This window comes from Ambystoma mexicanum, chromosome 1p (genome assembly GCF_040938575.1).
Source record: "Ambystoma mexicanum isolate Mex_15411 chromosome 1p, UKY_AmexF1_1, whole genome shotgun sequence".
NCBI lineage: Eukaryota > Metazoa > Chordata > Amphibia > Caudata > Ambystomatidae > Ambystoma > Ambystoma mexicanum.
In genome coordinates this window covers 709704783-709993140 of record NC_090921.1, presented here as the reverse complement: position 1 = coordinate 709993140, position 288358 = coordinate 709704783, and the positions used below count along the sequence as shown (strand labels likewise).

The following is a 288358-nucleotide window of genomic DNA, read 5'->3' as shown; positions in this document are numbered from 1 at the left end:
CATCCTGCTACACACCATTTGGCATTGTTTGGGAAATAGGGATAATGAGCCGTAGTGGTCCCTGTTTTAGACCTCTTGACTATTGAAAATGTCACTCCTTCTGGACTAAAGGATCTCCTATTAATCTCCAGTGCTTTGATATCCGACACGCGCTTGAACGATATTAGGCATAACAGCATTGCCAGCTTGCCCGACAGCTGCTTCAGGGACAAATATCTATTTGTTGGCCAGCTTTCTAATAAGCGCAGCACTACCGTCACATCCCATACTGTGTTGTACTTAGGCTCTAGGGGCACCTTGAATCTGGACCCTCTAATGAGTCTCACTACCGCCGGATGTTCTCCTGCTGGGACTCCCTCAATCGGCAGGTGACCTGCAGAAATCGCAGATCTATACACTCCTATGGTACGAAATGCACTCCCGTCTTGCAACAATTGTGCCAGTAAATTCAATATAGCCACTGCAGGGGCTGAAATGGGATGAAGACTTCGCCCCCTGCACCAACTTGTCCACTTGGCCCAAGCCGCTTTGTAGCTCCTCCTAGTGGATGGAGCCCAGGATTCTGCGATAAGCTGTGCAGCCTGTGCCGAAATGCCTGGCAGCGCCCAGCGTCTCCTGATATCCTGCACGCGACGAGCGGGAGAGTCCCTCTCACTCTCAGAGGATGACACGACCCAGCTGGGTGCATCTGTCCCTTGAGCATCCGGGTCTAGCCTCCAGCTGAAATACTCATCCGTCTGGGCATTGAGACGGGACGCAAAGAGGTCCATGTGTACCGGACCCCACCTCGCATTCAGCATCTGAAACACTGCTGGATCTAGTCTCCAGTCACTGGAGTCTCTCAGGTATCGTGATTTCCAGTCAGCCACTACATTCAGGGCCCGGGGCAGGTATTCTGCTGCCATTGATGTTCCTGACTGAAGGCACAAGTGCCAAAAGTCCTTCGCTAGCTCTGCTAATAACTTGGACTTCGCCCATCCTAGATGATTTATGTAGCAAACTGCTGAAATGTTGTCCATTTTCAGCAGGACACGCGACTTCACTTTTCCTCTCATGAATGCCTTGATCGCAAATGATCCTGCCAGGAGTTCTATGCAGTTTATGTGTAGGCGAAGCTCTTCTTCACTCCATTTTCCACCCATTTCCAGATCTCTGCATCGGGCACCCAAGCCTATGCGACTGGCTGGACGGTCTCCGAAGATGGCACGCCCATTCCAATCGTCCATATTCTTCAACCACCATTCTAGTTCCGTGATGAACTCCTGATTTAACGGCACTTGCTGATGATATCTCAAGCCTTGCTGCAAGTGTTTTATTTTTAGCCTCTGTAGGGCTCGATAGTGCAAAGGACCTGGAAATATGGCCTGAATAGAGGCTGCTAATAACAGCACAATTCTTGCTAGGACTCTGCGGGAGATCAGCTGCTTGCTTAAGCAGGCCGTGATCTCCCTCTTGATATCCCTTATCTTCTGAGCCGGCAGCTCCAATGTGGCTTTCCTGGCATCTAGGATGAATCCTAGGAAATCCAGCCTCTGTGCTGGCGTGGTGTCTGACTTTTCCACATTCACTAGGAGACCCAGAGACGATAGCAGATCTTGGACCCATCTTGTCTGGTAAGCTAGGGTGTCTCGGTTCTCCGCTAGGAGTAAGAGATCGTCCAGTTATATAATTAATATGATCCCTTTCTCCTGAATCCCAGGGCCCAGACGCAAGACCGAAGGGCATCGTCTTGAATTGCCTGAGCTGCCCGTTCCAGTGAAAAGCTAGGAATATCTTGTAATCCTCCTGCACTGGAACCGTTATGTAGGCATCCTTCAAGTCCAGTCTCGTCAGCCAGTCTACTTCTCTCAAGGAGTCTCTGAGCTGATGGATACCCTCCATCTTGAAATGGCAGTACACGATCCACCCGTTCAATTCTTTTAGATTTATAACTGGTTGGACCTTCTCTTTTCTGTGCACTAGAAACATGTTGCTCACAAATCTGGGTTGCGCTGTGCACTTCTCTATGGCCTCTTTCTGCACTAGCTGGGCTAACTCGCAATGTAGGCATTCTTGCTCTGCTGGAGCTAAGCGCTGCTGGAGAGGCCAGCCTGACTGCACTGGCGGTTCTACGAACTCTATCCGCAGACCTCTGACGGTTTGCAATATCCAAGCATCGCTGGAAAGCGCGCGCCAATTTTTCCAAAACATACTTGTTCTCCCCCCAACCGGAGAATAATCTATTACTCTCACCTTGTGTAAAACCTTGCCTGCGGCCGGTTCCTCTTCCTCTGCATCCTCTGGGGAAGCGTCCCCTGGCCGGGAAGAATGTATCCTGCTGTTTGCCTTCCCAGTATTGAGCTTTGGGATTAGGGGGTCTTCTTCCGCCCCGATTCTGACTGGCCCCACCGACCCCTGAAGTGGCCGGTCCCGGCAAAAACTCGGTTTGGAAAAAATGTCCGTATGGAGGCCTGCTCTTTTTCTAGATCCTTCCCAAAAGTCTCCCCAAAAAGGAACCCCTGTGCCGCTTCTCCGGTTTCATACGATGCAAGGTCGCTCAGCTTAGGGTCAATCTTGGGCAGCAATCCTCTCCTTCTCTCTGAGGCTATGGTGCAATTGGTGTTGCCTAGTAGGCACAATGCTCTTTGTGCCCAGCCTGCTAATGCACCGGGATCCACTTCTTCTCCCGTATCTTTGGCTCTCTCCCCAAGATCCATTATCTTCGCAAGAGGTCCTTTTAGCTCCTCCATGATCTGTCAATTCCCTTGTGAGGTTTTTTACTGGTCTTAGACTCAAAGGGTAAAATTTTAGGGTCAAGTTCGGGGGTCTCTGCTACCTTCCCCGGGAGGTCTGGGCGTGGGCATTCTGCGCACAGGCGTTGCTGCACTTCTTTATCGAGGGCCTTCCACAATCTCTATGTCATGTACTATGCCATTCTGCGGGATGGCTGCCTGTCTGAGGATCTTGGGTTCCAGATGCTGTCTGGGTCAAACATGTCCTCCTGCTCCTCCTCGAGGTGCTTCTCCTTGCAGGCTTTCTTCCCCCCGCTGGGTTTTGCCCATTCCTCCTCTGTTACTTCCTCTCCATCTTGCGAGGAAAGGTCTCTCTCCGCTGGCTCCTCTTCCGAGCCTGGGTCATCTTCTCCTGTATTATCCTCCCCTGGAGTGGGGGTCGTGAGGTCTGGCACTGCCCGACATTGCAAATAAGCTTCCTTCATCTTAGCGAAAGCATCGGCTACCTCTGGGGTCTTATCACTCACCCCGTCTGATGGGCCCTGGGGGTCGCAAGAGGATTTCCTCTTTCGGGCCTGGTTACTCCCCTTTGACCCTACTTCTGCGGGTCCAGTGGGCGTGCGTTCAGTCTCTTTGGTGCTCTCTCTGGGCTGGACAAGCATATCTTCTAGGGTCTCTAGCCTCTCCTGTAGGGACCTCACTGCATTGACTAGCGATCTCCCCAGCACTTCTTTGAACCTGGCAGCGAGGTCAAGAGGTTGCTTCTATTCGCTCCATTCAAACCAAACTGCTTATGTTCACATATGCCTTCGTCTTAGGCTGCTTGCGTGTAATTCGCCTCCCTGCGAGGCTCTGAAGTCTTGGGCAGGTCAAGTTGCCTGCATTCGTATGGAGAGTGTCTTTCTCTCCCTTCCGCGGCTTCCAACTACCGCACAGCTGATTCTTGCTGTGATGGACCGCTGCTAAGCGGCTTGAGGAGGGGCTCCGATCCCCTGATTTCAATCTATATATTGTTTTAACATCACTGCTGGGCCCTGCGTTTGTGTAACTTCTCTGTCGTAGCTTGAATGCAGCTCTTTCCGTTACACGGACCCTCCGGCTCCTCCTCCCCGAGGGTGGAGGCCGGAGCGCTTTGAGTGCCTTCGTTCCACCTCCGCGAAGGAGGGGGCGAGAGGCGACGATCGTGACACGCAAAGGCGCGCTGAGCCCCCGAGTGCCAGTAATATGGCACAGGGCCGCTAAGCCTTGCGAAATCTACTACGCCACACTTACCTGCTACTCGCGACTCCGATTGTCATCGCGGTTGCTTCCTGCCTACACCCTTCAGGTATTACTCTGATTAACGTGTGCCATATATTTAGCATAAACATAAACATAAACATTTCCATGTGCTATCTCATGCCGTTCATGCTGTATCTTATTGTTATGCTCCCTACATAATGTTTCTGACATTCAGTCCCTCTCCTAAGCATACCCCCATCTCTAAACTAAGGCAGTATATGAAGAGGAGAAAAGTGGTACCTATCTGCTGAAGAGCAGTAAAAGGAGAGGAGGAGCCCAGAGACAGGATGTGTGTCATAGCTGGGCTGTACTGGGATGGACTACAGAGACTTTGAGATTTGTAGTTTTGGAAAGAAAAGTTATGTTGGCCACTTTTCAGAGTTTGTATGTTTTGTTGAAACTGCTGAGGAGTAGTAATAAATAGAAGTTGAAGCATAATGCTTGCCTCCAGTCTTGTCATAGGAATGTGTAAAGATAACTATATGTGATAGCAGGTGCTCCTTGATTTCCATGACTGAACACAGTAAACTGGCCTGCTAGAGAAAAATGTTGTATTCAATTGAACAACAGAATTAATTTTGACTGGACTGTCATCATGTATTACTGATTGGAGAACTTGAATCAGTTACTATCACAAGTACAAAAACTGTCCAAGGTGAAGAACGCTGCATGTGATCGAGACCAACCTGTGGGTTGTTATGCCCTCTGTCGTAATTGAAATCTTTGTTGTCTCAGTCTTTCTCTGATGCTGTCTTTGAAACTGTTGTGAGAGGTTTATTCATATCTGCAATGCATGATGCCACTTGCAGTAAAAAGCATGTAGTTTAAATATGTAATTATTTAATTTCTGTTCAGGGTCCTGGATGTACAGGAGCAACAGACTGAGCTGAGCCGCAGCCAAGTTCAGAGATGATGCAGCGAATTGCAGCCATGATTATGTAGGTGGCATGAAAAAAAGGCTCATTGGGTGGTACACCCATGAGAGCCCATAAGGCAGTGGGTGCGTTACATCAGGCTCTGTGTACCGCACACCTACGCCCAGCATCATCATTGAAGGCGGGACTTACTGCCTGAGAATTGGAATAGAGAATCACATGAACTCAAATTGTGGAGTGAGCTGCTGTTATGTGTTGTGGAAAGATCAGCTAGAGGCGGTTGTCTGCATCTCGTGGATAAGCAAAGGGGAATTGTAGAGGTCCTGAATGGTGCTCTACAGCCATGTCCCAATGTTCAAGGATGTACTGTTAGGAAGTTCATTGATAATTCTCACAGATGGCCTCAAGAGCACACCAACTCCCAGATGAGGTTAAAGGGTTTTTATTTCAATTTTCACTGGCTAGTGGCCGCCCCTCTCTCTCTAATGAAGGGATAGGAATCCCCACCTTAAACCCAGGCTTTGCCGACCCCAGACTGATACTATTGATTGGTAACCCCTACTAAAAGCTACCCATTTATAGGTGATGGCCTAAAGCCAAACTCCTTATCTATCTAGACTTCCTCAAGGAACAATGTAGTAGGTGACACCTTTCTGTGACCCTGTTTGGATAGTGTCTTCTAATCACTCCTGTGCACTCTTCTGATCTTCCATGCCCTTATACTCGTTTCCCTACCGTTCTACTCTCTCAATACCTGCTTCACTACTCTCCTTGCTACCTTTCCTCCCTCTTTTTCCACTCTCCTAATATCTTTTCCTCCGATGATACCTTTCTCTCACATACCTACTTCCCTCTTTATCCCTCTGATGTTCCTCTTGCTATAATCTATTACCAGTCTCCATTCTTACTCCCTTCTACTCATCCCTATTCTACTACTGATCCTCTCTCTTCACACGACTACTACTTCCAACTCCTCACCACTACTTCTCCCACCTCGTTACTACTAGTATTTCCAACTCCACACTGCTACTACTCCCAACTCCTACAACTACTACTGCCATCTCAACGCCACTAATGCTCCAACCTGCATGCCTCTACTTCTCCCATGCTTCTACCCGCACGCCACTACTTCTATCTCCACACCACTACTATTCCCACTTTCATTCCACTACTACTCCCCCTTCATGCTACTACTACTCCCACCCTCAAACTACTATTACTATGCCACCTCCTACTACTCCCACCTATACCACACACCGCCACACCACTATTCCACCCCACCTTTTCCTCGCTCACCTACCTTTCACTCCCAGTCACCTTTCCCTCACTCAGTACTCTCCTTAGCAACATTTTCACTTACACATTTTACATGCACACTCACAACAAAGTACCAATTTCTCTCACCAGATGAGAGAATCTCACCTTCTCTCTAAACTGCCTCCATGCTCCTTTCCACCATCCTTGCTCCTCCTTCTCTCTCTCTATGTCTATCGCCTCCTCCTCTGACCTCATTCGAAAAATCCACACCTTCATGTTTCCTGTTGTCTCTTAAATCCTCCCCCTCCTGCCTCTATTGTTTCTCCCCGTCTGGATCCCCTGGGCCAATCATACCTTGCCTTCTCTGCTCGGGAGGTGTTACAGACATCAGAGCAAATATAAGGGGGTCTAAGCCCCACCACTTTCTCTCATACAGGTCCTCAGCAGATCCTCAATGGTGACATGCTAGAATCAAAGTTCCAGTTCATGTGAGGCCAAGTCTCTCTGTTAAAGAGCTACTCTGCGACTCTGTTACCAGTTAGTAGTTGCTTTTATTTAAGTGGCTGACAATGTTACAAAATGTGGCTCTGCTGCAGATGAGCTCGGTTGCTCTGAGGAGCAGGTGGCCGTATTCCAAACACGCGCTGACACTGTTTGTTCACTTCTTCCCTGTTGCTCAGCAGTTTCATGTTGTAAAGCTTCCGGGTTGGGGTGCGCTGGCACTAGGTATCTTACGAGTGGCTCTACTGGGCTGGTCTCTCTCCGGTCCACCCCTAGGGCTACTGGTATTTGTAGTTGTCTAGGAAAAATAGAGAAAGACTGCCCAGAATTTGCAAACAGAGGCATGGAGTAATTAAGAGTGGTACCATATTCAATGACACAGCCACACATGGAAGGGACAGGGACTGGGGCCTTGCCAAATGTCACCTTCCCGTTCTGGGGTAGGACTGCCTCTGGTTTCCAGCCCAGTAGGCCACTCACCCCATGCTGAGAGGTGTCCACATCCCTTCTTGACAGGGAAGGTTATTGTCTCAGTCAAACAATGTAACTGGATAACATCATGTTAACTGTCTGTATGCGGCTCGTGTGCATAGCCCTAGACAATAAACAGCGGTTTCTGTGATCGGGCATTACAGTTTTGGGACAGTGCAGTTATGCTGGTTCATCAACACATTTCTGCACAGCTGTATGGAAATAAAGGTTGTCCCTACCGTTGCTGCCTGATTTGCTATTTGGATTATTTGGTGAAAGCCTGCTGGTTTAAACATGTACTCCCTCACTGCGCCCTACTTCCTAGGGTCAGACTTCTTGGGTTTCTCTTGGGGATTCAGATGAGTTGATCACATCAAAGAAATAGGAGGAACTTGGAGCAGGATGTGAGGTCATAGGAGAGCCAAGCTCTTGGATTGGACTACGACTTTTGATAGTAATGTTCTTGAATTTGTAAAGTTAAAACTAAGAAGCACAGATGTTTCTGGGAAATATAATTCATTGTGTGACTTGTGTTTGCTGCTTAATGATTTAGTAAAAGAAGTGAGGCATCCGAGTCTTTAATAGAAATTGCACTCCCTAATACTAAGCAGGCATGTGGGAATCTACATTATCATATTTAGGATATAACATATATGTCTATATAAAATGCTGAGCTTCCTAGTAGATTGTGGGTTCTCTTCTCTCCTTCTCATGTCTGCCATTTGTTATTTGAATTTCTTGGGATTTCTATCAAACACAGTAAAACAGTCTCTTTGTCTTGTTTGAAAAGGCCATAGGATAGGGACTTCAACTCCCATAGGTCAGTGCTTCGTCACATAATCGCCTGTATTTGGCCAAGGACACTTGGGCAACATGACTCCAGTTCCCAGAATGCAGTGTGATTTTTTGGCTCACTCAATCTTGTTTGCTTGCTTATACATGCTTATGACTACAACTGTGAGACTGACTGCACAAGGCCATGCCCGACTTGGGTGAAAGGGGTAACCTGGCCTATCTAGATGATGTCCTGATCAAAAGCTCAACTGTGGAGGAACATATAGCAGAAATCTGTTATGTTCTGACACAGTTGAGGGTTGCTGGAGCAAAACTATCCTTCCAAGAGGCACAGTGGTGCAGGACCCGTGTCAATTTCTTGGAGCATGACATAACTCCTGAGGGTCTCTGTCCCCAGGAAAAGAAAGTGGAAGCACTCCTAAAACTCAAAGACCCCACAACTCTGCGTGAACTAAGGAGTCTCCTTGGACTGACTAATTACAGTAGAAAGTTCATTGAGGATTACACAGAGATCACAAGACCCCTGATCCACCTGTTGAAGGGGGGGGTCAAGTGGGAGTGGGGTCCAGAACAAGCCGAGGCAGTAAAGCAACTCAAAAGAAGCCTCTCACAAGCGCCTTGTCTAGCTTACTCTGTCAAAAACAAGGAGTTCTTGCAGACAGGGTTCTCGAATACATGCTTGACAGCAGTATTATATCAAAAGCATGACAAGGTCAATAAAGTCATCTCCTATGCAAGCAAGACTTTATCCTCTGTGGAGGAAAATAAATTCAACGATTGTGAGAAGGCACTCCTGGCAATGGTGTGGGCATTGAAAAATTACCGCCTGTTCATCCAGGGGGAACACATCATAGTGGAGGCTCCCCACCAGCCTTTGCAATATCTCCAAAGTGACAGAATCTGGGCCGGAAATGTGAGTAATTCCAGAATTACTTCCTGGGTTCTGTCAATGCAAGGCTTTCCTGTGGAGGTCAGGTATGGCCAAAACAAGAAGATTCCCCTCGCGCAAGGTCTGGCTGACTTGCATGATTGTGCCAGAGAAAACTGTCTCAAGGACAAGAGTCTTAAAACCAGGACAACATGGAGGCGTACCTGAATTCCCCTCACAAAGTCTATGAAGAATACAAGTGTGAGGGAATGCCAACTGTTTATGTGGATGGGTGCTCCTACTATGTTGACAACGGGGAAAAGGAACTGTTGGCCGGCGTTGGGAATGCCTGGGTGAATGATGCCCGGAACCTTCCGCTGGGTACAAAATTGGTCCCCGTAATAGTCAGGTGGCAGAGCTGATGGCAGTTTAACAAGCCATCCTCACTGCCGTCCAACACCAACTCCACGAACCTGTCATAATCACTGATTCAGATTATGTCCGGAACGGGTTCGTGGAGCACCTGGTTAATTGGAAAACCAGAGGCATGCTATGTGCTAACAACAAACCACTCAAGCATGGCAAGCTAATACAAAATATTGATAATCTGTCAATCCAGTAGATGGTCAATCCACTCTAGTGGACGACCATCTACTGGAAAAAGATCAAGGGTCATTCCAGAATAGAGGGACAAAACTGGAAATGACCTAGCTGATCAGCTGGCCAAAACCAGAGCCATCCAAGGGGATCTCCTTGAGATCGAGTCCCTGTTGGGGGAAATCCAGGTCACTGCTATCAGTAGGTCCCAGACAAATGCTCACAATGAACTCTCAACTGCCCAGTGGAGTAAGGAGACCCCAGATGCTGATACGGCACAAAAAGTGGATGAAATCATTGGTACGTTTTATCAACACATTGAGGACCCTGGGAACTTTCCCCTGATGGATACCGATTGCATTGGGAAAGAGGACCTCAGAGTGTTGATGAAATGTCCAAAAATGTTCCGAATCCAAGACGGTTTGTTGGTGAGGAGATCCATATCTGGCTGTGACCAGTGGGCGGTCCCTACCTCATTCCGAAGCCTGATGCTAAGTCACACCCATGATGCAACCACAGCCGGTCATCGGGGGTTTCATACTACATTAGAAATCTTGCAAGAGGTTGCATACTGGCCATACATGGGTCCGGACCTCGACCAATACTTGAAAGGGTGTCTTGTGTGTGCACAATTTCAGCCAACATCACTCACAAACCGAGCTCCCCTCCAAAAGAGGGGGATGGTATTGCCTTGGTCAGATTTACAAGTAGATTTCATCGGGCCCGTGTTTGGCTCCTCTAGGGGGAACAAGTACATGTTAACCGTAACATGCTTGTTTACCAAATGGGTGGACTGTCTCCCGACCCCAAATTGCAAGGTAGAAACAGCAGCTGCCCTGATGATCAATCACATCTTCTCGCATTTTGGACTTCCCCAAAGGATTGAGTCAGACCGAGGTAGTCACTTCACCAGCAAAGTGATGACAAAGATATGGGAGATACTTGGGGTAAAAAGGAAACTTCATATTGCATCCCGCAGTCCTCTAGTGGTGGAGTTGAGAGGTACAATAAAACCATTGTAGGCATTCTAAAGAAAAGTTTGTGGCAGATTCTGGGCCAAGTTTGGACATCCAATTACCTCTTGTCCTGATGGCCATCAGATCTACCCCTTCTTCTGCAACTAAGATGTCTCAATTTTAGCTGATGACTGGACGAAGGATGGTGCTACCCCAGCATCTGCTCTATAGAACACAAGAGCAGACATTGATAAATGCTTCCACAACTCATGAGTATGTCGAGAATCTGAGAAAACACCTTCAACATGCTTTTGCGTACGCTCAGCAGAATCTAGAAAGATCTTCAGACAGCATGAAGACCCACTATGATCTAAAGACAACCAAAAAGGAATACCAAGTAGGAGACAGGGTCTACTTGTACAATTTCCAAAGGAACCAGATCAAAGAGCACACATTTTTGCCTACTTGGAGGGGACCTTTTGAAATTGTGGACAAAATCTCTCCAGTCGCCTACAGAATCCACATCCCCAAAGGTAACTTGACAGATGAGAAGTGGGTCTGCCTCAATCAGCTAAAGAGTTGCCACCCCAGGCACACTTTGCAGCAAATAGAGGAGTCTACAGAAAAACCAGAGGGGAATACATATGAAACATAGAAATAGTGTAATTATAAATAAATGCCTGTGTATCCCACTGCTGTCAACCCAATTGGTGGGCAGTTAGTGGAAAAATTGTAGTTACCTGTAGGTGCTTCATTTCAGAATTTGCACTGATTGCACCGTCATTACCAAGGAGGACCTCCTCGGGGACCTGGAAGGAGAAACCCAAGGAAATCCGGGGCGTCGCTCCATACCAGAAAAGAAAGACCCGAGAGAAGGCTGGGGGTATTGTTCCACATTCTAACCTGGGCAGCGAGGGGAGCGTGTCGCATCATTCGCTGATGGAAGGACGTATACCCAACTGAACCTGCCTTTTCAAGAAAGAAATCCCACTTGCCCGACTCCCCCACGACAGGAACTCCGGAAGACGTTGGGGGGGATGTGTGAGATATATTGACCCACTCAGCTGTGCTCTACTACATCACTTTGCTGCAGTGGTGCAAAAAACAGCAAAATGGCCACGCTGACTCCTGTGCGTGCCAGGATCTGAAACTGTGTTTTTGCAACAACCAGAAAAGGGCTGTACCACCCTGCGACACACATTTCAGGTGGGGTGGAACAGAGTACTCACTGCAGGAATGTGCCAGTGTGCTCTGCAACATTTAACATAGAGTGAAGTGAAAGAGGCAGCATTACTTTGCTGAAAACCCAAAATGTCTCTTTAAAATGACACCTTTTTCAACCTTTAGAAGTGCTGCTTGGCGCTAAACTCATCCAGTCGTTATGAGCCACTGTGATTAAAAAGGCTCTGCAATGCCCAGGATCATCCATTGTGTCTCAGCAGAACCGGGCCTAATTCTTGAATGACAGCTCCTGTCAAAAGTATCTTTGAAAAATCAACAGAGGCTTTGTTTTCATTTTACACAGGAAACGCGTCTATTTTCTTTGCAAAAGTATCTAAAAATCAGCTGTTCAGAGAAAGACTCTAAATAGATGCCTGTTTAAATGTATCCATGCTGCAGAACAACTCCAGCACTCAAGAAAAGAACTACAGCTGCATAAAGTGGGTATTTGCTGGAGATGAAAACCGAATTTAAAGAAATAGTCAAATGTGCTGTTTCTGACTGAAGAGAGAAAATCGCCTATTTAAAAGTAAATTGTTGTGTGAAGGCCTGCTTAATTAGCAATGTAAAAGGATTTGCTGCTGGTAAAAGTACACCTATAAACTGTTTTTATTCCACAGGTTTAAGTGAAGATGTAAAATGAGAAAATAGAAGCTAAAACTCATAGGCTAAGTTGGCAAGCTATGAAATAAAAACTTGCTCTGCCAGTTGCTAGACTTGAGAAAGGGTGACGCCTCATAAACTTCTGGCACAGGAAAGCGCTAATTGCCAACTTGAAAGACTTTGAATACACCAGGACAAAGAAACTTCACAAGCTCATCAGACATTCGTCTTTGCTCCAGGCTGGGGCAATAGCAGGTTGAGACTCTGACCTGCCAAGTGTGAGGGGCAATAAAACCTTCAATCAAGAGAGAGGCCCCTCATCCTGCTTCAAAGAAACTGACAATTGACAGCAGTTGGGGGAAAGAAAGAAAAAACTGATCCAGTGACAATGGACTTCCTTTTGGCTTTAAAGGCTATTTTGTAACTGAAATTTAAAGGTGTGTAACTTTACAGCAAGAATTAGGAAAAATATAGAAAGTTCGAAGTTCTAAATCTAATTTTATGCTCTTTCTTTGAAAACTTAGTAGAACTCATTACTGCATAAGGAACAGAAGTTATAAAAAATGACAGATTACAGGGAAAGTATTGATGTTGCGAACATAACATTTTGTACAGACATCCCTGGGGATAATGCACATATGTGTACAAAATTGGGGAATTTCAGGCCAAAACTTTCATGTTTAAAATTAACAAATTGCGACAGCAAGGCAAAACCAGGTCCCACAGACTTGGGGTTTGGATTGAAATATGACACACAAAATATGTAACCTGTGTATCTGATTTTCTTAGAGGTTGCAACTGCATAAATATGTGTTTGTGGCAAAATTAGATTTTGGTTCCAGTAGTTAGGGGAGGTTTCTAAACACTGTAAAAATCTCCCCATAAACATGACATCCCTTTTCTGTGATCCAATCAGCTGTGGGCAAGGCGGAAACTAGGCTCTTGCCCAATCCTAGTATCAGGGGCGTGGGTACTAAGCTTGCCCCTGCCATATACTGTAGTGATGTCATCTGGCATGATAAATAAGGGCCCCTGACAGCACACAGGGTACACACTGATTCCCGACTTTCTTCCAGAATTCCTGCGTGGCGTCCGGTTCCTGATTTCTTCATCCTGTTTTATCCCGATTCCAGATTTTCATTACAAGGCCAAGGCCTATGCACTGCTGGCCCCATTTTCAGCTAGGCCTCAAATTCTAAAAAAAATCCCAAAAACCCAAGGGAAGCATCCTGATCCAGACTGGCTTGCTGCTACTAGATGCATGCCTGCTGAAACCTTGCTACCCCGCTGATCTGTAGTATCCAGTAACCAGAAGTGCCAGTCCAGTGCAGTCCGGTGACCAGAATGGCCCAGCTGATCCTGTCCCGCCAGATTTGTCCAACTGTCCCGTGTTAGACCAGATCCGTGTGGTGACCAGAACCCTTGACGGTCCAAAATCCTAAATTAAAGTGGACTGTAAGTATTAATAGGAATCATAGAAAACCATAGCATACCTTGCTTTGCCCCATCCCAATATCTAAACCATCATATCCTTACCTTAATAACTTGTAACATTGTCAGAATCCTTATTGCAATCCTGTCCTTTATTTATCTTGCTAAGCGCCATTTCTTTAGTCATTTTTATCTTGTGTAAATCCTAAACTATCAATCCTATTTCGAGTGACTGACTGGTGCCGCCATGGCGGGTGCTGGGGATCTGGGGTTGAAGTCATTAATCAACTCTAGAGCTTACTGTGTGCCTCTTTGGTATTCTAGCCTGAAAGCTCTAGTACAGAGTACAACTTAGAGTAAAACTATTCTTGTCCAACCTGAGTTTCTTTTCTGTTTTCACTACCCGATTTTTCTAAAAACGCCTCTTATTCTACGTTGCAATATCTCCCTTAGTTTAATAGCTAGAGACCTCATTTCAATTCTTGATTATACTTAAGACCTATAGCTACACCCCAACCCAAAAATCGCACTCAAAATTTCACCCGTTTTTATTAAAAACCGTTTGATTAATTTTACACGTGTTATTTTTACTATCCATTGTTTTAAACCTCCCATTCATTTTTCAATTGTATGCTTTTGCTCAATCTATTGCTTATGATTGCTTGTAACTTTCCAGTGTTGCTCCTGTAGAGAATTGAACTTATTTAAGGATTTTGCACACATTCATTGTTCGATTCAGCCATTTCCGAGTGTCACTTTAACATTGCAAAGGTTCAAATCTGTTTTTCTCTCTTGTTTGAGGAGGGAAGGTTGGATTCGAATTTCATTTATTGTTCCTCATTCCCGATTACCTGCTGCTTCCTTTTCTCTCTTTCGAATTGATTATTTGTGGGTTGAAGAATATTGCAGGGGGAAATCCTAACTTAAGTGCTATCTTTCCAAACAAGCCAAAAGTGTTCTATTCTCTGGGGATTTCCATCTGTGTTGCTAAAGGGTTAATTTAAGTGCATTGTTCACATTCCTATCTATTATTGTCACCACATTGGTGATTGCTGCTCCATATTAAAAAGTATATGTTTGATTTGAATTTTAAATAAATAAATGTTACCTTTACCCAGCCCGATTCCTGGTCCATCGTGACCCGGGGTATTTGAAAAGGGGTGTGATATGAGTGGTGTATCTCTCAAATATTGAACCTACATATATAACAAAATAAGCATTTCGGTTGTGCGCTGCATACCAGGCTGAGGCCAGGGTGTATCGCCTGATTGAAACACTTAACATATCAATCCGTGGCCTTGCCGCACTGCAGTCAATCATCAAAGTTCACTGTGTGGCTCCCTTTAACCTTTGATATACTTAACTTTAGGGTTCAAGTTAAATCGTGGTGCAACATACATTTAATATTGTTTACTTTTAGTTCAGTGTTCCATGTGCACTTATGTTGCTTAATTGGAAGTTCTCATTCAGTTCAGTATTTAATATGCACTTATTTGCTTCAAAGTTAAGTTTCCATTTAGTTCAGTATTCAATATGTATATATTGGCTTATATATACGGACCATTGTTCACTTGCGGTCCCACAGGAGCGCCCCGATGCTTACACGCCCTACTGACACTCACCAGCCTTTTGTACGTCTTCCCTGCAGTTCCCACGACTTCCTCTTGACTTCTGAAGTCGGGAAACCTGCTGGTGCAAGCCACGCTCACCTGTCATGTGTTTCTCTCTGCACGCCAGCGCCAATGCTCCTTGCTGGACGCGGGCGGTGTCCTCTCTGCACCGGGCTTCTCCTCAGCAGCTGATGTTGCTCGCACTTGGAGATGGAGGCTCACAGACCTGGGGAAAACACACAGCCCACTCATTCGCGTCCCATGCGTCCTCTGGGATAATTGCTGGCATCCTGCTCTGTCTCCGGTCCCACCATGACTTCCTCCTCATAAGGGCCTCCTGCTGCCCCTTCCCTGCTGCGCTGGTCTCCTTTTGTACACCTGCAGCCCCTTGACAGGCCTGACTACAATCAAAGGGACATGCTGATCCTCACAGTTCTTAGCAGGCATCTTCCTTGTCCCAGTACTAGAGTGGTAAAAGAGTGTAGTCTCCATTGCTCTCAGTCTCCACTTCCTCCTCTCAGTACTGTCAAGTGTTATATGTGGGAAAATGAGGGGAGCTGGCTTATAATAGCCCATAAAGGTTGGGGGAGGGTATGGTTGGTTGGCAAGAGGAAAAGGGGGATACCATGTCTCGCCCGAGGGGCACCCCACTCCTAATCCTCAATGACCCTCCACCCAGGTGATCCTCCCTCGCTTCTCCATCCCTAGGGTCTAGATCCAAGCCTTTTCCTGGCCACCTGCACAGAGGATCCAAGGAGAGGGGGAGTGAGAATACCCGTGGGGTCCTCAAAGCTGAGAACTAGGTAGCGGATCAGTCACACTAATTGAGGTAGTATCTAGATGGTAGTGCCTCCCACGGAGCTCGATTAGGGATATACAAGCCATTAGTTGTTAAACTGTTTGGCAATTGTTATTGGTTTGGAGAAGTTGATTCATTATATTATTGAGTAACTGTCAATGATAACACTGTATGCCATATTGTATAACAATAAAAACAGATTTAAACAAAACAAAAAAACCTTACTAGGGTAGGGAGATCGGCATATTTTTCTTTCATGACTGCCACGAATTTCGTGTTGCTTGCAAGTATATCCTCCACTCTGGACACTCTTTGCTCTATTTCAGTTGTTCTCTCCCTTAACTTGTTCAGCTGTTTGTGAATCAGGACCACACTTTGTGTAAGTGTGCCAAGCTGCTGCAAGAGATTTTTGTTGCGTTCAATGATCAGTTACATGCGATCGCTGTTGGATATACTCTCTGAGTGGCACGCCCTGCTTACCTACCACGATAGCCAAGCTTGCAGGCTCCATTTCTGAATGCATGTGCTGTGTTTCCTGCTGCAAAACCCTTCTGGGTGGTGTATTTATTAGCCTTGACAGCCAGTGTTTTAGCAGACTTCTTCCCAAGCATCAGGCTATGGGCTTCAGCCATCAATGGGAGGGCCAGCAGCTCTGCTTTAGTGTTTACTCGATATGGCCAGGATGTGCTCCAAAAATGGAATATGACTGCCGCCCCATCAGCTTGTCGCTTTCGGTCTCCAGCGCTGGCCTGGACGGCGGCAAGAAATCAGTCTCAGGCCCAACCAGCCGCCCAGAGCAGATGAGGTCTTGCTGCCGAGTGCCCCTCCTCCCCGACCCTGCACCTCCCAAAGCGATGATGCTCCACGCATGGGACCTGCTCCGCTCCTCTAACAGTGAGCAGCCGGCTCTCCCTCGCTGCACACCTCCTTAGTTGTGACCCAGCACCAGATCACATGTTCCGGCAGCACCAACGGCACCCTCCACAGTGTCAGCGGGATCCCGATCAGGCGCTCAGGCACCAACCACCATTAGGGACTGCCCCCACAGTTATGTGAGCGTGGCTCAGGGTTTAGAGGTAGCATTCTTCTATGCTCGCTGGGGGCAGAGCTTACCTCTGATCCACCTCAACCCATCTCTCCATGCCTCCAACCGCGGGCACCCTTCTGCCTGTCACCGTACTCAGGCCTCAGCCGATGTGTAGGTGCCAGCAGTGCCGAAGCGCAGCTCCACCAGGGAGACAAGGATACTCCTGCTTCGTCAGATGTCACCAGCAGCGGCATGGAATCGAGTTTCCTCGCTTCCAGCACTGCACAAGGACAGTAGGGGCCCTTCAAAAGATATATACAGGATATTCAGCGGCATTCAGAGCTGCTACTCTGCCGCCATCTTGGCCACGCCCGCGGCAGGGATCTTAATTTGTTCCTGGTCAGGTGTACACTGTTCAAGCGGTACCGTCTTTCAATATCACATTATTGTGCATTGCTGCCCATGTAGGGCTAATTTATAACTGCAAAATAACATTACACGTACATTACAGGAATTCAATAACATGAGCTAAAGGGCAGATCATGGAGAACACCATGCAAAGGATCTGCACATTTGTTTTCATAATTGTATACAATCCAGGAGTGATGTTAGGCAAGAAACGTGGACAGTAAGTGAACATTACCAGGTTTAATACAATTCATTATTTCTTTCTCAAGGTTACTTTCCGTGCAGATTACTACTTAGTGGTAGGAGAGCAAGTATGTTCTACTGCCAATCAAGGAAATGCATCCCACGGGCAAGGGGCACTCCTGTTAATTTAAAGGGACTGTCATTATTTACCTTTACTTTCTGTCCTTTGACATCACTTCCTGGGTGCTGCACATTCCCTATGGTAATTAGTCCCACCTTATTTGTGCATGACGTGTGCTCTGCATAGTAGCTGGTATCAGCTGATCCACAGCTTTTGTAAAACGTTGGTTAAAAAGGCATGAACCACAAAGCTGAAAAGGTGGCTCAGCAGGTTATGTGAATGCTGTTGAGATCTGTGTGTTGCCTGCATGCCACTGTACATGTTTTATTCTTTGTGGGGCCAACTCCAACTGTTTCTATTTTCTGAATAATGAAATCATATCATTTTCAGGCACCTACTTCTGTTATGATTTCTTATTGTCATGTCATTTCCTCACACTGGCACATGGAGATGGTTATTGACCTCTTAGCCAATCGAAATGTTCGGACTGCAGTCAATAAATACTGATATTGACTTTACTTTACTAAATGTGTACCACGCATACATAGACCCGTAGGCTTTAGGGCGCAGACAGACTAATGACAAAAAACAGAAAAGGGTGCTGACTCAATCGATAATGTAGGAAGGCGGTGCAATGATCAGAATCCGTGAAAGATCTAAGCATTCTGAACATTCAAAAGCAGGCAGGAAAACAGCAATGCAATTTCCAGGCAAGGGTTCAATTAAGATAATTACTCTCTGGGAGGAATTTTTTAACAGCAATAGCCTATATAACACACCAGAATATGATTTGACTTTCTTATAAACAGTTTTCTTTTACATGGCACCTAATGCATGCTTATGTAAAGACCACTACAGTTTAACCATTTTTGCAATTAAAATACTGTGACAAATCCTTGGATATCGTCCCTTCTTCCCTAGGGGGAGCCCCTTCCCCTGAGGCCTGGGAGGTGAGGCTGCTACCCGATAGTGCCCTGGGGGGAAACTCAGTGGGTGGATCTCATGGGGAGGGATCCCCCTATGGGACTAGGGATGACTATTTGGGGAAAACAAGGCATTCAGCACCCAAAAACACCTTCCCTAATGTACCCCTATCCTGTTGGTCCATGTACCTCTTGTAGAGGAGGTCCCAAATAAAGCCTGCACTCCAGCCGCCCATTTTGAAGTACCAGGAACGTTCACACTGAGAATATGTGACGTATGATGAGCAAATAAACCAGCAGAGAGCCGCAGTAGGGTTCTGCCCAGTGCCTATCAGAAGAACAATACCTATTGAAGTACCAGTAACCAGACAACCGTGGACAGTAAGGTATCCATTGAGAAAACCCTACCAGCAAATGAGACGAAATGAAGGTTGCTTAAACACTGTCCCGGAAGAAACTCAAAAGGCCTTAACTGAAGACGAATGGTGATGTCACGAAGGCCCGGACAGACCTGCAGATAGAAGATAAGACGACCCAAAGATGACACACAGAGACCAAACGCCATGAATAAGGATATCGTGAACCTAGAAGGAGAGACGATGTTAAGATAAAAAGAAACTTAAGCTGTAAAGCAGGATGAAGTCATTCAACCAGCTAAACGCCTGTACATATGCTTGAAACCGCAAGAAAGCTAAGGAAACAGTGCGGCTTGCTATGCTTAGTATAAGATAGACCGCGGCAAGCACCACCTATACATATCTACCTCAACGAAGCACACTATACAAGTGCGAGTCCACTTTACACAAAAGCAGAATTAACTCAGGTTACTAGAGGTCAAACAGGACAGGATTTGTATTCCAGCAAAAACGAGAAGAGATGGCTGAATCGAAACTCAGCAAGAGCAACTCGTGCCTGTGGAGCCAAGGTCAGACCAATAGAGGGAGCGAACAGTAGCTTCACGAAATCGAAACTTAAGAGCAGAACAAGTCTATCCCAGGAAGGCCGAGATAAGGAGGCTCAGTCAGGTGGCAAGCCAAACAAGAAATAAATGCACAAATTGAAAGAAACTAGGCAGATCACGGTGTGAGCAGCACGTGACCATCTGAGCAAGAAAAGGCACAGGTTCACACCTACAACCGGCTGTCGCTCAGACAGAGATATCATACTTTTTTCTGACAAGAAGATACAGTTTTGAGGCCAACCACAGCCAACTAATTGACACATAGACACTAAAGTAATGATCGATTGAAGGGAGGCCGGGTGAATCTTGGGACATCTTGCACCTGGCTGACCATTCTGCATGCTGCTAAGTAAAGTGTAGATTTATGCATGGGGTTGAAGCCAACCCAATCACAATGGACCAAATAATCTAGGGTCCTATAGATAGTAGAACCAATGGGACATCATACTTTTAGTGACGTCTACAAGAGTAATGTTAGAAGGACGGGCTTAGACGCTCACCTAATAGTGTTTATCCAATCCCCTCACTCCATTACCATATACAGATATAGTACCTGTAGTAAAGTTACCTTTTCCTAACCAATAGAATTGTATTTTGACTTTTCGAGTGTTGCACGTCAATGATGACGAGTTTTGGGTATAAATGTTACTGTTTGTATGAAGTTCTTGCGAGTTGAAACGAGACGGACTATCGAATCACTGTTGATTTCCATGTTTCCCTGTTTTTTGTACTTGTCATTAAACTGACTCCCCTTTGCCAAACCATTGAGTTGTCCTTATTGATTGGTGTTGGATACCTGCACGCCCATCCATCTCAAAGGTGCAGCTATCTCGTCTTAAAGTACTGCGAAGCAAACCCCGACTCTATGGGCCGGCCGGGGGTCTCCCCAGGGCACTTGGTAGCAGAGGATGGTTGGTGACTATCGATTCTTGATTAAAATAAGACACCTATTGACCATCGACATAAAGTAACTCTAGGTCTTCGGCAATATCGCAAGTCCTTTGCCATTCGGCCGAGTAGACCGTGAAGCTCCCTGTAGACAATGGTAGAATAAGCAAGAAATTTGCGGAAAGGGCCTGAAGGGACCAGTTTTCCAACACGTCCCTTCCCATTCCTATGGGCAGCTGAGCGAGCGAAAATCTGAAGAAGGTGGTAACAAAGGCGGTGATCCCGAGGGTCCATAGAGGAACTATGCGAACAGCGAGTGAAGAAAAGAAAAAAATCGTGTGCTTTGGCAAACAGTGTATGCCTTAGAACAAGTAAAGGGAAAAGGTAAAAGAGGGAGGAGGGAAAACAAAATATAGTTAGAAGTAGAGCAGATATATATATATATATATATATTATATATATTATATATATGGGGATAATGACGAGAGTAACAGAGTAAATGAGAGATTACCGGGGTGGACACCCGAGAAGAGAGAGGTTACCAGGGCAGACACCTGGGGAGTGAGAGGATTTGCCTTATTCCTGCACTTTAATATAGCGGCCAAAAGAAACGTGTACCCAAAGTCCCACATAATGGAGAATGAATAGGCTACCACAACATTTAAAGAGGTTGTGAAAGGGGTACGTTTACACTCCACGAATGGGGTAATGATTAGAGGCAGAGATATTTGTGTCCAGCTGGTGTCCGTCTAGTCTGTTAAGTGTCGGTCTTATATGTTTCTTTGTTGTGACGTCATATGTATGGAAACATTTTTAAGAACTGTTTTAACATTTTTGCGATTTGATAACTGAGATAGAATCGCACATGAATTGATGTTTGTGAACAAATTGAAAGTATAACATTTCGTGAAAAATTTGGATTGGAGCTTGCAGTGTTTGGTGCTTGCTCATATTATTGGAAGCGTTGAAGTTGCATGAGAGCATTGACAAGTGTTATATAAGAGGAAAGGGAACAGATTTAAGCATGGCAGACATTACTCCATTGGCACACTTATGCAAACAATTGCCAAAACACGCACCCAAGCTAAAGAAATATAGTACCGAGTGGGTTAAGGGTACCGCCCAAGATGTTTATGCCGTGGCCAGAAAATGGGTCTTTATCTAAAGCCATCTTGCAGCATATGACGACATATTTACACGCCACATAAGCAGGCAAGAAGTTAGAAAAACGCCTTGCTGTTCTCGAGTTGTGGAAAATGTACGAACAGGTAAAGGAGTAAGAGCCGCCAACAGATTGGATACTTAATGTATGCGCAGAGGGGGGTAAGACGCATACCGCGCCACCTGCCCCACCCGAAACGAAAATAGAAGAGGTTAAGGACAAGGGATTATACCCGTTAAGGGAACTCAAAGCAGCCACGGGGTACAGCAACCCCGCATATGAGTCACCTAAACATAGTAGTGATGAGAATCAAGGGAGAGAAAAGGACAAAAATATTGCCTCCTTAGTCCCAAGGGACAAGGGGAGACGCAATGATGAAAGAAATGATCAGGAACAGACAAGTGCATCTCTCGACAAGGAGTGAGAAGGGAAGCGATGGAAAGGGAGTGAAGACAGAACTGATGAGATAGCATTCGTAAAAGAAGAATGGACGGGAGTACAAATTTTATCGAATCTCGATGGGAAAGGCATTGATGACGTGAGAGAATAGGAGAGGTTAGATGAGACACAGAGGAAGGGGAAAGAGAAGGAGTTAAGAGACGAAAGGATAAGAAGGAAAGAGACAAAGGCAAGAACAGCTATATCGCGAAGAGCAAGAAAAACAGCTCGATTGCAACCCAAGAGCAGCCTATGATCAAGACAGACAGAAACAGCAAAGGTTAGAAGAAGAGCAAAGGGTACGTGAAAAAAGGATAAGGAGACGAAGAGATGAGGAAATTCGAAGGGCAGATGAACGTAGAAATGAAAAGAGAAAGGAAGAAGATAGGGTCAGAGAAGAGGCGAGGAAGCGCAAAGAATTTGATAACGACGTAGAACGTAAGCAAAGACAGAGAGCATGCGATCTTGAATATCTGGGGAGAGAGATTAAAACACCTGCTCCATTAGTCGATTGGGAAGACATCAAAGAATTCTTTTCTGCGTACGATTCAGTACTAGGCACGTCTAGGGCAAATATTGATGATGACTTCGACACCAGAAGCATCGGAGAAACGATCAATAGAATATATGATGAAATAGGGCTAGAACAAATACCCCAAGGGGAGGGGAAGACGAATGCCTGGAAAGCACTCAGCTGTATGACACTGAGGAGCTCACTCGAAGCAGTGGGAATAGAGAGCTAGCCCTGGATAGATTAGAAATAAGCAGGAACAAGGAGGATACGAGAAGTTGCGTGAATTGGGGACAGACAATGTCTGACTCCGAAAGGGAAGAGCGCGAAGAAAACAAGGAAGGGAGGTGAAGTGAAAGGCGACTCCCAAAGGAAAAGGAAATAAGATGGTCAGACGCTAGTGAGTCTGCACCAAGAGCATCAGAGTCCGCCACGCAGCCTGACCGATATGAAGAAGTATCTCACGGTCCGAGGGGGGTGTCTTCAATGCCCTATGTAGACAGGCTCAGGACATTGCCAGGTAGACAGCGATGTCGGAAAATTACCCCTGCAATAGACAGGAGAACAATGAGAGAAGAGAAAGAGGGCTATGCATTCCAATTTCCGCTACTGGAGTAGAGGGGAGTAAGACCACAGTATATTCCATGGCCACACATGGATCGAGAAAACTTGAAAAACAAGCTTCCAATGCTGACATCGGGAGCCGGAAAGTAGATACATGAGTTAGAAAAAATGACAGGAGGCAACACCCTAGCTATAGGGGACATCAAGGGTCTCCTGATCGCCATACTTGGCGAGAGAGCAGACGATGTGTGGGCACGAGCAGGCTACCCTGGTGTAACCACAATTAATAACACGCATGACGGAGCGCCATTTAACAATTGTAGAGCCGCAGTATGGAAGGCGCTATGAGTACTTTACCCAGATACTTCTGATATGGGAGCTATAATGACTCGAAAAATGGAGGAGTCGGAAGATCTGTTGATTTATATACAGAATTTCCAAGACGCGTGGGTGCTCGAAACGCATGAATCTTGGACGAAAATCTATACCTGTGTGTTACCATATACTATGCCAAGGGTTGCCAGAACCGGTGCAGAAACAACTCAAGAAATTGGTGGGAATCGAAGCCAAACCTTGGGCAGAAATACAGTTGACCATCGCACATTATTGTAGACTGTTGCAAGAAAGGAATCGCTAAAAGGAAGCAACTTTTAAGGGTGAGGAAGCGAAGTTGGTACAAAAGAAATTGTCAAAGTATGCTCTTGAGGGAGCCATGATAACTAGCACAGCTGAATCAGGCAACAGCAGGTGGCTAATCCACAGCAAAATAATCAGGGTAATACGGGATTCTATCCAGGGGAAGAGGATTTAGGGGAAGAGGATGGCAGAGCAATCAGGGAGGTTTCCAAAATAATCAAGAAGGCTTTTAAAATATGCAAAATGGTAACCAAAATATGTCAAATGGGCAAATGATCCAACCACCGCCAGTTTGTTGGCTGTGTGGAATGACAGGGCATTGGGCGCGCACATGCAGAAGTCAAGGCATGATGCAGAATGGCCAAGGGACAAAGGCAGGCATGACAAATCCACCTGCAGGATTACAGCAGGGTGGTGCACAAAATCACACGGTGCAACAACAAGCACAAGGAGCGCAGCAAGGGGTGCAACCACAAAGCATGGGGAATTTTCCACAAGGACAATCCCAACAGGCCCCGCCGCAACCATCACAGACTATGAACCCTGGAATGAGAGGCAATAATGGTAATGGGGGAAATCCACCGGCACACCGTGGGCCAAATTTATATATAAGCTAGGACAGCTCACTGGGAACCCTGATGTGTTCTATCCTATCGGCAGACCCTCATAGGGAACCTAGGATGGATGTCGTTATAGGGGGTAAAGAATATTCCTTCCTAGCTGACACGGGTGCGACACGCTTGTGCATACGTGAAGGCAAGTTTTCCTTGTCCGGCGAGGCCATAGATACTCAGAGTTTTACAAGAGCTCACAGTCGAGTTCCTTTTACAGATGCACTCCCAGTCTCCATTGGAGAGTGCGAAATGAATGTACCTTTATTATATTTACGTCAGACCCCAGTAAACATTTTGGGTCGAGACTTAATGACAAAGTTGAAAATGACAATATCGTTCACGGATGAGAATGCACTATTCAAATGTATGTGAAATGATTAGAGCATACTCAGGACACATAGCCATGAGAGCCTCATACAATTAGAGCCAGAGATCTTCGCATATGGCATGCAAGTGCTTATGGCGGGATTGCCAGGCCTTGCAGACAGGATCATGAGAACCCCTGATGAGTTTTTATTCAGACCAAGAATAACTATGCATGAGGAGGAGGGACAAGTATTTCCCTTGATGATACACAGAGTTACAGTGCGAGGGAAAGTGGTCTTGGTTGACGGTTACGATGATGAAGGCAGACAATGGTGTGCGATAATTGCCATTGAAGGATATCGAGTGACTGACGTCACCGATGATAATCTGTTTGAAGAACAAACAGGAACGGGAGAGACAATGGTGGAAGTAAGTCTCACCTTTTGGGTAAAGATGATTAAAAGAGAAGTACCTCAGAGAATGATGTTGGAACTAAACCGTCCTGAATATTTTGATGACGATATAGCTAAAGTGCCTGTCTCAGTGTGGACTACCGGACTCTATGATGTGGGTCTCTGTCATGATTCCTGCCCCTCATGTCCCCAGCCCTCCAAGATGTCAGGTTGGAGCCAGGCCACGATCACCTTCATGGCCCTCAAGGGCCTCTCCATCCCTCCAAAGACCCACTTGGAGTCAGACTTGGCGCTTGTGGCACCAGACTCACTCACTCCCATAGGATAACATTGGGGATTGGTCTTGTAGTGCATTGATGGGGACATGATGGATGCCCCCACATATTTCGGTTCCCAGAACTGCATGTGCAGTCTAGTCTTTTGGGTGTGGTTCAGCCCAGAGACACCTGGGATACCCACAGACTATTTAAGCCACTCCCAGGCTGAGAAACATGATTTGTGTTTTCTGCACCTGCAGCGTGACAGTCACCGTGTTCGGATCAGTCTCCAGTAGGCCTGCATCTTTCTTCTGCGCTCAGCTCCTGCAAGAACAAGAACACCGTTAGGAACAGCCTTAACTTGCGGCGCTTCCGCCCATCATTCATTGCTTCTACTGTTCTGCGGGCATCTTCGGCTGTGTCATTCCCATCCCGGCATGCCGCTTCCTAAGGAAAAGCGAAAAGAACAGAAGAAAGGCATTAGTAAGAATTCAGCAAATATTTGCTTATTTTTAAAGACTGTACGAGCTTCAAACGCTTACCTGAATCCCAGCCGCTCTGGGGGAACTCTGTCTCCGGAACTTCTCATCCATCTGCAAGAGGGAAAAGACACTCGAGGTTAGCGTGGAAACATCTAGAGGTGCCGCATGCCGCGCTTACTCACTGCATTTCTTCTTCATAACCGGCATCCATGCTGAAAACGTCGCGGCACCTAAAAGACAAAGAAAAAGAACTCAGTTCAATACAAATACAAAAGGGTCGCATCGCGCTCTCACTCACCTTCAGTGCTACTCATCTCAGCAGCACATCGCCATCCCCGGACGCCGGCCATCATCTAAGGAAGGAAAGGAACGAAGTTAGAGAACTGTTCAAAAGACTCATTATACTTACCTGTCTGACTCTTGCCAGTGAAGTAACTAGACAGCACCGAGCCTGCATAAATCAACGCACCACTGCGCTGAAAGCAGGACGGAGAGCACTTTTTCCAAGAAAACAAGGTGAGCTGTGGATCAAAGGGAAGGGTTCGACCCCGGGGAAGAAGGGGCTCAAGCACACAGAGACAATTGGGAGTTAAACGCTTCCAATCCTGTGTTTCAGGCCCAGTCTCCAGTCGAGTAGACCCCATGGAAGGGTTCGAGGTTGTAAGAGGTCAGAACAGGCTGAGTGACGTCTCCGTGGATACCAGGTGAGCGTTACAGTCTCTTGAAGGGGGTTGAAGAAGTGAAGATTAAACTGAAACCAGGAGCAATTTTACAGAGAGCCCGACAATATCCCATGTCCAGAGAGGCAGATGAAGGGATTTATAAGACAATTTCTGCCATGATGGACCAGGGCATCTTAGTGATGTCAGAGTCACCATGTAATATGTCAGTGTATCCTGTCAAAAAGGGGGGGTCTTGGAGGCTAATTGAAGATCTAAGGCTGATAAATGATATTGTTGAGGCCGAGTTCCCCTTACTCCCGAACCTGGCTACAATATTATGCAATATACCCGTTGAGGCAAATTATTTCACAGTGATTAACTTGAAAAATGCATTTTTCTCAATTCCGTTGCACCGTGACTCACAAGATCTGATGTCATTTACGTTGAGACAAATGCGCCTGAAAAGCACGAGGCTGCCACAGGGGTACTGTGAGTCTCCTTCTATTTTCAACAGAGTCCTGCAGATGGACTTAAGCAATATTGCATCAAAAAGTGTCGTCCTGCAGTAAGTGGATGACATCCTAATCTGCAGCACCACAGAAGAGCAATGCAGGCACGATTCTATTCAACTATTGACTATACTGGCTGAGAAAGGGCATAATGTTGACAAGGAAAAATTACAATATTGTCAACAGGAAGTGCTGTACATAGGCCAGCTGATCTTATATGAAGGGAAGAAAGTGACCCCAGAAGGGGCTGAAGCCATATTGAACATGGCTAAGCCGCATGCAATAAAGCAGATGCAGAGCTTTTTAGGCCTGTGCAACTATGTCAGGGCATGGGTCTTTGACTACAGCTCTTACACTAAGCCTTTACTTCAGGCCCAAGTGACGAAAGAAAAGATTGAATTGTCTGAGGCCACGGAGAAAGGGTTTGCCGAACTCAAAAGGGCTATTTGCACAGCTCCAGTTCTCGAGATTCCTAATTATGCAGAGGAATTCTAACTGTTTTCACACACAAATGGCAGCGTCATGACGGCAGTGCTCGCTCCAAGAACCTCGTTGAGGTACAAGCCCCTGGCATATTACAGTGGGAATCTGGACCCAGTAATGAGAGGCCACTTCCCTTGTGAACAAAGTTTAGCTGCCTCAGCGTTCACCATAGAGAAAGCGACAACCACTGTAATCGGATGCTCAATGACATTGTACGTCGAGCACTCATTATTTGCCATTCTAGAGAAACCGAAAGGCACATTGACATCTCAGAGAGCTTCTGCTTTTGAAGTGATCATATGAAATCCATTGATTAAAATAATCCACCATGTTTATAGCAGAGCCAGTCACTGAGGGAGAGCCGATACATGACTGTGCAAATTATGAAGAATTCTATGATGAAATCCCCAGGGTGAAAGAAAATGCCTTGGCAGGAGGAGAGATCGTCTTTATTGACGGGTCTTCTAGAATCGACCAAAATGATGGGCAAAGATACACAGGCGTTGCTGTGATGAAACACATAGCAAATGGAGAATTTCGAGTACTTGTTAGTGCGCAAATACCATCTCAGTACTCAGCACAGGCTGCAGAATTATTGGCGTTGATACTCGCCATTGAGAATCACGCAGACTAGGAAGTAACTGTGTACAGTGACTCCGCCTATGTGACGTCAACAGTGCATGCAGGCTTAGCGTGCTGGAAAAGGAGGGGCTACCTCCGAGCAGACAGCATGCCAGTACAGTACGCAGCCTTATTGGACAGACTGATTAAGGCACTAAAGCACCCAGTGAGCATAGCGGTCATGAAATGCGCCGCCCACACCAAGGGGACAGATTTTGTCTCACGCGGAAACCAAGCAGCAGACACGGAAGCCAAGCGTATGGCATCCAAAAGTGAGACGATTATGGAAGTGGAAGTGGCGTGCACCAATGAAAGAATGATGGTTGCACGAACAACATCTGAAGCCTATAACGATCTTGGGCAAACGCAACTAATGGAGCTCCAAGGGGAGGCACCACACGAAGAGAAAAACCTATGGAAACGTCAAAGGTGTTCTTTAAACCCCTCTGACAGCTTGTGGCTACTGACAGCACTAGTAAACCACTAATGCCTGAAGCCCTACTAAAAATAGCGCTGGAGCAGTTACGTTACCCAGCACATATGACAAAGGAGAATCTAGCAGCAACGCTGGCGGAAGACTGGTTCATACTGAATTTAGCTGAGCATGTTGCATTCTTTATGGTGAACTGTATAATCTGCCGGCAATTCACCACTGGGCACACATTAAAAGTTATTAGAGGAGTCATCCCCAGGCCAAATGGGCCTTTTTAGCATGTGCATGTCGATTACGTCGACATGATTCAAGTATGCAACGGGTACAGATACTTAATTGTTGTGGTGTGTCCCTTCTCTAGATGGATAGAGGCAGGTCCATGTACACACCTTAACGCTACCTGTGTGGCAAAATTCCTAGTGAGGGAAGTGTTCCCAAGGTGGGGGGGTGTGTGAAGTCATGGGATCAGATAATGGGGCCCCCTTTGTTAATATAGTATTTGAAAATATTAACTTGCTACTTGGTATAAAGCGCAAGTTCTCGTCGGCGTATCATCCACAAGGTAATGGAGTCAGTGAGAAGCTCAACGGCTTGTTGAAGGAGAGAAGCTTATTCTAAAGAGGGGATGGTTGCACTGCCTTCCACTGGCATTGTATGCACTTCGGAACCAACCAGGCTCCAACCATCATCTTACGCCACACGGATAGCCACAGGAAGCAGAATGAGAACTCCCCTAACACCCCGAGATAGAGCTAGATTGATGCCCAGTCAACAGGAGAGGTTTTAGGGTCTGGAATGCAAAACTATCTGAACTGCTTGACATCTTGCCTTACTGTAATTTCAGACCAGCTGCAGAAACGACGAAAAGGATGCAGCGCATCACAGGACACAGAAGGAGACACTGCAACAGACCCAGTTCAAGGTATTCGTGTTCCACTCATCTTCCCTGGAGATGCCGTCTTCGTGAGGAATCACACAAGGAAAAAGTGGGACGAGCCAAGGTTCAACGGACCGTTCACAGTTGAAGACGTTACTCCATCTGCAGTCAAGCTACAAGGAAGAAGAGCTTGGATCTTCCTGGGTGATATCAAGCCATACGTCGGAGGAATCCCCCTGCCTGCACCCTACCGTGATGAGACTACAGACAACGGGGAAGAACCACAGCACGTGCAGACGAGATCCATGACGAGGAAGAAGGACGCATGACCAACAAAGTAAAGACAAACAACTTTTTTGCAAGTTGTGGCTTAACGTGGACACTTCCTCTAAGCAAAAAAGGGGATAAGGACATAAAACGGACACTCTGTACATCCTAGTTGCAGGGTGAAGAAGAAAATTGCACGTGTAAGCCACAACATGTTTTGTTGATTTGAACTTTGAACTAAGGCACACTTAAGCCTTGATGAGAAAAAAGACTATGACAAATTTTGACTGAGGATATTTACATTGGAAACAAATACAGTATCCCGATTCATTCAATACCGAGACTTTGTTCGGAATCACTTATGGTGCCCCACAGTAGAGACATCACAGAGGACGTGGCCACCTATTTCAACTTAGTACTAAGGTCATACCTGTCACTGGTAGGGAGGCTCACCAGTGTCACAGACTTTCTCCAAGATCCTGAAAACGAAAAAATAATAAGACAACTGCTTACTGTCATTGCCGAACAATTCTTTATACTCCCTGAGTACAGTGAGAAAGAATCCAATGCTCCCAACACAGGCGGAAATAAATGAGCTTGTCAACACACGGTTCTTTCGCATAATCGAAGACTGTCCAACTCTTATTGGAAGAACGACAGACACAATCATGTTTCTTCGAGACCCAGTGAACACTGACCATTTATAGTCATATAGTCATTTTAAATAGTCATTTTAGTCGCACTCCACGCGACCGGACAGTGCAAACTTTGTTTACATCAAGGAAAAAACATATAACCCTGAAACCAGCAAAGACAGGACAAATGTCTCTATGACCAGAAGACAGCAGATTGGTATACCAAGTCTTCTTTCACCTTATTGAGCACTTTCCAGAGCTAGTGGGAAGATCAATCAATGTTGACCTACTCGCATTTCTCGGAGATCCAGTAAAGCATACCCAGCTAAGCCTGCTCCTACATGGTATTGTAGCACACATTAAACTCTCCAATCTCCATTGAAGCCTCCTGAGAAGACAGTGAGGTTTTCTGCCGAGGGACAGATCAAGGAAGCAGAGTCAAGAACTTCATTTGTTATATTTGTTGTCATTTTTGTCCCTATTTCTTCATACTGATCAGTATCCAATATGTCCTCAGGACTGAAGCAGATTTGAGGAGTGGACTGGGAGCTCACGTACTTTGAACATGCACAGTAAAAGTGACTCACCGAAGTATTATTTTAATTGATTTTTTCCCATAGTTTAGCAAAGGAACTGTATCCTGCATTAAGAGACAATTATCACTCGCAAGAGGGGGGACACTTGTGAAGCACCTGACACTTTTGACACAGAACTCGAAGAACGATATTGGGTGGGGGAACAATAACCTTGACATTTGGTAAATGATCAAGATGGGGGTCCAGAGCAGCAACCTGGTCCTCCCACAAGCAGAGAGGCACCCCTGCTTCTCTGGAAGAAAATGCTGTTGCCTGACCTATAAGGGCATAATGTACTTATGTATTATATTTGTCATTATTTTTCTGTCATTAACGATCAGAACTGCATTTTTATTGGTGCACGAAGCGTTCCAATTTCAGTGCACCCACCTGATGATACACGCATGAAACCCACAAAAGCACCCAGACCTTATATAGTCATTCCAGTCACTGATGGTAGAGTAAATGAACTTGAAATGAATGTGATTAAAAGTGATATACACACATCTATGGTAACGAATGAGCAGAAAAGCCGGAGACAGGGTCGGCATGAAGTGAATGAAGAAAAAACACTAACAACTACACCCACGCACACATTGAATGCACAGGAAACAGGCCTAGCATCAATGACCGCAGAACCACAAACGAAAGCGGCAGAGAAGATGAGACTGCCTGCCATAAAAACCTTCACAGAGGATAGTGCGAGAAAACAAGAAGAATTAAGAGAAAGACCAACAGAAGCAGTCATATCAGAAACTCTTGAGAAAACAGAAACCAACTCGGAGAAACTCTCTGCATGGACACAAATGATAGTAGACTTATTATTTCCACACATAGCCAGAGCAAGGAAACTACAAGAGGAATTGAAGAATAAAACGGCAGAGACTGTATTGACAAACACACATGTTCTAACACAAGGGACAAGTACCAGGTCTACAACACAGCCATTTACCAGACCGGTGTCAGGCTGGTTGGCATAGGCATTTGCACGCAGCAGAGAAAAGATGCATGAGGACCAGGAAAGAGCTGTCAGACTCATGTCCACTCAAATGGCGCAGATGAAGAGGCCTGCACCGTGGACCAGGATGCCTGAGGATCCTCCAACAAGAAAAAGCCATACAGAGGCATTCAGAGATGTAGTTGTAGCGAACTACAGGAAAATCTTAAGAATAAAGAGAAGCGTGCATGAAGATAACAATGAACTAAACGACTACCTGGACAGCACAGCACATCTAGGAAACAACATTTGGTACCAGCACATGAAAGAAATTGGAAGACGAAATTCAGAATGAGAATGCTTTGTTTGTGTGCTCCTACCGTACAGCATGGGGAAGTCTAAGATCTTTGTAGCTGTAGAAATTGATGTCCCGACAGCACACTGTCTCTCACACATAGCAATGTGCAACACCAGAGGCCAGTTCATGGGAAGGGATGCCTCACTGATATGGGCAACTGAGACCGCTTCTCCCGATGAAGATGATTATGTTCAGGACATTAAGACGAGAAACAGAGCTCATACTAGGAATCACGTGATCAGGTACGAGAAACCTGAAGTTAAAGGAGCAGGAATAAGATGGGAAGTAAACCCGAGACTAAATGTCCAAGGAAAAACCCCAGAAGAAGTTCAAATTTGGAAAAACAGAGGCCATATGCAGATTTGGGGAACAATGCTTTCACCAGACAGATTGGAAGAAGGAGTAGTGATCTGCAGACCATGGATGGTCCTTGGAGCCTGCAAGGAAGCCATCATCGAAAACTCACAAAGACTGTGCAAACCACTATGGCCTAAACCTACAATATTACTGACGTGGGTCGAAGACAGAGGAGGACCCTTGCAGATAGTGCCGCTTGAAAGCCCGAAATTGTGCTTCAGGAACAATGGCACGAGGAAGATGGGAGAGAATCAGAACTGCGGATGAGTTTTTGAGGCTCCAGGAATGACTCATGGGACTGCAGTAATTATGGATCATTATTGGGCATGCAGATCCAAAGCATACATCAGACTGCTGAATGACTGGGGAGGGATATGCACAATAGTGAATGTCCACACTGCAGCATTAGTAATCCAGAAAAGTGACCTGAATGTTGACAGTTTCCCAAAAGCACATGCTCACCTGAGGAAGAAGAGATCTGTGGTACTGATAACCCAAATGAAGAGAGAGAATTACTTCTCTTCCAAATCAGAAGAAGCATTTCATGCAATCCCATATGAACACAGGCTGTTCAGCCTCACCTCATCAGTGTTCACAACGATCTTCATGCCACGAATCCAAGTTGGAGTAAATACTAAATGGTTGCAGATAACCAGATGTGAGTTATTGCAGACCATCAACACGACCATAAAAGGATTTAATGCGATTAAGGAAGAGTTAAGAGCAATTCGACTGATGACTCTCCAGAACAGTTATGTCCTTGACATGATCACAGCTATGGATGGAGGAGTTTGTGCAAAAAGTGTAGAATCATGTTGCACATTTATACCTTCTCACGACGAAGAAAATGGAACTTTAACAGAGGCCATAGGAATGCTGACAAACTTGCAGAATCAGATGATCAATGAAACCGACGAGTTGACGATGACAGCTGGTTTGGATCACTATTCTCGTGGGTTCAGTGGATGGCAGACGCATTCAAGTTCTTGCGAGCCCTGCTAGTGATGATATTACTAGGATTTTGTGTCATCAAGATAATTTCGCAATGCCAGAAAACTGCAAAGAAAGCCATACGGATGAAGATCATGATTGATGTCAAACCAGGATGGAAGCCCAGAGATCTAACTTATGATGAAATAAAAGACTTTGTGAAAGCCTGCGAGCATGCACCAGAAGGTACAAAGTTTCTTTACCCCAGGAAACGCAGAAATTATGAAGGAAAATGGATTTATTGCAGCCCAAATGGACAATGTCAGCTGATGACATGGAACAAAGACGAACATGTAAGGACAGCAGGAAGTCTGAAGGAGTGATAAAAATATGGACTGCAAAGAGACACTTGTTCAAACCATCATGTACAAACCCAGAAGATGAAGGTATGAACCCAGAAGATGCAGTGAAGATGAATATAGAAGAACCAAGTAAGATGAATCCAAAAGAGGAAGCGGAAGTGGTCAATGAATCGACCAGAGGGGGGGGGTGTAGAGGAGGTCCCAAAAAAAGCCTGCACTCCAGCCACCCATTTTGAAGTACCAGGAACTTTCACACCGAGATATGTGACGTATGATGAGCAAATAAACCAGCAGAGAGCCGCAGTAGGGCTCTGCCCAATGCCCATCAGAAGAACAATACCTATGAAGTACTAATAACCAGACAACCATGAACAGTAAGGTATCTATTGAGAAAACCCTACCAGCAAATGAGACGAAATGAAGGTTGCTTAAACACTATTCCGGAAGAAACTCAAAAGGCCTTAATTGAAGACGAATGGTGACGTCACAAAGGCCCGGACAGACCTGCAGATAGAAGATAAGACGACCCAAAGATGACACACAGAGACGAAACGCCATTAATAAGGATATCATGAATCTAGAAGGATAGACGATGTTGAGATATAAAGAAACTTAAGCTGTAAAGCAGGATAAAGTCATTCAACCAGCTAAAGGCCTGTACATATGCTTGAAACCGCAAGAAAGCTAAGGAAACAGTGCGGCTTGCTATGCTTAGTAGAAGATAGACCGCGGCAAGCGCCACCTATATATATCTACCTCAACGAAGCACACTATACAAGTGCGAGTCCACTTTACACAAAAGCAGAATTAACTCAGGTTACTAGAGATCAAACAGGACAGGATTCGTATTCCAGCTAAAACAAGAAGAGGTGGCTGAATCAAAACTCAGCAAGAGCAACTCGTACCTGGGGAGCCAAGGTCAGACCAATAGAAGGAGCGAACAGTAGCTTCGCGGAATCGAAACTTAAGAGCAGAACAAGCCTATCCCAGGAAGGCCAAGATAAGGAGGCTCAGGCAGGTGGCAAGCCAAACAAGAATTAAATGCACAAATTGAAGGAAACTAGGCAGATCCACGGTGTGAGCAGCACGTGACCATCCGAGCAAGAAAAGGCACAGGTTCACACCTACGCCTGGCTGTCGCCCAGACAGAGATATCATAACTTTTTCTGACAAAAAGATACAGTTTCGAGGCCAACCACAGCCATCTAATTGACACATAGCCACTAAAGTAATGATTGATTGAACGGAGGCCAGGTGAATCTTGGGCCATCTTGCACCTGTCTGACCATTCTGTGTGCTGCTAAGTAAAGTGTAGATTTATGCATGGGGTTGAAGCCAACCCAATCACAATGCACCAAATAATCTAGGGTCCTATAGATAGTAGAACCAATGGGACGTTGTACTTTTAGTGAGGTCTACAAGAGTAATGTTAGAAGGACGGGCTTAGACGCCCACCTTATAGTGTTTATCCAATCCCCTCACTCTGTTACCATATATAGATATAGTATCTATAGTAAAGTTACCTTTTCCTGACCAATAGAATTGCATGTTAACTTTCGAGTGTTACACGTCAATGATGACTAGTTTTGGGTATAAATGTTACTGTTTGTATGAAGTTCTTGGGAGTTGAAGCGAGACGGACTAGCGCATCACTGTTGATTTCCATGTTTCCCCGTTTTTTGTACTTGTCATTAAACAGACTCCCCTTTGCCAAACCATTGAGTTGTCCTTATTGATTGATGTTGGAGTAATATACCTGCACCCCCATCCATCTCAAAGGTGCAGCTATCTCGTCTTAAAGTACTGCGGAGCAAACCCCGACTCTATGGACCTGCCGGGGGGTCTCTCCAGTACACTCTGTCAAGTTCGAAAGGAGCAAAATACTGGGACAAGGAAGAATTTTAGTAGATCTCAGGGCGATTAATGAGATGGGTACTGGAATGAGGAGGCAGTGCGAAGCCATGAAGAGAACAATGAGCCTTCTAGTGGTTTCAGAATGCTCACTGGAGAAACCGCAGTAGAAATAGAAGGACGACTCTGGAAGAAGGAGTTGAGCCCTGCCTGAAATTCCAAGTCGGCAAGAAGGAAGAGGAACCAAAAAATCTTCTCGGGGTGCTGCCGGGAATCAGAAGCATCCCCAGTCGGTCCATGGTTGAAGGACCGAGCAGAGCACACCAGAAGCAGGCGGACCATGAGCCTTGGAGACGTGCATCCAGCCAAGCAGGACACGCTGCAGAGCCGCTGCAGAACCCGTAGAGTGGAAGAGCGTAGACCAGGACACGAGAGTGGCCAAAGGGGTTCCCTTTTCGGTCTGGAATCAGTAGACAGGCCAGAGAGCTGGAGAAACAGAAACCAGGTGGAAGAAATCCATTGAACCGTATGGACATGAAAAGTGCCTCCAGCTGCCCAGCTTTCGTCACTGTGGAGCAACGGCAGCCAGCGAAGAATCCACAAGAGAGCGTGGGAGACCGAGCGGAGCAGCAGGAACACTCCATAGGGGCAGAGAAGACACAGCAAAGAACCCGGAGGTTCCAGGGTTGTTGGGGGAAGCCAGATGGGCATGGGAAGCCTCGAGCCCACCAGAGTATGGGACCTGTTTAGAAATACAGAGACTGCCTTAAGTAAATGGAGCCAAGAGAATACCTGGCAGGAAAGTGAACCAGGTGTAACACCTTTGAGGAATCAATAAGGGTCTGGGACCCACCCCCAAAGGAGAAGGCGATCACTAACCCTCTCCTTCATCGCAGTACCTGGCAGGCGGTTAAACCAGGTCTACCGGAGCAGGAGAAGAGAGACATTTGTGTATGGGACCCTCAACCACAGAACTGTGTAAACCATAGAGTGAAGCCAGGGGAAGGGAGTCATTCCCCATTGGTTTGTGAACCGCACTGAAAAGCCTGAGAAAGGCCAGGGGAAGGGAGTCATTCCCCCTGGTGTTGTGAACTTCATTGAAAAGCTGGAGAAGGGCCCAGGGAAGAAGGTCGATCCACCGGGCCTTCATGAGCTGTGGCAAAGAGTCTAAAAGAGACCAGGGGAAGTAAACCATACCCCTTGATCGCGTGTCTCGTGGAGCAAAGCCAAAGAAGGTCCAGGCAGTGGTTGAAGTGTACAAAGAGAAGTAGTGGAACTATGTTTCCTACTGGCCTGCCCCCATCTGCCACAATCCCCCTTGCCACGCCCCCTCCCATGCACAATACAAACCCCAAATCCCCAAACACATGTGCCTGCTGTTTAAAGGACCATTCACTGCAGTGCACTGAAAGTCCAAGTTTCAACTTCCCGAATGGTTTCTTTTTCAAATTAAAGTATAGGAACAGTAAAACGTAATTTTTAAAAGTAGAGGAGCACCGCTCCCAACTGCTCTCACCCACCATGACCACTGGGTCGAGGGAAGGGAGTCATTCCCTGGGCACTGCAGAAGCAACAAGGCCAGGACACCTGGACATGGGAGGCATTCTCCAGGAACCCAATAGTGAAATTAACTATGGGCAACAAGGAATGATGTTTGAGTTAGAACTTTTATCTTTTTGATTTAAAGTGATAACTTTACAACACCTCGAGTTGGAACTTTGTTTTGCATCCCTGAAAGGAACTAAGTCTTGGAGAAGGGATCCATTCTCACAGGTGAAGTTCCCACCTTCCCTTCAAGGCCCTTGCCCTCACGCATAGGTGTATACACCGAACTGCCCCTCACTACCTCTCGGATAGAATGCACCTCTTCTCCTCCACCAGACCGATAAGAACTCCATACACTAACATGCTATCAGTACCAAAAATTAAAAGAGCCCGAGCAGGAGGCGCAAGCTTCCCATTTCTAGCAACTATGCATTGGAACGCCCTGCCACCATCCCTGCGGGGAGAAAACTTTGATATGCCATTCCGCAAAGCGGTCAAATCACTTCTCTTCTCGTAACCATGTAACACTATCAGCAAGGATGCTCGCTAGCTAAATATGTTGCAATTGTATGTTATGTATTTCACTAAATACGTACAATGATATTTTTTCTGTAACTAAGCCTCACACAAGTAACAGCGCTGCGATGCCCAAGGGCTGTAGGAGCGCTATACAAAGGTAAAAATAAATAAATAAAATAGAACATTGTCCAGAGGAGGGGAGTCATTCCTCTCGACCAAGAAAACCCTTTTTTGCTTTATTCTTAGTTACAAGTGAGAGGGAGTGAAGTATGTATTTTGACACACGACGGTGGGCTCTTTTGATTTATATGGACATGGACATTCTGACAGTATCTTTAGTTGAGTTAGAGTGAGATAGGTTTCCTCTTTAATTTAATAAATAAAAGTATATGCCAACAAGCAATCCACCAGTGTGGCATTCTCCTCTTTCTGCACCCTTCTTAACTTATGAAGACAACCGTTTTAAACACTACAAAATAAAACCACATATGATTTACTGAGTTTGTCCATTTACTTTACTCACTATTACAGTAACGTTTCTACTTTATCACCAAAACACGTACATATATTAGTTCTATTAACCATGTTTTTACGACACACTGTAAGCTGAACTGTTTCTTTGCTAATGCATGACACATAACTGAGTTATGCGTCTCATAGGAACGTGAACAAATACTAAATGGCAGATGTATTCTTAATGTATGTACTGTGATGAATTGGACGATGTCATCGCTTCTTTCCCAAAGGTAGCTTCTTCGAATTTTGCTTGGGGACGGCAGCCACTACCTGATCCTGACCCTTAGGGAGGTTATATGTGGGAACACCACATGGGGGTGGGAGGGGCAACCATCAGGGAGATGATATGGCATTGTTAGAGGAAGTCACACACACACCATTCCCTTTTAGGGATGTTCCGTCCCTTCCTCATGCCCTAATGGCATATTGTTACCGTCGCCCTCAAACCCTTGCCAGGTCTACTTCAAACATTCCCCAACATCACAGAGGGAATAGTATGTCAACAAATGAGATGAGGAAGAAGCAGGGAGCAGTAATGATTACTCCCGGTGAGATCCAATATCAAAGCAATGAAGATGATTAAGACCGGTAAGCCTACTCAGCGGTCTAGTCCTTTGGAACTGCTGAAACCTGCCGGGAGAAAATCTGCCACAGCTGATAGACACAATGGAGATGGAGAAGTGCAGAAGCCAGGTGTTGCTGCGAGCTGGGCAGACTCCGGTCAAAATGCAGCAAGACAGCGCGCTGCGGTGCAGAAGCAAGTCTCGACGGCATAAGAAGAAAGCGAGTAGCAGAGAGCCCGCCGCCTGATAGCAAGAAGAAGTGGGAACCGTGTACAGTGGAACAGGATGCAGCAAAGACACCGCAGCTCACGGGATGCACGCTGAGCCAACAAAATGAACGGGGAAGATGTGAAGAGGCACAAGGGACATTTAAAGCCTCCGGTAAACCCAGGGGTTTTCCCAGGTTGCCTATAAATGTATGCCACTCCATGAAAGTAAAGGGGGAAACGTAAGGTGAAACCTGTAAAGGGTTTAATGTATTTTTGAACCGTGACACAAACAGGTTCACTGGACCAATTTTTAAGAAGAGAAAGCAAAGTAAATACAACAGCAAATATTGAAATTAACTTTACTAAACAAGAGATGATAAACATAAACCGACACTGGACAAATATCACTTGGTGGGCAAAGGAGAGATAATTGCATGCAAGTCCTGGCAGGAGAGTAAAACAGGCCAAATCAAGTGTTTAAGAAAGATTGCAAGCCAAGGGTTTTGAAAGAACTATACAGAGGTCCTGAAGGGAGTATACTAGGCCAAGTACAATGGTGGAAGGAAAGTGAAAAAGAATCTCACGGAAGATCCATGCCCTTGGGATTGTGAATTGCCATGTAGGTGGAAAGGAACCTGACAGGAGAGTATTCCAGGTGACCTATCAGTCTGGAAACCGCATATAGAGTGGAGTGCAGTGAAAGAGAATCTCAAGGAAGACTCATGTCCTTGAGATTGTGAATTCTCCTCAAAGTGGAAAGAACCCTGGCAGCGGAATATACCAGGCAACGGGTGAGTCTGGGACCCGCACCCAAAATTACAATAGAGCGGAAGGAAAAACCCAAGGAGGACATATGCCCTTGGGATTTTTGGAACGGACTTGAAAATAAAGACGAATCTGGGGAAGAGAGCCATTCCCTAGAACTGTGAACCAAGGGGAGGGAGTTATCGTCTTGGGGTACAAGGAACTTGGTTATTCTTTGTTTTGAACTTTTCAATATTGGTGAAAAGGTGTCACAATCCATTGCAATCATCAGTGCACAGGAGTAAGAGCCCCATCCAAAGCACTGAAAAAGTACAGCAGACATGTCCTCAAGGCTACCACCTGCACGGAGGCGCATGCCACGTTTCAGTGAGGCTGAACTTAACATGCTGGCGGATACGCTAGTAGAAAACGCAGAAGTCTTTAGTAGTGATCTACGCCGGCAAACACAATTGCGGAAAAAGGCCATCTGGGAGGAGGTGGCCCGGAAGGTGTCAGCGGTTGGGACAAACCCCAAAACAGTCAGGGACTGCCGCAAGAGGTGGGATGATCTACGTCTCAGGGTGCGGAACCTCCTGTCTGCACAGCGCACCCAGGGCACGGCCTGCATTACCTATCAAACTCCAGGCCTGGTAGGAAACATGCAGCAGTGTCATGCACCCGGAGGCCATTGAGGGAGTAGGAGCTGCGGAGGCTGGAGTAGAAACATCTGATGGGGTTGGCAATGTCAGATCACACACCTTGTAGCCTGTATGCTATTGAGTCAGCCAACATATCAAGTATGTCGTACCCAACGCCACACATCCACATAGAACCTGCCCGTGACCCACATCCATACACCACTCACACATCACACAGGCCACCTGAAAGTCCCTCACAAGATGCACCTGCAGGCACTCAGACACACATCCCCCTGATACAGCACAACTGCTGTTGTCACTGCTGTGTTACAACATGCCCAAAGTCACGTCAGTGTCAAGCACCTCTCCCACCAGCAAATGACAAGATGCACACATCAATGATACATGTGGCCCACTCGGGCCATCCACCATGGAACGTCCCGCTAAATCAGCACCAACGCAGCAACTGCCATAGGCAGCAGCCATATGTGTAACAAATCTGTGTCGCAACAAGCCACAACATCATGTAATACAGCTTGTGTGACACACCCATAACACCCAAACCGGGAAACACAAGTACCCCAAGCAACAGCCACTGCACACATTTCCGCACACCACACATGCACCCACACATCATCCCCAACACATGCATGTGTGCACCCAGCCATGGCCACCACCATGTCCATGACAATGCACTTACATGGGAATTTACTAGCACTTATGTCTGTATGATTAATCCACACCCATCACTGATGCCCTGCCTTTCTGACCCCCACAGGCACATCATCTGCCAATGAGGCTGAACAGGCCAGCATATCCAGGGCCACCAAGCCACGGCACTGCCAGACAACCACCACGTCCAGCCAGGATTCTACTGCATCCTGCAGCAGACGACAACAGCCAACAACTCCTGCACCACAGCCACCCACAATCTAGGAGGCACCTCCTGCCCAGCCACAACCCGACCAGGTGGCACATCCCGCCCAGCCACAACCCGACCAGGCGGCACCTCCGCCCAGCCACAACCCAACCAGGAGGCATCAGCAACCCCTCTGCAAGGGGGTCCACCTGACAACATTGCGGAAGACAGTGCAGTAGAAACTGTTTACAGCGACCACAGCTATGTGTAGGCTGAGGGCTTCAGTCCTGTGGGCCTAATGGGCCCCCAACCCACACAACCACCACCCTTACACAGTGTCAGGGATATTGAGGGGCACCTGACCAGGATGGAGGCACGACAGGAATCCATGGCCTCAGTGGTGCAACAACACCTACATGAGGCCCAGCTCATGCGGGAGGCAGTTCAGACAAGCTCCCAGAGATCCTCATGGACACAGGGTCGAGCCGTAGGAGCCATATATCATATCGCACGGCATGTGAGGGAGGGCAACGGTGTCATGTCATGCCTTGTGGAGTCAATATCTATGTTGGTGCAGGCACTTGTGGACCAAAAGAGCATGCCCATGCCACTGGCTCCCTTCACAAGTTCGCCCACTGGGAGTTCCCTTCAAAGCAGCCCAAGGCGTCGATCTCAGCGGCTGACTCAGCCAGCAGAAGGGCGCACCCCTCAGCCTAAAAGGGGAAGAAAATAGGACACAGAATGGGTGTGTGTGGGGAGGGATAGTTGGGGAGGGAGTGTGGGGAGGAATAGTTGGGGAGCAGTGTGGGGAGGTATAGTTTGAGAGGGGGTACGGGGAGGGATAGTTGGGAAGGGAGTGTGGGGAGGGATAGATGGGTGGGATAGTAGAGGGAGTTAAGGCCTTACAACATTGTAAATAATTTTTTCCACAATATATTTGGTGTTGCAGAAGAAAACAGGACTGGACATTGATCTTTCACTGTGAGTGAATTTATTTGTGTACAGTGCCCAGTGCGCTCAATGTCCTGTGCCGTGTGTTTAACAGGTGCTCAAAAGTAGTGATTTATAAGTTCCCCACATGTGGCACTTCCATCCCTGCCATTGTGGCGCTGTGCAATAGCCTCCTTCTCATCAGTGTCCTCCTCAGCCTCTGGTGGCAGCATGTCCATGTCAGGGGTCAGGGGGATGTTGCGCCTGATGCACATGTTGTACAACATGGCACATACAAGCACAATCTTACCACCTTCTTCAGGGCTGTACATCAGTGCTCCCCCCGATCTGCTTAGGCAGCAGAACCTGGCCTTCAACAGGCCAAAAATCTGCTAAATGGTGCAACAAGTGCATACATGGGCACAGTTGTATGCCTGATCGTGGATGTTGTGGGGTTGCCCGACGGGGGTCATTAACCAAAGCATCGGTGTATACCAGGATCACCTGCACGGGAGCAACAGAAAGTGTACATGTCAATTTCCTGGTCATTTCATGTTGGCACAGGCTGTATGGTGTTCATTTGAGAGGAATAACATGCACAATCAAAATTGAGTTTACATAGCATATGTTCATTTTCGTGTACCAGAAGGGACCTTTGTCAGGATGCGTGTGGGGTGTGTGTTGTGCAGTTGCATTCACCTGGACCATTCACAGACAACATGACCGCTGACACTTTCCGTACAACTGACACACATGGAATGGATGTAAATGTGAGTAATGGGTTACAAATTTAATTAAACTATTATCTCCATGTACCACAGTAATTTTAGCATTTAAATGATATGCATTTGTGGTAGTGACGGTATGCAGTCTTTAGTATGAATCCTTTATATAGACATGCTTTTAAATGGTAACCCTTATGACAAAAACACATATTGATGATATATATGTGTGTGTGGGGTGAAGAGTTAAATCTTTTCGAAAAGGGTGGGGGAGGGTATTTAGGAGTGAGAAACAGTGAATCGGGTGGGGAGCTCCCCTAAAAATCTTATATTAGTGGTAAATAAATAGTCAAGTGATTTTTCATTTCTACATTCTTGGTCTACAAGCATTCCATATAAAAGTGTTTTATATGAAGACATGTAACCGGTAGTAACAGGCAGTGTAACTGTGAAATGTGTGTGCTGTCAAAAATTATATTGGGGTGGTAGATTCTCGATTCTATGGCTGTGCATTATGAATTGTGGATTTGCTTGACTGTCTTTTTGCTTGTTGACGTCGCTACGGTGTGGTCTTTCTGGTACATGTAGTTTTGAGTTTATCGCTGTACCAAATAGATGTAGTTATCTATGCACTGTATACATTTCATACATGGAGACATGGCTATCAATGCCTTGCACTCTGTCATGCTACTACTGTTTTGCACCTTCAGTTACACCTACACACTTACACATTTCATGCACTTACAATGATGAGTAGGGTCATGTCCCCTTCAATGTATGAGGTTTATCCGTGCTGCTATTGTGGGTAATAATGTTCCTTGCTCTTATTCCTCGTCTACCTTTGGCTTTTAACACCCTATCCGGCCTCTGTGCACTTTCATGGAGGTTTGGTAATTGTTTCAGACAATTGCAGTAGGAGTAATGATGGATTACTCATCCACTGGTCATGGGTGTCATACTGGGTCATATTTCAACACAGCACATGGCCTTGTAGTTAGAATCTCCCAGCTGCCAGGTATGCTATGCCGTTTACTGACCCCCCCACCCCACCCCACAATTCAACAAAGCACATGGCCTTGTAATCAGACTAACCCAGCTGCCAGGTATGATATGCTGTTTACTGCCCCCCCACCCCAATTCAACACAACACATGGCCTTGTAGTGGGACTCACCAAGCAGCCATGTATGATGTCCAGCGTGTCGTGCCATGTACCGAGGCATTGTGGAGTTCTGCAGCACCATGGAGTCATGTGCTGAGCCAGGAAATCTTGCACAGCAACGGGTGACGAGGTGGCGGGCATCACACACCATCTGTATGTTGAGTGAATGGTACAGCTTCATGTTGCGGTACACTACCTCCACAGCATGCCTGGCCATCAGCTCCACATGTGTGCAGTCCATCGCAACAATGACATTAGGCATGCCTGCAAGGGCATGGAATGCTATTTTTGTGGGATTCACCTCGTCAGCAGTCCGGGGTAAGCTGATGTGGTCCCGTACGTGATATAGGGGTGCATCAAGCACCTGGAAGAGCACACGGGAGAAACAGGGTTGGGAGATCCCATGCAGCTGCCCAACTGTGTGCTGATATGTGCCTGTGGCATAAAAGTGTAGCACAGACACTACTTTCAGCCAGGGGAGGTGGGGGGAGTGGCTGTACAGATATTAATGAGGCTCACCAGCTCATCATGTATCAGGTCCACTATAGTGGTGATGGTGTTCCTGTCTAGCTGGTACAGGGTGTGGATCTGACCGGCGGTGAAGGTGAATGGGATGGCCCTTAGGCGACGGATTGGTGGCTGCCTGCCGGGTACAACCTGCTGCACATTGGGTATTTGCTGGGCCATGATAGCCCTTCTTCTCATGTGCCTCCGCTGCATCCTCCGCCTCACTGCCTCTTAATCAATAGCTCTGCAGGCATGGCCTCCAGCTCCTGTACTGCTACAGCTACGGCTAGCCTTGTGGTTTTGGAAAGGGTGTGGGAGTGGTCCTTGTGTGCAGTGGCACAGCCCATTGGGACCACCTGTGCTGATTTTGAGCACCTGTGGCATGTTTCTACACACCAGAATCCACTTAACGATTGGTCCGCGATGCCAGTGTTTCCGGCATCGTTTTCACGTTGTTACTGGCATATCCATGCCGGTGATTGTGTGTCCCTGCACCTCAGGATGTGTACTTACTTACGCCAAGCTGGTATCTCAGGCACAGCTGCCGTGTGTCTCTGCAGATACTGGCAATGGTGTTGCCAGATGCGGTGGGTCACTTGCAATGCCTGCGTTACCGGCATCGTGACTCGGACTAGGCCGGTATGGAAAAAGGTGCCAGTACGCATATACCGGCAATGCTATTTCCGGATCGGCATACTTGTAATGAGGCCCATTGTCTCATTCCTGGCTCTTCACAGTACATTTACAAATGTACATGCATTTTACTCTTTTGCCCATCCACATTTTTGTGTGATAGATGAAGCTCAGGACAGCAAAGTGGCTTCCCAGGCGGTCTGTGAAACATTTAAATGTTGCTCTGAGTCAACAGAGCATTATATTGTGAGCAATTAAACATTAATGCTTGCCCTCAAAGTAGGTAGGGGGCTATTAGCAGGGACACGTGGCTCTTAAGAAGTGTGAATGGTAGGTGATGAGAAACAGGAAAGGTGAATAATGCTGCATGTCGTGTGAGATGACTACAGTTTTCAAACCAAAGGCAGATTTGTATTGGCTCACACTACTTTGCATGATGATGTTGTGGCTTTCCATTCAGGATATGGAAAACAAAGCTAAAGCCAAACTCTTTTTGCTCAACATGTTTCTATGACAATTTATATAAAGTGTAAGGCCATTTAATTATGTACGGTTAGTTTACTATGTAATGTGTGTTCTTTTCAAGCCATTATAAGTATAATTAAATCACATGAAACCAAAACCGTAACAAATATTTATATCAATTAAACCTCGGGATATGTGTGATCAGGTGCTTAAATCGCCCACATCGTGGTTTCACCACTTAACCAAGGTATGTGATCCTGGGGATCATTTAATCTCACTGTGTGTTATTTGGATTATATGCTATTGTATTAAACTAAAATTACTAATGGTTTACATTACTACAGAGTTTCTAAATTCAAATGGGAAAGAAAAAGCTACACGGCCCAGAATCCAAAGGGATCAAACAGAACTGGGTGTCCCTCATGCATGGCCATAGGAGACGAGCTCTGATGGTACCTCTAAGTATCAAAGATTGATGAACCTACTTGCAATGCCCTTTTCTGTGGCTTCACTTCTGTTGGTGTCAATACATATGTTAACTAGGAGGTTTTTGTGTCTTTTGCTCCACAGGGCCTGGACACAATTGTGGCTATCATTTGGGGCAAATGCCATATGTATATGAGAGGTAGGGAGCTTGAAGGATCCCAGAAGTCCACAGCCCTCAAGCTATCCTTTGAGGGACAGAAACTGTTCGGAGACTCTATAGAGACCCACGTCCCCAAGATGTTCAATGCTGATAAGCATGCAGACAGGCTGAGGAAGAACACCCACTTGACATCCAGAACTTTGGGTACTAGACCTTACAGGAAACCACAGTTCTCCAGATCAAGAGGCGAGCAGCAGATGATCAGGGTTCGAGGGCCCTTCAGAAGATCCAGGTTTCCTCCTAAAGGTTAGAAACCCTGACAACTACAGACCATTGGTAGGGTGCAGACTGGTCTATTCTTCAAAGACTTGGGATCGATTGGTCTTAGGTACTTGGGCACAGAGCACAGTGCGTCTGAGCTACACTTCCTCAAGGGAAAGACCATAGTGACTGCCATTTGCTAACTACTCCTAAAGGCGGTGGCTGTCAAAGTGCCAAGGACACAGAAGGGGTCGGGATTCTATCCCGGAGTCTTCCTGATACCCAAACCAGGCAATAGCATGTTCAGACTCATCAAAGACCTGAAGGAGAACAAATCTGTGTTTACCTGAACATTCACGATGGGAACCCTGTAAAGAATCATCCAGGGAATGCTTAAGGGGGATTGCCTGACATTGGTAGGTTTCCAGGATGCTAATTATCAGATACCCATTTTCAGAAGATATCAGCGTTTCCTGAGGTTTGCAGTGGGGCCAGACCACTTTGAGTTCAGAGTCCTTCAAGCCTGAAGTCAGCACCCAGAGTGTTCACAAAGCTGGTGGCCCCTCCCATGGCCTCTATTTGGCCAACTGGCTTGTCAGGGCTGCAGGCAGGTGGTCAGACCTCAGTCATCAATACCATGGATCTGGATCTTTGACTCGCCAGATGTTTTGGACTACAACTCCCATCAGCCCCAACCAGCATAGCCAATGGTGAGTGTTAAAGGGCGCCATTGCTTAAAGCATTTGGAGACCCGACGATTGCAGACAAGCTTTCAGGCTTGGAACTTTGGAGGACAAAGTTCTCAATAAGGACCTGGTGATGGCCAGGAACCAGTTGACAATCCAGGGGCAAATGGCCTCATGTGTATTTGAAGTCCCGTAGGTGAGGCCACGGTGATCTAACTCCACTCCTTTTGGCACCTTGTATCACAAATGTACAACTGCAGGATCCTTATCACACACTCCCCGGGAAGGATCTCTGTTGGTGGTCCTCTCTGTCTGACATCTGGAGGGGAGTGATCATGTCTCCTTTCAGATGGATCATTCATACTACAGATGCCAGCAGCCTAGGATGGGTGGTGACCTTACTAGGTTGGGGGTCATCAAGAAAAGTGGTCTGTGGAAGATCTCAGAAGCTGCACCAATTGGAAGGGGCTAGTGGCCATTTGCAGAGTCTCTGTGTTCTTCAGGTTCCTCATTCAGGATCAAGATGTAGCAGTGTGAACACACAGTACTACAGTCCTGTTTTATGTAAATTGTCAGGGGGGAACGAGATCGCAATCCCTGGAGAATCTAGCAATGTCTCTGCAGGAAGTCCACATCAGGGGAGAAGACAATGTGCCAGCAGATAGGCTCAGCAGAGTGTTTGCGGTATGAGGGGTGACGACTCTGTGGCACCTGGTGCTTGGGGAAATTTGCAGATCATTCAGGTCTCCAGGGATAGATCTATTGATGTCCGCACAAAATGCTCCAGTCCCCAGGTTCTGCTCCATGTTCCTGACCACAGGGGCATGGTGAGTGGATGCCTTGCTCATAGATTGGCCCCGGACCTTGGTGTACGTCTTCCCTTTTATTTTTCAAACCCATTGAGTGATCAGGAAGATAAAGGTGAGTCTGGTCATGGCTATATTAGCGGTACCTTACTGGCCCAATAGGGGCTGGATCCCTGTGCTTCTCAAACACCAACTGGACCCTCGATGGGTGTTGCCCAGGTGGCCTCATCAGCTTCAAGAGGAGATGGCACTGTCCTTATGTTAAGTTCAATAGGGGGATTGAAAGTTGAAAGAAGGGGACTGCAAAGTCTATGTCTTTTCGTTCTAGTGGAGGAAGCATTTCAGCGCCTAAATCTTATTAACGCTATAGGGCCAACTAAGAAGCACAGTGCAGCCGGAAGAACCTTCTGGCCTAGGAGTGTGGGATTCCTGAGATTTTGTAATTTCTTCATGAGGGGACTTTGAGGTGCTTAGCTGTGCCCTCCTTAAGAGCACAATGATCCGCCAATAGGGTACTTAAAGAACATTGGTCCCCTTCCCCAGGAAGTTAGGTTCTGGTGACAAAACTCGTTAAAAGTATTGCGGTATCAAGGCCAGTAGAATTGTCAGGTGATCCGTCATGGGATTTGGCTTTGGTCTTGACATGTTGCATATGGCTCCTGTTGAAGCCATAGTGTCAATTTTTAATCCGAAAGACCATCTTTTTGGTAGCACTCACCTCGGCCAGGAAATTGGATGAAATTGGGACTCGTCCATGAAGACCCCCTTTTTTGAAGGTCCATGATGAGGTTCTCATTATGCACTGTTAACCGGTTTTTACAGGTCCCAGGAGATAGTATTGCCTGCCTTCTTTGCGGATCCATGCCTGCCTGCAGAAGAGGCATGGCACTGCTTTGAAGTAAAAATGGCTGTTAGAATACCTTAACCGCACAAAACCCATCAAGTCTGATAATTTACTGGTGACCTTTGAAGCAGAGGGTTGTGGTCAGAAGGTCTCCACTGTGACCATTAGTAGGTGGATTAGGACCCTTAACATGATGGCATATGAGCACTTGGACCAACTTGTTGAATCTGGACTTCCCTGTGTTTGGATGCCTTCTATTGATGTGAGAGTCAATATTTGTACTTCCTCCTCAAACCCGCTTGTGATTGCTACCAACTCATCTGAACCACTAGCCTTCTCTAGAGCCCTTATACTAGTTGAAGCACCTCTTCCAAAATGAGTGTTGTTTCTTGTTGCATTATAGCGTGGATTAAATCTGCCTCTTCCTCTGGCATTGCGGCAGACCTTGCCAAAATGGCCTAGTTGCCCACATTTGTAACACTCAGCCAACAATGCTGGGCAACCTTTTTCTGGATTTGCATGTCTATACCATCCACATTTATAACATCTGTTTTGCGATCTCTGGAATGTTTCTCTGTTCTGTCTGGGGCTCATAACAAAATCTGATTTAACTATTCTTTTCACCATGGCAACCAAAGCCTCTTCATCTTTGCCAAACCCTCCATCACTCATGTCTTGAGCCGACTAAATGTCAACACATTCTGGCTTACTTCCCTCATGCACTTTTCCCCCAGTTCAATCGATCTGGCTATCTCTAATGCTTGTTCCAGCGTTGGTTTTTTTTGCCTGCCATAGCCGTTGCTGGATCCAGGAATCAGCCACATGTAGAACAAGCTATTCCCTCAAATACTCACCTGCCACACCTGTGAATTCACACTTAGATATGAGACCTCTTAATGCTGCAACATAGGTATCTACATACTCATTCTTGTTCTGTCTCCTGGAAAAGAATCTACATCATTCAAGAACAATGTTTGTTTTGTTTCCAAAATGCTTGCTTAGCTTTGATAATGCAGTCTCATATTTCCTGGCACTATTTGTGGAATCCCCAGATCCTTCCGCTGTATCATTGGGATCAGGTAAAGTTCTAAATATCCTTAGTGCTTCTGCCCCCACACAATTGAGCAAAGTAGCCTCTTTTATATCACCATTGTACTTAGCCCCTCCAATTGCTCTCAAGTAGACTTGGAAGTTGTCCAACCACTGTTCCCATGAGCAAACAGGACTCCCAGGCTGTGCCAAGAACTTCACTGGGGCTACAATGTTTTGCAGAGTGAAAACAGTTAATTCTGGATGAGAGCAGTCACACTATAAGGCCTTCCACAATATAGATAAAGGACTCATATGTCTATCTTTTTCCTTTTATTTAGGTTGTCGCTGTGTTAAGATGCGTGATTTTTCACAAAACAGTTTGTACTTCTTCAATTTCCATATGTTTTGAAACTCCTCTGATCAAGTTTGCTTTCATTCACATTTGAAACGTTTAATGCCTCAGGAAAGCTGTATGCTGTGCCTTTAAATGTCTATCCGGGTTAGTGTTTTGATAACACCAACTGTGTAATATCACTATTCCTTTTTGCTTTCCTATGTCCTCCAAATGTGATTCACAGAGTCTTTTATTGACTTTTGTCGTGTTGTAGTAACTGGTCATGTATTTCATAGAAGAGCGGATGTACTATTCATCTCCGTGAATAGGCATATTTGTAAACATCACTGTTCAACAATCAATCGATGCGTTCACTCGTCATGTTATCTTCGTTACGCGTAGTCCGTAACGTTATTGCTCGTAGCTATGGCAACCCACAGCCAACCGAGATGGCGGCACGCAATGCACATTGGAGGGTGCTTTATTCTAGGAAAACTCTTCAGTACTTCCTACGTTTTGGCCACCAACGTGCTCACGTACCGGGTGCTTTACTCTGAAATTTCTTCGGTTGATCTCCCAACCTCGCGCAGCATTCATATGATGCAAACTCGCCTGGCGTCGTACAGATGAATATCTTTCATGTCGGTAACGCAGTAAAAGTCGATATTAACACAATTGATTATATAGCTAGTCTTGTTCCTTCCTTACTTTCAATGGGTTCCAGCTGTCCTCACATAGTTTTCTTAATGTCCTTAAAGTCAAGGCTTGCACCAGCACGCATCCGGAGACTTCCTTCACGGACAGCTCCTCATCGCCAATTGTTATGTTATGATACCAATGATGATCAAACACAGTTCGTATGATTAACGTAGGTTTAATCATGAGGAGGTCCCCCACAGCCAACCTTATTCAACAGGCATCTTCTTCTTGTGTGGTTCTGAACTTAGGTTCCAGAACCACACAAAAAGATCGCTCTTAATTGGAACTATATACAGGGCAATAACATTCTACATTATCACAATGTCTCTGACAAGTAAGTCTCCTATGAGGGGAGAGTCAGGGAATTCAATCCACAGAAATACTACTTTCCAAGGGACCAGTTGGTTCAATTTGATGAAAAACCAAATGAAATGAGGCCCAAAAAGAGCATCCTGAAGACCTCTACCCAATTAGGGCAGTGGGGGGATACTCTGCCGACCCTGTGAGCAGGGAAGAGTCAAAAGACTACTCTCCTGAGCGTCACAGGAATAGAGAAACTAGGCCCCTCCATTCTGCGAGACCTTGTCAAGCTCACAGAATCAGGGAGTGCCTAGATGATCAGGAGGGGACCTCAAGTAGTAGTGCCTCTGAGTCAGAGGGCGAGTGGACTCGGGTGACTAAGCCAAAGATGGCAAACAAACTCAAGAGAGTTATGACAAAAGACCCCATTAGGCAGATTAAGGCCGTTAGGAGTTGCATAACCCTATACCATAAAAATGCAAAATATTCTGTTTGGGAACACTTGGAACTCTGAGTAGATGATGGACACTATTCATCTGAAAGACAACCCGAACTGCATAGAGTATGTAAAATGGACATTCTCCCCTGAGTACTCCAGCTTCTTTGCTGGACTGGAGGACCAGAACCATTGAAGATGGGCCACCTACAGGGCAGCCATCTTGAAACACTTTTCCGCCCACAGAAACCCCCCCTCCCCCAAGAGCCTCGCAAAGCAGCCTACAATCTGCAGTGCGGCGAAGATCAGGCCCCACGAGAATTTGTGCAGGAGCTCAAATGCGCCTTTGCACAAACCACTAGGAGGGTGCGCACGGATAGCAGGGAGTTTGTAACCACCTTCTTTCATGCACTCCCAAAGTATATTATGACCCAGCTGGTGAGGGATTTCCATGACATATGATCTCTGGACTGGTCATAGAGCAGGCGACCCGCATTTATGAGGTCCAAAAACCTGCAGAAAATAGAAATCTGGCTAAAAACCCCAAACCAGCCAACACCCCTGCCGCTGCTAAGGTGGCGGAGGAGAAGGTTGCCCCCATAGTTCCCAGTCCACCCCTGCCTAGAGATGGGGGGGCCTAAAAATGGACCCACACAAAATCAGGGCAATCTCAAACAGGTGGCAGTCAGGGAGGTAAACCCACTAATGGGACCCCTAACTCTGCAACCCAAGGAACAGACGGTGGGTAGGAGAAATAAGTTAAGTGTCCTCCAATTTGAAGGGGAAGAATCCTTAGAGAATTCTGGGAAAAGGATCTTCTCCTTCAGGGATGGGGTGACTCCTCCCAAAGACAAATGGTTCCCAAGAGATCTAAATGAAGACTGGGTGGGTGTGGGGACCAAGTCAGAATCGCCCATCCTTGAACCCCAGAATGAGCATCTAGGAAACCCAAGAGTAACAGAGGGATCCCAAACCTCACAAACCAATTCTGTTGACTGCCTCCAAAAAGGGGGGGGGTGCAGCCCAGAATCAGAAAAAGGGGAGCCCGAAACTCCCCAAATATCAGAATACAACATTTTTCTTTCAGATTCCAAACTCCAACACAGAATTATGCCCAAACTACCCCTGTGTCGGAGTCAAAAATAAGGGAATTGACCACCCAGCTTGCCCAAAATGCACATTACCTTTGCTCATTAGAGGAGAAAGAGGGTAGATTTTATTCCCCGGTCCAAGTGCAAGGGCAATGTACATTTTCGGCGCTGGTGGACACTGGATCACAAGCTACTCTTCTGTCAAAAAGGTCCTTTGATCAGCTAAATTCAGGAAGGGGGAGAGGTATCAGATCTCTCTCACCCCTCTTCCTGGACAACTCCAGAACTTCAATGGGAATGAAATTCCTGTCGAGGGGACTGCAAATTTGGTAATAAAAATTGGGCTACACAAAGTGAAACACCCAGTCATAGTCTTGACTCCAGAGGGCACACCTTGTCTACTAGGAAATGACATCCTGCGTAGGTTGTCCCCCCTAATAGACTGTGTGAACAAGATCCTCTGGACTCAGACTAACAGGCCAATAAAATTGAAACAGAGTGACAACCATGTTAGTTTAAATGGCACATGCCACATGGTTGAACAAAAACCTGATCATATTGAGTTTCATTTCCAGAACAATCAAATACCTGACGTGACAGTAATTGTTGTAGGACAACAAACTGGTGATGGGAACTCCTCTCCATTCCTGAAAATCAACCTTCCTTCCAGTTTCAAGTGGCATTCCACACTGGAAGGAAATACTTTGACATTTTATACCAATTCACAATCTGAAAATTCCAAGTCTATAGCCAAAGGTGATGAGAAACCAGCTCAAAGTTTAGCTGATATTCAGAAAATTAGAGAACAGTTATTCATCCCTATTCAGTTAAATGAGGGGAAGGAATCTGTTCTCGCCCGAGTGTGCGTGAACAACGGTAAGAGCTTCATCAGCGAAGCCACGTTCAGGCAGCTCCCAAAAGATCCAGCCATTCACACATTTAAATTGATCGATAAATGGGAAATGGGCCTGGAAACTCCCAATTCCAAACATCTCCTGCCTAGCAGGTGTATGCTCAAAATTTCTATAGGAAACAAAAGCATAGTACATAATTGTTGGGTCGTGCAAGATCTCCCTGCTGCATTCTATTTAGGCAGTGACATTCTCAATCGTTTCACCATTAATTTGGACTTGATAAATTACAAAGCCTGGTCCCGACATAGGGGGTAATCCCATGGACTTTGATGATTCAAAAAAAGCATTTCGGTCAGCCCAATTGCTGCTGCATGCAGTTGAAGTTTGGAGAGGAGGTCACCATCCCAGGACGGACCCAACTATTCCCACTTGAATTAAAAATTAAAAGAGGACAGAAACTGCAAAATCCTGACGCATATGTACACCTCAATGCCCATCTCCAACAGCAAGGGTTGGGGTTAAACCCAACACCATTGGTCAAGATAGAACACAACACCATTCCAGTATTTTTTTTATTTTTTATTATAAATTGTTGTTTATTAGTTCGATCAACAAACTTTTACAACTTTCATGAATCAATCATTTTATATATATATACAATTAAAAGAACATAAGTTGATGCTAGCATCTTTCCCGTTCATCAATCCTCATTATTCTGGCATATACAAGTTTATGCAAATATGCGCACATTTAACGATAGTTACTTAAAATGCTCCTCTTGTAATAAATTCCAAGAGCTATATTTTTACCAACTTCAAATTTCATATGTGGAGCATAGATGTAAGTGCTAACACGGTGTAATTAAAGCTTCATATTTAGTTTTATATGAAGTTTTACAATTTGATAGATTATTATGCGTCTTAACTAGCTCTTCATCACATAACAATTTACAATATCAAGAAGAATTATCATTGATGTGATAAATTACGTGGAATTTTGATGGAAATTGATATATTTGCTAGGCTGCCACTGGTTCTGTTTGGTAAAGATTCTCTAGTTCTTGATTTATACTTTGTAGGAATGTACATAAAGATAGTATGAAGCTCGTTCTAGTCCCCCACATACAAGCTAACCATAACCATTCCTTGCCAGCCTCTGCAAGGACACAAGTTTTTTCAATTGTTAATGTTCGTGTTTTACTAAAATATGGGCAGACTGTAACCAAATGTTTTAGAGTTTCTTTGGTTGAACTATCTTTACAGAATCTGCATCCCAACTCCGCCACTGCTCTCCAATAAGAACTCCAACTTCGAATCCTTTCAAGTGTTAAGGATTGATTCAATTTAAATCGAAAGTAAGTTTCCCTGGCTTTATCACAGGGAAACTGGATTATATAGGGTTTATGGGGACGTCTTGGGGAGCAAAAGCGAGCTGCTTCTTTATATCCTTTTAGTTCCGCAATTTGAGCTAGAGTTTTGCACCAGTCATTTTCCATCATACGTAATTTTACATGGTTCGGTCTCAATTCTAAATCTACTGGGTCAAGTGCTATTTCATCTAGTAGACTGATCATTTGTGAATAGTAGGTTGTGAGTGAAGATTTTTCGGAACTGATCATTAGTTTACCCAGATCTTCATACAGACAATTAGGAGGGGGGTATAGCATGTTTGCGAAATCGGATAATAACCGCCAGTTTCGACGTGTAGATAGTGCGGTAAGGCCAAGTTCTTGTCTTACTACCGGGTTTGGAGTGGATTTGGCCAGACGCAGAGCCCCCTTCCACATACCACCTTGCAGTTGTTCAAGATAGCTGTTAATGTTTACAATGCAGGTATCCAAGGTGAAGAGAATAACTGATTCCACTTTTAATAGATAGAATTGTAGCAGTGGCAACAATGAGAATTTGCAAAATTTTAGGTATACTATTCGCATTTGTGTGGCAAGAGGGGCCGCTTTCTTTTGTAGTGACTCTTTCCACATTATCAAAGATTGAGAATCAGATATAGTGTAACCCAAGTAACGGATGACGGGCACTATTGATAATGGAAAATTTTCAATTGACCAATTTCTAGTGTAATTTTTCCTCTTAAGATTTCTAAATATCACTATGTTGGATTTTTCAACATTACATTTTAAGTTGTGTGTGTGAAAGTAAGAGGCAAATAGGTCTAGTTTAATTTGGAGGCCTTTGGGCGTACGGTCAAAGATTACTATATCATCGGCAAAGGCTAACCAGTGTATTTTTAAATGCCCCAGCCTTGCCGGATAAGATATCTGGTTGTGCCAGATGTCATTAAGACCACATAAATATAGATTGAAAAGTGTTGCCGCCAAGTTACATCCTTGCTTCACCCCGATCTCAATTTTTATTGGATGCGTTGTAGAACCATCATTGTTCACTCTTACCAAATAGGTGGTTTTTGTGTGCAGTTTGGAAATTAATTGTATTAGGTACCCAGGTATTTTCATATCGGCCATTTTATTCCAAAGAAGTGCACGTATCACGCAGATGGATAACAGCGACCCTAGGAGTATCACTCTGGGCATAGGCACCATTATTGGAATGGCGGTTGATGACCAAAATGTTTCCATGGATCTAGGTAATGAACTGATAGGACCAATCCCCAATGACTGTTTTGACAGTGACAATGACTTACCACCAGACAGGATCTTCACCCGGCAAGGGGGGGAATTTCCTGGTGTACTCTTCCTGCTCTTATGGTGAGAAGAGGTGACCTGTGACATTAGGCAGGATGAGGTGATCTTCCAGGTCCACAATGACAGCCCCTCCTACCTGAAACCCTCTGTCCAGGTCAATACTCTAACCAGGGACCTCTCCACCCAGCTGGAGGAGGCCGCTGAGATAGCAAAACCGGAAGTCTTTCCAGGCTTCAGGCAAATGGTTGAAGAGCGAGTCAACCTACCTGATGCCTGCGAGACTCTGGAGCAAAAGCAAAAGTTGAGACAGTTGTTCTTAGATTTTCAAGATCTCTTTGCGGTGGACTTGTATGACTGTGGTCGCACCGAAATCCATACAACAATTCCCACGGACACTGGAATGACTCCAGTGTTTGTGAAGCAATACCGCTTGCCTCTCGCATCCATGGAGTCCCTGACGGAAATCATCAAAAACCTCGAGTCCCGTGGGATAATTCGTCCAGTCCACAGCACCTTTAATAATCCGATGCTGGGGATTTTAAAACCGAACAGCCAGTGGAGACTCTGTGCTGACCTGAAGGAGCTGAATAAACGGGTCCACATGTCCCGATGGCCTCTCCCATATATTGACCAGGGGCTGGCCCAGATCCAGGGGTCAAAGGTATACACTGTCATTGACCTGACCAATGTGTACTGGGCCGTGCCTGTCAGTAGGGAGGACCAATACAAGCTGGCCTTTACCTTCGGGGGCAGCAGTACACCTGGACCCGGACTCTCTTTTGATACATCAACTCCAGCAATAAATTCAACATCTTCCTACATAAGGCCATGCCCGACTTGGGTGAAGAGGGTAACCTGGCCTATGTGGATGATGTCCTGATAAAAAGCTCAACTGTGGAGGAACACATAGCGGAAATCTGTTATGTTCTGACACGGCACAGTGGTGCAGAACCCGTGTCAACTTCTTGGGGCATGAGATAACTCCTGAGGGTCTGTCCCCAGGAGAAGAAAGTGGAAGCACTCCTAAAACTGAAAGACCCCACAACTTTGCGCGAGCTAAGAAGCCTCCTTGGACTGACTAATTACAGTAGGAAGTTCATTGAGGATTACGCAGAGATCACAAGACAGATGGAAGAAGGACTCATACCTGACTGATCCTGCTTTGCCCCATTAAGGAATCCCACTTGCCCGATTCTTCCTCGACTTGGAATCTCAGAAGTCGTCGGGGGGGGGGTGATATGTGGGATATATTGACCCACTCAACAGTATTGCTCCACATCACCAAACTGCATTTGCGCAGATACAGCAAAATGGCGGCGCTGGCTCCTGTGAGCACCATGGCCTTAAAACTGCATTTGCAGTAACAACAAAAAATGGCTCCACCGTACTGCCAAGCACACATCAGGCAGGGTGGAACCAGGGAACACACAGAGAGTGTGCCAGTGTGTTCTGACATATACAAAAGGAAGAAAGGGAAAAAGCAGCGTTGCTTTGCTGCAAACCCCAAAATCCCCATTGTAAAGGAAACATTTTCACCTTTAAAAAATGCTGCATTGACGCTAACTCCATCTGTTCTTTCTTAGACCAATGTAATCAATAAGGCCCTGCCATGCACCTTTACATCCCCATTGCGCTACACCAAAACCAACATGACCCCTGAATGACATGCTCGGTTAAGCCAAATCTGAAAAAAAGGCCCAAGAAACTTCACTTTCTGCCGTGCACGGGAAACACTTTATTTTGTGCTACAATGTGTCAAAGGAATGAACCCTGCAAAAGAAATCATAGCTCTGTGCACATGTCCATTCCAGGAGACCTTTGCTTTGTACAGACTGTTGTGTACAAGAAACTAACTATAGCTGCAAGACAATATTGGGAGTCAGATAGCAAAATCTAATTTGAAAGGAAATGCTAGCAGTTTTCACCACATGTGTTAAATGGGATTTGCAAACCAAAGAAAAATAAATGCCCGTTTTAAAGGAAAACTAATATGTCGAATGAAAGCTTGTCTGTGCCTAGCAATGAGAAGGGGTTGGCTGCTGGGAAACACATATGGGCTATTTTTATTCCACAGGCTTGTTTTTTTGATTCAGGACCGAATAAAAGAAAATGAAGGTTTTAAACTGACTTGGCTAGATTTTGCAAGCTTCCAAAAACAAGTTATTTTAGTTGGCAGAGCTAAGGCTTCCCCCAAGGAAGGGAGCCACCATAAACTTCCAGGACACAAATGTGATAATTGCTAGGTTGGAAAACTGTGACTAACCAGGACAAAGAAACTTCACATACTAATCAGACATCAGTCTGGGCAGGGGCCTCTTTCAATAGAAATTCTCGGACATCAAAGTGCGAAGTGGATAAGGGGCAATAAACCTTCAATCAAGCTGGAAAAACCCATCCTCCCTTTGGGGGAAGTGACAGTTGGTGGTAGCTGAAAAAGAAAGAAAATGGTACAGTGCAGGACAAAGGACTGCTATTTGCTTCCAAAGACGATTTTATAAATAACCTTTAAAGGCTTTCATATCTGTAGCAAGAATTTTAAAAATGTAAAAATCTTGCAGTTTAAAAGTGATTTTGTGTTTTATAATTTGAGACATTGTAGAAGTCACTAACACCTTCGGACTAGAAATGGCAAAGAATCAGGGATTACAAGGAAAGTATTCATGATGCCAATGCAAATTTGTATACTTACATCCCTTATGATAAACCACACATGTGTATAAAGTAATGGAATTTTAGGCCAAATTTTTCATACTAAAAATTGCCAAAATGTATCAGAGGGGCAAAACAATGTCTCACAGAGTTGTGAGACATTGTCCCTGACAAAACTACAAACACTCTTCCTGAAGTTCCTGCACTGCGTTCCTGTTCCATTCATCATCCAGATACCAGACCCCACTACAAGGCCAAAGCATTGCTGACCCTACTCCAGGGCCCACTGCAGAACCCAAGCAGTGCTGATCCTATTCCCAGCAAGGCCTCAATTCTGAAAACCCACTAATCTACCATTACAAAGGGCAAAGCGGTGGTACCTTTTGCACCCTGAACCAGCCTGGCTTGCTGCCCACTAACTGCATGCCTGCTGCCATCCTGCCATCCAGCTGACCTTTAGTATCCAGTGACCAGAATTGCCATTCCAGTCCTTGCCATCCGGTGACCAGAACTACCCAGCTGTTTGTCAGGCGCGCTGCTGCGTAGTGACCAGAACTATTGACGGTCCAAAAATCCCAAAACTAAAAGTGGACTGTGAGTATAAATCACCACCCCATAGAAATCCATAGTTTACCTTGTCTTGCCTTTGTCCTTATTCCACTCTCTAAGTCATCCTATCCTTATCCTGAAAACTTAAAATTGTCAGAATTATCAGTGCAACCCTGCCCTTGATTTCTAGTGCTAGCGCCATCTCTCTTTTTAATGTTGATTTGTGTGATTCCTATGCCATCAGTCATTTTTTGAGTGATCGGACTGGTTTCCGCCAAGGTTGGGCGCTGGGGTGATAGGGTTGAACTTGCAAATCAACCTTGGATCTTACTGTGTCCATCTTTGGTGGTCTAGCCTGAATACTCTAGTTTAAAGTAAAACTTTTCTTGCCACAACTGATTTCCTTTCATATTTCATGGCTTCATTTTACTCAAAGTGCACCTTTTTATATCTTGCATAACTCATCCAGTTTCATAGCTAGAGACCTATCTTTAACTCTATATTGTCCTCCAACCCAAAAACCGCACTCCAAATCAGAGTATTTCAATTGTTTTTATTAAAAACCGTTTGGGTAATTTAAAACGGGAATTAAGAAAATGCAACTTTTACACGTGTCATTTTGCTGCAATCTGTTTTAAACTTTCCACTTATTTTCAAACTGTATGCTCTTGGTAATCCATTCTTTGTGATCATTAGTGCTTTAGTTAGGAATTATATTTGCTTCAAGGTTTTTAACACACATTCATTATTTATTTGTCCATTTCCGAGTGTCATTTCATAACATTGCAAGGGGTTTAAAATCTGTTTTCTCTCTTATTTGGGGAGTGAAGGTCAGATTTGGATATTTGTGGGTTGAAGGAACATTGCAGGGGGATATCCTAACTTGGGTGCTATCTTTCCTAAATCAAAAAGTGTTCCTATTCCGCTGTGCTGTGTATATGTTCCACTTGAAGGTTAAACCCAGTGCATTGCTCACATTCTCATTGTAATTATCACCCCATTTGTGATTACTGCCCAATATTAAAATTTGTATGATTTCTTTTGAATTTTAAAATAAATATTGCATTTTACCAACCAGCTTGGTTCATGGTCCATTATGACCCGAGGTATTTGAAAAGGGGGTGTGATATGAGTGGTGTACCATCTCAAAATGGAATCTGCATAAAATAAGGAGAAAAGCATCTCAGTTGTGTACTACATACTATGCTGAGGCCAAGGTGTGTGTCGCTTGATTGAAATCTTTAACAGTGTTTAAACATAATGATACAGACAGGCAATGTTTATCGCTAAGTTACAAATTAGTACAGTTGCCGTGCCAGGAGGACTGCTGATGTGGGCGGTGATGGCTATCGTTAATTAGTTCAGGCGAACAGCCAGGTATTTAGGGCTTTTCGAAAGGCCCAGTAAGAGTGTTCGGCCCTTAGGGGTTGGGAGAGGGCATTCCACTGTTTTGTAGCAAGATCGGGGAAGCATGCCCCTCCTGCTCTCGCTCTTTTGAATTTGGGTTGGATCTACCTGTGGGTGTAGGGTGTTTTGGTAGGCCTAACAGTTTGATGGGGAACAATTTATTGAGCAGGGTATGGTGGGGCCACTTTGAATTGCATCTATGGGTGATGGTGTGAGTTTTGAACTGGATTATTTGTCTTATCGGAAGCCAGTGTACTGCTTTCCTGGCCTCGGATATATGGGGATGTTTGGGCAATTTCAATGCGCTCGAAGGCCATTATTTTGAATTGTCTGGAGCTTATGTATGTTGTGAGAGGATGTACCTGCGAACAGGATATTGCAGTGGTCCAGTTTAGCACCTATCACTTTGCAACCTATTCTTAAGAAGTTGTCTTTAGATAGATATGGTCTGGCTGCGATGAGAAGTTTGGTGGCATATGCTTCAGATGAGGATATGGCATTGATTTGACGGGAGACAGTAGCGTCTAAGTAAAGCCCAAGAGTCTTCACGGCCGGTGATACTGTGATCCTAGTGCCGTCTATCTATGCAGTGTAGTCTGGGCTCAGTTTGTCAAGACGGAGAGTGGATCAACCAGAAGTAGTTCTGTCTTTTCATCGTTAAGACAGAGGCCATGGGTTGCCATCCATGCCTGGATAGTGGTGTATGTGGTGTTTAGCAGGGCAGAGTCTTGAGTGTAGTTGCCAGATAATGGGAGGAGGGTTTGTGTATCATCTGCGTAATTAGTGTAAAGGATTTCCTGAGCGTCTAGGAGGTGGAAAAGTGGCTTAGTAAAGATATTATACATGATGGGAGAGACAAGAGCCTGGGGGTACTCCACAGTTGATGGCAGCAGGTGCCGCGCTAGCTTGGTCTGAGAATACTTTCATTATTCGACCTTCAAAGAGGGAGGTGATGCAAGCTGCTGCTTAGTGTGAGAAGGCAGCTGCAGAGGTGTGATGGTGACATAGGATACTGTGATCAACCAGGTCAAAGTCTGCAGAAATGTCTAGGAAGAGCAGCAGAGCCAATTTTCCCTTGTCTCTAATGTCGTCCATTTGGTTTTTTAGATCCAATAGTGCTGACTCTGTACCGTGTCCCGGACGGAATCCAGATTGTCTGACACCTAGGATTTAGTTAGATTCTAGATGGCATTGAATCTGGATGTAGGCAGCTCTGTCCAAGGTTTTGAGGAGGAATGGGACCATGGTGATGGGTCTATAGTTATTTGGGATAGCAGGGTCTAGCAGGTTTTTTAAATAGCGGTAGAACCCAGGCTTCTTTCAGCAGCGATGGGACTATCCCTGTTGAAAATGAGGCATTGATCAAGGTTGTGATACTTCTGCGCACTCTTTGATCAGTAGGGCTGGGCATACGTCTACTTTGCATCTCGAACGCGTAAGGCTTTTCAGGATGTGCATTGTGTCTAGGGCGGTTATATTATTAAATGTGGATTGAGGGGCGTTGGATGTCTCACTAGGGATACTAGGATTACTAGTGGTGTTTTGTGGACTGATTTTAGTATTGGCTTGTTTGATGGCTATTCATTTCTGTAGCATTTACATTTTTTGCAGCATGGCATTTTGTATATTGGTGCACCAGGCAAGGTCTTTGTTCTCGGATGAGGCTTGAGAGCTGGGAGATTCCAGTTCACTGAGGATGGTGAATAGCTCAGGCGTATCAGAATTGGCATTGGCGATTCTATTGCTGTAAATGGAGGCTTTGGCCGCGGTGATGGTGAGTTTGTATTGTTTGGCCAGGGTGTTAAATTCCTGTTTGAGGGTGTTTGTAGGGGAGTTTTTCCAGCATGTTTCTGCTGTTCTTTTCTTGGATCTGAGGTCAGTGAGCTCATGGGAGTACCAGTAGTTAACGTGCGCAGAGGGTTTTGCCCTCTTGTCGGTTAGTGGGGCGATGGTGTTAATAGCATCAGTTAGTGTGTTGATGTAGAGCTGAGCTAAGGTTTGAGGATCTGATGTGCAAGTGGAATCCAATATAAGGGGGTCCAAGGAGGGAAGAATGTTTTCTTTATTTCGTTTTTTTGAGTTGTGGCTCATGGAGGGCGGTAATCGTATGGCGAGAGGTTTGGGAGGTGTTACCCAGATGTCGAAGGTGATTACATGGTGGTCAGACCAAGGGAATGAGTCATTTTTTTGCAATGTTCTATTGCAGTTGAGGTTAACTATCCAATCAAGCGTGTGTCCTTTGATGTGTGTGGGGTTGTTTATTCATTGGCAGAAACCTAGGGAGAGCAGTGAGTTGGCGAGGGTGGAAGCTGCTGGGTTGTTATGGTCGTCTAGGCAGAGGTTAAAGTCCCCTAGGAGTGTAACTTGTGAGGAGAGCTTGAGGTTGTGGCTTAGTATTTGGAAGAGGTCTTCTTCAAAGGTGCCGGTGGCATACGGGGGTTGATAGATGATGTGGATCATGATTGTATTGGTTGGAGTAGTTGTTAGTTTTAGTTGCAGGCTTCGTTTATTGATGTGTTTACCTGTCTAATGGGCAGGTGTTTCTTAGCTATAGAGGCAGTACCGCCACCTCTGGCGAGTAGTCTATCACTTCAAAAAATAGTGTATTCAGGGGGAATGGCCAACGCTAAAGTAGGGCCTGAGGCTGCATGGAGCCAGGTTTCTGTGAGAACTAGACTATCTAGGTGTTGGCTGTTAGGAGGTCATGGATATGTCAAGAAATTAGAGATTAATGGTTTGTTTTATCTGAAACGCCTGATTTTTCAAGAGCGGCAAAATCAGACAGTTAGGGGCTGTTCTCGTCCCCTTACGAAAGCTGGACTGATTACAGTCCAGCTTATTGGCAGAGGTAGCCCATCTTTCCAGGGCATGGAGTAAAAAGCAAGAGACAATCTTGTACAAGGTATCCAAAATGGAGATGAGGCGATAGTATCCTGTATGTGCCCTATCCCCCTTTTTATATATAACTATAAGAATAGCCTCTCTCCACGTGTCGGGGCACAGAGTCTGCCCTACCACATTACAGTACAACTGTAATAAGACCGCTGCCCACAAAGGTGGCTCGGATTTGAGCATTAGATTAGAATGCCATCCGGGCGAGGGGCGTTTGAGAACTTAGCCCTCTTAATCGCAGTTAGAATTCCTGCAAGATCGACATCTAGTGGGGCCCAAGCCTCTTCACCAAAAAGAAACCTTAATTTTAGTGGTTAAACACCCTTCTCTGGAACCTTCTGAAGCATACAAATTAGTAAAATAAGCCTCCCACTGCTGACCCGAAATAGACTGATTCTGCAATGAAAGTTGCACCCCCCCCACCCTCGGATGAGTCTCCAAAAGTTAACCATCTGTCGGGAGGACAACGCCATAAGCATCTTTTCTGCATCGGCTTGAAGAAGCAAAGCTCGATGACCCTTTACCCAATTCCTGTACGATAACTTGAACCTGGCAATAGTCTGTTGCACGTTTATGCCCATTTTTAAGATTTCCCTTATATTTCCTCTCAACCTTCTCTTCATTTCGCGAATTTCGATATTATACACATGTCTCGATGTCACACAACAGCTCTCCCTTGTGAGATTCGAGGCTGGTATAAGAACAGAAAGTGTACTCTGAAGATGGGGAGAGAATGAACGTGGGCACATCTCTGAAAAAAGGCCCCCACAAAATCCTGGTCAATGCTAGCGCTGAATCTATGAGCATATTTCCGTTTCCATATGACTACATGGTGATGGGGACTGATTTCCAGTGCATCAGAGAGCAGGTCTGGCGAGTCAGTTATGTTACTGCCCCCAAAACCAGCCGTAAGACGCAAATGATCACTAGCAATGTCAAATTCCATGCTAAAGTTATCAATAAAAGGAAAAAAGGAAAGAGGCCACAAACACACAATCTAGAGTGGATCTTGACCTGGGCAGGACATTGTCCTGAAAATTACCATTTAAAGGAACCAAGTCCAGACCATCCAAACACGCTCGAAGAACCAGCCCACGAGCTCTAGCAGAATCGCCTAAGAGATCCCAAGAGATACCATTTAGAATCTAAACATTCTGAATTAAAATTGCTCAAAATGATAAAACACACATTAGGTAATAGAACATGATCTTCAAATACATTGATAATGGTTGCTAGGAAGTCAGTTAAAATAGATGTTGCGGGATTGAAATACACCTTTAAAAGAATCAACACACTGAAAACTTGACTCAATGGATCAAACCATGTTATTTTACACCCTATCATATCGGGCCGGCTCACTTGTATAACATCAATCTTTGAATCAGGAGAGATACGCCAGGCACAAAGTAAACCACCATGTGGTCGGCCTTTTAAGCCCTTCCTCGCGGGCTCATGCATTACCGTGAACCCATCGACCAAGGGGACATCTAGCAAAAGGAAGTCTTGAATACATATTAAATCTGCGTCAGACCAAAGTTTGTCGTTTGAGCCGAAGTGGTTAAACCCACGCGTGTTCCATGAAAGCTCACTGGGGAGATTCATTAGGTACCACTGTGCAATGGATTATGATGGTGCAAGGAATTAATGATGCGAGACCAATCATAAGTCACGTGACGATTCATCGTCTGATGAGAAACGTCATTGGTCTTTTGCCCAGCAGCAAACTGTAAATTAATCTTAATGAGGTCACGAGGATTAAATTCTGAACCTGTGTCAACCCCCTGACTAGGTGAGTGCGAGCCCTCCTGCGGCCATTCTTTGGATAACAAGTTGCCCATATTAGACAGACATGCTCCATCGGCCATAACTAAATTATAGACCAGTGTTCAGTAAAAACCTGTTTTCACCATATCAACATGACAAAAGTCTAAAAAGAAGATTCTGGCAATGTCTTTGGAAGAAAGAGATTGAAGGATAGGCATTTGCCCAAACAGAGCCAGAATGTATTGACGATTTAGGGGATAGAGTTCTTTAACCTTAAAGGTACGACTCAAGCATACGTAACTCAACTGAACTCCCAAAGACAGAGGCAGGCCACCAGACAATAACGCTGGGCCTGCCTCAAAGACCTTGTCTCTTACTGGAAGTCTAAAAGTGGAACCTCCTAAAGGCCCCCTTGGTAGTCGGACTGGGCCGGAGGACAGTTCCCCCAACCCAGGTCCGTGGGCTAAAGACATCCTTCTTCCTGCCATGGTTGAGAAGCTCTGAGGAGCGATGTCCAATAAGTCTGTTGGCTCTTTGGCTGACACAAATGAGCGGGCTGTTAGATCAAGTATTTTAGGGATGGGATTAGGGGACAGTACAGGAACCCAGGCCCACTTGACTATTGTCTATCGCCCTGGAAGGCAGGAGAGAGGAAGGGTCAGGTACCGCCAGCAAACAAGTCTGAATAGCTTTTACGTCAGGATCGATAGAAAAGGTTCACATGGTGGAGCTATTCAATTCCACCTTGGTAGCGCCAGCCTTCTTTGGTTTAAGATACACTGTTGTGAAGGATTTATTGTTAGCGTCATGGGAAACCAAGGAAGAATGACCAACGGACTTGGTTAGTCTCAGAGGCAAGATCTTGCCCTTTGCACGAACTCCACCCCCCCTTTGAGGCTACAACCCATACCTTAACATTTTGAAACTCTTCCTCCTCAGAAAATATTTCAGTCGGAGCCTTCAAAGATCGTAGGAATTTTAGGGAACCTCTATTGGTCCTATAATGAGCCGACTTGGGTTGAGTAAACATTTTCACTTTCTTCCTCCTTTTGCGTCCAACCACTGGGGGTGCTACTGAAGCTTCCCCGGCAGTTGCCTCTGGAGGCGACATAACACACATTTCCTCTGGGATTCGTTGAGGGGGAATGGAATCTAGAGTCCCCAACCAGCACGATCCTCCCCGCAATGAGAGACAATGAAGGACTCTCCCAGGATGGGAATAAGACCAAGACAGAGTGCGGGTGAGCGTAAATGGGAGTTTATCAATCAGAATAGGGCATGCAAAGAACTCTGCAAACTCTGAGAGCGCTCTGTCTGACAATAGCAAAGACAGGCGTATATATTTACAAAACACGTCATCAGAACCTACATACTATAAGGGGCACAAGTTCAATGGGATTGGGTGGCGATGACTAGCTATAGGTGCTGCTGCGATGTGGTTGGCCTTGGCTGGAGGACGTCACTGGTCAGCCTCGTGGGTTGGGCTGGGCCTGGCATGGCAGCCGAGTTCATCCGGGCGGTGTTGTTGTGCCATTGTGGCCAGTGTCAGAGATGAATGTCTTTCCCTGACTTATTTGCCCTATGCCATGCACACCGCAGTCATTCAGTCATTGCAATGTTATCTTCTTTAGTAAATCTATCAATAGGTTATTCTACAGGTTAATGCAACACAGAGGTATGCACCTTGTGAGGGGTTTGATGGTGATTCATCAGTGCATGGTTACCAGTGTCCTGTTTGACCGGTACCATAGGTCGTGGGGCTAAGTCTCTGTGCATGGGACGGACGGTACATGTCTTTCTGTCTCGTTAGAAGTGATTATGAATGGGCCGCTGTATGTTACCACAGTATTGGGTGTCTTCATTGCACAGGGTCATACGTCTAAGGTGATCCGGTGGGTTGTGGGGTTTACGAGGGGGCGCCTTTGGATCTGTGTATTCTAGCGGAGGTTTACTGCTGGGTTGTAAATAATGCAGGTGGCAGGGCGTGGCCTTGGGTGCTGCAGAGGGGACTACAAATCTTTGAAGCGGCTCCAGCCTAGTTGGGGGAGGTGGTGCAGCGCGGCGCAGGCCTCAGCTCTCTGGTTTGGCAGACGTCGCAGGGTGGGAGGGGAAATGGCCTTGCACATATTCACAAAGGTATTTTTCTCGTGTGTTGCCGACTTTAGGTGAGAATATTATACACATTTAAACATTCTTATAATAGTCATTTGGATCACTTGAAAGCATACATTTCAACTTAACTACATGTCTCTCGAATATAGCCAGTCTGAGCACCTTACTAGTACATTACATGTTAACAACTACAGCATTTAGTTATGTACATATACATTTGCGTTAAGTGAGGTAGTAGTGTAGTTCGGGGAGCATAAAGATCGAGACCCGCCACCGTGCGTGGCGGTAATGACATATAAGGGCTTAGACATATACACATGACGGGCGCATTTGCACGCGTCTTTCACACGAGCCTTATGTATAGTTGCATTCATTCTCCCCTGCATTCTAGCAGCATTAGTTCAGTTATGGCGCGGGACCGCGGGGTGTGGGTCCTTCATTGCTGGTGTCATGTAAGCATGCGTTTCCACAATCATTACACAATTTTACAGGTTTCTTTAGTAGCAGTAGTTTTGTGGAGAGGGGATGCGTATTACAAGTAGTTTTTGGCATTCATACTTGGGTATTTTTCTGCTTTCATCGGACGGCCATTCTACAGTTCTCCCCATCGCCCAGGCCTCGCTGACCGGGTCATGCTGGGAGCAGTAATACATTGTGGAAGGTGAAATGTTACAGTGTTAGTATTTTATGCTAGCTCATGTCCGTCTTGTTCGTGGGAACGCGCTCGCAGCGGATCTGCCAGGGTGCTGCGGCGACAGGGATAATTGAAACTCTCCGAGGGTGGGGGCCGCGCTACAGTGTGCTGAGCTCACACCATCTTTGATAGACAAAATGGTTTCTGGGCCAAGCTAAATTCAATACATGTGGGCAATCAATACGTGTGGGCAATCAATACGTGTGGGCAATCAATACGTGTGGGCAATCAATACGTGTGGGCAATGTCTTCAGCAGGTGAACCCTCCACCACCTGGGCCCGGGTGGCATGAGGGGACGCCCAATGAGCCATAGCCCTCACCTGGGGAGAAGACGTAGGCGAGGGGGGTCTCTTGGACCAGTCCTTCCCTACATTTCCCCCCTTTCGTTACTTAAGTAACGAATTCTTTAACTCGTTCAATCTCCTACACTCTTCTTCGTCCATAATTGCCTCATCCCATGCTGGTGTGCCTTTTATGGGCATCCAGGCTCTGCACACCCCCCTTAAGCTCTCACCCCTCCTAGCATATTCATCTGGGGTACAGGTCAGGTATATACATCCGCTCTCTCCTTCTAAGTCTAGCCACAACTCCTGATACCATTCTAGTATGCGTGGTTCTCTGATGGTGGTGTGCCATAATTTGTCTACAATATCCTTGTCGTGGTACCTAGGCACTAGTTGATACCTAGGTGTGTCATCAGTTCCTGTTTGTACCTGCACCCTCCTGCATAGTTTGTATTGTGCCACGAGTGTTGCCCATTGTCACCATCATCATTGCACCATTAGGTACTGCGTTAGCACAACATCGAAGACCCACCTGGCACAGGCAAAAAATAAAGAGGAGGTACACCACAGCTGGCATCAAAAATTTCACAGTCATTCCCAGCCATGAAGGAACCCAGGAGAAGATATTGTCGAACCATGTGCTCTCTTCTGCTCCACCTTCTGTTTTCATCCTCTCTCCTAGGTTGTGTACTGCTTCGATCACATGGGATAGGGAGCCGTTTTCTGCGCCTTCAGAAGGTACGAAAGTGCAGCAGGCACTTCCAATTTTTCGGCAAACGCCTCCGTCCATCGCCGTCAACAGGTCCAAGACATATCTGTTTTGCATGGTCATCAGCCGTAGAGCTCTTAGTTCCACTTTTATGACGTTAAACCCTTCTTCAGTGTCATTCGCCAACTGGATCAGTTCCCAGCGTGTTATCTGGAGCCATTTTGCATTTGCTCTGGCCTGGATACCTGAGATGAGCGAGGCAAAGAATGTTTCTGCCGAGCTGAATAGTCGGTATCTGTCTGGGATTTGTGCCAGCAACTCCAATGATGCCTTTGATATGTAATTTGATGCTCGTCTGTTTCGGGACAGCACCTCTTCCTTGCTCCCGGAGGATAAGACATAAATCTGTGACTCTGCAGTCGGCTGGGCCTCGCTCTGTCGGGTGTTTTCTTGTGTTCTTTTGCTCCCATCAATGTGGCTTTCTGGTATAACCATTAGGGCTGAGTGCAGAGTGGCCATTGAGCAGCTGCCACTCCAGGACTGGGGGAGGTGCAGGTATGCCTGGTTGCCGCATACCCAATACGTGTCCATCAGGGCCGCTGTCCCTTTTCTCAGATCTGGGATGGTAAGGGTCTTGTTGCAGTTCTTGTTTGTCCCCATGGAGGTTTTCCCTTCTCCTTTAAAACATAGTTCATAGTCTATTTCGTTCTGTAGTTTGAAAGGTTTTTCAATGGCTGTTACCCAAGTTAGTTTTGAAATGTGTTCCTTCCATACTGGTGTGCACGTTTCTTCTATCCATTGCAATTTCTCTGGTGCCACACCCCTCAGCGCTTCACCTTTGCACAGTACTTCTTCATCTTTCCACTTGTTGTCCGAAAAAAGTGTTCCTTGTATCACAAAAAATGGTTCTTCCAGACATATTACTCCTACTGTCTTTGGGTAGCACGTTTTCCCGTTCTGCAGCATTCTAAAAGTAACATCATGTGCCTGGAAGGTGTTCTTAGTCCTGCATAACGTGAGATGAAGGAGACACTGGGCATCTACAATAGGCAACTCTTTGGGCAACAATACCTTGGGGGTACCTGACGCATGGGGAATGAGAGAGCAGACATAACAGCTCTCGTTTGTTGTTTGTTTAGCTGTTGCGCTCATATCAGCATACCATTTATTAGTCTGGTGGGGGTGTCGTGGATCTTCCATCTTATCTAATCCTAACCCATAGTACTCATCATACTTCCTCCTTTCCACTCCCCTTTTTCTTCTGTTATTTCTTTTCCTAATGTACTTCCCGGCTTCATAGGTGCTAGACACAGTGGACCCCCCTTTCTCCTTCCCGCCCCCCTTCACCCAGTCATCATATAATTTTTCATGTGTTGCTTTCATTCTTTCATTTTCTTCCATTCTGTTATCCGATGATGTGTCTATGGCCATGGGGGCAGGTTGGCTGGTAGGGGTGTTATACAACCAGGATATGGCGGAGGGGTTTCGGTCGTTTAGGCTGTGAGCATTGTAATTAGATATCTTTGGCGGGGACACTGTGTTATTTTGCATTTCACCCCGTGGCCCTCCATTTTGTGAGATGACAGCATTGGGTGGTGTAGTATAATAACCCCATACAAGTTTAGTTCCGTCCCATACCAAAAAATCACCTTCCTTAACATTTACACTTGCAGTTGCATTATTTACAATAGTGCTGTTAGTCCCTCCCCCCTCGTTCGTCTCGATAGAGATGAACGCTATGAACCAGTATGTAACTAGGCCAAACATTAGTGTAAAAAACAATGTAATGCACACTGATAGTCCACATTCATACGAATATCTGCATTTCTCAGTTAACTACTCTCTAATTCTAGTAAATCTATCCGTTGCAGGCTGCCCGTTAGATGCCATGGTAGTTCCTGTTCGAGATATAAAAGTGCATTAAGTGCATGAATGTAAACATTTTGTTGGCACTACCAGTGCCAATTATACATTGACGGGGAATGGAAGCAGGTAGGGTTGCAGGGAAGGGTATTCACAGACAGGGGTAAAAATATTCCACAATTCTAGCATATCATTACTTATATATATTCACAAGTGAAAAAAAAAAAAAACACACCTCCCTTTTTTTTTTTTTTTAATACATAAAAATGCAATTATATTTGTCAGCCATACTTTTTTCATCTGTATTACTGTCACACACACATAGGTTCATATTCACACATTCTGCTCAGTTGTGCTGTTTGCGGTTGTCTGTGCCTCCTCATCCACCTCTTCCTGCACATTACTATATGCCCTTTGTACGTCGGTCAAATGCACCCAGTACTTCAGGCCCTTTACTTTAACTGCTGTGGGCGTGCAAAACACTACTTCGTATGGGCCATGGAATCGTGGTGCATTCCACCGACGCACAAAACTCCTGACATAAATGAATTCACCCGGCATCAGCTGTAGCTGTGGTTCAGGAACCGATCCTGTTGTTTCCTTCCTCTCGCGTGCATGGTGGAGAGAGCTGCTTTGATATTGCGCGCGCTGCCCTTGTCAATTTCTTCAAATAATCTGTGAACTCATCTCCCAATATCGCGGCGCTTCTGTGTGCATCTGAGTGTTCGCGCAGTGGGGAGCGTGCTGTGTGCATTCGTCTCCCAGTCACTATTTCGTGCGGGGACAAATGGTGGTCTTTGCTTGGCTGATTTCTCAGCTTAAATAGCGCAAGGGGCAGGCAGTAAATCCAGTTCTTTTTTAGTGAAAAGCATAGCTTTGATAACCTTCCTTTCAATAGTCCGTTCATCTTTTCCACTATGCCATTACTTTGAGGATGATAAATCGAGCACAATTTATGTTTTATCCCCAACAGTGTAGTTACTTCCTTGAAGAGCTCGTTTACAAAGTGAGTGCCGTTGTCCGAGCGAATCACGTCACAAATTCCCCAGCGCGGAAACTCTTCCCTCACTAAGAACTTTGCAGCGCTTTTGGCATCAGGTCGTGCACATGGGCCGGCTTCTACCCACCTTGAGAATGGGCATACAACCACGATCATGTAACGTGCCCCATTACACCTTTCTCCCATGTCCGCGTAATCGATATGTAGCTCTCTGAATGGCCCAATTGGCTTTGGAATTGTTCCCCGGAGCGTGCGTAATGTCATTCCTGAATTGTATATCTGACATGTTGTGCATTCCAGTGTTAATCGAGATATGTGCTCCTGGAGACAGGGCACGAACCATTCTTCCTGTATCTCTGCTGCAATGTGTTGTTTCGTATTGTGTGCAGGGAAGTGTAGTTGTTGAAATGCAATTTCCAACAATTTTACTGGCATTACCACTTTTCCTGAGTTGTTTTGTCGCCACAGTAAGTCTGTCGCCGATTTGCTGCACCCTCGTTTTGTCCACATTAATGTTTCATCTGCACTAGCTCCTTCCTGTAATTCTAGTATTTGTGATATAGGCATCATATTGTACCCTTCTGGGGGCTCTTCGCTTGTCTTGTGCTGCAACATGTACTCACCTGCCTCATGTTTCTGAAAGTACGAGGCTTCCTTGGCGGCAGCGTCCGCTGCCGCGTTTCCTAAAGACACAACGTCTGTGTTGGATGTATGGGCTTGGCACTTCACTATTGCTACTGCTGTAGGGTTTTGTAGGGCTTCAATCAACTCCTTCAGCAATTCTGCATGCTGCACTGGAGTTCCATCTGTTCGTCGAAACCCCCTCCGCCCCCATCTTGCCAACCCCCCATGCACTGTTGTCGTCATGTAGGCCGAGTCTGTGTATATTGTTACTGCACAACCTTTAGCTGCATGTAGTGCTTCTAGGAGTGCAATCAGTGCTGCTGCCTGTGCGGAGTAATGTGCTGGGAGGCGGTATTGCACTAATGTCTCATACTCACCGTCTTCTAACCTCACCACTGCCATCCCCACATGTTTCTCTCCCGTGTCCGTGTCAATTGATGCTGACCCGTCTACGAAGTACACTTCCCCTTCACTCAGAGCATTCTCACACACCACTGTGTCCTCCCCTCTTTCTCCTCTGTGCGTTGCACAATCGTGTTCCTGCATGTCCTCTAGGGTGCATGCTTCTGTAATGAAGGTTGCTGGGTTTACTGTCTTGCATCTCACCACATGGATGTTGGCGCTGGACAATATTATCTCATAAGCGGTTGCCCGCTGTGTTGTTAGTGTGCTTTTTGACCTCTCAAGTATTGCAAACAGAGAATGTTCCACAAACAATGTCACGGGGCATCCCATTACTATTGTGGCACTTTTCTCAATTGCGAACGCGGCTGCAGCGAGTGATTGTTCGCACGCGAAATGTCCTTGCATCACAGCATCTAAAGTGCCACTATAGTAAGCCAAAGGCTTGTGTCCCAAGGATGTCTTCTGTGTCAATACAGCTGTCATTAGTGTTCCCTTGCAGTGTGAGAACAGGTAAAATTCCTGTCCATAATCAGGATTTGCGAGTACTGGAGCGCTTGAAATTAAATCTTTTAATGCTTTAAAGGAGGCGCTCATCTCCTCTGTCCATTCTAGTTTTTTGTTCTCCTGTTGGGCCTCCTTGAGTGCTTGTAGTAGGGGTCTGGTGTATGCCGCATAATCTAATATCCATGCTCGGCAGTAGTTGCACATCCCCAGGAATTGTTGCATGTCTTTTACTGTTGTGGGTTCTCCTACTGATCTTATTGCTTCTACTCTGTCGGGTATTATTCTTTTCCCATCTCTTGATATCAACTGTCCTAGATATAGAACCTGTGTCAGACAGTACTGTAGCTTTCCCTTGTCCACTTTGTACCCCTTATTGGCCAATAGAGTCAGGAGTATTATTAAATCTTTTCTGCATCTCTCTTCGTCTTGTGCACAGACGAGTAAATCGTCTACGTACTGAATTATGGTACTCTCAACTGCTAGGTTCCCTAGGTCTTCATGTAATATGCGGTTGAATATGCTCGGGCTCTCGCAGTATCCCTGTGGTAATCTGCAATGTTCATATCTCTTTCCCCCTAGTGTAAATGCTGTCAAGTATCTGCTTTCTTCAGCCAGGGGGATGGAGAAAAATGCGTTTTTCAAGTCAACCACCGTGAAATGTGATGCCTGTTTTGGGATGCTACATAGTATTGATGCAGGGTTCGGGACCAAGGGGAACTCTTTCTGAATCACATCATTTAAGGGGCGTAAATCTTGTATCATCCTCCAAGACCCTCCTTTTGCTTTCTTGATTGGGTAAATGCATGTGTTACATGGTGAATTTGAAGGCACTATGATCCCTTGTGCTAGTAGTGCATTTATTGTCTCTTTTATCCCTTCTTCAGCCTCACGGGACAATGGATACTGTTTCACTCGGGGTAGGATTGCTCCCCGTTTTAGTTTAATTATCACAGGTTGTACTCCATGCAACAGCCCTACATCATGGGGGCCTGTTGTCCACAAAATATTTGGTACGAGCCTCATGTCATCATCGAAGAATGACAGCGGTGCTCCTACTACTGCCATCAGTTGGACGGGGATTTCCCTGGCCTGAATCAAAATGTCACAGGGCATCGCTATTTCCATTACTATTTCACCATCCCACTCTGCATCTGAGAAGAGATCCTCATTTGTTAAGTCTCTTAGGCTACATTGGCGTTCGTGCACAATACTGTACGCCACTCACATCCTTCAATATCTATTCCAATCACAGAAATTCTTTTTGCTGATATCTGTACCGCATGCAAATCTAATGATACCACTGATCCTGGTGCTGTGTCAGGGCACACTATTGGGCGGAAGAGGAACTCTGCTGGAATCCTCCAATCCATCCTTCTCAGCTCTGGAACTATGAGGGCCAGTGTTTTTAGTCCCTCAATGAACATTTCCTCGTTTGCCGGCAAACCTCGTATCTCTTGTGTGGTCGTGTGCGCCTGTACTACCAACATTACGCGTAGTGGGCATATTCCGGGTGTTGAACACACTATACCTCTCTCAGTGAATGATATGGTCATGTTGAGTTTACTCAGGAGATCCCTCCCTAGTAAATTTATTGGTGAGTGTTCATAATACAGTAAGGGTGTCTTTACCGTTTTACCCCCCACTGTTACATCCAATGCTTCTGTGTAAGGAACTTCAATTACAGCCCCAGAGAACCCCTGCGTCTCTAACTTCCGGTTAGATAACGGGAACCGGCCCTCTCTAATACATGATTTCTCCGCTCCCGAATCCACCATGAATATGAACTGCTTGTCTCCTATCTGAGCCCCTACCAATGGTTCCTCTGATGCATTGTAGGTGGTAGATAGAACTGGACACGCAAGTGTTCTCTGTGGGCTGTCCTATGCAGGGTGTCTCATTTCCCCCCCTTGATTAAAAACACTCCCTGAAACCACTGACACGCCACTGTAGGAGGCTGGTGCGGGGGCCCCGTTTGCTGTTATTGCAAAAGGGTTACCTTGCGTGTACTGCATATTGTCATTGTTTTGTGGGTGATTCTGTGTTCTATACTGATGCCCCTGTTGTTGTTCAGTGTGCCCCTGGCCTGGGTTTCTTTGTTGTTGTTGTCCCATTGGGAGACCATATGGGCTCCCCGGATGGGGATGGCCATACTGTTCTACCTCTTGGAACCCGTTGTTGGGTCTACTTCTGCACTCCCTAGAGTAATGCCCCCATCTTCCACAGTTCCAACAGCTTCCTTGCGCACCTCTAGGTCCCTGCCATCCGTTTCCCCCCATTCCCCCGTACCCCGGTCCACCTCCTCTTCGGCCCCTGTACCCACCTCGTCCCCCTCGAGGGGTCCACTCTTGCCACTGCGGTCCTCCGCCTTGCTCCTGCTCGTTCCACTGCCGCTGTCCTGCTCCAGCCCAATTAGTTGCCATCCTTCCTTGTATTGCTACCAGCCCCTCCTCCTCTTCATCTCCCTCCCTGCTGTGTGGGAGCGCGGCCACTGCTGCTGCGACCTTCACCAACTTTGTCTGCACTAGTTTCGCTTCGTCTGCCAATCTTTTCTGCGCCACCTCTTTCTCCCTTTCTTTGATCCTTTTACAGTGGTGTACTATTATACTCTGAATTTCTGGCCATCCTTTTGCTTCAATACCTGCTATTTTGTCGAGCGCTTTTTGCACCTCTTTTGGGAGTCCCCTTTTTATAATGAAATAAAATAAAGATATCGATTGATACCATGGCGTGCCCGTTTCCGCTCTCCACATCTCTTGGACCCGAAAAATGTAGTCCATAGCATCTTCCCCGTCATTCATTGTACACTGCATTACTGACTGTAGGTCTGGTGTGTCTGGAAACGTTTCCCGCAAGGCATCCCACACCCTTGCACGCACTGTGTTAAAGGAGGCCCCGTCATGGCGGTCGCAGTCTAATGTTACTCCCGGGAAACCGGCCTTGACCCATACTCTATCAGCCTGATCCCCCACTGCTGATACAAGCAAGCTCTTCACATCTCCTATTGCTAGGGGTACCCCGGCAGTGTGTTTCTCAAAGGCATATATCCACTTGCTTGCCCCTCCCGACAATGGGGGCAATAACTTTATTAAATTAGCCTTGTCCATCTGAGCCCATGGGATGTAATTCGGCCTTCCTCCTCCCCTATGTATCAGCGGCAGCTGTAATTTTCCTTTCACCGCTGTATCTGTCCCCGTCTTCACTCCTGTTGTTCCCAATGAGGCCATTGTTCCCACCCTGTTCCTTAATCGCCCTGTCCACTCATCATCCAGTGTTCTTATTGAACATGCACCGTCCATTCCTCCACTTCCCCCCCATTGCCATGCTCAACCTATCGCTTTCTTCTAAATCGTCCCTTATATCACATAGCAGTTCCTCTCTGTCCCCTATAGGCCTTTCTTCATTATCAATACCTCCCTCTCGTGTCCCTACCTCTATTATTCGTGTCGGTTCCTCCTCAATTCTGAACAGTATCTCACCTTTTTTCCACCCGTCTTCAAGTGTTCTATTCTCGCTGGGCGCTCTAGATGAGCGCCCTGATCTTGCTGCATTAAGTGCTGTTTGTTCACATATGTCTTTTATCCTTGAGAGCTCATCTTTCGCTATTGAAAGTCGTGATTGTAAATCATCTGTTAGCTTTTCTATGTCCACCCTTTGTGTACTTGTCTGGGCTCGCTCCCCTGCACTTTCGTATGGCGGGGGTGCTGTTGGCCGGTAGGGTGTGGTAGTTGTCGGAGGAGGTACATAAGTGGGGTCACTGTACCCTTCTGCGGGCACAGGCTTGTTCAATATCGGATATAAGCTTATTACCTCTATTGGTGGCTCTACATTTGGCAATTCTTTAGTATCTTTCTGTATCATTAGTGGATTGTCAGTGGTGGATGGTAGGTTAGGATTTACTTCTAATGCTTTAGGTGGTGGTACCTCTTCAAATAACCTCCATAGATCTAATATTTCTCTCCTATTGTGCAACTGCTTCCCCTTGTATTTCAAACAAATGCATGTGGCTACCATATCTAGGACACTTTTGTCAAACGACCCCCCCTCGGGCCATATCTGGGGCAATCCCTCTCCCTTCAACTCTGTGACCCATTGGTCATGATATTTTTTAATTTGCTCGGCGTACTCCGGTAGGTTCTTGCAAATATGTGATAAGGGTGTTTCCGCCCCCATACTTTGGGCTCTCCTGGTACCTGTGTGTCCCTGTGTATCCCAAAATTACAATGTGAACGTATCACCATGGGAGTCCTCGTATTCTATGTGTTATTTGATAGTGGGCGCTTCTTGTATTCCTCCCCCTTCCCGCACACAATGAGAATGACCGTGCACAGTCTCTATTCTATTCTTTTTGGGGGGCACATACAAGAGTAAACCATCAGTGATATCGACAAAGTTAGCCCAAAAATCAAAAAAGTTACACACTCACTTCACCTTATTATTCTTGTTTTCATGAAGCTTTGTCCGGCCACACTTACCATGACCATTCACTGGTTATACATTTATAACGACTTTACACACCCACAACACCACATTATCTCTCAACACATACGATGTGCGCACACCTCTCTGTTACACTCTATTCACAACTCACTTTGCCCTCCCTTTCCTCCCTGGTCGGCTATCCCTGTCGTCTTATTCAGATATGCGTATGCACATATATATTTATAGATTTGATCCTCACTCTTACAGTGGGATTCCCGGTCTCTTATTTTATCTCTGTGGTTTCTCACTTTTGTTCTTACCCCCAACCCTGAAGAAAAGAATAGAAAGAGTAGCAGTTGCTAATATATTCTCCGTGTCCCCCTTTGCCAGACACTTTTAACTTATTATCCACTTCTTCATATATTCCCAGTACTAGTCAAGATAGCACTATGCGGCGCCGCCTTCCACCCCCTTTCGGAGCTAGGTTCCCGTCACTTTTATCTCTTATTCACTTCTTAATCCTAATGGCCATATGCAAAGAAAAGAGTAAAGAAAAGTCTAAGGTAGCCCTTAGTGGACCTGCGCGCCCCTCTCTTTTGTCTACCCCTCCTCGTTCCCTGTCCTAATTTTCCTCCTCCACTCCCTTTAGGATCGCTCGCACTCAATACTCACGTGCCCGTCTTGAACCGATAGTCTCCAAAACTGGGTCCGTCCAGGCAGTGTCGCCGCCGCTCAACAGTCAGCCCCGGCTCCAGCGAGCGGTACTCAAAGGGGATTTTTCAACCGGGATCCCGTACCCTCTGTCTGTTGAGTGCGCACTTCTAAGCGTACCGGTCGCCGTTGGCGGGCAGCCTTCTGGAGCCGGCCCACCGTGCGTATCCCTTTTCGACCGGAGATTCTCGTGCCAAAAGGGGACAGTAGCTATAGGTTTAGGAAATAATAATAAAAATCACGCTGTCGGGGTCACCACTGAAGGCTAGCGTCCCCAACCAGCACGATCCTCCCCGCAATGAGAGACAATGAAGGACTCTCCCAGGATGGGAAAAAGACCAAGACAGAGTGCGGGTGAGCGTAAATGGGAGTTTATCAATCAGAATAGGGCATGCAAAGAACTCTGCAAACTCCGAGAGCGCTCTGTCTGACAATAGCAAAGACAGGCGTATATATTTACAAAACACGTCATCAGAACCTACATACTATAAGGGGCACAAGTTCAATGGGATTGGGTGGCGATGACTAGCTATAGGTGCTGCTGCGATGTGGTTGGCCTTGGCTGGAGGACGTCACTGGTCAGCCTCGTGGGTTGGGCTGGGCCTGGCATGGCAGCCGAGTTCATCCGGGCGGTGTTGTTGTGCCATTGTGGCCAGTGTCAGAGATGAATGTCTTTTCCTGACTTATTTGCCCTATGCCATGCACACCGCAGTCATTCAGTCATTGCAATGTTATCTTCTTTAGTAAATCTATCAATAGGTTATTCTACAGGTTAATGCAACACAGGAGGAATGCACCTTGTGAGGGGCTTGATGGTGATTCATCAGTGCATGGTTACCAGTGTCCTGTTTGACCGGTACCATAGGTCGTGGGGCTAAGTCTCTGTGCATGGGACGGGCGGTACATGTCTTTCTGTCTCGTTAGAAGTGATTATGAATGGGCCGCTGTATGTTACCACAGTATTGGGGGTCTTCATTGCACAGGGTCATAAGTCTAAGGTGATCCGGTGGGTTGTGGGGTTTACGAGGGGGCGCCTTTGGATCTGTGTATTTTAGCGGAGGTTTACTGCTGGGTTGTAAATAATGCAGGTGGCAGGCCGTGGCCTTGGGTGCTGCAGAGGGGACTACAAATCTTTGAAGCGGCTCCAGCCTAGTTGGAGGAGGTTGAGCAGCGCGGCGCAGGCCTCAGCTCTCTGGTTTGGCAGACTTTGCAGGGTGGGAGGGGAAATGGCCTTGCACATATTCACAAAGGTATTTTTCTCGTGTGTTGCCGACTTTAGGTGAGAATATTATACACATTTAAACATTCTTATAATAGTCATTTGGATCACTTGAAAGCATACATTTCAACTTAACTACATGTCTCTCGAATATAGCCAGTCTGAGCACCTTACTAGTACATTACATGTTAACAACTACAGCATTTAGTTATGTACATATACATTTGCGTTAAGTGAGGTAGTAGTGTAGTTCGGGGAGCATAAAGATCGAGACCCGCCACCATGCGTGGCGGTAATGACATATAAGGGCTTAGACATATACACATGACGGGCGCATTTGCACGCGTCTTTCACACGAGCCTTATGTATAGTTGCATTCATTCTCCCCTGCATTCTAGCAGCATTAGTTCAGTTATGGCGCGGGATCGCGGGGTGTGGGTCCTTCATTGCTGGTGTCATGTAAGCATGCGTTTCCACAATCATTACACAATTTTACAGGTTTCTTTAGTAGCAGTAGTTTTGTGGAGAGGGGACGCGTATTACAAGTAGTTTTTGGCATTCATACTTGGGTATTTTTCTGCTTTCATCGGACGGCCATTCTACAGTTCTCCCCATCGCCCAGGCCTCGCTGACTGGGTCATGCTGGGAGCAGTAATACATTATGGAAGGTGAAATGTTACAGTGTTAGTATTTTATGCTAGCTCATGTCCGTCTTGTTCGTGGGAACACGCTCGCAGCGGATCTGCCAGGGTGCTGCGGCGACAGGGATAATTGAAACTCTCCGAGGGTGGGGGCCGCGCTACAGTGCGCTGAGCTCACACCATCTTTGATAGACAAAATGGTTTCTGGGCCTAGCTAAATTCAATACATGTGGGCAATCAATACGTGTGGGCAATCAATACGTGTGGGCAATGTCTTCAGCAGGTGAACCCTCCACCACCTGGGCCCGGGTGGCATGAGGGGACGCCCAATGAGCCATAGCCCTCACCTGGGGAGAAGACGTAGGCGAGGGGGGGTCTCTTGGACCAATCCTCCCCTACAAGTAGCACAAGAACTAAAAGCCTTAGCTTGGACACTCTGACCATAGGCAACCACTTCTTCCTCTGAACCGGCAAGCTTATTAGCCTTAGTGGAAGTTAAGGAAGAGTTGACAACGGAAGCTTGACTTGCAACAGGGGCTGCAATCACAGAGGTCGACACACCACTAAATAATGCATTTTTGCAAATAGACCCCGGCCCAATTAGAGCCAAAATGAATCCCTCAATAAAGTTCACTTTGGCTTTCAAGTTTTTTAAAGAAGAACAAACCTCTCTTAGTTTGTACATATTCATATTATGCCCCTGGTCAATAGTATCCAAAATACGATTCAGGACGGGAAAGGAAAAGATTTCCACTATGGGCTCCTCCTGGTACGGACACAACAAGCCAGTACGCACAGGCCTAAATAATAACACCACATAAGAACCAGAGATTAAATCATTTGCTTAGGATAACACACTTAGGCTCAGTGATTAATCTGTAACATGTTGTAGAACGGGGATGTGGGACATTTAAGCACTTGACCACATACCTTCCCAGTTTTAGTCGATATAAATATTGATAAGGTTTTTGTTTCATATGCTTAAATAATACTTTGTTTATAGCATGCCTTGAAAATAACTCACATTACATAATAAACTAACCTTACACTATATACATTGTCATAGAAACACGTTGTACAAAACTAATATGGCTTGGCACATCTGCTGTATTTTCCTCACCATGCAAAGTAACGTGTGCCTAAATAAATCTCCCTTAGGTTTTACAACCAAAGACGTAATTCACACAGCATGCTTTATTATATACCCTTCACAATTTTCATTATCCACCATTCATATTTCTTAAGGGACAAAAGTCCCTGCAAATAGTCTACCTCCCTCCCTTAAATGTCTAATTACTCCCATTGTGATGCTCTGATGTTGCACAGGCTCTTGTGAGGGCTGCTCTGTTGCCCCGAGCTCGAACTTTCATAAGAAGGTTTGAGAGCTGGAAACGCCCGAAGCAAAGTCAGGACTTTTCCCTGTCCTGGAGACGGTGTGTGCGGACATAGCACAGAACCTGTGAATTCGGGACAATCCAGCAAATACAGTATGGTTAACCATCCTTCCTAACTACGAATAATTAAGTTTATTGGCAATTAACCAACCCAATCATCCACACACCAAAGTGGTAGCTCCATTGACACACCGTTGCGTTGCCCTGATTAAAGGACCCGGTACACAGCAAGAATCTGTAACCAAGTTCGTGGCTACGGTGCTTATTCTTTAACGGAATCGTTCGTGCTCGCGCGGACACGAAGCTCCCTCTGAATCCCGCATTGCTGTACACAAGTAGATTTTCTCGTGGTGCAGTAACTTTACAGAATAAACATTCATTGCTTGTACGTAATGTGTATGTCACGTGACAGGGGCACGTGGGCCGTTACTCCCACGTGAGTTAGTTGCTACCGTTGGAAGATGGCGGCGCCCTTAGAGCTGTACTGTTGGAGCGGGGCCTGGGGATTACCGAGCGTTGATGCCGATTGTCTAGCTGTTTTGGTAAGGGTTATTTATGTGTTTCACAGTGACAGAGTGAATGTATTGTCCCCGCAGCGGAAACAGAGAAAAGGAGTCGCCCAGAGACTACAGAGGAAAGGAGTCACCCAGAGACGTCAACCAAATTGAGAGCAGATAAGTCTCTCCGACTAGGTCATCCACCTGGATTTGTCCATTCGCAAGGACAGTGATTGTCCCAATATTTTGAAATTGTCCCTAAAACTAGCTCAGTCACATCGCATATTCGCTAAAAAGTTAAGAACTGAAAAAAATCACATTTAAACAAGAAATTTAAATCCTGTAGCAATCCTCCAATGACCAAGACTCCTGAATTTTGAAAGTGGCAATTCTGGTGATCATCAACATATTAAAATTACCCCACGCCCCTCTACCTCGTCTTTCCTTGCCAGGAATCCATCTGTTGTAAAAAAAAATACTCATTTGTCCCTGCATTCTGAACGGGAAGCATAACATTCACAGCCATCATACTCCTTACGGGTGATCTTTATTACTCTTACCCTTCCTCGTCACAGTATTTTTATTTTTTTTATTCACTTTTTATGCGCACCAGACCCAAGGGTAACAGGGCGCAGCAGTAGGAAAATGCAAAGCTTACATTGTTACAACAAAGAATAATATGCAATGTACAATAAAGGTCTCTAGATCACAGATAATTACAAGATAAACAAAATTCAGGTAAGGTCAATCAGAGTACAGATATATACAGTATGGTAAGATGCGAGTGATTACAGTAGGAGGTAGGTGTCACAGGTCAGTTAAGGTCTGTGGAGGTGAGGAGTTGAATGACATTTTTTCTGAAGCGAAGGTAGGTCAGGTCCCCTCTCAGGTCTTGTGGCAGTGAATTCCAAGTTTTTGCAGCCTTTACAGGGAAACTATTTCCACCGATCGTGGTGAGTCTGAAGTTAGGTATTGTCAAACAGTTAGAATTGACAGCTCTGATCAGTCTGAGAGAGGTTCTCCTGTGAAATCTGCCTATCAGGTATCTAGGGGCGGAGTTATTGAGGGCTTTATGGGTCAGAGATAGCATCTTAAGTTGTATTTTGTTGTCTGTAGTCAGCCATTTGTAATGGCGTCTGGCGGAGGAGATGTGGGTTCTTTTGTTTATGCCTAGTGCACCTCTCAAGGCATTATTTTGTAATGTTTGTAGTCTTTGAATTATAGTTTTATTGGCTCCGGAGTAAAGTGCATTACAGTAATCAATTCTGGAAAGTATTAAGGCTCTAGCCAGGCATTAAGCAACTTTTGTTAGAAAGGAACGGTTTACCAGCTCTTATCAATTTGCAGGTGTAAGCCGTAGAAGAGGCAAGGGATTTTACCTGTTTATCAAGTGATAGGGTGGAATCAAGATAGAATCCAAGGGTTTTTACATCCTTGGACACTTGGATGATATTCCCATCAATGTTGAAGGAGGAGAATTCCTGGCCTAGTTTTTTAATATTGGCTTGGGTGCCCAGGATGATCAACTCAGTCTTATCATCGTTCAGACAGATGCCATGCGTGGCCATCCATGCCTTGATGATAAGATATACCTTGTTCACCAATTCCATGTCCTTCACGTGATCCCCGGAAAGCGGGAGGAGGATCTGTGTAATCATCTGCACAGTTAGTGTAGGTGATACCTAGATGGTCCAGATCATCGAACAGGGGCTTGGTAAAGATGTATAGAGTTGGGGAGACACAAGAGCCCTGGGGAACACCACATGAAATGGGGGCGGGATCTGCCGCTGCTGAGGGAGAGAAGACTCTCATGGTTCTCTCGCTCAGGAATTACTCGATCCATCTGATGGCCTCTGGGGAGAAGTGGGCGGCCGAGTCCAGGTGATTACAGAGGACTTTATGATCCACTAAATCAAAGGCAGCTGAGTCCAGAAGTAACAGAAGTACTGTCCTTCCTTTGTCTCTCAGCTCATCAATTTGGGATTTCAAGTCAATTAGAGCAGTTTCTGTTCCATGTAAAGGACGGAAGCCCGATTGTCTCTCTCCTAAGAGGTTGTGTAATTCTAGATGCTTTTGAATTTGGTTGTATGCAGCTTTATCCAGTATCTTAAGAAGAAATGGTACCGTCGTGATAGGGAGGTAATTAGTAAGGATGAGGGGGTCTAAGGTCTGCTTTTTAAGGAGGGGGAGCACCCAGGACTGTTTAAGGTTGGCCGGGATGGTGCCTGAGGCAAAGGATGCGTTAATCCGTTTAGTAATAAAGGGCGATAATTCTCTAGCAGCGTCTTTTATTAGTTGTGCTGGGCAGATGTCCCCTTTACAATTGGAAGGTTTGAGCGAAAGGATGATTTTTTCTACTTCCAGGGTAGTCATTTTGGAGAAGTGGAAGGTAGTACTGTGCTCCAATAAATTATTGGTGTGGGGCATTTTAGGCAGGTCCTGAATATTCAGTGTTTCTTTTTTTTTGCTGAATTTTATTTTGGAGTGTGATAATTTTATTTGCTAAAGCTTGTTGGATATCTGTACACCAGGATTTGTCCTTGGCGCAGGTGTCCTGTATGGCAATTGGAGACTCAAGTTCTTTTAGCATGGAAAGGAGCTCTTTCATACTAGAATTGGATTTGGCTATACGATCGTCGTACGAGTTTCATTTTGCCTGGCAAACGTCTTTTTTGTATAGCGCAGAGAGAGAGGTTAAATTGGCTTTGTTATCAATTGAAGGGCAGAGCCTCCAAGTGGTTTCGCTTTTTCTTTTCAAGATGCGAAGGTCTCTTAGCTGTGGTGTAAACCATTTGTTTAGATGAGCTTTTGGTTTACTTGAACTAAGTTTGAGAGGTGCCAGTTTGTCTAAAGTTGAAAGCATAATGTTATTAAATTCCTGCACTAAAGTGCTAGGATTTAGATTTTCTGATGCGTTGAGGGTGGGTAATATGGCAGGGATAACTTTCTCTGCAGTAATGCATTTTTTATTTCTGGTTAGACATGGTGGCGCCAGTAAAGGGGCCATATGGTTGGGTCTGGAAGTGGCTAAGTTAAAGGACACCAGTGAGTGGTCTGTCCAGGGTAAGGACATTTTGGAAGAGATAGTGGCTGCACAATTGCAGTCTGCTATCCAATCTAGCGTTCTCTCCTTCAAGTGCTTGGGCTTGTCAACTTTTTGGGTTAGGCCTAGTGCGTGAATCGTGTTGGCTACTACTGAAGCATTAGTATCCGTGTTATGTGTTCAGTGGCCCACCTGTCCTGCAGGAGCCCCCTTTATTACTTTTGTTTTGCTGCATGCCCTCCCTCTCCCTGAGCAGTTACTGAGCACTCCAATAGCACATTCCATCCATGCCGGGTGTGGGAGGAGGGAATATAAATACTGTGACCAGGAAGAGCAGGACTAGGAGTAATGAATATTACCAGTAAGTCATCCCAGCATTACCCACACATCCATTTTCTTCTTCCCACTAATTACCTGTGAGAAATACCAACTTTCGAAAATTGGCGGCCAACAAAAAACACGCCAGACACATATAAGTCATGCACACCAACCAACCCCCATTTATTGTGACAGACATCCAGCAGTGTTCAACACAGTCCTTCACTCAAAACCCCTACATCAATACCACCAGAGTTTTGGGTATGCAAGTTAAAACTATAATATCTAATAAACGTGTTTGTCCATGTGGTGGTCTTGCAAACGTCATGTATGTAGACCCCTACCCCCATCCCAGAAAGCGCCCACCGTCCCAGCTGATTGACCATACGTTTGTGGAGGGGAAGGAGCCCCAGAAGGGACAGCGGGCCAGGAGGACTGCAGGCTTCTCGACCCTCTCACAGCCAGCCTTGGCCCCAGCATCTCTTGCGCGCTTCTGCTCACCACGGCTTCCTTCCAGCCGGTTCCACTATAGACCGCTCTGCTTCTGCGAGCTGTGTCCTTCTCTCCAGGCCGTTTCTCCTCCACTACTTGGTGGTCCTTCCTTTTATACACCTGGAACTTGTTAAATGGTTGCAGGTGCAAGTCCTTCACTTCAGTTGCCTGAACATAGTTAAGCCTATTAGCTGGCCATCAGGCTATTACAGCTATTACAATGTTATTCCATCAACAGTCTTCTTCCTTGTCTCAGTATCTAAGTGGTGCAAATGAATGGAAGTGTGCAAAACTCCCAGTTGCCGCCTCCTCATCCCAGTCTTAAACTGAAATGGCTCTGGGACATTTTCTGTGTCTGAAAGAGGCAAAGACTGACAATAGCCTATGAAGGCAGGGGAGATATGGGGTGCTTTTTGATAATGGAAAGGGGGATACCATGTCTCACTCAGGCCTCCACTCCCAAAGTTCCCTCCAACCAGGTGATCCTCCCTGCCATATCTTCCCCCAGGGTCGGCATCTTAAAGCGAAGGCCTTTCTCTTGCCATCTGAGAGGGGACCACAGGGAAGAAGTGAGCATATCTTCAGGTTCCTCACATATGCGTGTACCTGTAGCCATTGTGGGCAAGGAGCTTGCTGACGTTCCTTGCATTCATAAGTCGATTCTTAAATGCTTACCCCACATCCCTTTTAATATGTTTGTATTCTTTTCACCTTCTACTTGCAGAACCTGGGTGTTGGCATGCATGTATTTTTGGTTCCTGAGGTAATGTTGTTTGATGTGTGATATTGTGCACATTTCTCTTTTCATAGTTTCTGCCCCTTGTTGCAGCATGACAGCATGGGGTATCAAATGGACTCTACATAATATCCACTTGCATTGGCTCCACCTCTAGACTTTCCTATAATTTTATTTATTATGTACAGGGAGCACTGTACATTCTTATTTTCTATTTAACACCTTTCAGTCCAGCTATCAGTGGTCCCACTGTAATTGCCACATTTTAAAATATTATCAATACAATCTGGAAATAAGAATTGCTACAGTCATTCCATCTTTAAGTCCTCTATTAATGTAAAACAAAAGCAGTACGTTTAAATTTTCGGTTCATCTTACTTCTGCTAGCAACCTCTTAAAGTTGGCCACCTAGTTGATTACACCTCAGTTTGCTTATTTGGCCGTCAATAATTCTCCTCCTGGGCATGACCATTGACTTTCTGGAAACATAGTACTTTAAGATTCTTTACAAATTAGAGCATAACTTCCATATTTTAGATTACCAGATTTCAGGCTTGATATTACACATACAAGTAAGAAATACAGAACGTGTGCATGATCTCCAAGTTATAACTTCAGGTCTGGTGATGCAAACGATAAACATTGCACTGAATCTGGAAAAGAAAACATTTATTTGGGTGCCCATTTGACCTTTTGGTAATGGGATCCGATGTTCTGGAGTTTTTGGGCTGCCTGAAACTCAGTAGATAAGTTAACTTCTGGACGCTTCGTCTTCAGTGCTGAATTATCTCTGTTGTTACACATTAAATCTTCTGTAAAGGAAAATCTTTTTTGCTTCCCTGAGAACTCACTCTATTTTTTAGGACAAATGTAGCCCTTCCCACTTTTGCCCAGCTGGAGGTCAAAGCAGCATTTTAAAGGGCCATAGCATGCTGAATATTGTTAACTGAGGGGCCATCTGCTCAGTTGCATACATAGTCAATGGCTTTGCAAACTGTCTAGGGGCTAACAGAAGCTAATGACATAATTGACAAATTAAGCTGTGTCCTCCATGAGTGTAAACAACTGGTTAGGAAGCACTATCCTCTGATGCAAAAGCCCATAACCATCCATAACCACAAGTACTATCACAAAGCTATAGTTGGTGACCAAGAGGACCGCTGTGTCTCATTCACCCCAGGTGGATGTCTTTAATCTAATAATGGTGGCAATCGGAAGAGATCCAGTTGACCAGTACCTAGTCTGTCATCTAAGCCTCAGAGATGTCCTCAGATAGGAAAGGTGCTGTTCAAACATAGCAGAGTATTTGCATGCCTCTATCTTCCTCCTAGCAGCCACCATAGTCTGCAACAAGAATTTACCTGCAGCATTCAGGAAAACTGGTAGACGCTCTTCAGCGATGTGTCCAATTTAAATAAGTAACAATATTAGTAAAAAATAAAAATGAAAAAAGGGAAACAAGTAATTCACCATTTTAAATTCAATCCTTTCCTTCAAGCTTAGCAATAATAATTGAAACCAACTCTAATAAAGCAAAAGTGATGGATAATTTAGATCCTTGCAACAGAAGCAACCAGATATCTTTCTTGTTTAGAGTTCGATTGTTCATAAAGAATCTGTTCATAAAGAATCTACTTAGAAGGTTGCGTCAGGTGTCCATCACGCCCTGACAGCTCATAATGAGATGACAAAGTGATTCCCTTTTGTATCCACAAAGCCTACATGCGTAGTCTATTGTGCTTTTTGGTTTCCTAGCTTCAAGAAGCTCTTTAGTTGGAAAAATGTTGAATCGCAATTTTAGGAATTGGTGGCGCAATACTGCTGAAGGGAACCTACTCAAGTATGTAGAGGTTGTTCCACGCTTGTTAAGCGCAACACAATACTTCCCATAAAGTTTGGATGACTGTGCAGCCTCCAAGGACTCTATCCAGTCATACTCATACAACTGCTTTTAACTGGATTTTCGATAAGTAATTTCTGTGTAGTGTCAATTGAATCCAGTAGGTCCAAACACTTGTTACCCCTTTCCACAAGTTGATGCTCTCTTTATGATTCAAGCGCCTGCCCAAGCAACATGAAGCCACTTTCAGGGGCCGGCAATATGCATTTCCGGTAGAAGGATAACGTTTTCCAACTCACATTGGTGATGAGAGAAGTCAGACCTAACTCTTTCCTTATCACTGCCATCGGAATGCAATTTGGAAGCCCAAGTACAGATCTCCAGAAAAGACCCTCTAACGTTTGCCATAACTTCCAATTCAACTGGAGTAAACATTCAGCCCACTAGGTCAAAATAGGGACGACCTTCATACTGTAGAAGGTTATTAGAGGGGTCAATGAAAATGTACAGTATCTGAATTTGATCAATCTTGCCTGGTCTGTGAGCATCTTTAGTTTGCGTCTCAAGCATACTTCTCTAGGGGCGTCGCTGTTGCTCACGCTGATTGATATTCCCAAGTAGAGCATATCAGTTGTTTCTTGGATTTGATCATCATTTATGTACCAACCCTTGAATTTAGAGATCTTGCGCTTTGAATGCCCAAAGGTCAGCTCTGCAGATTTAGCAGCATTTATTCGCAGATCATTAGAAGATAGAAAACACACCAATGCATCTAGTTAACGCTGGAGTCCGATCAGGGTTTCATCAAGGAGGATGACGTCATCCGCATGCAGCAATCTGTTGACTGGAGTTCCAGAGATAGACGATGGGAAGCACCTGATGTCCTTAAATGCATCGTCCATGTCAGAAATATACAGTTTGAAAATGGCTGGTGCTAGACGACACCCTTGCTTGAGTCCCACTCCCGTTTTTATGGGGCTTGTCATGTCCCCCCTTTGATTTAACTTGATTTGAATGTTAGTATCAGAATGTAATGCTTCAATTGCCTCCCTCAGATCAGCAGGACATCCCCAATTCTTTAGTTTGGACCAGAGCTTCTGTCTATTAACAGAATCAAAGGCTTGGGATAGGTCCACTGATGCCAGGTATACATGTTTGCTGTTCTTCTTTGCAGTTCTTAATTTCAGATAGTTAATTGAGAATAAATTCAACGATGTTCCGATACCTTTTTCGAAGCCAGCTTGCCAGCGATCCCTATGTTTAGAGTTCCAGCTCCAGTCTGTGAGATGGTTCAAAATTAGAGCTGCAAAAAGCTTACCAATAATGTCCAAGAGGGCAATAGGTCTGTAGTTTGTTAAAACAGACCTATCGCCCTTCTTAAAAATCAGAACAATAATGGATTTTGTCCATCTGGCCGGAATAATACATCTTGCTTTCACCAGTAAGAATAGATGATTTAGGAAGGTTGCCCATTCCACAGGGTTCTTTTTTAATGTCAAGTTAGTTGGGCCATCTGGGCCTGCAGCTCTACAATTCCTGGAAGTTTTAATTAATGCAAGAATATACTCCCTCTCAGTCTCAAATACCCAACTCAGACAAAGACTCTTTTTAGCCTCCATTACATGCTCCGTCGACTTTGAGAAAAGGGAGGAAAAATGGTCTGTCCAGTCCTTCGCTGAGATTTAATTAGTTATGAGACTCTGCTGTGGACCATTACAGATTTGCCAGATCTCCCTTGAGTTTTTCGATGCAACAAGTTTCAACAAATACACTGCATTTGATGGCATTAGCGAATATCTATATTGTTTCATCCAATTATTATGAGCTATCTTGATCTTCTTGATGGCTTCATGTGATATCAATGAAGGATTTTTTTATGTGCTCTTATAGGCCCCTTAATCCCTTTTTCGCACGTCAACTTTATGGTCATATTTATATCTGTGACTAAATCATTTGTTTCTCCCTGGGCCTGATTTCTCGTTGTAAATAGCCAAAAACTTTGTGTATTCTATATCATCCGGCCTCCTAGTGTCCTTAAATCTCTTCATAGTTCAATTACATTGACCCGGGATAGCCTTAATATGTTTCTTCCAGGATGCAGTTCTAAAGTATCTTCTTCCATAACAGGATTTCTTTCTGCACCCAAAAGCAGGCATAGCTTCAATATGTTATGGTCGCTTTGTAGGGTTTCAATAACCGTCATGGCCACTATACTAGAGTGGAAATTGTCGGAAGCAAAGAAAATAGTCCAATATATTGGATTCTTTCCCTCTCTTCCAAGTTGGTTTTGGTGGTATGCCGCCTACTATTGCGCCATTTAATAATGAGATGTTTCTCAGTTGGAATTATTTCCTGAATAACAATCCTTGTGTTTCAGGTTCTTGCAGATTGGTGGTTTGGTGATCTGTAAGAGTCTTAGAATTATTGAAACAATGAACATTCAGGTCACCACGTAAAATGATATTCAAGTTAGAATTAGCAATCATTGCAGTTTCCACCTCTTCCAACAACTGAGTAATGAAACACTTGGCTGCCGGATCCTTGATGTTCCAATATAGATTACACAGTAGGATCTTCCTTGTAACATCGCCCTCACAAGTCTGGTATTCTAACAAGAGGACCTGAATTAAAGGTGAGATGTTCTTTGTCCATATGACTTTTAGACCACAGCTCTCTTTAACTACGGTCAGAAGGCCAGCCATAGGTCTGCCGTTTGGCCCCTTAATTGCCGGATTAATGAAGGCAGCAAAACCTTCAAGGATGGGCTTTATACACAGCCACGTCTCCTGGAGACAAACAACATCAAAGTCCTCAAATCGAATACTCCCTTCTCCCAACAAGTGTTTAAATCCACGCGTATTCCAGCATCCCAGAAGAACATAGGGCATGATATTGTTGTTTTCCAGAACTTTGGCATTATGATTGATTTCTGAGCAAGTGTACTAGCCAACCAATCCCAATTATCCCCTGCCTTGTAAGCCTGGAACCCCCTGGTCACACAGAGTTTGTTCTTGAGTGGTTTGGAGTTATTTATCACTATTCTGAATTTTTTGTGATTTTTAGTCATCCCTTTTTCATCACCTTTGCCACTTGAATGTCTTTTATGAAGAGGTAAATTTGCGCCTGTCCTATACTTATTGCTGTTGATTTTGCAAATCTTGGCAGGAGAATGAGCATACGAATTATCCTCTTCACTTCTTCCTGGTTTCAAACTGGTGACTGCTACTAATGAAAATCCCATTGTTTTCAAGATGTTTGTATTTTGTAGTAGTAATTCTTTCACTTCCATTGTAGCGAGATGCAATACCACTACGTCCTTCTTTAAATTATATGGGAAGTCCAAAAGTAAGCCCTTGGCATTCATCCCAGAAAGTGAAGGAGTGCTATAGAAGAGCCTTAAAATATTAGCCCTGTTGAGAATAAGATTGCCTTGAATACATACAATTCTGCTTAATTCCATACAAATAGGATCTTTTTCCTTCTTATTCAGGGGTCTCTTCACATTTGTTAAATTATCCAATTTAGGCACCACTGAATCATAATGGTTGTTGGACCATTTTATCTGTTTTCCAATGACACTACTATTCTCTTCGAGTGTCGTGAATCGTCTCCCCGCACATGGCGGAGTGTCTTCTCGAGGAGGTCTGTTCATGTGGACTCTGGATACTACCCTCGTTTTGAATGGCGGGTTTACGATCTTGGGTGAAATCAGGTCCTGTTGTTCCTCAAAGGCCGATTGGCTCGATGTCTCGCCATCAATACCTTCAAAATTGATGGCCTCCAACAAAATGCTCGGAGAAGAGACCCAGGCGTCTTTGGCTTTCAGAGCCGTTAAACGATCTTGCAAGGAGCAGTTGATCTCTAAGATTTCGTCCCAATCAGCATAATAGACTGAGAGGTTCATAAAATCCTCCAAGTCACTAGTAGAATCCAGTGATCTTAGAGTATTTTTGGGCTTTGTTTTATCTATTACATCAAAGTTTTTTTTAGTCTCATACAAGTCTTCATCAGAGTCCACACTTATGTAGGAATCTTCATTGGGCTTCGTAGATAACTGAGATGCTTGCTCCTTATCTTGATTGTTAACTGGCTTGTTTGCCAGGTCCCTAAAGTTCTTTATTACAGTAGATTGACATTGTTGGCTACTCTGCCCAGATTTCATAGCAATGTTCACTTGTTTGGTTTGTTTATTAAACTTAACGGGTTTGCTCCCAGAACAGATCTTTTCAATAGTATCATTCTCTGTATTGCATCCATTGACAAAGATATCATAGGTTTTTGAAGAAGAGGCAATGGGTTGCCTAATGTCCCCGAAGGTTGCGATGAGCATAGATTTGTTAGTGGCAAATAACCAACTCATCGGGTCCCAATAGTTTCCTCCCTTCATTACTGCTCCCTCCCTTTTGTCTCCCAGAGGGAGCATGCTTCGAGGTGCCAGGTATCTGGTTATCTTTCACCCCAACGAAGTTCCACACCCCCGATGGGGGCATTGTTACATCGGAGTGAACTCTCTTACGTACACCACTTTTGGTTGTTTTTAAAGCTTCCCTTTTCCCTTCAAGGGAGGATTTGTCCTTGTCATCCACTATTGTGGTCAAAATAGACGCTGGTGCTGATAAAGGGTTTGTGAGTCCCACGGTGGACTCATTCGCCCCAAAGCTTACACTGTTGTTACAGAGGTCTATACCCAAAATAGGGCAGTTTTGGGTGTTACTTGACATTGATGATCTTCTTTTTTCTTTATCTTTGATCAGTGGTTCCAAAATGGACTTCAGGAAGTTAGCAATGTGTTCTTCTTGTTTGCTCTTATTATCATTGAGTGCTGAAATAAATCCTTCAACGAAACATAATTTTTGAATGTAGCATGGCAATCAAGGTAGATTGATCTTTTAGTTGGTCTGCTGTGCTCTCATACAACTTCATAAATGGAGACATAGTAACAGAAAAAGCTGCAATCATAGTGGCATCTAACATTGCACTAGGAGACGACTTTTCCTCCACCTGAGCTGCTACCATGTCCAACAATACGTCTTCATCAGATATTGCCACATTCTTCCTCAAATCTACCTCCACCTGTGTGGATAGTCTACGATGTTTACGGGGGCAACCTGCTTGAGCCACCCGTGGTGCTTGAGATTCCATTGGTCGTAGTTGTTCAATTGTAGGTGTGTTGATTGTTGTGACACTAGGCAGAATTGCTTCAATTTCACAGTCAATTGCTCCAGTTCCCACTAGATAAGTGGGACTTTTGACCCTTGGATCAATGTCTATTTTCTTGCCGGGAGCAGATGCCAGTTCACTAGCCCCCAATATCACCGGGGCAAAAGTTCCTGAAGTTTTCTTAGCGCTATTTTGCACAACATGTTGAAAAATCGATGTTTGTCTTGTTGGTCCAGGAGTATGCTCTGTTTTTTCCTGGTGATGCAACGTTGCCCCACTTGTTCGTGAACTATATTCCCCAGAGGAAGAATACGTAGTCATTGGGGCCCTTAAAGAAGTGCCACTATACATGTGGTGAGTGATCCCAAGATGGGATCCAAAACTCAAGCCTCTAGGTTTCCATGCAGGACGATTTACACCCCTACTGTTTAAAGGATAGTTCCGGGACTTTTTTTTTATTGTCCCTACGGGTCGGCCATGTTTGTAAGCATAAATCGGTAGATCGTAGGAAACTTTCCTATGGACCTTACCCGACTTTTCGCCCATTATCGCACTCGAAATCAGCCTCCATTTTGTGATAATCCTATCATTCCGCCGCATCGACCTGGCTCACCTGCCTTTGCGGCACTAAATCAAATCCCCCGCCCCTGAGCCTGACATCAGCAGACGCGTACTGCCCATTTCAAGCACGTCTCGTGTCAACAATCGCTGCGCCTCAGCTATTGACGTGTTGCCATGGAAATGGCAGGACGCCTCTTTCCCCAATAAGTATAAACAGACCGTTTCACAACATACAGCAGCAGATTTTCGATTCCATTCCTCTCTCTGTGTTACTTTGAGTATTCTGACTCGTTTCAGTGCTCTGGTCAGCTACCTTCGCCGCTTGTAGCCCGTGTGAACACCTGTACCATCTCTGTAAATTATTTTACTATCTTTACCGCACAATGGCCACAATAATGCCGTATATGTACGAGCCCGAGTACACCGAGGAGGAACTACTGGAAAGGCAAGCACGCGAAAACGATGGGGATTCGGACGGCAGTTGGGAGGACCAGTCAACGGATGAAGAGCCTGGACCATGTCGCATGGACGGCGTCTCCACCTGGTGCACGTGCAATCGGTGCGAGCTAATGCCAACTGAGGAGGAGAACTGCTGCTGCCGTGAAAATTCCGGGTGCTTGGCCTACATTTCGGAAAGCGAGCAAAGTCTGCAGGAAGGCGAGCAAAGTCCGCAATGCATCACCGAGCTGCCAGAGTTCAGGGAAGCCTGCCTCTCACGGACAGTGTTGAGGATGATGATGGTGCTTATGCACGAACTTCGTGGCACTGTTCGTCCGCGTAATCCGAGTAACGAGTAAGTATACTCTGTTTGTGATGTCAGTGATGCCACCACTATTTCATGGTCGTCTCCCACATATAAAATTACATTTACATATCATTCGAACGCATGTAAATTGGTTCCATATAGTGCATTTTCTAGATATAATTTTTTTCTAAGAAAAATGACGTGTTACCTGAATCGACATTGATAAGAAAGTTTGGTCAGTTTAATACAGTTTGCATCTTTTTTTTTCACAGGTGGTACAGGCTGGTGGCCTATCGTTGCTTCACTTGGTGGCTTCACGGGAGGCTCGGACACCGCGTTCGGAGAGTAATACCTGCCTGTGCGGTACTTGCCATTAGACAACATTTCCCCAGTGACAGTGGACAATACCGCGGATTTTCCCTCGATGTGCTGCAACCTCAACTTTACAATGTGTAATGTTTATTATTTATGTTTAACTAAAATCTAAAATAAAGCCCAACATATATTTTAGCAATGGTTGTTTTGATTTTTTAAATGAATCTAGTGTGTCTCCGTTGAATAGCCTTCCAGTGCCTTGTCTTGTCACACCACATGTCTCCGGCCAGCATCCTCCCTCACGCTGGCCGCACACCTTCAATCCACATAACCGTTGAACCCATATATGCAGCAGTCATACATATATTATTTTGTGGGTTGGCATTAAGCGTTGGCAATAAAAAGCTGTTGGATTTTATTGATACAAAACATGGTTATAGGTAAATAATAAATATGGTTGATCATAATAAATCCTCTTTTTGGGCACCGGGTACAGAGATGACCCCCATATATTCTCCTGGGAGGGTGAGGTATTTATAAACTCACCCCCCTGCCTTCCATGTAGTAGATCCTGCAGCCATCCTCTTACATTCAGTTAGATGGCCTCTCCTTGGTGAGGCCCTGCGGCAAACGGGTCTTGTCTGCACGACCACCGCCCCGATCCACCCCCCCGCCCTATCAAAGGCAGTTCGCACCGGGGTACTTGTGCTGGCAAGTGGAGCTGTCAGGGAGCGATAAAGGCCAAGAGGTGCCAAAGACCATGTACACTTCAAAGTGGTCTATAGAGCATGGGTTGTTGTTCCCATGTCTACCTCCAGACCCCGTGTCTCCTGCCAAGCATCCCCCCTCACGCTGGACGGCCCCCTGCAATCCACATAAGTGTGTCTCCATTCACGAGTCTTCCTGTGTCTTGTCTGCACGACCACCGCCCCGATCCACCCCCCGCCCTATCAAAGGCAGTTCGCACCGGGGTACTTGCGCTGCTGGCAAGTGGAGCTGTCAGGGAGCGATAAAGGCCAAGAGGTGCCAAAGACCATGTACACTTCAAAGTGGTCTATAGAGCATGGGTTTGTTGTTCCCATGTCTACCTCCAGACCCCGTGTCTCCTGCCAAGCATCCCCCCTCACGCTGGACGGCCCCCTGCAATCCACATAAGTGTGTCTCCATTCACGAGTCTTCCTGTGTCTTGTCTGCACGACCACCGCCCCGATCCACCCCCCGCCCTATCAAAGGCAGTTCGCACCGGGGTACTTGCGCTGCTGGCAAGTGGAGCTGTCAGGGAGCGATAAAGGCCAAGAGGTGCCAAAGACCATGTACACTTCAAAGTGGTCTATAGAGCATGGGTTTGTTGTTCCCATGTCTACCTCCAGACCCTGTGTCTCCTGCCAAGCATCCCCCCTCACGCTGGACGGCCCCCTGCAGACCGCATAATGCCACGACATATACACGTCATTCATTCACAAACACACCCCTGTTTCGAATTCTTTATAACCCACTTCATATTTCTAATGAGAACTTCTTTGCGCTTTGCTAGTCAACCCGTGAAGGTGCTGGTTATCTGCTCTTCGTCTCTGTGAACTTCCGTGACCACTTTGAGCAAACTCGTCAGTTTGCAACCTGTGAACTGCTCCCTGTTCTACGACAAGAAACTACTCTGATCCCTGCATCTAACTGTTTGTTCGTCAAGGTAAGTCCATGTACCATAATCATTTTGCGTCCAATTTTTTAATTTATATCTATTTGCTAGTAGTCATCAAATTGCATCCATGTTTTCTTTTCGTTCACGACAGTACATGCAAGGAACTAGTCACATGTTCTGAGTTTAGTCAAATTACTTTTTCTATTTTTTGAAAGTTATTGAAATACTTATCCGCATGTGAATAACGTGTATAGTTCCAAGAACCAAAACGGACCTTGCATTGAACCTTTTATGTGTCATTTAATGTTTTAACACATTGGTATTCATAGAGAATTGTTGATCTTTACTTTTCAGAACTTTCCATAATGCCTGCCTGTTCCATTGGCGGTTGCCCTTCGAAGACCCATAACAAATCTGAAGATACTATAATGCATGTTTTCCCTAAGACAATAGATCAGATAAGAGAATGGGTCCGATATTGCGGATATCCAGCCTCTGAGCTAGAAAGTAGAGTCCTTGAAGTCTTTGCGGACAAGAGGGGTGATCGATACCGCATCTGCAGCAGGCACTTTAGCCCAGACATGTACTCCACATCATTGCTAATAAAGAAGAAAACACTGCGAGCGAGGCGAAAATTGCTCTCAACCGCTATTCCCACTCTATTCGTCCACATCCCTCCACTGGTGAGTCAAGTTTACGTATTTGTCTCTCGGGCTTGCGGTAGTGTGTAGCATTAGCTAACAATACTTTCCCCATTTATGTATCCACTCAATATGAAGGCGGAAGATTCTCCATCCGTGTCGTTATTGCAGTCATCAGCCACTTCAAGCGCCTATCGGGTAATCTTACTTAGCTATTCTGACACTGACTTGTTTCAGGCATGTAAATCAATAGTTTTAATTGATCGTGTAATCATTTTACCTAATGGTACACCACAGTACTCGTCCTCTAGTCTTTGTTTTCAGTTATAATTATTGTTATCCAAAATAATGCAAGTACTGTCTTTCAGGGAGATGCTGAGGAGTCCAACGCATTGACGACAACCGTAGATGTCACTCAGATGCTCGAGGTACGTTTCCGGACAGGTCCATCGATGGAGATCATCAGATCTTGCATTCTTGTAGCGTGATTGTTACACACAATGTTTCTTTCGTTTTTAGCCATTGGTATGTCCTTCTGTCGTCGCCCTCCTATGTGTCTTCTTTTTTCAATATTGTGTTCATTACTAATGAAAGTCCTATGTTTCAGGGAGTCGATGGAGCATTAGTCCAAGAAGAAGGGGGAGCATGCAGTTACGGGTCGGCGCAACAGCTTGCAGAAGTGTGCACCGCAGTTACAGCGTCCCTTGATGTTCTTATGCATTTCGAGGTATGGATACTGACAGATCAATCATGCGAGATCAAATGACGTGATTACATCCGCTATACTTCCTTCTTTATTAACGCAAGTACTATGTTTCAGGGAGCTGACGGAGCTTCTTCAACAAGAACATCACCCCTAGTAGTTGATGCAGATCTCTGGGTGGTGACACTTCCAACGATGGAGCAAATCGAATCATATTTAGATATCCATTATTTATTTTAGACAACTGATCATTTGTGCAGGTCTATTTAGATGAGCCGTTGACGCCTGCAGAAAGTTTATGTTCTTTTAAACAAAATAGAAAACCATACTAATGCAATTACTGTGTTTCAGGGAGTTGCTGAAGCGTCATCTTCAATAATATCATCAATGGAAGTCTATGCGGAGCCCGAGGTATGGATCTTGACAGTTCAATCTAACTAGATCAACAATGCGTGAACTATTGTCGTTTGAATGTTCTACACAATGCGTTCATTCGTGTTTTGCTATTGAGATGTACGTATGGGTATTGGTCCCCAAGTACATTTTGTGTTTTCAATATTATTATACATACTAATGAAAGTTCTATGTTTCAGGGAGTCGATGGAGCCTCAGTGAGTGATGGATGTGCTTATCATGAAAATATAGTCGTTGCAGCGCGAGAGGAAGTGGAGACATGCACACACGAGTCGGAGCAACAGCGTCCAGATGTTGAATTTCTAGGCAAGAAAGTTTCAACGAAAAGAAAGCAAAAGAAGGTTAGTGTCCTGTTCACTATATTATGTTGTCTTTCACTGTCAATAGTTCAATACTGTAAGTTGTGTTTAAACTGAACATCCCTTTTCTAATCTGTCCTCTAGTTGCGAGTGGGTGTAAGAACTAGATCTACACAGACAGTGAAGCGAACGAGAGATGTTGCTTGTCAAACCTTTTGGCAGGGACTTGAGACTGGAGATGCATCGTGCCAATGGGAAGAATATGAAGTGATTGACAACGGAGCTATACCACCACCAGCCATTGATAGTGAATGTCCTCCTGGTAGTTTGGATGCAGTCGGAGATCAATTCACAGAATCCACACCCGCAAAAAATAAGAGCGCGCGAAAGTTGAAGACATTGTTTTTTTCTCCCATCTCCGGACAAGGAACAGATGTTGCAATGGAAGAGAATGAAGTGGACGACAATGAAACACCATCAATATCACTCAGCATAGCGGAAGACGATATCAGAGATTGTACCTTTCATGCGAGTGACATGTCCTCAACGTTACAGGCCGAACCAGCTGGGATGCAGAGTGACAGTATAAGGAAAGAGGCCAAATTCATTGTATTCGATAGCTGTTTGATGGATATTATTATGATGATGAAATGTGGGCATTGGGTTGGTGGGGAAGTATGTGGGGAGCCATTGATTAATGTGACTCGTGCAATTCGAGGCACTAACCTTAAAATACATGCCACCTGTACACAATATCATCCGTTCGCATGGTCTGCACAACCCATGCTGGGGCAACTGCCAGCAGGCAATCTACTTTGTGCAGCGGCCGCACTTTTTAGTGGTTCAAGTTTTAAAAAGTTACAGTATTTCTTTCAGTTTGTGGGAATCCATTTCATTGCGAAAAGTCAGTTCTACAAATACCAAACCGATTATCTATTTCCAGCCATCAGCGAAGCTTGGAGAATGGAAAAAATGTCAATGGAAAGTACATTCGCGGGCAAACGCTTCAGGCTAGCCGGTGATGGACAGTGCGACAGCCCAGGATTTTCAGCCAAGTACTGCACCTACCACTTTCAGGACATGGAAAGTAAGAAAATTGTGAGTTCGGTGGTCGTGCAGGTGTCACAAAGTACATCCTCAGTGGCCATGGAGAAAGTTGGCTTTGTAGCATCATTGCAAGAACTACAATCGCGGGGAATGGTGATCGACCTGATAGCCACGGACAGACACGTTTCAATTGCCAAGACAATGAGAGAAGAGTACAAAAATATAAATCACCAATTTGACGTATGGCATCTTGCAAAAACAATCAATAAAAAATTGTCGGCTGCAGGAAAAAAAAAAGATATGCAAGGTATTTCACAGTGGTCCAAGTCAATCAGCAACCATCTTTGGTGGAGCTCAAAAACATGTGAAGGGTCGTTGGAAATTCTACTGGAAAAATGGCGGTCAGTAATGTTGCACTGTAGCAACGTACATCGATGGTCGACAAATGAACATTTCCACAAATGTGAACATGGCCATTTGTCCACAGAGGAGGCACGGAAGAAGAAGTGGTTGATTCCTTCATCACCCACTCACAAGGCCATTGAAAAGATTGTATTTGATAAAACTATAACAAGAGATTTGAGGGGACTCACGGAATTCTGCCACACAGGAGATTTGGAGGTGTTCCACAATATGTGCCTAAAGTACAGGCCCAAAAGATTGCATTTTGGCATGGAAGGCATGATAAATCAGACTCTTCTAGCGGTCTTGGCACATAACCATAATGTTGGCCGTCAACAAAGTAGGACGACCGGAACTTTAGGGACGCTTCGCTACAATAAGGCCTTCACTAAAAGAAGTAAACAATGGGTGATCAAACCAGTGTTTGAGGATATGCAATATGAGTTTATTGAGAGACTTATCGTAGATGTCCTCGATAGGCACATACATGGAGTGGTGAACGAACCTATGCAGGGGACAACTGCATTGCCACCCAACATTGCCTCTGTTCCATGTCCACCTAAAGCAGAGCTCATTGAGAAATACACATCACGGTTTAAATGATTGTAATTTGATTGTCTGTTCTCTCGAGTCTCCTCATGTTGCAGGCCCATTGCAATTAAACCAAACAGTAATATAAATCATTTTTACAAAAACTATAGAATGTTTCCGTATTACAAACACATGGCCGACCCATAGGGACAATAAAAAAAAAGGCACGCAGACAAGATGCCCTTACACTAACTGGAGCTAACTAGAAATGTGTGCTCGCTCAAAGTGAAGGTCAGCTGCTTTGATGTTTTGCTCGGGTGGCGGAACGGCCCACGACCCAGTATAAGGTTCTATTGTGATTTGACCTTGACAGGCCGGGACCATCCTGAAAGACTAAGAAAAGATAATGAATAAAATTTCAGAAACGAAACGATGAGCCACGTTCATTAGAAGAAGTAACGTCGGCAAAGAAGGAGTGGTGTTTCGGGTCTGCCCTACACAGAGACACAATGGAAAATGCAAATATAATGTAAGTAACTTTTGATGAGTTTATACCGCAATTTCATTACTATACAGTGGCTTTAAAGACGGGTTCAGTTGTACTTGTTCGTTCTATGTGGCATATTGTTTTCTACCGCGCACTATCTTGAGGAGAAACATCTGCTTTTACTGAAGCACCTCAAAACCTTCCTCTTTGCTTCTGCTTTCTCTCTCCCTCTCCCCTGCTACAACTGGTCCACTGTCTGCGACCTCGGTCCTGGGCCCTTCCACTCTCCACCTGCACTGCCTCCCTGTCAACCCCTGCACTGGGGGACTTTCTCAGTATCCTACAGCCCCCCCTTCCCAGCACTTGTTCTGCACTTACCTTGCACTTGCCACCAGCTGGCCCTATTTATTTATTATTTTATGCTACTTACCTTGTACTCCACTCCCCCCCCTCCCTGCCTCGCCACGCCTTTAAACACTTGTGTACACCCAGTAGCGCTGTCCTCGCTATGATTTTAATAAGGATCTGATGGTGAGACTAATTTCATTTTTTATGTTTTTAGGTACATCATTCACTACTGTCTGTGTCACGAGTACCGGACACCGGCGGACGGCTTCTACAGCCGCCAGTTGCTTCTCCGCGTGAACAACGTTACCACCCTGACCATTTTATGGGACGATCGCCAAGTACAAGTATGCCCTTACGCGGTACTAACGGTTAGATGCAACATACCTACCGTTGTGGTGGCCTAGTGCCTCGTTGTTGGAACAGCCATGCGATTATCAGTGCGACCGAAGAGCTTATTTTTATCGTAAACCAACACCCTGTGTACTGCACACGAACATCGCTTCCCTCAAGACGAACTAATTTGGATCGAGAGCAAAGAAAAATGCAAATCGCTGAATATTCTCTAAACATTTGATGTCCAATAAACGTACTTTGCCAAATGTACAATCTTGCCGTTTGCTTTTAAACCACGGTTTCACATTCCGAATTGTGGCGCTGTATTGTGAGATGCTCTAAGACCCTGTGTACAGCAAAGGACCATCGCGTTCCTCAATACGAACTTTTTGGAACATGAGCAAATAAAAATGCAAATCGCTGAATATTCTCTAAACATTTGATGTCAAATAAATGTACTTTACCACATTTACAATCTTGCGGTTTGATTTCAAAGTACAGTTTCATATTCCGAATTGTGGTGCGCTGTATTGTGAGCTGATCTGTGTTGATTTCCGGGGTCTGTGTGGAGTCGCGTAGAAGACGCCTGGGCGCGTTTGCCTACGCAGCTCAGTCACGTCACGGATAGAGGCGGGGAATATGAATGTTTTGATAAAGTCTGTTTCAGGGGCGGGGGATTTGATTTAGTGCCGCAAAGGCAGGTGAGCCAGGTCGATGCGGCGGAATGATAGGATTATCACAAAATGGAGGCTGATTTCGAGTGCGATAATGGGCGAAAAGTCGGGTAAGGTCCATAGGAAAGTTTCCTACGATCTACCGATTTATGCTTACAAACACATGGCCGACCCGTAGGGACAATAAAAAAAAAGTCCCGGAACTATCCGGCGCCGTAGGCGTGACCGTTGCAAAATTACCAGTCAGCACTGCAGATAGCAATTGTTCATCTTCTATCAAGGGTATAGCAACAAGTGTCGCCTCACTAGATTGGGGGTTACTTATGGTACTTGCATTGCTTTCTTTTTGAGCTAGGGTACAGCTGTCTGGACTTTCCTGTACCTCTGATAAAATTACTACAATTTCAGAGTCTACATATAATTGTGAGTCTTCATGTAAATCTTGATGTGGCTCGATCTCTGATTATTTATGGTTTCGTGTTTCTGGCTATGATCAATGTCCTTCTCGTTTTCCAAAATATTCAGAGCAGATACAGTTTTCTGTCCTATTTTGACCTGCGCATTAATCGGGCAAATAGTAGTGTCCGTCATATTTGAGTCACTCAAAACGTCCTCCCCAAAAGTTTTATCCTGAATTGGGGAAGCCATTTTCGTAGTTCCCAGTGCAAAAAAGCCTCTGAGAATGCAAGCACTGCCAAAAGACACACAACAGGAAGCCCGTGCTGAATAGCAAATTGTTTCCAAGATATTAAGTTGCTAGTGCATTTATCGTGTTAATCACGATGACACTTACCAGTTCGTAGCGACCCCACGCAATCTTCTGTAGCGCAGTACACAATTGGTTCTCCAGTCAATTCGGTCTGGCTTGCAGATTGTCTGCGGACTGCGGACTACAGACTGCACTATGTCACTTGGCCACCACTTGGCTACCGCTTCGCTCTCCCGCAGTTTTTTAAGCGAGTGGTGGTCACGGTGATGCAATGAGGCAGAGCCTCAGATCCTCCTGGAATTAAAGGCACAGCGCACAGTGCTCTAGCACAGCGCGCAGCGTTCAAGAAGATCAGCAAATGCTCTTCCAGGCAAAACAAAGTAGGTTCCAGTAGAAGCCAGCACAGCAAGGTATCTGGGGACTGCAGACTGCGCTATGTCACTTGGCCACCACTTCGCTTCACTTGTACTTATTTTAATAAATGTCCCCGATATCCAAAGTCAACGGTATGTACAAGAAAAAACATTCTTTAGAAGTGTTTACAACTGCAATAAACGACCAAAACTGCCTTTAGGTGCCATTAACTGCACCCCAGAAAGTAACTTTATTGCTAGGCTGCTTTCTCATTAAGTGTGCTCTATATCAATCCCATACATACACGCATAGGATCACAGGAGAGCGACCAAACACTAGGCAAATAATAGGTAGTTCTTTGGAGTTCACTGCCACAGGACTGTAAAAATAGGCTGCTCCAATGTTTGCAGTCTTATAGGAGAAAACCGGTGTTGCCATTGAGGGATCGAGAAGTTGGATTCTTCAGTTTTCCCTTTTGTCTAATTTATGCCTCAAATGGTCTTAAACACCACAGTTAAAAAATTAAACAGGGATGGGATACTATATTCAGTGTTGCAAGTGGCTCCATGTCATGCTTGACACAGCCAGTCAGATCAGAATTATTAAGCAACACGAAAGAAAGAGTAACTTGGACGTCTGCTACCATGCCTGACCCCTCTTCTCCAATGCAGCACTAAGTTGGGCCCGTTTCTCTCAGTGGTTCGTCAGTGGGGCAAGCTGCAATAAGCAGCACTGCAGTGGGCGCTACTGGCTCACCCATGTAGTGGCACACTCCCTCTGCAAAAAGTGAACCAGGGCTGGCTCTCCATCAGCATGGCATTACAAGGCTGGCTGGTGGCAGCAAGCAAAGGTAAATATGCTTTCTGCTCAGGCGCTGGGTCATCAGTTCTCTTTAGTTCTCCCCGCCACCCCTGCATCTGGGTCCTTGAGGTTAATCGCCAGTTACAATAGGATCTGACTGTAAGTAAGACTACCTGAACCAGACAGGAGTCGTCAGGCTGCAGTTACTTTATTATTGCAGAGGTACAGGAATCTGGTAAGTAGTTATCCGCAGGTATGTACTCTGGCAGAGAACCACCAGCACATCGAGCAGCCCATTTCTTAACTGTCATTCTGGATCCTAAGCATGCACTCATTATTCACTCAACAGTCCACGAGGCACACAACATAGTGCAGAATGTGCACTAGCCATTGGCTAGTGATTTTTCAATCTTGGCGAGTGAGAAATTATGTGCTGTGTGTATGCATAGAATTTAGCTGGTAAGTGACACTTATGTATGACATCACACCCCCAGTCACACCGGCATGCATACATCAGACCCAGACCACCACTGTATGTTTCATGCACTTGCATTTCGCAGAAACGGGCAAAAATTCCCTTTCACGCACAACTTTCCACAGAGCATTCTGAACATGAGACAATTAAGATTAAGTGGAAGAGAAATTGGGTAAATAGAGCTCAGGGTTGGAGACGCCAAAAGGCAGCGGAAGGCTGGGCTCACTTTGGTCATAGCTGAGGATCCACGGGGGTGACGGATGTATAGTTTCGGGTTGTATGAATACAGACACGGTTCGATAAATTAGAACCTTAATTGTCTTAATGAGAGCACACATTTCACTAATTGGTGAGGTTCAGCATATGCACCAGAATTTGAGCAGGTAGGCTTAAAAAGGGGAAACACTTGGCACAGGTACACAAGGGTGACGATATATCTAAATAAATCCCCTAGAAAAATGGAAGGAGTGTTTTTAAAAAATGGCAAAAGACGTAGGTGTAGGCAACAAAATGAGCATCCCTGTACCATGGCTGTTGTGCTAAGTGGGTGGGCCTGGGTGTCGGAATGGGTTGATTTCAGGCAGTGTGGGGCACAAAGGATGGCAGAACGGTGTGGGGAGGATGCGTTCAGTGCGGGTGGTGTGTGATGGAAGTTGTGGGGGCTATCGGATCGTAGTGCAGTGGAGGCAAGCATGGTGTAGTGAGTGCACTTGAGGGCCACAGCGGGCAGCAGGTAGCGGTGGAGCAAGTGTGGCGTGAGGGGGAGGGTAGGCTGGTGCATACAGTGGGCAGGAGGCCGGGTCACGAGGGTGACGGTTCTAGCAGGGCTAGTCTGAGTGCAAAGGGTGCTGGTGGGCTAGAGAAGTGTGGTGCGTGGCGTCATAATTGTAACTGTGTAATTTTACATCCTTTATGTACATAGGAAGTTAGAAAATTGCTCTCCAGAAGAAGGGTTGAAACCAAAATCTGCAAAAAGTGTTGCAATGACATCTTGTATCTGGTCCTGGCGTTATCGAACTATGTGGATTTCCTACGAGCAAGGACCTATGTGCGATTATATTATCATTTTGGAATGTTTATTTTTCCAGTTGTTTAACTTGCCCATGTTTGCACTTTTATTTGTATTGTACTTATGAACAAAAAAGTTAACTTTCCTTTTCGAAAGACACAGCAAGTATTCTTTGAATAAAGAAGTTCAGAGACCTTTAGAAGGAAATGTGTTCATCTTGCTACATTTCCTTAAAGGATTTGAAGATTATTTCCTATTTGAGAGTTTTCCCTAACCAGGGGTGGATTGGGATAGTAGTGAGTGTAGGTGAGGGGTTTGGCTGGAATCCCCTATTCCACGCCTGTATCAATCCTTTTTCTAAGCAGTAGTGTGTACCATTAAAATGTGGCCGACATTAGTGAGTGAAACCCCCACTTTGACTTTCCATGTCTTATTATGCAAGACAATCTGGAGGAAATGCATACCAATGAGGGCCTTGCAAATTCTTAAAAATCCCACTGCACCTGTAGGGAGAGTTCCTTAGTTTACATACTCGACCTAAGAGAAATGCACTCACCCCAAGGTAACGGGTGAAAAAATATTTACCCGTGCTTTCTGGGAAATAGTGCATGTGTCCATTAGAACACTTCATATTTGGTGCAACTTTGTCACCCAGAGGTCAGCCACTCGCAGTGAAACCTTGATTTGCCATGTCAAATAAAAGTTTCAACCATTCCCATACTTGTCAGCAAGGTCGAGTACCATGCACATTGTACTCACCCTTCATAAAATCTCCTCGCCAATGCAAGTGGGCTAGTGGATTCAGCAAGCCCTGCAATGTGATTAAGAGCTGCCACACAGCTTTCGCATTTGGCACAAAGGTACACCCCACCATCTGACAGTACAAGTCTTCCACAAGTGCCCTATTTAGCTAGTGTCCAGTGAGAGTGGAGCGCATGAAGCAACAACGGGGACTACAGAATTGCTGAGGGAGTCCCAGAAAAGAGACATTGTGTCCTACAACCCTGTATCTCCACAACCTGGAGTCTTTTAGGTAGGTCCTGAGGTGGCAAACTGCTTAGTAGGGTTGTCAGTCTTAATTCAACAAGCTTTACTGGGGGCTACCAAGGCATAGTTCACATCCTAAATAGTAATTCCTCATGACTAATCATAGCTACACTGCAGAACCTGCAATATCTAGGAACTTCAAGGTTGCCTTATCAATGGGCCATGCACCGTCTGAGAGGATGGCAAATTTAGTAACCCCTTAAGCATGGTTAGCAAGAGAATTAAGCACTTCATTCTTGGATAGTAAGGGAGTTAAGTTTTTCATTCCTTTACACTTTGGTTATAACCGCTTGGCGTGTCATCCAGGGCTTCATAGCGGCCTCAACATAATTTTGTTTTTATTTACTGAAAGTGGAGGAAAAAAAGGATTCATGAAAAATGCATGCAAGAAAAGAGCAAAATCAAAATTTGAAAAAGATACAAGGAAAGAAAAACACCTCCTATAGCAAATGTCTTTTCACGTTAAATCCAAAGCCTAATTACATTGCTCATTTAACTATTTTGCAGTTATATTTTGCATAAACACAGACACTTTTACATTTTCTCTCAGTACAAAGCAATATTGTTTTGAAATCGCCAACGATTGCATAGCACACGTGAATGTGGTTATCTACGCATACGATTTTCACATTTGCTGTCCAATCAAACATGTTTTTAAACAAGTATGCGGTATGAGCCAGGCAATCTGAGGGATTCTACATTTTTCTCTATCTTTTAAAAGCCCAGCCCGGCAATCAGGTTTGACGTTTTAAGTGAAGTGACTGTCATGATGCTGAAGAGGCAGTCAAGTAGTTTATTCTAAGCACCCCACAGCCCTCACAAGGGACCTCCCCCGGACATAGCCCTGTGAACTTAGATGATTCCATCGACATGTTCTGGTATGGATGGCATCATAACATTCCACTAACAAATAGCAAGGAAGCATGGGGTGTAAGATGGTACAGTAGAAAAACATTTAAGGAATCATTCATCTGTAATATGTAACATGTCTCACAGGGTCACGGGTTATGACCCTGTCTAGGGGGGGGGGGATTGCTCTTAACTAGGGGTAGGCCGTCTACTGGGGCTCAGCCAGAGCCAGATCTCCCAAGATGTTGTGTGAGGGTGTAAACGGGACCCCTTATCCCTGGCACCCAAGCATGACTGGAACCGTGTATGGACTTTGGTCTCTGACCCAATGACCGTCAGCCTCTCTTATGGTCAGGTCTCCTTGTTTAATCTTTCTGATACTTACCCAGAAGGCTTGGCGTCTAGAACATCCTGATATCTCGGTGCAAAGGACTACAACACTAGGATGCACTATGCTCCTCAGACCGATGGGATGGACCATGAATCCCAGGAAGCTGGATCAAAACCCGGGGGTGCCGATTGCAATAATACCCACGTCAGCGGGCTGTACCGGCCCAGAACGGCACCGGGGTACATCGTTAACTTGGGCGCAGGTATTAGTACTATAAACAAGGCCACTAGGTAAAGCTAAGAATTATCAGCTAAATATGCAACCGACAGAGGGGAATTAGAATTAAAGAAAAGTATGAATAGATTCTTTGAGAGCATAATATGCTCCTAAGGTTTGCAATCTTACCAAACTTGCTGACCCTACATTAAGAATCCTTTTTATAAAACCATGTTACAGTTTAATTAGCCTGGGACTCAACGTGGAGCCTGATCTGTGGTCTGGAATTCAAGGAGGCGTACCCATCAGTTGTCCTTTTTGGGGTTAATGAGTTTGAGACGAAAACGCACTTTGATTTTTTTGGCCCAGGTATATCTCCGAATGGAAATGTCTTGTAGCCCTTTTATTTTTACTCTGGGCACACAACTCAGGCTGCAAATGGGCGATCATGCACTTTATCCAGACAGCTACCCTTATAAAATCAAGCAGCTTGAAATTAAGCAAATTAATTTTTGATGTTAGGCATGCTTGTTAAATAATGAATTAAGGACACAAAATGTGCACTCATTAGCCATTGACTACTGATAATTGACTGTTGGCGAGTAAGAAATGGTGCGTTATTCGTACAATTGAGGCGGCGAGTGACCTTATGGCTGCCTAGTAGCTTACAACTGGAAGTGTATATCCGATTGCATTTGATACGTTGTCGTCTAACAATGGGGGGGGTCTTTTTGTAAAACAAATACAACGTGCATGCAGGGGACTGCCATCTTTAGCACTTACATGCTTGTTGGGGTCCCCATGCATGCAATTCTCACCTTTTTCAAAACTGAGTGCAAAAGGAAAGTAAATACTGATGAAATTAGCTTTACCATTTCACTTTACTCACAGATTTGTGAATGCAAATTCTGCCTGCAAATCAAACTTTGCATGCATCATTTACAATGTATACCTATGAAACCAGCTTGCTTTCAGAATGTGCTAAATGCAGGCGGAATCCATTCGTTTTACTTAAGTATAAAAATCTCACGCCGACTGAACGCTGAATTTGTTTTTTGTAAAACAAATTTTTGACTGAATTTGTTTTTGTAAAACAAATACAACGTGCATGCAGGGGACTGCCATCTTTAGCACTTACATGCTTGTTGGGGTCCCCATGCATGCAATTCTCACCTTTTTCAAAACTGAGTGCAAAAGGAAAGTAAATACTGATGAAATTAGCTTTACCATTTCACTTTACTCACAGATTTGTGAATGCAAATTCTGCCTGCAAATCAAACTTTGCATGCATCATTTACAATGTATACCTATGAAACCAGCTTGCTTTCAGAATGTGCTAAATGCAGGCGGAATCCATTCGTTTTACTTAAGTATAAAAATCTCACGCCGACTGAACGCAAGGACGAGGTGTAGGCAAGAAAATGTGCAATAACCATTGGTGATTGATAATGGGCTCTTGGCGAGCATGAAATGGTGTTGTGTTGCGTGTAAACATGTAAAAATGGGAGGGATTTTTTTATGCCTGCCTGATGGCTTGAAACCTGACTTTCTTCACTTCTGTTAATAAATATTAGAGGGATGGTTAGACACTAATGGGCTCCTTTTGTAAGCCCTGATGCAGTAAAATAACTGTGAAGATGATGTGTATGCCTAGACTGGCATAGACTGATAGCCCCCACAACTTGCATCACACACCACCCGCACTGAACGCATCCTCCCCACACCGTTCTGCCATCCTTTGTGCCCCACACTTCCTGAAATCAACCCACTCCGACACCCAGGCCCACCCACTTAGCACAACAGCCATGGTACAGAGATGCTCAGTCCCCCCCCCCCCCGCACAGATGTCCAGCGCACTCCCCAGGTCCAGCCACATGAAAAATCTACTCATTGGTGCCTGTTCGTACCACAGGGCAGCTGCCGCCAAACCCAAACCTGAAAACTCCCACGCCCCTATCAGATACACTGAGGCCCAATGCTCCACCTAAGGTCAACACAAACACCTAGACTGGCATACACATCATCTTCACAGTTATTTTACTGCATCAGGGCTTACAAAAGGAGCCCATTAGTGTCTAACCATCCCTCTAATATTTATTAACAGAAGTGAAGAAAGTCAGGTTTCAAGCCATCAGGCAGGCATAAAAAAATCCCTCGCCATTTTTACATGTTTACACGCAACACAACACCATTTCATGCTCGCCAAGATCCCATTATCAATCACCAATGGTTATTGCACATTTTCTTGCCTACACCTCGTCCTTGCGTTCAGTCGGCGTGAGATTTTTATACTTAAGTAAAACGAATGGATTCCGCCTGCATTTAGCACATTCTGAAAGCAAGCTGGTTTCATAGGTATACATTGTAAATGATGCATGCAAAGTTTAATTTGCAGGCAGAATTTGCATTCACAAATCTGTGAGTAAAGTGAAATGGTAAAGCTAATTTCATCAGTATTTACTTTCCTTTTGCACTCAGTTTTGAAAAAGGTGAGAATTGCATGCATGGGGACCCCAACAAGCATGTAAGTGCTAAAGATGGCAGTCCCCTGCATGCACGTTGTATTTGTTTTACAAAAAGACCCCTCCATTGTTAGACGACAACGTATCAAATGCAATCGGATATACACTTCCAGTTGTAAGCTACTAGGCAGCCATAAGGTCACTCGCCGCCTCAATTGTACGAATAACGCACCATTTCTTACTCGCCAACAGTCAATTATCAGTAGTCAATGGCTAATGAGTGCACATTTTGTGCCCTTAATTCATTATTTAACAAGCATGCCTAACATCAAAAATTACATTTGCTTAATTTCAAGCTGCTTGATTTTATAAGGGTAGCTGTCTGGATAAAGTGCATGATCGCCCATTTGCAGCCTGAGTTGTGTGCCCAGAGTAAAAATAAAAGGGCTACAAGACATTTCCATTCGGAGATATACCTGGGCCAAAAAAATCAAAGTGCGTTTTCGTCTCAAACTCATTAACCCCAAAAAGGACAACTGATGGGTACGCCTCCTTGAATTCCAGACCACAGATCAGGCTCCACGTTGAGTCCCAGGCTAATTAAACTGTAACATGGTTTTATAAAAAGGATTCTTAATGTAGGGTCAGCAAGTTTGGTAAGATTGCAAACCTTAGGAGCATATTATGCTCTCAAAGAATCTATTCATACTTTTCTTTAATTCTAATTCCCCTCTGTCGGTTGCATATTTAGCTGATAATTCTTAGCTTTACCTAGTGGCCTTGTTTATAGTACTAATACCTGCGCCCAAGTTAACGATGTACCCCGGTGCCGTTCTGGGCCGGTACAGCCCGCTGACGTGGGTATTATTGCAATCGGCACCCCCGGGTTTTGATCCAGCTTCCTGGGATTCATGGTCCATCCCATCGGTCTGAGGAGCATAGTGCATCCTAGTGTTGTAGTCCTTTGCACCGAGATATCAGGATGTTCTAGACGCCAAGCCTTCTGGGTAAGTATCAGAAAGATTAAACAAGGAGACCTGACCATAAGAGAGGCTGACGGTCATTGGGTCAGAGACCAAAGTCCATACACGGTTCCAGTCATGCTTGGGTGCCAGGGATAAGGGGTCCCGTTTACACCCTCACACAACATCTTGGGAGATCTGGCTCTGGCTGAGCCCCAGGAGACGGCCTACCCCTAGTTAAGAGCAATCCCCCCCCCCCCTAGACAGGGTCATAACCCGTGACCCTGTGAGACATGTTACATATTACAGATGAATGATTCCTTAAATGTTTTTCTACTGTAGCATCTTACACCCCATGCTTCCTTGCTATTTGTTAGTGGAATGTTATGATGCCATCCATACCAGAACATGTCGATGGAATCATCTAAGTTCACAGGGCTATGTCCGGGGGAGGTCCCTTGTGAGGGCTGTGGGGTGCTTAGAATAAACTACTTGACTGCCTCTTCAGCATCATGACAGTCACTTCACTTAAAACGTCAAACCTGATTGCCGGGCTGGGCTTTTAAAAGATGGAGAAAAATGTAGAATCCCTCAGATTGCCTGGCTCATACCGCATACTTGTTTAAAAACATGTTTGATTGGACAGCAAATGTGAAAATCGTATGCGTAGATAACCACATTCACGTGTGCTATGCAATCGTTGGCGATTTCAAAACAATATTGCTTTGTACTGAGAGAAAATGTAAAAGTGTCTGTGTTTATGCAAAATATAGTTGCAAAATAGTTAAATGAGCAATGTAATTAGGCTTTGGATTTAACGTGAAAAGACATTTGCTATAGGAGGTGTTTTTCTTTCCTTGTATCTTTTTCAAATTTTGATTTTGCTCTTTTCTTGCATGCATTTTTCATGAATCCTTTTTTTCCTCCACTTTCAGTAAATAAAAACAAAATTATGTTGAGGCCGCTATGAAGCCCTGGATGACACGCCAAGTGGTTATAACCAAAGTGTAAAGGAATGAAATACTTAACTCCCTTACTATCCAAGAATGAAGTGCTTAATTCTCTTGCTAACCATGCTTAAGGGGTTACTAAATTTGCCATCCTCTCAGACGGTGCATGGCCCATTGATAAGGCAACCTTGAAGTTCCTAGATATTGCAGGTTCTGCAGTGTAGCTATGATTAGTCATGAGGAATTACTATTTAGGATGTGAACTATGCCTTGGTAGCCCCCAGTAAAGCTTGTTGAATTAAGACTGACAACCCTACTAAGCAGTTTGCCACCTCAGGACCTACCTAAAAGACTCCAGGTTGTGGAGATACAGGGTTGTAGGACACAATGTCTCTCTTCTGGGACTCCCTCAGCAATTCTGTAGTCCCCGTTGTTGCTTCATGCGCTCCACTCTCACTGGACACTAGCTAAATAGGGCACTTGTGGAAGACTTGTACTGTCAGATGGCGGGGTGTACCTTTGTGCCAAATGCGAAAGCTGTGTGGCAGCTCTTAATCACATTGCAGGGCTTGCTGAATCCACTAGCCCACTTGCATTGGCGAGGAGATTTTATGAAGGGTGAGTACAATGTGCATGGTACTCGACCTTGCTGACAAGTATGGGAATGGTTGAAACTTTTATTTGACATGGCAAATCAAGGTTTCACTGCGAGTGGCTGACCTCTGGGTGACAAAGTTGCACCAAATATGAAGTGTTCTAATGGACACATGCACTATTTCCCAGAAAGCACGGGTAAATATTTTTACACCCGTTACCGTGGGGTGAGTGCATTTCTCTTAGGTCGAGTATGTAAACTGAGGAACTCTCCCTACAGGTGTAGTGGGATTTTTAAGAATTTGCAAGGCCCTCATTGGTATGCATTTCCTCCAGATCGTCTTGCATAATAAGACATGGAAAGTCAAAGTGGGGGTTTCACTCACTAATGTCGGCCACATTTTAATGGTACACACTACTGCTTAGAAAAAGGATTGATACAGGCGTGAATAGGGGATTCCAGCCAAACCCCTCACCTACACTCACTACTATCCCAATCCACCCCTGGTTAGGGAAAACTCTCAAATACGAAATAATCTTCAAATCCTTTAAGGAAATGTAGCAAGATGAACACATTTCCTTCTAAAGGTCTCTGAACTTCTTTATTCAAAGAATACTTGCTGTGTCTTTCGAAAAGGAAAGTTAACTTTTTTGTTCATAAGTACAATACAAATAAAAGTGCAAACATGGGCAAGTTAAACAACTGGAAAAATGAACATTCCAAAATGATAATATAATCGCACATAGGTCCTTGCGCGTAGGAAATCCACATAGTTCGATAACGCCAGGACCAGATACAAGATGTCATTGCAACACATTTTGCAGATTTTGGTTTCAACCCTTCTTCTGGAGAGCAATTCTCTAACTTCCTATGTACATAAAGGATGTAAAATTACAACAGTTACAATTATGACGCCACGCACCACACTTCTCTAGCCCACCAGCACCCTTTGCACTCAGACTAGCCCTACTAGAACCGTAACCCTCGTGACCCGGCCTCCTGCCCACTGTATGCAACAGCCTACCCTCCCCCTCACGCCACACTTGCTCCACCGCTACCTGCTGCCCGCTGAGGCCCTCAAGTGCACTCACTACACCATGCTTGCCTCCACTGCACTACAATCCGATAGCCCCCACAACTTGCATCACACACCACCCGCACTGAACGCATCCTCCCCACACCGTTCTGCCATCCTTTGTGCCCCACACTGCCTGAAATCAACCCACTCCGACACCCAGGCCCACCCACTTAGCACAACAGCCATGGTACAGGGATGCTCAATCCCCCCCCCCGCACAGATGTCCAGCGCACACCTCAGGTCCAGCCACATGAAAAATCTACTCATTGGTGCCTGTTCGTACCACAGGGCAGCTGCCGCCAAACCTGAAAACTCCCACGCCCCTATCAGATACACTGAGGCCCAATGCTCCACCTAAAGTCAACACAAACACACCACCGTTACACCCTATCAAGAACCATCCCGTACCATAATCTCAACTTAAATGCGCTCTGATTAATGTACGCTCACTCCCAGCCCATGCCACTGAGATTCATGACCTACTCGCCGATCTGGACCTTGATCTCCTCGCCCTCACCGAAACATGCATCCAGGAAGCTTCTGGCCCGCCATCGGTCCAGCTCTTCCACCTGGATATGCTATATATCGTCAAGACAGATCCCTAAACAAAGGAGGGGGCGTTGCCCTAATCGCCAAAGACTCCCTTACCATCAGACAAACCAACTCCTCACCTGATGAACACTCTGAGGCCCTATCGGTCAAACTCTTCACATCACCCAACCATACCATAACCATCCACATCATATACCGCCCCTCGGGTCCTCTACTAGATTTCCAAGCCAATCTTCACCAGATAGGCGACAACCTCAAAAACAACTCCAAAACTATACTTCTTGGTGACTTTAACCTCAGCCTCAAAGACCCAAAAGACAAACAAAGCAAAGCCATCGCTAAAGCCTTACAGGACATGGGCTTCATCCAAAGAGTCACCAACCCTACGCACGAGAAAGGCTGTGTACTAGCCTGGATAGCTGACCACAACTGCAACATTGACAGCTCCGACACCCCCCGCCCATGGACTGATCACCACCTCCTACACTTCCTCAACCCCATCAGAAGCGCTCCCAAACCCAATGAAACTATTCCCCCTGCTCTGGCCAGGTCCTCACAGCTCCTCACCAAAGAAACGATAATCCTGCTCTTAGAGGCTTCCTCAGCCCTCAAGGCCCCCTTCTCTAAAGACCTAGTAGCTCTAATAGACCTGTACATCGCCACCATCAGGACAACAGCAGATGCCCTTGCACCACTAGTGAGAAAAAAGCCAAAACTAAAAAACATTCCAACTCCTGGTTTACCCAAGAACTATCCGAACTCAGATCCCTGAAGCGATCAGCACTCACCATTTGGCAAAAAAGCCCTACAGACTACACACTAGAATCCTACAAAGCACTCGCCACCAAATATAAAAGACAAACTACCGTAGCTAAGGACGCATCCTATAACGCAAGAATCTCCAATGCAAAATCTGAGTCTAAAGAAATGTTCGCAATCTTCTCGCCACCCCACCTACTAACACCCAGGAAACCGTGAAAGACGAAGCCTGGTGCAATAATATACAAACCGCCATGCAGAAAAAATAATCGCTTTCCAAGATAAAATAAACTCCTACCTCAACGCCCTGCCTAAAGCCAACCCACCCACTACCACTGAGCTCCACCCACCTCACAAAGGTACAAAGCCCTTCTTCAGAGAAGTAACTGAAACGGAGGTCATAACCCCCATGGAACATATCAAGCCCTCCTTGTGCAAGGGTGATATCTGCCCTGCCGCCCTCATAAAAGACTGCGCAGAGGTACTGGCCCCATGCCTCACAGCATTTATAAACGCCTCACTCTCCTCTGGTATCGTACCCCCTACCCTCAAAGAGGCCTGGGTTCGTCCTCTACTCAAAAAACCATCCCTTGATCCAGACTCGCCAAACAATTACAGACCCATTACCACCGTCCCATTCTTACTCAAGATTTTAGACAAAGCTGCATACCTACAAATCCAACACTTTCTGGAAGAAAACGACATCTTGGGTAAGAGGCAATCGGGTTTACGTCCACGCCATGGGACCGAGACCGCCCTTCACGACCTGAAAATCCAACTAGAGGAAACGATGGACAAAGGGAAACCTTCACTGCTCCTAGACCTGTCTGCAGCTTTCGATCTTGTCGACCACAAGACCCTCTGCAGACACCTACGAGATGCGGCACTCTTCTCCCAGAAAGCCACTACCTGGATTAACTCCTTCCTCGAAGGGAGAATGATGAGAGTATTCTCAAACCAGGCCTTTGCTACCCCCACCCACTACGGAGTACAACCAGGCTCATGCACATCACCCACACTGTTCAACATCTTTACTTTAACACTTTTCAATGACCTCGACAATCACGGCGTAGCATATACCAACGACGCTGATGATACGCAAGTTCTCCTCCCCCTCATCAGCTCCTATGAACAGGATACTGCCACACTCGACAAAATCGACACCATCATTCAGGCCTGGATGGCGGCCAATGGTCTATTTCTCAATGGAGACAAAACCGAAATCCTACTGGTAGGCTCCAAACAAACCCTTAACAAACTCGACAATAAATACGGACCCTTCATCATTGACAACACCACAATCACCACATCAGCTACCACTAAAACACTCTGGCTATACCTAGACTCCACCATATCCATGACACAGCAAGTCAATGCCATCTCATCCACAGCTGCGCTCATGACCAAGATCATAAATGCCGTCAAACCCTACCTCTCCTCAATGAACTGCCTGTCCATAGCCAGAGCCATCATTGGAGCCAAGTTGGACTATTGTAACATCCTTCTTCTAGGCACAAAACATGAACAAACTGCAAACTACCCAAAATAAAGCTCTCAGAGCAGCCTTAAGCATCCCCAAAAGAGAGCACATCTCTCAGGCAAGATGGGACGCCCACTGGCTCCCTGTCAAAGATCGTATTCGCTTCAAAACCCTCTCCATCACACACACGTGCTTCGCACACACAGCCCCCCTTACCTATCTGGACCATTCACGTGCTACCTCAGACGGACCCAAGAGGTCCCAGCATTGCAACCAACTGACTGTCCCAATCTTCAAAAAGTCCAAAGAAGGAGGCTCTAGCTTCCCCGTCGTAGCGCCTAAGAGCTGGAATGAAATACAGCAAGCTCTCAGAAAAGAGACATCCCTCACTGCCTTCCGCAGAGCGCTAAAAACTAAGCTCTTCAACTAACCGGGCCCCATGCAAAGCCAGCCACCTCTGTAACCGCTTGAACTCTAGACCAATGTAACAATCATTACTGTATCAACCTTGTACACTGTCATTACCATGTAACTGTAAACACCTATGCCTGATTATTTGAATGCCTAAGTCTACCATACCATTGTACAATATGTCCTAAGCAAGTAACCTGTAACAGCGCCACGATGCCCCAGGGCCACATGCGCGCTTTATAAATTTATAAAATTAAATAAATAAACAAAATAAATTAATAAAGGAAATAACCAAAGGTCACATGATACACCTGCAAATTAGATTAAATAACCTCCTGAAATTTAAAAATAATCTCTGTGTATGTAGTAGTCAAGTAAAGAAGCGCTTTGTGGAGTAATGTGGAGCCCTGCTCTCCCTCCTCTCCAACTGGTTGCAATAGAGTGCACCACAGGCTGGGTAGGAAGAAAGCACGGAGGACAGTATACACATTAAAACTGAAACCATTTTCAGATATGCCCGAGCTGGAAACACAAAATGTGTCGACCTTTGAAGTGTGCTGATAATAAGGGTTATAGGTGAAAGGATCGAATTAAAAGGATCGAAATGCAGTAGTTTCGAGTCAAAAGGACTGGGGGAAAAAAAGGTCGAATTTTTTTTTTTTATTCTTTTTTCACAATGCTTGTGGGTATACAATATTTTTTGTTGTTCCATTGTCTGTGCAGATGTAGAGATTGTCTAGTTTGCCGACTGTAGAACGCGCAACATATAATTGTCCATGTTATGTTATGTTATTTTGCATTTCTATAGCGCCTTATGTACCATTGGTATTATCTCAAGGCGCTGGTAGGTTGAACGCCCTCGGGAACCGCAGTTTGAGTCAGTTGAGAGAGAGAGAGAGAGAGAGAGAGAGAGAGTCGTAAAGTTCGTGGGCGCACTAGGTATGTGTGCAGCTGGTGTGGTTGTTGCATGATAGCTGCTTCTTAACGGTAGGTGTGGTGGTGAGGAGATCAATTGAATGTGTTCAGTCTGGAGTGTGGACATTCAGACTGAGTTCTGGCTGCGTTAGGCCTGAGGAGACACCTAAGCTAGCCGGTGTGTGCTAGCTATCTGTGTTATATTAGGATGATGGGTAGTTTGATGGGTAATGTTAGTATGAGAACAGCTTTACCGAATGTGTCATAGTACTGCTGTGTTCTAGTTGAATGATGGTGTATAGGAGAGAATATGCGTAGTAGTGGGATATTGTGGTAATCAGTAAAGTGTATGCGACCAGGTACACTCAGTGAATGTTGGGAATGCCTACCAAATTCATTTCCACTACAGTGACGCCACTAGGGCATACTTCAAAATTCAACTTTAACACAGTGCCGCTATTGGACACACTCAATGATGTTGGAATACCGTCTAGATTCAACATTAGCACAGTGATGCTATTGGGGCACACTCAATGATGTTGGGAAAAACCTTCTAGATTCGACTAACACAGTGACGCTATTGGGCACACTTACCAAGTTGAACTTTAGCAGAGTGACAATACTAGGGCACACTTTCTAAGTTCAACTTTAACACAGCAACGCCACCAGGCACACCTTCTAGAATCAACTCTAACACAGTGACGCTATTAGGCACACATTTTAGATTCAACTTTAACACAGTGATGCTATTAGGGCACACTTTCTAGATTCACCTTTAACACAGTGACGCTGTTCGGGCACACTTTCTAGATTCACCTTTAACACAGTGCTATTTATCACAATTGTGCCTAAATGTGGCACATGCTATCCTTCGCAATTCCAACTAAGAGCGGGATAGGCTATCATTTACAATGCACCCACCTGAGGGATATGAATTCTATCTAGGAGAGGCATATGGCAACATTCACAATTCCGATTGAGCGTGTCGCATGCTACCATTCACAAAAGTCAGGCTAAGAGTGGGACATGCTAACATTTTCACATCTGTCTCAATGTGGCTAATTTCACTATTGTCTCTAGGAGTGGCACTAGTTATTAATGCAAGAATGTTGCGTGGACAACGTTTACAGTCCAGAATTGAATTAGGTTGGTGCTCGGATCTCTCTAGGTATGCATGGTGTAATTATTTGGCAGTTTACATTATGGGAAGGTAAGGTAGAGTGGCAGGGGTTTTCTGGAGTAGAGTAATTGCTCTACACCCCACCCATGCCACACTTAAAGTTTTGGTGGTGTCTGTCCGCTGCTGGCTTCACTGGCTTCCCTGCTGACACTTTGTGGAGCTGCCACTGTAGGAGGCGCCCCCAGCCGAAGGGGCAGCCGGGCAGAGGACTGCCCTGGGAGGACCGGTTATGAATAGTTGGGTGTGGCAGAGGCACAGCCAATCGGGGGTGGGGCGGGACGGGCGGCTGACCAGGCAGGGGTGCTGGGAGATTTCCAATGCACGCTGGGCCTGGGGGCATTTAAACACACGATTTAAAGCAGCAATGGGGTCGCAGGATGGCGCTGGGGCTGGGGCAATCACTTGGGCTTGGGAGAGCGGGTCGGGAGGCGATATAGGCTGTATCAGGAAGCGGGGCTGGCGAGGGAGGGACATCAGGGGCTGGGGGAAGCGGTTGGGGGTTTTGGATCAGGGGCTCGCTAAATAAACAAATTACACTGCGGATGGATGGCACACTCACCCGGGGGCAGCAGCAGCGCAACGGGGCCCTCGGCTGTTGCGGCGGGGAATAAGGCCTAAGGCTCTCGCTTCAATGGTCAATAAGGGCTCGGGAAGCGGGAGAGGGTGTATCAGGAAGCGGGGCTGGCGAGGATGGAGGGGGGGAAATCAGGGGCTGGGGAAGCTGTTTGGATTTTGGAGCAGGGGCTCACTAAATAAACAAATAACACTGCGGATGGAAGGCACACTCACCCGGGGGCAGTAGCAGCTGGGGAGGAAGTGGGGCCTGGTTGCGTTTTATTTTTGTTATTAGTGGTGCCGGGACCTGGGAGCCTTGGGCAGCCTTACCTGGGTTTCTGTGGCGAGTGGGGCCGAGCGGGCTCACGTAGGTCAATGGCCTAATGCACACGGAATCAGGAAGAGGGAGCGGGGAGGGAGGCGAAGAAAACACTGGGCACAAAGGTGCCTGGGCACGCAGATTTACCAAAAGTTACACAAATTAGGGTGGCAGCACAATCCTTGGCGCACTCTCATCTGGTCTCGTCTCGATGGGAAATGAGAAGCAATCCGTTTCTAGATCTAAACCGCACAATTCTAATGATTTACTTTGTGCTTTGTTAATGGTGATTGCGAACGCAAGTTGGCATGAATTGAGCGGTTATGATTTCTGAGCCGAACAACGTCATTTGGAAGCATGAGTTGTATTTCCTGATGTTAGATAGGAAATGCTTTGATTCGGCGGTATATCCGGCAAGCAAAGTTTTTAATGGCTCTGGCGGTTCTCCAAGTTGAGGCAGTTTAATTTTCCTGGAGGCGCAACACATTCCTTTCGTGTTTCCATAAAATTTCAGAGCCTTGCAATAAGGACACACTTCAGTCATGGTGCCGATGAGAACATGCCGGCTCAAACTATAATCATCAGATGGGTTGTACCGGAATGCAAGGCGATTGTAATCGCATGATTGCTGAGCACCGAGTCGTGTTTGACAATGATCTGCTGTTTCTTGTTGACGTCTTTCAGCCACTCTCAGCCTGTCACGTTCATTCTGTTGAGAACTAAGCAGATCTGAAGCTGCAGAATGCAATCCCCGTGCTTGCAACCGCGCATCCTGAAGTCTGGCTGCACCCCACCCTGCTTCTTCCTCAGCACTTATTTGAGCCATTCTAAATCAGAAACATTGAAATGGAATCGTTAAATATTCAGTATAGCGTGTGTTGCTTTTTACGTCCAACAGATGGTGCTGTTTTTCAGAAAAGACATGTTTAAACCTGTCACAGGTGTGACATCTATGTATAGTAGGTATATAACAAACGAACATTTACATTTTCATTTATATAGATTGATGTTACTTTGGAGACAACCTGGCCAAGGCTGTCTCAGGGTCTTGCTGCTTTCTGATCTTTCTGTTGATGGGGGATTCTCTGGCAGGCAGCAGCTGTGTGGGGGCCGAGGGTCTCCAAAGTCTTTTCATTTGCTGCCAGTGTAAGCTCCAAACATCCCAGAAAGTGCCAGCAGTATGGGGGAAAGTGGGAGGCCCTTTCTTTAATTTGGCCAGGCTGCATATGTTAGATGCAGCCAGGTGTTGACTGAAGCAATGGGGGGGCCATCACAACACACCTCAGCCCGGGCTGTGTTGCCAGGTGCGGCGCTGGGAGTCCTAGTGGGCTGCCTAGCAGGGGCACCCCTTCTAACTAAGGCAGGGCCCTGGAAGCTGCAAACTATGGACGCTCTCTGCTGTGGGGGGCGCCAGTAATTTGAGTGCCCGGGGACAGCAGTGTAAGGATGGAACCCGGGAGGCTGCAGTGATCATGAGCGCTCCCCTGCCTGTCAGGGGAGCACTATTCTGCAGGCCTAGATAGTGGTGGTCAAACAGCGCAGAGTGGAGCACCTGTCAACCCTTCTTACTGAGGGTTGGCAACCATTGGCCCCTACTGCCCTCTGCTTGCGCGGTGGAATTTCTTTAGAGGAAAGGATCCCACGCATTTGGATAATTATTTTCTTTTCAGTGGAAAAGATCCCTGCGCATCTTCTCCCACTGGGGACACATCCTTTCTTTTTTTAAAAAATATATATACACCCCCTTTCAACATCCACCGCAAACCCCCCCACCCCCCGCACCCTGCAGATACCACATCAAGTGCAAAGTCTCCTCTGCTGAGGAAGAGTGAGGTGTGGGATGGAAGGCTGGTAAAACAATATCCTGTTTTAAAGGAAAATCACACATAATCGTAGCCTTGAAAGATGGCACCGTCCTCGGATGACCTCTTCTTTATGTAAGATAACATAATGATATTCTGAGGAGAGAACCTGAAGCTCACTCCCATTCTTTGCGTAAGCAATGGTAACCAAAAACGCTGTTTTCCATGCTAAAGATCCAAGTCACAAGAAATTATAGGTTCAAAGGGCCTACAAATAATGGCAGCCAGAACCACATTAAGGTCCTGTGATGTAGGAGGTTCCCGAATGCAGGGCAAAGAAGCAGTAGCCCCTTAAAATGCTCCTTAACACTTCTTCAAAGAAACTATCTCCTCAGAAGAATTAAGGTAGTTGGCTATGGCAGTCAAATAATTCTTACAGGATTGAACCTGAAGCCAGTATCTTCTAAAAAAGTCATTAAAAACCAAATCTTTGTCCAACGAGGCCTTGGGTAGATTGATATCTTTGGATAGGGGCCAGTAACAGAACCCGAGCCCTTTGCTCTTATATTGATTTATAATGTATGAGAGATTACAGCATTGGCGTAGACTACACAACTGATCCCACCACCTCTGCCTCCATAAACCCTCTTCCTTGAACCCTGTCCACAGGCCTTTGCCAACAACTTCAATTTTTACGATCTCTCAGCCCCCCCATGCAAAAACGTACATTGTATATACATTGTGCGCTACATGGATCGGAGAATGGCGGGCAAGGCGAGGAGGGATGCCTGGGCAAATGAGGTGCTGGAGAATCTGTGAGCCATTCACTTTTTCCTTGAGAGAAAGCGGTGCCCGTGAAATGAAACAAGGCGGACCACCGTTACCCTACCTTTTCACAGGTGCTGTACCCATTGTGGCCCCCGGCTCTTTTGCTTGTTGGGCAAATACCCAAGTTTAGCTGCTCATAATGTGATCGCATCTGGGGCCAGAATCAATTGTTGTTCCAACAAATCTGCACCAGTGCCTCCAACACTAGATGGCTGGAAACTGCAAAGCCCCAAGGCCTTCAGCTAAAATTCTCACTGCGAGTGCAAGGCCAACATAGGGCTATAAATGGATGTACTTCGACTTCCAACTGGAGCTACATAGAGCTAGTCGCCCTCCTTATGTCCAAACCAATGCCCTCTCATCCAGCACAAACGTGTCTGCACACACAAGCAACATGTCATGCTGTCCCTGCTGCTGGTTGAAGAAACGTTGTGTTGGTCAAATATCTAGGACTGGCGTTCAGAGTCTGTGACATGACATTTTAGCATGGTGTGAATGGACCTAACACAGAAGTGAGAAGGCCAGGACAAGGATGTTTACATTTTCATCAGGCAACAATATGAAGAATCCAGTGTGATCCTGGGCATGTTGAAGCCGCCACTGGAATTGGAAAAAGAATAAGCAAGAGGGAGACTGGCATTATGGAATATAGGGGTGCTGAGCGTGGGCGTATAGGAACGGGTGTTGGCCTTGGGGTAAAGAGGGGTGCTGATCATGGAGTAAAAGAGGGACACTGTCTCCCGGTGATTGGTGTGGAGTGGTGATCACTGGGTAAAGGAGGGTTGCTGTCCCTGGTAAGACAGGAGCCCCTTGCTCTGTGCATGCGTGGACAGGGTTGGTGGCAGAATTGCTGGTTTGATGATCCTTTTGGGGAGTAGTGCTGACCCTGGGGAATAGTTGAGAGGATGCTAGCCCTCCTTGGGTTTAGGGAGTTAATGAAGATTCCCCATACCCACCTGAGAAATCAGCGAATGGGGGTGGGTGCTGACCCTTTTGGGGAGAGGGGGCAGGTGCTGCCCCTAAGGAATAAAGGATACACTTAAGTAACCCCATAAGAATTTTAAAATGCCTCTTCCTGTTCCTGTCATGATCCATAGATCATGCCCCTTTTGGTCCTCCTGGTCCCCGGCACGTCGGGGGTTACTCGCTGTAGTACACCCATCATGGCCGAATTCACAGAACCCGGTCTATCGACCTTTACGTCCATGCAGCACGTTCCATAAAGGAACCACGCCCCTGCGGCTCCGCGCGTCTCAACGCTATCGTTAGCTGAGGCTTGACGTGCGTCGCAGTTCGTGCTCCTGGAACTGGAGTTGCTACTCGAATTCCCGGACCCATTCCTTCTCCTTCCTCCCCCTTGTACCTGTATTCCATCCGCTTTCCGCGCAGACCGCTCTCGTGTGCGACCTTCCTTCCTGGTCTTCCTGGAGTTCCGTGGTCCCGGACGAAGAAGCTGAACGAATCCTGGAATCCGACGACGGCCGAGCGGGCTTATACAAGACCCGAACAGCACGGAAGAAAACCCCGGCGAAGGATCCCGCAAGGCAGCAAAAACAGGTGAGAAAAAAGGAAACCTGTGACAGATTGAGACGCCACCTGATTGAATTCGACACAGATATGGAAGCGGCCATCCAGGACCTTATGCGTGGCATGCTAGAGCTGACGACCGAAGTGCAAAATTTAAAGGCAGAGAACGCCGCCTTAAAGCAATTGGTATTGTCCCGTGAATCTGCTACGAAAGAGAGTGTAATCCTGGGCGGCGTTGTTGATAAATATGATTGTTCCGCAAAGAGCCTTCGTGGATTCCTTGACTCTTGTTTGGTCCACTTTACTTTCTAGCCTTATTATTTTTCTACGCCCAGGGCTAAGGTCGGCTTTATTATTTCGCATCTTTCCGGCAATGCCTTGACCTGGGCCAGCCCACTGGTTAACTCTGGGGATTCTCTCCTGGATGATTATGATGGCTTCATACAGGCCCTTAAGACCATGTTTGACCGACCAGAGCAGGTCTACAGTGCCCAGGAACGTCTACTCGACTTTCAACAAGGTTCCCAGGATATGCTCACGTATGTCACACGCTTTAAACAGTTGGCTAAAGAAGCAGATTGGTCCTCTGAAGCTTGTTTTACCCTATTTCGAAGGGGGCTAAACGAAGACATCAAGGATGAACTAGCCAGAGTGGCGCGCCCAAGTTCTTATCAGGCCCTGATGGATCCTGCTCTGCAGATTGACTTTCGCATTCAGGAGAGAAAGGCAGAGAAAAAGAAAAGCAAGCTACTACTCCAGAAGAACCCCATTGGAATAACCTCGAGCCCTGAAGGTATTTCCACTTCGAGTAACGAGCCTGAACCTTTGCAGCTAGGGGCATTCCGTGGACCCATATCCTCCCAAGAAAGAATGCGTAGGATCCATACCAGGTTGTGTATGTATTGTGTATCAGACAAACATTTAGTAAGAGAGTGCCCAATAGCCCTCCCACGGCGCTCGGGGAAACGCCAGCTCCCGATCCTAGATGGAGCACAAGTTCGGGAGAGAGATGCCTGCTCCACATCAATTCCATCCTTGAACTCTCCTGGACAAAATTCTTTGGTGATCTTACAGGCCTTTTTATCGCCATCCCAGAAGGAAACGTATCCCATCCTGGCACTGGTGGACTGTGGAGCTATGGGGATTTTCCTAGACCAAGAATGGGTTCTTAAACACCATATTTCTTACGAATCCCGGACTATTATGCAACCTGTAGAAGCAATTGATGGAAGGCCCCTTTCTTCAGGACCCATAACTCTTCAGACCAATGACGTCGAACTTGCCATAAACCACCATCGAGAAAGGATAAAATTTGACATCATCAAGTCGGCCCATTACCCAATGGTATTGGGAATGCCCTGGCTTCAAAAACACAATCCGTACATCAATTGGACAGCGGGTTCCTTGTTCCTGGGCTCAGAATTTTATATGTCCCACTGCATGATGTCAGACCTCGCTTCGACACCATCAGAAGGACCTCCTACGAATCACCAAGGTACAATCTCAGTCTCAAACATTATCCGGGTCCCGGAGATATACCAGGAATATTCTGATGTTTTTTCTTCTGCCATTGTCCAGGCGTTACCTCCCCATAGACCAGAAGACTGTGCAATAGAAACTGACCCTTCCGCTGTGATTCCCTTTGGAAGGATGTTCATCTTTTCCGAACCTGAAAAGAAAGCCCTTCGAGAATACCTGGATACTAATCTTGCAAATGGCACCATACGACCCTCTAAATCCCCAGCAGGGGCCTCACTGTTTTTTGTTCCCAAGAAAGATACCAAGGAACTCGGACCGTGTCTGGATTATCGAGGTCTATATCAATGCACCCTTAAGGATCGCTATCCGTTACCCTTGATCTCGGACATTCTGGGGGCAGTAAGGGGTGCAGTTGTTTTCACCAAGTTGGATCTCAAGGGTGCCTACCATCTGATTCGTATTAGGGCAGGAGACGAGTGGAAAACAGCCTTTAGAACACCCTTCGGTCATTATGAATACTTGATCATGCCCTTTGGACTTGCTAATGCCCCGGCGGTATTCCAACGCTTCATGGATAGGGTGTTCTCAGACATGCTGTTTCTTTTTGTGATTGTCTATTTGGATGACATCCTAATATTTTCGAAGGACATTTCCAAGCACGAAGAACATGTAAAGGCAGTGTTACAGCGACTATGCGAAAACAAACTCCTGGCAAAGCCCGAGAAATGCATCTTCCATGCTTCTACTATACACTACCTAGGATTTGTCCTTAGTCCAGAAGGCATCGGAATGGATCAATCCAAGGTTAAGGCTATATTATCCTGGCCAAGTCCCACCTCTGTGAAACAAATCCAGTCTTTCCTGGGCTTGGCTAATTTCTACAGGAAATTCATACCTTCCTTTTCCGAGATAGTCCAAACAATCATTGCCTTCCTTTGGACCACAGCTTAAGAGGAAGCCTTCCGATGGTTGAAGACTGAGTTTACACAAGCCCCCATCCTGGCTCAACCTGATGTCAACCAACCATTCATAGTGGAGACAGATGCCTCCAGCTACGCTATTGGAGCCGTTCTCAAACAGCTATTCGGGGACAGGATGGAGCACCCCACCGCTTACCTTTCACGGACATTAACTCCCAGTGAAACCCATTACTCAGTCTTGGAAAAGGAACTGCTAGCCATCCGTCAAGCCTTCACCGAGTGGCTTCATCTACTCCTCGGAGCAAAACATCCTGTCTAGGTCAGCACGGACCATCGAAACCTACAAGTACTGCAGGCCTTGGAATGTAGGAATAGCCGTCAAGCCTGGTGGGCCTTCTTCTTTGCCCAATATCAGTTCCAGATTCACCACGTTCCCGGAACACAAAATCTAATAGCTGACGCCCTCTCTCGACGTCCAGACTACGAACCTCCGGGAGATCGGGCATATCCCAAGATGTTTCCTCACACAATATTTATAGCTCAAGCAAACAATCTCCTGGAAGACATTTGCATACAAACTCAGACTTCGGAACTCGGGAAGGGTCTTTCAAAAAGGAATCAATGGGATCTGAGAACCAAGGACGGATACTTGTTTAAGAATAACAACCTGGTCATTCCCACACAGAAACTACAACAAAAGATTATAAACCTCTGCCATGATACCCTTCACTCCGGTCATCGTGGCATTTCCAACACCCTCCGTCTAATACAAAGACAATTCTGGTGGCCCAGAATGAAGGCTGACGTTCAACTGTACGTTCAATCTTGTTCCGTCTAATCAAAACAAACATGACAACCAGAAACCAGCAGAACTCTTATTACAGCCTACTCCACCAACGAGACCTTGGGAAGTCATTACTACAGACTTTATTGTAGAATTTCCGCCATCTAGAGTGTACACCATTATCATGGTCACTATTGACTTGTTCACTCATATGGCTCATTTTACATCTCTGTATAAGATACCATCCTCGTCAGAACTTGCTGGAATCTTCCTGGAACATATCTTCCGACTGCATGGACTTCCTTCCAAGATCATATCGGACAGAGGACCACAGTATATCTCTCAATTTTGGAAGCACCTCTGCAGGATACTAGGAATCCAACGAGCCCTCTCCTCAGGATATCATCCCCAAACCAATGGAGTCACAGAACGAGTAAATCAAACCCTTGAAATATACCTTTGTTGTTTCTCTACTAAGGTCCAGGAGGATTGGTCGCTTCTAATACCAGTGGCAGAATTCACCTACAACAATTCGGACCATTCAGCTGTTAAAACCAGCCCTTTTTTTGCAGCCATGGATTCCACCCTGCGGTATTACCTTCAGTCCTCCCGCATCCTACTCCAGTTCCAACATTCGACTCCTGGATTGAAACACTCATCAATATACAGAGAGAAGCCAAGGAACATCTAGAAAGGTCACAGATCCAAACTAAGCATGATGCAGATTCGAGGAGAAGACCAGGGCCTTCTTACACCATTGGGGATAAAGTATGGCTATCCTCAAAGCTACTGCCCCGACATCTCAGACCAAATAAGTTGGCTCCTCGATATTATGGCCCTTTTCCTATAAAAGAAGTCATTAACCCTGTGGCCTTTCGGCTTAAACTACCAGACTCCTGGAAGAAAATCCATCCAGTTTTTCACAAATCTCTATTGATGCCTTACATCCAAACCACCCGGACTAACCTTAGACCCAGTCCTGTGATTGTCAATGACCAGTTAGAATATGAAGTTTCTCGAATATTTATAGGCGTGGACAACTTCAATACCTGGTGGAATGGAAGGGCTATCCACCCACGTACCTGGGAACCCGTCTCAAACCTGAACTCCCCCAGATTACTCAGAAGGTTCCATCTATTACATCCAGGCAAACCCGGTGGAACGAGTTTTAGAAGGGGGCATGCTGTCATGATCCATCAATTATGCCCCTTTTGGTCCTCCTGCACCCTGTCACGTCGGGGGTTACTCGCTGTAGTACACCCAACATGGCCGAATTCACAGAACGCGGTCTATCGACCTTTATGTCCATGCAGCATGTTCCATAAAGGAACCACGCCCCTGCGGCTCCGTGCGTCTCAATGCTATCGTTAGCTGAGGCTTGACGTGCGTCGCAGTTCGTGCTCCTGGAACTGAGTTGGTACTCGAATTCCCGGACCCATTCCTTCTCCTTCCTTCCCCTTGTACCTGTATTCCATCCGTGTTCCGCGCAGACCGCTCTCGTGTGCGGCCTTCCTTCCTGGAGTTCCGTGGTCCCGGACGGAGAAGCTGAACGAATCCTGGAATCCGACGACGGCCGAGCGGGCTTATACAAGACCCGAACAGCACGGAAGAAAACCCCGGCGAAGGATCCCGCAAGGCAGCAAAAACAGCTGAGTTAAAAGGAAACCTGTGACAGTTCCTTTTTTTCTAATTTCTGAGAGTAAAGAATACCTACGTAACCGATAGCCCGATGCTGGACTCTTCCTAGGAAAAGCTGCGGCTCATAGAATCCGTGCTGTTTATCTAGTGTAGCCCAGGTTCGAAGTCCCTCTGAGGCTCGGTTTAAGCTAGTATGTATTTAGAGCGTCAGGGGGCCATGCTCAGGTCTTTGCAAATGGATAGACACTGTACGTTCATAAAGTCTACAGCCAATAGCTCATCAATGGCCTGGTTGTGTGAAGCGCACCCATTGTGGTTGTAGCTCAGACAGGGCCAAGGAAGGCACCCTCTACTTTATACAACGAATTCTTAAAGTTCACGGGATTGTAGCTACAGTGTGGGAATGACCTGTTGTACTCTGATCAAACATTCTGCTTAATCTGTAGCCACAAGCTACGTTATGTTAAAAGACTTTACACAGGGCCAAATCGCCATCAAAGTTATTTCTGAGCAGCTAGGCTTGTCCGTGGACTGATGTACTGTGCCCCCACCAAGTGTATCCAGACTGTAGTATGCTGGAGGAAAGAAAATTAGTAAGGGCTTAAGGGCAAGAAAGAGGCGGGGTAGCGGGAAATAGATGCTAGAAATAAATTGGAGTGAATGATGTCCTTCCTGCGCAATTCTCGTACTATCTAGCGGGCATCTAGCCAAGAATATGCAGGGGCATCACTTTCTCATGGGCCTCTGATGTCCGGTGTGGGGGTCCAGCACATACTCGTGTGTTTGTGGCTACAGTGTGGACACACTGTGGAGTCACTCTCACACATAATGGCCATCCAGCAAAAAACGTGTGGTCCTCTTAAAAATATTGTCAGTCTAGCACCCTTTCTGGAGCCTCTGCCATACAGCATAGAGTGTGGGGGTCCAGCACTCTTACTTTATAATTAGTTATTTCTAACCCGCTTAATACCCATATTCTTAGCAGGGACCTAGGGATCGAACATGCGTTGCTCTGTGTCGTCTTGCGTCCAAGGCTGCCGGCTTGCCCCTGAGCTATCCCCCCGTGCTTCAGTTATATTTAGGTCCTGACTGCCACCTAGAAGCCATTCAGGTGCCAGTGTAATATAATGTTACCCATCTCCTTTATTACCCATTCTTAACGAGGAACAATGAATCTTACCAGCTGCTACTATGGCAAATCCTTTCCCATCACTTTAAATTGCAATTTGGGACAAATGGGTAGATCTCATGAGGATTCTTTGCCCACGTACAGTATTCTATGGCCCAGCATGAACTGGGTCAGATGGCCTATTGTCCTCGTGCCAACCTCCTTCACATCCTGCCAGTGTCCCATTCGAACATACGTTGGTGGTGAGAAGGTATTGTACAGAACCCAGATAATCTGGGTTATATGCCTCCCAGGATGTTCATCCCAGAGCTATTCTGTATTTACTGGGCAAAGCTGGTCTGGGTTGCATGCCCTATGCCCGACTATCCCTCCAGAGAACCTGTGTCCCGGCTTGTATTGAGCTGAGGGTCCTGCCTACACACATACTTGGGTCCGTACTAGAGCAGAGCCGAGCTAGTTTCCAGTCTGTGAGCCAGTGACCAAATCTAGAGTTGTGCCGTTGTGAATGCGGATATGCGGAAAGCCATGTTGGAACTGGCCCCGCTGCCTGAGAGCCGTGGTTTATGCACAATGGCGGGCAGGGGGTGGGGGGCCTACACTCTCTAAGCAAGGGTCCATACTGGATTCTTGCTACATACCTAAACTAACTTTGACAAAACAGAGGCCAGCAGTGGTTTGCCTGCAGAGTTGAGAGTGCTCAAAGCCATGCATATGTTGGTGCTCGGTGTCAAGGTTTGTATCCAGTGCCAGTGAGGGTTCATGCCTACAATAGGACTGGGGTCTGTATCCAGACTCAGTATAGACAGAGCCCACGCAAACCGTCACTCCATACCTTTCCATGCCAGAGATAGGTCGGGGCCCAGATCCATTTGTGCTCTGTAGGAAGAGCTAGGTTCCACACCAGGAGCCAGGTTTGGGTACATGCCCAGAACCGTTGCTTGTCCAAGAAATGTGCGCTGGCCTTAGTCACTTTGCAGGGGTGCTCCCATGTAAGGTACGCATCTGCGCCCTGAGCAGTCTGCATCCAGACCACAGACTGAAAGCTTCACTTTCTTTTTTTTCACTCGGCAGTTTCGAGAATTCATTCATTCCAGGCTCCTCCATGACCTCATCACCCACAGCAAGAAAAACAAACAAGGACTGCCAAGGAGAGTGCCAAGTGTGCAGTTCTGGCCACAGGGCCTCTCCCAAAGCGCGTCTTCATTCCTGTTACCACAGAGCCTCTCCGATAACACACGTCCACATCAATCCTAACGTGCTTTTACCCCATAATGCTAGGGTGTCTAAACACGCAGGCATTTTACTTGTTTTTACAGCCAACACGAACCCTACTGTGGGGGGTGTCCAGGATGACTTTGATTGTGATGGATTCCACTAAGGAACTAGCATTCCCTCTTTTTCTCTGAACTTACGGCGGCTCGCCCCAACCCTTTTATTTGATCCTTTTTAAAACCCCCATGCCACAGAGGAAGCTATCTTCCGGGTGACCAGACGTCCCAGTTTTGCCGGGACTGTCCCCGAATTGGGCCGTCTGTCCCGAGAGATTTTTATATTTAAAAACCCTGCCCCGGTCATGAGTGCACAGAGAAATTCAACATAACAATGAAACAGTAACCGTTCTTAAATGTATACACATTATCATATTTTCCTAATTTTAGGCTATTTCTTAAACCAACTCTTTTTTTCATCCGAGAAAAAACGAGCTTGTATTTGCTATGCCTATGTTCACAGCCAAATCTGCACAATATATATCCAGTAGCAGTACTAGAAATGGAAATTATTTAAAATAGCAGCGAATTTTCAGGGGGCATTGGAAGTTGGGGGTGTAGTCCTACTTTTCTATTTACACCCATGCCGCTATTTTATTTAAAAAATCTGGTCACCCTAGTCTGGCTACATTTACTAGTCCGGAAGTTAATAACTCTCGGCCTCGCCTGCAAATAAAAAGAGCAGAGCACCGACCGTTGTGCGGGGTTTATTCAGAGGTCAGAGGACCTAATAAGTCCCATACAAAGGGGGCCGTTTGTCTTTGTTTAATTCAGCACAGCTGATGAGTCCTTTGAGACACTGCATCATACTGTGTAAAGCAAGGTCCGATCCAGCCACATCTAACCGAAGAATCCTTTGTGCACAAAGGTGACTGTGCTGAGACTCTGCTGCCTAGGATCCTGACACGGGATCCTGAAAAGCCTCTCGGCCCTCCCAGCGCCATAGTCTACAGACTGATACCTGGGTAGTGTGGAACCCAAAACTGACAGACAAGTAAACAAAGGGAAAGTGAAGCTGCAAACCGAGAAGTGAAGACATGGACGTGCACCAGAGGAGAGCGTGACGGGACCCAGGAAAGGCTCAGACGTGGCTGAGAAGAAGGAAAATGAAGGCAAACGCAAGACACATTAAGTACTACTGTTACACAATGGAACTTGTGCGAGTACCTAGAGCGTGTTGAAAAAGTTGCAGTGAAAAAAACACAGTGCATGCTGGAATTTGCCATGTGAAGTCCTAAAGTGACCTAAGAAATAACTGACATCCCCTGCACTTGCGGGATCTCAATGTCACCTGGCCTAGTAAGATCGCTGTCTCTGTCTTCCCTCTGTTCCCCCTCCCTTGCCTTGTCGAGCCTTGAAACAATTGTGCATATGCGCGTTATAAATGCCATATCATATATATCATACTGCTAAGAAATGCAGTGAATGCTAGCACTAGGGCTCCAGTCTTCTAAACCACTTCAGAGGGATACCTTAAAAGGCAACAGTGCATACTCGGATCATCTTGAGAAAGTGAACCCGAATGACTGCTGAACCCCAACCCAACCAATGCTAGCCCTGACCATCTTGTCTACATACCATCTTGGTGAACATTTATCTCTCTAGTCCATGTCTTCCGTTTCTTCGAATCTCTATTTGCCTCTTTCTATCCCGTCTCAGTGGGTGGGCCTATGTTTTTTCTATTGTTTTGTAACAAGGTACGTTCTCTGCTAAATGATTATTTATCCTAAACAGAAACGTCCCTCTGGGAAGTTTGATAAAAGTTCTATATTAATTTCTTTGTTGCTTTGTCTACACGTGCATGGCTCTAATAATAAAACAATTTAAACCAGAGTGATTTGTTTAAAGCCCCTATTTCCAATCACCTTTTGAAGGTTTTTCAAAAGACGTGTACCGCCTCACAAACTGATGTGAAGTTTACATAAAATAGACTACACACAAAATATTCTTTGCTTCACGGGAAGAAATGAAGAAAGCGGAGGAAAAAAATAAAGTGGAGATCTATGGATAGTTACAAGGAAGGATGGAACGGGAAAGAAATTGCGTAAGAGAAACTATATGAAAGAGGGTCAAATTCTGTAAGAAATATTAAGATCTATGTAATATTTGTCAACTGAGTCATCAGTTGTATTATATCACTGCACTTTAGAGTTGATGAGTGTTTCCTGCATTAAGATGTATTATCAATATCTTTTCACATGAGCCATGCATCCATCATTTTGTTTTTAATACAAAACGGGGTGTGGGTAAGATTTGTGTTTATTTTTTATGTATTTATCGAGCATATGGTATTTTAAATTGATAGAGTGAGACTTAGTATACTGGGCAGTCCTGCAAGAAGATGCCTTACAAACGATTTTCAATCCGAGAGCTGGTTGATGCATGACAGGGTGGTGACTCAGGATGGGACATAGACTGTGGACAGACTAAACAAGATGCATGCATAGCAGGGGCTGTAAGTGACCTGCTGATGGGTGTGGGGCCAGGAGTGAGGAGTGCGAGTTGGGAGAGCATGAGTGCTCCTTCAAGTTGAAAAGTTGAAGGAGGTAAGACTTTAAGATTAACTGTAAAGTGGCTCCCCACTGAAGCGAATTGGACTGCTAGATAAGTCTGTTCTATATGGTGGCACTGACGACTAGTTTGAAGTTTAATAAGAAATATGTAGTGCTTGTCCCTTTAAATGCATAACCAAAGGCCTCTCATACAAGCCTAACAGACCCTTCAGGATATTGCGGCATGAAATGGTACATTTTGCGGAATGAAAAAGCAAACTTTATGACATTTTATCTATTGATTGGAGGGTGTAAGATTGGCACATTGCAGGAAAGAGGCAGTGTGTGAGACTACAAGAGAGCCAGGTTGTCATGAATTGTGCTTTATGTATCAATTTAATAGGATGTTCCCTAGATGTCCCTTGTTTGACAGAACAGCTTTTATTTTGCGCTACGTTTTTGGTTTAATGTGCATGCCTATTAACTGTATTGATGATTATCAGTTTAAATAATGAAAATATTCCCCTTTTTTGTTCTCCAACCCCCAAATACCCACACACCTCTCTCACCGACACCCTTTGCATTTGCCAATTCCTTGTCACAGCGTACACTCCCAAACCTCTCACTCTGTCATGCACATACTCATGAGCTCTGTTACACTGTAAAGTCACAATTTGCACTCCTCAGTCCCTACCACACTCCAAATCATACACGCACCTTACACTCCACAATTCCTCTTGCAGTGTGCAGCCCTTCATTCTTTCTTGCTACTTCTGCATACTTGCATCCTTTCTCCCATTCTATCACACTCTATCCTCATCCTTTCTCCACTCCTCTCTCCTGGAGTGATCACTTTCTCCTATCCTCCCACCTCACCCTCCCTACCCTTCAGGCCAAGCCACCTCCATCACTGCCACCCACCTTCTCGGTCAGCCGACCCATGAAGCGCGTGTCAGTCGAGGCTTTTGCTGCCACCTCCTCGCCCCCCCCCTCATCCCCCTTTGGCTGACTCACACCCTGACACAGCCCTCTCCACTCTCCACTCTTCTATATCTGATACTCTTGATATCCTTGCCCCTGTCATGAGAATCCGCCTGAAGCCCAAAGCCAAGTGTAACTTCTGGCATGACTCTGACCTCGTCACCCTAAAATGGCGTGCTTCATGTTCATCCTCTGACAAACTGGCTTGCCGCCTGCTACAAAGGCAATACCAACTCTCCGTCCTCACCAAGAAGAGAGCTCATATCCAAGCCGCATCTCTGCGGCATCTAACAACTCGGCTGAACTCTTTAAAATCTGCAAGGAAGTGGCCAATCCTGCCGCAGTCTCTACCTCTCCTGTCCCCTCCCAGGCCCTTTGCACGGCATTGGCTTCTCACTTCATCTCAAAAACTCAGGACATCCTGTCCTCCCTCTCCTCCTACAGCCTCCCTCCCTCTATTCCCTGCTCTTCCTCTGGACCTTCTGCAGCCACCCCCACCTCCCTCCTTCTCTGCCTTCCCCCTTTTCTCTGCAGACAAGGTTTCTAGACAAGTCCGATCTATGAAAGTCTCGTCGAACAGGTTCACCCCTGCTCCTCCAAAACTATCAAGGACCACATCGACTCCCTGGCTCCTGCCCTGGCTGACGTCTGCAATCACTCCTTCGCCACTGGGTTCTTCCCATCCCCCCTGACGCACTCCCTTGTGCACCCTCTTCTTAAGAAACCCTCTGCCGACCCCTCCTGCCCAGCTATCGCCCAATCTCCATCACTCCCTTCCTGGGCAATCTCCTGGAGAAACTGGCCATCTCCCAGCTTAATCTCCACACTGAATCTGTTGGTTGTCTTCATGACCATCAGTCTGGCTTCAGAGCTGCCAGACGCATGGAAACTGCTCTCCTGAACATCCGTGAAGACCTGCTCTCCAACACCCTGTGCGTCCTCATCTTGCTTGATCTCTCTTCTGATTTGATACTGTCAACCATGCCATCCTGCTCAATCGTCTCCGTGATAACCTGGGTATCACTGGTCAGGCTCTGGCATGGCTGACTTCTTTCCTTTCTGACCGACCCTCCCAGGTCCAACTTGGGTCCTTCCTCTCCGATATCTTTTTCTCTACCAGTGGTGTCCCCCAGGGATCTAACCTCTCTCCCTGGCTGTTCAACCAATACCTGGCACTCCTTTCCCTTTCCCACTGCATCGCCGCTCTCTGCCCCAATTTTCAGTGCTATGCGGATGATACCCAGCTCATTCTCAGGCTACCCTCGGCCTCCTCCTCTCCTTCACTCATCTCTGACTGCCTGTCTTGCCATCCAGGAGTGGTGTGCTGCCAATGACCTCTGCCTTAATGCCAGTAAGACTGAGATTCTACTCATCGGCACACCCACTCCCTCCTTCCCTGCAGCTCTCTGGCCGGCCCCTCTTGGCCCTCTTCCTGCTCCCACCTGCGAGGTTAAAAACCTCAGGTTCATCTTCGACTCCACAATCTCCTTCTCTCCTCACATCTCTTACGTCTCTAAGAAGTCACACTACCAGCTGCACCTCCTCAGAGGTATTCTTCCTTTCCTCTCCTTCCCTCAGAAGCTCACTGTCTCCAGAGCCCTGGTTATCTCTAGGCTGGACTATTGTAACAGTCTCTATCTAAATCTGTCTGCCTCCTCTCTCCGCCCTCTGCAACCTATCCAGAACAGGACTGTGAGACTTGTCCTTGGCCTCAAGCCCAGGGATCATATCTCTCCTGGACTGAAATCTCTGCACTTGCTCCCAGTGGCCGCGAGGATTAAGTTCAAAACCCTCTGCATTGTCCACAAGGCCTTCTGGGGCCGCAATACCTTCAACTCTCTCTTCCTAAATATCTTCCTTCTCGAGCTCTTCGCTCATCCCTGCCTCCCTGAAACTCGAGGAGAACCGTCTCCGGTTCCGGAAGCACCTCAAAACCTTCCTCTTTGATTCTTCTTTATATCCCCTTCTCCCCTGCTGAATTCCTGGCTGAAACTGCACTGGTTACCTGGCCACCCTTTCTGATCTCGGGCTCAGGCACCACCAGTTGCGCATTTGCACTGCCCCCCTGGCAACCTCTGCATCTGGGGACTGGTTCTCTATCCCTAAAGTTCCCCTACCAGCACTTAAGCCTGCACTTAGCTTGCACTTGCCTCCAGTTGGCCTTTCTATTTATCTTCTATCCCATGTACTGTACTTTCCCCTCTCCCTTCCCCCTCGCATTTTTCCCTTCCCCCTTCCCTTGCACTTACGCGATCTGAATGACACCTGGCCTAGTAGGATCGTTTTCTGTCTTCCCTTTGTTCCCCCTCCCTGCCTCTTAGCGACTTGTGTATAGGCGCGTTATAAATGCCTTATATCATATCAAATCTGAAGCTCACTGCCTCTTTCTGGCCAAACACTACCTGTGTAGCCTATGCTCCTTCTTGCTTTCCGGCCCACCTCTTCCTCTCTGCTCTCTTGCCCACTGCTTCCCCCTCTGACCCACTCCTCCCTCGCCCTCTCTCTCCTTTCTTGCCCATCACTCACTCCCCATCTGTCCAATCATGCCCTCACTGTCTCCTTTTGCTCTCATATTGTGACTATTTTCAAATTTTAAAAAAAATGTAGATTTGGGAGCAGAGCCTCAAAAAATGGGGCATCTAAAAAAAAGAGCAGGGGAATATGCTTTTTTTAGATAACCCATTTTTGGAAATGAGGTGGCCAACTTATTCTCAAAGGTGACCTGTGCATTTCCACGGGGATGAGCTGTAGTGCAAGCGCACTTCTGACAATAATGTTCTACATGATCCCAGCGCATTTCACTGTGGCAGGCCCTTAAAGGCCTCTGACCTCACCTGAACAACCCACAACCTTCTGTGTCCGTTCCTTCTTTTATAGTCCCTTTGCTTCCGTTGCACCCCCGCCCCTCCTTTTCTGGTGCCCCAGGGCAATTAATCCCAATTAATACAAGTGGTAAATAGCATTAAAGGGGTCCTAAGCCCCACCCACCCCTTTTTTCATACGCAGGTCTGACAATGTTTGCTATTGGAGGCCGCTTTCACGGTCGTCTGTATTCCAGTTCGTGTAAGGGTCTGCCAAAGAAATGTGTATGCTGGTGTTGTATGGGTTCCACTCTGTAAGTAATACATGTTTGTTTTGTTCGGGCTGTTAGCGCTGAATGGGTGGGAATAAACGGACTCCTACACATGCTTGTGTTGGTCTGGGTCACATAGTGTGGGTGATATGCTGGTTTGTTGTTCGGCTTGTTCCATGGCATGGTGGCTCACTGCTGTCTCTCTGCTGGTCCAACTGCATGGTTGTTCCTTCACTGCTGAGCATGCCAGTCCTTGTAGTCCCCTACAAGAAACAGAGGAAAACTGGCTTGCATTGAGTGGGCCAGGATGGTAAGATCAACAGTGGTGTTTCTCTTGTACATGCAAGCAGAGGGACAGGGCATAGGAACCGGGACCCTCCTAAGTGCCACTATCCCCCTCTGGGATAGGACTGGCTCTGGTTTCGTCCCTAGTAGGCCTTCACCCCAGGTTGAGAGGGTTCCATATCCCCTCTTGACAGGGTCACTGTTACAGTGTGTCTTCCTGACTTTGGGACTGCTAGTGATTACCTCAAACTCATCAGGCTCTTAAGTGGTAGTCGTGACAGAGCAGCCACAGCTGGATTCGGGGTGTGGAGTAGGGTGGTTCACAGGTACAGTACACACTTTCCATTTATACCCAATAAGAGAATATCTGCACTCTATATTTATACACAAATATAATCATTATATGAGTAAAGGTAAGTGAAAATGCACTATAGTTACAAGTAAGGAAACCCACAATATATTAAGTAAGCAAGCAATTTCATTAGATGTTTCCAGAGTACAGTGAAAGATTTTTTCCTAGAAGATGGAGTAATTAAGTATTTAAAGAGTTTTCCTATCTAGGAAAGCAGTTTTCGAGAAACCGAGGCGGACCAGTTGTGCGAACAGGGGCAGACTTTGGTGAAAAAGCTTGACCTTCTGCAACAGTATTCCCAAGGAGCAGTTCCTGGAATTCCAGAGTTCCTGGCATTCCGGTGCAGGGAGTCCCACAGTAGACCCTTGGTGAAGAATAAGGGAACTAGAGATGGAAATAAAGAGTCCTGGGAGAAATATTGTGAGATCAAAGAAGCAGTTCTGCAGCAATTGCTTGGTAGGTTCCAGAAGCGGTAGCTGTGCATGTTTGATGACTGCCTTTTGTTCCAGCAATAATACAATGGTGAAGGGGGCTCCCCAATACCCTAGGGAAGGATGATTATTCCTGATTTGGTGATTCCCAGGTCGAGGGTCTGAGGCAGGGGATCAGAAATGAGTCGGCTGCAGTCTGTGGTAGTTTTTGATGCAGGGTTCCCCCATAGTCCACAGGGACAGAATTTGACTTCTGAGGATGGGGTAGTCTTGGAGAGGCCCAAACAGAGAACGAATATTGAAGAGAAGTCCCACTGTAGAGGAGCCAGCTGTGGCAGAAGGGCCAGAGGGGTGGAGGGTGAGTTCAGCAGTGCGGCTGCAAGAGCAAAGACAACACAGGATCTGGAGCTTTCTAATATGGGAGATGGAAGCAAGGTACTTGCCTGATGTCCTGGGATGAAAATCCTCTGGCTGGATCAGAATGGAGAGTCTGCATTGTCCTGGCAGCAAAGCTTCCCCTCCTTCTATATCTAGCAGTGCAAGCACTGTCAGTAGCTTCTGGGGGTGACAAGGCCTTCGAGCAGGCTCTGTGATTCAGGTGTCTCCACCAAATCGGGGGGGGGGGGGAGATCCACGTAGGGTGTCTTCTGATTGTCTGGAGTAGTCGAGCTTCACTGTCTGATTCTTCTTAGTGTCAAAGGATGCTGGTGCATAGATTCGTTCTCCTCTAGCAGCAGGCCTTCCAGGAATGCAGGTACAGAGATTCAGTAGTAGACAAAGTGAGTGGGCTAGGGGTCTGCTTTTATCCGCCTCAGAAAACATTGATTGGACACTGCGCCCAATCCCACACTAAGAATAATTGAAACATGGGTGGTCAGTCAGTGGCAGATCAACCCTCAAAATACACCAATGCATTCTGGAAAGTTATCTCAAACAAAGGAATGAATCCACACTACCCCAGACAGACATCTGCATGTGCAAGTCAGAACTTGTTTCAGGCCTACTACTGCCCGGTCATGGAGTTCAGACATCCAGTGGTGCAAGATGGCCACTTTCTTGCGCGCACCCACCAAGGGACAAGGGATATTCATGTGACCTCTCGGGTCTACGAAGCAAACGAAGCCTGCATTTTGGGCCCAGCCCGATTAAACGGATTCCACCCAGTGGAACCATATTACACAGGCCTAAAAGCTACGAAATCAATAGACACATGACTAACCGAGAATGGCCATCTCCTCTGCAACACTATGAGGTACTTTCAGGTCCACATCAAAATAGAGCCACATTCTATCAGTCTTTGGATTAAGCATTGCTGGGATAAAAATGAAGTCTGAAAGCTGGCAGACATTACAGAGGGGTACAATGAGTTAAAAAGTGGCCTTTCTATGGAACACCCTTGTTTGAATATTTTGTGAACAAAACAAGGTCTGTTGGACAAATGTACTCCCCGCAATTTGTGCCGTGAAGCTCCTTGTATATTTAAAGAAAATATATTGCTAATGTGACACTGGTGATAAATGTTTTTCTCTTTCATAAAAAGATGCACAGGGTTGCACATCTTAATAAAAACTAGAACAGAAATCGTATCTGTTCAGTTACAGCAACTCTTATCAGCCAAATCAAGGAGAGTTCCCATAAGCATGATAATCTTGTCCGATCAAGAGAAATTTGTATTCCCACCAAAATGAACACGCCAGCTGTAATATTCAGTTGAATACCAAAAATAATACAGGTACTGGCTGTGTTTTTTGCAGAATCATAAAAACGTCTTTGAAAAAATAGATTTATCAAGGTATGTAAGTTCAGGGCTTATGTTGGAGGTGTGGAATAGCTGATATCCTACTGTGGGAGAGGTGGACAACTACGGAAGAGGTTGAGTTGAGGAGCAGCATCCGGGAGGTAGAGTACAAAGGAGTTGGTGTCGCATGTTTTTTTTTTCCAATGTGAAGGAGGTTGAGGAGTAACCTTAGGCATGTTAAGTGTGTCCAAAACGGAGCAGCCCAGCGAGCTATGCTTCTCGTGCCCTTTTAGATCCCACATCTAGGTATTCATAGTTGCGTTGCTTCCTCCAGCCTGACTGGGACAGGGGTATGCCCTACATACCTTTTTAGAAGTATTTGGGTGCAGAGTACACTTGCGCCTTGCTCCCTAGTATGAGGCATGTGGGACAGCCAATGCTATCCAGCCCGCCAAATTTACACCCAAGCATGACATACGTATTTTCTTTTCCTGATCTGTTTAGAAAATTAGTTGAAGAAGCAGCCTGATTCACTTTCGCAGCAGCGGGAATGCTGCTCTGACAACGTGAGATTGTTCTTTAATGTTTCAGAGTAGTTGGGTCATTTGTCCCTGCATCACCGTACAGCCCCAGAGATTAGACCGCGTCTATCCCCAAGACGAAAGTACTCATAATATGTTCTCCTCCTTAATGTACCTTGCTTCCAAATCACTGTGCACTCTGCCTAATTTTCAGACTTATGCCCGGTTTGCTGGAGCTCCTCTGAAGGTGCACAAGATCAGCAACCCCTGGAGAAGTCCTTCTGGTAAGGAGCTTGTATTTTCTGTGATTTGTTAATTGTAGACTATGGATGTCATTGGATTGTCTTTATTTACCATAGTATTCGTTAGTAAGGTTTGAGGGTGATGCTAATGTGTGTATTTTGGATGGGGAGCATCATAAAAATGTGGTTTCCAATCATCTTAGGTATATCCATATCCTGTTTTGCAGTATCAGAATTATTTTTACAGCAGCGGGCGCTGTGTGGGATTGAGTCTATGTCCCTCAACAGTTGCCATTGGCGCATCCGGACGTGTCGTTGATAATAATATTAATAGCAACCACCACACCCAGTTCTGTTTTTCTGCATGCACTGCAAGCTCTCAGAACGGTTTGACTCGTCTCAGCTAATCACCCGACTAACGTCTTTACTTTTTGTGTAAAAACATCACAATGTCTATGCTGAAGACTGCCTTCAAGAGATGTGCCGACTGTGATTCGAAGATGTCGATCACTAATCCGCACAGGATTTGTCTTTAGTTCCTCGACGAAGAAGATTAAGTCATTGAGTGCAGCTGCTGCCAGTCGATGACCAGGGAGGCCTTAAAGGGCCGAAGATCGAAGCTAACCCTAGGTTGGTCAGTTTCCAAGTCTCCCTCCGTCTTCCACTCCTTCGAAGATGAAGTCTTCCAAAGGTTGAAACTTCACTGGAGAAAACAAATCGCCAGAAAGGCCCAAGAAATGATCTCTACGTTCCAAATGGTCATGATGCAGGAGCGATTCCTGTCACTCTTCTTCGTCATCATAGAAGAAGTCGAAGAAACAATGCCTTTGTTCCTCATCCTCCGACTCCTCGCCCCGGCATGCGTCTGGTTCGATTTCCTAATGAGACCGCATCTGCCGCCGAATGGGAAAAGTTCTGAGAAAAGATGATGGAGGTCTTTTCGAAGCCAGCCCCTCCTGGTCCCTCAAAAGAGATAAAAGGGGCTGTTGAACCTGCTGCGGCTTCCAAGACCGGCAGGGAAGCCAGTGGTCTGGAAACCTCTGCAGAGGTGTAATTTGGCACACCAGACATTCACTCTCACCCTAATGCGGCCTATAGAACTGCCATGAATAGGGTGATTGAGTATTTGGACTGGGGACCTCCTGCTAAGGACATTACCCAGGGTGACCTTACTGACATTTTGGATAGAGTTCCTCTTAAGGAACCTGTGTTGCCCTTCCACACAGCACTAAGGAATCCTATTTTAGAAAATTCCCAAAAAGCAGACAACACTTTTGCTGTGAACAAGGAGTTGGTGAAGAAGTACAGACCTTTCTCTTTTGACCATGACTTATTTTCTAGACACCCTTCACCAGAAGGTTTGGTGGTGCAGGCAGCTAAATCCACTTCAAAGGCAGCAGCTTATCTGGCATCCCACCAGATGGGGACGATAAGAAATACGACACACTGGCTAAGAGGGTATTTTGAAGAATCCTCCGGATCTCTGCCTATAGTCTCCTCCGAGGTGGCCAGGGAAAAGCAGACACTTCCTGATCCTAACCTTGGGGGTGGTGTACTGCGGGGGGATCACTTGGGAGAAGACAGGGTTCAGGGTGGCGAGGATATCCCGTGGGATGAAGCACAGTATTCGTACTCTGCAGAAAGTGCCGTTCTAGATCGTCAAAACAGGTAAAGGCATATTGCCATTATAATGTCCCTGACCCACATATAAGATCTGTGACATCAGAAAGATCTTTCAAAGTATCTCAGGATAAACACCTCCTTACTCCCAAAGAAATAATGTAAAAGGATCTAGAGAAAATGCCTTAAATCCAATGTCTTCCTCTGTAGCAACTAATTTTAACCGTCCATCTTTTAATGAGTTTAATGGAAATAAATCTACCCTTAAAATTAACTCAATTGTTAAGAGCTAACTTTGTTAAAGTGGACTACAAGTCCCATAATCCCAGGAGTACTGGGATGAGGAAGAGGGCTGAAGAGGCATGCAGTTGCAGTAGTCAAGCAATTAAGCCTAACAGCCCATACCTGAAAGAAACTTGGAGGCATAAAAAGCCCCCTCAGGTGTAGGCAATTTTAAGGAGCTGGAACTGTGACTGCAATGCAGGTTGTAGCAGAAGGAAGAAGGCACAAGGCTGGCAAACCAAGCAGAAGTGGGGGAACAAGAGGGGAGCGGGGACATGGAGACAGCAGATTTCACCTGCTTATTCTGAGAAGGTCCTGTTCCCCTGAACTCTGAAGTGCAGATGCTGCATAGCGCAAGGCATGCAAGGGAGCTGTCTTTCCCCATGTGAGCCGGATTGCTGTGGTTTCCACGCAGTGAACATGCTGGAGACCGAGACGAGGAGCAGTTGTCAAGCAGTGGGTCTCGGGAGTGAGAGGGGATCTGATAACGTGTAGCCAGACTCTACAGAGGAAGGGTGTGGGTCCCTAAGAAGCTAGAAGCAGTGACAGTTGTGACAGGTCGTGGCAGCAGTGCAACACGCAGAGCAAATGTTAAAGAACCCAGTGAGTGAAGAACGGCGTTCCAATACTTTGCGTGAGTATTGCCAGCAACAGTATTTGTTTTTTTTTGTTTTGTTTTGTTTTATTCGTATTTATATAGCGCACAACAGCCCGAGGACATCATGGCACTTGTTACAGTACAAAAGCTTAGTTACATAGTCATGAGCAATATCTATACAAGGTTACAATATAGTTATATTACATTTGTGTTTATATTACAATATACATGACAGGAGTACAGGATTAAGTCACAGTGCTAGTTGAGGAAAGTGGTCTTGAGGTTGTTGCGGAAGATAGAAATGGAAGGTTCAGCTCTAAGGGTGGCATGGAGTGAGTTCCAAAGTTTCGGTGCAATATAGGAGAAGCCTAGACCTCCAGCTGTGGCTCTCTTGATGCGTGGTATGTGTAGCTGGTTGGTGTACTGAACTCTGGCGGGGCGAGTGGAAGTGGTTCTTGATATTGCTTCAGATAGGTATGTGGGAGCAGTGTTGTTGATGCATCTGTGTGTGATGGTGAGGATTTTCAGAGTAATTCGGTCTTTGACCTGAAGCCATCGTGCTGTACGTCTGGCATGAGATATATGGTCTCTTCTAGGGATGCTCATAGCGGCTCTGAGGGCATTGTTTTGTGTGGTTTGCAGTCTGTGAATGTTCTTGGCGGAGGTGCCAGCTAAGACAGCGTTGCAATAGTCCAGTTTAGCGCCTAAAGTTGCTCTAGCTATAGCCAAGCGGTTGGGGGCGGATAGGTAGGGTTTAATGGCATTGATGAGTTTGATGTTGAACGCTGATGCAGAGGCTATGGTGCTGACTTGTTTGTTCATCGATAGATTAGCATCAATGTGAACACCTAGAGTCTTGACGGAGGATGATACAGCGATGGTTGAGTTGTCTATGTTGAAGTTGGCGTATTGGCGGTTTAGCTTCGTTATTGTGTTTTTCTGGCCAAGGATGAACATTTTTCTCCCCGTTAAAACAGAGGCCATTGATTGCCATCCATGCTTGGATAGTAGCATAAATGTTGTGAAGGGCAGTGGCGTCTTGGTGATAGAGTCCCGATAGAGGTATAAGTACTTGGGTGTCGTTTGCATAGTTAGTATACGCAGCACCCATGGAGTCAAGTAGGTCGAAGAGAGGTTTTGTGAAAAGGTTGTTGAAGGCGGGGGCTGTGCATGAACCTTGGGGGACACCGCAGTTTATAGTAGTAGGATCTGCGTTTGCTGTGTCAGAGTAGACCTTCATGGCTCTTCCTTCGAGGAGGGATGTGATCCAGGATGCTGCGTGTTTAGAAAAATGGGCTGCATGAGTGAGGTGGGTGGTGTGTTTGGTGATCTACCAGGTCAAATGCTGCTGATAGATCGAGAAGGAGGAGCAGGGCGGGTTTGCCTTTGTCCATGATCTGTGAGATTTGATTTTTTAGGTCTAATAATGCGGATTCTGTTCCATGCCCGACACAGAAGCCAGATTGCCTTTTGCCTAGTATGGAATTAGCTTCTATGTATGATTGGATCTGGTTGTGAGCTGCTTTGTCCAGGATTTTCAAGAGGAACGGGACTGTCGTTATCGGTCTGTAGTTGTTGTGTTGCGCTGGGTCAAGTGTGGCCTTTTTTAAAAGTGGCCGCACCCAGGCTTCCTTGAGATTGTTTGGGACAGTTAGTTCTCTGTTCACTCGCGTATGGGTTAAAGCGTGTAGAATTTGTTTGTTGAAGCCGTTATACCTGAACAATGGAAATGTAGCACTCACATATAAAATGAAAGTTCTTTTACTTGCGTAGAAAGCAAACTCTGCTGAAATCCATTGTTCAACCCTTAAAAGACTGTTACTATATCAAGTAGTGGTTGTGTGTGCCTAATTGTGATTCCCAAAGAAAGACTGAACCCTTTTCTTTACCTCACTGACATACCTTTCATATATATGAAGTTAAAGTGTATATATTAAAGAAGAAAACAAGCATTGCCCAAGCTAGGAGTCTCCCCATATTAACTATTAACAGTGAAACCAACCTTTCGAGTTCAGAAGCAATCTAACTGTTACTGTGAAGTTAATAACAGTTCAGTCCGCCCAAGATAAAAGTGTGCACGCATTACCTGAAGCTAGGAGAGTGGCACCAAGGCTTCTGGGTAATTACCTGGGCTGATAGCTGACAGAAAGGTGCAGGTAAAGCCGGGGAAGGGAAACTGGCTGCTTGCAAAGACTATTTTGAAGTTGATAAAACCTGTATAGAGTGTGGAAGCCAGAGAGAAGTGAGTCTTAAAGGCCTACCCAGGTTGTTATTGTGGCAGACAGACAAGAGAGGCAAAGAAGCTGCCCCTTTTGAAGAGAGCTATTCAGAGGAAGAGTGCCTTGCCTACTTGAAGGTGTTGAGTACTTTAAAGTGTATCTTGTCGATGGACGCATGACAAAGTCGAATGCGAAATGTCGGAGGGAGACAAAACCAAAAGTTTGAACGCAAATTACTTTTGTGTTTTTCTTCCCCATACATTTCTGGCTACCCACACCCCCCCAAACCTCTTACTTACTTTCTGGTGGCACACTTTGCTTTGTGTGCCGCCGACTCCCTGTCTCCCTGCGACACCTGTTCCCTTCAATTCCGTGGATGGGAACCGGCCCGCAGGTTAAAAAAAAGAAAAAAAACTTTATTCTTTAGGGAGCGGGGGAATCACAGCAACCCCTGATGCCATTATAGCGAACAAGGGTGCAGCACACCCTTCCCTTGTTCGCTATAATGGTAAAGATTGGTAGAATTGTTTGAACTATTCGGCAGTACGTAATTTTGGTACAGCTGAAATTCAAATAATTCTACCATTCGCTATTTCTTTTTCTCTATCTTTTATACAGATACCCTTGTCAAAGCCTGTCTAGAAGTACAAATCGCTGAAGCTTTGGTAGTAGATCAAGTACTGAAGCTGTGGTGGCTTATCTGGTTGTTAGTAGATGCAACATTGTAGTAGTCTAAACAAAGTGGAGTGCTATGAGACAACGTTGACTGTTCTTATAGTCAATCAAGTAGAGGTGAAGTTGTGGAAGTGGTTACAGCAGCACTGAGAAGTCCTCCTGACATATACCATTGCGAACTCTAGAACTGTAACTAAGAAAATACTGTTAACCAGTAACTGTCTATCACTGACAGTTGTGGATATTGCTATTCTTTTTTTTGAACTGTGGCAAATCTTCTTGAAGAGGTGACAAATCATTGTGGTTGGGGTTATCATTGGTGCTATTTCGGGGCGTGGCCTGAGCTCATCGAGTGAAGGCGAGCCTCAAGGAGCTTCATCCGGAATCCATTACGATCCTTGATAACTGCAGCGTTTCTTCACATTGAGCCTTACAAATGCTACCAGACAGCAGAGGAAGCTCTTCTGCATACCACGATCGCAGAAACTGGAAAAATCAGAGCAGGTTTCACGCGAAACAAGGCTTCAGAAAGCAGGCCCCCAAGCAAACAAGATGGCGTCCGGAGCGGTAACTTGAAGAGCGAAGGGGAAGGGCACAGCAGAAGCGGAACCCCCCCAGCGGACGCCGAGAACAGACGACGGCACCGCCAAACTCAGGGGCTCTCGCCTAGACTGCAACGGCCCCGTCCAAAATCGAACGCAGGTGGGGCAACCAGCAGCAAACAGAAACCCTGGCCCGCACAGTAACCCATACCGCCACCGGCTGGAGACAAGTTGGCGGCGGGCAATCCAGCACAGAACCAAGGAAGCGGCGGACTACTGGAGCCATCCGGAGGCCCGGAAGAGATCTGCCAGGAAGGGGGGGGGCCCTCACAGTGGCCCACTGCCCGTATTGAGACCGAGGGAGAGCACTCGAGGGTCCCTGGCAGCCCGAAGGAGAACTGACAACTACAGCCGGGCACATCGTAACGCAGCAGAGTGCCAAAAAGACTAGAGGAAACCCTGCCTGGGCCCTGCACAACGATCATGCAACCACCAAAATAGCAGCAGCTCCTCACCCGGGACAACTCCCCGCGGAGACGCACTGAAGATGTCCCCCCCCCCCCAGAAACAAGCCTAAATCGACTATCATGGAGTCATTCGCAGCGGCAAGGCCTAAACAACAATCACAGCATGAAGCCGCCACGGAGGAAGAACCAGCCGCCTCTGATGAAGAACCCAAAGATACACAGGAGTAACCTGACGGAGAGGGTAACCACTGCAGAAGCCACCCTACAGAGCAATGTCGAGACCACCTCCGACCTACAGGCAAAAGTCCAAAAGTTCAAGATGAAGGTGGCCCAACTAAAAGCACGATGCAAAGAGGCGGAGGGCCGCGCCCGCCGCAGCAATATACTTATACTTGGAATACCGGAAGATATGGAGGGATCGGATCCGACTGACTTTGTGGAGACCTTGCTCCTACAGGAAATCGGGGCCAGGAAACTTACCCAAGGGTTCTCCGTGGAACGGGCCCACAGATCTCTACAAAAACGGCCCCTGCCAGGATCACATCCCCGCCAATAATTGCAAAAATATTAAACTTTCGCGACAGAGAAACGATACTGAAGTACTCAAGGGAGGGAGGGGAGATCACACGAAACAACTCCAAGATGGTGATCTATCCGGACTATACTCCTACAGTGCAACGCGCGAGGAACTCTTTTGTGCCATTAAAGGCTAGGTTGCGAAAACTCAACCTCAAATATGTGCTCGTAGATCCTTCCCTCCTGAAGGTTATCTACAATGGGAAGGCGACATTTCTGGAGACCCCAGAGGCAGCGAATATGTGGCTTGAACATAACAACTTGGCCGGAGAAGGAGAATCCACACTGCAAAAAGGTACTAGATGAAAAAGAAGCGAAATGCACCGCACACCCATGCATGAGGATATGACGCAAGTCAACTACGTCTGACTGCATCCACAACATTCTTAGCTGCAAAGGCAGAAGAGCACACGAGTTAACACATAAGCAACGAGCTGCAACACTGCTGCTAACTACTCCGGACGGGGCTCCGGGGTCCACACATGCAGCTCACTACAACCCACCCACCCCCGAACCAGCGCAGGCAAGAAGCCGGCACAACGCCCGCGCCCAATGACCTGGAATGGTCCAGACGACGCGGGAACCTCGGAGCGTTGCCAGTTACAAGCAACTGCTAGAGGCAGTTCTTTGTTGTTCAGTCCTGTTTCACAGTTGCTTTATTTTGTTAAACCACTCACCAGAGTGGGAGTTGAAACTGTTAAAATGTCTCTGAGAGCCACAGATGCGCCTTCAGCTTGTGCAAGGGGGGGGGGAGAAGTTGGGGCCGGGTAACCTGGAGGGGAGGCGCCCGAGCTCGCAGATCTCCAAGCAAGAGAAAAGGGACAACAAGGAACAAACACTTGCATCCTTCCCCGAACTATCATGGCCACGCACATTAAGGTCTTAACCTGGAACTTGAGGGGACTGGGCACCTACCTCTGACGAAACAGGATCAAATCCTACCTGCATAGGAAGAAGATCGGACTAGCCCTCTTGCAGGAAACCCATCTAACAAAGGAATCAGCAGCAACGCTGCAAACGCACTGGTGCGGACAGGGATTCGGTGCTACATATTCCAAATACGCCAGAGGGGTGTTCACATGGATCAGCCCTCAAACCCCCTTTCAACTAACCAGGACTGAATCAGATCCAGATGGAAGGTACGTGATATTATGGGGCCACATTCAGCAAACTGAAATATGCATAGTGAACTCATACCGCCCCAACAACAACATACCAGCCCACTTAAACCCGATGTACGCCAAGGTCACACAATACAGGCACAGATTTTTCATCTGGGGGGGGTGATTTCAATTGCGTCAGCAACCCAGAACTCGACAGGTCCACACCTCCCCCGGTGGACCGCCAGCGTCCACTATGACTCTGAACACCATGCTGGACCGCCTAGACCTGGTGGACGTCTGGCGAGAGCTACACCCAGACGACCGGGGCTACTCCTTTTACTCATCTCCACACAACCTCCACACTAGGATCGACTACGTTTTTACTGGTAGAGAAAACCTGCCCCAGATCGACAAGGCACAATACCTAGGTAGGACCATCTCAGACCACTCGCCATTAACGATGGAATGGAACATCATAGGCCCCAGATCCCCGATACCCACATGGAGAATGCCCACAGAAGCGTTAAAGGACCCAACATTCAGGGAGGACCTCAGGGATTCCCTTGAGAACTACATAGCAGAGAACATGGACAGTGTGGACCGCCTAAGCACGTTATAGGATGCCCTAAAGGTCGTCATACGAGGAGAGATCATAGCAAAGGCGGGAGGCATCAGGAAACACTTACGAACTGAGCTGGAGCAGTGGGAAAATGAAATTGAACAGCTGGAATCCGACACCCAGGGCACCCAGCAGGAGGAGGACAAACTCAAGCAAATTAGAGCCGAATGCAAAAAAGCTTGGGACAGACTAGCCAAGTTCGACTATACCACCAGAACCAATAGAGCGCACACCGAAGCAGACAAACCCAGCAGACTGCTGGCCTGGTTATGCAAGAAGGAACATCCCAAACACCTAACCACGGCCCTGAGAAGCACGGATGGCACGCTGTATCGAACCCAACAGGGCATCAATGACACTTTCAAGCAATCTTACACCCAACTGTATTCCCACGAAGCCCAGGTACCCCCAGATGAGATTTCAGACACAATGGAGGAGATGGGGCTACTCAGGCTGTCGCCCACACATAGCGAAGCACTAGATGCAGACATCAACACAAGATATATCGGAAGCAATTAAGTCCCTGGCCACGTGCAAGGCCCCAGGTAGTGATGGGCTCCCCTCTGAATTTTACAAGACTTATGAGCCAAATCTATCCCCGCTGCTGCATGAGGTCTTCCAGGAGGCACACGAACTAGGGACCATACCCGAGAGCATGCACGAAACATTGGTGATCCCGATGCTTAAACCCAACAAATCTGCAGAAGACTTCGACTCCTACCGCCCGCTTGCAAAGCTCAACTACGACGTCAAAATATTGACCACGATCCTAGCCAAGCAACTCTCTAGGGCAGGGGTCTGCAACCTTTGGCTCTCCAGATGTTTTGGACTACAACTCCCATCCCTCCTGACCATCATATTCAATGGTGAGTGATCATGGCAGTTGTAGTCCGTAACCTCTGGAGAGCCACAGGTTGCAGACCCCTGCTCTAGGGTAATAGGACAAATAGTGCACCCAGATCAGAACGGCTTCATGCCAGGCCGCAACACCACCACCAATCTTCGCAGACTCCAGCACGTCATGTCCCAGGCCGATTGAAAAGGAGGATCCTACGCCCTGTTATCGTTGGATGCCATCAAGGCGTTCAATTCCATCTTTTGGGAATGGCTAATAGCGGTCCTCCGTGAATTCGGCTTTGGGGAGAAATTCATCAGATGGGTCAAAGTACTCTACACCAAACCAAAGGCACAAGTAAGAACTGGACGGCTTGTCTCCGAGGCGTGGGACATAAAGAGGAGCACTAGGTAGGGTTGCCCGCTTTCCCCCATGCTTTACATACTTGGGCTCAAACCCATTGCCATATACTTCAGAAAGCAATTCTTCGATGCATGTATACGATCGCACGGGATAGATCACATATTCTCCCTGTACGCAGATGATGTCCTCCTCTATGTGAGAGACCCGCACCAGAACGTTCCGACTATGTTGGAGGTCCTCGACAATTTTGCCAAAGTTTCGGGAATACGATTCAGCAGACACAAATCCTGCCTCTTTCCACTGACTGACCTCAAAGACAAGCACACTGATGACCTACCTGCTCTGGGTGTGCAATGGCAACCAGCTTCATTTTGTTATCTCGGAGTCAACATTCTACACACTCCTGAGCGCATGCACGAAAATAAAACAGTGGCGGCATTGCCCCCCCCCTATGCAAATCGATAGGGTCTGTTCACGACTCCCCCTGTCGTTAATGGGAAGAGCGTCCATCATTAAAATGATTGTCCTTCCCAGGTTCCTCTACGGATTCCAAAATGTGTACTACTACCTCAAGGCCCCCTTCTTTCGCTTACTCGAGACGATACTCAAGGATTTCCTATAGGGCAAAGGCAGACACAAGATGGCGCTAACCACATTAACTCTCCCATACAGACAAGGGTGGCATACAACTTCCTGACCTGTGGAAATATTATCTGGCAGCCCAGCTGAGCTTTGTAGCCAAATGGTTGGCTGATGATGTCTCTTCGGAAACAGCGCTTCTACAGCAACCAATCGCTCCAATACGGCTGAAGGAACTCTTATGGGCACCCCAACACTTCCCAAGTGAAACACCCTTACTGGCCACTCTGGGAAGACAGGTCTGGCATAGAACAAAGTCACTTCTCCACCTGAAACATGCATACACTCTGGACATCCCGCTTCTCTCAGATCTGTGTCAGAACAGCTTTGATCTGGCAACCACTAGATACTGGGAGAGGAAGGGAGTGTACACGTGGGGAAACTTATACAACGAGGGCTCCTTCCGCGACTTCTCCTCATTGCAATCAGAGGACAATATACACAGCGGCCAGTTCCTGTGGTATCAAAAGATTCGGAACCTGGCACGAGACAAGTGGGATGCATGGCCCGAAGAGCCCTAGCCCAACCCCTTCATAACACTACTGTATAATTTGGGAGGGGGCTGGAGACCGGTGTCTCAAATATACAGCCACCTAATAGACCGGGCCAATCCGCGTGGCCCTGAACTGAAACTTAAATGGGACAGGGACCTGGGGCGAAAAATGACTGACAGAGAATGGGAGAGCGCTCTGGCGCTCCCGAGGGAGGTATCCAGGAACTCCAGATTCAGATTAATTCAACTAAACGTACTGTACCGCTCCTATCTAACACCGAATAGAATAGCAAAGTTCAGCAAGCAACCCCATCACAACTGCCCATGGTGCAACAGAGACAAAGTGGATTTATGGCACATGTTCTGGGAATGCACCAAGAGACCCAGCAGCTCTGGGCCGAGGAAGAGCAAACTTGCAGAAGGGCAGGCATGACCAGGTATGAATGGACCCCCAGGGAGTGCCTCCTGGGGACTTACCCCTGATTAGCCAAAATTAAACACACCGTAAAACTCATGGACATGGCATGCATCCTGACCAAGAGGACCATCGCAATGGCATGGAAGCGGGCAGGTGGCCCACGATTCCAAGCATGGTATAGTGAACTGGAATGATGGGTCGGGTGGAAACTTCAGCCTGGGAAGACAGTGTTGCTAAATCCCCAGAAGATGCAAGCCAGGCACTGGACGATTGGAAGGCTTTGACATTGGCACTGTTTCACCCCTCCAATGACGAAAAGCCCCCATGAACAACTCACCCCCATGTCACCTGATCCGACCGCCACAAAGTCATCTAAACAGACAATTGTCAGAAGCAGAACTGATCCCTCATTTTCATACTCCTTCCCCCCCACCTCCCTCCCGGCCCTGACGCTCCCCACCTCACCCCCCTACTAATTTGCCCACGCTGAACTTCTCATTAACCACAAGGAGACAAATATTGTTAATGTTAAACGTTGTTTGTTATAAAAGTTGTATGTTAAAGTTTGGTACGATTAAGTATTGGTGGCTGATTTCACATTGATATGCACATATCATGCCGCAGGTGGCAACGTTTGTCACACTGCTGTTGTACCTATAACAAATGCCAATAAAGAAATTTAAAAATAAATCATTGGTGCTATTTGGTGGAATTGAAAAGTGGATATTTCACCAATAGGAAGAGATTTGCCATCATTGGAACAAACTTTTACTTTCACTTTGAAACATCAAGAATTGACTTGAGACATTTCTTTCTTTGGTTGAACATTGGCGGAATTGACCTTGAATCCAGGGGAATAGAATTGCCCAGGACATTAGAAGGTTGTTCAGAAACTGTAAACGTTGTTCATGTTATGTTGTATTGCCATATATTTTCTTTGTATACTTGTTGCTTAGTGTGAGGGCTGGTTATCATATATTGGAGTGTTTCCCCTTAGCTTTGGTTAGGTAGGGAAATCCTCAGAAGATTAGGGATATTGAGACATTAATAAAATGTCATATTTTAATAATTCGTCAAACAGTTGTCCGCCTCGCGTTACTAAGCCCTCACAGTATTCCCTGCTGGAAGCATAGCATTAAAATCCATCAATGCATCTTGTGCTCTGGTGAAATACACTTGCACACTATGGAATGTCATTTCCCAGGCAGCAGAAAACATTCCCGAAGGGCAAATGAGAGATGGCTTTAACAGTCTCTTCAGTGGCGGTAAGGAGGCTTCCTGCTTGTACCTTCAGCCAGGCCTTGATACGTAAGACTGCATTGGCCCATGTATGGGTTTGAGTGCGGTAATCGGGAGATTTGCGTGGTTACCAAAGGCAGATGGCAGCTTGAAAAGCTAAAAGCTTCTATAGCTGCTGCTACATTTTTAGGGGCAGCCATTCATCAGCCACAACAACTACACCCACTTCACATGCTTGGAGAGGTTGTCCGATTTCACTACTACTCCTCTTTTAGCCAAAGGTAGAGAGGTCAGGCTCACGTGCCCCCTGAGCCCATGGAGGAAAAACTGCTCAGGCAGTCACCTCCCCGCTACCACGGCCCCAACACCACGCTGACCACTTTGCTCACAGGATCCAAGTGGGAGGTAGGTTGACCCAACATCTGCAAGAATGACATTGCATTACTTTAGATGCATGGGCACTACAGACAGTGGCCCAAGGGTACTGTCTCCCATTTCTACAAAGGCCCTCAGAGTGTCCCCCAAGCGAGCAATCTCTTTAGGAACCAGATCCACTCCTTTTACAGAGATTCTTTCCCTGTTGGAGAAAGGAGCCAGGGAAAGGGTACCTGTAGCGGAACATCACCATGGTTGGTACTTCATCTATTTTCTGGTTCCCAAGAAAGACGGAGGACTGTGATTCGACTTGGACATGAGATGCTTGAACAAGTTCCTCAGGAAGGACAGATTCAAGATATCACCCTTTCGTAGATCTGCCAGGCCCTTCAGCTCCAGCATTGGATGGTTTCACTCGATATTTGGGATGCTTACTTTCATGTACCTATGAATCCCAAGCACAGAAAGTACATGATGTCCACCATTGGCAGTTGTGATGAATCCTGTAAAGTCATCACTGAAACCCAGATCACAAAATCCCCTCGCATGTGGCCAGGGGAAGGCGGCCACTACATGATCCTAACGCTGTGGGTGGTATTATGAGGGAGGACCACATGGGAGGAGATGGCTGTCAAGGGGAAAAGGTGACTCATTTGGGAGGGATGCAGTATTCATCTTCATATGAGGACCCTATCATTTCCAAATACCTAATGGCATGCTGTCACTGCCCAAGTCCCTCACATGAAACAACCCTAAGAACCTTTTTATGGAAAGTCGTTCAGACAGAATAAGGTTTGTACCTTGGGAGTTCATGAATTGAATGTGATGTCCTCTAATTATCTAGATTTTGTCTTTGTTAGAAGTCCCAACACTGAGATTAAATCACAAACCATTTATATACCATCTCCAAACTCTGATTGCATTCAGTTTACAAAATAATTAGTACTAAATGAATGTGAATGAACCAAAACCACCATGGACTTCAGGATTCATAATGCCTGTGGTACCGGGATGAGGAAGAGGGACCAAGAGTTAGTAAAAATCATAGATGCTATTGAAACCAACAAGCAGTCTATTTGATGTGAAGCACAGCACTTACGCAGGACATTTAAATGCCTGAATGAGTCACGGCAAGGAGGAGGAGTAGTAGCAGAGGCTGAATTAGTCAGGAGAGAGGCCGCCAAAGTAGGATAGAGGTCACCGAAGTAGAAGAAAGAACACAAGCAGAAAGCGACATGGGAATAGAAGGCATGCGGTTTTGCTGAGTACACGCAGCAGGAAGCAGTCGTGGACGGCAGTGGAGAGAGAAGCCCAGTCACGTAGGAGACCTGCTCCTAACCCAACGTGAGCTGCCCAGGTGTGGGAGAGGATGCAGAGACTCAACGAAGCCTGTGGAGCAAAAGAGCCATGCAGGCAGCGGAGGTTGCACAGGAGCAATCAACGGTATGGTCAGACTGCAGAAGGGCCGCTGCAGCAGCAAGAAACAAAGTGGAGATGCCGAAGGAGGCCAGTGAGTTGGCCTACACTAAAAGGTAACCCTGGGGCGCTCCGAGAACATTTTGCAGTAGCAGATAACTTTGAATATCAAACCAGTAAAGTGGGAACTGGGCACAATTCTCCTTTTCTGAGATATCAACTTGGACAACTCTGTAACCCACATTGCCAACAGCCAAGAGACTATAAAGACAGACAGCCATTGTCCAACTCTACTCACAAGGGATACTGGTGTGGAGAACCCTGGAGCAAACATTGCCACTAACAGAAAAGACCAGTTGTATGAGTTATTTTGATCCTATCAGGCGAGTAAACCAGGAAAGGGATCCGTTTTAGGTAGTTCTGGCAGGTGAGTATACCATGAAAGAAACAGTTGTTTTGAAAAAGCGTGGTTGTGGCAGAAAGGTGTTGTGGAAAGAAATCTTTATTTTGACAAACTATTGCATAACAAAAGACCTTTGTATTTTGAATTTGTATTTATTTATTTGTAATGCGCACCTAACCCAAGGGTAGCCAGGCGCAAAGGCAGCAAGAGGGTTGCAAAGCTTCGTTACATACAGTATGGTGAGGTCCAGCTAGGGTTACATTGCCGGACGTATCACGCCAAATAGGAAGGGTAGAACATGTACATTAAAGGCAATACTATAAACATATTTTCATTCAATGAGTAGGGGTAGAACATGTGCATTAAGGGCAATACTATAAACATATTTACATTCAATGAGGAGCCACATGGTAGTGGCGAATCTGGGTCTCTATGAGTCGAGAGATTTGAGCCAGTGGACGGTCCTGGCTCTGAACTGGTGGTAGGGTAGGTCCTCCCTGCAAGTAGGAGGGAGGGAGTTCCAAAATTGCGCTGCTTTTACTGGAAAGCTGTTGCCTCCAGATGTAGTACGTTTGAACCTGGGCACCAGAAGAAGGTTGGAATTGGCCGTTCTCGAGGGGCAGGAGAGGGTAGGTCTAGTAAATCTGGCGATGAGGTATTGGGGGGCTGCTTGGTGGAGGCATTTATGAATCAGAGACACAGATTTAAGGAATATCTTGTCCTTGGTGGATAGCCAATTGACAGATCTTCTGGAATCTGAAATATGGGCTTTCTTCGGGATACTGAGGGCCGCTCTGAGGGCATTATTTTGGAGGATTTGGATTTTGTTAGAGATATATTTGTTGCAGCCTACATATAAGGCATTGCAATAGTCCAACCTGGACAGGATCAGCGCCCTGGCCAAGGTGGTGCAGTTGGTGGGGGAGAGAAAGGGTTTGGCTGCCCTGATGAGTTTGCAAGTGTAGGAAGTGGCGGAGGCCATTGCGTTCACTTGTTTGTTAAAGGTAAGGGTGGAGTCTAGATAGAATCCGAGGGTTTTGACCTCCTTAGCTACCATGATTTTGTTATCGTCAATTATGAATGATGAGTATTTGTGGCCCAGTTTGTTGAGGTAGTGTGTAGAGCCTAGAATGAGAAGTTCCGTCTTGTCATCATTCAGGCATAGACCGTGTGAGGCCATCCATGCCTGGATGATGAGGTACACTTTATTACCGAAGGCCAAATCCTTGTCATAATCCCCCGACAACAGGATGAGGATCTGGGTATCATCGGCGTGATAGTGTAGGTGATACCCAGATCGTCTAGATCATCAAAAAGGGGCTTCGTGAAAATGTTATAAAGTGTAGGAGAGACGCAAGATCCTTGCGGCACGCCGCACGTGATAGGGATGGGGTCGGCTGCTGCTGATAATGAGAAGACTCTCATCGTCGTACGGTTATTAAGGAAGGATTGGATCCAGTTGGTTGCTTCTTGAGAGAAGTGGGCAGCTATTTGTAGGTGGTTGCACAAGATCTCATGGTCGACCAGATCGAAGGCCGCAGAGAGATCAAGGAGAAGCAATAATGCTGTCTTCCCCTGGTCTCTCAACTCTTCTATCTGTGCCTTGAGATCTATGAGTGCGGTTTCTGTTCCGTGTTGTGGCCTGAAGCCCGATTGTCGAACGCCTAGGAGCTGGAAGTGTTCAAGGTAGTGTTGGATCTGTTGGTATGCTATTTTGTCGATGATTTTAAGAAGGAATGGTACTGTGGTAATAGGGCGGTAGTTAGTTGGGGTGGAAGGGTCTAAGTTCGGTTTTTTAAGCAGAGGGAGGACCCAGGACTGTTTTAAATTATTAGGTACGGTGCCTGATGGGAAAGACGCATTTATTAGTTTGGTAATAAATGGTGCGAGATCACGGGCGGCATCCTTAATCAGTTGAGCGGGGCATAGGTCTCAGTGGCAGTTTGAGGGTTTGAGGGTGAGAATGGTATTTTCTACCTCTTTGGTGGATACTTTGTGGAAGTTAAAGGAGGGGTTGTGCGCTGGGGGGGAGGATGGAGTCGGGTGAACCTTTTTGTGGGAGACGGTACTCTGCTTGGTGGAGGAGAGCAGGGATTCTTTTTTGGTACTTATCTTAGTCTTAAGGGATGAGATTTTGTTCGCTAGGGCATTTTGAATGCCCGTGCACCATTTTTTATCTTTGATACACGAATCTGGTACTTGGATCGGGGATTCAACCTCTTTAAGAATTGTGAAAAGCTCTCTAGTGTTAGATTTAGCTTGTGAGATTCGCGTGCTAAATGACGATTGCTTAGCCAGTATGATTTCTTTTTTATATTGGGAGGCTAGACTACGTTTTTTTTGTTTTTTTCTGAGGGGGAAGCTCGCCAGATTTTTCACAGCGTCGCTTTTCCTGTCTAAGGGCTTTGAGATGAGGCGAAAACCAGGAGTTAATGTGTTTCCGGGGCTTGCTCTTTTTTAGCTTTAAAGGGGCTATAGCGTCGAGGGATGATTGATTTTATTGTAGATGTCCACCATCGTGAATGGATCAGTGTGATCCGGGATGGCATTCAAAGTTGGTGTGATAAGCGCGATCAGGTTTTCAGGGGTGATTGTTTTTTTTATTTTGGGATTGGACAGCTGGCGCTATGCTGTTGGCTTGTGCTGGGGTTGCCTTTAGGGTAAACGAGATCAAATAGTGGTCTGTCCAGGGCTGCGGGAGTATGGCAGAGACCAGGACTGGCCAGTTGTACACAGCTAGCCAGTCCAGAGTTCTCCCTTTGATATGGGTAGGCTCGGTAATCTTCTGGGTACCTTTTGCTGTCCTATCCTGACAAGGGTATTCCATTGGAAGAATATTGTGGTACCTTTAGATCTGCTTTATATCCTGGGAAGAAGACTTTGTGAAAGAAACAGTTTTGAGTTTGAACAAGTGTTTTGTGAAAGAGCCATTTACTTTGCCAAGCGGAAGGACCAGTTGAATGGAAATGACATTTTTGTTGAACTGAATAGAACTTTGGTGAATCAAGATCTTTGCAAAGGACTTCCTGAATTGATCCAGGAAAAGGGGAAGGGAACCCAACCCTGGTCACAAGGAGTACTTGGGGAGAGGGATTGTAAGTTTGAACTTTTTCACTGTTCTGTTGAACTGAACTTCGATATATTTACCTTATACACTTTGGTTATATGTATTAGTTTGAGGGTCAGTTACGTTTGGACACTACAGCATCTTTTATTTTAGTTTTTTTAGTTTGCTAGGTAGGAACATTCTTGTTAGGATAGGGAGAGAGAGGCATTTATTTCACCCCCTTTTAATTTGAATAAAATGTCAAACATAGAGAAAACTACACCTTTGTGTCCGTATCGCATTTCTGTCCCCTCACACATTTCTCACGATCAGTTTACTGCCTTTTGTGCTTCCCTCCGCCCGGAGGTCTTAACCAAGTTGATGGCAGCATCTTACCCTACCTAGATGATTGGCTGATCGGAGCTTGTTCTCCCGAACATGCTCTGGAACATCTCAACAGCACCTGCCATTCTCTCCACAAACTGGGCTCCTCCCTCAACTTCAAGAATTTCCAGGTGACACCTTCTAATAAGCTGCAATTCATTGGAGTGGTCCTGTCTTCTTCCTCAGGGAAGGCTTCACCTCCCAAGTTGAGAGCTCAACATATCTTCCAGATGGTAACAAGATTTCAGAACGCCCAACATCTACCGGCAATCGACTTTCTGAGGTTGATGGGCCTCATGACATCCTGCATTTTCCTAGTGGCAGAAGCCTACCCAAGGATGCAGTCCCTCCAGTGGGCCCTCAGATCCCAATGGTCACAATTCTCAGACAGAATGACAGACCTTCTTTAGGTCCCGAGCAAGGTCTCACAGGATCTCCTATGGTGGGCCTGCAAAGAGAATTTGATGATGATGGGGGGGAGAGGGGGGATCTTTTTGGCAATCCTGGACGGAAATAACTGTAGTCACAGATGCTTGCCGATCCCATGATCAGTGGAATTTGGTCCCCATTAGAATCAAGACTACACATAAACCTGTTGGAGCTTAGGGTGATCAGAGTGGCGCTGATGGCCTTTTTGCCTTCCATACATGGGAAGAACATCGTGATAATGATGGATAATACAGTGGCCATGCAATACCTCAACAAAAAAGGAGGTGTAGGAGGACCACTGTGCAGAGAGGCAATGCAACTTTGGTTTTGGGTGCTACAAAACAGGATCTCTCTGCCGGCTGTTAACCTAGCCAGAGAAGAGAATACAATGGAGGATGCCCCTAGCAGCAAGAGCACAATCTCCCACGAGTGGGAGTTTGTTTGTTTGTTTATTTATTTGGTAATGCGCACCAAACCCTTCGGTAGCCTGGCGCAAACAGTACAAGAAGTCTTGTAGCTTGGTTAAATAGCATAAACAGGTGCATACAGGTAAGTACAAAAGGTGCATAAATACATATAATACAGAGCGTAGCCTTGGAGGGCCAAGGAGACATTGACATACGAAATTGTATATACATATTCGCCTACAGTACAGTATGACTCATCAGGTGCAGGGGTCAGGTGCAAGCCAGGAGTGGTAGGAATAAGGTAAATCGGGTTAAGTGTCATTGGTGCGCAACCATTTAAGTACCTTATGTCTAAATGTAGGGTAGGGTTGTTCTAGTCTGAGATCAAGTGGTATCTTATTCCAACATTGCGCAGCTTTGACATGGAAGCTGGTTCCTCCGGCAGTCAAACATTTAAACCTGGGACTCTCCAGCATAGATGTATTAGCAGATCTAGTAGGGTGGGTCGCTGTTCTCCTGGTGATTCTTTCCGCTAAGTAAGGAGGTGCTAGGTTGTTCAGGCATTTGGAAGTTAGAGAAGCTGTTTTAAGGAGGATTCTATCTGTTATTTTCAGCCAGTTAACCTCTTTCCTGAATTTGGTGATGTGCTCTCTATAGGGGACATCCAACGCTGCTCTCGGCGTTATTCTGCAATCTTTGAATTTTATCTGTGATGGATTTGCTGGCTCCTGAGTACAGGGCATTGCAGTAATCTAGTCTTGACATAATAAGGGCATTGGCTAGGGTGATACAGCTAGCATTAGAACAATATGGTCTGAATGCTCAGATTAGTTTGCAGGTATAGGTTGTGGTGGATGCCAGCGGGTTGACTTGCTTTTTGAGTGTGAGAGAGGAGTCCAAATAGAATCCTAAGGTTTTAACCACAGACATCACCTTGATAGTATTGTTATCCATGTTGAAGGAGGTGTAGTTTGGGCCTAGCTTTTTGATGTTAGTTTCCGAACCTAGGATTAGTAACTCTGTTTTATCGTCATTCAGGCAAAGGCCATGTGATGCCATCTATGCCTGAATGATGGAGTACATTTTGTTCACCAAGGCTGAGTCAGCCTCAAAGTTGCCCGAAAGGGGTATGAGGACCTGGGTGTCATCTGCATAGTTAGTGTAGGTGACACCCAGTCTGTCCAACTTGTCAAACAAAGGCTTGGTGAAGATGTTGTACATGGTCGGGGAGACACAAGATCCCTGTGGGACACCACGGGTTATTTTGATAGGGTCAGCGGAGGCTAAGGTGGAGAAGACTTTCATAGTGCGGTTGGCTAAGAAGGATTGGATCCAAGCTATAGCCTGTCCAGTGAAATTAGCGGCAGATTTAATGTGGTTGCATAAAATCGCATGATCGACCAAGTTGAAAGCTGCAGACATATCCAATAGGAGTAGCAGAGCTGTTTTTCCGTTGTCCTTTAGTTCTTCAATTTGTGTCTTAAGGTCTAGCAAAGCTGTTTCCGTGCCGTGGAGGGGGCGGAAGCCAGATAGACGTGAGCCTAGTAGGTGGTTGACTTCCAGATAGTCCTGGATTTTAAGTAAGAACGGCACGGTGGTGATAGGTTGATAGTTGGTGGGGATGGTAGGGTCCAGTGTTTGTTTTTTGAGTAAGGGGAGGACCCAGGATTCTTTAAGGTTGGCAGGTACCGTATTTGATGTAAAGGAGGAATTTATGAGCTTAGATATGAAAGGGGCTGGATCCCTAGGTGCACCCTTTATTATTTGCGCTGGGCAAGTATCGCCCTTGCAGTTTGAGGGTTTGAGGGATAGAATTATTTTTTGTGTGTCAATTATGGAAATGGTCTTGAAACTAAAGGGTGTAGTTGTCCTAGTCTCAAGGGGCTGAGTTGATTGTATATCGGAAGATGCTTGAACAAGTTCCTCAGGAAGGACAGATTCAAGATATCACCCTTTCGTAGATCTTCCGGGCCCTTCAGCTCCAGCATTGGATGGTTTCACTCGATATTTGGGATGTAGCCTTTTTATTAGCAATTTTACTTTGGAGAGAAGAGATTTTATTGGAAAGAACATTTGGTATGTTATCCCCTCAAGTGGATCTGTTCGCCTCTAGAATCCACATAAAGAGCAACCTGTTCTGTTCCAGGTAATTTCCTCAGAGAGGAGCTCTGGGGGGCGTGTTCATAGTGGACTGGAATTTCCCACTTCTGTACGCGTTCCCACAAGTCCCTGTCATTCTTCATGTCATCGGGAGGTTGAGGAAGTTTGGGAAGTCCATGATACCAATTGCTCTGGATTGAGCCAGGAGGAAGTGGTACCGAAACCTTCGAGACATGTCCATCTGCCCTCCATTCTGTCTTCCCCAGGTAGTGGACCTACTCTCACAAGAGGGAGGCCATCTTCTTCACTCAGGTATCGGACTTCTGAACCTTCCCGTCTGGTTTCTGAGAGGCTTCGATATAAAGATTGGGTCCTCCCGTAAGACATGATGGAGATGTTGCATTTGGCCAGAAGACCAGCAACCAAAGCACTATACTGCTGCCGTTGGAACACATTTTGCAGCTGGTGTAAAGACAAAGATAAAGATAATTTCTCTTGTAATACACCTGCAGTGCTTTTATTTTTCACTGCACCTAAACCATCAGGGGCTGCAGGTGGCTACCGCCAAGGGATATCAGGCAGCATTATCCATCTCTAGGCGCACGCCAGAACAAGGCTCTTACTTTAAGATGCCGATTGTCTTAACATTGCTAAACGGTCTCACAAACGGTATTACCCAAATTGTTCGAATACAATTGTTCGAATGACCTAATTGACTGAAAGTCAAGGGTCTGAATTGACCTTTGCACAATTGACCATATATATATATATACCACAGGAGTGTGGTGAAACGCGTTAGTCGGCCTCCTTGCGACTGGGAAGCCGTTTTTTTATTGTTAGATTTATCTAAATAAAACTTGAACTTTTTAAAAGCCAAATTGATTGCTGAGCAGCCGTCCTTTGTTGGATCCCTCTGAGTGAACTGTTCTGGTGAGCAATTGTTGCTGGACATTTTGGATTTCCGTCTGTTGATGGGAGTGCAGCTTACAAAAGTAAACAAGACTTTGCGGTCTTGATTCACTTTCATTTTCATATATATATATATATATAATGGGGGGTTGCAGGGGGTTTCCCCCTGAATATATGTAACAATTGACCTTCACAATTCGGTCAATTGTGCAAAGGTCAATTGTGATTCGAACAATTGGAGTTGGAACAATTCGTATACAACCTCACAAACACCTTCCCACCGGTCCCTTTTCTGGTCCTGTCCTGGGATTTGAATTGGGGACTAACTGTTTTTTAAAGGGAGCTCCATTTGAACCTTTCCATTCTTATCTATTCAGGTTCTTGACCTTGAAAAGTATCTTTTTCGTAGCCACCACTTCTGCTCCCAGTGAGTGAGCTACAAGCTATGTCATGCAAACCACCATTAACTATATTTTCCAAGGAAAAGGTAGTTTTGAAGGTTTGTCCCACCTTCCTTCCCAAGGTAAAGTCTGAATTCCATCTAAATTCCATCTAACACAGAAAATAACCAGCTTTTTATCCACGCCCTCCTCACCTTTCTAAGGATGAAGGGAGGTTACACAGACTTGAAACAAAAAGGGCTCCTTACTGTCTACATTTCTAGGATGGCAAATGTCGGGTAAGATAACCAACTATTTATTGGTTATGCTGGCTACATGCTAGGCCAAGCTGTAACCAAACAAACCTTATCGCGTTGGGTCATCTTATGCATTTCGGAGTGCTACTCCATTGCTTGAAAAGATGTCCCTGAGAACCCAAGAGCCCATTCCACCAGGCAACCACCTCGGCTCTCCAAACAAGTGTTCTAGTGCAGGACATTTGCAATGCTGTAACTTGGTCCTCCAAACTTTCTTAAAGCATTACTGCTTGGACTCTGCCGGTCCAGGACGCTCGGTTTGGAAGAGGGGTTCTGCACAATATCAATCTATAGTGAGGAAAAGTATTTAAAAAATCCACTTTTCCCAAAACTGCTATGGGAGTCAATCTAAAATGAGGACTCTGCGGGAGGACACAATCCATTAGAAGAATAAATTACTTCTCTGGTAATGTTCTTTCTCTTAGATGTTCCTCCCATGGATTCCTCGTCACCCTCACAGCCTAACCCACTGACTGTGGGTGAATTCTTTAACATATTTCTTTCTTTCAATGCCCATGCAGGTTATTTAATCCTCAAGTCGGCTGTGCAGAATGAGGGAAAAACAAAGAAATGAGGCAACGGGTGCAATGCATGTTAATACTATCATTGACGTCACGCACAGACGTGAGAATGTTAACCGTTGAAGGACATTGATTCGATGCTACATAGCCACCTCTGCTGTTGAAAAAGTTCTGAGTCTGCAACGCAGAATATGGATATATCTAAGTAGAAAGAACATTACCACGGGTAAGTCATTTGTCCTTTTAATATAAAAAAAAAGTAGACATGACGCAGTAAAAGGAGTGTGTCTGAACGGGAACGAGGGATGAAGTTCGAGCAATGGCCCAGCATGTCTGCATTTTGAGGGGGTATGTGCTGTAATGTCATCTGCTCTCACCTGAGGTAAAAACTCTTTTTTTCCTCAGGCACCCTGCCAGCCCTGCAGACCTTGGAGGATGGTGTTCTGTCCCAAACCCACCAAATAATCACATACCTCAGGAAACAGGTGGGAATTGTACGCTTTCTCTCTTCTCACACAAATGACCTTAAGAAAACTCACTCTATCAAGTAACCTTTTACTCTGCTGTCACAGTTTCCCATCATGGAATCTGGTGTGCTCCTTGAAAGTCACTCTAATTTTGCACTTTTTGCCCCTCACCTCCTGTATCCCCATTTGTCTAGTTCAGCCACACGCTTGCTTTACAGAATCTAGCTCCCATGGTGTTCAACATTCTAGTTATATTGTTTTAAATTGTGCTTTGATCTCTTCTAAAGGAGGTGCGACAGACATGGATTTCTGAGGGTTCTTATATGGATACAGCCTGCATGAATAATCTGGATTGGTTTCATCATTCTCTGGGATTGAAATAAAGTTGTTTACAGGAACTAAATGTACCTTCTGCGTATAGTTAAACACCCATTGAGCAGGAGCCACTTTTGAAAGAGCTTGTACTATGGGATGTAGAAAATCATATTTAAATAATTTCACTTTTTCCTTTAGATATAATGACGTTATTGGCATATCTTTATGCACAGTAAAAACAAAGTGAATGAGTGGGTATGCCTTCAGTAAAACGCAGATAATCAACACCTGATATTGAGTCCTTTGTAAATTGCAAAAAGCACAGAATGTGACAAGTCGATCATATTATTTGCATATTTAAAGTTTATCACTGCAATTGAAATGCATATCTGTAGGAATCTCTGAAGGCTAACACAGATATAATGTCAAATGAGAGCATTTGTATTCCGCCAGTTGTCTTTTAATCAGAAGTAGCGCTAGGTGGTAGTGTGTGTTTTGCTAACCCGGCTCTCCTAAGTTACAAGCAGTATCCAAATAACCATTAATTTAGAAGCCTGCGTTATTGTCTCTACATATTTTGGGTCGTCTAACTTTGTTTCTTACAAGATAGCTGTTATCTCCCTCCATACTGTCCTCATTGGCTTGGGGCTAACTCCGCCTACTGCTTTGTCATACAGTTCCCATGTTCATGACTAACAATGTGCCGGCATCCAACAATGAGCATTTTCCTCATACTTAAGCAATAATCCCCAAGACGGGGGGAATTACCGAGTCAGGTAATGCCGGGGTCCATAGTTACATAGTTAACAATGGCCCCGGGGCATTGCCTGAGTCGGTAATGCCCCCCCAGCTCTGGGATTATTGCTATTCAAAACCCGGCCCGTTGGATTGGGGTACTAAAAGCAATTTTTTTGGTTGCACGTTCGTAACGATGAAAATAAAAATGTCCGCCAAGGACGGGAGTGCGTAGTCCGTTCTCTCTTTGCATGGTGGCCATTGGAACTAGTTACAATAATAAACAAAATGGCCACCATGGAAAGGGGAAGGGACTACACGCAGCGCCTTCTGCCTTTCCATGGCGGCCATTAGAAAAATAGGGAAATAAAGTTTTAAAAAAAATGGCTGCCATGTAAAGGAAGAAGGGACAACAGGTAGTCCCTTCTTCCTTTACATGGCAGCATGTCACGTATCTGGGTTCGACAGGCTGGAAAACGGAGTGTTTCCAGCGCGGCCGCTTCCAAGGAGGTGCCAAAAAAGAGGTAAGTGGAAGAAAGGGGGTGGGGGAAAGGGAAATCTGGAGAAGGGGATTGGGGAGCGGCACACCTACCTGGCGAGGGTAGATGGTGGCCGCCAGCCCTGAGGAGGCTCAGGGCGGCGGGATTACCATCTGTTAATGCACATGTTCCGAGCCTCCCAATTGGCTGTGAGGCTGCCACACCTGCCCGCGCCGCAAATTATTTGCCAATAATGCATTCCATTCCTGTTCTCCAACCCTTTTGATTAACCACTTGCTTAGTTAGATGTTCTAATGAGCCATACTGTCACGCACATTAACAACCTTATGTAATGGTACCTTCACTGAGCAGTAAAGCAAATGCCAACAATTCACAAGAGGAGCCTCTCCAGAGCACCGATCATTTTAAAACACTCATACTATTGCTGTTGTAACGTAGCTTTATTTTAACAAAATGAACCAACCTCCGATTGTGTCCCCAGTAAATGAGGTTCTTTAAAAATAAGGCTTTATTTAAACTAAAAGGACAGGCTATCTATTAAAACGCCAACAACCCACCCCTATAAAGAATACACAGTGAATGCACATTTTGGAGTAAGTGGCACTAATGATATTGAAGAACAGGGGTCATTAGGTAAACCGTTTTGCAGAAAAGTCAAACAAGTAGTTTTAAACTATGCATTCAAAGGAATAAAGTGGAGTCTTAAATGTCACTACGGCCCATAGAACAAGGCCAGCAGGACACAACCACGTGTAGATAGCGCATTGTCTTCTTTCAGGTGCCGGACAGTGTAAAGCTGGGTTTCTGGGTGATATCTGGTTCAAAGAACAGGATTCAGAACGCCATCCATTCAATAAGCAGCAACACCTTTCGGCTCAACGCTTGTTGGGACAAGTGGCAATGTTCTAATCAACACAGTTTCGAAGGTTTCAATTGGGGCTCAATGCATTAAAACGCCACAATTCGAGTTTAGCAGTGAGCTTGCTCAATTGGGTCCAAAGACAGTTCGACAAGCAGCAGGGGCTCATAGCTCGAAGAAGCCTGGGGCAGACCTGTGAGGTTCGGATTGATGCATCTTGAAGGCGCTTAAAGTGGTTCAAAGTGTAGATTGTTCAAAGGTAGCTCCATTGGACATTCATAGTGGCTCAAAGGTGATATAAAAGTATTCACAGTGGCTTGAATTGGAAGACAGAGCTAAAGTCTGCTTCATGTGGTTTTTAGGTTGCTGGGAGACCCTCCACTGGGTCTCTGGGGCAAGGTAAGTCCGCCTTCTGCCCTCCCCGGACCTGACAGCTGCCAGGGACTCTGACCAGGCTTGCCACTTCATAAGGCAGATTCCCGAGCTTGAGTGTCTATCTACAGCCAGGCCTTTTGAACAGCAGTTTGTTTCAAATGTTTCCCTGAACCGTTCAGGAAGAAGGTATGTACCCTCCTTGGAAATCCTTACCTTCACTTTAATAACTGGGGACGTTTGGCAGAGTTTACCCCTACAGAGAACCTGTAATTCAGAAGTCATATCTGCGATTCAAATCGGTACAATGGATTTTCTGTTCGGTAAACGTAAGACCCCAGAGTAGATGCTGAGGCAGAACCAGCATGCACTGACTAGAGCTATGAGAGAGGTGGATCGAGGGTGTAACGTCGTTTCATGGTCAGTCACTTTTTACAGCTGACTTTTAAACGAGTACAACATTACGAAAAAGGTTATCAAAAGGTTTTGAGGGGTGGGAAAGAGTAGATAGAGGGTTGGGGGGTTGCGAATATTTAAAAATAGGTCAGGAAAGGGAGAGGTTTGGGAGGGGGGAAACTCTCCCCCTCCCCCCCAAAACAAATTCAATGTTCTTTTTTGTAATTTTGTACTCATTTAAAAGGCAGTCATAAAAATGACTGATGATGAAAGAACATAGAACCAGATCGAGATCGGCAGAAATTGGAACAGCAAGAATAGAAGACCATTGCAGACTTCAAGAAGATGGCAAAGCAGGGCCAGATGGATGCTATGAAAATGATGGCCAAGGATTTGGTGCGTACTCGCCGTTAGGTGCAGAAATTCATATTGATATCTCTGCATGAATGCCAAGTAAGACAGGGATCCTCCTCATCGGCACACCTGCACCCCCCTTTCTCGCCATTCTCTGGACGGCCTCACTTGGCCCTCTTTCTGCTCCTACCTGTAAGGCTAAGAACCTCTGGGTAATCTTTGACTCCACACTCTTCTCCCCTCACATTTCCGACATCTCTAATAAGTCAAACTAGCAATTGCACCTCCTCAGATATATTCTTCCTTTCCTCTTCTTCCCCCAGAAGCTCACTGTCTCCAGAGCTCTGGTTCTCTCTAGGCTTGACTACTGTAACAGCCTGTTTTTAAATCTACCCTCCTCCACTCTCCGTCCTCTGCAACTCATCCAGAACAGGACTGCGAGAGTTGTCTGTGGCCTCAAGCCCAGGGATCGTATCTCTCCAGAACTGAAATCTCTCCATTTGCTCCCGGTGGCTGCAAGGATAAAATTCAAGACCCTTTGCATTGTCCAAAAGGCCTTCTGGGGCCTGGGACCAAAATACCTCTAGCTTTCTCTTCAGAAGTATCTTCCTTCTCGAGCCCTTCCCTCTTCCACCTTCAACTCCCTGAGGGTCAGTCGCTTTTCTAAGCAAAGAGTTGGGGACAGATCCCTCACTTCGGCCAGTGCTTCCCTCTGGAACAGCCTCCCTGCCTCTCTGAAACTTGAGAAGAACCACTTCTGGTTCCGGAAGCAGCTCAAGACTTTCCTCTTTGCTTCTTCCTTCTCGCTTCCACTTCCCTGCTGATCTCATGTCTGATAATGCACTGGTTACCTGGTCACTCACTGAATCACGGGCCCAAGTCCCTGCCCTCCCAGTTGCACTCTTGCACTGCCTCCTGGCAACTCTGCACTTGGGGGCTGTATCTGCACCTCTACAGTCCCCCTACTTGCACTTATCCAACATTTGCCTGCACTTAACCCTTGCACTGCCACCTGTGCTGCACTCTTTTTTTCTATATCTTGATATTATGTCCCACACTTCAGCCACCCCTTCCCCTGGCACTTCTCCCTTCCCTTTCCCTCGCACAATCACCATGTCACTTGGCCTAGTAAGATCGTTGTCTTGTCATCCCTTGTTTCCTCCCTTGCCTCGCCGCGCCTTGAAACACTTGTGTATAGGCGTGCTATAAACAAAATATCATATCATATATTATGTGGAGCCAGTGAAATCTTCAAGTTGATCCAAAGTTGATTGAAAGATGGTTTAATTAAGGGTGGGCCATTATGTAGTAATTTTGCCACAGAGGTTGGCCCATTCAAAGCCGCCTGGTGGGGGCAACCTGTGTTGTAGTAGCATAGGTTATAACCTGTGATTTCAGCATCCAGAGTGCTTTGTCTGACGGAAGTTAGGGGCGTGGGATCTCAGGAAGTAAATGTGGCCTTGGCATATTCAAAATACCTGAACCCTTCCCCATCGCCTCTTGTCTGCCTGTGATCAAAAGGACTCCAGTAATTAGCGCTGCTTTGTCATTGTTTTGCAGAGATCACTTTGAAGCTCCCAGCTACAACCCATCTTGAGAGGAAGTGTGCCCTGCTCTCCCAGGAAACAGTCGAGCTTTCCCAGCAGAGAACAAAGGTTCCTGGGCATGTTCACTGTTAGTTGTGGGTGGTTCTCCCAAGATCGGATGCACTTCATAATGCCCTGTGTCCCTGCAGATCCGCAAGATATTTACTTCTTCTCTGAACCAATTAAGCAGTGCTAGTTTTTTTTATTTGTTAAAAAACATACCACGTATCAAATTCAGTTTACTTTTTATTGAATCATCAATTGTATCTTTATTGATTAATTACCACACATCACATTCAATTTCATGAATTGATCTCAACGTTCCATACTACATTGATTACTCTCGGGGTATCACTGGTTTTGAATCACTGGTGCGATTGCTCATTTCTTTTTTTTTTTTTTTTTTTGTGTGGCGGTAAGGTGTTCCAAAGCGTGGGCACATCTACTGGGAAGCTAGACCCTCCCGCTCTTTTCTTATAGCGGGGAATGTTCAGGTGTATGCTGGTACATGATTTTAGGAATCGGGTTGAAACCTTTTGGGTTATGCTGTTGTTCAAATAGGAGGGGGCATCATTAGGATACATTTGTGAGCAGTGATCAGCGTCTTGAAGAGCATTCTCGCTTTAACAGGGAGCCAATGCACTTCTCCTGTAATATGGGAGATGTGCTCATTCCGTTTTAATCCAAAGGCAGCATGTATGGCTTTATTCGGGACTAGTTGCAATTTGGCAAGATTTGTTGTCATGGTACCCAGTAAAAGGATGTTACAGTAGTCTAGTTTTGAGAGGATGAGGGCTTGTGATAGTGTAAGGCAATTCTGAGGTGTGAGGAATGGACGGATGAGTGAGAAGTTTTGTAGTATAGGTGGCAGACGATGAAAGTGCGTTGATGTGCTTGGTCATAGAGAGATTGGCATCTAGGTGGACGCCTAGTGTTTCTACTTGTTTCAAGACTGGGATGGATGTACCATCAATATTTATAGCAGAGTAGCTGTCATCTAGAGATTTTATGCGGGCAGGGGAGCCTACAGTGAAGATCTGTTTTCTCATCGTTCAGACATAGGCTATGGTTGGCCATCCAATTTTGGATAATTGCGTAAATCCCGTTGATAGTGGCAGTATCTTGTTTTTGGCCCCCAGTGATAAGGATCAATATCTGTGTCATCTGTGTGTAGATGACGCCCATGACGTCTTGTGCTACAAATAGTATTTTAGTGTATGTATTGTAAAGTGTAGGTGATAGGCAGGAGCCTTGAGGCACACCTAGAGGAACTGTGATGGGGCCAGCCGCCTCATCGCTGATAAAGACTCTGGAGGTACGTTCCGACAGGAATTATTTGATCCAAAGGGTGGCTTCCGGGGAAAAAGTTGTCGGCCAGTGCAAGGCACAGCTTGTCGTTATCTACCAGGTCGAATGCAGCTGATAGGTCGAGCAATAGTAAGATGCCTATGTTAGCAGAATCTCGGATGCCGTCCATCTGGATTTTTAGATCTAGTAGCGCTGTTTCAGTGCTAGGTTTCGGGCGGAAACCTGATTGTCTAGCTCCTAGCAGGTTGTTATTTTCCAGGTAGTGTTGGATTTGTGTGTACTCGTTCAATTATTTTCAGTAGGAATGGGACGGTAGTGATGGGGCGATAGTTAGTGGGGATGGTAGGTTCAAGGGAGGGTTTCTTGAGTACTGGGGTTACCCAAGCCGATTTGATGCCGGACGGGACTGTGTTGGAAGTAAAGGAAGCGGGAAAGCTGTCACCTTTGCAGTTGGAAGGTTTAAAGGTGGTGATGGTGGCTAAGACCTGGTCTTGGGATACTTCACTGAATTTGATTTGGGAAGCAGTGGTATCAGAGTTAGCACTAGGTAAGTGTGATGGCATACTTCTGCCAGCTAGACGTTTTCTCTTGTTCTTTATGTTCTCTTGTAGGGTGGAGATTTTGTGTGCCAGTGCATTTTGAATGTTAGTACACCAGGCTTTGCTTGTGTGGGCCAGTGCTACTGTATGGATGGGTGATTATAATTCCCTAAGTATGGAGAATAGTTCTTTAGTACTTGAAGATGCATTAGTGATGAGTGTATTAAGGGAGGTAGCTTTATGAGCTACCACTGTGGATTTGTACATTTTATTAGCTAAGCGTGTTAGTTGTATTGGTGGAAGGGTTCTTTTTGTGAAGGTGCTCCAAAGCTCTTTTGTTTCGGTGTAAGAGTATGATTGCTTCATTAAACCAGAAGTTGCCTCACTTCAGTTTGTGTGGTATTTTGGAAGTGAGGGGGGCTACTATATCAAGAGTGGATTACAAGCATGTGTGATAAAGCGTGGAGATACTGTCAGGGTTAGTATCTGTGGGTGAGTGGTTCTTGAGCATGTCAGCAAGTAGATGGAAGAGATTTTCTGCAGTGAGCTTTCGGTGTTTCTGATGGAGATAGGGTTGTGACTGGCCGGTGGTGGGGCCTGCACCTTAGTGATGAGGAGGTCAAAACGTATTAGGAAGTGGTCAGACAAGGTAACTTCAGAAATGGAGTCTATATTTATAGTTGCGTTAGACGTCAGCATCCAGTCAAGGATTCTTCCTTTAATGTGAGTAGGAGAATTGATCATTTGTGTAAAGTGCATGTCATATAGGGCAGAGGTGAGAGCAGTGGCTTTGCAGTCTGATTTATCATCAAATCCGAGGTTGATATCTCCTAGGATAATTAATTTGGTGAGTGGTTTCAAGAGAGGAGTGATGAGCAGGGGGATGTCGAGGTCGGGATTGTTAGTGTTATTAGGTTGTCTGTGGATAAGGAGGAAGTTGAATGTGCTATCCAGGAATGGTGTGCTGCCAACGACCTCCGCCTTAATGCTAGTAAGACTGAGATTCTACTCATCGGCACACCCACTCCCTCCTTCCCTGCAGCTCTCTGGCCAGCCTCTCTTGGGCCTCTTCCTGCTCCTACCTGCAAGGCAAAAAACCTCGGTCATCTTTGACTCCACACTCTCCTTCTCTCCTCATATATCTGACGTCTCTAAGAAGTCACACTACCAGCTGCACCTCCTTAGAGGTATTCTTCCCTTCCTCTCCTTCCCCCAGAAGCTCACTGTCTCCCGAGCCCTGGTTCTCTCGAAGCTGGACTACTGTAACAGTCTCTATCGTAATCTGCCTGCCTCCACTCTCCGCCCTCTGCAACTCATCCAGAACAGAACTGCGAGACTTGTCCTTGGCCTCAAGCCCAGGGACTGTATCTCTCCAGGACTGAAATCTCTACACTGGCTCCCAGTGGCTGCGAGGATTAAGTTCAAAACCCTCTGCATTGTCCACAAGGCCTTCTGGGGCCTGGGGCCTAAATACCTGCAACTCTCTCTTCCTAAATATCTTCCTTCCCGAGCCCTTCGCTCATCCGTCTCCAACTCCCTCAGGGTCAGCCGTTTCTCGAAGCAACGAGCTGGGGGTAGATCTCTCTCCGCGGCAGGAGCCTCCCTCTGGAACAGCCTTCCTGCCTCTCTGAAACTCGAGGAGAACCATCTCCGGTTCCGGAAGCACCTCAAAACCTTCCTCTTTGCTTCTGCTTTCTCTCTCCCTCTCCCCTGATAATGCTTCACAAAATTCTGCACTGAATCTGAAACTTGGCCACTCTCACCGACCTCGGTCCTGGGCCCTGCCACTCTCCACTTGCACTGCCTCCCTGGCAACCCCTGCACTGCGGGACTGTTCTCTGTATCCCTACAGCCCCCCCCTTCCCAGCACTTGTCTGCACTTACCTTGCACTTGCCACCAGCTGGCCCTATTTATTTATTTATCTATTTATTTCTATTCTACTTACCTTGTACTGCACTTTTCCCTTCCCCCTACCCCTGCACTTGCGCGGTCTGAATGACACCTGGCCTAGTAGGATCGTTGTCTGTCCTCCCCCTGTTCCCCCCTCCCTGCCTCGTCGCGCCTTGAAACACTTGTGTATAGGCGCGTTACAAATGCCATATCATATCATATATCATATCATATCAGGGTTGGTAGTGAGCTTCAAGAACAGGAATTCATATCCTGGAACAGGGTCTATAAGGCATGGCCTAAGCTGGATGGTGGTTTTGGCAATTACTGCTATTCTACCCCCTATAGAATCTTGGCGCTCTGTCCTGAAGATTGTGTAGTCTGGAGGGATTGCTAGTGAAAGAGATGGGCCTGACGCAGGGTGTAGTCAAGATTCTGTGATGGCAGGTCAAGTTGTTGATCAAGTAGCAGATCATGGATGTCAATGGTATGAGCTCCCATGGTGCGTGCATTAATCAGGGCACATTTAAGTCTATTGTTAGTGGCTACTATGTGTATGGACACCAGGCCATGGCTAGTAGGTTTGGATGGGACAGGATCCTTGTGCGTTGTCATCCCACTGTTGAAGTGGGGCGTTCACAGTGTGCTATAATAGTGGGAGTATGCACCAGTGTGGTGTTAGTAGTATGTGGTAGGGGGCCAGTTAAGTAAGTGTGGTGGTCGTTCTGGCGTTTGCATGATTAGGGTCTAGCTTGTATGGCTGGCCCTCGAGCGAGTGAAGTAGTGTGCTGAAAGGCTGCTCGCGTTCTGGAGCTGAGGCGGGCAAGTTGAGTTGTGCCTATGCACGAAGCAATGGGCCCTGTCTGTGCTGTTGTAAGGGGTGTTGTGCGTGAGCATTGGGACTGGGTTGGAGGACTGGGTAAAAGGGGATTTTTACGGGTAGTCTTGGGATTGTGCTCGGTGGGCATTTTAGTAGGCTTAGGGGAAGGTTCCCTGAGCTGTGCCAACGTAGGTGTAGGCGTGGGAAGCCCAGGACAAGTGCTTGTGGCTCGGGTGTTAGAGGTGTGACTAGTGGGGTGTTCGTGGGCTGCAGTGAGGTTAGGATTAATAGCTGTTATCTGGACATCAGATGGCAGAGTGCAGGGCAGTACGAATGGGGATACTTTTGGGAGAAGGGTCTTGGGCATGGCATAAGGAAGTGGCGTGCGCAGTAAAGGCGAGCGAGACCGTTTCTGACCTGCACATATGCTCCAGCAGTACAGTGCAGTACTCTCGGCTTATCTTGGTGCAAGTTATCCCAGCAGGCAGTGTTTACACCAGCACACACGGCGAGTGACGCAGTGCTGGAGGGGGGACATCGGACTGTTTACTGGTCCGGGTAACCGGGTAAAGGCCAATCATGGTCCTCGGGGCTAGATGCTCCGGCCCCAGGTTCTGATTTAGGGATGGCGGCAGCCAACTTTCATGAGCGGGTCGGCATAACGATTCCAATGGGGGAGAAACACTCTTCCAGTTGGCTTGTGGAACATTAAGGCTCACAAACACTTGATGTGTAGGTTGCTAGCATAAGACAGACAGTGTAGGGTAGGGATTTTGAGCGCAATTGGCAAACATAAATGCCCAGTGCAAAGCAGATTGCGAGCACGTCAACACACGGTATTTTTATTTATTTATTATTTATTTGTTTATTTTTATAGCGCCAACTGCTCGCAAGCATCGAGGCGCATATGTAGAGACAAGGACAGACGAAAGATGATGAAAACAAGAGACGGGACAGATCAATTACGGTAGGAGTAAGGACATGTAGCAGTCATGTAATCTTACCAGGGCTTATTTAAAGAGCATAGTTTTAAGTTTTTTGCGAAAGGTGTAGAGGTTTGTATCCAGCCTGAGACAGGTCGGCAGTTTGTTACAGCTGACTGCCGCACGGTTAGGGAAGGCTCTCACCAGTCTGAGTTCTTTTTTTATGTTTCAGTGTTATCAAGCCCTTGGCTTCTGATCTTTATGTCCTGGTGGGATTGTAGGGTGTGCGTTTAGCCTTTAGATAGGCAGGCGCTTTGCCATACAGACACTTATGTGTTAGGCATAAGGACTTGAATTGTACGCGGTCCTCCATTTTCAACCAGTGGAGGTCACGTCTAGCTTCACTGATATGTTCTTTTCTTGTTTTTTGTTTAATTACTCTGATCGCATTATTTTGGATCAGTTGGAACGGTGATAGGCTTATGTGCATTATGCATCATACAGGTACAACGAGGTGCAGCATTGGAATTTGAAATACAGATTACTGACATAGTGGCAGGGCTAGAGTACTTAGGTGCACAAGGCATCATATACAGTACAGGTACACCAAATGAAAGACAGCTTTCGGTGGCAGGTGGCAAACCTGAGACCAATTATCAGTGTGCAGAGCACTACTGGTACTGCACTCTTGACAATATAGTACCATTATTGGACAGTAATATTGGATTCCCCTTAGACACCGCTCTCAACCACATGTCTGCTTGCTTGGCTAGTAGTATGGCTAGCATATCTAATACCCTAGCCCCACTAAAACCAAAGAAACATAAAAACCTAGACTTAAAAAGACAAGCATGGTTTACGGAGGAGCTGAGAAAGCATGAATCTGTAACGACTAAGGCATATTATTCTTGGGAAATCGACCCCAGTTTAACTTCCGTTCACTCCTATAAGACCCTAGTAAAGGAATCCAAAATAGCAGTTCTGGCCACCAAGAGTAATTTTCATAATTCACGTATCGCTAATGCTACTTCGGACGCTAGGGAAATGTTTAACATTTTGTAAGAACAGGAAGTAACCCCCCAGCCCCCGCCCCTGCCAGATGACCAACTGATGATTAGAGACTCTACCTGGTGCCAGCGCACACAAGATGGTATGCATGATAAACTGCTGGGAATAAGAACAGGGATGCTAGAAAGAAAGAAACTGTTACCTTCTAAGGTACTAACTCTACAGCAAAGTTCCATGAACATTGAGGTCTCAGTAGCTGAATTAAACTTTCTTCCAATCACAGAGAAATCACTCCAAGATAATTGGAAAAACTAAAACCTTCCAGCTGTAAAGGGGACTCATGCGCTTCACTGATTATAAAAACCTGTCCCCCACTGCTCATTAAAGCTATTTGTATGTTTGTCAATACTTCCTTAAGAGAAGGTAAGGTTACCTGATGACATAACGCACACAATGGTAACACCCATTCTTAAAAAAGCAGGATTGGCTAGGGATAACCCCTTGAACTACCGTCCTATCTCTAACACACCTTTCTTATTAAAAATTCGGGATAAGGTGGCGTATTTACAGATCTCAGAACATCTTAATAAATATCCCATTTTGAATGCACACCGATCTAGTTTCAGGCGGAGCTTTGGAACAGAGACCTCACTTCTTGACCTTAAGTCAAAACGCCTAGATCGCTTGGATAAAAGTTCTTTCTCTTTTTAGTATCTCTTGACCAGTCTGCGGCTTTCGACTTGATCGACCACCTTCTACTGAAATCCAGACTATCTGAGATAGCTAATTTCTCACCCTTGGCGGTCTCATGGATTGCAGAAGCTTCCTCTACTCTGGTTCTTTTTGGTGTCCCAGAAGGTGCTAGCACTTACCCTAGTACTGTTTATGGTACTGTTCTTCGCCAAATTAGAGGCAGGGGGGGATCATATTTTCTAATTACGCGGATGACTCGCAATGTGTCGTCCCGCTCTCAGGTTGCCATCCACAAGATGAAGCAAAGTTAAACAGAGTCTAACATAATTGAAACCTGGATGCTCAATAAAGACCTAGCGCTAAATAAGAGCAAAACTGAACTTATGATTATAGGAAGTTCTGCCGCCCTCCGCAAGCTGGAAAGCAAATTCCAATCATTCCGGCTTGGATCAGACCATATTATTCCTGTACCAAAACTTAAAATTCTAGGAGTGACATTGGATCAGTCGTCGTCCATGATAAACCATGTGACTAGCGTAATCTCGGCCTCAGAATATTACATCAAATTGCTTGATGACCTCAGACCGCTCGTCTCACAGGCAAACTCCGAAACAATTGCCAGAGTCATTATTGGGGCTAAAATAGATTATTGTGGCAGTCTATTAGTAGGTCTAAAAAAAGGAGACGCCCAAAGATGACAGATAACGCAGAACAGGCTGGTCAGAGTGGTTTTGGGCCTGACCCGAAGAGACCATGTAACAGAGGCTAGGTGATCACTTCATTGGCTTCCTGTTGAAGCACGTATTAAGTATATTGTAAATAAATTATCAAAGTATTAAGTATAGGATCCTGACAATTACCTTCAAATGCAGGGCAGGGCATCATGCTATCTTACCTGCAGAGTGTCATAAATGAAAAAATGTGTCAGAGAATTGAGATCATCTGGGCAGAATCTTCTTATAATCACCATGAGCAGAACCTCAAAGGCAGATAAAGGAGCCTTCCACTTCGCTGCCCCAAAACTCTGTAATCCACTTCCCCTCTCACTAAGTCTCCACAGTTTATTGCAAACTTTTAAGAAAGATCTGAAAACACTTCTCTTTGCCTAAATTCTATGATCCCTCCGCTAGAAACCCTATGGAAAGAGCATCCCTGTAGATGCTACACTCGGTCTCGTAACCTGTTTGTATCTATGCCTGCGCCTTTATGCCCTAGGGTCCACAGCGTGCTATATAAATGATGTAAAGTAAAAGATTAGAGGCAGTGCAGGATAGGCGATAGTACGTAGGTGTAGTAGACTCAGTGAGGCCGCAGCAAGATAAGAGGGTCGCAGTTGGAAAAAGGTGAGGTTTGAAGGTACCTCTGCAGCCGGAACCCTTAGGGTAGTTGGTGACGAGTATGAAATTCAAGACCCGGGTGAGCTCAGAATGAGTTGAATAGATGAGACAGCTGCAGGCTCCAGATCCGGACAGTCAATAAGAGAGAGGGTCTTACCACATGTGTCGGTGTGTTATGGTGGCAGGCAGTCTGTCCAGTCACGGACAAGCGCAGATGGGGGGCCTTGAAAACGGGGCCTTAAAATTCAGGGGCCGGCTTACGCCTGCCGGCGATTGCTATTGGCTCTAAATAGAGCTCGGTGGCCAGGCACTAGGCAACAGTAGCATAGAAGGAGTCGAGGTAGGAGACTTGAGGAGCCGCAAAGGAGACAGCCATTTTTTAATATTTGGAAAGCAGTAGGGTTTCCAAAGGTCGTATCATGTTGTTAGAGCCAAGCTGCTCCACGTGACTCAGTTGTACTTCAGCACAGTGTGGTGCATCCAGGAAGAATTGTGCAGCGATGTTGAGTAGAAATCACACTTCGATTGGGTGCATTAAATAATTTAGCAAATCTATGGGGGGAGTGCACTTCGTCAACTAGACTTACACAGAGGTTTCCCTACTGCTCCTGCAGCACGATGGAGGGTAGGGCTCCTGCCCACACGATGCGGGTGATGCTTAGCACAAGATCTATCCCTTAAAGGTTAGTAAACAGCCCCTTAATCCCTGATCCATTGCAGAATTCCCAAAACATTCTGGACTATGCAGCAAGACCATCTCATGGCCAAGGGACAGAAAAACATCAGGATACGAACTGAGGAGAAAGTCATTGAAGATAAGGAACCATCCTTCAAGACACCAGCGATCACGGAACAAGAAACAGTAGCGTTAGTACTTACAGCTCACCAACATGACCTCTAATGTCCTTCATCTCTCGATACCTTGTGTTGGGTAATAATTGGTGTAGTAACACTGTGTGAGACTGAACAACACTTATCTGCTTGGTATTAGGTAACCCACCTTTTGGTATAGGTCTGTACTACACAAGTTGGTAGTGTGACTGAGCAGCCAGACCTACCTCAAGAGGAATACATATGAGCTGTAGAGCTGTAGCAATGACATTCGTAAATACAGGGAACCAAGTAACATGTACACTCAGGTTTCCAGGTATACATCATTATTTATTTAGTTAACATACATTTTTAAGTAAGCATTTGTTTAAAAAGGCAATTTCTGTAACAAGGTAAATATACTTTTCAGGTTTAGTGGATACTATTTAGATATGCTTTTTACACACTTCATACACCCGGAGGAGACTTCATTCACAAGAACAGTATTGGCATTTATATATCACATTGAATACACTTTGCAGATTCTGAGGTTGCCGAAAGGAAAGGTTTAAGGAAGAAAAAGGGTTAAACAGGTTCTCAGTATAGATGAGGAAACTAGAATCTTCCAATGAGATCTAGACAAGCCTTTCCCTGCCATAACAGTCTAAAATAAGCTACCACCTATGAGGGACAGATATCAAGGTCAATGGACTAGAAGAGTCTGCAGGGAGCCAGGACAGCCAAAGTCCATTTGAGCAGTCTATGGTGCTGAGACACTTAGATAAATAGTCTTGCACAAAGTTAGAGAGTTTGTAGAAATCACTTGTAGGGTCACAAATTGTGAAGCCTGTGAAAAGCAGAGTTGTAATCCACTCTAGGGTAAGCTAGCGTAATTCTCAAATGAGAAGAACACAGTTAAAAAGACATTGAGGTAAGTACCCAAAGTCTAAACAATACCTCTGGTTAGAAGAGTGGTCCAGCTGGATCCTGTCCTCTTGCAGCGATGCAGATCCTGAGTTCCTGAGCCTCAGTCGTGGGGACAAGAGGGAGGACGTCTAGAGGGCTACTGAGGCAGCAATTTGGAGGTCGTCAGCAGCTACGGGCTCTTTCGGTTCAACAGCACTTCGCGGTTTCAGTGCTTGGTAAACGGCACTGTCGCGGATACCGGTTGGGCTTCCTTTACTCCTTGGGTCCTGCACTCTGGTGAAGGGACTCGAGCTCGGGCCGTCCTGCTCCTGGAGGGTCCTTAGGAGACTCCTGCAGCTTCTGGATAGATTTCAGATGTTGCATGCGACTACGGATTTCTCGACCCCTGACACTCGGTTCTTGCAGCAGCAAAGTAGTATAGCCAGTCAGGGAAGATGGTCCAGTGGAGTTTGTCTCGGGGTTAATTGGTCCCACTAACCCAAGGGAACAAGCCGCCCCTTCCAGAGCGTCTCTGTCGAATTGAAAAAGAAGTTTCAGCACAGCAGCAGGGCTTCACCAGGCAATTCAAAGGTCCAGGAGGATGCAGCAAGCTTTGTTCACGGTTTCTTCGTCGGGTGTTTCTTACAGTGGTCGACTCTGCCTCTATTCCCAAAACCCTCGCCTTTTAAGCAGGTTTCTCCCATAGCCTAGGCTCAGTCACACAGCAGGGTGGCTGTCCTGAACTAGCCAGCCAATCAGGACTGGTTGCATTCAGGCACTCCTAGAGATTAAGGACAGGGGCGTTTCGGGAACCTCCCTCAGATCCTTCCTTTCTAGACAGACTGGAGTCAGAGGCGAGCTTCAGGGCTGAAGCCTGCCAAAGGCAAAATGAACAAAGGGCTCAAACCTGGCTCAACGCACAGAGTAAAACCCAAGAAAGACCTTTCCAAAAGACGACCGGGGCCATTTTGACAGAAATAGTCACCCATGGGTGCTGTACTGCAGCTGAGGATTCAGCTTGCGGTAGAAAAGTACACTGGTAGGAAAATTAAACCGTCCCACCAGCCATTGAAAGTAGTGAGGGTAACATACACAATGTTACATGAGAATATAGGCTAAGAGGCTAGTGGGTCTCTTCCCCCCCCCCCCAAGCACTTCACATAAGATGGGGTCCTACACAGAGAAAAGGTACTTAAAGTCAATTTCACTTCACTTTACTGTTCTTGGGAACAGTAGTTCACACAAGAAAAGGTATTTAAACCTTATGAGAAATCTAAAGGATGCTGTGTGCCACCATACAAAAAGTAGATGCCTATGGAGTTTGTCAGACAGTAAAAACACATAATCCAAATCAGGGCAAAACACATGAGAGAGGGAGAAAAAGGTCTCACTACTCCAGGGTTAAAATCAAAAAGCCCTAAAGTCCAGCAAAAGAGCTCTGGGTTTCTAAGGTTGAAGGGAATTAGCACAGAAATGAGAATTCTCCCTGACACTTGTGCCCGACAGACTAAGGGACAGGAGTATTTAATCCACTCCTGGGTGAGTCTATTATTCCAATCAGTCCTACTTTCTGGAGAAATCATCAGCATTTTGGTGATTGCACCCTGACCTGTGTTCTGTGGTAAAATCAAACCCTTGGAGGCTGATTGACCATCTCAACAATTTTGGATTCTCCCCTTTCATCTACATTAACCATCTCAAGGGTTGGTGGTCTGGCTGAATAAAGAAAGTAGAACCATATATGTATGTCCTAAACTTCTTAAGCGACCACACAGTGGCAAAACCTTCACGTTCTATGGTTGCCCACCTTTTCTCACGGTCCTTCAGTTTCTTAGTGATGAAGCAGATAGGGTGTTCCCTGCCTTTCTCATCCAGTTGACTCAAGACTGCACCTATCCCTGTGTTAGAAGCATCGGTTTGTACAATGAAGTATTGGTTGTAGTCGGGAGCTCTCAAGACTGGAGCTTGACAAAGGGCTTTCTTCAGTCCTTCAAAAACTTTAGTGCACTCCTCATTCCACCTGACCTTCTTGGGGAATTTGGGTGAGATCACATTTAAGGGAGAATCTATGGTCCCATAATTCTATATGGAGTTCCTGTAGTACCCAGTGAGACCTAGGAAGGCTCTCGCTTGGATCGGAGTAGTAGGGATTTCTCCGTCTTGTACAGCTTGTACATTGCTAGGCAATGGCCTAATTGCACCTCCTCCTACCTCATGTCCAAGGTAGACCCCTTTACTCTGACCAATTTGACATTTACTAGCCTTTATGGTCAGATGGGCCTGTTCCAGATCCTGCAAAACATATCTTAGGTGGTGAAGATGCTCTTCACAAGTGGGGCGGAACACTGCAATGTCATCCAAGTATGCCATGCAGAGGTCCTCTAACCCATTCAGAACTTGATTCACCATCCTCTGCAATCTGGCAGGTGCATTTACGAGTCCAAAAGGCATAACCTTAAACTGGTATTCGCCTCCTGGGGTGTAAAATGCTGTTTTCTCCTTGGCATGGTCTGTCGGAGCTATTTGCCAATAGCCTGAGGTCAGGTCAAATGCACTGAGGAACTTGGCTGAACCAGGTTGGCCCACTAGCTCATCTGTCCTGGGTAAAGGATGGGCATCGGTCGTGGTGACTGCATTAAGAGCTCTATAGTCCACACAGAATCTCAACTCTTTGGTTCCTGCTTTTAGCACAACTCTTTGGTTCCTGCTTTGGGCACTAGTACAACTGGACTAGCTCATAGACTTGTAGATGGCTCAACAACCCCAAGATCAAGCATCTTCTTAACCTCTTCCTTTATGTGGGTCTAACATGATTTGACATTCTGTAAACCCTGCTTTTGACAGGGAGACTGTCACCAGTGAGAATATCAAGCTGGCCCCAAGGGGTCAAGCCTGGTGTCAGTGAAAACAGGGAGGCAAACGGATTCAACAGATGCTTGCACTCCTCCTGTTGTTGCATAGTCAAATCTGAAGAGAGTTTCACTCCTTCAATTGTCTCATCCGAAGGTTGTCCCCTGAGGAGATCAGGGAGAGGCTCACTCTCCTCCTCCTCTTGATCAGAGGATAGAAGCAACACTCCTAGTTCTGGTCTGGAAACATAAGCCCTCAGACCGTTAGTGTGATAGACCCTAGGGGCCTCTTTGAGGTTGCCCAAGTCCACTAAATAGACCTCTCCAAGTTTGCCAACCATCTTAAAGGGTCCGATCCATTTGTCCTGTAAGGCCCTTTGCCTTTTAGGTACCATAACCAATACAAGCTGCTATGGAGAAAACTCCACCATGTTGGCCTTCTTGTATTGCCAATGTTTGACCAGAATCTGATCTGCTTTCAGGTTGTCTGAAGCTTCTGTCATCATCTGTGCCATCCTCTTCCTGAGGCCTAGCACATAGACAGTGACTCTCACTGGCTGTAGGGAAGGAGCACTCTACAACCCTACCTTGATCAGGGCCAAAGGGATGACGATAGAGAAGTTCAAAGGGGCTAAAACCAACCCCTGCTTGAGGGACTTCTCTTTAAGCAAAGAGAATGTATGGCAGTAGAAGGTCCCACTTTCTTCTAAAATATTCCTCTAACTCACCTATCATGCTCTTCATAGTATGGTTAAACCTCTCCACCAACCCATTGGTTTGGGGATGGCAGGCTGTTGAGAACGTGTAAGTCACTCCACAGCATTTCCACATGGCTTGCGTGTAGTGGGACATAAAATGTGATTCCCCTGTCAGAGATGACTTTCTTCTACCCTGGTGAAGATACCAAGGAGGGCCTTAGCCACTGCCTGAGCAGTTACAGTTCTCATGGGTATGGCCTCAGGATACCTGATAACATGGTCTAACACAACCAGTATAAAGTGGTTGCCTGAGGAAGTTGGAGGGTCTAAGGAACCAACTATGTCAATCCCCACCCTCTCAAAAGAAACTCCCACCACAGGTAGGGGCACTAAAAGTGGCACATTCTTGGAACCACTCTTGCCAGGAAGTCTGACGAGTGTGGCAGCTCCTACAGAATGTATCTACATCCGCCCCCATCTTTGACCAGTACAAAGATAGCCTCTCTTTGGTCCTCTTGAAACTTTAGTGGCCAGCCTGAGAAATCTCATGTGCCAACTGTAGGAACTTTTATCTCACCTCCTGGGGCACTACCAGTCTCCTGTAGTCCCCTGGGGCAGACTCAATAGGTTCAATGTAGAGGAAGTCATCCCCTCAGTAAAGCCTATACTTACCTGGCTCTTGCCCTTCCAGCTTGGACACTTTCTTTGTCCTCTGTTGAAGTCTGCCCTAGAGGGTCCTTCCTCTGTAAGTAAAGTTTGCAGCTCAGGGTGGCCTCTGGGATCCAGATCTTCAACGCAGGGAAGGTTTTCTTCCAGCTCTTTGTCACCAGTAGTTGACTCCATAGAGTTTGGTTGGTCCTCCCACTCAGCCGGGGAAGGGGTCACTGGGGTAACCTAGGACAGTCCTCTCTGGGATGTCCTTGTCCTATGAACAGGTTTAGGGTTCAGACCTTTCTTTCTCCCAGAGATTTGAGATTTCTCTTTCTCTTTTGTCTCATTTTTTGTTTTGGAAGTAGAAGGGTGGCCTTCCCTTGGACTGAGGAATTGTAAATCTCCTTAACCTCAAACTGAGAGTCTTTCAAGGTTGCCTCTCTGGCCAATCTTGTTTGCTCCTGCTTGTTTTTGCTGGGAGGCATGGGGGTACTAGACACAACTCCAAGTTAAGTCCTTCCCCGACAGGACTCTCCCTGGCACTTCATTCTGCACACTAACATGAATTCTAACAGTCATATTATTATAGCTGGCGGAATAGGAACCATATGAATAGGGCCTCCTGCATGTTTAGTGGGACCTTTGGGTGCTTTAGCTACATCCTCAGGTTTGAAAAAACGTTAATCAGCCACTGTAAAGCTTGCCCCAGTGTCTCTGATGGCAGGGGTTTCATGACCATTTTCAAGAACACTGTCCTTATAATATTCTTTGGTGTTGTCTGGTATGGATTTCTAAACATCCATATTCTGTTGTTCCCACAGACCAAGGGGCACTAAAGATACACTGGCTTGAACTCCAATGGGGTATTCAGCCAGTAGTTGAAAGTGTACACTTGCCATTTGGGCCTCTCCCTCAGGGATGAAGGTTAAGGAGGCAGTGTGGACCCCTGAAGGTTTACCCTTAACCTGGGACCCCCTTTCACATGAGCTACAGACCCACATACAAAACATTTCCCAAATGTTCTCTGGAACAGGGGTTTCTGTTGACCTCCCTCTGGTTTGACACCAGAGGGTTCACTAGACCTAGCAGGTTTCCCATGGAATTTACCCTTGCTATGTTTGTGACCCTCTTTTGGATGGTTGAAATTAGAGTTCTATTTCCACGCTTTCTTGTGCTGCTTCCCTTCTTCCTTCTTGTGAGTTGCCCCAGAATGCTTGTGAGTGGCCCTGTTGGCTGCCCATGAGTCAGCAGCATGTGCTAGCTTTTTAGGATCAATTTCCTTTGAGTCAGCCAAGTGCTGTCTCAGCTCAGGATAGCAGGCATCAAAAATGGATTTAAGCAAAAAAAGATTTCTCATTACTTCAAAGATGTGTACTCTGCACCCCTTAACCCAACCATCTAAGTTTTCCAAACATTCACATACCCATGTAACCAAAGGGGTACCATCAGTCTTTTATGAGGGTCCTAAACCACTTAATGTACTGGGAAGGAGTTTTCCCAAACCTGGCTATTATTGCCAGCTTTACTGATTCATAAACCTTTCTCTCACTGGCACCCAACTCCATCACAGCCATTCAGGGAGAGCCTAGATATGAGCCATGGAATTAAATCATTGCCACTTATTCATTGAAGACCATAGGTGTATTCAAACGTACGTACCCAGTCGATATCAAGTTTAGGTTCATGCATACTCACTGCTTCTTTAGGCAGGCAAGGCCTCTTGGGACTAGTAGCAGGGACATCTTTCTCATTTCTAGTTCATGCTACATTTCTTAGTTCCACCTCTTGATGTTTGGTTTCAGCTTGGACATCTAATTTCTTGAACTCTAATCTTGGTCTTTCAAGTGAAATATACTCTGGGATGAGATTTGGACCTTGTGGCTGAGGTACTGGGTCAGGCTGTGGAAGAGGGTGGCTCCCTTCTGTAGATTCCTCTCCCTCTTCCGACTCCTCTTGCAGATAGGAGTTTGACTCTAAGCTAGCTTCCTCATCGTTATCTTCCACATTATTTGGGTGAGTAGGTGTTACCGGCCTACTACCCAAGCTTTAGTGATTTAACAACCGTACAATCAATTCACATGTATTTTCTTTCACAGTCAGACCCCTCAGTTTTACACATATCTTTCGTTCTACTGTGAGGCAATATACAAAACACAGGGTGGGGTGAAGTACTTTTCTTTTCCTTTTTTGTTTGTATTGAATTTGCCATCCTCGCAGCACTTTAAAGATGGCTGCCGCCATTGCCGGCCTACTGGGCTAGCCCCAGAACATTCTATTCGGCCTTCTGCAGTTTTCGTTGGCCGCAAGAAAAACTAAGGTGACCAACAAGCGACCAGCAGGCTTCACAGGCCCACTTCTAACACCCCTGTCTGCTCCCTGTCCGCTGCCGGTTCACTGCGTGAGGACGTCCTGCACCCCTTCTTTGAAATGACTCTGGCGCTTCGTTGCTTCTACACTGCCTTCCCTGGTGAGCTCTCACCAACCTGACTTCACACATGTCCATGGTTTAATTCTTCCACCTTCACCATCCTCCCATCCTCCTGACTGTCCCACCTTCAGCCCGTCTCACCTGGACACCCCTTCCCACTACCCACAGCAGTCCCCTGTGGCTGCAGCCATTTTCTAGCTTGCCTAAGAATTCAAACTTCGTTTTTGCCCTGTGGCTGCAACTGTTATCTAGCTTGCCTAAAAAATTCAAACTTTGTTTTTGCCCTGTGGCTGCAACTGTGTTATCTAGCTTGCCTAAAAAATTAAAACTTTGTTTTTGCCCTGTTGCTGCAACTGTATTACCTAGGTGCACATTTTTGCTTCTATCTGGCCCAGTGACTGTATTGTGATATCCTGTCTTGCTGTCTGACCCGCTCAACCTCCTCTGGCTTCACCATCAGGCCCTCCACCCCCCTTCTTCTTCCTCTGCTTCATCACCTATGGCGCTCCTATGGCTCTCTCCATTTCACCTATCTTCTCTAACTGCTTCTCCATTGACTATCCTCCTCTTCTCACTAAGTCTGGCAGGAAGAAGTTCAAAAAGGACATCTTGGTCTCTCACCCTGGTCCCCCCCATCCTGACACCCACACCAGTGGTTCCTCCAGACAGACCCTCACTGACATCCTCTTTGTCGTTCCTTCACCAGATCTATGGACTCTTCACATGGTCTCTGTGCTTTCCCCTTTCTCTTCTTCTCTCATTAATGGTGGCACCAGACGGAAGGCCCTCCTGGCCTCCTTCCACTCCTCCAAGGTCATCATTAATGTCTACCTGAATGGCACCATCTTGGTCCAAGGCCACCATGCCAACCTCCTCCTCCTCTTTGATAGACGCTTCCCGCATCTTATCAATTTCCTTTCTTCTCCTGCTGTCCCTTATCTCCCAAATTGCCTCCCCCCCTCTGCCTCCTCCTTGGCTACCTTGCCCTCTCCTCCTTCCTCTTCTGCCCCCCCCCCTGGCTCCTTCTACACCTCCGTAGGGCATACCTATGATTTGTACCTCTTCTCGGAAGTCTCTCAAGGCTGGCAACCTTCTCCATCTTACCACTCTCAATTCTCGCTCAGCCGTCAAACACTCCTCTGACATCTGTCGCCTCCTGGAAGAACTCAACCTCGATGTCCTCGATCTCACTGAGACATGGTTCACGGCCAGCTCTGTCATGAGTTTTGACACTCTCTTCCCTGATGGCTACAAGAGACTGTGCACGCCCAGAACCAACCGCCGCAGTGGGGGTGCAGCCTTGATCTTCCCGGAGTGGATCCCTGCCTCTGTGATCCCTACGCAGGCCTACTCCTCCTTCGAATCCCTTGTCTGCAGGCTTTCTCTCTCTCCTAGCCACTCTCTCGCCGTTGCTGCTATCTTATCTGCAACCTGGTCAGACTACTACCTCTTCTCTGAGTGGGCTGACCTCGCCTCCTCCCTCCTGGCATCGACCACTCAACTCCTCCTCATTGGAGACCTCAACATCCACATAGATGCTTCCTGTCCTTCCTCTGGACTCTTTCCCGACCTCTGCGACTCTCTCACCCTTTCTATTTTTCCCTCTGGCCCGACTCACTCTGCAGGGCACACTCTTGATGTTCTCATCTCTTCCGACTTCCACCTCTCTAACACTCTCACCACCCCTGTGTCCTGGAGCAATCACTTTCTCCTTTCCTCCCATTTCTCCCTCCCTACCCCGCAGGCCAAGCCAGCTCCAGCACTGCCATCTACCTTCTCGGTCATCAGGCCCATGAAACGTGTCAGCGGAGGGTTTCGCTGCCACCTTCTCTCCCCCTCCTCCACCTCTGGCTGACTCCAATCCTGGCACTGCCCTTTCCAAGCTTCACTCTGCTATCCCTGATACTCTTGATTTTCTTGCCCCTGTTATGAGGATCTGCTTGAAGCCCAAAGCCAAGTGCAACTCTTGGTATGACTCGGACAACGTCACCCTTAAACGCAAGTTGTAGGGTGGCTGAGAGGATATGGCAGGCTTCTTGTCCTCTGACAAACTGGTCTGCCGCATGCTTCAAAGGCAATACCGGCTCTCTGTCCACACTAAGAAGAGAGCTCACATACATGCCTGCGTCTCTGTGGCATCTTGGTCGAACTTTTAAAAATCTGCAAGGAGCTGGCCAATCCTGCTGCAGTCTCTACTTCCCCTGTCCCCTTCGAGGCCCTCTGCACAGCCTTGGCCTCTCATTGTATCTCTAAAACCCAGGACATCCTGTCCACCCTCTCGTCATCCCCTCCCCTTCCAGCGTCTCTCTCCGCTACCTCTGGCCCCCTTGCTGCTGCCTCTCCTCCCTCTTTCTCTTCATTACCTCTGTTATTCCCTGACGAGATTACTAGACAAGTCCGATCTATGAAAGTCTTGTTAAAACAGGTTCTTCCCTGTTCGTCCAAAACCATCAAGGACCATATTGACACCCTCGCTACTGCCCATGCTGACTTCTGCAACCACTCCTTTGCCACTGGAGCCTTCCCCTCCCCTCTATAGCACTCCCATGTGCACCCACTTCTCAAGAAACCCACTACCGACCCCTCCTGCCTGGCTAACTATCACCCGATCGCTATCACTCCTTTCCTGGGCAAACCCTTTGAAAAGCTGGCCATCTCCCAGCTTAACCTCTACACCGATTCTAACGGCTGCGTCCATGACCATCACTGCTCTCCTGAACATCTGTGAAGACCTGCTCTCTAATCTTGATTCTAATCTCCCCTCTGTTCTCATCCTACTCGATCTCTCTTCTGCCTTTGATACAGTCAACCATGCCATCCTGCTGAAACGACACGGTGATAACCTGGATATCACTAACCATGCCCTGGCCTGACCGACTTCTTTCCTCTCTGATCGACCCTCCAGGTCCAACTTGGATCCTTCCTTCCTTTGCTCTATCTCACTCTCTACTTGTGGTGTTCCCCAGTGGTCTAACCTCTCTCCCTGGCTTTTCAATCAATACCTGGCACCCCTTGCCCACTGCATTGCTGTTCTCTGCTCCAGCTTTCAATGTTATGCGTATGACACTCAGCTCATTTTCAGGCTCCCCTCTGCCACCTCCGCTCCCTCGTCTGTCTGCAATCCAGGAGTGGTGTGCCGCAAATGACCTCTGCCTTAATGTCAGGAAGACAGAGATCCTCCTCATCGGCACTCCTGCACCTTCCTTTCCTGTTACTCTCTGGCCGGCCTCCCTTGGCCCTCTTCCCGCTCCCAACTGTGAGGCTAAGAACCTTGGGGTCATCTTCGACTCCACACTCTCCTTCTCTCCTCACATCTTCGACGTCTCTAAGAAGTCAAACTACCAACTGCACCTCCTCAGGGGTATTCTTCCTTTCCTCTCCTTCTCCCAGAAGCTCACTGTATCTAGAGCTCTGGATCTCTCTAGGCTGGACTACTGCAACATCCTCTTTGTGAATCTGCCTGCTACCACTCTTCACCCTCTGCAACTCATCCAGAACAGGACTGCGAGACTCGTCCTTGGCCTCAAGCCCTGGGATTGTATCTCTCCAGCCCTGAAATCTCTTCATTGGCTCGCAGTGGCTGCAAGGATTAAGTTCAAGACCCTCTGCATTGTCCACAAGGCCTTCTGGGGCCTGGGGCCAAAATACCTTCAACTCTCCCTTCGGAAATACCTTCCTAGTCAAGTTCTTCGCTCCTCTATCTCCAACTCCCTTGGCGGCAGTCGCTTATTCAAGCAATGAGTTGGTGGTAGATCTCTTTCCTCGGCTGGGGCCTCCCTCTGGACAGCCTCCCTGCCTCTTTGAAACTTGAGGAGAACCATCTTTGGTTCCAGAAGCACCTCAAGACCTTCCTCTTTGCTTCTGCCTTCTCTCTCCTGCTGATCTCTTCTGTTTCTGCACTGGGAACCTGGCTACTCTCTGCATTTGGGCCCAGATCCCTGCAGAGCCAGACGCACTGCCTCCTGGCACCCTCTGCACTTGGGACTGTATCTACAACCCTACAGTCCCCTTATCTGCACTTATTTGACATCCGTTATCTGCGCTTAATTCTTGCACTTGCCTCCTGCTGTCCGCACTTCCTGTTGTTGTTTTGATCTCGTATTCAGCACTTCCCACTCCTCCTCTTGAACTACCCCCCCCACTTCCCTCTCCCCTGCACTTGCGCGTTCTCAATGTCGCTGGGCCTAGTAAGATCTGTTTTGTTCTCCCTTGTACTCCTCCCTTGCCTTGTTACGTCCAGTGGTCGAAGTGTACGAAAAGAAGTAGTGGAACTGTGTTCCCTGCTGGCCTGCCCCTCTCTCCACAAACCCCATCGCTGCATCCCCTCCCACACACAATCCAAACCCACAAACAAATGCACCTGCTATTTAAAGGAATGTTCAGTACAGTGCACTGAAGTGCAAGCTTCAATTTCTTCCTACACTTTTATTTTAAAATGTAACCATTCCAGAACGGTTTTCTTATTAAAATAAAAGTATAGGAACAGTGAAACTTAAAAATGAAAAGTATAGGAGCACTGCTCCTGACCGTTCCCGCCCACTTCAACCTTTGTATATATCATAGATCATATCATATCTGGCAAAGCACCCCACGCCAGAAAGCCTGGTGGTTCAGGCGGCGACATCCTTGTCTAAACAGGCCACATATCCCACTATCCCTCCTGACAGAAACGATAAGAGTGGACGCTTGGGCAAGAAAGGTTTTTTTCGGTGGGATGCATGGCATTGAAATCTGCCAGTGCCACTTGCGCCTTAGCAAAAACTACGTTCACCCTGTGGGTTTCTATAGCATTGGCGGCTGACCATATTCTGAGGGGGAAGAAAGAACGGCTTCCTGTCCATCATAAGTGATGGAAAAGAGGCTATGTGCAAGTCTGTAAAGTCAGGACTACTGGATACTGCTGACAGCATCAGTAGATCCATGGTGGCAAGTACAGTACTACACAGATTTGCGAGGTTGAGAAAGTCAGGGTTTGCACTGGACGTGCAGTCCAGACTTCTCAATCTGCCTTTTGATGACTCTCACCTGATTGGCAGCAAGGCTGATGAAAGCCTGGAGAAGCTGCAAACCTCTAAAGCAGCGGCAAAATCACTTAACGTCACAGTCAGACAGCCACAACAATCCTACCCCAGTGGATCTTCTTGGAGCGGTAGGTCCTTTTTGCCTCTATTCCTCAGTTGGTAGAGCGAGGGGACAGGCTAGTCATAGCGTTAAGATGCTTGGGGTCACCATTGACGCCAAACTTTCCATGCGTGCCCATGTAGCTAAAACACAAGTTACATGTGGTTGGATTAACAAGCAGCTCGGCTCATAACGCCCATTCCTTTCTGTAAGCAACTTGTCTCTCTTGGTCACCGCTCTTGTCAACTCGTGGTTCGATTATTGTAACAGCCATTTGGCTGGTAAAGCCTCTACTAACATCGCAGCTCTTCAGACTATTCAAAACAGCGCTGTTCGTGCTGTACTTGGTCTTTCAAGATGGCACTCTATCACTGAAGCCCGGAAAAGTCTACATTGGCTTCCAATTAGGCACAGGTTATCATTCAAGATACTCACACTTAGGTTCAAATGCCTGAATGCCACTGCCCCCCGCTACCTTTCGGTACGGATTCATTGTTCTATTCCAGTACGGTCTCTTGGGTCCGCTGAACAGGCAAGACTTTCCCAGCCTTGTTTCCATCTTGCTAAATACGGTAAAGCAAACTTTGATGTTCTTGCTCCAGCACTGTGGAATGCGATTCCACTGCATGTTAAGTCTTCCCCCACTTTGGTCATATTCAAAAGGAACCTGAAGACCTTTCTTTTTACCTCGCCATAGCTCTATGCTCTCTGACTTCAATCTTCCTCTACTTCTGATGATTCGTTTCTGTCTATTCTTTTTTTGTTCTATGTGCGCTGTGAGGCCTGCAGGCGATTTGGCGCTATACCAAGAATTTAAATAAATAAATAGAGGCCAAAGAAGATTTCCCTCGTGGTGGATGAAGGTGGGGAACTAAGTCCTCCCAAAAAGTGGTTGCTTTACCATCAGCCACCTCAAAAACTCTTTGAGGTCTTAATGCACAAGAACCCAGTGGGAGTTAGGCTGTCGCAGCATCTGCAAGAATGGCGTGGCATTACTTCAGATGCTTGGGCATTAGAAACTTTAGCCCAGGGTTACTGTCTCCCATTCATAAAAAGACCTCCGAATCAGTCACTGGGGAACCACTCACCCAGAACTCCAGATCCGTTCCTTGTGAAGGAAATTATGAGCCTGTTAGAGAAAGGTGCTACAGAACCAGTACCTGTAGCTGAATAGTACACAGAGTGGTATTCCCCATACTTTCTAAACCTCAAGAAGGACGTGGGATTGAGACCCATCTTGGACTTGATACTTGAACAAGATCCTCAGGAAGAACAAGTTCAAGATGGTTACACTTTCTCAGATCCTTCAGGCCCTCCAGCTTCAGGTTTGGATGGTGTCATTGGACCTTCAGGCTGCTTACTTTTATGTGTCTATCCATCACAAGCACAGAAGGTACCCAAGGTTTGCAGTTGGCGGTTCTCATCAGTTTTGAGTTCTGCCATTCAGGCTGACCTCCGCCTGAGGGTTTTCACCAAGTTAATGGGTGTTGTGCCAGTGAGTCTCAGGAGAGGGGGGATTTATGTCTACCCCTACCTGGATGATTGGCTGATCCAGGTCCGTTCTCCCGAACCAGCCGTGGAACATCTCAGCATCACCTGCCACTGGTTCCACAGACTGGGCTTATCCCTCAACCTCAAGAAGTTCCACATGATGCCATCACAAAGACTCCAGTTCATCGGAGGAGCCCTCGATGCATCCTCTGGGAAAGCCTTGCCACCCGAAGTGAGGGCTCAACACATACTGCAGATGGTCACCAAATTCCAGAGTGCCCAGCGTCTTTCAGCTTTCGACTTTCTACGGTTGCTCGGTCTCATGGCATCCTGCATTTTCCTGGCGCCAAAGGCTCGCCTGAGAATGCGATCCCTCCAATCAACTTTCAGGACTCGGTGGTCTCAATTCTCAAACAAGATGTCAGATCTTCATCAGGTTCCATGCAGAGTCGCATCAGGATCTCCTGTTGTGGGCCTGGAAGGACAACATTCTGAAGGGAGAACCTTTTTGGCAACCATGACCAGCGATTACAGTAGTGACGGATGCCTCACTCACGGGGGCTGGGAGGGAGCCCAAGCCAATGATCTGAAAATCTGCGGTCGTTGGTCTCCATCGGAGTCCAAACTACACATTAACATTTTGGAGCTGAGGGCAATCAGACTAGCGCTGGTGACCTTTCTGCCCTCAACGAGGGAAAGAATGCCCTGATCATGACTGACAACACAGTGGCCATGAATTACCTCAACAAAAGAACAGGTGTAAGATCACTACCACTGTGCATAGAGGCAATGCAACTCTGGTTCTGGGTAATTCAAGAAGGGTATCTATCGGCGGTTCACCTAGCCGAAGAGAACATGGCGATGGACGCTCTGAGCATGCAGAGCACTGTCTCCCTTGAGTGGGAACTAGTTCAGGAAGTCCTTCAAGAGATCCTCACCCTTTGGGGAACCCCTCAAGTAGACCTTTTAGCGACCAGTGTCAAACGGAGGTGCAAACTGTTCATCTCCAGGGAATTTCCCCCAAGAGAAGCTCTAGGGGACACGTTTGTAGTTGGCAGGGAATTTCCACTCCTGTACGCGTTTCCTCCAGTCCCCGCCATTCTTCACTTGATCAGGAGGTTGAGAAAGTTTGGGAAATCATGATCCTAATTGCTTTGTATTGGGCCAGGAGGACGTGGTACCCGGACCTTCTGGACATGTCCACCTGCCCTCCAATGCGTCTTCCACAAAGAGAGAAACTTCTCTCGCGAGAGGAGGGTCAGGTTCTCCATCCAGAGGTCAAGACACTAAACCTTCACGCATGGTTTGTCAGAGGTTGAGATACAAGGATTGGGGGACGTAATGGAGATTTTGCCTTCAGCCAGGCGGCCAGCAACTACCTTTTGTACCATTGCCATTGGAACAGGTTCTGTGACTGGTGTAGAGATAAGAATGAGAACCCATTTCAATGTAGTACAACTATGGTGTTGTCTTTCTTGCTATATTTGGCAAATCTGGGACTCCAAATTGGAACCATTAAAGGTAATTTAACAGCGCTTTCAATTTGTAAGCGCTCTTCTGAGGAAGTGTCATAATTTAAAATTCCTTAAATCATACAATTTCTCACCAATGCGTTTCCCCCAACTCCTTTTCAAGTCCCGGTTTGGGATTCGAATCTTGTTTTAACATGTCTTATGTGTGCTCCTTTTGAGCTGCTTCATTCGTGTCCATTAATACTTCTGACATTTAAGACCATTTTGCTAGTAGCTCTAACATCATCTCGCAGGGTGAGCGAGGAGCAAGTGTTATCTTGTAAACCCCCTTTTACTAATTTTTATAGAGGCAATGTTGTTCTTAAGGTAAAACCTTAATTCATATCTAAAATGGTCTCTGAATTTCATGCATCTAAAGAAATTATATTAACATCTTTTTACGCGCCCCCTCATCCTGGAAAGGAAGAGGAGAGGCTACATAGACTTGACCCAAGAAGAGGTCTGAGTTTCTATATTTGGAGAATGGCGAAGATTTGACAAGATGATCAGCTCTTCATTGGATACATGGGTCATACATTAGGAGTAGCAGCAAAGAAACAAACCCTGTCTAGATGTATTATTCTGAGCATTGGAGAATGCTATAGATTGGCTGGAAAAGACCACCCAGAAGGCCAAAGGGCCCATTCTACGAGGGGCATGGCAACATCTTCTGCCATACAAAGAGGGGTGCCGATAAGGGACAGCTGTGCAGCAGCCACTTGGTCTACCAGCCATACCTTTGTAAAAACATTACTGACTAGCCTCATCTTCACCTCAGGAAGGAAGATTTGGGAAGGCAGTCCTTCATTCGGTCCATGAATAATATTAATTCTGAAAATTCTTACTCCCACCACAAAAGCCAACACTGCTTCAGGAGTCTATCAAAAGATGAGCAATACGTGGGAGGACACAATCCATTCGAAGAACAAGTTACCCCTGGTAACGTTCTTTCGACTGGATGTTCCTCCCACCTATTCCTAATTGCCCCTCTCAACCTGCCCTGCTGTAGAATTTCCGGGTATTACACTTTCTGCTCTTTTAGAGTCTGATACGGTATGATGCTAAGCGGTAATTCCGCGAAGGAAAACACGGGAAAAACAGACTGAAGCCAACCGGCTCTGTGAGTGCTATATCTAGTGGTGAAGACGTCGATCTTGAGTCTGAGGCCCTCGAGGGACATGAGTTGATGGAATTGATGCACAGTGCCCTCTGCCGAATTTCTTTTCCCAAAGCAGCTGAAGCTGGAAAAGATGATATCAAAAGATGAGGAATACGTGGGAGAAACATCCAGTAGAAAGAAAGTTACCAGCGGTAAGCAAGAGGTTCATCCACCCTCTTTTCTTGTGAGCAACAGAAGAGGCCACCACAATCAGGGGTGCACTATGTAAGACCACTTCATATTACTTTTCTTTTGCCAATTTTCCCCTGCCCACCAGGCGCGCTTGTCTTATATCAGGTGTTTTAAAGCATGGATGCGGTACATACACCCTTTCTGCGCTGAGCCTATCACGTTCATCAGGAATATGCATTCCGTGCAGTCCTGTGTGTTCTATGCTGGAATAGCTCAGAGATTCCTCTGAAGTCCCCTTCTACACATGCTGACCCAGGCCAGGTTCCACTGCCAGACTCTATAATCAAGTTTGTCCTGAACCATCACTCTTCAGACTGCAAGGTTCTGTCTGTACTGAGAAGGAAGTCTCTGCCCCAGTTCATGGGCTTCCTAGGGACTGTGCATGGGCTGTTAGTTATGGGACCTTTGACACAAAAGTAACCTCCAGACCCACCAATGTGCATGTGCTAGTTACCACCAGTCATTCAATGCTGTAAACCCTTTTCAGTGCCAAAGTAACCTCATCCAGCTGGAAGAGGGGCACAGAAACCCTGGTTTTGCACTTGCATGCTGGCACTGCAGTTGATAAGGCTTTAGCTGAATCCGTTGAATTTGACAGGGATGGTATCTGTCATCCGTCCTTTGTGGGTTGAGCATTGCTCCCTCCATAAACCCTTTGCCTCGATGGCAGAGGCTCTGGCCATGTGCAAGATCTCCCGAGTCAAATCATCAAGGGCTCCATCCTACCCCTGTCACACCCACACACCAGCTCAAGCTGCCGACAAGAACTGGAATAGCTGCAAGAGGAAGCTGGATTTCAAGCATACCTGGCCTGACTTGAAACCTCAGCCTTTTTCTTCTGGGAACTGCTTTTACTGGGCCCAGTACCAGATGTTTCCCTGACTGATCTGGATTGCCAAGAGGGTTCAGGGATTGTTGTCACAGATCAGGGGGTAGATTCTTTTTCAGATGCTCCCCAGACTCCTAAACATTCAGTTTCTTCATTTACTAATCCTGCAGCTGCATTCTGCTAGGCCAACAGTACTGAATGTGTTTATGACCAGCATTCAGTGTCTGCCTAGGTTGGCGGATTCCATGGCCTTCCACTGTTCATCAGAAGAATAGGTGGGTGCCTTGGCTACTTCCTGGTCTGTGTGAGATTGGCACCTCAACATTTTTTCTTCAGAAAAAGTTCTGGACCCTTTGGCAGATGAAATGGCTGACCGTGTCCTTCTGTCCCAGTCCATCCTCAGGATGTGGTCCACTTGGATACTCTTGTGTGAGGAAGCCCCTGCCTTTTGGCAGGAGACAGTCACATTCAGATTCTAAGGGCCACCTCTGGGGACCACAAGATCCATCCCTGCCAGAGAGAGCCAAAGGAAAGAATCCCCATAGGCATGAGGAAGCCTGAATCTACGGGAAGCCAGACCGAAAAATAGCGATGGGAGAAATAAACTGCTTCCACTTAAGAGAATAGAGTTGCAGCATTCCAGCTTCCTCTGTGGGAGTGCTGATGCATTTTGTCCTTCAGCAACTTTGCAGTAGAAATCAAAAGAAAAGGTTTGTAGGACCTGGTTCGTGGGACTTCCATGAATGCATTAGACTAAAAGAAACAAACCGAATACGCTTCCCTCATGTGAGGGTAAAAACGCGCAGATATTTTTTTCCTGCTTCGGTAAGCATTTCAAATGTTACAATTTTCAACATGACAAACACACGCTACAACAAATAAACCCTTCCACAAGCTTATAACTAGGTTGCCTGCCTTTAGAAATATGCACTGGAGATACAAATGGACTCCCTACAAAGCAAGAAATGTTAACTGGGTTTAGGGGGTAGGAAAGGAGACCACACACTCGCATCCAGGAAAAGTTTAAAAATAAAATCTCAGGTCGCCTCTTCCCCCGTTGCAGATCACATGAATCTGAGCACATTGCCTAATCACTGGCCAGCCTCGCCTACACATCCCATGTTCAACCACTGTGACAAAGCAACGATGAGGCGGAGCGATACACTTTTAAAAGGGAGTGTTAGGCAAGATTATATGCAGTACCCTGTGGGAGACTGCACCAGCCTTGTCCTCTTGGCAATAGTTAACCCAACCTTTGGTATAAGCATGTACTACACAAGATGGTAGAGTGACTGAGCAGCCAGACTTATCTCAAGAGAGGTCAATGCGAGCTGTAGGGTTGTAACACAGTTTCACAGTGACAAGTATTCAAATAAACACTTACACTCAAGGTGTCTTGATTAAACAAGTATTTATTAATTTAACAGTGGGTTGAATAAGCCTTCTTTAGACGGTAGCAAATAGGTAACACTTTAAAATATACTTCAGAAATGCACACTCTCTGTTTCAATACATCAGTAGATACCCATTTGGGATGGCACACAGACACTTCCTACACCCAGAGGTGACTTAATTAACTAGGACACTGTGGACATTAATATGTCACTGGTACATTTAGAGCAATACTGAGTTTGGTGTCAAAAGGAAAAGGTTTAGGGAATAAAACAATGGTTAACAAATATTCTTAAGCGGGTAAGTACTTTTGAACCCCCAATGCTAAGTAATTTAACCCTTTCCCAGTTATAGAATGTGAGACTCTTTGGGGGGATAGTTAAAGCACAAAGTCAGAGGGTAGAAGAGTCTTTCAGGGAGCCAGGACAGCCAAAGTCAATTGAGCAAAAGTCTAGCTGAGCTGAAGCACTTCTTGAAGGTAAGTAAAAAGTCTTGCACAATGTTTTAGAAATCTTTCTAGAAAATGAAATCACTGTTAGGCCACATGCTGGGAGGCTTGTGAGGGGCAGAGCTGCAAGCAACTGTGCAATGGTAACCAAGACAAGTCTCGAATGAGAGCTAGCAATGCTACGCGACAAGCGGTAAGTACCCCTTAGGTCTGAAGAAATTGGTTCCAGTTGGCTTCTGTTCCAGTTACAGTATGGCAGATCCTGTTGTTCCTAGACCTCAGTCTTGAGTAGTCTGCACTACGAATTGAAGGTCAGCGGCAGCAATGGGAAAACTTCAGATCAGCAGCACTTTGCGGTTTCAGCTTCTTGCGAATAGCACCACCGCGGTTCTCTGATACTTTATGGGCTTTCCTCGCATCTGGGGTCCAGCACTCTGTTGAGGTGGCTTTGGCTTTGGCTCGGTCAGACCTGCTTTATGGGAGTCCGGAGGATCTTCCTGGAGTTCGAGTATGACTTAAAGATGGCACACTCGATTCTGGTGTTGCTCTTCCTGGCAATCGGTTCCTGCAGCAGCAATGGAAGTACAGCAAGCTCAGAGAGGATGTCCAGATGAGTTCGTCTTGGGGTCGATTGGTCCCACCAACCCAAGGGGCAAAGTTGTCCTTTGCAGGGCTTCTCTAGTCGAGGCAAATGCGGAGCTTGGGCACTGCAGCAGGGCTTCACCGGGCAAACCAACGGTCCAGTAGTTACAGTAGACGTTGCTTCCAAGTTCTTCTTTGGATTCCTTCGCCCAGTGGTCGACTCTGCCTTCCAAGCCAAAGACCTTGTCTTTTATGCAGGTTTCTCCCATTCATTCGCAGCCTAGCTGTCACTCACACAGCAGAGTGGTGGTCCTCCAAGGACAGCCAGCCAGCCAATCACCATTGGGTGCATTCCTGTAACCAAGGGGATTAAGCACAGGGAGTTTTGGGCACCTCCCTCACTTCCTGCCCTGCCAGATACGCTGGAGGCAGAGGTGTGCTTCAGCAGTGAAACCCACCAAAGACAAAAAGGGCAAAGGAACCAAACCTGGTTTGGCACGCAGAGTAAATCTCAAGAAAGGACCTTTCCAACAAGAAATGGCGAAAAAAGAAGACCGGGGCCATTTTGACAAAATGAGCACCCATTGGTGCTTTACTGCAGCTGCAATTGCAGCCCGCGGTAGAAACACACAATGATGGGGAAAAAGTAAACCACTGCCACCAGCCATTAATTGTAGAAAGGGTAACATAAAAATGTTCCATGATAAAATAGACAAAGGAGATACAAAGTAACCCCTCCAGCACCCTATTGTAAGATAGTGTGATATGATAAGGCATTTATAACTCACCTATACACAAGTATTTCAAGGCGTGAGAGGTGTGTGCTGGGTCTAGAAAGTTACACATGTAAGTAAAGTCAATTTCATTTCACTGCTCTTGGAAACAGTAGTTTAACCAAGAGAAGGTATTTAAAGCTTCCCTGTGCCACTGAACTGAAAGTGCTGTGTCTCACAATGTAACAAGATGATGCCTAGGGAGTTTGTCAGACTCCAAAACCAAAAGAAACAACAGTGTTCAAATCAAGAAAAACTACATGATAGAGTGGGGAAAAAGGTCTCACTCTCTCCAGGATAAAAATTAAAAGTCCTAAAGTCCAGCAACAGAGCTGGGGGTCTCTAAGGTAGAAGGGAATTAGCACATTTCTGAGAATTCTCCCTAACAGGGAGCTAGCCCATTCAGTCTTGGTAGAGCTTGCGGGAGGAGAGCAGCAGACCCTGTGAGGCCCCCTGTTCTGGGGATACAAGGACAGGGCGACAGTGAAGACCAGAAAGGAGATATTTATGCGTCGTAGGGAGGCAGGAGCATAGTTTAGAGAACGTTTCTGTTTGCTGATGGCGTAATACTTGTGTGGAGCAGGGTGGAGGTACTGGCTTGTTAGGAGGGGGACACAGGGAGGAATTGCTTGGGGGGGAAGAGGCAGAGCGGTATCGCTTTGGAAAGGAAAGTGGGGGGTATGAAAGGTGGGGGGGAGAAATGTGCAGAACAAAAACTATTTGGAAGGCTACAGTGGCGGATTGTGGTGTGTTGTAGAAAGAGAGGAAGGCGGGAAATACCAAAGGACAAGAGAGACATTCATGTCATTGAAGAGAGGAGAAAAACATGTTGGTGTTGAGGAGCAGGGGGAAAGTGAAAATCTAAGAGGAAAGGTTTCATATGTAGAGGGTAAAGGGGAAGATCTCAAGCTAAGGAGGATTCCAGTGTAGGTGGGAACGTGGTTAGTAAAATAAAAGGCATACCATCTGAAAAGAGAAGGAACTGAACAACTTGAGGGATGGGAAAGAGCTGGAACATCCGATGAGAGACCAAACATTTAGGTGGCAAGAATAGGGAGTTTTCAGAGGACCAGGTTGGTCCAGAGCAGAGTACAGAGGCGGGTGGAGGAAAGAGATGGCACAACTATGCTCGGGATAGGGTGGACAGCCCAAGAGTAGTGGGCGGAAATGGGGAAAAGGTATGGCACAGAGGAGATCAGGGAGAGAACATCTGGATGGGAAAAATGGTCTGAAATTAGGTCCGCAGAGAAATTGGCGAATTGTGGGCAAAATTCACCTGCTTTATCTAGTCCTCACATGTACGAAAGTGGCTATTTTTGATCTTTTCTTGGCCAGAAGGTTCTATTTTGCTTGAAATATTGTGCAAAAGAAAACAAAATATTCCCGGAGAAAATGAAATTTCAGGCAAAAATTTTAATTCGCCTCAAAGTGCCGACTTAAGAAATAATCCACTCTAGTGGCAAAAGGAAATATTAGGCAAATTTTGCAGGCAGTAATTTCGCCCACCCAGAGGTAAAAGGGGAGAGGAGGTTCACGCTTCTCAGTCAAACCCCACCATGGCGCACCAGACCCACCCGGAAGCACCAACCCTGGGCCCAGCATCGCAGGAAGTTATTGCTGGCCCACAAGCGGTTCCCCAAAGAAAACCCTTGGAGGCAGCAAACAAGAGAACCCTGAAAACATCAGGCTGCCTGTGAGCCGTCGGTATGTGCCTGGAGAAAACTGCACCCGAGCCAAGTGTCGGAGAACCAGGCACCTCTATGGGTCTGACACCTGGAGGAGCTGCAACATCCCCCCTGAGGAGGGGGCAATTTGATTCCCCCCCCCACCCCCTTATCTTTTGTTGGCCTTGAAGGAACATTTGCAACACTTTCACCTGGCTTTGTGTTTTTGGATTTGATTTTTAGAACTGGGTGGGACTGAACATTTCTTTGACCCCTGTGGAGCAAGAGGGGCAATCCCTATTCTGTTGATCCGTTGTTGAGATGGAGCAGGGATCTGCAACCTTTGGCTCTCCAGATGTTTCGAACTACAATTCCCAATGTCCCTAGCCAGCATAGTCAGTGTTGAGGGATCATGGGAGTTTTTTAAGTCCGATTTTGTGCAACTCACCGTTGAGGGCTAGCCAAAAAGAAAGCCAAACCTTTCTTAAAGTTAGATAGTGTGACAAAGCGAAAAAGGCGTAACTCTCAGGCAGGGGTAGCAGACTGACGCAAAGATGCATTACTCCACACACTCATCCATAGAAACTTCTACTGATATGCTGAAATATGTATACATTTATTATGTTACACATGTGTAGATCTCTATCAAGCCAAATAATTATTTGAGCACGTAATTAAAAGTAATAAAAAACATATTATATTATAAAAACAGTAAATGTCTTTGCAAACTCTCCTCGTCCCTGTACTTAAATGTGGGTCCACTGCCACAGGTAGGCTCACAACACACAGCGATTGGGGAGGGGAGAAAAAGGAAACCAGACATCAAAAAATCCCTATGGCTGCACACAAATAGTACAATGTCCAAAAGACACTACGAGCTCTTGTTAAATTTTGTAGGCCCTATACCCGGTGGTAAGCACACAACACCTATAGACAAGGAGTGGAAAGAAAAAGGAAACAGATGTTTTACTCCAGAGGAAAGTTGACATAAAGGCCCCTGAAGCAAAAGCTGACACTCACAATCCACGTTCCCGCTTGCTCTCTTGAGCATAGTTTTTGACTAATACAAAAACACATATCACAATCAAAGACGGTGCTAGAGGACGGGAAACAATTAAAAAGCACAGCCAGATGCCTACTTCAAATCCAGGTACGTTTTGGCAACAATTACCAATGCAATTCACTTCTGAGAAAAATCAGTCACTAAAATAAGCTAAAATGTACATTTGCATTCATAGTAAAAGAAGTGGAGAGCATGACTTAAAAAATACATATCAAATCACAGTTAAGTGCTAATAATCTATTTATTAGCCTACAGCCCCCTGAACCCCAGAGGAAAAATGTCCTGGGGCAGGTAAGTACCCCCAAAGTCATATTAGCACAGGTTCAAGGTGAGTTGAATGTTTCATAGCGTTAAATGGCACAACGTCCACGTCACTACACTCGTTCTGCTGTCAAACACTCCTCTGACATCTGTCACATTCTCGAAGAACTCGACCTAGATGCATTGTTCTCACCGAAACATGGTTTACGGCCAGTTCTGTCACGAGTTTTGACCATCTCCTCCCTGTGGGCTACAAAATCCTCTCCGAACCCAACACCAACCGTCCTGGAGGTCTAGTAGCCCTGATCTTTCCATAGTGGGTTCCGGCCTCTGCCTTCCCTAAACATGCCTACTCAGTCTTTGAATGCCTGGTCTGCAGGCTCTCTATCTCTACTGCCTTCTCTCTAACTGTGGCCACAATCTACAGGCCACCTGGCTAGGTCACCCTTTTCCTCTCTGAATGGGCTGACCTCTCCTCTTTTCTCCTGGCCACTACTTATCAACTTCTCAGAAATCTCAACATCCACCTGGATGCTTCTAATCCCTCCTCTGGGCTTTTCCGCAACCTCTGCAACACTCTTGTTTCCATTCTGCCCTCTGGCCCGACACACTGACGGACATACTTTGGATGTTCTCATCACCTCAGACATCCCCCTCTCTAACCCTCTCACCACTCCTCTCTCTTGGACTGGTCACATTCTACTCTCCTCTAATCTGAAACTCTCTATCCCTCAGACAAAGCTGCCTCCGCCCCCCCAGCACTGCCACCTACCTTCTTGGTCATTTGGCCCATGAAGCGTGTGTCAGTGAATACCTTTGCCTCTGCTTTCTCTGCTCCTATGGCTGACTCGCACCCTGACACAGCCTTTCTAATCTGCATCTTTCTATTTCCAACACGCTGAACATCCTTGCCCCTGTCATGAGAATCCAGCTGAAATCTACCTCCGAGTGCAACTCTTGGTATGATTCTGACCTCGCCGTCCTGAAACGCAAGTGTAGGGTGGCCGAGAGGAAGTGGAGGGCTTCTGGCGCATCCTCTGACAAAATGGCCTGTCGCCGTCAGCAAAGGCAATACAGACTCTGTCCTGTCCAGGAAGAGAGCACACATTCAAGCCTGCTTCTCTGTGGCCTCTAACAACACAGCCAAACTCTTTAAAATCTGCAAACAACTGGATAATCCTGTTGCAGTCTCTACCTCTCCTGTTCCCTCCCAGTCCCTCTGTACGGCCCTGCCCTTCTCTCTTCTCCAGTAGAACTCAGGACATCCTGTCCTCTATCTCCTCTACCTCTCCCGGCCTCCCTTTGGCCATCTCTCCCTCTCCTCTTCCTTTCTCCTTTTTCTCTCTGACAACATCTGACAAGGTTTGTAGACAAGTCCGATTTATGAAAGTGTCGTCCATACAGGTGCTCCCTTGCTCCGCCAGAACCATCAAGGACCAAATTGACACCCTTGCTCCAGCCTTGACCAATTTCTGTTATCCTCTTTCTCCACTGGAACTTTCCCCTCTCCCCTTAAGCACTCCCTTGTGCAACCCCTCCTCAAGAAGCCGTCTGCCGATCCTACCTGCCCATCAAACTAATCTCCATCACCCCTTTCCTGGGCAAACTCTTGGCAAAGCTGGCCATCTCCCAGCTTACTCTCCACGCTGACTCTATTGGTTGTCTCCATGACCATCAGTCTGGCTTCAGAGCTGCCAAAGGCACAGAAACTGCTTTCCAGAACACCCATGAAGATCTGCTCTCTAATCTTGACTTCAGCATTCCTTCTGTCCTCATCCTGCTTGATCTTTCCTCTGCTTTCAACACAGTCAACAACGCCATCCCGTTCAATCGACTCTGTGAGAACCTGGGCATCACAGATCAGATATATACACACACACACCTGTGGCATTCCCCAAGGCTCTATCCTTTCACCATGGTTTTTCAACCTCTACTTGGCCCCTTTGGCCCACCTGATCTCTACCTTCTCCTCTAACTTTCAGTGTTATGTGGATGGCACACTGCTTTCCTTGAGGCTCCCCTCAGCCTCCTGTCCTCTCTCGCTCATTCCTGACTGCATCCGTGATTCAGGATTGGTGCACCTTCAATGATCTCTGCCTTAATGCCAGTAAGACGGAGATCCTTCTGATTGGGTATCCTGCCCCTGCGTTCCCTCACTTTCTGGGGCAGAGGCTGGGCACGCACTACATCCAACTCTCTCTTCCAAAATACTTCCCTTCTCGAGCCCTTCGCTCAGCTACCTCCAACCCTCTAGGGGTTAGACGCTTCTCCAGGCAGAGAGTGGGGGGTAGATCTCTCACCCTTGCACTGCCTCTGGGCCTACCATGCATGTAGGGGCTGTAACTGAAACCCTACAGTCCCTTGTTCTCCTTGCACTACCCAGAGCCGCACTGCCCTGGCTGCACTTACTCCCACCCCTTTTCCCTAGCACTTCACATTCTCGCACTTGCACGATCTGAATGGCACAAGGCCTAGTAAGATCGTTTGTCCTGTCCTCCCTCTGTCTTTCCTCCCTTGTCTTGTTGCGCCTAGAAACACTTGTGTACAGGTGCGTTATAATCATATAAATCAGAAGGCCAGCCATGTTTATGGAGAAAATGATGGTACATCACCGCTTTACCCCGTAGGTGACCCCAGGGATGACTAGAGGAGTCTCCAATCAATAGGCCCAGAGGTTGGTTCAAGAACCAGGAGCCCTAAGAGAGGATGCAGCAAATCGAGAATACCCCCCAATGTTACCCAGTGGCAAATGCGACAAAGGCCTGCTTGCAAAGAGCCTCAATCCCAGACCAGAGGTTCCCCTGAGAGAGTATCTTGAAAAAATGACAATGCCATGTCTGAAATGTAGGTACTCATGGCGTTGATTCCACATAATTTGATTACACAGAGGAACAGTCCGGTATGTAGAGGGCTTCTTTTCTAGGGTTTTCAATATCGGTGCCAAGCGGCTTGAAGACTGTGCCAATGAAGACCATAGGACGGAAAAGAAGAACAAAGGGCCTTCCCACGACAGAACCCCATAGGCCAGCAGTGAAAATACCAGCAAGAAAGACTCAAGGTTGGTGAAGGAATCTATGAACAATGACTCTTGCATCTCAATGGACAAAAGACAGTGGCAACCTAGAAGAAAACAATCTCAGCACTGGGATCATGGCTAGGGGCAAGTCGGCCCAAGGGTTGGGATGTTGGAGGGAATGTTAGGGCCTTAGTCTGATCTAAACCAGTAAAAACCAACATTAAGGCTGCCATGTGGGCTCCCAGGAGCTAACGTGAAAGAGCTGCCATTCTAAGCCTAGTTTGTGCTGCTCTAGAACAAGGGGAGCCCTAAAATCCAAAAGGGCTGAGAGCAGGACTTTAAAAAATTACATTGGTACCCCAGTGAATACCAAAAGAGGTGCTTTGAACTATGCGGTAAAGCGGCTTGCACCCCTGGTGAAGCCAAAACTAAATATAGGGTTCTTGAGAGGCACCATTGGGGCAGCAAACCCTTATCGGAGAACCCAGGACCATATATCTTAAGTGAAGGAAAAACGGTTGCAATGGCAGGGGGACTTCAGTAGGAGTCCCTCTTTGCACCTAAAATGGGTCAGAGGACCAAAAGAAAGAAAGGGGGGAAAGGAAAACACTAGCAGCCCTTAAAATTGGCCCTAGAATCCCCTAAGTAGAAATTTGGTCTTAACAGGAATCGTCCAAATCGCCTGGAGAGCAGCAGGTTGCAGACCTCATTGCTAGAGTGAGACTAGCCCTTCCTTCATGTTAGAACTCAATTTATGAGAGTTCTGCTATTGCGTTTTATGGGACCCCTACACTTTTTGAATTCACCCTTTGGTTTTCTTGGATCTTTTGTGCCTCATTACAAGTATGGCAGTAAATGGTTGCCAACTTACCACTATGCCAAATCATGACTACCCAAAAAATTGCTGTTAATTCCCCCGGCAGAATTGCCTTTGTCGGAATTACCTCCAGTGTTAATTCCACCAATAATTGGCAGAATTAGCACAGGGCTAATTCCGGTAACGTAATTGCCTCCCAAAAAATAAAACCTATTTCCACCTAACTACAAGACCAAAATCAGCAGAATTGCCCCCAGAAATTTGATGAAATTCCACCAAGAACACAGCACAGTGACATCCACCAAAAAGGTGGAGGTAAATGCATACAGGTGTTACGAATCAAGGCATAGTTGTACCAGAACCACTCAGGAGGAGCATAAAAGGGCCACACCTATCCCATACACACTTCTAAGCAACATGCAGCCACAAGCAGACGTCGATTATGGGCTCCACAACCTGCATCCATCTACAGCAGCGTGCAAGGCCACAACCAAGAAGGCGACAGGCACCACAAATCACAGAAGACGTATGCAGTGCAGGGCACCCATACCACGTGTCCGCCCATTCCCATTGACACAGATGGACCACTAATTTGTGACTATATCGATTGGACCATCCCGCCATCACAGAACTGCTCACCCTGATACAGGCAGAACTACAGAGTGCCATTGCCATCAGAACTTCCACTCCCGCTCCACCTGCTGAAGCTTGTGGCAGTCCTACACTTCTGTGGCATGGGTAAATTCCAGCACACAGTTGGCACACTGCATGGGATGGCACAGCCCACCTTCTCAAAGGTGCTGGACCAAGTCCTGGATGCGCTCATGAGGCATGCACATCTCCATGCCCATCACCCAGGCACAGGTGCATGCTGCAAAGGTGCGATTCTACAACTTTGCCCATTTCCCCAATACCATAGCAGCATTGGATTGCACACTTGTGGCATTGGTAGCCCCCCAGCCAACGGAACAGGCTTACCAGAACAGGAAACAGTACCATTCCATGAACCATTCCAACTGCTGGGTCCGATACCCTAGTGCCACAAATGATACTGAGGGAACAGCACCCTACCTGCATACATGAAGAGGCACAGAGGACAGCTCACCTGGCTTGTGGGTAAGTAGCAGTCAGTCCTGACTTCCATATATATATTTCTGAGGCTTGGGGAATCTGCTTAGGCATGATTATGCATAGGCCGACATCTAGTGGAAGCTGCAGAGTATTAGTTTGTTTTTCGAAACTCGAAAATGGACGTCGACCGAGGGGCGTGCCAGTAATACTATCCCTAGTGTGACGTCCACTGTACCCATGATCCCTCACGCGTGCAGGACCCTCAGATTGTTTTTTTCCGCCATACTGGTCGGAAGCATAGTTGCGGAGTTCCCCGGCTTTCAGCCATTTTGTCATAATTAATCTTAAATTCCCCGTTCTTTCAATCCCCGTCGAGACTCCGAAGATCGACGCCGGTCCGAAGAACGAATATCCATCGAGACTGCACGACGGACTTTGGGCCTCGGAAGGCCTCTGGCCTAGGCCTCTGGCCTCGGCCCTGCAAGTAGGGAGAGTGGGGGGGTGGACATACTCGCACTCGTTTATTTCCTACATACACTTGCCCGCTGCCATAGACTAACATATGGCGAGTACTCCATTTAAATTCTACCCCAAGTGCAACCACAAGTTCCCTTGGGTAGATAAGCATAACGCCTGTAATCTCTGTCTGCCTAGGGATCACCCCGAAGCTAACTGCAGAGCGTGTAAGCTCTTTAAGGCTAAAACACTAAAGGACTGCTCCACTAAACGTTGGGCCCACTACGCCAGGCAGCTCGAGGCCATGGAGGCGGTGGGTTCCTTCAATGATGGCAGCAACGCCACCGTGTCGGACGGCGAGGGCACAGGGGCGTCGATAGACACCCAAGCGCGAGTCCCCAGCCTCGGAGGATTGTCCGGCGGGGCAGTTATGGGAACCGCACACGGCGACACGAGCGCTACACACTCCACTGCACCTAAGCACACTAAACCCAGCCGAGACTCGATACGCGTGTCGAGCCATCGGAAGAAAGAGGCACATAGAGAGCGGTCCACAGATACGGTGTCCTCTGGGCGAACCGTCCACGATTGCCAAGGTTGCCTCGCTCCCCAAAGTTACAGAGGTATGGTCATCAGGAGACGAAACCAACCTCTATCCCCAAGCAGTCGGCTCCGGCAGTCCTTTCCATGTCTGCCTCCGAGTCTCGACGCACGCCCTCTAAAGCTACAGAACCTTCCCAAACTACCCCCGAATCTCGGCCCCAGGCGTCGAAAGATTCAGAGAAGGCCAAACCATCAGGGAAACCTTCCTCTGCCCATGGTAAGGGGGACAAACAGCAGAAAAAGTCATCAGAGACAATATCTGCACCCCAGGCCCAGAAGGACAAGCATAGATCTTCAGATAAAGATAGATCTAAGACCCCTGACTCTGTCACTAAACATAAAATTATCTGTCCCACTCCACAGGATATGGGAATAGAAGAGGAACCTCAGCAAGAGGTGGTCATCCCCAGTTCCAGGGTTTGGAGCTCTGATGACATTGACAGGGTGATGACAAGAATGTCTTCTTTAGCTAATTTCTATGAGAAAAACCCAGATTATTTTCTGAGCTATCAGAGTACCCCTGACACCCCTACTCCTTCAGGATCCGAAGACCCTCAGCCTCCTAGTAAGAGACCTCATAATGAGACTCCAGCTCAGGGTCCGATTTCAGACCCATTCTCTATTTTACCTTACCATCAGTATGCCGAAGATCCAGACATACAGATACTGGACGATCAAACGGGTCGATTATTACGGAGACGACGAGGACCAGGATGAGGGGGAGGTAGACGAGGCAGAGGCCTATAATCTAGACTCACCTATTCCCAAAGATCCACCGGTAAATGATTCACCTGTGGATAATCAGCCACTACTGAATGAGGTCTTAGCTAGAGCTGCACAGCACTTTCAGATAGACACTCAGGGGCTCAAGAAGAGAGGGACTTTGCAGAGGAAATGATGGGAGACAATAAGTCCATCCCCCAAGCCATACCAATTCTGAAGTCTATCCAATGCAGAATTGACCCGTCCCTCCTCACCCCTAACCTCACCCGGGCAGTCAACCCCAGAATTGGAAATTGAAATTATTCAGGGCCGCCCCTTCCGACCCACTATATATAAGGGTGCAGCTTAAGCCCGACTCATTGGTGGTTACCACCTCCAGGAAAAGAGCGGGGACACCTCTATCTGAAGCTCCCCCAGACAAGGAGAGCAAGAGGATTTATGGTCTAGGAAGGAAAGGGGCCTCCACTTCCGCTTACCAGGCAAGAATCGCGAATGCCACCACTCTGCTGTCAAGTTATTATTGTCACCAATGGGAGCAGGTAGCTGCCCTCGTTGCCTCCGCACCAGAACCGCTAAAGGGCCAGTTAGCCCAGATTGCGTCGTAGGGTAGATCGGTGTCCTGGTGCATTCTAAAGGCGACTTTTGACGCAGCAGATAATGCAGGTCGGCTCATCGCAGAGGGCACTGTCATCAAGAGACACGCTTGGCTCAGACAGTTGGGGTTTAAACCCGAGACCCAGGCTAGTCTTATCGACATGCCGGTGGAACCGAATGTCTTGTTTGGCAAAGCAGTAGAGGAAGCACTCAAAACTGCCAAATAGGAATACGATACCCTAAGGTCCCTGGGACAATTAACTAACAAACCCACGAGCCAAAGAGGGAATAATTTTCGTCGCTCATGCGGCCAAAATTACCAGAAGGGTTCTAATTACTCGCAGGGGAAAGGTACATAGTGGGGTGGCAACCAACAAAATACCCAAAGTTACACCAGAGGTAACGAGAGGGGCCCTGGTAGAGGGAGAGGCAGCCCAGGTAGAGGCGGTACGCCTCCCAGCAAACAGTGATGCTCCGCTCAGGGTCCCTTCCCATGCATTCCCAGTAGGGGGGTGCATTTCCACCTTCACCCAAGCATGGGAAGGGATCACCTTGCACAGATGGGTGCTGTCCACAGTGTCCTCGGGATACTGCATCGAACTGTTGGAGTGCCCCCGCAACCACCCTCCAAGACAAAAAATACACTCCCTGGACCACCAAAAGATCCTCCTCAAGGAAATTGTCAATCTTCTCGCAAAGGACGCGATAGAACTCGTCCCGGGCAACCAGGTAAACAAGGGTATTTATTCAACTTACTTCCTTTTGCCAAAAAAAGATTTGACAATGCGCCCAGTATTAGACTTACGCCCTGCAAACAAGTATGTCAAGCCCCAAAGGTTTCGCATGACTACACTCCAAGAGGTAATCCCCCTCTTAAAAATAGGAGATTATATGGCAACATTGGACATGAAAGATGCCTATTTTCATATTTCCATGTTCCCGGCGCACAGAAGATTCTTGCGCTTCATGGTGGACAGTCGGCACTACAAGTTGAAGGTGCTGCCCTTCGGAATAGCCTCGGCTCCAAGGGTATTCACCAAGGTACTGGCGGTGGTGGCAGCGCACCTACGCAGGGAGGCAATCCCGTTGTACCCTTACCTAGACGACTGGCTCATCACGGGGGAAACCCCAGTAATTTACAGATCCAACATCCAAAGAACTATCGACCTCCTCTTCGAATTGGGTTTCTCTATCAACGAGAAAAAATCAAGCCTGGTGCCAAGCACCTCCAAACAGTTCCTAGGAGCTGTCCTAAAAACTCAAGAGGGGTTGGCCTTTCCATCAGAGGAAAGAATTCGGAATATACTACTGCAAATTCCTCAAGATCAGTCCGGTCGGCAGATAAGGGTGCGCAAAGTGATGCGTTTGCTAGGCATGATGGCGTCATGTATTTACCTGGTTCCCCACGCGCGCCTGCACATGCGACCCATGCAGGAATGGTTGGCGAAACAATGGTCTCAGGCAAGTGGTCAGTGGGTCGATCTAGTGGTGGTTTCGCCAACACTTGTACAAAGTCTTGACTGGTGGACGAGAGAGAACCTGTCAAAGGGGAAACCCTTTTTCGATCCTGAGATACAGGCTGTAGTCACTACAGACGCGTCCCTATCGGGGTGGGGAGCACACCTCATTCACCGCATAGCTCAGGGTATCTGGTCTCACACAGTGGCCAAGAATCACATCAATCTGCTAGAGCTTCTGGCAGTCTTCAGAGCGCTTCGAGCATTCAAACCCCACCTGATGAACCTGTCAGTGCAGATCTTAACAGACAGCACGACAGCCATGTTTTACATAAACAAGCAGGGGGGCCCTCGTTCGCCAAATCTGTCCAGGCTTGCCCAGAAAATTTGGACATGGGCACTCAGATGGAACATTTACCTGTCATCTCAACATGTTCCAGGGGATCTCAATTCACTAGCAGACGCTTTAAGCAGAGATCCCCTCCCAGAAGAACACGAATGGTGTCTGCACAGAGAAATCGTAGAAGATCTCTTCTTACAGTGGGGTTTCCCCACTATAGACGTATTCGCCACAAGCGAAAACAGACAATGCCCAGGATTTGCATCTAGGTTCCCCCAGCCAGACTCCAAGGGGAACGCCCTGTGGATGAACTGGTCAGGGATGTTTGCCTACGCTTTTCCACCAACTCCTCTCATGAGGAAAGTGGTCAACAAGATGCACAGGGAATCGATGACGCTCATCCTAGTTTCTCCCATGTGGGCGAGACACCTGCGCAGACTAGCAGTGTGCGAACCCATCAGACTCCCGTGCTGGCACAACCTACTATCCCAGCACTAAGGTCAAACAGTGCATCCTCAACCCGGCTCAATGAACTTGGCAGCATGACTCCTGAAGTCACAGAGTTTGGACATCTCAACATACCACAGAGGTGCATGGACATCCTAAAGGAATCTAGGAAACCAAACACGGGGCACTGTTATTTTGATAAATGGAAGAGATTTGTTATCTGGTGCCAGAATAAGCAAATCAACCCGGTTCATTGCACTCTTTCCAATAGTGTCACCTACATGCTCCACCTGCTGGATGCAGGGTTGGTATTTAATTCACTCAAGGTACACCTGGTGGCGCTGTCAGCCTACACCACCTCCCATAACAAAGGTTTGTGGTTAAAGCCTTCATGGAAGGGGTAAAGAGACTCCACCCTCCAATTTCAAACCCACCACCTGGATGGGACCTTAATGTGGTGCTTGCTAAGCTCATGGGTCCACCCTTTGAACCCATGCATAAAGCCAGTCTCAAACACCTGACCTATAAAACTGCCTTCTTAGTAGCCATTACATCCAGAAGAAGGGTCAGTGAAATTCAGGCTCTGTCAGTGCAGGATCCTTTCTTTACTGTTCATAAGGATAAACTGTTTCTATGAACACACCCTAGGTTCTCACCTAAATTCATTTCTAAATTCCACGTTAACCAGTCCATTGAGCTTCCAGCCTTCTTCCAAGAACCCAAAAGCTCAGCTGAGGTGAAACTACACACTCTAGATGTGCGAAGAGCGGTCCTCTACTATGTAGACAAGACCAGGCCGCTAAGAAAAACAGACCAACTGTTTGTCTCCGTAGCTACAGGCAGAGAAGGAGATCGCGTCTCTAAGGGTGCCATCTCCAAGTGGATAGTCATTTGTATCCAGCTATGTTACTCCCTTTCTGAAAAGACTCTGCCTTTTACGCCAAGAGCCCACTCAACAAGAGGCACTGGGGACACTCGGGCTTTCATTGCAAATGTACCCCTTGACACCATTTGCAAAGCAGCTACATGGACCTCTATTCACACTTTTACTCAGCACTACTGCATTGACACTCATTCCAAGACAGATACTCATTCCAAGACAGATACTCAAGTGGGACAAGCTGTTCTAAGACACCTGTTAGCTCATGACCCTTCTCACATCCCACCTCCTTCTAAAACTGCCCACTAATCTATGCACAGCATGTGATCTAAGCAGATTCCACAAGCCTCAGAAGGGATACATTACTCACCGTAATCGTATTTCTGATGCTTGTATCTGCTTAGATTCACATGCGCCCGCCCTTCCTCCCCTCTGAGAGAAGGCGCATGGATGCTTGTAGTCTTATCTATCTATCTGCTTGGATAACCTGTACTCCCGCTACTCCTCATGCTACCTCATGTCAGAAAAATACAATCTGAGGGTCCTACACGCATGAGGGATCATGGGTACAGTGGACGTCACACTAGGGATAGTATTACTGGCACGCCCTGTGTCGACGTCCATTTTTTCGAGTTTCGAAAAACAAACTGTAATACTCTGCAGCTTCCACTAGATGTCGGCCTATGCACAGCATGTGAATCTAAGCAGATACAAGCATCAGAAATACGATTATGGTGAGTAATGTATCCCATATATATATATATATATCACTCTCACTCTCTCATATATACGTACGTACGTACATACGTGTACGGAAGTAGTGGCAAAGTAAAAAGAACTACATGATGCAGCAACAGAAATGCACAGAAATCATTGACAAATACCACATTAGTGCCGACTCCCACAACGCGAGTGACTGCAAGTGAACCACATGGGCCTAGTCCCATCAACCCCGATGCACACAGGGTGCACCATGCACATCCACTGAGTAATGCACATAGGTGTAAACACATGTACCTGCAATCACATAGTTCATTCATGTTTTGCAGGTGACACTGGCTACCCACAGTTACCATGACTGATAACACCTGTGAGAAACTCTGCCACACACAGAAGATCGTCTACAATAAGGTGCAGAGGAGGGACCAGGTTGTGCAAGGCATACAATAAGCAGTGTTGCATAGCAATTTGCTATGCAATTCTGTAGGTTTGCTACTTCAATTGACACTTGTTTAGCACAGCTAGCTATTTAAATTACCCTATTCAATGAACACCTCCGCCTGCATTCCTCTATTGCCAGGGCTTTCTCCACCCTTTGATCTATGTTCACTTCAAGTTCAAAGAGGCTAAAGGAGAGAGTGCAACAGAAACCGTCTACTCCACTCTTAAGTGTCAAAGGCCTGCATGGGGAGTGCTAGGCAAGAAAAGTTATTTTTCACCAGAAGAAATTGGGCTGATACCTTTATTAATGAATCTACATCCTGTTTGGCAAAGAGCAGTATGTATTTACCTTATTTTTTTAAACAACAGTCCTGCAATTCCATTCTTAAAAATGTAAGATACATCATTCTTAATTATAGTATTGCTACTGTAAAACATGTTTTTGTCTCCAGATCGGGCTCCGAGTGCTAACAGCAATAAATATCGTTTTCATGGGTGCGCGGGGCTTCAATGCTGTGCTTGGGCCTATCTGGCTTGGGCTTGAGGACCTTTAGAGGCCCTGCCCTCCCCTAAAAGTGGTATTGAACGCTATATTGAAAACAGTTGATATCAATGACAGGCAAGGGCATCTTGCCCACCTGATTCATGGAATTATTTGCGTGGAAAACACAGATTTGCATGCATTTCTGGCCGAAAATCCCTGTTTGAAGTATGGGGATTTTCGGGCAGAAAGGCGCGCAAATCTGCATTTTTCACGCAAATAATTCCATGAATCAGGGTGTATGTGTTTAGTCTGCAGCTATGACTTTCCTGTAACATTGTGATCGTTTTCATTCATGAAACTTCTGAACTTCTCCTTATGTTTTTTATTTCATTGTTGATTTATAACTCGCTTAATACCAGCATTGTGGTTTCTAAGCTCAGGAACGGGATTCAAAACTGTGTTGCGCTGCGTTGTCTTGCTTCCAAGACAAACATGTTGCCCCTGGGCTATCCTTCTGTTAAAGCAGTTTTTCTGCAGTTCTACCCAACTTCATCAAAACCATTCAATTGAGACAGTTCAAGACTCCACACTTAGTCTAAGGCTGTACCACCTGAGTTCATGGTAGCATAGACAGAATAGCCAGGCTTATCTTAGGGGAGAGAGAGGGCTGTAGACAGGTACAAAGAATCTAGAACACACAAATGAATCAATAGATACACTGACAACAAGAAGCATTATACAAATAAAGGTTTATTTTAAATACAATTAGGCCAAGTTAAGTCTTGAGGTAAGTACTGGTCAAAGTCATAAACGCATTAGAAAAAAACCACAACACAATGCTTCAAGGTATACAGACCAAAGCATATGACCTTATTTGTAACACCTAACAGTAGTTCTAGGGAAGTCAAATCTTTTTAAACACATTCTGTATAGAACACACCTATTCTTGGGGAGTAAAACCAATTGTTACTTTCAGATTACATTCAGTAATACCAGAGTAGTAGACCCTAACAGTTGTACTGTGAAGCTCAGCAAGAAATCACATAATCAGTCAACTGGACAATATACGTTTTGTGAATAGTGGAACATTTATTCTAGGTACAGTAAAAACGTATAACTACTTTTGTGATGACACACAGTTATACTAGGTGAGTAAAACCTGAGGATGTAATATTCAATTACAGGTGCTTTTGAGATCAGTGAAACACAGATTGAGATAAGCAGTAACTCTTGTAACTCATTTTAGGATGGGGCACAGCTAACTCAAGGTAAGTAAAACCCATAGACTTTTTCAAGGAGCTATCAGCAACTTGGGGCAAGTATAAACCTAAGACTGTTTTTGTGTCTGTCTAAAACAGAACAGGGAAAGCAAAACCCAGTGTTACTCTTTATAAATGACACAAGGTTCTTCTAGGTAGGTAAAACCTAATGCAGATGTATTCTGGACAAGCAAGCAGCAAGTTAGGGGAAGCAAGACCCAGTTGGAGGACACTCCTACAATTATCCAAACAGGAATAATAAAGTGAAACCAACAGCATTCTGTTTGGGGAAGAGGCACAACCAATTCACAGGTGAGTAACTTAACCTTATATCTACTTTTCAGAATAGTGCAAGACATTTAAGTAAGAACTTTTGTAACTGTTCACTCTGAGTTACAGTTACCAACCAACTTCTTTTACAAGTAAGTAATTATGTTTTAAACACGTATTCTATTTTCTAGGCAAAAGGCCCAATCCCTTAAGTCTTTCCCTTATTCTAGGAGCATGAGTGGTCTCAGTGGCAGAAGGGGGTCATTAGGGTCTAGTATCCAACACGCACTGTCGGGATAAGTTCTTAAGTAGCAAAAGTTAGAGTTCCTAAGGAAGATTGTTGAAACAGGTGAGTATTTTACTTAAGAGTTTGTTGATGGTCCAGGGGCTTCACAGAAGACAACCTAGGAAGATTTCAGCAGTGGGCCTGGGTGAACTGGACGAGAGTCAGTCACAGTACACACCCCAAAACTACAAAGGTAGCGCAAGAGACTTAAGTTAATTAAATACCCAAGCCAGTACAGTACCGCAGCACAGAAGATTTTGCAGCAGGAGGACTTCAGGATCTACAGCCAAAAACCTGCTCGGGGAATTCCTTGTTTTTTATCACTGGAAACAGGATTTTGGAAGGGATTTTGACGCAGGGATCAATGGGGACGGCTCCATGCAAGGTTTTCCTCGTGGCTGGATGCAGCTCTGTGGATTTGGCACCTTTTCAGGAGCACAGAAGAAGACAGAATATCGCCAGTCCGGTTCTCGTTGTTACAAAGGTCCAGCACTGGTGAGGGGACTTTTCGGACTTGATTCGTGTCTCTGGAGATTCAGCAGGATTCTCACGAAGTTTCAGCGAGATTCGGAATTGGGAAGACCGTACACCGCACAATGGCTCGAGGTCCTAGGGTATTGAGGTATTGCAGCCCCACAAAGTCTGAGCATGGTGTGGGATGCCTAAAAATGCAGGTCTTCCTGAGTCGAGTGCGTCTCACCAAGCCATGGGTCGGGGGCGGTCGATTTCGGAAGCCCCAGATGGATTGGAAGGAAGGACTACAGCAGGCTCAGGTTATACAGCAGGCTCTCCAGTAGCTGGAAATCATCTCAGCCGCTTTTCCCATCATCGTCTTTGGTTCCAGTGGTCGACTTGTCTTCAGCTTCAAGGTTCTGAGTATTTAACAGGAACTACAGCACAACTTCTGCATTCTCTCCCTGCATTTTACAATAAGGTGCAGTCTGGTTGTCCAATCAGGACAGCCAGCCCCCCACCGAGATTTGTCCCCATTCAGGCAAGAAGGAAGACAAAGGGCTGTGGAGGTTTGGACTCCTCCCTCGCTTCCTGCCTTCACAGACAGACTGTAGCCTGGGAAGGGGTTCAGGGGACTCCCGCCAAAGATAAAAATCATAGAAAGGAATTTCCCATCCTGGATGTCAGGAAGGAAGGACAAGGAACACTAAAATGGCGAAAAAACAAGACGTGGGCCATTTTGGTAAAATGAGCAACCTTGGGTGCCTTTACTGCAGCTGTGAACTCATCCCGCGGTAAAGGTGCACCGAATTAGTAAAAGTTACCACTGCCACCAGCCATCAAAGGTAAGCTTGTCTGTGTAACAGAATTGTTACAGTTTTAGTGTGACAGGGGATACGTTGTATCTCCCCAGCACTCCACATAAGTTGCGGTGTGCTGGTTTCACCAAATAAAATGTTAAAGGGATCCAAAGATCCTTACTGCCCTTGGGAACTGTAGTTCTCTCAAGGTAAGCTAGAGAAAGTTGAAAGGGGAGCCCAAAGGGCAACCCAGCAACAATAGGCAGTATGTGCCAAAAGTTGTCAAAGAGGATAGAATTAAAAAGACACTATGGAGAGTCTAAAATGACACCCATAAAAAGAGTAAAAGACTCTGAGAGTCTGGAAAAAAGTTCCCACTCACTGAGGTATAAGGAAAAATATTCCACCAGTAAAGCCAAACGTTCTGGGATTGACCGAGGTCAGGAAGATTTATCATTACTATGAAAATCTTCCTCACATGGAAAATGATGGGGCAACCATATAGTATATGGGACATTGCCCTGTGCAACAATGGCTGCGCACAGTTGCAGAGAGCCTTACACTGCCTTACACTATTGTGTTTTATCACATCTTTTTGTGTCCATTCATGTAACTATCCTGTACATTTTACAGGCACTCATCTAACTAATCTCTTACTTCAGTGGTATGCAAAAATGCTGTATTGTTGCTCATTTGATGTCTTGGGTAGAAGTAATGTCTGGTGACATTTAAAATATCAGTACAAAACTGATAATCAGATAAGTTAGTTTGCTAATCAAGAATTTTTTCATTAGCACATTTTGCTAATCAGTTTTTAAAAACGAATGTATGCCTGGTCATGCAATGGGCAGACATTTGGATTGCTCAAATCAAGATTTAGGTGCCTTTACCACAGCTTTTGCATAAATAGGAACCAGATGAGAACCATAACCCCCTCCTAGCTCTGATGAGGACGACGTTGATGGCATGAACAGGGAACCACAGGACATACGTGGGGATGTGAGGGCAGGACGAATGGTCTCCCAGGTCCTCATGGACAATTACTTTTGAAATGGGAGACATGCAGCCCATACATGCAATGACTGTACAAGTCTCAATTGCATTGAATTAAAGCTTACAAGATGATCTGGATTTAACAGTGTTTATTCTTGTCAACAAGGAAACCCCACCCTCCACACCAACTCACACTACCGCTTCCTCTTGTCCCCTTTGTCCTTAGGATGGGAAACATGAGATGGAAGGCGTTGCGAACACCTGGGTGGTTTACCTGCCATTGACCCCTCAGTAGGGGTGGCACACACGGAACTCCCCTGTACACTTCCATTGTGAGGATGATGTCTCTGGCCATGGTCTCATTGGACGCTGGTAGCTGCTCGGCCAGGTCCCTCACCCTCTGGCTCACAAGGATTTGGCTGACATTAGTCTTCACTGTGCGCCTGCACAGTCGTTCCATGGCCCATGACATCCGTCTTGCTGACGCCTGAATAACATCCCGCATTGCCTGTGAATGTTCTAATTGTTCTTGCGCAATTGCGCCCATCTCTGCCTGCCCCTGCTTGATGTGGTTCAGTCAGTCCCAGATGGCCTGCATTTTGGGGGCTGCAACATGCTCCAGGGATTTTGCACGCCATTGACTACATCCCGTGCTGGAGGATCAGTCAAATCGGTCTGTTCTTCTGAGGGCGTGTCCTGTCGGTAGTCCAGAGCACGGCGGAATGACTGTGGTGAAGGAGTTTTGTGTAGTGACGAGAGGCTGCGCAGGGGTGAGGACTCAGGAAATAAATGGTGGACAGGTGAATGAGCATGGCCTGATGGTGCGGGAGTTGACTCCATGTGCACATCAGCTCCGGTGCCATAGACCATTGCAGGCGTGGGTTGTCATTATTTAGTTTGGGAGTTAGCCGTGTAACTCGGCTGCATGTGGGTTCTCCCAATATGGCCGCCCATTTGTTCCATTCATTCAAACCAGCACAAGCACTAGTCGCTAGCAGTTTACCCAAACATCCAGAATATCTACAGTGGATGCCTGTGGCTGGATGCCTGTGGCTGGATGTGTCGCTACTCCTTTTCCTGACGCTCCGTAAGTTTGTTCCTAGCCCTTTTGATTACTATTGTCTATCTGTACCTTGATCTTCTTGCCTCGAGCAACCGTTCCATTGTATTGTATTTGTAGCGTCTTCGATTCCTATTTCAGTGGCTTAGAAAGCTCTCATGCCGACCAGCGTCCAGGCTCCCATTTCCTCGCTCTGAGCTAAACCGGCAATTCCTGATCGGTAACAGTTCTCGTAGTTGTTTATGCCTTCTGTTGACCACTACGGGGGTAAGCGCTAGTATGAACATTTCTCGTTCAGCTCCACGCATTAAGCAAGTCACATTAACGTGCTTTCTGATTTCAGCCTGCATGTGTTTTATGTGGGATTTCTATCGAGCATGATTCTCTACGGCTCAGAACTCTCGTCCTGTGACCCACTCTGAGATTCCTACACAGGTTATTTTCCATTCTATCCCTCTTGACATTTACTCTTTACCTGCCTCTGACCTGAAATCATTATCTTTACCTCTATCACCTTTCCAGTGCACAACGTTAGTCATTCCTGATTGTCCGGCATGAGAATCCTTACACTGCAGCACCATTCGAAGCATATGTGATATTCCAGACTAAACGCAACTCACCTGTGACATCTTACCTCAAGAAACATTGCACCCCAGTCCAGACATCAGGGTTTTTTGCCCTCAATTTCAGGTTCCTAAGTCTGAGATTCTTGCTTTCAACTCCCTGCTGCTTTCTGCTGCCTCATTGGATCCAGGTTGGTGGAGTTTATTTTCCATATGTTCAGTAGTTTACAAGGCTATCTAGTATCCCTATGACCGATAGCGACGCCACTGACTCGGGCAACATGTATCAAATGCAGCCGCTAATGCAAGCCATGCAATCACTCACTCATGAGGTCCAGAATCTGAAAGAGGAAAACGCATACCTCAGACAACAGGTAGCCCGGCACCTTGTTCAAAGGAGGTTTGCCTGGCATTTTGGTGCTGGACTGCCATTGTGGGCGGGACAAAGACTGATATGCAAATGGTTATTCCTCCTTTGCGAAAAGTACAGTGAGCAAAAAGCGATGGCTCTAGACTCTCAAAGTGTGAAAAAAAAACAGAACCGGTTATCATGCCATGTTCTATCTAGAGAGGGGCGCCTGCTACCTTTTCTTGTACCTCAGGACATCTCCATGGATTGAGCAGTGTTGTAACAGGAGTCGCCACGGTCAGGCAGTAACAGGCAATCTTCAGTGGAGGAACAAAAGATCAGACCCAGCAGAGCTTCCGTTCATCCAAGAAGGCTGAAAATGCGCAGAAGCAGCCATCTTGTTACACAAGTTAAAGATCGCCCCCACAAATTCCAAGAATGCATGGGGAACAGCGACGGCTGCAGTGAGCTAGCCCAGGAGTGAGCTGGTCAGTCCACCAGTAGGTCCAGGGACAAAAACACAGAAGACACAGATCCTCCAGCAGGAGTTCAGACGGGTTGTTCCCACTGGTCCAGGTGTCGAAGCACCGACAAGGGTCTTTTTGAGATCAGGCAGAGGAGCGTGGCTTCACACGTGCAGCACTGGAGTCGATATTTGTCAGCTTCAGGGGTCATCAGCGGCTGCACTTCTTCATAGCTGTCTTGGCTCCAACTATGACCTATTGCATAGCTGGAGGAGCCATTATTTTATCCAGGATTTGGACTGGGACCATGCCCAAGACAGTCCCAGCCCCCTCCTCTCGCCACAAACACACATCCCCCCCACCGTAGCCCACGAAAGCAACAGGCATTTTCTGACCTAAGCAGGCCAATGAACAATATGGCCTCCAAAGAACAAACTAAAACCTTGTGGCATGGCCATTTTAGGATGTTGGGCACCATTAGTAGCCATTCATAGTAAATGAAAATTTGCCTGAGTAAAATGTATCAAAAAGCTGTAAAAATATCATTGCTGCTACCAGCTTGTCTTAGGCGCATTGTAAAAGTAACCAAAAACACAATACATTGTATGAAAAGACATAAGGATACAAGTATGCGAACAATGTAAGGTGATGTGTGCAATTGTAACAATACAATAAATTCCCAAAGTGACAGTACTGATAGTTTTGGGGACTGATCAGTTTCCCCATAAGAATGAGAAAGAGGGCAAGGGAGGTAAAAAGCTTTACTTGCCTCCAAAAAGTCACGGCAGGGTTCAAAAGAAAGCAAACATTTAAAGTGTGTCTAATAGAGGTCTATGAGAGGAAAGCAGCAAAAGGAACATCTTTCCAACAGCCTGTGGCAGCTGTAATTTCGTTTTGACTTCAGGGTGGATGTGGCTGGTTTTAAATAGTCGAAAGTATCTTTATGGTTGCCATTGGGTGACTAAAGCCTTTCTTTAAAATCCCACTCTGCCATTTTGTTTTGTGCCTTCACTTTTCGGGGGAACCCTGAGACTGGCTCGCAAAATTGTGAGTTTATGAACTGTGAGGACTATTTCCAGTATCCTTGCCCTTCATGGCGAGTACAGAGATGCAGAAAGGTTTAATTTGCTATTTACTGCAAAGCAACATGCTTTGCAGTAAATAGCAAATAAACTATCACTGTGCGCGTTTGGCCACTGGATGGGAGCATTGCACCAGATATGAAATGTATTAATGATGAAATGCAGGTTTAATTTAAAAACGTGGATTTTTTTCACAAACGTATTTAGAGAAATAACTAGCCCTGTAGGGTTAGTGACATTTTAAATAATTTGCAAGGCCTGATGAGGCAGACCTAAAATGGCCATTGTTCATGTTAAAGGACATTGGTACCGCTCACTAACACCACAGAGTAGTCCCCTGGTGCTCTGGCGGCTCTGAAAGAGGAAGGGAGGTGGGGATTAGTGGGAAGAAGCTGGAAAAGTGCAAGAGAGCAGTGATGTGCTGTTGGCGGCCTCAGCCCGGTGGCTCAGTTGGCTGGGCCTGGGGTGTTTTCGTCCGGTAGTCGTCGTGTGCTGTTGTGCGAGTCTATGTGCGTTTTTGTTTTGTTGTTGCAATGTAGTGAGGTTTGTGCGGTTTGTTGTGCTGTAGGTTTGTGGTTGTGTTAGGTTTGGAGTTTGAGAGGTGTATGCAGAGGGGGGAATTGTTTGTGCAATTGGTTAGTTGGCATCTTTATCCTGAATTGAGGGTTCGTCCGGCCTTCAAGGTCCCTTTCACATCTGGTCCCCTCCTCCCCCAGCCTCCCTCGCAGCGCTACCGGTCTTCCCTTCCCACTCGTACGGCTAGTGCACCTGCCAATGTCCACAGCTCAGATAGTGTGGTGATTGCCAATATCCCGATAATTCCACCTCACTGTGGTACTTGGTGGCAACTAAGGGGCGAGTGCGGGTGTTTGGTGGGAATTAGAGTGGGTGGTTGACTCTGTGGGTGTCTCCTGTGTTCCACTCTAACCGGCGTCCTTCGTCCAGGTGCCATGTGAGCTTCTTCACATAGGGGGGGGGAGTTGTCGGTATTGGGGGTTGTCCGTGTCCACTCCAGTTTAGTCATCCCTTTTCCTTTCTGTTTCGGTTTCAGTTTGAGTCTGTGGTGTTGAAGAGCCAGGTTTTTAGTAATTTCCTAAATTTTAGGTGATTTTTTGGTGTTTCCTATTTCTTTTGGGATGTTGTTGCAGGTTTTTGCGGCGAAGTTGTAGAAGGAGGTGCCTCCAATTTTCTTCTTGAGGTATGGTTTTGGTTCCTGGCGGTATTCGTTGCTCAACCTGAGGAGTCTTGTTGGCTTGTAGATCATTTTCTTTTGTAGGAATTCTGCTCCTTGTCCACTGATTGGCCTGTGCGTTATGCACATTGTTTTGAAGGTGAGGCAGTGTTTACTGGGAGCCAGTGTAGTGTTTTTAGGGCAGGAGTGATGTGTTCTCTTGTTGATAGTTTGAGGAGTAGTCTGGCTGCTGCATTTTGGATCCGTTCCAGTTTCTTCAGGAGGTAATCTGGTATTCCGAGATAGAGGCTGTTTGCTTAGTCGATTCTTGATATGATGAGGGCGATGATAGTGGGTGTTTTGTGCGTGAAGGAGAGGAAAGGTAGGATTCTTCTTGCTGTGTGGAGGAGGAAAAAACATTTCTTGACTGTTGAATTTACTTGTGGTTCTAAGGTTAGAGTGTTGTCCATCAGGACTCCCAGATTTTTTTACTACCTTAGATGATGATGGTGCGGTTCCCATTTCCGTTGGCCACGGTATGGCGGTTTCGTTCTCTTGGTCTTTGGATATGATCATGATTTCTGTCTTTCCTGGGTTGATTTTCAGGTTGTTGGCAGTCATCCAGTTGAAGACTTCTTTTAGACACTCGATTAGGGTTGAATGATCAGTTTGGGTGTCTTTGATTTGTAGATGATTTGGGTATCATCTGCGTAGTTGTAGCATGTAATGTTGTACTTTTTGAAGATTCTGATAACCGGAGTCTGGTAGATGTTGAAGTACAGTGCTGATAGGGAGGACCTTGTGGCACTCCACAGTCGTTAACTCTTGGAGTGGATTTGAAGGGTTTAATCCATATGGTTTCTGTTCTGTCTGCTAGGAATGAATTAGTCCAGAGTAGTGCTGTCTGTTATGCCTATGTCTTCTAGTCTTTTGGTTAGGGTGTCATGACCAACTGTGTCGAGGGCTGCAGAGAGGTTGAGTAGAATGAGGGCTGAGGTTGTGTTTGAGTCTGCGTTAGTTTTTAGATCGTCCCAGATGGATAGTAGTGCTGTTTCCGTTCCTCTTGCGGGTCTGAAACCGACTTGAGCTTGGTCTAGCAGGTGGTGTTTTTCTACGTATTCTTGGGTTCGTTTATATACGTAGGTTTCCAGGAGTTTTGCCGGGTAGGGAGTGTTTGAAATCGGCCTGTAGTTGGAGAGGTCTTCTACGTCGCCACTTGTGTTTTTCAGAAGTGGTTTGATATATGCTGATTTGAAGGTCTTTAGTACAGTTCCTGTTGCTAGTGAAAGGTTCAGAAGGTTTCTGTAGTATTCTGCTGGCGTTCCTTGTGCAAGGATTGATTTGTAGATGTCCGGGGGACAGGTATTCATGGGTGATCCAGCTTTCTTGCTGTGTTTTACCAGCATTGCGAATGCATCTGCTGATATTTCAGGAACGTTTTTGAGTTTGTGCTGAGGTTCTGTGATCGGTGAGCTTGGTAGTATGTTGTGGTCGGTTGGTATGTTTTGTATGGTTTGTCGGATGTCATTGATTTTTTTTTCTTTTTCTTGAAGCGGTCTGCCAGGTCGTTGCATAGTTTCTCTGAGGGGGTTGGTGTGTTGTCGCAGCCTGGTGGGTTTCTCATCTCTTTAATGATGTTAAACATTTTTTGAGTGTGTTGGTGGCATTGGTGATTCTGTCATCATAATGCCTTCTCTTCGCCTTTTGAATTTCCTTCTTGTATGCACAGATTTGTCTCTGGAAGAGTTTTTTTTTTTGTCTGGGTTGTATTCTTTCCTCCATTCCAGTTCCATCTTTTTGTGTTCCTTTTTCATGGTGCTTAATAGTGGGGTGAACCATTTGGCCATTGCTCTTTTTTTATGGGGTGAATGTTTTTTCTGGGGCGATCTTGTCAATTGCGTCTGCATTCCATTTTTGTAGTAGCTCTGCTTTACCGTCTAGATCAGCTAGCTCTAGTTCTGTAGTTGAGGATTCGGTTAACTCCAGTTGTTCGAATAGGTTGCCTTCTTTGACATGTTTCCAGTTTCTTTTTGAGGTGGATGTGAATTTAGGGGGTTGGATGCAGACTTGAGCAGGCACAGTGATCACAAATGGGATGATGAGGTGGTCGCTACACAGTATTTGTATCGGTGGTGCCGTGGTGAGAGTTTTTCTTTTTCGGTGAAAATTGCGTCGAGGGTGTGTCCTGCTGAGTCTGTTGCCCCTAGTTGTCGTAGTTTCATGGTAGTGAATTGTTCAATCAGTGAGTTTTGGGAGTTGTCGTGACTGTCTTCAAACCAGATGTTGAAGTCCCCCAGGATGATTAGGTTTTCGTGGTTAATGTCTATGTTGGTGATGGCTTCTATGACGTTGTCAACGAAGGTTGCATCATATGTCGGTGGTCTGTACACCAGGATGAATGTGACGTTGGTTTTTGGGCTTGCTGTTAGGTGTATTACCATGGTTTCGCAGTTGAGGATGTTGAGCGGTTTGTCTGTTTTTATTTTCAGTTGTCCTTTGAATGCTATTGCGATGCCTCCTCCTTTTTTGTTTTTCCTGTTTATTTGAAGGCATTTGAAGTTGGTTGGAAGGCAATTTTTGTAGTTGTCGCCTAGCCATGTTTCTGTGATGAACAGGATGTCAATGCCGTTGTCATCAAGTAGGTCGAAGATCTCTGTTGAGTGTTTTGACATGGATCTTGCGTTTATAAGATTGCAGTGGAGTTTGGAGGTGTTGTTTGGCTTGGACTTTCTTGTAGAGGTCGTCTTCTGATCAGTGTTTTGGTTTCCTTCCTGGTCGATCTCTTGCTGAGGTGTAGGTTTTGGGGTGTCAGCTTCTTCGAAGAGTTCTTCTAGGTTCTGCCTTGGGTTTTTGTTTTCATCGGGTTCGTCTTCCATGAGTTGTGGTTGTCGATTGGAAGTCCTTCTTGCTTTGGTGATGTAAGGTGCTATCGCATCGGTTGTGTGTTTGTTGTTTCTTGTGTTGTTTGACCTTCTTCTGCGCGTTTGTGTTGGGTAGTTTGATGTTGCTGCTTCTAGGGTTGGGTTGGTTTGCTCTGGTTACCAGTTGTCAGCGAGGTAAGGAGTTAAGTAGAGGGATTTGACTCTTCTCTCAGTGTTGGTTTGATTCTTGTTCCTGACTACGGGGGTGCGTTATGTAGTAGTGGTTCTTTGTTGCTGTTCGGGAGTGTTTGTTGCTTCTGCTCTTTTTCTTTTCCTCGGAATGGGTTGTTTGCACGGCATTATAAGAGGTTGTTTAGTCTTTATTTGTTTGCTGATGCCCAGTTGGTTCTGCTTTGGTCTGGTTGTCTTGTGGTGTAGTAATGGGTGTGGAGGGCTGTCCGCTAGTAGTTAGGGCTCTGTCTGTGGGTGGTATTTCCGGCTGGTGTTGCTGACTCGTTCAGTTGCTGTCTTGAGAGGGGTAGGGGATGTCGTTGGGGGTTATATATTTAGGTGTTCTCAGTGGCTCTCTTTAGTGTCCGTCTCCCTATACGTGGTTCACTGCAGTGGGCAAGCAGTGTGGGCTTAAGGAGGATATCTACTAGTTGAAGGGTGATTTGGAGGGGCACAGCTAGGACATACGCCTTATGAGGCGTGAGCCTCTAATCGGGGTGTCACTCCACACTATTCACTGGTCGGTTCTGTCTCCCTTTAGGGGTGAGTTGGTCAGCGGAATTTGAGAGACCTGTCTCGAGGTCTGTCAATGAGATCTGAATATTGTACTATTTAGTCTAGAAATAGTATCCCTACTAAGCTTGAGAGACCTGTATAGTGGGAGAGAGGCCTATCAATGCAATCTAAATATCACAGAATGTGATATGGAGACAGAGCCCCTACCAAATCTGAGAGACCTGTATAGTGGGAGAGAGGCCTATCAATGCAATCTGAATATCACAAAATGAAGCCTGTAAATAGAGCCCCTACCAAATTTGAAAGACCTGTGTAGAGGCCTATCAGTGCGATCTAAATATTGCACAGTGTAATTTGGACACAGAACCCCTACTAAGTTTGAGAGACCTGTATAGTGGGAGAGAGACCTGTCCGTGGAATCTAGATGTCACGCAATGCAATCTGAACACAGAGCCCCTGTGAAATTTGAGAGACTTGTATAGTGGGATAGAGACCTATCAATGTAGTCCAAAAGTCACACAATGCAATCTGGACACAATACCACTGCTAAGCTTGAGATACCTGTGCAGTGGGAGATAGGCCTATCTTTGCAATCTGAATATCACACAGTGCAGTATGGAGATAGAGTCCTTATTAAGTTTGAGATAACCTGTATAGAGGGAGATAGGCCTGCAGTGCAATCTGAATATCACAAAATGCAATTTGGACACAAGGAACCCCTGCTAAATTTGAAACCCGTACAGTGGGGAGAGACCTGTTGATGCAATATAAATGTCACACATTGAAATCTGGACACAGAACCCCTGCTGAATTTGAGAGAATGGGGGATACTCCCACTGTTTCACGTTCATTTGTTATGACCAGGCCACTCCTACCTTACTGGTCCATGTAGTTGAAGGTTGACGGCTGGCCACTGGCTTCCCCTGCTGACACTTTTTGGTGCCGCCTCTGTTGGAGCCGCCCTCTGCCTCGGGGCCCTTAGCCGCGGGGGCTGCAAGGGCAGGGGGCTGCCCTGAGAGGGCTGGTTATGAGATGGAAAGGATCCAATCACTTGCCTGTCGGCGGGATGGGAGGTGGGTGGAAGGGGAGAGACCAGGAAATGGAGGCCGCGGGTCGAGACGCCACAGGGAATCCAAACACTTTTTACAATGTTTTGTTAAATACATGGGGTCGGGCACTGCTGCTCCACTCACCTGCTTCCTTTTCAAAGAAAAAAAACAATTTGGAGACAGAACCCCTACTAGATTTGAGAGACCTGTATAGTGGGAGACAGGCCTATCCATGTATTCTAGATGTCATACAATGCAATTTGAAGACAGAACCCCTACTATATCTGAGAGACCTGTATAGTGGGAGAGAGGCCTATAAATGCAATCTAGATATCATACAATCCAATTTGGAGACAGAACCCCTACTAGATTTGAGAGACCTGTATAGTGGGAGAGAGGCCTATCAATGCATCTAAAAATATTATGCAATGCACTCTGGAAACAAAAACCCTACTAGGTTTGAGAGACCCTATATAGGTCTATATAGAGGTGGGGAGGTCTGTGCCTAGCCGGTCAGATTGGTACAATATCAAAATACTGATTACATTTCTCTAAGTTGAAGGTGGGGCGAGATATGCAGTGGGGAATAATCACCTTGTTTACTATGGGTTTGGTAAGTGGCTCAGATTCTGGGGTAGGGTAGTTGCTCTACTCCTGACCCAGGCCACTCCTACGTTACTGGTCCTTGTAGTTGATGGTTGACGGCTCGCCGGTGCTTCTCCTGCTGACACCTCTTGGAGCCACCTCTGTTTGAGCCGCCCTTGGCCTTGAGGCCCTTAGCCGCAGGGCTGCACGGGCAGAGGGCTGCTCTGGGAGACCCGGTAATGAGAGCCAAGAGGACCAATGGTAGCAGGGGGGGGAGGGGGTTTGGGTGGGATGGGAGGCGGGAGGGAAGGAGAATCAGGAAGAGGGCGCGGGGTGGGAGCGGAGGCTACACAGGGCCTCGGGACTAGGTTAAATAAACAAAATAAAATACAAAAACCTCTGCAGCAGACAGGGGGAACACTCATCATGCTCTGATGGAAATGGTGAGCGTTGCTCTGTGGCTACTCTGAAAACAACACGGTCCACGCACCAATGGGAGCGGGGGGGGCGGGAGGGCAGGTGAATCAGCGGATTCTCCACGGGGCCTCGGGGCCTAGGTTCAATACACACAATAAAATACAAAAACAGCCGCAGCAGACAGAGGCAACACTCGCTGTTCATTTTGTCTTTGGCGGGATTGATTGGTAAAACCTGCCTCTGGCTCCAGCATGTCTGGCAGTGGCAGTAAGTGAGGGAGGTGTCCGAAACTCCCTGTGCTTAACCCCCTTGGTTACAGGAATGCACCCAAAGGTGATTGGCCGGCTGGCTGTCCTTGGAAGTCAGCCACCCTGCTGTGTGAGTGACAGCTAGGCTGCGAATGAATGGGAGAAGCCTGCATAAAAGGCAAGGCTTTTTGCTTAGAAGGCAGAGTCGACCACTGGACTAAGGAATCCGAAGAAGAACTTGGTAGAGACGCTTGCTGCAACTCCTGGACCGTTGCTTTGCCCGGTGAAGCCCTGCTGCATTGCTGAAGCTCCGAATTCTCCTTGACTAGAGTAGCCCTGCAACTGACAACATATCTCCCCTTGGGCTAGTGTGACCAATCGACCCCAAAGTGAACTCGTCTGGACATCCTCTCGGAGCTGGCTGTACTTCCATTGCTGCTGCAGGAACCGAAGTGCCAGGGAGAGGAACACCAGATCGAGTGCATCGCTTTTAAGTCAGACCCGAGCTCCAGGAAGATCCTCTGGACTCCCATGAAACAGGACTGACCGAGCCTGAGCCACCTCAACAGAGTACTGGACCCCAGATGTAAGGAAAGTCAATTAAGGTATCTGAGAACCGCGGTGGTGCTGTTTGCGGGAGACGCAAGGTGCTGAAACCGCAAAGTGCCGCTGATGGCAGGTTTACCCATTGCTGCCGCCGACCTTCCATTCGTAGTGCAGGAGTCCCCAGACGTCCTCCCTCTTGTCCCCACGACTGAGGCCCAGAATCACAGTATCTGCAGACCTACACAGGAACAGAAGCCAGCTGGAAGTAGTTTTTCTTCTAACCAAAGGTACTGTAAAATTAAGAGGACTTACCTCTTGTCGTGTAGCCTTACTAGATCTCAGTTGAGACTTGTCTTGGTTGCCCTTGCAGAGTTGCTTGCAGCTTTGCCCCTCACAAGCCTCCCAGCTTGTGGCCTAACAGTGATTTTATTTTCTACAAACATTTTTAAAACATTGTAAAAGACCTTTTACCTATCTGCAAGAAGTGCTTCAGCTCACCTAGACCTTTTCTCCTTGAAAGACTCTTCTTACCTCTGACTTTGTTCTTTGCCTTTCCCCCAGAAAAGGGTTAATTTACTTTTTTTATATATATATATTTTTTATTGTGAATTAGTTTGCATATAAACTTTTTACACATTAGTTTGTTCCATCTCATTATCGAATGTTCTTAAAATCAATTTTACTATGAGCTATACTCATCTCTTCAGCTTCTGTCTATTAATTGATAGTCTTGTTACTGTTTGGTTTATCAATGTCCTTTTCTTCTAGTTAAAACATGGATTCCATCACAGGTCAGACCTTTTCTTTTGCCACCATGAAAGTATTGCCACCAGTCGTCCGTGGCAGAGATTTCGTTTTTCACGTATTTCTCCACCAGTGTCGTTCTTTGATCTTGTTGTGCGCAGCATTCTATCAGCAGGTGCTTGACTGTTTCCTGTGTGTCATGGCACTTACGTGCTCTACATTCCCCTTGGTTTGTTCCTCTGTCACCTGGTCTCCAAAGGTATTTGTTTTGTTCTATAGATATTAATTCTTATTCTTAGTAACTGATCTCTGTGAAATTTGCTCGGGAATTGTTGTAGATATTTTGGCATTTCATTTATCTTCCTGTGATCAAGTGCAAAATGTTGCATAAACTTGTAACTTAATTTGTTTCTTATTGTGTTTATCCAATCTAATTGTTGGAGTTTTTCCTTAAATTTGTCCGGATTTGTTTGCAACATTTCTTTTGTTGAATTTATGTGTTCTAGTTTCATCCATTTGGCCTTCCAATTATTCAACAGCGCTGACCCTTTTCCGTTTCCTTTTGCTTTTAAGAATTTGTAGGCGATTGCGGGTTTGTCTTCTTCAATTTTCCTGAGGAGATTTAGTGACTTCCACTGTATAACTGATCGCAAGGATTGCAGTCCTAATTCACTCCTTATGACTGTCATTGGAAGGCTTTTAGGTAGTTTTAATAGTTTCTTCCAGCATTTACCCTCTAATTTGGACCATATCTTTCAATGTAGGTTTAGAATTCCTTCCCCACCGTAGGTTAAACATGGAACTACTTTTTGCATGTAGAATGTTCGTAATGGCGTCACGGTGAATTTTCCATTTTATTGAGCCAACCTGTTCTAGGTTGGTTCCTTTTAGTTTCCATTTGAAGTTCTTGGATACATTTTTCTTTTTGCCGCTAATCAGAATTTTTGACTTTCCACTGGTTATTATCAAGTAATTTTTTTCCATAGATTTGTGAACATGTTTCCAAATTACGTTGCAGACCATTTTGAGTTTGATCTAGAACAACCAAGTCGTCTGCATATACTACTACTGGTAGTTTGGCGTTATTCAAAATTGGTGGTAGCAGTTTGGTGTCACTTACTGCATCTTCGCAATGCATAGTTTAAAACAGGGTTGCAGCTAATGGGCAGCCGTTTAACACCCCTTTTTGTTTCTATCTGCTGTGGTAGTGCTCCTTCTCTATTTAACCATACTTTTATGGTGGTATTATTATGAAGGGCTTCAATCATTTCCAAGAAATCTTTCAGGGAATTCAATTTTTCCCTTAATTTGTGTCTGTTGACCCCATCGAATGCCTGCTTATGGTCGATGAATGCGAGAAATAGATTGTCATTTCTTAGTATTGCTTCCAACTTCACGAAGGACAGTATGAATAGGTTCAATTCTGTCCACACGAGTTTAGTGAAGCCTGTTTGCCTTTGATCTAATATTTTGGCATCCTCTGCCCATTTTGAAAGCCTTTTTTGTAGAGATGTTGCTAAGATTTTACCAGCGACATCAAGTAGGGCAATTGGCCTATAATTAGAGGGATCATCTGTAGGTCCTTTTTTGAAGATTGGGACTATTATTCCAGTAGCCCATGATGTTGGTAAATGTTTTGATTCCATGATGATGTTGTATAGGTGTTGTAGGAATTTGGCCCAAACCTCTGGATTTTTTTTCAGGATTAGGTTGGTCAAGCCATCGGGGCCAGCTGCTGCTGAGTTTTTCAACTTTCTTATTATTGTGGCTATTTCACTCTCCGACAATTTGTGATTCCAAGTTATTACCGTGCTTTGCTCGATTAATTCCTGAGCCATAGAGGTCCAGAATACTTTGGAAAAGTGCTTGATCCAGCAGTCTTCCGTGACTGCGTTACTCAGTCGGCTTTGTTGGTTTAGCGTTACACTGTTTAGTATTGACCATATTTCGTTTGAAGATTTGTTTTGCATGGCCTTTAACATCTCTTCCCCTTGTTCTTGTTCACGATTTCTTATTAATCCAATCACCCAGTTTTTGTATCGTTGTTTTATCTGGTTGACTCCTTTTTTTAAAGCCTGATGACGTTCTCTCTTGTGTGGATTTTTCCCCAACTTCTTAACTCCCTTCGTAGAATCTTCCTTTTTTCTACTAGTATTTGACTATATTTGTGTTTTGGGTGGAGTAGTGGCTGTTTCATTCTGGTTTTGACTACTCAGTATTCTTCCAGTAATGTCATATGTGTTATCGTTCAATTCCTTTTTTGGTTGCTTGAGATATTTGTTTATTAGTATTTCTTCATCTCTTGACTTCAGCTTTAGCGAGTTATGGTCACTCTTTTCTTGATCATGTATTTCTAGACTCACTACTTTAAGCAGGTCGTTTTTGGATATGTAGATATAGTCCAGAGTGGAAGCATGGGAGCTGTTTTTCCATGTTTTTTTTCCCTGGCATATCGCCTGTCGTATGTCTGTTTAGAAGATACAGATTATGTGCTTCCATAAATCGAGATCCCTGAATGTGATTAGAGCACAGTAGACCTGTCTGGTCGTCCAATTGTTTTTTGGGAAGTCTGAGTTGGTCCAGGCATTTAATATTCAAATCTCTGCATAGTAGAATCATTGGGCTTTTTAGGCTGGTTTGTGCATTGTCAATGATCTATTCCACTATCTTTAAGAAAACTTTGTTTTCAATTTTGAGTGGGTTCCAGTAGAGAGTATCAGGATTTCTGAAGGCTCGTCTTCAGGTATGACATTTGCTTTTAATAGCGACCATTGTATATAACGGTTTGGATTCCCAGTAGAGACTAGTTTATAGTTGTTGAAAAGAAAGAAAGACCTAGACTAGCCATTGGTGTGGGCCGCACACCCTTAATACCCACTGGGGGTGTGAATACATTCGTATTTCTCTTAAATTGCTTTGTTAAATAAACACTTAATGCTTTTCTTTATTTTTCATAAGGTGACATCCACCGTTATTATGTTTCTCATGGTTTGCCCAAACCATCTGATGTCTGAAGATGAAATGTTTTTGATCTTAACGCTTTTGATTAAAGCATGGCGAACATGCAAACATCATAAAGCTCCAGAACATAGCCTGGGGAGCATGCAAATGCCAAAGAATTATACGCTTCAGAAGAAAGTATAGAGAACATGCTAATGTATGAATCTTGCTTCCTGCAGGACTCTGATCACTATAACAGCAATGCTTAGAGCCACTTATGTTCAGATTCACCATATGTCACACTCACACCGATAATTGAAACAAACATTTTACATCTGATGTCTAAAAGAGGAAATGCTTTTGACTTGAATGCTTTTGATTAAAGCATGACGAACATGCAAACGTCATAAAACTAAAGGCTCCAGATCACAACACGGAAAGCACACAAATGCCAAAGAATTATACGCTTTAAATGAAAATATAGATAACCGGCTAGTGTATGAATCTCCTGCAGGACTCCGATCAATATATCAGTAATGCTTAGTCACTTATGTTCAGATCCACCATAAATCACACTCACACCAACAATTGAAATTAACATTTTACAGCCTAATGGTAGTTCATTTTTCCATTCAAAGATGGCCAATGCATACACACATGCGCAGCCATCTTGTTTGTACACGTTGCCATAGTAATGGAAATCTAAAAATAAGCAGCACGTACGCTCCCAGTAGTACAGCTTGACTGCAGGACGAGCGCGTTCGGAAATCTCTCATCCCAAAGTTAAGGTAAACGCAATAACGATCCACGTCCAAACACAGTATTTCTGAACATACGGGGCCGCCGCATAACTGACGTTTGATCTGTGCTTGTTTCACCACACACACCAGCCCGCGATCGCTCACTGAACGCGTCATGCGAACCGAACTTCTCAACACTTATGCGACCGCCAGCCAGGTCGGGACAATATCGAGCGCATGTAACGCTCAGATTTAGATATAAATAGCATGCAGTAAATCGCGTCAATAAATATAAACACCATTAAGACTATAGTCGAGCACACCGTAAGGCTTGAACGTATGACACCAGTAACGCCTCCATAGGTGAAGGTGGGGACAATCGTCACATTGAGCCTGCATGAGCAATACAATTCAAATTACTATAACGCACTGAATGGCATATTTTTGTGTATAGGCAGAGTCTTTTAAGACACTATGACCGCAGTAACAGTGCAACACAAATAAGAACGCTATGAAGGATGTCCTTTGGTGCACATTAATGCAGATCTGAACTGGCCTTTAAATACAAAGGTACCAGAAGAACAATGTATTAACTAATGCTTTCTCAAAATGTTTCTTTAAATGTTTTCTATACATGTTGTATGTCCTCCCATGTGAGTACCCTGTCATGTTGTTAATATGATGTCCTTTTTTCATTAAAACGTATGCTTTTATTTTTTTTTGAAATATGGGAAAACAGCATTATGCTGTGATTAGACTGGGCCCGCGATGAAGAATGTACATTTCGAAATGCATTGGCCAATCAGTCATATGTTTGCTTGAATCAAATATCGGCAATGCCAGACTAAACAAGTATCACTATTGAAGATTAAATCACACTGTTTGAAAAATCAAGAAAAGCATCAAGTGTTTATTTAACAAAGCAATTTAAGAGAACTACAAATGTATTCAAATCCCCAGTGGGCATTAAGGGTGTGCGGCCCACACCGATGCCTAACTAGCCTAGGTCTTGCTTTCTTTTCAGTTATAGTCTGTACCTTACATGGTGTCACACGGCAGTGGGCTGCACCCCATTGACAAAATCAAAGGCAAAAATCACCATTTATTTGAATTAACAATAAAAATCAACCGAAATAAGCTGTGCCCACTCACCACTTAGTTTATAGTTGTTGTTACTCTTCAACATAGTCATTAGACCCGCATATGGTCTTCCATACTGCCTTTTTTCTAGCTGGATTGATCCAAGTCTTGTATCCATCACATGTTGGGGTTTTTCTTAGCCAGGTCTCCTGGAAACAAATTATGTCCGCTCCTTTGATGTTCTTTGGACATTCACCAAACAAGTGCTTGTGGCCTCTAGTGTTCCATGATATCAGGACATGATGTACAGAGAAAGATTGCTCCTAGTCCTTGTTTGTTTTTGACAAGGCTTCTGCTAATCATGCCCATCCATTTACTGCTGTCGTTTTTTTCCATGCCTTCTCGTCATTTGTTGAGTTGCCTAGTACTGCATTTTTGTTTTTAAATGTTACTTTTATTTTGGTATTTCTTTCTTCTATGTTTGTTGCTTCGTCTTTGTCTACGAATGCCACCTCAGATTTGCAGGGAGAGGTGTTTCTTTTGCGATCGCTCTTTTTTCTTCTGTTTGAGCCTCTCACGTCGAAACCAAGCCGGTGGAGGTCTGTGGCTTTGTTCTGCAGTTGTTCGGCCACTTTAGAGGACACTGTAGAAGACTATAAGAATAACTTGATCCACTCTTTTTTCATCTTTGTACTCGAAGATTGCAATGTAATTCAAAGTTATGTGTCGCAGGGATTTCACAGAGTGGAAAAGGTGAATTACATTTGCTCGATTTAGGTTGGCTTCCAATCTATCTTTATGAATGTTCCCTAGTTCTGGTTTTGGATGTCCTTGTTTACTCCGTGAGTATTACCTGAGTGCATCTGATTTTCCAGCGCTCCTGTTACTTTCTTTCAGCTTCATCAGATTCCAGTTAATATTTTCAGTTCTTCTTTTTGTTTCAACCTCATCCTTTTTAGTTTCTACCTTTTTTTCTTTTTTTTTTCTTTTCATTTTTCTATTATGTCTCATCTTTTCCTTTTTTGTTCTAAAGTTAGGAACTGTAACGTTTGCTCGGTTTTGGATTCACTGTTTTAGTTCGTTTGTCTCTCTAATCTTTTGGTCGAGTCCTCTTTCCTTGCTTGTTGATGTTGATAACATTGTTGACAATGTGGTGTTTCTATATTGTCGGCTGGTTTCATTGTCTGTCTCTCAAATGAACCATCATTTACTTCTATGTAGTATGATAATTCTTCCATTTGGTCATTTTCATTCGGGGAATCCATACCCTGTACATTTTCTTCCCTGCATGCTGTCACTTGTGTTGGTGTCAGATCTAACGTCTTAACCTCTGTGTGTCTTTCTTTGTTTCTGTCAATTGTGTTGAACAGTTGCAGTGGTGTTGATAAGTTTCTTAAAAAGGCTCTTGATCCTGTAGTTTTAGACTTGACTTTTTCACCTTTAGCGTTGTCTCTTTAGTTTTGCTATTCAGGTGTGGTTGCTTAGTTTTCGTTCCTTCTTTTACCATCAATTTAGTTGTGTCTTTTCCACCTTTGGTTGTGTTCTGCATATATCGCTTCTTTATTCGTTTGTTTTCTCTGATCCATCTTCTCGTTTTATTTTTGTGATTGTTTTGCTTGATGTGATTGTGGCTCTCTTTCTTGCGCGTCATCATGCACCGTATTATTTTGTTTTTCAGTCAGATTTATTTGGTTTTGGTTCCTTTCATCTAGTATACCTGTACTCTTTGTTGATGGATTTGAGTCTGGTTTTTGTTGTTTGTTGTTGTTATAATAATTCTTTTTGCTCTCTCTCCACCGTATTAACCTGAGATCTAATCCATTTGGATAGGTCCAATATTGCAGACATCATAGTAGACTTGTCACCCTGTTCTTCACTTGCTAAGTCACACAGTCTTCTTTGCCAAGTGGCTGTATTTTCCTCTTCATAGTTTAGCCTATCTTAGACTTTCGGGGAGAAAGTTTCCAAATATATAAATTTTGTGTGTATCATCGCAAGGAGGGTTGTGTTGTCCTTAATACTTTTGTTCATTGCTTCATAAAGCTTTGTGAATGGGGGCCTCGAGATTGTCATTGCGGCCATAACGTTGTTATGAATTTGTACTCCAGCGCCTTGTGAGATATGACTGTTTTTTACTTTCGGCGGACCCTCTGTTATCTTTGTTGAACGGTTGCTGTTCTAACGAGTATTGGGTTTTTTCATTGTGCTTTGTGCTTTTGCGCTCTTCCTTTGAGCCGCACCGGTCTTGTTCATTGGTTGAAATTGGCCCATCCCTGATCATTCTGCCTTGTATTTCATCGGTTCGCCCGAGTCCCCTGATGGGCAGTCCTCATTTGCAGCACTGGTTCGTTGATTTAATGGTTCCTCTGTATTTGTTTGTGTTCGGTCACTCCACTCGTTATGTCCTGCAGTTGGTATTTGTTTACGTGGACTTTTGCTCCTTTTTCCAATTTGGATTGGTCTTCTTTGTTTACTTCTGTTATGTTTTTTACGTGGACTTTTGCTCCTTTTTCCAATTTGGATTGGTCTTCTTTGTTTACTTCTGTTATGTTTTTTATTTTCGAGTACACTGGTCGTTGGAGTTTTCTCGTTTGCTCTTGTCTGCATAAACTTTGTACGCAAGTTGTATTCTTGCAGTTCGTCAGCAAATGATGTCTCATTGCGATTTTGCCATTGCTGTCTTTGTCGTTCAATATTTTGCTCTGGTAAGGGGGATGCTAAGATGGGTGTTGATTCATAGGTACGCGAACGTCATGATGTTGCAGCTTTTTTGTTTTGATTTCTCTGCATCCTTGGTGTCGTTTTTATTCGGTCCCCTGCTGGTCGCTCATCTGCGCCTGGGTCATTAGCTTCTTGTACGTGTGGCTGATTTGAACATTTTTTCTCTGTTCCATTCTGATTCTCTAGCAACGATCTGTTTATTCCATGGTTTCCTCTGCCAAGCGGCTCCTGTGTTGTTTTCTCTTGTCCTCTTTTTGATGTTACGTTAGCTAAAGGGAAGTGTGTTTCTACGTCTGCGTCGGCATTGTGGGCTTTTGCATCTTGCATTTTGTTCTCCATGATAATCCTGGTTTATTTTCAATTGTGTGCACTTTCATTTTTTGGTTCAGTATATTGTCCAACTGTGACGCAGCCAAGACACTTTCTACTTCTTTTAGCCTCGCCACTTCCCTCTCCATTCTCTCCCGTTGTATTGGTAGTGTATCGGCAGATGCATCATGTCGATTGGTGTGCACAATCTGCTTGTTTTGTTTGTTGTGGACGTTTTGTTGATGTTGTATTGTGCTACCGCTCTGGACGGGGAACCCTGTTTTGATTTTCCTAATTTGTTCTGTTTCGTGGTCATTTATTGGTTCATTCTCTTGCTCATGTATTGAGTCTGCCCCGCCCCATCCAACTGAACTTTTTCCTCATTTTCACTATTGCTGTTTCTTCTACCGAGCTTTGTTTTAGAGTTGTCTTTAATCAAGACTTCGGGTGTCAGCAGCAACTGTTCCGCAGCTAAAAGCTCGGCATCAGTAAGGTTAGCCATGAACATGCTCCGATTTTCATAGCCCTCGTCAATCTCGTCCTCCATTGACATAATGTCATTACGACTGGTGTAACTAATGCATGTAGATGTGGGTGAGGGTCTAAATCTTGTTTGGTTGTTCACAATATTCATTGTTGCAGCATTTGGCACTTCGAGGGGATTGGGTCCTCCGACGTATTCCATATCTATGACATGTAATCACCACAGCTGTGCTGCTTCGGAAACTTTTTTCGGCGTCTGCGTCCTGCGTCGATGACGTCGATGCGCCGCCGTCGAGGACCTCCTCCGACGTCATCCGATGTGATAAGTAGGACGCACGACGCCCGTAGCCTCAGTTCCGTTTTTTCCGCGAACGTGTTGCTTCGTGTTTCTCGGTTTAAACGCCTCGACTCTTTGGAGTTCTGTTCTTCTCGGTTCTTCGAACCTGTTCGTTTTGTGAAAATCCTTCAGAAGATGTCTTCTACTTCGTCTTCGACCCCGCGTCCGGGTTTCAAGAAGTGCGGGGAGTGTGGGTCCAAGATGTCGGTGACGGACTCGCACGACGCCTGCCTCTGGTGCCTCGGGGAGGCCCACGACACGGATGACAGTATCGACTGCCAGTCGCTCACGTCCAAAGCCTTACGCGAACGTAAGAAGAAGTTGTCGGTAGGTCGGGTGTCCAAGCCCCGGAAGTCGAAGTCTGCGGGGCTTTCGACGGATGATTCGAGGGGTGACTCTCCGCGTCATCGTCGGAAGTCTCGTGGGTCTCCTTCTAGGAGTCGGTCTCGCCACTCCTCAGCCTCTTCGAGGCATTCTCGGAAGCGCCGACACCGGTCGTCTTCCAGGTCCTCTTCGGAGGACTCTGCCCGGCACGTCGCTTACCCCACCAGCCGTGCGACGCCAGAGGAATGGGCTTCCTTCGGGAAGAAGATGCTGGCGATTCTTGAGTCGCAGGGTACTCAGCCGTCCGCGCCCCCGAGTGGGGTCGGTCGTGTGAGGTCGAGAGACACCGCTCGCAAGAGTGGTCGGCACGAGTCACGGGAGAGGTCCCGTTCGGACTAGGGAACTCGTTCTCGACGTACCCGTTCCAGGTCCCGGTCCTCGACGCGTTCGAGACCGTGTGCACCTGTGAGGTCTTCGAAGACGACATCGACGTCTGAGGCGTCGACAGGCTTTCTCGAGGCTCCGGCTCCGAGGAAGTCGTCGATGCCGTCGACGCTCAGGTCGTCGAGGGACACGCTCGGGGCTCCGGCCTCGAGGGCTGTGTCGACGCCGCCGATTCTGGAGGCGCTGCATCTGACGTCGACGCCGATTTCCTCGATGTCGACGCCGATCCTCTCGGCGCCGATGCCGGTTCTCTCGACGCTGGCGCCGATTCGCTTTGACGCCATCGACGCCTTTCGTGTCGGAGGTATCCCGTGGCACGGGTGGACCCCCTAGGAAGGCTCTGGTTAAGAGCAAGCACTCTAGGGTGCCTTCTTTTCGCCGCCTGGGCTATATTTCAGAGGCGGATGAGGATTCTGATGGCCTGGTTCCTAGTCAGGTTCCGGATGAAATTGTCTCGGGCCATAGTCAGTTTGACGAGTTGAGACAGTCACTGCATGATGCCAGTGGACTGGACACCTCTCCGGAGGTGGAGTTTTGTAGGCCTGAGCCTGGCTCTCATGCTGATTCCTCGTACCGGCGCCTTATGGCTAGGGTTTCTGAGTACTTGGGATGGTCTGCTCCCCCAGGGGAGTTTGTGCAGGATGATCTGACGGACATCCTTAATGTTGGTCCCCCAACTGACCCGGTTCTGCCGTTCCATATGGCTTTACAGAGAAGGGTGGCGGCGGCTTGGACTGCTCCGGAGAGTCTCCCCGCGGTGGGCAGATCCTTGTCGCGAAAATACCGTCCAGCCAGTGGCGACCCCTGCTACTTGACCAGGCACCCCACTCCAGAGAGTTTGGTGGTGCAGGCGGCCACGGCCCCGGCGAAGCAGGCGTCGTACCCTACCATCCCTCCTGATAGGGACGACAAACGTTTTGATGGCTGGGCGAAGAAAGTGTTTTCTTCTGGTGGTATGGCGCTTCAGGCGGCCAACTCCATTTGTGCCTTGTCGCGTTTCACGCACACTCTGTGGAACTGTGTTGCGTTAGCGGCTGAACATATTCCCGAAGGGGACCAACGGGATGGTTTCCTTGCTATGGTCCAGGATGGTAAGGATGCCATGTGTGAGTCCGTTCAGTCGGGTTTGGACTTAGCTGAATGCGTCAGTAGGTCCATGGCGGCGAGCACCGTGATACGCAGGTTTGCGTGGTTGCGGAAGTCGGGGTTTGCTCCGGATGTGCAGTCCCGGCTCCTCAACATGCCCTTTGACGGTGAGCACCTTTTTGGCAGCAAGGCTGACGAGAGCCTTGAGAGGTTGCAGACCTCGAAAGCTGCAGCGAAGTCGTTGGGCGCTGCAGTTCGCCAACCTCTGCCTTTTCGTCCTAGGGGACAGCAGTGGAGGGGTGGTTCCTTTCGCTATTACTCGTCCTTCAGTAAAGCGAGAGGAGCTGGCAGTCAAAGAGGCCAACGCAGGGGTACCAGAGGTGGACGACAGGGTACCCGTGGTGCCAAGGCCGCTCGGGCAGTTGCCTCTTTGCCCTCGGGTAACGCCGCAGCCGCTCCCACTCAGTCATGAGGCCATGTCCCATGGTTCGCCGGTTGGGGGAAGGCTGGCGCAGCATCTTGTAGAGTGGCAAGCCGTTACTTCAGATGTGTGGGTTCTGGAGATCAGAACCCACGGCTACTGTCTTCCGTTTCGGCACAGGCCTCACGACAATCCACCGGGGAACCTCTCTTTGCGGTCTCCGGATCCGCTCCTTGCGCAGGAAATTCAAGCCCTGCTGGAGAAAGGCGCCATAGAACTGGTGCCTGTAGCGGAGAGGAGCAAGGGATGGTATTCCCCTTATTTTTTGATTTCCAAGAAAGACGGGGGATTGAGACCCATCATGGACTTGCGCGGTTTGAACAAACTCCTCAGGAAGGACAAGTTCAAGATGGTTACTCTCTCTCAAGTCCTCCAGGCCCTTCAGCTTCAGGACTGGTTGGTGTCACTCGACCTCAAGGATGCTTACTTCCATGTGCCGATCCATCCCAAGCACAAGAAGTACCTGAGGTTCGCGGTTGGCGACTCGCACTTTCAGTTTCGGGTCCTGCCGTTCGGATTGACCTCCGCCCCAAGGGTTTTCACCAAGCTCATGGTGGTGGTGGCAGCGCATCTCAGGCAAGGGGGGATTCACGTCTACCCCTACCTGGACGATTGGTTGATCAGGGGGAGCTCTCCCGAGCAAGTCCTGGATCATCTATCGGTCACCTGTCGCTCCCTTCACAGGCTGGGCTTCTCCCTCAATTTAAAGAAGTCCCATTTGACGCCAACACAGCGGCTCCAGTACATCGGAGCAGTGCTCGACATTTCCCTGGGGCAGTGTTTTCCTCCCCAGGTGAGGGCTCTTCACATTCAGCAGATGGTGCACAAGTTTCAGCATGCCCAGACGCTCCCAGCGTTCGAGTTCTTGAGGTTGCTCGGCCTCATGGCATCCTGCATTCTTCTGGTGCCAGAGGCTCGCCTGCGGATGAGATCTTTGCAGTGGGCACTCAAGACGCAATGGTCGCAGTCCTCCGGCAGGATGTCGGACTCGATTCAGGTGCCGACCTCGGTCACCCGGGACCTTCTGTGGTGGGCCGTCGAAGGCAACTTGATGAAGGGGGCTCCATTTTGGCTTCCCTGGCCGGAGGTGACGATCGTGACGGATGCATCCCTCACGGGATGGGGAGCTCATGCCAACGGGCTGACAGTCAGCGGTCGTTGGTCTCCGTTGGAGTCCAGACTCCATATCAATCTGTTGGAGCTGAGGGCCGTCAGGCTAGCCCTGAAGGCTTTTCTGCCGTCTGTGCGAGGGAAGAATGTCCTGATCCTGACGGACAACACAGTGGCCATGCACTACCTCAACAAAAAGGGGGGGGCAGGGTCACTTCCTCTGTGCAGGGAGGCGATGCAGCTCGAGTTCTTGGCCATCCAGCAGGAAGTTCCGATCTCGGCAGTTCATCTGGCCGGAGCCGAAAACGTGACAGCGGACGCTCTGAGCAGGCAGAGCGCGATCTCTCTCGAGTGGGAGTTGGCTCAGGAGATTCTCCTGGAGATCTTCGCCCTTTGGGGGACCCCTCAAGTGGATCTCTTCGCCTCCAGTGTCAACCGGAAGTGCGAAAGGTTTTGCTCGCGGGAATTTCCTCCAAAAGTAGCCTTAGGGGACGCGTTCGTGGTGGAGTGGTCATTCCCGCTGCTGTACGCGTTTCCTTCAGTCCCCGTCATCCCGCAAGTGCTGCGGAGGTTACGGAAGTTCGGTTCCCGGATGATCCTCATTGCTCCGGCGTGGGCTCGGAGGACGTGGTACCCGGACCTTCTCGACTTGTCCATCTGCCCTCCACGTCGTCTTCCCTACCGAGACGATCTGCTCTCACGGGAGGGGGGTCAGGTTCTCCATCCAGAGGTCAGATCCCTCAACCTTCACGCTTGGCTTCTGAGAGGTTGAGGTATAAGGATTGGGACCTCCCTGAAGACGTGATGGAGGTGTTGCTTTCGGCCCGAAGGCCAGCAACAAAGTCTCTGTACCGTTGCCGTTGGCGTAAGTTCTGCGACTGGTGCAGAGTTCAGAATGTGGATCCTTTTGCATGTGACATCCCCATGGTTCTGTCCTTTTTGCTTTCTTTGGCCCACAGGGGCTTGCAAGTGGGTACCATTAAAGGTTACCTGGCGGCGCTGTCCATCTTTAAGCGCTCGTCTGAAGAGTGTTCTTACTTTAAAATCCCTTTAATTTCACAGTTTCTGAAAGGGCTCACTAATGTGTTCCCCCCGTCACCTTTCCTGGTGCCTGGTTGGGATTTAAACCTTGTTCTTAGGTTTCTTATGGGTGCTCCGTTTGAGCCTTTACATTCTTGCCCTTTGAGGCTGTTAACTCTGAAAACTGTGTTTTTACTTGCGGTTACTTCCGCTCGCAGAGTGAGTGAGTTACAGGCACTTTCAGTTAAGCCTCCCTTCACTGTATTTCACAAGGACAGGGTTGTCCTTCGTGTTCGTCCTTCTTTTCTTCCGAAGGTAGTGTCGGAATTTCATTTGGCCCAGAAGGTTGTTCTTCCGGCATTCTATCCTCCTCCGCATCCTGGTAAGGAAGAGGAGAGGCTCCATAGGCTTGATCCTAGGAGAGCTTTAAGCTTTTATGTTTCACGCATGTCCCGGGTCAGAGTGGACGATCAACTCTTTATTGGTTACGCTGGGAAGCGTTTGGGGCAAGCTGTGACGAAACAGACTTTGTCTCGCTGGATTATTTTAGCCATCTAGGAGTGTTACCGTTTGGCGGGTAAGGACCCACCGGCTGGCTTGCGGGCCCATTCTACCAGGGGTGTGGCTGCATCTACTGCACTGCAGAGGGGTGTTCCTATTCGCAACATCTGTGATGCAGCCACCTGGGCTTCAGTACATACATTTGTACGTCACTATTCCCTCGATTCCATCCGAGGGCAGGATCTGGCCTTTGGCAAGGCGGTCCTTTGCTCTGCTATTTGATTGGCTATTCTAAATTTTGATTCTAAATTCTTTCCCTCCTCCTTGCTCTGGTACTGCTTTGGGAGTCTGTCATAGATATGGAATACGTCGGAGGACCCAATCCCCTCGAAGAACAAGTTACTTTCTTACCTGGTAACGTTCTTTCGATGGGATGGTCCGACGACGTATTCCATATCGCTCCCGCCCTGCCTTCCCCGCTGCAGAATTTCTTTTGCGATTGCAGCTTACGTTCCGCAAGGCTTTGTGTCTGACTGGCAGTTGACTTATGTCACACGTTCTGGGGGAAAAAACTACAACTGAGGCTACGGGCGTCGTGCGTCCTACTTATCACATCGGATGACGTCGGACGTCGGAGGAGGTCCTCGACGACGGCGCATCGACGTCATCGACGCAGGACGCAGACGCCGAAAAAAGTTTCCGAAGCAGCACAGCTGTGGTGATTACATGTCATAGATATGGAATACGTCGTCGGACCATCCCATCGAAAGAACGTTACCAGGTAAGAAAGTAACTTGTTCTTCTCATTTTCAATTGCCCTCATGGCTGCTGCATCTCTCTGTGTGTCCAGTGAACGATTGTCAGCCGAGGGAATCTGCTCCTGGAGTTCAGTTTGGTGTTTCAGCCGGGTGTTCGGTCTACCTCCACTGCACTCACCGACCGCCGTCATCTCCTCCGAGACTTAATGACCAGTGGGAGACTGGAACTCTCGCTCTAACTCCCGCACGGTGCTCAGCTCTGCGCTGTCACTGGATATTTATAGTCCAGCCCTTACAATTAAAGGCACAGTAACCGAAGTATCCGCAGGTCCAGGGCACAAGTATCACTCTGTAAGCTGCTCCACCAACACTGAAGACGGAACATGGAGAGACTGAAACTCTCGCTCAAACTCCCGCATCAGAGGGGTTAAAAGTACTTACCTGGGACTGGCCACCAGGGGGCGCACAGATGTGTATCCCTCCCATGTGAGCTCCGCTCTTCAGGTCCCAAAAGCGGTTTGAGCCTCCACTGATGGACATCCCTTCTATCCCCCAGAAAATTGGTGATCCAGGCATCTGAAGGGACCCCCCCACCTGGTGGGAAAAAATCAGAAATAAATTGGAGCTGTTTTGGCCGAGAAATCTCCACTTTTTTCGGCGCGACAGGTAGCTGTGCCACGATAGGAGCGTACCTCAACACCGGACGGCCCAGGCGGAGGCCGTTGCCAATTATGGAGTTTCGAGCCCTGTGACCCGCTGAGGTGGTGCTCAGGTAGCAGTGGGCACACCGGGGAGCCCAAGTGAACCATCGGATTCCCTGACATCACGTGAACTGGATGGGGTGAGTGGAGAGATCCCGCTGCGTGGCCCGGTGACGTCCGGGACAGGCAAGACACGAGTTACGCGTGGCCCCCAGCCCCTATGGTGGACACATCCTTTGTCTCTCACCCGCTGGCTTACCCTCGTGGGCCCCCTCATAGACGAATCCATGCTGCGAGTCAGGTCCTGGAAGTGGAGCATTAAGCAGCTCAATCGACGGAACAGATCTGCGGTGTAATACGTGCCGATCCCGAATTTAGCAGAGCCGCCTGCTGTTGGGTGGATCACCCTCCCCGCACTGAAGGGAAAGTATCACTGTGCCATTGCCTGCATCGCGGCCTTGCAGGCCACAAGCCCCAGACACAATACGCCATGATCAAGGCTTGAAGTTGGCCGGTTGGCTCCACGTCTGGATACGAGGCGGCCCCCTTGCGTAGTCAAGGCTTTTAGCCGCACTAAGCCTGTGTTGGAGGTGCAAGGAACTACCCAAGCACAGTACAGTATGCGAACGGAGAAGCCAGCAGAGCTGCAAGGCGAAACCTAAATGAGGTGAGGAAACCTAGGACTACCCCCAGTGTCCGGAACAGTACTGAAATCCCCTGCAGTGTGAATTGCTACATCAGAATTGAAACTTGGGACGTGGTACCAACCGTAAAGGTGATCCAAAGTCACGCAGAACCCTGGCCCTCTCAGTTGGTAACTAGTAAACAACGCGCACCCGGTGGAACCTCCCTAACAGCCCAGATACTCACCTCGGCACTCCTTTGCAACGTTGGTTGAGGTCTAACCTGGACCCCACCTGCACAGGGTTCAACACCTCAGTCTCTCAATGCAATGTCTGCACCACCCTGAGCACCCATTAAGCTGAACCCTTGGGCTATGTGACCAATACACCCCTGAGAATCCTGACCGGAAGGCACGCAAGAAGTCCTCAAAGTGCACCACTTTGGACCACGAGACCAAGGGTTGGGCCCATGCACCCCAGGGCGTGTCCCCTCCTCGGCGCCAGTGAACAATACCGTCCACGCTTTCCCCTGGCCCCTGACAGCCTGACAGAGGAGTTACGAACACCTGAGACAACCAGCAACACCCCACCCAAGTGCACATAGACCTAAGGAAAACTGAAATTAAAGGAGGGTCTTCATATTGATTGTATACCACATCACGCACCAGCCGTGTGGCTTACGCTGACGCCAGATTCCTGGAAGCATACTGTAGACATCCGATCCTGAAAGACACTCCACAATGGGATCAAACGCAAGGCAGTAACTCCAAAGTGGAACACCACCAGAAGTGGCACGGCATGAGGACACAGGGGTGGACTGATAAACCCTATAAACCGCAACCAGCAATCCAAAACAGCAGTTAACACCAAGCTACACACCGCTGGTGAACTACGAGCACACTCTTGAAGAACCAGATGAACGGTCATCCAGGAAGACCCCACTTGGCCTCCCCCTGGGTGACCGCACAGAGGGTTGGGCCCCTCGGAACTGGCATGCAGCTCAAACCACGTTCCTCCTGCACCACAAGCGATCTTTGCAATCCATTGAGACCCACTACCCACCACCACAGAGATATACCTATCTCGCAGGTTACAGCTCCAAGAAAGGACACTGTTACCCACCTTTTCATTACACGCCAAAGGGGACCACCCATCCTAGCACTTCAGACTCGCTGCTCATGGACATTAAGGAGAAATTGGCAATATACAGGTTCTCGCCACTACACGACTGTCATCGCTCACCTAGCGTCATAACAATGGTGTCACCGAAATCAAAGCAGCCGCAACTAAAGCGGACATCGCTGACCTACTCACTGAGATGAGGAGCATGAGAGCCGACATTGGTGGTAAAATTGATTAAAATCACCCAAAGGATCGACAAGATAGAGGATAGACTGGAAGATGTTGGGGCATAACCAGACATCCCGAAGTACCCTAGAAACCCAAATGGACGTACGGCTTGCTGAGATCGAGAGCAGGGAAGAGGAATTTTGCATAAAGGTCGACGACCTGGAAAATAGGGAGCGCCGCAACAACATACGCGTTTTCGGTATCCCAGAAAAGGAGGGCGAAACTGAGCTCGACCTGAAAAGAACCCTGCATGCCCTATTGAAATTGATATTTAATGATGACTCAGTGGATGGGCTCAAAATCGACCGCATCCACAGGGTGGCAAGCCAGTAGGTCCGAGAACAGTGCTAGCCCGATTCCATAATTACACGGACAAAGCCTGAGTCCTGGAAAAGGCCAGACGACACCATAGATCACATTGGACACGGCAAATATCTCCATCTACCAAGACTTGTCCTCTCTCACGCTGGCAGTGAGAAGAAAATGTCTTCCACTCACCAAAATGCTGAAAGAAAAAGAGCTTCGGTACCATTGGGGTTACCCCTTCTCACTCGCCTTCGAGTGGGAAGGGACTGGATAAAACTGACTTCTGCGAAGGAAATCCGCGGCTGTATAGCAGACTTACTGAGTGTCCACGAGGAGGAAGCATCCCAGAATGGGAGAAGGACGGAGGACAAGGAATGGCGAATTAAGGGGCCATGACAAAAGAAAATGCAGGGTTCCAGGAAGTACAGACAGATGGCCGCTTCCCCGTTCATGGAGCATTGAGTCCCCCGTCGTAATGCTCTGGTGGCTTTGAGTAAGTGCACCCGATAAGGTACCCATTGACTGGACTAGGGTAAGGTCACGACTGCATGCTGAAAGCCGATGTACTTTATTCGGCCATCAGAAAATGAAGGGAGACTGGAATGTGGGAGACTTGCGGCCGCAAGTGGGGAGGGAGGGGAAACACGAATGGTGCAAAAGTTAACTCAGATACAATGGTTGTCTTCTTGATGCTGGATGGGAGTCTAGGTCGGGGCCTCCCAAACAAGATATCTAGATTTAAAACACAGCTTGGATCGATATGATTTTGTTACAATGCAGGGAGCAGTTGGGGGCTCATAGTTGTTCAAATTATAATATGGTTGGGACCGTTTGAAGTGCGGTTCCCACTGGTGGTCCGAGAACGATTGGGTGACGATAACCTGGCCGGATCTGGCGGCGTGAGAGATGGGGGGGCGGTGTGGGTGGGAGAGTTGGACGAGTTGGGGTTGGCGGGCTGGACGGAAAGAAGAGGGAGTACTATGGGAAACGACTGTAGAGCGCAAAGATCAAACAACGGCCCTTTCAAGGTCAATCATGACCCGTCTCGCTGTAGAAGAGTCATACATATGGGTCGGATTCAGGAGCAGAGGCACCAAGGTGGGTACACTCGTCACGCAAATATACACTAAAGGGAAACAATGTCTGATGCACTTAGAAAATGCACACTACTCATATGCACACTCAATGTGAAAGGCCTGAATTCCCCCACCAAGCGATCTATGGTAGCAAGGGAATTCACAAGATCCAATATTGATATTCTGTTCCTACAGGAAACGCAATATCAGAGAGGGAACGAGAGGGGTAACCCTAGTGGCAATATAGGTCACACCTTCTAGAGCTAGGGCATCTCTAAAAAGGCGGGTGTGGGGATCCTAATTCGAAAAAGGGCCTTCGTATGACGATCCTGAAGTCCTGGGCCGACACAGAGGGAAGAGCCATGCTCGTGGTGGGAACAATCCGGGACATAGTCATTACTCTCGCCAGAGTCTATGCACCTAACCAGGGACAAAAGAGGTTTCTCCACACAATAGCAATAGGCAAACTATAAATGAAACACAGCACCCACCTCAGGCGCAGGAGGAGGCATGAAATTAAAACCATCCTCGCCCTGTAGGGCCTCACTGATAGCTGGCGACACCTACACCCATCAGATAGAGGTTTTACTTTCCACTCCATCCCCCATGGTACTCTCACAAGAATTGACTATATATTCCTCTCCGAGGGCCTGCTAAGAGTACTCCGAACTGCAAATATACACCCCATTGCATGGTCAGATCATGACATGGTCATGTTGGACATGGACTGGGGTGGTCTCGCCCCACGTAACACAAAGTGAAGATGTAATGAATCACTATGGTCTGACACGGTCTTCAGAGAGGATTTAGAGAATAAAATCAAACAAGTCTTCATTAGCAATGACACGGGTGAAGTTGCAAAGGTGTGTATGTATGGGAAGCTGCTAAGGCCACTTGGAGAGGGATCCTCATCAGAGAAGGAGCCCGAAAGAAGAGAGAATGCGCCCTATTAGAGAGAAACATCAGGGAGAAATTAGACATAGCGGAAAAGTTAGCACAGTCATCCCCACAAAATAGATCAAAACGCCTCACTGAAGCCAAAGAATTTAGGGAAGAACTGAAAGCTCTAGAGATGGCTAAAGTAGCTCAGACTCTGCAATATTTGAAACAAAAATATTAGGAAAAGGGAGACAAGGCAGACGCCCTCCTGGTGGCTCGGCTCCGGGCACAGACTGCAGATAGATGGGTAGAATCAATAGAGAGAACGGATGGCACTCTCATAGACGCAATTGAAACCTCTCCAGAAGGAATACAAGAAGCGTTTGCCTCCTTCTACGAAGACTTATACACCAGCGACCCACATCCCTGCCACCCCCCCCCAAGGAGCGTAGAAGCTTATCTCAAAGAGGCGGGTCTCCCTGCAATATCTCACACTGAAGCGGAAGCCCTTGATACACCTGTCACAGGAGAGGTTTTAGATGCAATTAAACGTCTCAAAACAGAAAAGGCACCAGGGGAAGACGGCTTCACACCCGGTTTCTTTAAAACGTTCTCCATGCTCCTCACCCCCTTTCTGGTAACCCTTTTCAATTATGTTTTTGAGACTGGCCGGGCACCCCCGTCCTTTGCACAGGCCCTTCTAACGGTCATTCCAAAGGAAGGTAGGGACCCGAAACACTGCGGCTCATACCGCCCCATCTCGCTCCTCAACATAGACGCCAACATATATGCGAGAATCATCGCGGCCAGATTGGAAACACACTTACCGCGGTTAATACACTCAGACCAGGTCGGGTTTGTGATGGGAAGACCAGGAGCAGACACAATGAGGAAAACATTACACCTGATCTACGAAGCGCAGGGGAGGAAGGATGATCTGACTCCTGTCATTAGAAGCTGAGAAGGCATTCGACAGGGTGGTCTGGGATTTCCTGGAAAAGGTTTTAGTATGGATAGGCTTGGGGCTGAGGCTACGACGTGCCATTAAGGCATTATACTCATCTCCAAAGACCTCATTGGTAGTGAATGGTGGCTACTCGAGATGGTTTGCATTGGAAAGAAGGACTAGGCAGGGCTGCCCTCTTTCTGCAATACTATTTGTCCTGTCCCTTGAACCACTGGCACAAAAATTGATGCTCGATAGAAAGGTGGAAGGAATTAGAGTAGGGGAGCTAGAATACAAATTGGGCATATACGCAGATGATATTCTCCTGCACATAACTAACCCTCTGAGTTCCATCCCGGCCACAATATAAATAATTGAGGAATATGGTCAACTGGTGGGACTCAAAATCAATATAGGGAAATCGGTCCTCCTCCCAATCGATAAGAGCAGGGATTCTGAGGTGGAGCGATTTGCACCCCTGGGGATGAAAGTCAGCCTTACCACGCTGAGATACCTTGGCATCAATGTTACCCGAGAATTGGGTGATCTATACGAAGGTAACTTTCCTCCGTTGTCTCTCAATATACAAAGGGACATTGAGAGATTGTCAAAACTCACCATTTGTTGGATGGGCCGCCTGAATACCATCAAGATGGTAATCCTGCCTAAATTGCTCTACTTATTTCAGATGCTCCCCATTAGATAGCCCAAAGAATACTTCATTGCCTCCAAGAAAACCCTCCTCACTTTCCTATGGCAAAACAAGAAACCCAGGGTTCCCAGAACGTTGCTCCACCTTCGAAAAGACAATGGAGGGGTGGGCCTCCCAGAATTAGAGTTGTATTATAGGGCTGCCCAGCTGCGAGTGCTAGTCCCACACCTCAGACAGCAGAAAGACCTTCAATGGGTAGGCTTAGATAATTACCACCTCCGCCCATTCACCGTAGGAGAATGGCTCTGGGTGCCTGGTCCCCAATTCCAAAACAGAATTAGGAATCGCCCTATTCTCGGAACCATATGGGCTGCGTGGAAACCAAGTAAGGGAATGAAGGGGATCACGACATGGCCCTCCCCTCTAGGACATCTATGGGTACCAGGGATCCGGGACGTCATCCCGGAACCGGGGAGTTTCCAATCATGGTACGAGGCAGGGCTCGAAAGAGCAGGACAACTTTGGAGAAATAAAACATTCATCACCATCCAAGAGCTCGAGGAAGTTCTATGTATAGGTCCGCTCTCTCTGTGTTCCAATATATGAAGCTAAAAGGTGTCATGACTCGAGAGGCCTGGAAAGAAGCATTACAGAGGGACCTCACCCTGTTTGAAAAGATCCTCGACACCTGCAGGGGCTCCAGGGGTCTTATAAGTGCGAAGTACACAGCACTAATGGAGGTCGACACAACCCCCTTAGTCGTACTGAAGAACAAATGGGAAGTAGATCTGGGAAAACATCTCTCCCAGAAGACGTGGATCCAGATAGTAGGAGGACTTCAAAAACTTCTATCTCATGTCGGTATAAATTGCATGGAATTAAACTACTGTATAGATGGCAGTATGACCTGCTCAGATTGGCCAGGATGTACCAAGATATAAGCTCACACTTCTGGCGGGGTTCTGGACGGATGGCATACTACTGTCATATGTGGTGGGAGTGCAGGGCGGTTAAAGTATACTGGGATGAAGTGCTCAGTTGGATTAAAGAACTAGATGGGGAGGAGAGGGAGAAACAGCCACTCATGAGCCTATTTAGCTTGTTTGAGATGGAGGAAACGGTAGTTAAGGTACCTAAAATGATACACAGGCTCCTGCTTGCCGCAAGGACCTGTCTCACGACAGTTTGGAGAAGGGCAAGCCTACCTACAAAAACTGAATGGATCAGTGTCTCCCGAAACATATTCAGAATGGATAAATTGACTGCTGCCCTCCATGGTGACCGTACCTCCATCGACAACAAATGGTCTGAATTCAGGGCCCAATATATCATAAGAATAAATGCATGTGCGATATGGTAAAGTATGATAGACACTCTGATGATCTGCCGACTATGCACGCAGAGTTATGATGTACCATGATATGCCACTGTTTAATCCAATGGTTAAGCCTGAGAACTTTTTCGCAAGATATTGACTCTTTTTCGGCACCTACAGTACTATGGGAAGGGGTGGGGGTGGGGGGATCTAGGGTTATTAGCTATTAGAAATGTTAATGTAACATGTATTTTCAGATGGCTGACATCAGGTGTTATGATCGCAACCTTTTTCATCAAGTTTCATTATTATGTTTGTATTGAATACTGAAACATCCCTGTGAAAATCAATAAAATATATATTTTTTAAAAGTATTTACCTGCTTAAGAATATTTGTTAACCATTGTTTTCTCCCTCTAAAATGTTCCTTTGATCTCCCACTCAGTATTGCTCTAAATGTGCCGGTGATATGTCCACAGTGTCCTAGTTATTTAAGTCACCTGACGGTGCAGGAAGTGTCTTTGTGCCATCCCCAATGGGTATCATCTGATTTAGTGAAACTGGGAGTGTGTATTTATTGAAGTATATTTTGTTATACGATTTGCTGCCTTCTAAAGAAGTCTTATTCAATTGACTGTTAAATGAATTAATAATTGTTTAATCAAGAAATCGTATGTGCAAGTGTTTATTTGAATAACTATCATTGTGAAACTCTGTTACAACCTTCCAGCTCACATTGACACCTCTTGAGATAATCCTGGCTGCTCAGTTACTCTACCAACTTGTGTAGTACATGCTTCTACCAAAGGTTGGGTTAACTATTGCCGAGAGGACAAGGCTGGTGCAGTCTCCCACAGGGTACTGCAGACAATTGTGCTTAATAAGCAGTTTCGAAACATTGCTCTATGCTGCAGATAGACCTATTTTCCACCAAAGAGAACAAGAAATGCAAACTCTTCGCCAGCAAGTTTCCCCAAAAAGACTTGCTAGGCGACGCATTCTCCTGCTTGTGGATGGGACTGTTGGCCTACGCCAATAAGGAAGTATCCTTGCCGGATCATCCTCATAGCTCCATAATTGCCATGTAAGCATGATACTCAACCTCGTTCACCTGTCGGGGAACCAGCCGATGCGCCTGAGGGTGACACCGGACCTGTTATCACAGAGTTGGGCATGCATATCATCAAGACTCAAAGTCGCTTAGGCTCACAGCATGGCTCCTGACCTCGCTGAGTTTGGGCGCCTAGATATTTCAGTAAGATGCCGGAAGGTCCTGCGAGAAGCAAGAGCTACATATACCCAAGTCTTAGAGGTGTAAGTGGCGGCGCTTCTGTGTGTTGTGTGCGCACCAGTGATTGCAGCCTCTTACCGTGGAGGTGCACAAGATCCTACCATATCTGCTTGATTTGGCAGAGAGTGGACTATCCTACTCCTCCGTGTATCTGGCTGCCATATCCTGTTACACTAGAAACATTCACAAAATGCCCATCTTCAGCGAGAGGATACTACAACACTTCATGAGGGGCCTCTTATTGACACAACAATCATGTAACTGACTTCCCAGAATGCTTCCTCACCAGCAGAAGTTGCCCTGTACTCCCCAGATATAAAAAGTGTTTAAAATACTACGTAGACCAGGCAAGCAGTTTTTGCAAAACCACTCAGCTTTTTGGCCCATTTAGGCCATCAAATACAGGGAAGGTAATGCCCAAGCAGGGTTTGGCCCGATGGATTCCTTCTGCGATATCCTTGTGTCACGCAAAATCCAATAAGCCTTTGACTCGGAAAGCCCAGGCCCATTCGACTAGGGCAACAGCAGCTTCAGTAGCTATGTGGGCAGGAGTTCACTAATAGATATTTGCCGGCATGCTACATGGGCAGTGCCACCCACTTTCGCCAAGCATTACTGCCTAGATAAGCAGAACACAGCAGAGTTTAGAGTAGGATGAGCATTGTTGCAGTACCTTTTTCAGTAAGGTGAGCCTTTATTCCTATCGCCATTATTGGGATGTGTGTGTACTGCTGTTAACGCTATTAAAAGCATGTGAATCTTTGTAAGATCCAATGCCGTAGAAGTAGTAAGATTCTTACCTCTAACTCCAGTTCTTCAGCAATGTTATCTTCCATGGATTTACATGCACCCGCCTCCACCCCCAATAAAGGCTACACCAGGCTAAAGGAGATGCATGTATGGGATGCTTGGTTAGAATCAGAACATGGCCTCCGGAGTTGGGGCTCAATACTCTGTCTCATTGGATGGGACCAAAAGCACTATTAGAAGTGATATCATATATGATTGATACCGTTGCTGGAGAACTGGATTAATATGTCAGAAACATACTCCTTTAAATTTCACCCAGGAACCTTGTTTGAGTTTTCTCACCATCCTGATACATTTAGACTTGGTTTGTGGAAAATGAAAAACCCTTAAACCATATTTGGTGTCTATGTCGGAGTTCGGGGAACACGTTGTTCTACCAACCTGTCACATCTTCCCGTCCTTCCTCCTGTAGGTCTAGTGCCAAATGTGGCAAAGGGCCCTACCAGGTGTGCTAATATAACTGACACCACCTCTTCTGAGGAGTAGCAAACTCTGCTGCACAATGGACAGTTCAGAGGTGTCATGTTAAAAGACTTGGAGGGGTTTAGGCTCTCCCCACCTGAGGAAATAAAATGTCAGGTTATGGGTAGTCTTCAAAGACCAGACCAACAGTGTCTTCCTTTATACATCTGGGAGCCTCTGTGCTGGAATCTGCTGCGATTCATGGTTCAGGACCTGGCCTGGCTAAAAACATGGATGCTAAACACATATCTTGCAAGGATGATTCTGTTGTCATTCAGGGGAACTTGTCAGTCCTGTTTTCAGCTACTTCAGCTACTTTAGGTAATGGTATGGTCCCTGCGTTCCAGGTTTCCCAAACCCTGGATAAGGAGAGTGCAATTATTCAAGGTTGGTCTATAGGCATGTCTACATTGCTGCTGTGTTATTGTTATTTGGCTTTGATCCGGGAGGAGATTAATAGGTTTGCTGATCTTTTGTTTCAGGAAACCTCCGAGTCATTTTTGCTCCTTTTAGGCTGGCCAAAGAAACTTCACCTCCAGCATCTTTCACTTGAAAAGGACAGGAGTAACCATGTCCAGGGGCATAATCCAGGCCATGGTGTTATGAGAACATTGTTGCAGAATTCTAATCTCAAAAAACACATTCAGAAGGTCCTTACCATTCCCTTTGATGGGAAGATGTTGTCTGCCCCAAACGTGGACAAGGTCCTTCAGCATTGTAAATCAGACCTGCCGATCATCTGGTTCTATGTGATCTTATTGAAAACATTTTGGCGAAGACACCACCCGCAGTCCCCCCCCCCTTTTTAAATTCCCCTACATTAATTGGTGCCCAGTTAAAGTATCTAATACAAAAGGATCGAATGCAAAAAGTGAGAGTGCATTTTCTCGAAATTCAATAGGGTCGAATAGTCAATTGTTAGAAATATTTTTGAAACTTTTCCGAATTTTTTTTACATTAAAATAATGAGCTACACACTTTATTGTTTACATGTTATGCATTTATTTTGATGTATATGTTTTAATGTTTCTCAAATGTAATATATAGTTTGGTTAATGCAAAACGTTTTTTTCATATATATGTAATCTTTTTAACATTTTTATTCACTTTTAAATATATATATGATGTATTTCAACATTTTTTAAATTATTAAATATATATTACATTTTGTAACATGCAAAGAAACCTATTATTTTTTCACCAGTAGGTGGTGCTGTTGTTTTACTTTAAGTGCATTAAAGATTTGTATATCTTTACAATTGTGTCCAACGTGTGACGTATTACGTTGCATAATTTTTACATGGATTTTATGGTCGTATGCTTTTTTTTCATCTGGATTCATGGATTTTTTTGTACTACGGAGTTTGGAACTGGATTATTTTTTTTATGGCTTTTTTCCATGGATTATTGGTTTTATCTTTACTTTTTTATGGATTCTTCACTTCGGTTATGTTTCTTGCCTTCTTTGGATGGGTTTTTTCACTGTTTCCTGCATTTGGTGACTTCATCCGGTGTACAGAACTGGTGGATTTCGGTGAGTTTATTACTAGCATTTTAAGTTATATGGAATTGCTTCTAGGTATTGCATTGGTTCAATCGTTTCAAAACTGTTCACAATGCTGTTTATGCGTTCCTCGTAGTTTCTGTATTTTTTCTTGCTTTTTGGGTTGTTTTCCATTGAGATTGTTTGCGCTAGTTTTATTTCCTGTGTAGTTTGTTCGGATTTTAGGTGGCTGACCACAAGTTGGGATTGTTTGTGTTGAATTCTTTATTGATTTTGCTATGCCACCCCTCTTGTATGTTAATGGTTCTTGGCCAGTTTTCTTTAATTGATTTGTGGCAATTCCATGTTTTTATTTCGTATTTTGCCTTTCTCCGAGTGCCTTGTCGCGTAAGTTGGCCAACCCATGTACTTTCTAAATAGTCCATTAAATTACATAATTCCTCTTCATGATTGGTAAAGTACTGTGATGAAATCAATGTGTCATAATTTACTACCATGTCCTCTCGCACAAATGCCAATGCATATAATCTCTTGATTTGATGTTGGAATTCACTGTCCTCTACGTATTTTTTCTCAGTCCTATTTTCTGTATTTTTTTCCACAATGATTGTCCGAAATGAAAAAAACAGCCTCGAATGTGTGTGTCCGGGTATATTTTTTCAAAAGCTCTGGTTTGTCCTTGTTCAAAATCCATGATTATTGTCTTTGGTGTTTTTTCTGGCAATGATTCTTTGATTAAGGTGTATATATATATATATCTGTACAGTTCCTCTGATTTTCCTGGCATTAATACATAAATTAACGGTATAACTGTTCCATTGATTGTTCCGTGAATACTATAAAAGTGATGAAAAGGTGATGGACATGATTTAAAAGTTGCATCCCCGTGCCATATAGTTGAATCTCCGAGGTGTGACAAATTAGATAAAGTAGCAAAAATTGACATTTTTTAATTTTTAACACCCAATGTTTTCCACAAAAACTGTTCACCCTTGTCCGTTTTCTGTAAAATTTCTGGTACATTTATACTTAAATATGTCTGTGGTGCCATCGGCAAATTTTCCTTGTGCTGTTTCTGTCTGTTTACACTTCTTTTCATTAGTTTGGTGTTTGGCATCTGTGTGGCAATATGTAGTGGCAATTTTTCGTAGGCTTTGTTTACAAGCGAGCTGGTCGCTTCATTTTTCTTTTCATCCACATTTTTTTAAATCTCACTTATCGATTTTTTTATTAAGATAATTGTAGTGTCTGACATATGATTATGCTCCCCTGTTAATCATATATTTTCATTCATTCTCTGTTATAACTCTTCCAGTACACTGCAATTTTTTATACTCTGCATTTCCAATAACTTGTTTCTTTCCGTGTATATTCTCTACTGTAGATATAGCCTTCATATACCAACTGCGAACTTCCCATTTGCGATTTAATGTATTCCATATTCGTGTTAAATGGTATCTGAAACAGTCAATTTTATAGGTTAATATTAGTGTTTGACTGTAACGTGCTAACGATTTAATTATTTTGTATTTTCGTTTTGTTTTACTTACCACTTTATTTTAGTCAGAAATACGCTATTGTCTCGGTCGTTTGTGCCAGCTGCTCTCTCCTTTTCACCTTCCCTCACGCACTGACAGTTTGTTTCCAACCGTCACCTGTGTATGTGCTTTCTATACAAGGTTCTTTACTCTTCGTTTAAATGTCATCTTTTAACGCTTTCTCGAGTTCATTTTCACTCATTATGGTTTTCAATGTTCAATCCTTTTGTTTCGAGCAAATGACCTTTTTACATCATTTGTACATCATGTCGATCCTTTTACTTTCGATCCTTTTGTTTCAACCCTTTTGTTTTTCGATCCTTTGTTTTCGGTACTGTAACCTATAACCACATTAATTATTTGCCTAAACCCACCCCCATATGCGGCAAATTTCTTTGTAAAAAAAAAAACTCTGAAAAATGTACTGCGGCAAAAACTCCCCTTCCCAGTTCATCTACCTCTATCCCAGTGGTAGGAAACGAATAGTTCATCTCCCCATTTTTCACATGCCATACTAGTCAAGACAGCCTGTTAAATCAAAATGAGGCTGTGCCTCAAAGAAATCAATATTTTGTACCAGAAACAAGCCTACTGATGTAGCATTGGCTGACCAGACCAAGGCTTTAGCCTTACACCCTCTCAGGGGTTGGTTTTCCTCATCAGCAGTAAATCAGCATTTACTGAAATATCAAAGTCACAAAGGACCAGTGGATCTATAATGTAACAAGACAGGGCTACTATTAGGCTTCTGCCCACTTAACTAGTGGCACCTGCAGTATGGCCTCTGTTTGTTAATATCTTTGTTCTACTTAGAATCAACAGACATAATCAATAACTTGACATGGAAAAATCAGCTTCAAATATGTAAATGATTTATTGATGCAATATTATTTGGACCAGAATTAAAAAATAGCTACTATCGTTTTTTACATACATCAGTGGTGTTCATGAATAAACCAAATTTACTTGGACCCATAATAGACAGAGGCCGTTCACTTTTTCGATGTTGAGGTGTATTTTAAAAATGATCCGTGATCTGTTTTTACTAAACCAACTGATTGCAACAATTTGTTACATGCCAAAAGTGTTGACACCAAATTAATGATCTCCAATACAGTCAGATTTTGCAAGTTAAACTGATAGTTTCGGACCCTATTGAATTGGAAGCACAACCTAATGTGTTATTGAACAAATTCAGGGAACATTTATGTTATGTCATGTTAAATGGTCTTAAATCGCTCGGCCTTTTTTCTTGTTTTTGGATCGATACATTTTGGTACAAATGCAGACAATTAATACATGTGGAATTTGGACTAACTAATGTGAATGCTACTTAAAAGCAATTGACTAGTATTTTCTGAATGTTGTGCATGGAAATTATCTCTTTGGGTAGTTCATGACAATTGGAAGCAACTCAATATTGTACTTGTATCCAAGATTTTATTGTGATGGCGTTAAAGATCAGGACTGAATCGACCTAAGAACAATCATGTGGTACAGATATTGTTTGAATTCAAAGTAGTTTTCAGCAACACAATATGCAAGTTAAATATGACCACGGGTAAACTAGTGTCCTTTATGAAATTTGCACAGCCTCCGACAGCTCCATACATTCTTTGACGTTCTTATGTGTGATCCTTTAGGGGAGGAAACTACTGCTGAATAAATTCCAAACATTTATAATCCATACTGATTTCATTTCAGTATTGAACTTAAAATCGCACACAAATTCACAGTCTCCATCATATTGAAAAAGCCACATCTGACAAATAGTGTTTGAATTAAATGAAGACCAAAGAACCTGGTTCTGATACCCTTAGGCTGTGTCCAGAAATTCTGAAATGGATGGTTTGGCTTCTTTTAAATCTCCAGGACATACAGAAAGGCAACCAACTTAAAAAAAATAATAAATAACCACCAAAAGATGGTTATGGGAGGCCAGACTAATTAGATTAGATGTGGCCAGAAGTCTTAGCCCCTCACAAATGGAGATTATGTATGGATTTAATTATTTTCATGCATTAGAAAATCGACAACTGTACACAAGTGCTTGTTTCTATTGGATCCTCCACAGTAATTTCATTTACAGTTATGTGAATTAAATTTAAACTAAGATGATATTGTTTTCTACTAAAAGACTTGCGTTAACACTTTATCCAGCCAACACTTTTTTTAGTCCTAACTTGGCTCTTTTTCAAAGCTGTGAGAAAAATATGATTACATTCTCTGTAGGAATACATTCTTTACCAAAAGATGAAAATAAACATACAAATTAAACATTCATATTTAAATGAAAGCAGTATTCATTCGCTGTTCATGAACAATTTTTGGATGCAAACTATGTTAAACGAGATTTAGACGTATGATGATACAAAGGCAAAATATACTTTGTAATAACTTGGTGAATCCAAGCTGCTTTGTCAACAGTAGGTTAGTGTGACGGCCAATATCTTAATTATTACATTTATACCAGTAGTGATCAATTTGATTATTTTCCAGTAGTGATCAATTTGATTGTTTGAATGTATAATTCGTTTTTGTTAGTTGTAGTATGACTAACAAAAAACACATTCTACTAATGTATCTACAACATATTGTGTAGAAAAAGTAGGGAAGGAACAATGAAACCATAAGGTTTTTTTTACCAGCTCTACAAAAATTTGGGATGTTCTGAGATATGATCCTCTACATGATGACATTATTGTTGTAGAAACAAAAATAACATAATTTATGCTGTCGTTTTTTCCTTTGGGTTTCACCAACTAAAAAAGATGGTTTGGCACAATTAAATCTGCTAGCGTCATGTATTCTGTAGGGTAGTGCAACAAGACAATGCAAAAGAACCATATGTTTTCAGGCTATGGGACAAGGATGACTGGTGAGGACCACTTGTTGGATGACTTCTCAATGATCCCTAAGTCGAGCATCTTTTTCTGTTCTTCATACATTTTTTGCTTTCTAGCCTCCAGTTGTCTTTATGACTTGAGCCGTATCACTCTTGCGGGAGGTGTTTGAGACTTGTGGAAAACTCACTGCACTCCTCCAGGCTTCTGGGCCACCAATCAGCTGGGCCAATTCTTGGTGTTCAGTCATGGACAGCCTGACTACCATGGTTCCATGGACTTCAATAGATAAAGGTGTTTTCGTGTTGGCAACTAACATTAGTAGCTGTGGGTTATTGTTGTCTTTCTAGAGCTTTAGTTTGTTATAGTACAGTTGGGAAGGTTCACATTGATCTGCTTGCTGGACTTTCTAGATTAGAGGCAAGACCGCTTGCGTAATTACAGTGCCTTTATTTCATCCATCAGTTTCGACATGTCACTACTTTCCTGGTCTTTGAGGATTTCAGCTGGAAAACCCAAATGGGTAAAGAAAGGTATGATAATTGTAGATTCATTTTGTGGTGGTTCTTCTCAAAGGAAATACTTCAGGATATCAGGTTGCATAGTGAACGATATCCAGGATATATTGATTCCCATATTTAGAGGTTTCCAAGGGGTACATTATGTCCTTGCCGATCCTGAAGAAAAGAACCTCCATAATTGGCAAAGGTTGTACGGCTGCTCAAGGTCAATCATCTGAAGAGATTCTTTGGCAGATAGGGCAGCAGGTGCAAAATTGTTTGATCTAAGTGGCATATATATCCCTGGCCAGAATAACTGGCTGAGCAAGGTCTTTTGGGGTTTCTCCAGTCCGAGATGTCTCGCAGTCAGCTTAGTTTGTGCCAATTCTAGTACAGCCTTCCAAAATTGCTTCAGAACCAATAGTTGATATTTGCTGCCTTCTCCTCTTGGATTAATCTCAACTCGGTGCAAGAGTCCATTTTTGTCAATAAAGAGTGGTGTTTTCAGAGTAACGCTCTCAGCTTCTGATACTAAGGCTTTCCGATCCTGCTCTAGAAGTGGACCCATTTTCGGGGCTTTGGCAAATTCATTTGAGGTAGGTCCCGGGAACCCTATGAACTGGGGTGTTCCTTTGTGCACCTCAGTCATTTCACTGATCCTTGCGCCTGCTCATTCAGTAGGTTTCTCTAGGACCCAGGACCTTGTCACATATGAGGTGGCTCAGTTTTACAATATAAGCAATGTTTCCAAGAGTCAACATGATTACATTTTCTCCTACCTCAACAGAATACTTGTGGGCCAAACCCAACTTTGAGGCAGCACTTACATAGGTTACCCCTGGTATCTATATTTTTAAATTAGACCGAACTATTCCATGGTTTTATGGAGGGATGGTGACCTATTTGTCCCATGTCACTGCTATTCCGGGGGTTATTTTAATGGCGAATTAGGCTGTGTTTGGAAGTCTCGCTACCCTCAACTTTTTGGATGGCATGAGGTGTGCTGGGATATTGGTAGATATGTATCAGACCTATCTAGGAGCAATAGAGGCATACTTGAATACCCAGTGAAGAACAGCTTTGCTGGTGGAACCCATAATCAAAAAGCATGTTCACAGCCTACTGAGACTCTACCCACCAAGGAGAAGGATCCACACCCGTGGGCCCTCACTGTGGTCCCATCAGCCTTGTAAACCCCTGGCACCAACCAATCAAGGAAATATTACCAATTGTCTGCAAGGCTCTCAGCACAGACGCTAAAAGGTCTTTGCACACTCTAAATGTGGCAAGATCATTGAAAATCTACCTGGATAGGACATATGTTATTTGAATGAGTACTCACTTATTTGTGACCTTCAAAAGCCACGCTGGCAAGGTGGCTAGTCTCCAGATTATTGAGGCGTACAAGTTTAAAGATAAAAGCCCACCACCGGGGCTACATACTCATTTATTGAGGAAAAGTCTGCCTTAGTTGAATACGAGACATTATTCCCCTGCAAGAAATGTTCAAGGTGGCCACTTAAGACAGGATGCAGCTTTTGGGCAGTTCATTTTACAAAATCGATTTGCACTTGGAACCAACCACCCTCATCAAATGAGGGATGCTTTCAATCTCCCAAGAGTATGGAGGAAAGGGGACCAGACGTAAGAGTACAAAGACAGGTAGTCTGCATTCCCCTTTAGTCCACGCGCTTGCTTGCCATCCCTGCAAATTTCACTTTATCCGATGGAACAAAATGGACTGATAGTTGGGAGGGGCATGCGGTACAGTTGCTCTGCAGGGGCATGGTAAGGGTAAGAGAATGCGACTCTACCAGATCACTCTATTGTTTGCTGTTTGGCAACCGACTCCAATCCGCTCCCCGTTCCCTTAAACATCCCAAGAGTATGGAAGAAAGGGGACTATGGCCTAATAGAGTACACCTGTGTTACTACAGTGAGTAATTCTTTCTATTGTAAATGTAGGTTCCTTGCAATGAACGAGTCAGCTACCATTTCCAGGTATCTTGGGGGTACCCAAGACAAGTTCTAACACCCAGATTTCACCACCATAGGCAAGGCAAAGATATCTGCTGTGAAGCATTTTACGCCAAATGTTAGCAAACTGGGACCAGGCGAACTTCAAATATGGTATGAGAAGTTGTCCCTTGCACAGTGAACAGCACATTGACTCCAGATACCAAACCTACAGTTGGGCACAATTGGAGGTTCAGGGGTCACAAGTGGAGAGTGTTCTTCAAGTGGCAACTTGGACAGCTAGTTCAAGCGGTTCTTGTCTCCATAAGTGACCTAGCGGTTCCAAAGATCACCATGCTGGACTCATTTCAAAGAACCTTTGCACTCATTCCCATGATGTTAGAAGACTCTCAAGATGCAACAGATGAGATGGACAGTTTGTGTGCCGTCCCCCAGCGTAAGCAGGCATGCCTACTCTGTACTGTAGCTCCTTTTCTTGATAGAGAGCAGTGCCCATGAGGAAAATTCACTGCGACTTTCACAGCAGCAGGTTTTGTGAGATCCAGGCAACAGCAGTCCCTTCTTCTGAGGGTGGATGCCAGCTACAGGCCCCCGACTCTTCAGATCTCCAGCCAAAGCAATACAGGACTCTGAATTGGCTAGGCCCACCAGTTTAATGGCGGGATGCCCAATGAAATGTTTCCCCTCTCCATGAAAGAGCAGAGTTTTTCTTTGCTTTGACATAGCTGGCTTTGGCATTGGTTGTCCCAGCAGCAGGCTTCCAGGGTTCCTCTCATACTTCTGATCCATGCCTCCATTGATCGACTGAATAATGGTTCCAGATCCTCTCTAGATATACGAAATCCAGAGCTGTGAACAGTGAAGCACAAAGACGGGCTTAAACCTAACCAGCCGCTTTGAGGACTATTGGGCGCAAAAGGCTGCATGCAGTAAAAAGAAATGTACCACTGCGCCAGCCTCTGTGGGCTCAATAGCCATAGGCCAAAGAGAAGGGGGAAAAGCAGTTTATGTCCACTACTCTCCTTAGCGGAGGAGCTACATTTAACTAAAATGGGTGGCGGAGTCTGCGCTAGTAGCCTTAAGGAATTACAAGTGATATAAGCCACAGAGTTAGGTTTCAAAAATATGTGTATACATCCGGCTTAACATGTTTTATTAAGATTGCTCTGCTCTGTGTGCTTAACTGAAACATTCACCACTCTCGCACTCTTCTAAGCCTTGCTGCTAGGTCACGTCTCCCATATAGTTTGGCTCGACATTAGTGTATTTCCGTGTTCATTAGAACTGGAGAGCTTCTCAGAATCTGTCCACATGGGTGATTCAGAAAATCCATCACAACAGAGTATGATGTCCCTTATCTATTTTTACAGCACCCAAGTTGTGCCTACAGTTTTCTTTAATGGGGAATTGGCTCATGCGCACAGCGCGAAACTGGTTCGCCATTAAAAAAAGAAAGATCCAAACATCCATAACCATCCAGGAGGAGGCCCCGGGGTTAACATGCAGCATTTGCGGCTTAGTCAAGCACTCTTTGGCTCGCGCTGGTGGGCTGTTAATGGCCAAGCCCGTCCATTAACACAAATGTTGGCATCACAGAGTCTCTGGACACTGTCCATGCTCCAGACACTTTTTTGCCACAAGTGCTCCCAAGAACACTGTTTTTAACCACTCCAGACACTCCGTGTGAGGCTGAGTTTTGAAGTTTGAATTACTTCATAATTATTTTTTACGTTCTGTGACATACAGTTGCTGTAAAATACAGACTTTACTGCATGCCTCATAGTATGGAATGTAATGGTCCTTCAGCCTTTGTTCAGAAGAAATCCATAACCAAACTCCCAGAACGTATAACTGTTGATGTTTGCCATTGTATACAGTGTTTTAAACAAGGTCACTTTCTTCGTTTGCACATTAGTCGTGCATTTTTCCCTGTGGTGGTTTTGGTCGAATTTTTGTGTATATATGTTGTGTTTTTGGGTCGGGGGGGTGGGGGGGGGGGGGGGTGTAAGGGATTGGTGGTTGGCATGGTGAGGTGTTGAGACGTGGGTTAGATGGGGGATGGAGGAGGCCCCCCACCCCATGTAAAAAGGAACATTTGACCGAAACAACCATGGGGAAAAATGCACGATTAATGCGCAAACGAGGAAAGTAACCATTTGAACTTTAAAACATGTACAACCGCTTGCCATAATTAGAGGATTGGAATGAACAGTATTATATGTAATGTAATATAATATGCTCTTTTATAGTGCCCTACTGCCATGTTTGGTGGCCTATGTGCATGTGCCCATGCAAGCAAAGACTTATGGATAGGTGGTTAGTGGCGTAGAGGGCGAGGCAGATGCAGAACCGGTGATGTTGATGAGTGCAGGTTGGAAGTAGCCAAATCCAGAGTGCTTCTATGGTTTTCTTGGTTTGGCTGAGACACTTGGGGTTATGTTTAACGGCAGGTGTTAGCCAAGAAATTATAAATTACAGCACTCCGGGTCCTGGTTTGCTGCTGATGTGGTGGTTTGGTGCTAGAGCTAAAAGGATGAGCTTTGTCATCGCTTTGTCATCCGGGCCACCCCTTGCACTGGGGTCTGTATCTGTACCCCTGCAACCCCCCATTTTTCTTCCTGCACTTATCAGACCTACCCTGTCTGCTGCCTTAAACCTAGCACTTGCAAATTGCTGGCTGCATTACCACTGTTTGTTGCCTTTATTATTTATTTATTGTTATTTATCTGTTTCTCCTCTACTTCGCACTTTCCACTTATCCCTCCATGCACTTTTCCCCTCCCCCATGCACTTGCGCGTTCTCAATGTCACTGGGCCTAGTAAGATCGCTGTTTTGTAGTCCCCTGTTCCGCTCCCTTGCCTTGTTGCGCTCTGAAACACTTGTGTACGAGCGCAATAGAAATAAAATATCAATTAATCAATCAATAGCTCGATAAATGTTATTGAGGTAACAAAGAGTCCTGAAGTGGCTGTGTGCAGCGATTTTTGCGTGTAGTGTAAGGTGGTAGAAGATTCTAGAGGTTCAGTCAGTCATGGAGACGAGAGGAGTAGACAAACAAGGAACACAGGTATTGGTATTGGTATTGGGAGGCGGGGAAGCGTTGGGTGTCATCCAGGAGCAGATGATTTTAAATACGGTGAGCATAGTCTCCCTTTCGTCTCCTTCAGGGAACCTTATGACACTATAAGCTTACAAAGTATGAACAACCAGTAGTAGAATTCAGAAGATACAGGCTTCTGAAGCACATGAGTGAGCATTATGTGTTAGGGTGCAAGTCTGGTGGAGAATTGGAGCCAGGCATTCTGGTGCACTGGTTTAAGGTAACAGCAGAAGAGCAGCACCTTCTAAGCTTTCCAATTCCATTTCCCTTGCAACACCTGGGAACACTACTGTCCTTTTTTGAAGCATAGAGATTCGATATTCCGCCTTGTTATGCTGTCTCTTTTATACAGGTCTCCATTTCCAAATGTAAGATCTTTGCCTAGCAAAGGTGAATCACAATCAGAGTATTTGGCTCTGAAACGTTTCATGTCCCCAGAAAGCTCACTGATCTTGTAAGCGGATTCAATTCAACACTACAGCTAAATCAATACCTATTCTGGGATGCTGAGGGAAACCCTTATTGATATATTTTTATGTCCAGTTCGTTTACTCTGGATGACAACCCTTATATAACACCCCTCTCTTAGAATCCCCCTGACCCCACTGAGCCAAGAAGTAGGTTTGTTTTGCAAATTAAAAGGTTTATTTGAAAATTAAACAATATATATCTATCACACTTTTATAGTAAATTAATATTTGATAGCACACTTGTGAGGATGATAGTGATCAACAATGGATAATGTTACAGTGGTACACTCTTTTTGATGGCTTAGAAGTGATACAGAGAGGATAAAGTAGCTGAGAATGCTTTTATGGCTTCAAGGACAATGCAAGGATGAATGAAAGTGCAGTACAGAAAATAAACTTGATATGACTTCAACAAAAGACAATGTAATCACTTTTCTTTGACAATTCACCCCCCCCCCCATGCAAGGTAAAGAGCCCCCCTCTATGCAAGGTAAAGAGATGGGAGGAAAGCACACAGTTCTCAGGAATGCAATCAAATATAATTCAGTTCCCCCCTAGCAAGCTTAGAGGAAAACAGGTAGGAGTTTTAAACACAGGCAAGATACTTTGATGTGGTTGCAATTAAGTGAAAAATATGCGAAGCATGCTTTTAATTCCCTATAGGACGTTCAGGGTAGGTGATGGATACTTTGAATCAGTTCAGGCCAGCCCTATCAATGATTCAGGGATGGTTATTAGGTTGAAAACAGATTTCAGGGATGGAAGCAAAGACAAATATTTTTACACGTGGCTGAAATTAAGCAAAATGTCAAATCGCTGCAAATTTAGTCGCGTGCGTCGAGCGCAATTACGGAGGCACTATAAGGAGTAGGAAGTCGGTTCTAGGTTCGTTGGAAAGCTTAGAATCTTAGCTTTAAGATGACAGTTAAAACTCGCTCCTACGGTTCCGGAGATACGGCCGATTTAGTAAAGGTAGTTTTTCTGATTTGAAATTTTAAAGCTCAGAATGACAGATGACAGTTTTCAATTTTAAAGATGACAGAATGACACGATTCTAGGAGGCAGTTCTAATAGGCTAAAATAGTTTGGATTACATTATTTTAAACTAAGAGATTGGGTTTTTCACAGTCCTGACTGGGTACTTACACTATAAACTTAGACAGGAATGTGGCTTCGTCACCGATCGGGTCAGGATTGGCTGGACTTCTGCTAGCGATTCTTCACAGCGTCTGGTCTCTGGTTCTGCTCTCAGCACTGCACAGTTCTGGTCTCTCTGGATCTCTGGTCTCTCTGGATCTCTGGTCTCTCTGGATCTCTGGTCTCTGGAGATTGATGGATTTGAAGTCTGGAGTCTCCCGGCAAAGCGTCTCGCAAGAAAGTGGAAAGTGAATGTCTCTACCTGGGTTTCAATGTTCCTTTTATGTGTTTTGAAAATGGGTGTGTGCCTGGGCCTAAGCCTGCCCCTCTCACTTATCATTGGCCAAGCTTTCCTCTCTCCCTTGATTGGGGGAAAGAAATGGAGTGTCAGAGTGATGCTGTAGGTTTTATGGTCAGAGGAACTTCCCCTTGTCAAATTGCACACAAATCTATTTCTGACCCAAATACATATTTATCTATGTACCATTTTTCTAATATTATAGGTCCAGTTAACATATTTTCTGTAGCACCAAACCATCCGATCCCTGTCTTTGTACAATGTCGTGTCCACTTATGACAGAATTCTCCCCTTTTCATCCAGATAACAACCTCTAAACCTTTCCAGATTTTACACAAATGTGCACCAGGGATATGGGTTTCAGATGATAAAGTGTCAGATTTTTAACATGCATACATTTGGAGTAACAACCTTTTTTTCTGCTACTATCCCCAAGAACATACCACAGGGTCCTAACACCTCTTAAAATGTGCACAGAAAAATCACAAGAATGATGATGTTATTTATATAATTTTGACAAGTCCGCACTGTGAATTATCCATCTTTTTAAAATCGTGCTCTGGCGTGTGGTTTTCCAAAGCACATGGTGGAATTTCTGGTTTATCCACTTCCCCCAAGCTCAGCTTGCTCTCACAGGCACTGCCCCTCCCAGTTTCTCCCAAGAGGAAGCCATTTTACGACCCCCTAATATAACATTTGCCTGAGCCAGGGACAGTGCTTTGTTTAGTTTCCTGTAGTCCCCAGGTGCCACTCCCCTAATTCAATCAGAGAGGTGTCATCTCCTTTTGGCAGGGGCAGCAGGATGCAGCCAGGCCTGGGAACACAGCTGCTGAATTCCCTCTCCTGTCAGGGGTAGTTGTCAGGCAGAATCCACTCTCTTCAATCCAGGCTTCAGCTAAATGTCACTTTAGTTCCCAGTTTTCTACATTCAAATCACACTGACAATTTTTACACATGCAGCTAGAATGCTGATTCTAAGTTCAAAACTATGACATTTAACAGTTGCAACCTATGTTACACTCAAAAGTAGGTCACTCATTTATTTTAAACATTTCGATTTTAGTGGGTTTCTGTCCATTTAACTTAAGCTGCTGACATCCACAGCTCAGCCAGTTTTGTTATGAACATGGTTTTGGGCTCTTTCTCTTTCCAGATTTGGTATGCACGCAAGAATACATTCTGCCAACTGTCTGCTGGTGTTCATTGAGATTTTTAAATATCTTGTGATGTTTAAAATAGGCATTTTGAGCTTGCATTCAGGGAAACAAAGGTGATTTTAAAGCGCTTTCTTTAGCCAACCGGCACTGCTGTTTTTCCTTTGGCACACATTTCACTCATGGCACCCCTGGCCCATCATGCTTGCACTGGTGGGTGGCAGGTCAGGGGACCACTTTGTTGTGCGCAAAACTGCACGTTTCTCTAGGATTCTGCCGCAAAATGTGGGCTTTTCCGCCCTCTTGGATTTCCTAAGCCCATAGCACCAAATGTTGCAGCATAATAGTCCAAACGTGGGTCAGGACACCCAACAATCTAGATAAAACCTTCCTCTACTCCGGGAGTACCTGCCCATTGCTCCAACTGATGTCCTACTACCCAGGACCATACTGTGGCAATATGAAAACAGTGGCCCATAATCAGTGCACTTTGGTGAGAATTGCGTTGCTGAGGGACGTGCCATTTCTGACTAGAATGTGTACGTGCACATCCTCTCAACATGCCCTCTTACAAGTGTAAGGACTTTCCTACCTATCTCTCTTGATGCTTAGCTAAACTAATGGTTGTGCAAAGCTGTTAAGACAAGTCTTAGCCTCTGACCGTATGTGCATTCATTCACTTATTTGCTTGTCCTGCTGGTTCACCACCCTCATTTTGTCCTGCGCAAGACTGCAACCATGGCCCCACTGGTGATGTAATTCTGTGTTGTGTTGTGGGAGTCCATAAGACTCTCGGATCAGAGTGCCCCAAAGGTGGCCTCTGGTCTTTTTCCTCGAGCATGTCACTCTAGAGTTTGGGATCAAAGGTGATTGTGTCCTCTAGGTAACCATTAAAAAAAAGATCCAACAGGGTTGTGTTTAATCTAAGCATGGAAACAAGTGTGTTCTATACAATAGCGTGGCCTTGCTGATGGTTCAGGTTGGGACCTAGAGTATCCATGAGCAGACCTGTCCAGGTGAATAAATGGGTGTCTGGCATTCACTGCTGAATCATAGTTCTGCCCACGTCCACGCTCTGGAATAAGCGCAGGAAGGTGTAAATGTGGTGACGATCCCGATCTGTGTGACTGCCAGTTGTTTAAATGGTGCAGTGTACCTGATTGGAAGCTGGATGTGCTTTCCCGTTCCTCAACCAATGGGCTGTGCCCCCAAGCAGTTGGAAAAAGAATTTATCCGAGAACAACATAGGCTCTGCTAAAATATCTTGTCTGAAACTGAAGCGGTGGGCTCTGCACATTCTTGACTTCTTTTTACACATCTAGAGCTCCCACACCAGTGTTCCCTACTCCGAACCCGATGAAATCCTCCAAAACACACCCTTTCACCCTCTTCAGCTTACCACGTTTCATGGATGCCCCAAATCTCTTGCACTGGCTGGTATTGCAATCTGCGGCTGTCGAAGACCTCAAATCACCACCGGCTGTACCGCTTTGGCTACAAAATATCAGAGTAGTCTTTCAGCACACTGGTGTAGCCCGGGGCCCTTTCAATCATCCTTCAGTGGGAGTCTGCGCCTGCATACCTTGCAGCTTCCTTGTTGAACCACAACTTCTTTTTCACCTTAACTGCAAAGCTTTCCACTTGCGTTTGGCCTATAGAGCATTGCATTTGGACTCAAATACTGTATCTGCACTAAGACTGTTTCTTCAACATTTAGTTTCTCCTGCGGAAGACACTGCCGTAACAACTTTATTTCTTAAATATTGCCTACCTGTAATAAACTGCATATGCTCTCCTGCACAAAGCCTATATGAAGAAAACGTTTTTACTGATCTATTTGGTGGGCATTCCCTTGCTGTTAGTTGTATGTAGCACTACCCTCATGCTTGTGTAGCCTTTTCTGCTATGGCACGTTTATCCCGTGGAAGAGTCTGGAATCTTCCTAGAATCCCTGCGACATAAGTGGATTGATCTTCTTGAACTGTACACGGAGTATAGGAATTCTTTGTAACAAAAGCCGTAATGTTGTGTTGCGTGTGGCTGTCAGTTCTGTGTGTCTGTGGCTCTTATGTCCAGGATGTAATGGATGTGTTTCTTTTTTCCCCAGAAATATAATGCAGACTATGACCTTTCGGCTACTCAAGGTGCTGATACTTTGGCATTTGTGTCCCTTCTGGAGGAAAAGCTGCTGCCGGCTTATGTAAGTGTCAGGAGCAAGGGTGTGCTGCTTCTGATCATAGTCATTAGGGCAAATAACGGGACACCTCACCTGAAATTGAGATGGCTTGTGTGTTGCTCTCCAGGAATACACTTAACGCCCAGGGAATGATCACATCTTCGGTGTTAAAAGATATTTCTGCGTTTGTTGAGGACAGCCAATTATAGTGACATGTATAACGCTCCTTTCAGCTTATCTAAAATGTCTCCTTTTGTCCTTTGTTCGTCTCCAGTATAGATCTCTCTGATTAATACCTATACCTACTACTGAAGATTTCCTGCACTAGACTGGATCTTCTGAGATCACTACAATTCACTAAACATCTTTGCCAGGCATATTTCCTTTGTTCAGGGAAAACGTGGTTTCCTTTGTCATCTTGTAGCATATGGTAAAACCATCCTCTTGCCACACATCACTAACCAGAACCCAGTTAATCACCGTCCAGTGACCCACCTTTTGGAAACGGATAGTTATTTTCTCGAGCACTATATGCACAAAATATATTTTTTCGTTCAGACTAAGCACTTCTTAATTCTTCTACCCCAGGACCTACATTAGAAGTGGGAAGTTCTGGTCACATAGATTTTCAACACTATGCCAGCACACCACGATCTAGGTGTATGTGCATGTGTAATGTGTGCCTAATGCATGTGTGTAATGCAAGCTGTGGTCTGTCCATATACAGATTCACACCTTCTGGGTCGATGCCAAGAACTATGTGGAGCACACACGGAAGTGGTACGCAGACGCCATTCCTTTCCCACTGAATTTCGTGCTCCCAAATCAAATTCACAAGCGTCACTTGGAACGGCTGCAGATGCTTCGAGGGGACAGGTGGATTGAAGATGAGGAGGAGCTTGAGAAAGAGGTGAGCATCAGCACCCTGCTCTGCACTCTATGCATCACATTGACAGTTTGTTTATCGTGCTCTGTACCTCTGTGCAGGTACTGTGCATCACACTTCCTTGAGCTCCTGTGCTGAGTCCCGCAACTGCATCTGGCATCCATAACCTTAATCTTACTCTAGGTCCTGCCCCATTCAAACGTCCTGCTCCCTTCCTATTACATTCTGCTCTGTGACCCCGCCTCATTCCTCCACCCTAGTTGCTGGGCCGCTACATACAGCTCTTATATAGAACTTCCTGTCTGTCTTCAAATTTGTAGTTCACCATGCCCTTTTAATGTGTGTTCCTTAACTGTTGAGCTGACACTAATCCGGAATCCATCTGCAGCTCTACAGGGAGGCCCAGGAGTGCATGACCAATCTCTCCCAGAGGCTGGGGACACAGAAGTTCTTCTTCGGGGACGCGTAAGTACCAAGGAGCAGAACATTACACTGAGATCCTTGTAAGACTTGGGACACATTGCAAAGAGCCTGTCAGCAATGCATTTTGATCTAATTAATGAACAGTGACAGTTTTTAAAGTGCACACCACTATTACCCAACTGCATGCTTTTCATTTAATTCACAATAATGTTAAAAGGCTATCTGGATCTCAGCTTGCAACTTGAAGATTGTTTGAAGGTGTAGGTGAATTAGCTCACAGAGCTATTTTACAGGATGAATACAAATTCCTCTTTAAACTGTGCACATTTCCAGCAGAGCTTTCAGTCATTTGTGGACAAGAAGCCCTTTTGGGTAACAACTCATGCGCACACCACATCTATTGGCGCCTGTGTCTGTCAGGAAGCGCTTTGCCAACCTGACGTAAGAGGTTGGAACCTTTTAGAGGAGCTTAGGAGCTTTGTCTTCTTAGTACTCAGTGGAAGAAGGATTTATGACGCAGACGCAGCCAGGAGGATGACTTGCCTATGCCAGAGTGGAGAGCCAGCCTTCCCTGAGGATGATCTCTTTACAAGATGCTTCAGGGGCTGAGGGAAAGAACTGTGGTTATACCTTGGAACCTCCACTCTCCTAGTAACCCCTGCATGCAAACGTTCTAAGGGCAAGCCATCTAGGACAACCGAGTTACCTAGGATAACTAGGCTCTCTTTAGACTATGTTGCATTTTCCGTTTTTACAGCAGGTCTTCAATTCCCTCAGACACCCAAGACTATCCTTAAAGAAAACAAAATAAAACTGCACACTCCATAGAACCCTCATCTGTCTGGATACCAAAGTCATCTTTTAGAGCAACTTGATACATCACTTTCTCCTTGAGGCTCAGATGCCTTGGGCACATAATACACATCCTCAAAGACAAAGCTGTTTTTCCCCACCTGGTGTTCCCTTTGCACATGCTGGCTATTCCCCAGGACTGTATGCCCCAGAGTCTCCATGTTACATATTTATCATTTGTGTGCAAAGTTTGGCAGAGTGAGCTAAGGTGCAGTCTGGCTTTTTAATGTTACTGACTGCGTGCTCCGACTTTGCTTTCTTAACTGGATTTCAGCAACTACCAAGACTTGAGTGTTTCTCTGGCGATCAGCTCAGAGTAAAACTGACACCATGATCAGCTGTGAGCCAGCGCAGGTTACTGTCTGGACTCTGCTGTTTTCACTGAATCACCTTCCGTGGGCTAATTCATTCCATCTGTTTGATCGGGCTGCAGCTACTCTGCCTAATTGTTTTTCACACTACAAACAGGAAGGCACAGCACGTAGCACTCGCATGAAGTTTGGCGGAGTGAGGCAGTGTGAGCTATGGTGCAGTCTGGCAATCCGGCAGTAAAGGTAAGGCATTTGGAACTACCTTGATCACAAACACACCACTGCAAGAATTATATTTTTGCGTACTGCAGCCGGCTTACTGTCAGTTGGCCAAGTGTTCGAATACCAGGTATACGGTTTGAGAAGCCACACTGCCGCCTTATTGTGTAAGTCGCAATTGAATACTAAAATGGGGAAAACAAAATGGATTCTGTACTGTGGTACCCCCATGAAACCCCAGCACTTTTTGGATGACTATGCACAGAAAAGAACAGTGGCGTTTGGAAAGGCTGAAACGGTGGGGAAAATACATCAAAAATACATCACACAGAGCTAACTACTTTTCCAGAGCATACTTCTGATACCATTGGCTCTTCTCAGTTGAACACTGATGACAGTGGTGCATCATGTACATAAGAGCATATTGATGCAGAGGATGTAAATATGTGTAGAAACGCAGATCGGATTTCAGATGTTTCAGTCCTTGCCCCTACAGGGTCACGTGAACTTGCAAAACGGGTATGTTTGTCTTTGGTGCCCCGTTTGCCGAACAGTCCAGTGTGAGAAGTCTCACTACACAGACCTGCAGAAAAGAAGCCTATGCTTTTCTCCCCAACCCCTTTCAGAAAAACAGGTGTTCCTGATATTTTTCCTACAGCAGAGTCTTCGCCCAATAGGATGGGAGGGGGAGAGCAGCAGACTGCAGGATTATAATAAATCTGGCACTTCTAAAGGTGAGCATATTATAGATTCTTTCTCATTTCCTGAAGAATTTTGAATTCTATTGATAAAGGCCATGACTCTGTCCAGAATGAAGGGAAATACGGATGGAGCTCTGCAATCTCTGTGCTAAAATGCATTTTATTGAGGGGTATGTGCTGGCAAGTGGCCACATGCTTACAACATCTTCAGACACATTACAGCCTGGTGGGGTGGCCTTGATTGGAGGCACTCCGGTGGACAGAAGAACAACTCTGAAATCCATAAGCTGCCAGACTGGTACCTGCCCATGAATTGGAGCATGTTTCAGCGATCCAAGATATTAACGAGGTTGATGCACAGCCAGAGAACGTGTATTTTAAGGTTGTTGATGATACTATAGACCGTGTCCCTGCCATGGATGTGGCAGAGGAAGTTTGCTCTGGAGAATCACTTTCAGCTTCAAAAAGGGAGGAAAATATAAAATCTAAGAACATTAAGAATGCTCAACAGAAAAACAACAAAAAGGGCTCCCAGAAGTTCCTCCGTTCACTTAAAGTGTGCAGGGATCATTGAGGGAACCCACTGTAGCATTAACTTTGGGTTCAAATGTTTTTCAGTAAGAACAGGGGAAGAGGCAGGCCCTAGTAATGTATCTTTACCTCCAATATCCCAGCACCAGGATCCCCAAAGGGGGAAGTCAGTGAAGTTTCAAAATATCATTAATAAACAATCCAATGGCCTTATCACTATCTTTTTTAAGCCTAAACGAGCGATAATGCCGTTTAGTCAACTGGTGCTGTTGTCTATTCTGGATCATGAAACAGCCGAGGAAAAAGGTTAGGCACCAGGAGGCAGATTGTAATGAAATAGAACTAGGGCAGGATTCTGTGGTAAAAGAGACTAGGTGTCAGTTAGTGGGTCCTTTGCTACCTAAGTCTAATCCAATAGCCCTTTTGCCACCTATTGTACAAGCAAGCATGCCTGAAAACATGTACCGAATGTTTATGTCAGTGAAAGAGCGTAGGAAGAAAACCTTAACCCAGTTAACTCCAGCAGTCAAAGCAGAGGGGGGGGACACTTAGTCCAACAAGATTACAAAACACCTAATACTTTAAAATTGCCCAGCATTGACGATTTGCTTGTGGGGCCCAAGGGCAATGGTATTGAACCAGCTCTTGAGGATCAGAGGGGGGCTGACTTTTGGTTACCGGCAAAATATACTTGGGCTAACTCGGTGTTAGACTCAACCTTGGATTACATGTTTATTTACAGTGATTTAGTAGCTACATGTGGGAATCTCCTGATTGCCTCTAGAGAAGGTAGTGGCCATCGTCAAGTTATAGTGAATATGCATCTAATGATCAGGCCAAACTTGAAAGAAATCCACTGTTTCAGCCTAGAAATAAGGGATAGAGACCATGCAATCCTCTGGCGGCTGTCCTTGGCTTTTAGGTTCAATGCCAAAGTGTATGATTGGTATGAGGAGGGTATATCTGCAAGGCTTGAACTGGTTAGTTCTGTAGTCTCAATTCAAGATCTCTTGAGATGTCTGGTGCCTATCATAAATCTGGATAAGGCTCCGGTATCTGGAAAGCATTTGCTTACATTTACTCTGACAATAAGGTAAAGAAAAAAGGGAACTCAGATCCAATAACCGCTTAACTATTAAGCACGGCTGGAATTGTACACAAAGTTAAACTGAAACAGACATACAGGAATTGGCAGAAGACCTTTCAGGCACACAATGTATCAAAAAGATGCTGATTCAATGTTGAACGCTCCTGGTATGGGGGTGCTATTTTGGTCATTATTAAAATCATTAGACCAACAACAAGCCTTGCAGGTACAACCTATCTCGGGACTGATTTGGGAAGACCATTTTGAGGATCTGTACCGAGATAGAAATTGGCCTAATTGTGTGGCCCAGTTTGATCCCACCCAATATAGAGACATGGCTTCTTTTAACATCTTGGATATAGATGAGCAAGACATTAATGGCGCAATTATGAAGGCCAAAAACTCTAATCCCCCAGGGCCTGATGGCTTGACTTTGAAATCTAATCATTCTCTTTGGGCTAGAGCCCTGCTTGATCTGCTTAAGAACATCATGAGAATATCTATTTTTCCCCCATCATGGTTAGACACAATTGCAGTGGTTGTATACAAAGCAGGAGATCGACTGAATTCAAATAACTATCGGCCGATCTCGTTGCAGGATGTCTCGTACAAAAACTTTTCAAAATGTTTGTTGAAGGCACTCGGCTCTTGGGCAAAGGAAGGACACTGCTTCGACCCTTACCAATCAGGGTTTAGACAATACGTCACTGATCTGCCTAGTGCTGAGGCTTCTAGTTTACCAGGCAGCAGAGAACATTGTATTTTGCCTTCTTAGATATAAGCAAAGCCTTCGATTGCATCAATAGGAACAAACTATGGAGTAAAATGCGGAAAAGGGATGTCCCCCCCATTACTTTCCATGCTGGTGGCATTACATTCGTGCATAAGGGTTCGAATAAAATTAGACCAAACTGGAACACTCTCGAGGATTACGCCAGCGGTGCGTTATGGCCCCATTTTTGTTTAACATGTATATTGTTGACATTGGCGATTCCCAGGGGGAGGTGAGAACAAATCCCCCCAAGATTGGGTATGCATAGGGTTAATTATCCTCTCTGTGTTGATGGCCAGGTGCTTATTGACTATACTCCAATTGGGCTGCAACGCTCATTGGAGGCGGTTTGTAGGTACTTTAAAGGCTTTGATTTTAATCTTAACTCCAAATCAAAGGTTATGATGCTGAACTCGGAGGGGGGGGGAGAACAGCAAGGCAACAGTATAATTGGAATATTGATGATCAATCCCTGGATGTGGTTAAATATTTGGGTGTTCACCTGCGTGATAAGGCCTCTCAGTCCTTTAGAACGGCACTGTTGAAATCCTTAGGAAGTACGCCGGCTCAGATGAAAGTAGTAGACAAAAGATTTGGTAGATTTCCGTTAAAAGCAATACTAACAATGTACAATCAAAACATTTTGCTATGATAAAAAAAAAACAAGGGGCTGAGATCCTGGAGGATGGCTGGAATTGGGCAAGCCTGGAGGCACCCATTTGGAAGAAGGTGCTTGGTGTCCCTGTTGGGACTCCTTATGCTGCTGTCCGCCAGGAACTCGGCTTGGTGTCACTTAATTCACTAATTGAATGGAGAGGACTGTTACTGTTAAAATCCATCTTGTTACCTCCAGAAAATAAGTTTTTGACGTTCTTCACAAGCTATCGACAAGCCACACATGTACAATTTTGAATGCGTGGGTGGCCACTACGAAGCTCATATTGGTCAAACTAGACTCTTGTGAGGACGAGTTAATGTATCACACACTAAGGGTTAAGGCACACAATACATTACAGCCACACCAGAAAAACATCCCTCACTGGCTAGTCGGAGGATCATGCTGAAAATAAAGTTTAATTTGTTCCCTACACTAGACGTTTTGGGGGCTAGAACTAAAATCCCTAGGCACTGGGGATTGTGCCAGTACAGTACTAGAGACACTGAGACGCTAAAACACTTAACGATAGCATGCTCTGCTTTGGCGGAATGTCGCTAAAATTTCTAATTGTGGGAGGTCAGAAATTCAAGTTGATTCGGGTAGATTATGGTATTGCTTGTTGATGAACCCAGGGACTAAACTCTTGATAGACTTAATGCCTTCTATATCATATACATTAAATTGCTGAATCGCTGATAGATTTTATAATTGATTTAAACTGTGCACTTTATATAATGATTATTTCTATTGGAATAGTTTTTAGTACTGTATAACAATGGTGTTTTTAAATCTATGGGAAATATAGAATTTAGTGTATTTACTCTGTTAAATGTAGGCTGTAGATAAAAAAAAATCCATATGATTTGAGTACTAGGAAAACATGAGTAGGAATGTAGTGAGTTAATTGCCTAGGGAACTTTGAATTATGGATTATGCATAATGATTTTTGCACTAGGATGTAATTGTGATGTAGGTAGTGCATTAATTTTATATACATGGTTTAGGTAGTGAAAATATAGAATATGAATTTAGTAATTGCATCGATTAGGGAATTCTGAATTTTAAACGTGTACTAACCTAACATAATTAATTATATTGTCCTATATGTTAAAATAGTTGACGTGTAATACTTGTTATCTGATGTGCAATATCTGTGTTATAAAATGTGTTTTATTGTTAAGGTTGTGAAAAGCTTTTTCTGTGTGGAAATTATATCACCATAAAATATTGCCTCAAATATTATACCTTACAAGCCCCAGCTAACCTCCTGCAGAATCCTATAAAAGTCTCACCTACAGCTGATGACGCTCCAGACACCTGAAAGCCTCCTGAACGATCTCCTGTGGAATCGTCTGCAGACCCAAGTCAATCTCCTTTGAAATTCCCTGATCTGAGCCAAAAACCTACAATGTGCTCTATAGATGCTACTCATGTCGGCGAGCAGCAGAATACCAAGCACACGCCTCATCCATGCCTGCCTTCTGCAGAATTTCATGTTACTCCTTACCAACTCCTTTAGAATTGGAGGCACCTTACTTTGATGAGCCTCAGACAGTGACAATGTAAGAAAGTGTACTGGGATGTTTGGAGAAGGAAAAGTGCGTATGTAATTAACTTGCTTTAGCTAAGCTCCCACAGTCCTGTCGCAGAGTTTGCAGACTGGGGCAGGCAGTAAGGCTCTTTGACAAAACCTTTTGGGTCACCTCTGGTAATGTTAGCCATGCTCAAATGACAAAAGCTCCCCCACAGCTGCTACAGAGGCAGGTTTAACCAACTGAAAATTCATTACCGCTAAGCGGTAATGTCCGAACTACAAGCCTTCTATGAATATATAACTTTAATTTGCATCAAACATTGAGGAAATGTAACTAAATAAATATTGATGTTACAATCAAGGAAAAGTTATATTATTGGGATTAGTACTGTGCACTGCTTTAATCAGAAGTCAACGACCCCAAAATATCTTTCCATGAAAAAACAGTTTCCATTTCCAATTAACCCCCACTGCATTTCTTCCCCCAAACTTTAATTTCTGCTCAGAGCATTTAGATGTAAAAGAAAACCCTCTTACTCAGCCTTCCCATCCAACACAAACTCTCCACCTCTTTCCTGCCAGTCTGTTCCTGCCAGTCTGTTCCTCCCATAACAAGAAGACTTTCTGCTCTCCTTCCCGCCCTTCAACCAAACCCCCTGCAGTTCCTACTTATATCTCTCCTTCTACTTCCTTGCCCTGTCTGCTCTTCCTGCCACAGGATTGACCTGACTGCTTGAAACCATGTTGCAGTGTTTCACTGCTTTTTTTACGTTAAAACATTTTGTTGTTTTACCTTTTTCTTTTTTAAAGTTAATTTAAAATTTTGCGAAGGACATTTTAAGAATTGTACTTACGGCCTAAAATATTTCTAAACTAGGTTAGCTCTTTTTACAAAACATATTTTATTAGGTTTTCAACAGAGCAATTACTATTTTATATTCTAAAACTGATCTTAAAAAACAAAACAAGTATAAGGTGGGGAGGGCGAGTAAGAATAGGAAGGTTTAGCCCTACCTTTCCATAGTCACAATATCTGGTTTCTGCTATTATCTGTAATTTATTTATGAATTAAACACAGTCAAACTTTGAAATTCCAACTTTTTACAGTTAGTAAAGTTGACAAGCGATTTTGCTGAAGTTTACACATATCTCACAGTATTCTTCTATAGTTTAATTTAAATTGTTACTTTAGTTTAATGTATTTATCAGTACTCTGAACATCAATTTGAAAAGTTTCATCATTTTAAAAACAAAGTTAAATAAAAAGATATTTATGACCGCAAACCTGCATTTCACCTATGTATGTATATTGATATTGATATTTTATTTCTATCGTGCTCAAGTGTTTCAGAGCGTGACAAGGCAAGGGAGGGGAGCAGGGGAGAACAAAACAATGAATAATAATCTTGCCCCTGTCATGAAGATCTATTTGAAGCCTAAAACCAAGCGTAATTCTTGGTATGACTCTGACCTAGCTACACTCAAACATAAGTGTAGGGCTGCCAAGAGGAAATGGAGGGCTTCTTTCTCATCCTCTGACAAACTTTCCTGCCGCCTACTCCAACCTCAATACTGTCTCTCTGTATGCACCAAAAAGCGAGTCCATATTCAAGCCTGTGTCGCTGCGGCATCTCACAAAACGGCCGAACTGTTTAAAATCTGCAAGGAGCTGGCCAACCCTGATGCAGTATCCACCCCTCCTCTCGCCTCTCATGCTCTTTGCAATGACCTTGCCTTACACTTTATCTCTATAACCCAGGACATCTTGACCTCACTCTCCTCATCCCCCGCCCCTGTCCCCTCTCACTCTCTGCTCGTTGACCCACCCTCAGCTACCCCTCGTCCCTCTTTCTCTGCCTTTCAAGTCCTAGACAAGTCCGATCTATGAAAGCCTCCTCAAGACAGGTCCATCCCTGCTCCTCCAAAAAGACCACATCGATACCCTTGCTCTGGCCCTCGCCGATTTCTGCAACCTCTCTTCTTCCTCTGGATCATTCCCGTCCCCTCTGAAGCACTCCCTTGTGCATCCTCTCCTCAAGAAACCCACTGCTGATCCCTCTTGTCCAGCTAACTATCGCCCAATTTCCATTGCTCCCTTTTTGGGTAAGCTTCTGGAAAAGCTTGCTATCTCTCAGCTTAACCTTCATTCTGACTTGGTTGGCTCTCTCCATGATCACCAATCTGGCTTCAGCGCTGCCAGAAGTACAGAAACTGCTCTCCTGAACATCCGTGAAGACCTGCTCTCTAACCTTGACTCCAACACTCCCTCTGTCCTCATCCTACTTGATCTCTCCTCTGCTTTTAACACGGTCAACCATACCACATTGCTAAATCGTGTCCGTGACAACCTGGGTATCACCGATTAGGCTCTAGCCTGGCTGACCTCTTTTCTCTCTGATCAACCATCCCAGGTACAACTTGCGTCCTTCCTATGCTCTATCCCCCTCTCTACCTGCGGTGTTCCCCAGGGGTCTAACCTCTCACCCTGGCTTTTCAATCAATACCTGGCAACTCTCGCCTACTGCATTTCCATTTTCTGCTCAAATTTCCAGTGTTATGCCGACGACACCCAACTCATTTTCAGGCTTCCCTCAGCCACCTCCTCTCCTTCCCTCATCTCTGATTGACTAATCGCCATTCAAAATTGGTGTGCCGCAAATGATCTTTGTTTAAACGCCAACAAGACTGAGATCCTCCTCATTGGTACACCCCCTCCATCCTTTCCCCTCGCTCTCTGGCCGGCCTCCCTTGGCCCTCCCACTGCCCCTACTGGCGAAGCTAAGAACCTTGGGGTCATCTTTGACTCCACACTTTCCTTCTCCGCACACATCTCGGATGTCTCCGAAAAATCAAACTTCTTACTGCACCTCCTTAAAGGCACTCTTCCTTTCCTCTCCTTCCCACAGAAGCTCCTTGTCTCCCAAGCTCTGATTCTCTCTAGGTTGGACTACTGTAACAGCCTCTTTCTAAATCTACCTTCCTCCACTCTCTGCCCTTTACAACTAATCCAGAACAGGACTGCGAGACTTGTCCTGGGCCTAAAGCCCTGGGATCGTATCTCCCCAGCTCTGAAATCCCTTCATTGGCTCCCTGTGGTTGCAAGGATTACATTCAAAACCCTCTGCATTATCCACAAGGCTTTCTGGGGCCTGGGTCTAAAATACCTTCAGCTATCCCTCTGCAAATACCTCCCCTCTCGAGCTGACCCCGAGATTCTTAGCCTCGCAGGTGAGGGTAGGAGGAGGGCCAAGGGAGGCCGGCCAGAGAGTGAGGAGCAAGGAGACTTTGTTTATTAAAAGAATTATGGCAAATCAACCTTTGGGTGCGAGAACTTGATGTACCCTCTGCTCTGCTTCCAACTTCAAACGTCGTGCTTGTAAGGCACAGATGTAATCTCAAGTGGGCTGGCTATTCCCACACTCCTCTTTCATGGGGTCCTTGCCCAATATTTGGATGCAATTTCAGTGTGGCAAAGGAATGGTATATACCTAATCAAAGGTGATGGGTGGTATTACGTGAAGTAGAACAATTGTGCGTGTAATTTAGCCTGTTAAAACAGTAGGTAACCACCATTAGTTTGTCAAGATTAACCACCTTTATAACTTCAGAATAATCAGAAAATGAGAGAAAAAAGCTAGACATATTTCGGGGAGTTCCATATTTACATACCGACTCTGGGAAACCCACCTCTTAATGTTTGCGGCCATGATATTTTTAGTTTGATCTTGTTGGGTCTGAGGGTTGCACACAAATGCCTTAAGGTGTTTTTTTAAATCCGGTTTTTCAGGTTATGAAAAAATTGTATTTGGAGCATCACCTCTCCTTCCCCCGCTGGTATAACCACATATGTAAATAAAGCCTTGTGCAATTCCAAGGCCCAGTGTTTTCACATGTAGGTGTGTAGCTTTTAAAGTAAAATCCGTAGTGCGCTTTCCAAACTATATTTGACAGCATGTTGCCTAAATACTTTTCTTTACATACTCGGGGAAGGAATGCAGTACATTACTCAAACACATGGAAGATGGTGGCAAAACTACAAAAAGGTCTCATCTCCTATTGGAGGGTTTAGCCTTATGCAGAATTCCTATGAGACCCCAACCTTTGATAGGCTTATGCATAATTCCCATTGATTAGCGGCTGACGACAACGATAATGGTGAAAGTCTGCAATGTATAAATGCATATACATCTGTTAATTTCATGAAGATACTGCAGATTCTTGATCTGTTCTGTTGTAGCAGCTGAAGCTTGTCCCCTCTTCCCTGTTGCTGATTTCCTATTTTCTGTTTCAGCCCGGCCTCTCTGGATGCTCATGTCTTCAGCTACTTGGCCCCACTCTTGAAGGTTCAGCTTCCTAACCGTAAATTGCAGCAGCACTTGAAGTCCCTGGACAATCTCTGCAACTACTGTGCATCCATCCTCAGCATCTACTTTGCCTGTGAGGGAGGTAAGAGTAGGACCTTGTGCAGCACTAGCAGAGGGTGGTTTCTGTAGCAGTGTGTAGCGCAGTTCTATGAAATTGTGTGCAACAACTAACCATAAGCTGGTATGGCTAAAATAGTCAAGTTACATGTCACATATTTTCTCAATTTGTGCCTTGCTCTTCCCCACCCCCGGAATGGCTTTTGGAAGCCCAACCCTGCCAAAAAATCACCCAAGAACAATTTGTCCTATTTCTTTATTCAGCTGCCTCTACCAGGTGCATCACCACACCTAAACCCTTCATATCGGGCCAGTCCTTTTCAGTGGTTGTACCCCTTTTCTTAGTCTCTTGCTTACTGCTTTTCCATCTTTTCCTCTTAGACGGACCCTATGCACCCATAAAGACCCACGCTGAAGAGACTCCGGACTCTGATGAAGAGCCCCACAAGCGACGCAGCCAGGTGCTCTCAGTCATGGTGGGAGTGGTGGCCATGATTGGGTATGCGCTGCTCAGTGGTATTGTCTCCATACAGCGGGTCTCAGATGGTGACGTGCGAAGCCGTGGGATAACTATGGATGATGATGATGAAGAAGAGGAGTAATCAGTACATAGGTCCATGAAGGCCACCACCCATGAGCTCCAGCAGACTGGGTCATTTGAAGCCTTTCTTACACCTGAAAGTCTTGCGGGTTTCACGGTCCCGCAGACATCAGGTGGCACGCCTTTGAGGACTAAAAAGGACAATTCCACGCTCATGTGAATTAGTAGTCACCTACAAGACAAAAGGGGACCGTCCAGTGGCTATGTGACATGAACAGGTTTCTTTCCAAAGAAATTCTTTACCACATCTAATTTAACCCTATTTATTTTGTCATGTAACTGAAAGTTCCACTTCTACCTGTATTTTACCCAGATGACTGAAGATTCCACTTCCTTTCAGCATGGAAACCTGCCTGCATTGATAGGAAATCACACCTCCATTCCATTTGGAAGCTAGTCCGGAAGTCCTATCTAACTATTGTTCTTGTGAACGTGACAATCAAATCTTGTGAAAGCCTTTTAGATTAAAAGGAACACTTGCCCACATATTTTCCTGTTAAGAAATGTTTTCCAAAAGAAGTATTTGTCCCTGCGCTCTCACCAAGATCCGCAAAAATAGTGAAGAATTTTGGGCTGAGGTAAAAACTAGTTAAAAGCTATGAGGGAAGGATGAGCCTGATCCTTGAAGAACAGGCACAATCTTTAAAGGCATCATCTCAAAATGCTGAGTTAATCCTCTTTGTCTGCATTTGTTATAGTATTAGGTGATATGGTATCTGGGTGCTGC

General features: G+C 45.9%; 1 protein-coding gene across 1 annotated transcript; it reads left to right on the top strand.

Annotated features, from left to right (window-relative positions):
- Window positions 1–82569: 82569 nt before the first annotated feature.
- MTX1 (metaxin 1) lies at window positions 82570–288119 on the top strand. The gene is made up of 8 exons (XM_069650128.1): window positions 82570–82708; window positions 142863–142932; window positions 166671–166750; window positions 274567–274659; window positions 275363–275545; window positions 275910–275986; window positions 286901–287055; window positions 287412–288119. The coding sequence occupies exons 1-8, from the start codon at window positions 82628–82630 to the stop codon at window positions 287630–287632; spliced, it is 960 nt and encodes a 319-aa protein (XP_069506229.1). The 5' UTR covers window positions 82570–82627; the 3' UTR covers window positions 287633–288119.
- The last annotated feature ends 239 nt before the right edge of the window (window positions 288120–288358 follow it).

Bases quoted from the DNA above. Each gene is read 5' to 3' on its own strand.
- MTX1 (XM_069650128.1), top strand. From the start codon at position 82,628: ATGGCGGCGCCCTTAGAGCTGTACTGTTGGAGCGGGGCCTGGGGATTA. The intron at 275,546-275,909 runs GTGAGCATCAGC...ATCCATCTGCAG, and splicing joins AGGAGGAGCTTGAGAAAGAG to CTCTACAGGGAGGCCCAGGA. The intron at 275,987-286,900 runs GTAAGTACCAAG...TTTCTGTTTCAG, and splicing joins AAGTTCTTCTTCGGGGACGC to CCCGGCCTCTCTGGATGCTC.